Here is a 279,570-nt window from a genome sequence, read left to right on the forward strand (position 1 = left end):
ACACGCAGCGGAAGAGTGTGTTCTGACACACAGCATGTGAGTTTCTGCTTGTGGGAGGTTTTTGCGTGAGGTTGTGTTGGGCAGCCAGCTACTGCAGCTTGTCCAGGAGGACCCTGCCTCCCGGCGTTCCTACCGCAACGACCAAATCCCAGGATTTCTGGAGCCAGGGGAAGCAGTGGGGTTAAAAAGCCCTGGTGGTCCGGAGTAGAGCAGGGGGCTGTGGAGCAAGCAGGGAGTCACAGCGCAGTTCAGAGAAGGGTTGAAATGAGATTTAATCTGTGAACAGAAAGGTCATTTCCCCACCCAAGAAGATACACGTGTATCTCCCATGGGGCTGTGAATCCAAGCAGGAGGTTTAATGGGTTGAGTTCAGCACTGATCACACACGGTGATTAACACAAATGGGGAAATCTTTCCACACACAGCACAATGGTCATTTCGGATCAGGTTATCCCTGCCTTTCGGTTGTTCCCGAAATGTCACACACAACCAGTGTGTGTAAATTTAGAAATCACTCAGATCAGGTCAGGTCAGGAGTGAAGCCATTTCAGGAAAAGAGTGAGTCCAGGTCAGGAGTGAGCCCAGATCAGATCAGGAGTAAACCCAGGTCAGGAGTGAACCCAGGTTAAGTCAGGAGTGAGCCCAGGTCAGGAGTAAACCCAGGTCAGGTCAGAGAGTGCAGGTCAGGTCAGGAGTGAGCCCAGGTCAGGTCAGGAGTGAGCCCAGGTCAGGTCAGAGAGTTCAGGTCAGGTCAGGAGTGAGCCCAGGTCAGGTCAGGAGTGAGCCCAGCTCAGGAGTGAACACAGGTTAAGTCAGGAGTGAGCCCAGGTCAGGAGTAAACCCAGGTCAGGTCAGGATTGAGCCCAGGTCAGGTCAGAGAGTTCAGGTCAGGTCAGGAGTAAGCCCAGGACAGGTCAGGATTGAGCCCAGGTCAGGTCAGAGAGTCCAGGTCAGGTCAGGAGTGAGCCCAGGTCAGGTCAGAGAGTCCAGGTCAGGTCAGGAGTGAGCCCAGGTCAGGTCAGAGAGTTCAGGTCAGGTCAGGAGTGAGCCCAGGTCAGGTCAGGATTGAGCCCAGGTCAGGTCAGAGAGTCCATGTCAGGTCAGGAGGGAGCCCAGGTCAGGTCAGAGAGTCCAGGTCAGGTCAGGAGTGAGCCCAGGTCAGGTCAGAGAGTCCAGGTCAGGTCAGGATTGAGCCCAGGTCAGGTCAGAGAGACCAGGTCAGGTCAGGAGTGAGCCCAGGTCAGGTCAGAGAGTTCAGGTCAGGTCAGGAGTGAGCCCAGATCAGGTCAGAGAGTTCAGGTCAGGTCAGGAGTGAGCCCAGATCAGGTCAGAGAGTTCAGGTCAGGTCAGGAGTGAGCCCAAGTCAGGTCAGAGAGTTCAGGTCAGGTCAGGAGTGAGCCCAGGTCAGGTCAGGATTGAGCCCAGGTCAGGTCAGAGAGTCCAGGTCAGGTCAGGAGTGAGCCCAGGTCAGGTCAGAGAGTCCAGGTCAGGTCAGGATTGAGCCCAGGTCAGGTCAGAAGTGAGTTCAGGTCAGGTCAGGAGTGAGCCCAGGTCAGGTCAGGAGTGAGCCCAGGTCAGGTCAGAGAGTCCAGGTCAGGTCAGGATTGAGCCCAGGTCAGGTCAGAGAGTCCAGGTCAGATCAGAAGTGAGCCCAGGTCAGGTCAGGAGTGAGTTCAGGTCAGATCAGGAGTGAGCCCAGGTCAGGTCAGGAGTGAGCCCAGGTCAGGTCAGGAGTGAGTTCAGGTCAGGTCAGGAGTGAGCCCAGGTCAGGTCAGGATTGAGCCCAGGTCAGGTCAGAGAGTCCAGGTCAGGTCAGGAGTGAGCCCAGGTCAGGTCAGAGAGTTCAGGTCAGGTCAGGTCCTACAGGCTGTATCTGTGAGAGACCCCTGAGTGTTTGATAGCTGTGACCTCCTCCCTGCCGTATCTAGTAGTGAAGAAGCCATCGGCAGCCACCTATTTTATTTCATTTCTTCGCTAGGGTTCTGATCAACAGAAGGTGTAAGGGAGATTAAGGGGTGTGACTGTCCCTTGCCTGCCATGTCTGTGACGCACAGCCTGTGCATGGACTGATTTATTCATTACTCACAGCTCAGCTTTTCCCTTCTCCTCCAGTGGTGTCCTCTCTTGTTCCGCTGGAGTGCGTCTGCTCACAGGAGGTCCCTGTCATGCTGATGGCACCTCTCACGTTCTCCTCCTGCTCAATCGGCCAAAGAGCACAGGGAATGAAAGACCCACTTGCACTCTGAAGCACCCTTTATAACGCAAAGAGCACCCTTCCTCCATTATTCCTGTGTCTGTGATCTGGGCAGAGCTGTGGCAGAGCTCAGAGGAGGGGGGGCGGCATGTATATTAAAATCAGGGCTCAGGGAGAGACCTGTGATCTCAGAGGAGGGCTGTCTGTCCCTGGCTTTCCCCATGAGTTCAGGGGTGCTTCCATATTGTGTGTACTGCAAGCATGATCGTCAGAGATTCCAGAGTTCAAACACAGTATAGTGTTTTAATGTACTGTATTAACCCCTCTCTCTCAGTGCAGTGTTAATGTCCTGTAGTGTCCAGTCAGTGTGTCTGGACTGTATTAACCCCTCTCTCTCAGTGCAGTGTTAATGTACTGTAGTGTCCAGTCAGTGTGTCCGGACTGTATTAACCCCTCTCTCTCAGTGCAGTGTTAATGTACTGTAGTGTCCAGTCAGTGTGTCTGGACTGTATTAACCCCTCTCTCTCAGTGCAGTGTTAATGTACTGTAGTGTCCAGTCAGTGTGTCTGGACTGTATTAACCCCTCTCTCTCAGTGCAGTGTTAATGTACTGGAGTGTGCAGTCAGTGTGTCTGTACTGTATTAACCCCTCTCTCTCAGTGCAGTGTCAATGTCAAAATCTGTACTAACCAATCACTCACAGTTCTGTAGAAAAGTATTGTAGTGTGTGTATTGTATATTAACCCCACAATGTTTCCCCTACCGCAGTGGTTAAACAATTTTCTTGTATCATTTACAGAGGTGCCAAAGTAGCTGAAATGAAATAAAAACACAATAAATACTTAACAAAGTACTACCAATTGTGTTCATCCTTATTGTGTTTTGTCTTGCTATTTGCTTAAGTATGGCCTCTGTCACTTAATCTGGCCTCCATCAATAATCAATGGTAAGAGTCAAGTCGATCACATTTCTGCCCTGGAGAGGCAGGGGGAGGAAGAGAGTGAGAGCGAGGAAGAGTGTACCGTTTCTAATGTGAATGATACTCACCCTTTCCAAAAGCTTTGCCAGCACCCAGGACGCATTGAGTCACTACGTCACAGTATGTTTATATAACTACAGTCCAGCCAGAGGATCCCTTATCTCATAAACACACAGCAGGACAGGAGACACAGTGTGAGATCGAGGAGGAGTGTACCGTTTCTAATGTGAATGACACTCACCCTTTCCAAAAGCTGTGCCAGCACACGGGACAGAGGGAATGAGGTACAAAACACACAACAGGACAGGAGACACAGTGAAAAAGAGGAGATCACAGACAATCCCTCAGTAATAAGCACACAATAAGACAGGAGACAGAGGAGATCACTACTCGGTAATAAACTGCGGCTGTGACAGTAGGCTGAGACTGAGACTGTACACTGCCCTCTGGGTGCGACAGCAGACTGAGAATGTACACTGCCCTGCGGCTATGACAGCAGACTGAGACTGAGACTGAACACTGCTCTGTGGGTGTGACAGGAGACTGAGACTGAGACTGTACACTGCCCTGTGGGTGTGACAGCAGACTGAGACTGAGACTGTACACTGCTCTGTGGGTGTGACAGGAGACTGAGACTGAGACTGAACACTGCTCTGTGGGTGTGACAGGAGACTGAGACTGAGACTGAGACTGTACACTGCCCTGCGGCTGTGACAGTAGGCTGAGACTGAGACTGTACACTGCCCTGTGGGTGTGACAGTAGGCTGAGACTGAGACTGTACACTGCCCTGTGGGTGTGACAGGAGACTGAGACTGAGACTGTACACTGCCACTGCAGGTGTGACAGCAGACTGAGACTGAGACTGTACACTGCTCTGTGGGTGTGACAGGAGACTGAGACTGAGACTGTACACTGCCCTGTGGGTGTGACAGGAGACTGAGACTGAGACTGTACACTGCCCTGTGGTTGTGACAGCAGACTGAGACTGAGACTGTACACTGCCCTGTGGTTGTGACAGCAGACTGAGACTGAGACTGTACACTGCCCTGTGGGTGTGACAGGAGACTGAGACTGAGACTGTACACTGCCCTGTGGGTGTGACAGCAGACTGAGACTGTACACTGCCCTGTGGGTGCGACAGCAGACTGAGACTGAGACTGTACACTGCCCTGTGGGTGTGACAGGAGACTGAGACTGAGACTGTACACTGCCCTGTGGGTGTGACAGGAGACTGAGACTGAGACTGTACACTGCCCTGTGGGTGTGACAGCAGACTGAGACTGTACACTGCCCTGTGGGTGTGACAGGAGACTGAGACTGAGACTGTACACTGCCCTGTGGGTGTGACAGCAGACTGAGACTGTACACTGCCCTGTGGGTGTGACAGCAGACTGAGACTGAGACTGTACACTGCCCTGTGGGTGTGACAGGAGACTGAGACTGAGACTGTACACTGTCACTGCAGGTGTGACAGCAGACTGAGACTGAGACTGAACACTGCTCTGTGGGTGCGACAGCAGACTGAGACTGAGACTGTACACTGCCCTGTGGGTGTGACAGCAGACTGAGACTGAGACTGAACACTGCTCTGTGGGTGCGACAGCAGACTGAGACTGAGACTGTACACTGCCCTGTGGGTGTGACAGCAGACTGAGACTGAGACTGAACACTGCTCTGTGGGTGCGACAGCAGACTGAGACTGAGACTGTACACTGCCCTGTGGGTGTGACAGCAGACTGAGACTGAGACTGAACACTGCTCTGTGGGTGCGACAGCAGACTGAGACTGAGACTGTACACTGCCCTGTGGGTGTGACAGCAGACTGAGACTGAGACTGAACACTGCTCTGTGGGTGCGACAGCAGACTGAGACTGAGACTGTACACTGCCCTGTGGGTGTGACAGCAGACTGAGACTGAGACTGAACACTGCTCTGTGGGTGCGACAGCAGACTGAGACTGAGACTGTACACTGTCCTGTGGGTGTGACAGCAGACTGAGACTGTACACTGTCCTGTGGGTGTGACAGCAGACTGAGACTGAGACTGAACACTGCCCTGTGGGTGTGACAGGAGACTGAGACTGAGACTGTACACTGCCACTGCAGGTGTGACAGCAGACTGAGACTGAGACTGAACACTGCTCTGTGGGTGCGACAGCAGACTGAGACTGAGACTGTACACTACCCTGCGGGTGTGACAGGAGACTGAGACTGAGACTGTACACTGCCACTGCAGGTGTGACAGGAGACTGAGACTGAGACTGAACACTGCTCTGTGGGTGTGACAGGAGACTGAGACTGAGACTGTACACTGCTCTGTGGGTGTGACAGGAGACTGAGACTGAGACTGTACACTGCCCTGCGGGTGTGACAGCAGACTGAGACTTAACACTGCCCCTGCAGATGGGACAGGTGGGCAGAAAATAGAAGAGGCACTTTCATTTGTAAATATATTTGGCCAGGGGATACCTCTGAAATTTCCTTTCCTTCTTCCCCTGGCTTGGACACCAGTCTGTGTGGAGTTTGCACGCTCCCCGTAAAGCTGGCTTTGGAGTTTTCCCCATCAAGACACGCAGGTTAGGTTAGATGAACCCCTTATTTTGGGGGCATTCCTAGTGCAAAAAGCATCACGGATCATTATCAGTATAACCAAGAGGGTTCATCCCCTACATGGACAGCACTGGTGATGTGATTAAACCATTGCCAAGTCAGCGTGAAGGGCCAGGTAACCTCCTGTCTGCTGGGGCTATTCTCACAAGGACGTGGGGAGCCTCAGTGTTAATTACTGAGGAACTCATTTACTAATTAGTGAACCCTGATGGCTCTGTGCTCCAGTGTGGGAGATGAAGGGCTAGTTACCAGAATGCTCTCGGTAGTTAGTAGCTCATTGAACCCAGGATCTCACCCTGCTCTTTCTTGAAAGAAGCCAGGGTATCAGCTTCAACTACTGTACATGTTTGGACAGCTTGTCCCACACTCCCACCACCCTTTGTGTAGAAAAGTGCCTCTTGTTCTGCCTGGCAGAACATCCAGCTGCGTTTTGCAAGAAGCCAGAGTATACGGCTTCAGCAGCATGGTTGGGCAGCTTGTTGACTGTCTTGGCTTTGCTGATGCGTTTGATCATTCTTGTACCAGGTCGTCTCACTGTCTTGTCTGTTCAAGACCAAAGAGAATCACTTTCTTCCGCCTGGCAGTGCAGGACTTTCCCTTCAGTATAGGAAAGTATCTGGTTGCTTTTCTCTGGATTGAATCCATCCATCCTTTTTCTAACCGCTTTATCCAGTTCAGAGTCACTGTGGAGCCAGAGCCTATCCCAGCAAGCAACAGGCACTGGGCAGGATACACCCCGGACAGGACGCCAGTCCATCACAGGGCAGAGACATAAACACACAGACACAAAGGCCAACTCTCCCAGAAGCCAGTTAATAATAATAATAATAATAATAATAATAATAATAATAATAACTGCTTACACTTATATAGCCCTTTTCTGGACACTCCACTCAAAGCGCTTTACAGGTAATGGGGACTCCCCTCCACCACCACCAGTGTGCAGCCCCACCTGGATGATGCGACGGCAGCCATAGTGCGCCAGAACGCTCACCACACATCAGCTATCAGTGGGGAGGAGAGCAGCGTGATGAAGCCAATTCATAGATGGGGATTATTAGGAGGCCATGATTGGTAAGGGCCAATGGGGAATTTGGCCAGGACACCGGGGTTACACCCCTACTCTTTACGAGAAACGCCCTGTGATTTTTATTGACCACAGACAGTCAGGACCTCGGTTTTACGTCTCATCCGAAGGACGGCGCCTGTTTACAGTGTAGTGTCCCCGTCACTATACTGGGGCATTAGGACCCACATGGACCACAGGGTGAGCACCCCCTGCAACCCACCAGCATGTCTTTGGACCGTGGGAGGAAACTGGAGCACCCAGGGGAAACCCACACAGACACTGGTAGAACATGCAAACTCCACACAGACAGCACCAGCTCAAGGACTGAACCCAGTGTCCAGCAGTGTGAGGCAGCAGTGCTGACTCCAGAGCAGCAATATCTCCTCTATAATGTGGTGACCCATTTCGTGACATCTGGGTATATTTTTGTTCAAACTCATTGTTCCTCTACAGCTCTGTCATGAGAGCAGCTGTTATGGTTAATTTGCCATTGCAGTCTGAAGTGGAAAAGGCTGGGGTGACAGAGAGTGGGGTAGCCCAGGGAGAATGTGGGGGTGGTGAGATCATCACTGCGGGCTCTGAATGACGAGAACAAACACTGTTGGGGCACTTCTGCGATAGCGCCATAGCTGTGCTCCTGGAAGACACCGCCTTATAGAAACCGTGTCATAGAAATCACTGGAATTCGGGAGTGAGGGGGTACAGAGTTCGGCTTCCCATTAAAGAAGATATTTTTCTTATTTATAATAACTAGTCATATTGTAAGTTTGCATGCATTACTTCTAAATAATATGTTTTTGTGATCCTTTTCAACAGAAAACAGTGAAAAATAAATAAAATAAGACAGAGCCTACATTGGTATTTACATCGATAAGCGATGAGAAATTCTGCAGTCTAGGAGGGCGAGACGACGCAAGAAACTTTTTGAACGGTACAAACCACTAAGCCCAGCAGTGCGAATAGTATCAGATGTCCCTTCGTTTCTCTCGTATTGCTTCGTAACTTCAGGGTTTTGGTCCAGAGAAGCAGCTTTCCTTACCCTTTCACGAGCAGAATGTTTCACTGTACCAGCAACGCGTCTGTCGACGTTCCCAGAGCGTGAACACACGGCAGCTGAGCGCAGGCCCGCAGCTTTCCTGCGTCTGCAAGCGGGAGCGGGGCTGCCGGACAGACCACGCCAGCATGCCGGGCGCGTGTTGTGGCACTGGGGCTGTCACGCAGCTGGCTTTTCTCCACGCGTGTGACTGGTTCCTGTATACTTGAGTCTCCTTATGACCAGCATGCACCCCTGTGACAGGAAACGCGTTCCCTTCCAACACGTTGCAGCCAAATCAGGTTATGGAAGCGCGTTATGACTTTTACCAACAATAGAACTATCAGTGACTGTTTCTGCGACACAGAGTCTCTGTGTGTGTTCTGTTTCTCGCGTGAAAGCACTGTGTCTGTGTATGTACTGTGTATATAGTTCATGTAGTGAGTCAGTGTGTGAATGCACTGTGTCTGTGTATATAGTTCATGTAGTGAGTCAGTGTGTGAATGCACTGTGTCTGTGTATATAGTTCATGTAGTGAGTCAGTGTGTGAATGCACTGCGTGTATACAGTGTATATAGTTTATGTAGTGAGTCAGTGTGTGAATGCACTGTCTGTGTATATCTGTGTGTGTATAGTTCATGTAGTGAGTCAGTGTGTGAATGCACTGTCTGTGTATATTCCGTGTGTATATAGTTCATGTAGTGAGTCAGTGTGTGAATGCACTGTGTCTGTGTGTATATATTTCATGTAGTGAGTCAGTGTGTGAATGCACTGTCTGTGTATATCTGTGTGTATATAGTTCATGAAGTGAGTCAGTGTGTGAATGCACTGTCTGTGTATATTCCGTGTGTATATAGTTTATGCAGTGAGTATCTATGTGTGTCTGTCTGTGCTATATGAACCCCCCACCCTGTGAGTATCTCTGTGTGTGTGTTATATGAACTCACCATGCAGTGACTGTTTGTGTGTGTATGTGTGTGTGCTATATGAACTCCCCCATGTAGTGACTCTCTGTGTGTGTTTGTGTGTGTGTGCTCTATGAGCTCACCCATGCAGTGAGCATGTGTATAGGTGTGTGTCTGCTCTATCAACTCCCCCATGCAGTGAGCGTGTGTATAGGTGTGTGTGTCTGTGTGTCTGCTCTATCAACTCCCCCATGCAGTGAGTGTGTGTATAGGTGTGTGTGTCTGTGTGTCTGCTCTATCAACTCCCCCATGCAGTGAGCGTGTGTATAGGTGTGTGTGTCTGTGTGTCTGCTCTATCAACTCCCCCATGCAGTGAGCGTGTGTATAGGTGTGTGTGTCTGTGTGTCTGCTCTATCAACTCCCCCATGCAGTGAGCGTGTGTATAGGTGTGTGTGTCTGTGTGTCTGCTCTATCAACTCCCCCATGCAGTGAGCGTGTGTATAGGTGTGTGTGTCTGTGTGTCTGCTCTATCAACTCCCCCATGCAGTGAGCGTGTGTATAGGTGTGTGTGTCTGTGTGTCTGCTCTATCAACTCCCCCATGCAGTGAGCGTGTGTATAGGTGTGTGTGTCTGTGTGTCTGCTCTATCAACTCCCCCATGCAGTGAGCGTGTGTATAGGTGTGTGTGTCTGTGTGTCTGCTCTATCAACTCCCCCATGCAGTGAGCGTGTGTATAGGTGTGTGTGTCTGTGTGTCTGCTCTATCAACTCCCCCATGCAGTGAGCGTGTGTATAGGTGTGTGTGTCTGTGTGTCTGCTCTATCAACTCCCCCATGCAGTGAGCGTGTGTATAGGTGTGTGTGTCTGTGTGTCTGCTCTATCAACTCCCCCATGCAGTGAGCGTGTGTATAGGTGTGTGTGTCTGTGTGTCTGCTCTATCAACTCCCCCATGCAGTGAGCGTGTGTATAGGTGTGTGTGTCTGTGTGTCTGCTCTATCAACTCCCCCATGCAGTGAGCGTGTGTATAGGTGTGTGTGTCTGTGTGTCTGCTCTATCAACTCCCCCATGCAGTGAGCGTGTGTATAGGTGTGTGTGTCTGTGTGTCTTCTCTATCAACTCCCCCATGCAGTGAGCGTGTGTATAGGTGTGTGTGTCTGTGTGTCTGCTCTATCAACTCCCCCATGCAGTGAGCGTGTGTATAGGTGTGTGTGTCTGTGTGTCTGCTCTATCAACTCCCTCATGCAGTGAGCGTGTGTATAGGTGTGTGTGTCTGTGTGTCTGCTCTATCAACTCCCCCTCATGCAGCGAGTGTGTGTGTCTACGTGCAGACACGTACCGTATACTGCACCTAGTAAGTCACAGGGGAAAGTGCAATGAAATGTGAAACAATAAGAGGATTGGGAACAAAGGGACAGAGACGGGGAGAGAACAAGGGATTAATGGAGGAATATCAGCGTTCCCTGGGAAGGGTGGGAGGGATTCACAGCAGCATTCCTGTGGCCCGAGAGAGAGAGGAGGGAGATGTGGGGCGCTGATTGAGAGAGAGAAAGGGGGATTGGGTGTCAACTCCAAGAGCGCAGAGGGCAGAGGGCGGGAGGGAGGGTGATTTTGAGGAAACCCAATCCCCTGTCTCCATGCGGCGCGATTAAAAAGCAGCACCTGGGAGAGACGGGAGGGTAGAGAGAGAGAGACAGAGGAGAGACTGCAGAGCCAGCCAGCGGGCTGTCAAACTTCACCAGACTGGGGAAGGAGGAGAGGAAGGGTGTGGGGCAACAGGGCTGAACAGTGCAGCACCGGGGCCAGCAGGGAAAGAGAGACACACAGAGGACCGGAGAGAGGAGACGAGACACACAGAGGACAGGAGAGGAGGGGTACTGTAGAGAGGAGAGGAGGCTGTACAGTAGAGAGGAGAGGACATATACTATAGAGAGGAGAGCAGATTGCACAGAGGATAGGAGAGGAGGGTACTGTAGAGAAGAGAGGAGACACACAGAGGACAGGAGAGGAGGGTACTGTAGAGAGGAGAGGAGACACACAGAAGACAGGAGAGGAGGGGTGCTGTAGAGAGGAGAGGAGGGTACTGTAGAGAGGAGAGGAGGCTGTACAGTAGTACAGTAGAGAGGAGAAGAGGGTGTACAGTACAGGGGACAGGAGGTTGTACTGTAGAAAGGAGAGGATATATACTGTAGTGAGGTGAAGAGGAGGAGACGATCACACAGGAGTGTCCGGCCAGCGAGAGGAAGGAAACCAGAGAGAGCAGCGTCACTGAGAGGGAGGGAGGGAGTGGGAGAGGGGGAGGAGGCAGGGAGCTGTCCGCCTTCCACGAGCCTGCTCATCCCGGAGAGAGAGGGGGAGAGGAGGGAGAGGGAGGAGAGAAAGCGATGTTCATGCTCATTCGGGACGGGGCGTCCAGCAGTGGTGCAGCACCTTCTGTAGTGACGATGAACGTGCCCGAAGACCCCAAGAAATCCGCCAAACGGGTAGGAGCAGCGAAACCGGCGTGGTTTGAACACAAGGAGAGTAGCGAGTGTGCAGCGAGTGTGCAGTGTGGGCAGCGAGTGTGCAGCGAGTGTGCAGCGTGTGTGCAGTGTGGGCAGCGAGTGTGCAGCGTGGGTGCAGTGTGGGCAGCGAGTGTGCAGCGTGTGTGCAGTGTGGGCAGAGAGTGTGCAGCGAGTGTGCAGCGAGTGCGCAGCGAGTGTGCAGCGAGTGTGCAGTGTGGGCAGCGAGTGTGCAGCGTTAGTGCAGTGTGGGCAGAGAGTGTGCAGCGTGTGTGCAGTGTGTGCAGCGTGTGTGCAGCGTGTATGCAGTGTGTGCAGTGTGTGCAGCGAGTGTGCAGCGTGTGCAGTGTGGGCAGCGAGTGCGCAGCGAGTGTGCAGCGAGTGCGCAGCGAGTGTGCAGCGAGTGTGCAGTGTGGGCAGCGAGTGTGCAGCGTGTGTGCAGTGTGGGCAGAGAGTGTGCAGCGTGTGTGCAGCGAGTGCGCAGCGAGTGTGCAGTGTGTGCAGTGAGTGTGCAGCGTGTGTGCAGTGTGTGCAGTGTGTGCAGCGAGTGTGCAGCGTGTGTGCAGTGTGGGCAGAGAGTGTGCAGCGAGTGCGCAGTGTGGGCAGAGAGTGTGCAGCAAGCATGCAGCATGTGTGCGTTGAACGGGCAGGGACCCACAGGTTTTTTCGGGAGTGCACAGCACACGGCTCCCCCGGCTGCAAAGAACATGCCCGGGGCCCGTCTCTGACAGCGTCAGCGTCAACTTTGACCTGGTTTTTGGTGTATGAAAGTTTTACACGTTTCCTCACGGTCTAATATTCTGTAATAGTTTGTCCGTCAGCGTGTCTGTGTCAATCAGAGCCAGTCAATACGAGTGTCAGCCAGTGTGTTAGTCAGTGCATCAGCGTCAGTCAGTGTGTCAGAGTCAGTCAATCAGTATGATTCAATCTGTACGTCAGTCAGTGTGTTATTCAGTGGGTCAGTCGGGCTGTCGGTGTGTCAGTGTCAGGCAATACTGACTGAGTGACGTACAGTACTGACAGACACTGATACACTGAGTGACACTGACACACTGACTGAGTGACGTACAGTACTGACAGACACTGACACACTGTGTGACATTGACACACTGCCTGTCTGATACACAGCCTGACACTGACACACTGCCTGTTTTATACACTGCCTGACACTGACACACTGCCTGTCTGATACACTGCCTGACACTGACACACTGCCTGTCTGATACACTGCCTGACACTGAAACACTGCCAGACACTGACACACTGCCTGTCTGATACACTGCCTGACACTGACACACTGCCTGTCTGATACACTGCCTGACACTGACACACTGCCTGTCTGATACACTGCCTGACACTGAAACACTGCCAGACACTGACACACTGCCTGTCTGATACACTGCCTGACACTGACACACTGCCTGTCTGATACACTGCCTGACACTGACACACTGCCTGTTTTATACACTGCCAGACACTGACACACTGCCTGTCTGATACACTGCCTGACACTGACACACTGACTAAGTGACGTACAGTACTGTATATCACTCAGTCAGTGTGGCTGCCAGTCAGTGTGCCAGTGGCAGTGAGAAAGTTTGTCAGGCAGTATATTAGTCTGTGTCAGACAGTGTCTAAGTTACTGTGTCACTTTATCAGTCAAGCAGTGTGTCAGCATATCGTGAGTCAGTCAATGTGTCAGTATGTAAGTCAGTGTGTCAGTGTCTCAGTGAGTGTGTCTGTCAGCGAGTCAGTGTATCACTCTGTCACCTTATCAGACAATGTGTCAGTCAGTGCGTATGTTAGTGTGTCAGTGTATCAGTCAGTCAGTGTGTTAGAGTATCAGTTGGTCAGCTTACCTGTCAGTGTGCCAGTCAGTGCATATGTAAGTGTGTCAATTATCAGTCAGTCAGTGCACCAGTCTGTAAGTTAATGTGTCAGTGTATCAGTCAGTGCACCAGTCTGTAAGTTAATGTGTCAGTGTATCAGTCAGTGCACCAGTCTGTAAGTTAATGTGGCAGTGTATCAGTAAGTTTATCTATCAGTGTGTCAATGTATCAGTCAGTCAGCGTCAGTCAATCAGTGTATCAGTCAGTAAAGTCACAGTTTCAGTGTATCAGTCACTCAGTGTCAGTCAATCAGTTTATAAGTCAGTGTATCGGTCAGTTAGTCAGAGAGTCAGTGTATCAGTCAATCACTGTATCTGTCAGTAAGACAGTGTGTCAGTGAATCAGTCAATCACTGTATCAGTCAGTACGTCAGTGTGTCCATTTACCAGACAATCAGTTTATCAATCGGTAAGTCAGTATGTACTGTATCAGTCAGTAAGTCAGTGTGTCCATGTACCAGACAGTCAGTATATCAGTCACTTGTCAGTGTATCAGTCAATCCGTGCATTGGTCAGTCAGTGGGTCAGTGTATCGGACAGACATTGCATCATTCAGACAAAACATCAGAGTATCAGGTAGACAGTGCTCAGTATATGTCATGCAGTGAGTCAATCAGTGTGTAAGTTAGTGTCAGTGTATCAGTCAGTAAGACAGTGTGCCAGTCCGTGAGTCTGTGTATCAGACAGTGTGTCAGTGTGTCATTCAGTCAGTCTATCACAGAGGGTAAAATGTTGTCTTAAAACTGACACCAACAATCAGTGAATTGCCTGCTCAGTAATGGAACTAAACTACAGCCCAGCCTGCTTGTGTAAAAACACACGTGGCTGTCAGAAGTGGACTCCAAAATATGCATGTTATCATATACAAATATTATAATATAGACACAGGCAGGAACTGGTGCATATTCAGTTGCATGTTGAGTAATTCTATTGACAGTATATCAACTGAATACTCATAGAGTATCATTGCTTACACATTCTCTCTCAGTGCAGTGTTGATGTCCTGTAGTGTCCAGTCAGTGTGTCTGGACTGTATTAACCCCTCTCTCTCAGTGCAGTGTTAATGTCCTGTAGTGTCCAGTCAGTGTGCCTGGACTGTATAAACCCCTCTCTCTCAGTGCAGTGTTAATGTCCTGTAGTGTCCAGTCAGTGTGTCTGGACTGTATTAACCCCTCTCTCTCAGTGCAGTGTTAATGTCCTGTAGTGTCCAGTCAGTGTGTCTGTACTGTATTAACCCCTCTCTCTTAGTGCAGTGTTAATGTCCTGGAGTGTCCAGTCAGTGTGTGTTTAGTGTTTTAATTCCTTTGTCTCTCTCTCAGGTCCAGGCTTCAATCAGGAGGAAGGTGGAGAAGCAGAGGCGACAGGGCAGTGAAGGGGGTTCTGGGGGGGCTGGAGAGGTGGGGGGGAGCGCCCGGCTTCCCCAGGCCAAGTCTCATAGTCTGTCCCTGCCGGACAATGAGAAGGACAGCGAGCGCGAGGACAGCGAGGGTGAGGAGGAGGAGGAGGAGGGCTGTCCCCGGGAGTGCGAGGAGGAGGTCGAGAGAGTGAGGGCAGAACTGCGGCCCATCGTGGACTCCGTGTTCGGACAGGTGAGAGTGTCGCTCGTCTGCAGGGGGGGGGGTCTGCACAGGAACAGGAAGAGCCCAGTGTCCCATGGATGAGTTATCTTCTGACCCCTGAGCAATTTCCTGGCTGCATCCCAGCAGTTACCTCTCTGCGTGGAACTGGCCTCTTCCTGATTCCTGTCCTGTGTCGTGCTGAGGTCTGTGCGGCTGTGCAGACCTGCTGCGGACTGTACTGTGCTCTGCTGCCCCGCGGGCTGTGCTCTGTGCTCTGTGCTCTGCTGCCCTGCCCTTGCCAGTCTGTGCCTTTGTGCGGGTCGCGGTGTGTCAGTCTTGTGAGCATCACGCCAAGTGTACCTGGGCTCAGGGCACTCAGCGAGACACAGCAGGGGCGTGACACCTCTGGGATCTGGACAGTGTAAGCACTGTGTCGCGGAGGAGGAGCGGGTGGCTTTGTGGGTGCTCAGAGACCGCGCGGAGCAAGAGGAGAGCTGCCCCAGTCACATCAGCCAGTGTAACAAAGCTCGTTGTGTCCCGCCACGCTGTGAGGCAGCCCTCTGGGAAACCGAGCGGCGCCAAACCTCCATCAGCGGGAGGCCTGGCCCTTTGGCTTAGAGGAGTTCAGCGCTGTTTCAGGCATTTCCTAGGAGACACAGTTTTGTTCGGACAGAGCAATGACATCTAACATTAAGCCTAGCATCCCTGATGGTTCAAGAGGTCCTTTAAGTGCAGCTGAGTTAACCCCCTAGGTGAAATTAAGTTTTAAAAAAAGGAATGAGGTATGTGTTTAATGAGTGTTTGTGCCACACTACATTATTGTAAAGCATATTATAGTATCCCGTGTTTGCTACAGTCTCTGTGTGGCTATGCTGTGATGCGTGCCTTGAGTGGGTGTGCAAGAGGAATGCAGAGAATCGACAACAGGAAACACAGAGGGTGGATACAACACCAGGCACAACACTAGTGGTATTGATTTCATATCATGTTCACTGGGAAGGCCATAACTGGAAACTACCTAAGAGCCAGTTAAGAACACCAGACAGGTCACAAATGACAGGAAGCAATTCGGCTCATCTTGCTGATTTGGTAATTAGTTGCTAATTGATTCAAGGATTTCATCCAGCTGTTTCTTGAATGAAGCAACCCTTTTAAAACCTCTGTGTTAAATGCAGCTTCCACCTGTGTCCTCTGGTTCACTGTTCATTCTGCAGAAATTCTTTGGGTTGCCTATGCCAGTGCCTTTGAGGATTGTGAACACTTGTTTCCATAGTCTGCACTGCTCCCGACAGAAGAGATTCAGTTCCTCCAACCTGAGAGAGACAGAAATTCCTTTAAGTCGCGGAGTGCACCTGGCTGCATTGGTTTTGCAGCAGTGTTACCTGTCAAGTGCTCAGTGATGACGTGACCCTGATTCCTCAGGCTGAGTGTGAGGGGTGCAGAGAGGGCAGTGTGAGGGTGCAGTGCGGGCAGTGTGGGCAGTGTGAGCAGTGTGGACAGTGTGAGGGTGCAGTGTGGACAGTGTGGACAGTGTGAGGGTGCAGTGTGGACAGTGTGGGCAGTGTGGGCAGTGTGGGCAGTGTGAGGGTGCATTGTGGACAGTGTGGGCAGTGTGGGCAGTGTGGACAGTGTGGGCAGTGTGAGGGTGCAGTGTGGACAGTGTGGGCAGTGTGGACAGTGTGGACAGGGTGAGGCTGCAGTGTGGGCAGTGTGAGGCTGCAGTGTGGACAGTGTGAGGGTGCATTGTGGGCAGTGTGAGGGTGCAGTGTGGGCAGTGTGAGGCTGCAGTGTGGACAGTGTGAGGCTGCAGTGTGGAAAGTGTGAGGCTGCAGTGTGGACAGTGTGATAGTGCAGAGAGGGCAGTGTGAGGGTACAGTGTGGGCAGTGTGAGGCTGCAGTGTGGACAGTGTGGGCAGTGTGAGCAGTGTGAGGCTGCATTGTGGGCAGTGTGAGGCTGCAGCGTGGGCAGTGTGAGGGTGCAGTGTGGACAGTGTGGACAGTGTGGGCAGTGTGAGGCTGCAGCGTGGACAGTGTGAGGGTGCAGTGTGGGCAGTGTGGACAGTGTGGGCAGTGTGGGCAGTGTGAGGGTGCAGTGTGGACAGTGTGGGCAGTGTGAGCAGTGTGGACAGTGTGAGGGTGCAGTGTGGGCAGTGTGGGCAGTGTGAGGCTGCAGCGTGGACAGTGTGAGGGTGCAGTGTGGACAGTGTGGACAGTGTGGGCAGTGTGGGCAGTGTGAGGGTGCAGTGTGGACAGTGTGGGCAGTGTGAGCAGTGTGGACAGTGTGAGGGTGCAGTGTGGACAGTGTGGGCAGTGTGAGCAGTGTGGACAGTGTGAGGGTGCAGTGTGGACAGTGTGGGCAGTGTGAGCAGTGTGGACAGTGTGAGGGTGCAGTGTGGACAGTGTGGGCAGTGTGAGCAGTGTGGACAGGGTGAGGGTGCAGTGTGGACAGTGTGGGCAGTGTTAGCAGTGTGGACAGTGTGAGGGTGCAGTGTGGACAGTGTGGGCAGTGTGAGCAGTGTGGACAGTATGAAGGTGCAGTGTGGACAGTGTGGGCAGTGTGGGCAGTGTGAGGGTGCAGTGTGGACAGTGTGTGCAGTGTGAGCAGTGTGGACAGGGTGAGGGTGCAGTGTGGACAGTGTGGGCAGTGTGAGCAGTGTGGACAGTGTGAGGCTGCAGCGTGGGCAGTGTGAGGCTGCAGTGTGGGCAGTGTGAGCAGTGTGGACAGTGTGAGGGTGCAGTGTGGACAGTGTGGACAGTGTGAGGGTGCAGTGTGGACAGTGTGGGCAGTGTGAGGGTGCAGAGAGGACAGTGTGAGGGTGCAGTGTGGACAGTGTGGGCAGTGTGAGTGTGCAGTGTGGACAGTGTGAGGGTGCAGTGTGGACAGTGTGGGCAGTGTGAGCAGTGTGGACAGTGTGGACAGGGTGAGGGTGCAGTGTGGACAGTGTGGGCAGTGTTAGCAGTGTGGACAGTGTGAGGGTGCAGTGTGGACAGTGTGGGCAGTGTGAGCAGTGTGGACAGTATGAAGGTGCAGTGTGGACAGTGTGGGCAGTGTGGGCAGTGTGAGGGTGCAGTGTGGACAGTGTGTGCAGTGTGAGCAGTGTGGACAGGGTGAGGGTGCAGTGTGGACACTGTGGGCAGTGTGAGCAGTGTGGACAGTGTGAGGCTGCAGCGTGGGCAGTGTGAGGCTGCAGTGTGGGCAGTGTGAGGGTGCAGTGTGGACAGTGTGGGCAGTGTGAGTGTGCAGTGTGAGCAGTGTGGACAGTGTGAGGGTGCAGTGTGGACAGTGTGGACAGTGTGAGGGTGCAGTGTGGGCAGTGTGAGGGTGCAGTGTGGACAGTGTGGGCAGTGTGAGTGTGCAGTGTGAGCAGTGTGGACAGTGTGAGGGTGCAGTGTGGACAGTGTGGACAGTGTGAGGGTGCAGTGTGGGCAGTGTGGGCAGTGTGAGGGTGCAGTGTGGACAGTGTGAGGCTGCAGCGTGGACAGTGTGGGCAGTGTGAGGGTGCAGTGTGGACAGTGTGGGCAGTGTGAGGCTGCAGTGTGGACAGTATGAAGGTGCAGTGTGGACAGTGTGAGGGTGCAGAGAGGACAGTGTGAGGGTGCAGTGTGGACAGTGTGGGCAGTGTGAGTGTGCAGTGTGGACAGTGTGGACAGGGTGAGGGTGCAGTGTGGACAGTGTGGGCAGTGTGAGGGTGCAGTGTGGACAGTGTGAGGGTGCAGTGTGGACAGTGTGGACAGTGTGGGCAGTGTGGACAGTGTGAGGGTGCAGTGTGGACAGTGTGGGCAGTGTGAGGGTGCAGTGTGGACAGTGTGGGCAGTGTGAGCAGCGTGGACAGTGTGAGGGTGCAGTGTGGACAGTGTGAGCAGTGTGAGCAGTGTGAGGGTGCAGTGTGGACAGTGTGGGCAGTGTGAGGGTGCAGTGTGGACAGTATGAAGGTGCAGTGTGGACAGTGTGGACAGTGTGAGGGTGCAGTGTGGACAGTGTGGGCAGTGTGAGGGTGCAGTGTGGACAGTGTGAGGGTGCAGTGTGGGCAGTGTGAGCAGTGTGGACAGTGTGAGGCTGCAGCGTGGGCAGTGTGAGGCTGCAGCGTGGACAGTGTGAGGGTGCAGCGTGGACAGTGTGAGCAGTGTGGGCAGTGTGAGGGTGCAGTGTGGACAGTGTGGGCAGTGTGAGCAGTGTGGACAGTGTGGGCAGTGTGAGCAGCGTGGACAGTGTGAGGGTGCAGTGTGGACAGTGTGGGCAGTGTGAGCAGTGTGGACAGTGTGGGCAGTGTGAGGGTGCAGTGTGGACAGTGTGGGCAGTGTGGACAGGGTGAGGGTGCAGTGTGGACACTGTGGACAGTGTGGACAGTGTGGGCAGTGTGAGGCTGCAGTGTGGGCTTAGGAACTCCAAATATTTCCATTCAATTATCACTGTACACAGGACGTTTTATAATGACTTACAAAAAACACTTTTTGAAATTGAATTTTTCTTTCAATTTATTTTTTTGATGCTCTGTAATCAGTTTAAAGTCTTTGTGCAGTCACCATAACAAATCTCTTTTGTAATTTGCTCTCATTTTGGAGTGACTCTGAAAGTCAAGGGCAAAAATGAAAACATTAAGTACAACAGCTTATTTGCTTATGAAAACCTGTGCACAGTGATTGAAGAGACACTGTAGCTACACCAGACTCCTTTATAGAAGCTTGTGCGTAGTGATTGAAGAGACACTGTAGCTACACCAGATGTGTCTTGTACTGCTACTACCTGTGTACGGGTCTAATTCAGTGTTTTATACTGGTATTACATGTCTACAGGTATAGTCCAGTGTTTCATACTGGTATTACCAGTGTACAGGTATAATCTAGTGTCCTACTGTGGATTTATGTGTGTTGAACTATAATCTAGTGTCTTGTACTGCTACTACCTGTGTACAGGTATAATCCAGTGTTTTATACTAGTATTACCTGTGTACAGGTATAATCTAGTGTCTTGTTCTGGTATAAGGTGTGTACAGGTATAGTCCATTGTTTTATACTGGTATTACCTGTTTACAAGTATAGTCCAATGTTTTATACTGGTATTACCTGTGTACAGATATAATCTAGTGTCCTGCTGTGGCTTTATGTGTGTTGAAGTATAATCTAGTGTTTTGTAGTGCTACTACCTGTGTACAGGTATAATCCAGTGTTTTATACTGGTAGTACCTTGTACAGGTATAATCTAATGTTTTATATTCGTATAACCTGTGTAGAGGTATAATCCAGTATCTTATACTGGTATTACCTGTATACAGGTATAATCCAGTGTTTTGTGCTGGTATTACCTGTGTGTAGGTATAATCTAGTGTATTCTACTGTTATTACCTGTGTGTAGGTATAATCCAGTGTCCTACTGTGGCCTTACGGTGTACAGTTGTAACCTAGAGTCTTACACCAACGTTGTCTAACACTGGAATTGTTGGTACACACTGACTCTATACATCATTACAATGGACACAGTACACTGCCATCCTATTCTTCTCTACAGTAATGAAACTTTTACTGTGGTGCATGACTCCTCTCGTATATAGTTACCGCACAGCGTTAGCGATATTGTGAGAAGACAGCTCTCTACTGCCATTGCTGATCTCTTAATTGCTCCAGATGTGATGCATTTTTAACGAGCCTGAATTATTCATGACGCTGAGGATGTCTTCAAAGAACGAGGCTTACAAATGGTAGGAGGTCTTTGGGCCCTTCACTCTGCTCACTGAATTGCTAGCAGCACCTGGATCCTAACTGCACAGCTGGTGTTCCAGACACCCACAACTCTCTGTGTAAAGAGGTCCCCAGGAGCTCTTCTGCGTTGATGACTGAAAGACTGTGTTTCCTCTTTGGGTGGCATCCAGCCAGCTGTCATCACAGCAGCGGGAGTAGTTTGTCAGATTCTCCCTCTGAACGTAAAGCTAAGTGTTGTCACCTTCACGTTTCAAATGCTGCGTGTCTTGGGGCTGCGTGCCAGTGGGCTTCTTCAGACTAAACAGTAAAACATGAATCAGACTACAGGTGTACAAACTAGACAGAAATGCTTTTAAAACCTAAAGGTCCTGCTCTCAGCTGTACGTGCAATTTTCAGTAGTTTCCAGCCACCCCTGAATAGCAATACTGAGGCGATGGGTTTGCAGTAGATTATACTTCAAAAGTGTGTTTAGAAAAGATACAGCTGTGACGCAGGCGGGTCTCCAGGGTCTTTGGAGATTCCTAGGGTTGTATCTGCCTCTGCTGACCATTTTGGGGAACAGCAAAAATGACCACCAGCAGCGAAGTCGGAGAGTTTAACAGACAGCAGAGAACTGTCTCCCTCTACTGGCCATAAACGTTCACTTCATCCAGTGTGCGGCAGGAGAGAAACGTCCAAGAGAGAAACTCAGCTTGTTTCCGATTCAGAGGAGACCAAAGGAAGAGGGCAGGAAACTCATTAGGTTTCCGATGGATGAATTTGGAAACATCAAAGATATGCATAAAACAAGAGAGTCCAGTGAAGAAATGTAATTAAACATCAGAAAGGCACATGCAGAAAACTTACTTCTGAAAAAATATTAAAACACTAAAAAAACACATTTCACAGCAATGCAGAGGTGACAATACTGTGCAATGATAACCAACAGCGTACTGAGAGAAAAAAAATTAATACAGTCCAGACACACTGACTGGACACTACAGTTCATTAACACTGCACTGAGAGAGAGGGGTTAATACAGTCCAGACACACTGACTGGACACTACAGGACATTAACACTGCACTGAGAGAGAGGGGTTAATACAGTCCAGACACACTGACTGGACACTACAGGACATTAACACTGCACTGAGAGAGAGGGGTTAATACAGTCCAGACACACTGACTGGACAATACAGTACATTAACACTGCACTGAGAGAGAGGGGTTAATACAGTCCAGACACACTGACTGGACACTCCAGTACATTAACACTGCACTGAGAGAGAGGGGTTAATACAGTCCAGACACACTGACTGGACACTCCAGTACATTAACACTGCACTGAGAGAGAGGGGTTAATACAGTCCAGACACACTGACTGGACACTACAGTACATTAACACTGCACTGAGAGAGAGGGGTTAATACAGTCCAGACACACTGACTGGACACTCCAGTACATTAACACTGCACTGAGAGAGAGGGGTTAATACAGTCCAGACACACTGACTGGACACTACAGGACATTAACACTGCACTGAGAGAGAGGGGTTAATACAGTCCAGACACACTGACTGGACACTACAGGACATTAACACTGCACTGAGAGAGAGGGGTTAATACAGTCCAGACACACTGACTGGACACTACAGTACATTAACACTGCACTGAGAGAGAGGGGTTAATACAGTCCAGACACACTGACTGGACAATACAGTACATTAACACTGCACTGAGAGAGAGGGGTTAATACAGTCCAGACACACTGACTGGACACTACAGGACATTAACACTGCACTGAGAGAGAGGGGTTAATACAGTCCAGACACACTGACTGGACACTACAGGACATTAACACTGCACTGAGAGAGAGGGGTTAATACAGTCCAGACACACTGACTGGACACTACAGTACATTAACCCCGCACTGACAGAGGGGGGTTAATACAGTACAGACACACTAAACTGCACTGAGAGAGAGAAGCTTTTGAGAATGCTAAGCAGGAGACACAGAAGATGAGATGATTAAAACACACTGATTGAACATGATTCTGAGTGATTAATTCAGGGACACTGAGACTGAAGGAAAATACCGACCGAGGTGAGAGAGCAGAATGAGACAGGATAATGGGAATGTGGAGAATGAGAGAGAAAAAAATGATTTTGTTGTCATTTCCCTGTTTCTGTATACTAATACATTTCACTGGGCTCTGCAGCAGTGTTCTATTAAAGCTGCATGTAACAGTAATCCCTGGAGATTCTCTGATCAGCACAGTGTCGACACTCAGTGCTACACACACACTGAACCAGGCTCCACTGACTGAACCACACACACTGAACCAGGCCCCACTCTAACTGGACCACACACACTGAACCAGGCTCCACTCTGACTGAACCACACACACTGAACCAGGCTCCACTCTAACTAGACCCGACACTGAACCAGGCTCCACTCTGACTGGACCACACACACTGAACCAGGCCCCACTCTAACTGGACCACACACACGGAACCAGGCTCCACTCTAACTGGACCACACACACTGAACCAAGCTCCACTCTGACTGAACCACACACAATGAACCAGGCTCTACTCTAACTAGACCACACACACTGAACCAGGCTCGACTCTGACTGGACCACATACACTGAACCAAGCTCCACTCTGACTGAACCACACACACTGAACCCGGCTTCACTCTGACTGGACCACATGCACACACTGAACCAGGCTCCACACTGACTGAACCACACACACTGAACCAAGTACCACTTTGACTGAACCACACACACTGAACAAGGCTCCACTCTGATTGGACCACATGCACACAGTGAACCAGGCTCCACACTGACTGAACCACACACTGACCCAAGCTCCACTCTGACTGAACCACACACACTGAACCAGGCTCCACTCTGACTGGACCACACAGACTGAACCAGGCTCCACACTGACTGGACCACACAGACTGAACCAAGCTCCACTCTGATGAACCACATACACACACTGAACCAGGCTCCACACTTACTGAACCACACACACTGAACCAGGCTCCACTCTGACTGAACCACACAGACTGAACCAGGCTCTACACTGACTGACACACACTGAACCAGGCTCCACTCTGACTGAACCACGCACACTGAACCAGGCTTCACTCTGACTGGACCACATGCACAAACTGAACCAGGCTCCACACTGACTGAACCACACACACTGAACCAAGCTCCACTCTGACTGAACCACACAGACTGAACCAGGCTCCACACTGCCTGGACCACACAGACTGAACCAAGCTCTACTCTGACTGCTCCACACACACTGAACCAGGCTCCACTCTGACTGGACCACATGCACACACTGAACCAGGCTCCACACTGACTGAACCACACACTGACCCAAGCTCCACTCTGACTGAACCACACACACTGAACCAGGCTCCACTCTGACTGGACCACACAGACTGAACCAGGCTCCACACTGACTGGACCACACAGACTGAACCAAGCTCTACTCTGACTGCTCCACACACACTGAATCAGGCTCCACTCTGACTGGACCACATGTACACACTGAACCAGGCTCAACACTGACTGAACCACACACTGAACCAAGCTCCACTCTGACTGAACCACACACACTGAACCAGGCTCCACTCTGACTGGACCACACAGACTGAACCAGGCTCCACACTGACTGGACCACACAGACTGAACCAAGCTCTACTCTGACTACTCCACACACACTGAACCAGGCTCCACTCTGACTGGTCCACACACACTGAACCAGGCTCCACACTTCCTGAACCACCCACTGAACCAGGCTCCACACTGACTGAAACAAACACAATGAACCAGGCTCTACCCTAACTGAACCACACACACTGAACCAGGCTCCACACTTACTGAACCACACACACTGAACCAGGCTCCACTCTGACTGAACCACACAGACTGAACCAGGCTCTACACTGACTGAACCACACACACTGAACCAGGCTCCACTCTGACTGAACCACGCACACTGAACCAGCTCCACTCTGACTGCTTCACACACACTGAACCAGGCTCCACACTGACTGAACACACACACTGAACCACACACACTGCTCCACACTGACTGAACACACACACTGAAACACACACACTGCTTCACACTGAGTGAACCACAGACACTGAATAACACACCCTATTGGTGCTATTTGGCTGTGTCTCTGTTCAATGGTATTGGTGCTGTTTGACTGACTGGTTAGTTTAGGTTTAATTTTGCTATTTGTTTGTCATAACAGTAGTACAGTATAATTGTTCTCTACGTTACAGTGAAGTTCTCTCAGCACTCCACATTTCTGCCCTCTTCTTATCTCTATTTCTCTCTCTTCTTTTCTGGCTCCCTGTTTCCCTGACTTATAATCTTCTTTCGGGTCGTGTTTCTCTGAAGATCTTGCAGAAACAGATGTGCAGATGAATTAGTTGCCACTGTGTGAACGAGCCAGGTTTCCTGAATGTCCTTCTATGTTTCTTCATGTTAAAGATATTCTGAAGTTCTTCCTCTGCCTCTTCTCTGCCTCTCTCACATCACATCTCCAAAATTACTTGCTTATATCAGGAAGTACTTTTAAAATTGAGAACGGGAGGCACTAATTTACACAAAGTGTGGTGGGGGTGTGGAACAAGCTGCACAGCCATATTGTTGAAGCTGATAGCCTGGCTTCGAAACAGCTGGATGAGATTTAAAAAATCAATTAATTACTTGAACGGCTCCCTTTCATCTGTAACCTGTCTTGTATTCTTATCCTTCACTCCCTTCCAGCTTTTTTCCCACCCTTCGCTCTCTGCCTCTCTCCCTCCATCCCATTCCCACTTTCCCTGCATCCTCCTCTCTCTCCTCCCCTCCCTGCTTCCTCACTCTTTCTCTCCATCTCCCTGTCTCCATTTAATCCGAAAGGCAAGGGATTAAAAAGGCCTCTGGTTATTCTCCACACTAATTCTCTCTCTCTCCCTCTCAGACTAGTCATTTGCTCAGTTTGATGGAGAGAGAGTGAGAGGGAGCGAGAGGGATGAGATTAAAGTCAGGAGAAAAATTGGGGATAGAGAGAGAGAGAGAGAAAGAGAGAGAGAGAGATGCTGACAACACACTGCATCTGCAAAACAGCACAGCACTATGTTCCTGAAGGAATACCACCCCATGTAGAGTAATCGTTGAAGTGATTATTACATTTACTAAGAGTATTTTTCTGTCCCTGAGTAGGATGGCTTCAGGATAGACTGACTCACGGCTCTCATTCTTCCGTCTTCGGGATTTTCCATTTTTCTGTTCAGAGATAGCTTCCGTTTCGCGACTGATCCTCAACTTCAGACTGGGAACTGGAGTTCTCCAGTTGCCTTGCTGGTGCTGTTCTTGGTGTCATTTCTGCTGCCACCCTCACTAGAACCAGAACTGCGGTTAGCTGGGAAGATGCGCTCCGAGCGTGACGTCTGGGAGTCATTTTAATCCCAGCCGGAGCGAGTGCGCAGGGGAGGTATGGGGAACTGCACAAAGCCCTCCATGAGGAGCAGGATCAAGAAGGTAAGGCCTGGCTCTGGGTGCTGGCTGTGGGTGCCGTTGAACAGCTGGGCCCTGCCTTCCCCCTCAGAATGGGGGTGAGAGGGTGTGTGTGACTGCTCATGGACTGTGTGCTGTAGACCCCTCGTCCAGCAAGAGCCTCTCTCCTCCCATCCCTCCCTCTGTCTCTCTCTCTCTCCATCCCTCGCTCCCTCTGACTCCCACCCTCCATCCCTCTGTCCATCTCTCTTCCTCCATTCCTTCTTCCGTCTCCCATCCTCTGTCCCTTCTTCTGTATCAGTATTGTAATCAGGATCTGTATCAGTGTCAGGGAACAGTATCAATATTGAAATCAGTATCAGTGTCAGTGGAGGTGACAGTATCAGTATTGGTGTCAGTATATCTATCAGTGTCAGAAGAGGTGTCAGTATTAGTATTGTAATCAGTATCAGTGTTTGTGGAGGTGACAGTATTGTAATAAGTATCAGTGTCAGTGGAGGTGACAGTATCAGTACTGAATAAGTATCAGTGGCAGTGGAGGTGACAGTATCAGTATTGGTGTCAGTATCTCTATCAGTGTCAGGAGAGGTGACAGTAGTAGTATTGTAATCAGTATCAGTGTCAGTGGAGGTGACAGTATCGGTACTGAATAAGTGTTGGTGGAGGTGACAGTATCAGTATTGTAATCAGTATGAGTGTCAGTGGAGGTGACAGTATCAGTATCGGTGTCAGTATCTCTATTAGTATCAGTAGAGGTGACTGTATTAGTATTGTAATAAGTATCAGTGTGATTGGAGGAGACATTATTAGTATCGTAATCAGTATCAGTGTCAGTGGAGGTGACAGTATCATTATTGGTGTCAGTATCTCTATTATTGTTGTCAGCATTTATTAGTACTTTTTTTACTCATTTACTCAATATTTTAGGCAGCAACACAATCAATTATTCAGTAAATCCATTAGTCAGTCAAATTTCTGTTGCTGTCACAATATTTTCTGCTCTCTGTGCCACTGAACAGTGCATCCAGATTGTGACTCACTGAGGTCTATCAGAGAGAGCAGACCCCCTATTCCACTGATCCCTGAGAGGAGATGACCAGATAATCTCCCCCAGCCTTCGAAGAGAAGCCTCTTAAATTCATTGGTTGTGTTGTTATTTTACTTGTCAGTCAGAAAATGTTAGTATTTCTTGTAAGGCTTGTAATCACCAAATCTGCTTGGCTCACCGATGCCACTCTTGCACATGTGGTTAGACGGCCACGTGACATGCCTGCCTTTTACTGCAGAGGACGGTAAGGAGTTTGTAAAAGAGGAGAGAATGCAACATGGCTCATTCAGCACTGAGCCTGCTGTGAAAGGTGATGTCATCCCCTTGGCAGGAGGCCTGGCCCTTTGACATAAGGGATATCTGTGCTGCAGCATAATCTGAGCAGCATAGCCGTACCTGTCATGCCAGCTTCTCTCTGACAAGCCACAAGCATCAGAGCCATGTGCAGTTTCTGAAGCAATATAGGAAAGCTTGCACCTATTGCAGATGACATACTATAGATATAGATATCATGATGGGCTCTTGCACAGACAGCACTACAAAATCACATTGGGCTCATTTCATATGACCAAGGTCATCTAAACTCACTAAAACTCATGCAACAAACTGCCCAGCCATGTTGTTGAAACCGATACCCTGGCTTCTTTCGAGACATGGCTGGATGAGACCCTCAGCTCAATTAACTGCTAACGACCAAACAGACCAGATGGATGGAATTACCTCCTTGCGTTTCTCACCTTTTCTACGTGCTCATGTTCTGAATACGTACTGTACACTGAATGCAGGCACTCAGACGCAGTGAGCACTGTAGCTCTGGGAAAGCAGTACAGCATATCTTACAGTATGTAGTCAGGGTCTTATTGGTTTCTAGTTAAATTGACAGTGTCTGATTGGCTAATTTCCATGTTAGATTTATTTGGTTGACCAGTCTTGTGAGGGGGGCTGTGCTTGGTTTGCTAGTTTGGACGCCTGATGTAGTTGATTGGCTGGCCTTGTGAGGGGGGCTGTGCTTGGTTTGCTAGTTTGGACGCCTGATGTAGCTGATTGGCTGGCCTTGTGAGGGGGGCTGTGCTTGGTTTGCTAGTTTGGTCGCCTGATGTAGCTGATTGGCTGGTCTTGTGAGGGGGGCTGTGCTTGGTTTGCTAGTTTGGACGCCTGATGTAGCTGATTGGCTGGCCTTGTGAGGGGGGCTGTGCTTGGTTTGCTAGTTTGGACGCCTGATGTAGCTGATTGGCTGGTCTTGTGAGGGGGGCTGTGCTTGGTTTGCCAGTTTGGACGCCTGATGTAGCTGATTGGCTGGTCTTGTGAGGGGGGCTGTGCTTGGTTTGCCAGTTTGGACGCCTGATGTAGCTGATTGGCTGGTCTTGTGAGGGGGGCTGTGCTTGGTTTGCCAGTTTGGACGCCTGATGTAGCTGATTGGCTGGTCTTGTGAGGGGGGCTGTGCTTGGTTTGCCAGTTTGGACGCCTGATGTAGCTGATTGGCTGGTCTTGTGAGGGGGGCTGTGCTTGGTTTGCCAGTTTGGACGCCTGATGTAGCTGATTGGCTGGTCTTGTGAGGGGGGCTGTGCTTGGTTTGCCAGTTTGGACGCCTGATGTAGCTGATTGGCTGGTCTTGTGAGGGGGGCTGTGCTTGGTTTGCCAGTTTGGACGCCTGATGTAGCTGATTGGCTGGCCTTGTGAGGGGGGCTGTGCTTGGTTTGCTAGTTTGGACGCCTGATGTAGCTGATTGGCTGGTCTTGTGAGGGGGGCTGTGCTTGGTTTGCTAGTTTGGACGCCTGATGTAGCTGATTGGCTGGTCTTGTGAGGGGGGCTGTGCTTGGTTTGCTAGTTTGGACGCCTGATGTAGCTGATTGGCTGGCCTTGTGAGGGAGGCTGTGTTAGATTGACTGCTCTGGGATGGAAAGGACCTGAGAAGAGTGTGTCTGCAGGTGTGTGTGTAGTTTTGAGTGCTGTGCAAAAGTCAGACAGGTCGGGGCAGGATTGGTTGTGTTGGTTAGGGGTTATGGGATCAGAGCGGCGTTTGTGCTGCGAGAAGAGGCCTGCATGTGACACTATTGGCCGTATGAAGGTGGAGTGTGTGTGTTGTGTTTCGGGGAGTGGGGGTGGCGGGGGGACATGTCTCTGGTCCTGTGCTGCCGGGTAATTGGCTGGTTCCCTGCTGGCAAAGGGGGCGGTCACTCTGGAGGCGGGCGGAGCCCTGGCCGCTGCTGTGCTGGGCGGAGTGGCGGTAGGCCGGGAGAGGGCCGAGCCGGCCGAGGGGGCAGCTCCGGAGGATTCTGGCAGCGAGCGGGAGTTCACGGAGCCGCTGTGCGCGCTGGTCCAGAACTGCACCATGCTGCACAACATCGTGGGGCCCGCCTGCATCTTCCTGAGACAGGGCTTTGCGCAGTCCCAGCTCGTACGTACAACCAAAGCACAGCACGGTGGAACGTGCACCATCGGACCATCATGGCACGTGCAGTCATCGCGTCATGGCACGTCAAGTTATTGCATCATCGCCTCATAGTATGTGAAGTTATTGCATCATTGCATCATATAGTGAGAAGTAATTGCATCATCACATCATTACATGTGATGTTATTGCATCATCACATCATAGCACTACAGTCATCGCATCATCGCCTTGTAGCAGGCAGGCTGACATGATAAGTTAGCCAAAGCCCTGCAAAACTCACCTCCTGCTTTTCATTCTGAAATCTCATGTTGTCAACAAAGTAGCTCAATTGTGAATGATTCTTGGAGTAACTGTCTCTTTAAAAAGTAACGCTGTTGTTTGAAGTGTGTCCTCTGCTTAAGGGACCTGTAAAGACATGGATAAATACTCATTTATAGGCACTCTCCATTCCCCAGGTCGGGGTCTGTCAGGTGCTGCTCCATGTTGAAATGGATGATTTGAGTTGCACCTGGGGCAGGACCTGAACTCTAGAACCAGGGGCACAGGTGGCCATCAGCTCTTAGCGTGCTCTCAATGGAAGATGAAGATGGAGAAACTTGTCTCACTCTCTCTATTTCTGCAAGATAGACTAGCACCGATGTGTCCACACCTGCTTTTCACCCATCCACTGATACAGGAAGAATATATTTCGCTACCTTCCTAACATCTGTGTCCTTATGATCAAGGGAATGGGATATGTCAACACTCCAGGAACAACACAATGGACGTGCTTTTCTCTAAAAGCCCCGGCTGCCACAGTCTATCTCCTGCGTCATGACTAACCCTGAGATGTGCAGTCAGGCAACCCAAGCTCTCGCTGAGCCACGCTGGCCAAACCATGTGTTCTCACATACAAGAGCACAGGACACCCCCAGAAACCAGAGGGGAGTCATTTGGCCAATCCAGACCATTTTTGTAGTCGGTAGCCAACTGATCTCGGGCTCTCATCCAGCTGTTTCTTGAAGTCCGGGTATCGGCTTCAAAAACATGCCTGGATGGCTTGTTCCACACTCCCACTACCCTTTGTGTAGAGAAGCACCCCCCCCCCCACTTCTCAGTTTTAAATACTATTCTCTGTAGTTTCCACTGGTGTCCTCATGTGGTTCAAGCTTCACTCTTTCGGAAGGTGAACAAGGCCACAGGGTTGCCATGACAGGCAACAGGCACTGTGATGTGTCACCTGTCTTCGTCCAGTTTAAACTGGTTGGCGGATGTTAATTGCCATCATGGATGGGCTGAGTGTGGAGGGTGGGAATGTATTAAGTGAAATAATTATCTGTGGTGTATTAGTTCAGAGGGGTAGCTGCGTCAGCATGCGTAGGCTGCAAAGGACCAAGTAATAGGTTTATTCTACGCTGAAAAGAGAAGAAAAAAAACATAATGTTTCAGCTGTGGAGCCTGCTTCAGGTGTGAGCTGAAGAAGGCTCCACAGCCGAAACTTTGTGTTTTCTATCTTCTGTTTTCAGCATGGAAAAAATCTATTACTTGTTCCGAATTATCTGTGTGTTGCCAATATTGCAGGGTTTTCAATTAAAACAATGGCCAAAAACTTGCATTCCTTTCCTTCGTCAAAACAGCAGAGACACATGACGTAAACTAGTCCTTATAACTTTCTCCTTTTAACTTCTGACTCCCTTCTGACGGTTAATTCCACAATTTTCTGCATGCAATATTCTGACAGTCTTCCGTGTTCACAACAGGTCTAATCCATCACTGATTCTTCTAATTGGCTTCAGCGGGTGAGAAAACAAACACCCAACTGTCTCCAGCAGTTAACAGTAGTAATTTTAGAAGAAACACTGCAGACACATCTGCACGTCACAAAGGGGCACACCTACCGGGTGTCTGAGGTAAAACGTGACGGAGCAGTCATGGCTATGCAATCTGCTGTCGGCTTTTTTCCCTGGTGCCTACTCTGTGCTCAACTCGTGCTGTCTTACAGCTTGTTCCCCCAGGACCAGCCTGCCCACAATGGGAGACACAACCTCCTCTTCCTCTGCTCCAAAACTGAGGGGGCAGAGTCTCAGGGCTTCTAAGCCTCAGTTTAAAACCCGGCCGGTGGAGGCACGTTTTTTATTGTAACGGGCGTTACTGAGTTTCCGAGATTAAGAATAAGTGTGTTTTCGGGACCCCAGCCTGTCCTGCTCCAGCCCCTGGGCCGCTCGGTCTGTCCCACCTGAAGAAGCGTCTCTCTGCACCGGCGAGCCCTGCTCTCTCCCGCTGTTCCCGTGTTGTAAAAAGCCACCCCTGCTGCCGCTGGTGCCAGGCAGACAGATGGACGCCCAGACGTACAAACAGCGTCTTTTCTCTGCCCTCGCTTTGGCACAGATGGCGCAGGGTTCCCTTCTTTGGGCTTTCCGGCCAGGATTTAAAAGCGCTTAGTGTGCAGAGTGCTGTCCGGGCCAGGGGAAATCTGTCGTGTTATTTTTCATAATCTCCTCATCTGGAAAAGCAGGGCCTGTTGTTACACTAATCGTGACTCTGTTCCTCCTGCCGGGAGATTAGCGTCCCCGCCAGGCCCAGCCTGCTGATGTGCGTGAGAGGATGCGAGCCGGTCACCAGGACCTCCTCTGAAACAAACATGGAGGAAAGAACAGGTGAAACAGAGAACAAGAGGCACTTCTTTACACAAAGGGTGGTAGGAGTGTGGAACAAGCTACTCAGCCAAGGTGTTCAAAACTGATACTCTGATATTTTTCAAGAAAAAGCTGGATGAGATCTTCCAGTAAGGACTGTATAAGCATGTTTTTACTCAAAGGGTGGCGGTAGTGTGGAACGAGCTGCCCGGCCATGTTGTCGGAGCCTCAGCTCCATTAACTACTAAGGACCAAATGGCTTGGGTGAGCTAGATGGCCTGGTCTCATTTGTGCCCCATCCTGCACTCTCATGTTCAGTGTCTCACGGGTGTCCAGTCTGAGCAGGGCTTCTGTCACTCCTGAGTCTTTACATTCTTCTGCCGAGCCTGGTCCAGTGTGCAGACACTGTTCTGAGAGGTGTCGTGTGTGTCACCATGTGCCCCTCTACACAACACGTGTACACAGAATGTCTAAGGTCTGTTCTTCGTGTGTGTGTTTGGCAGTCTGTCCTATTCAAGCCTGAATCTTCCTGAATCCTGCTGTCGCCTGACAGGCCTGAGGAATAATCCCGGTCCTCCTGATGACCCATGACCTTTCGCTGTGTCATAGTCCGTGATGAGGATGAAAACACAAACGTGTGTGCTGCTATGCTCAGCAGGTTGCCTGTGCTCTGCTGTCTCTCCCCCCTCCCCCAGTGTGTCTGTGGGAAAGCTGTGTTCTCTCACTGTTTCTACTGCTTGTGTTCACTGCATGGAGAAACAGGACCCCGGAGCCGGGAAGCATGCTGGGACACCGAATGGGAGCAAGAGGAACGCAGGGACAACAGACCGCCCCGGGCTGAAACGGCGCCCCCTGCTGTTGCCCATGGAGCCCCTGCTCCCTGCTCCTATGCTGAACTCCTGCAGGAGAGACAGCAGAGCAATATGAGCCCATCGATGCATTACCCTGCCAGTTACTGTATTTACATGTCATTGCCTGACAGCTGTGTGCAAGTCCATAAGACACACGTCTGGACCAGCAGGGGGAGTGTGTGTTGGACCCAGTGCTGTCTCTGCCTGTTTACAAAACACACACACGACAGTGTGAGCGCGTGTGTCTGAGTGGGGGTACAGAGCACAGTACAGCGCAGCAGTTCTTGGGGAGACCATGTGCGTGTGTCAGTGCTTATCAGTAGTGAGGTACGGGGAAGGGCAGTATGACCTGGAGCAGTGTGCTCACAGCTCGCTCTGTGACATGAGTCAGTCTGCTGGAGCTGCACACTGATTCTCTCCTTGTGTCTCCTGTGTGTCTCTGCAACTCACTGGAACAAAAACTACCACAGGATAGGGACCTTCGACCTGAGGAAATAGAAGGTATGACAATCATTTTAACAGCGACCATTTCGAGAATTTAACTGCCCGTCTCTCTCAGTGCAGTGTTAATGTACTGGAGTGTCCAGTCAGTGTGTCTGGACTGTATTAACCCCTCTCTCTCAGTGCAGTGTTAATGTACTGGAGTGTCCAGTCAGTGTGTCTGTACTGTATTAACCCCTCTCTCTCAGTGCAGTGTTAATGTCCTGTAGTGTCCAGTCACTGTGTCTGTACTGTATTAACCCCTCTCTCAGTGCAGTGTTAATGTCCTGTAGTGTCCAGTCAGTGTGTCTGGACTGTATTAACCCCTCTCTCTCAGTGCAGTGTTAATGTCCTGTAGTGTCCAGTCAGTGTGTCTGGAATGTATTAACCCCTCTCTCTCACCTCTCCTGTGCTCAGAGCTGAAGGAGGCGTTTAAGGAGTTTGACAAGAACAAGGATGGCTACATCAGCTGTAAGGACCTGGGGGAGTGCATGAGGACGATGGGATACATGCCCACCGAGATGGAGCTGATTGAACTCAGCCAGCAGATCTGTGAGTCACGCACCCTGAAACACAGACTAGAGCAAACACACGATGTCAAAGGCGCCAGGCAAATTCATCCCCAGAACAATAACACCGAGGCCCAGCAGAACACGAACCGAACAGTTTCGTTCAGCTCACCAGCTGTGTGTGGAGGAGAGCAGAGTGATGAAACCTGGACCAGGATACTGGGGTGACACCCCTACTCTCTTTGAGAGAGACTTTTTAATGAGATTTTTAATGACCACAAGGAGTCAGGACCACAGTTTTATGTCTTATCTAAAGGACGGCACCTTCTTACAAAATAGTGTCCCCATCACTATAATGGGGCATTAGGACCCACACAGACCGCAGGGTGAGCACCCCCTACTGGCCCCACTAACACCTCTTCCAGCAGCAGCCTTAGCTTTCCCAGGAGTCTCCCCTCCAGGTACTGACCAGGCTCCCTCCTGCTGAGCTCCAGGGGGCTGCCAGCTGGGATCTGCAGGGTGATATTTGCCAGAAGTACAGGCCCAGATTTTAGAAGAGAGAAAGTGAATCAGGAGCTCCAGGCACAGCTGGAGAAAGACATTAGAATCACCCAGCAGGAAGAATAATACATAACCTTTTAATCACCACAACAATAATAATGGAAGAGGAAAGAGACATGGTTTCCGTACACTGTGGGGAAACAATATACAGAAGCAGAGTGCTTGAGTACTCCAGAGGACAGGTGATCAGGTGTTCTAACACCCCAGTAGGATGTCATGTGTTATACAGTGTGTATTAATTCTGTGGCCAGTGCTGCTCACCCAAGCCAGGAGCGACATTACTGTCTTCACAGAGCTCAGATGAGAGCTCCAGGTCTGGGCACTGACAGATACGCACAGGGCAGGGGAACTACATCTCTACGGTCTAGAATAAAGGAGATTTAGAGGAGATTTGATCCCTGAATCTGAAACCCTCAGGGCAATAGCTGCTGTTATCCCAGGGGACTCTTCCACACTCAGAAGTGAAACAGGGACACAGGGTCGCAATCAGTGCACTGTCACCCACAACGATATACGCTGACAGATTATATGACTTTGTGGTGCTATTGGGGGGGAGCTGAATCCTATCAAATTTATTGTCTCCTCCACGTTTAGGACACGAGGCAGTGTCCAGGAGTCAGGAAAGGAGTCAGGGCGGAGCAGTGGCTCTGTGGCTAAGGATCTACGTCTGTGGCTTTAAGGTTGCTGGTTCGAATCCCATGGCTGGCAGAGGAATCCTACTCTGTTGGGCCCCTGAGCAAGGCCCTTAACCCCAACTGCTCCAGGGGTGCTGTATAAATGGCTGACCCTGTGCTCTGACCCCAAGTCTTCTCTCCCTGTCTGTGTGTCTCATGGAGAGCAAGCTGGGGGATGTGAAAAGATGAATTCCTAATACAAGAAATTGTATATGGCCAATAAAGTGATCCGATCTTATCTTGTATGGCCAAAGATCCAAACAGTCCCAATGGCGGTACTCATCGGAAACTCATGCCAATTCTCCCAGAGCCATGGTCTCAGAAGATCGGTATTTAACAGTGACTGGCCCGTTCTGAGTGAGGTTTGACAGGACCCAGCACAGAACAGGCCTCCTGTCAAGACTGGGGACAAGGGGGAAGAGTCACAGAGAGGATGAAAGACAGGAGCCTGTTTGTACAAACTGTGAAGCCAGAAGCCGTCCAGCTAATCCGAGCCCTGGAAGAGCACTGGACTCTGAGCCCTATAGGCAGAGTACTTGTCTTGATTATCTGTGGAAAAACAGACTTCATCATGGATGGACCTATAGGCTAGAAGACATCTGTCCTAGTGGTGCATGGGCTTGAATAGGGAAATAGACTCCCATTTGGTTAATACCTTCTCTGTAGGGTGTGGTTCAGTCCTGATCATAATCTTTGTGTAAGAGGACACAGGTCCACCCCTCGCCTTGATGCTGCTGATGTCTTTTCCTTGTCTTCAGAAGACAGGAGACTGTCACTCGCAGAATGATTCTAGCCTTGAAACGCTGTGTGACTTACAGGCAATAAAGATTTTTTTTTATTTTAGATTACATTTATTAATAGTTTAAGTTTACCGGCTATTTCCTACTCTGTTTTCAGTGCGGAGATCGAGATACCGTGAGCTCTGTCTTCCCTGCCTGTAGGAGTGAAATTCTCTTTAAACTTTATAATGCGCTTGAACAGCAAGCTGATGTCAGGACCCAATACTGACACCAGCTTGCTAATGCTGCACTTTCATCATTTAAAGATCCCACTGTTTGTAACAATAAATACTGTTTAGGTACAATATCAACTACTGTGTAATTCTGTAAGGCGCTTTGAGTCTGACTGCGGAGGCATACTATAGCAAACAAGGACAGATGGACTGCTTGATATCAATAGAACCTGGATGAGCTGAAATAGAGTCTGAGCACATTACCATGCAGTCTAACAGGCTGGCATGCTGATACACTGCGACAAAGTCTAACAGAATGACATATAAACCCCGAGGAAGTAATACTGCTGATATGTTGCAGTTCAGGCTTTCTGTGGTGACACTCCAGGCAGTCTTACACTATACCCTACCCTCAATAAGGGGTTCACCACTACAGCTTCACCAGAATTGACTTCCCTCACACAAGAACAAACCCATGAAAACAACAGCTTGTCGTCAAAGATTGTTTTGATCTGATTCAATTTCCCTGTGCTGTGTCTTCCTCTCCCATAGGTGGCGGCAAAGTGGATTTTGAGGATTTTGTGGAGCTGATGGGTCCAAAGATGCTGGCAGAGACAGCAGACATGATCGGGGTGAAAGAGCTGAGAGATGCCTTCCGAGAGGTCAGTACAGGTGTGCTGTTATAACCCCTCTCTCTCAGGGCAGTGTTAATGTCCTGTAGTGTCCAGTCAGTGTGTCTGGACTGTATTAACCCCTCTCTCTCAGTGCAGTGTTAATGTACTGTAGTGTCCAGCCAGTGTGTCTGTACTGTATTAACCCCTCTCTCTCAGTGCAGTGTTAATGTCCTGTAGTGTCCAGTCAGTGTGTCTGGACTGTATTAACCCCTCTCTCTCAGTGCAGTGTTAATGTCCTGTAGTGTCCAGTCAGTGTGTCTGGACTGTATTAACCCCTCTCTCTCAGTGCAGTGTTAATGTCCTGGAGTGTCCAGTCAGTGTGTCTGGACTGTATTAACCCCTCTCTCTCAGTGCAGTGTTAATGTCCTGGGGTGTCCAGTCAGTGTGTCTGGAATGTATTAACCCCTCTCTCTCAGTGCAGTGTTAATGTCCTGTAGTGTCCAGTCAGTGTGTCTGGACTGTATTAACCCCTCTCTCTCAGTGCAGTGTTAATGTACTGGAGTGTCCAGTCAGTGTGTCTGGACTGTATTAACCCCTCTCTCTCAGTGCAGTGTTAATGTCCTGGAGTGTCCAGTCAGTGTGTCTGGACTGTATTAACCCCTCTCTCTCAGTGCAGTGTTAATGTCCTGTAGTGTCCAGTCAGTGTGTCTGGACTGTATTAACCCCTCTCTCTCAGTGCAGTGTTAATGTCCTGGCTGTCTCCTCTCTGTCAGTTTGACTCGAACGGTGATGGTCAGATCAGCACGGCGGAGCTGCGTGAAGCCATGAAGAAGCTCCTCGGGCAGCAGCTGAACCCCCCAGAGATCGACGAGATCCTGAGAGACGTGGACCTAAACGGCGACGGGCTGGTCGACTTCGAGGGTGAGATGGCGGGGGTGTGGGAGGCGGTGGGACACAAGAAGTGTTCGTGGTCCTGACCCGGAGAGGAAGAGTCACCCTGCTCTCTCCCCCCAGAGTTCGTCCGGATGATGTCACGCTGAGCAGAGCCCGCGGGAGGGACGGGAGCAGGAGGGGGACAGGAGACACACTCGGACAGGAGCGGATCACAGGGAAGAGGAGAAGACGGAGACAGGAGAAGGAGAGAGAGAAAGAGGGGCTCCCCCTGTGATCTCACCACCTGAATACATTTTTCTTCTTCTTGTGTATTTGAATTTTTTGTATTTTGCAGTTTGATAATGGATAAATCATGTCAAGGCCAGACCAACTACCGAAATCAAATAGGGTGAGCAACTGTACCCCCGTTTTACCAGGAGGGGTACACCAATAACAATACCAGGCACCCTAAAACTGACCACACTTGTGATAGTACAAGGTAGCAGTCCCTCTCTTCCGACACGAAGGGTACGTGTGATGTACTGTATGTGGTGGTGTTGATGTTTGCTGTAACACATGCCCGTTGTCTACCAGTCCTTTGCCGTGAACAGAAACGTGGCGTTTTTACTGCGCTACTCCCGGCAGATCTGTAACGTTGCTGTTGTCCTGTATCCCGGGAATCCACCACTGGCAATTAGCTTCCCGCCCCGTTATCGACCTGCTGGCTAATTAGGATGTGAATTGACTGTGACGCTGTGAAACGTGGCCTCGTGCCGATTGCTCTGTTGTGTGTGGTTTCTCTGTTGAACACCCGTGTCTTTCAGTCCGGCCCTTGTGTCACTCTGTTCCTGACTCTGTACAACAATGTCAGCTCCAGCAATAAACTGCCTGTATGATAGGAGTGGGCTGTTGAGTCAAAACACACCTGTGAACCGAGCGTAGAGTCGCACCCGAGTCTCTCGGTGACAGCAGCCGGAGCCCTGGGTGTGATGCTGATCTGGAAAACAACTGAGGGAACTCGTTAGCCACTCGATTGGTTCAATTAGTTCGTTGGTGTCCCAGATAGAAAATGAATAAAACAGCACTACAGAACCCCACCCGGATCAGAATGAGAACTGCACTGGACACCCACACTCGCTGTGCCACACGCTAACGGGGCAAAGGAACTGAATCTCTTCAGTCCTCAGAGGCGACGGCACTGGAGTTTGACTCGACCACTCCCTCTGCTGAAGCAGATCGAAGGCAAACTCGGTGCCTGCCGATGGCCTACAGTCGCCGAAACGAAGGGCAGGAGTGTTTCGAACACTGGCTGGTGTTCAGTTGAACCAGTGAACCTCCCAGCGTGCCCCTGGGCTGAGGGAGTGTCACAGGGCCCTCTCCTCCCTGTGCGGTCACCTCGGCTCAGTTCACAGTAGAAGCTAACCTGAACCACGAAGGAGACTTAAAAAAGTCATTTTTTTACATGGCAGCAGGCAAGGAAACCGCAGGAACCAAACAATAACTTTCTCAAATTATCAACAATAGTCAGAACCTTCCTCCTTGAATCCTGCAACGGGACTAACTCACCCGAGCTCATCGTCTGGAACCTCCACCATTACCTTAAAGACACCCTGCTCCCCGACAGACATTTTACACAATGTCGCATTACACAAAAACCAAACATGATTCCCACACCACTATTAACAATTTATGCATTTTAGATTTTCCTTTAAAAAATATATAGTCCTGTACATATACTGCAGGTTTTGGATGACTGTTTACAGTGTATGTAAATGGCTGGGGAGACTGACTGCTGCCCACAAGAGGGCACTGTGCAAACAGGCACAACCGTTTCCCAGGCTCTCAACTCGTACTGGACTCTGTCCTGAGTGTGGCTTTGAGTCAGAAACCACGATCAACAGGGACGCCACGAATACTGGAAGCAAGTACCCAGTATCCCAGTGACACTGCGGGCCGTGGGATGGGCCCCATCACAGGGAGGACATGGGGACCACATACAAACCCCACGCAGACAGCACCCCAGGGCCCCAGCGCTGTGAGGCAGCAACGCTAACCCCTGGGCTGCCCTGCCGCCTGTATTTCAAAACCGAAAACAGGAAAAACATGTCAGAAAAGCGCTTAAGGCAGGGGTAGAATCTACGACGCTTGGAAGCTGTTCCTAGAAAGGGTGAGCAGTAGATTATAGAGCAATAAGTCAGATGTTTATTCAATGTAATGGAAACTATTAAACTGAACTAGAGGATCCCCTACAGTATATGGCTGATGTCCTAGGAAAAACTCATCATGGATTAAGAAAAGGTAGGTCTCACCTAAATAAACAATGGATACACACAAGGCATCATCAAAAGCTTTCTAAAAATACCAGGTTCCCCATAACAGAGAATTGGACTTTAAATAGAAAACAGTAAAGATAATGGGTAAATGCTGCACCTGCGATAATATTATTAATGGAGAACCAGAGAGACCTGTACTAGGGTCACCGATTTATATAATTGACCTTTAGATCCTAGAACAGTCGGCAAGTCCAGTTTGCAGATCATACCAAACTAAGACTATTAGCAAACGTGGAAAATATGTCGAGACTGAGCAAACCATTTATGACATTTTATGCAGACAAGAGGAAAAGACATAGCACATTTAAAACGGACAACAGGAGGCACTTCTTTACACAAAGGGTGGTGGGTGTGTGAACCAAACTGCTTACCAACATTGTTGAAGCCAATACCCTCACTTTCCTGAAACGGGCTGGGTAACGTACTTAGAACAACGGACTTGACTGGCCAAGTGGCCTCCTCTCTTTTGTAAACAAATTTCTCCTGTTTGCAAGATTTCAGCTGATCCTATTTTTGTGTCCAACTCCGAGGGAGAGGATAGAGAACTTTTTTTCTTTAGATCAACCGGCACAACCACATTCTAGCCAAACCTCATCAGATCAACAGTTATCACGTCTGGGTCTGCTCAGCTGTGGGATGGGAGACCTCTGAGGAAAGCCTCGCGGTTGATTTTCTAATGGTTGCGATCAACCAGCATGGTCTCTGGTCCAGAATTGGCCAGTGCCCCAGTATGGTGTCCAGTGACACTCTAGTGTAGTAGATGGTGGCGTTCAAATGTTGACCCCAGGGTCCTGACTGCTAGTCATTACAGACAGGACGCTCTGAAAGAGCAGGGAGTTAAATCTCTGCAGTGGAGCTGCTGGTGCAGGAGGGGGCTGTGTGTCTGTAGGTGGGGCTGCTGGTGCAGGGGGGGGCTGTGTGTCTGTAGGTGGGGCTGCTGGTGCAGGGGGGGGCTGTGTGTCTCCCAGGTGGAGCTGCACTCAATTAGGGGTGGATGTGTCCCCTCCTATATGTGAAGGGCTTTTGTATCCTTAACAGTCAAAGAAGCTATAGAAATGTAAAGGAAGGACACGCAGATGAACCCATCTTATTTGAAACCCCTTGCTTTTTTCTGGAAGCCTGGTAATTGTTCAATGTTTAGGTAGACAGGCACCCTAAATTCCCTTACAAAATCTTTAAACTGCAACAAATTCCCTTAAGAGATGCAGGATTTAAACAAATTCCCTTCTAATCCCCTAAAATGTTTTTAAACCCATAAAAGCAGACTTAGGACATTTGGAAAACGGAGCCATGAACCTAGGCTGTAAAAACATCTTTATTTATAAAAAATTGTATTGCCTGTTACATATGCCACTGAAATTATCCAACTTACATGAGTGTAGGCAGACAGTTTAATTAGTATTGCAACAACCAAGAAACAGAAAACTGATTGCAGTCTTAATTAAAAATGCAATTAAGAGATGTGATTTGTCTTATTTAAAAGAAATTAGTGGTAAATGTTTTATTTAAAAAATGTAGTGTAGATTTTAACCAACACCTCCCCACTAAGAATTTTCCCACAGAAACAAAATACATCAGAAGATACAAAAATTAAAACATAATGGAATATTTATAGTTAAAATGTGCTTTTTCTTCAACTATTTCCAAGACCTAGCTCGTCTCTATCTGGTGTGGACAAGGAGTTCCTGATATGAGCACACCAAGATGAATGGCCTGTTTCTCTCCGACAGTCACCCTGCAGCCCAGCGTGGCCTGTCTCTCTCTCGCACACAATCACCCACCCTGCAGTCCAGCGTGGCCTGTCTCTCTCATACACACACAATCACCCACCCTGCAGTCCAGCGTGGCCTGTCTCTCTCATACACACACAACCACCCACCCTGCAGTCCAGCGTGGCCTGTCTCTCTCATACACACACAACCACCCACCCTGCAGTCCAGCGTGGCCTGTCTCTCTCTCACACACAATCACCCACCCTGCAGTCCAGCGTGGCCTGTCTCTCTCTCTCAAATCACCCACTCTGCAGTCCAGCGTGGCCTGTCTCATCCTGCTCATCACAGTACCTTTCCTTTTTAAAACTCTGCAATGCTTTATTTCCAGATCTCTGACAGGGGCTTCACAGAAACCACGTCTGGTGCATCTCAGTTTAATTTCTACTGAATTACTCAATTTAACAGCAGTGCTAGCTTTAAACAGAATCATGTTAAGAAGTAATATTGGATTAATCAGAGTTCAAAAGCACCACAGATGAGTTTTTTGTGACAATTATAGACAGGAAGCGAGATCACGATTGTAAGGCCTTTTAAGAAAACAAAAATTAACTTCTCTAACGAGCTCAAGAGTCTCTCACAATCACAGGTTTGCTCCACTGCATCGAGACAGGGGTTCCCAGTCCGTGTCCTGGGGAGCCCCACGCCTGCTGGGCTTTGCTCTGGCTGAGCTTCTTACTTAAATTGGTTCTATATTCCCCTGCGCCCTCCCATTTGAGATCTCTTTCAAGGTGCGTTAGTTACAGAGGTGACCTCCAAACCGGACTTCCAAAAGAGCTGAAGACAAGAGTTAAAATGAAACCCCACTGCTATTTGTGGGTTGAGCCACACAACAGGGCGCTCAGTTGGAACAAAGCCCCACAGGTGTGAGGGGGGCACCCCCAGAGAAACTGTGCCGCGCCGCCCTCCAATCCCGGAAATCACCAGGCCCTCTCTCATTCCCTCGGGAAGAGTGAGGGGGTCGGGTCCGCCTTCCTCCCGTTGTCCTCGGGGTCCCGAGACCGGATCGCTCCGCACCGGGGCAGCCCCCCAGCCTTGGGACCACAGCTGAACCCCCCCCACACACACACACAGCCCGCAGGGCACAAACTGGGCTTGGGGCTCTCACCGGGCCTCAAGCTTCACATTGTACTGGGAGGGCTTCTCAAGGCACTGGCCAATGCCCCCGGCCCGCGGGGTTTTGTCCCGGTAAAAACACCGGCAGAGAGAGAACTTCACGCCGGGAACACGGAGGCACGGAAGGTGGGGGTGGTGGTTTCGGAGAGCTGAAAAACGCCTGCTTTCCTCGGGGACGGGCTCGGAGCATGGAAACGCCACCCTGGGACCGACCCCGCCAGCGCCTCCAGCCCCGACTGGGAAATGTGAGATCGGAGCTCCGACCCGGAATTAAACCGGACTCCGGCCTGCTTGCTGATCCAAACCCCACTCCCAGCGTGACGGCCATTGCCCACGATTTATAAAGCAGAAGATGGGCGATTAACCCCCAACAAACAAAGTCTGGAATCACTGAAATTGTACACTACCCCCCTTCTCACCCCTCCCATCCCAAACCTACAGACTAACAATACTAAACCAGCTCCTGCCTCCTGTACATATATAAAAGTCAATAATTAGAAGATTAACCAATATATATATAAAATTAAACACACTAGAACTTGGGGAGGAAGTTATTTCAAATCTGTATTTATCTTTCAATGGAAAACAAAAGCCATCAACAACAAGAGAAATTAAAAAACATTTTTGCTTAAAAAAATAATCTGAATTAAAAGTCTGCCCTGCACTGGTATGAACAACAGCGGGCTCTAGTGTTCAGTGGGAACTGCAGCTTTCAGAGGGCAAACAGAGCGCTGTCGAGTCCTTTCTGGGAAACAGCGGAAAGGGAGAAACCTCCAAGAGGAGAAAACTGATCGTGCAATAAAAAAGGGAACTGAACTGCAGCCCCCCAGAACTCCAACTGACAGACACGATAATCAAAGAGACTTCAATGGAGGGCTAAAGCAGTAGCAGACATGGCCTTGCCCTTCAGTGTGCTTTGCTACTAGAGACTGACACTACTGACTTTACAAGAGGTGCAGCTGTCATGCGCCCATAGATGTGTTACTGAAGGCAACAGCAGACCTGACTAATGCACCGACTCAAGAGAGAAACATTGTGGTCCCCAAAACAGAACAAACAGATCAAAGAGCAGAAATCATCATGGAAGGGAAACTCTGTTCATACTGAGGTATGAAGGTACAGACAACTAGAACCAAAACTCATGAGAATGGACCATCCCTGCCATTGCTACTACCTTCAACAATTATAAAGTAATGGACACTGCTGTGCGTTTGCCCTCATTCGATGACTGACAACAGGATACTAGCAGGTCCAGCTACAGAAATAAATGATTGTCTCAAGAGAATTACTCTAAATAGCCTAATAAAATTGAAGCCGAAGATTGAGAATTCGAAAGTGAGTGTTCTCTCTCCTGTACGAATCCAGGATATTTTTACATAGCAGCGCGTTGCTGATCTCCAGGCAGGGAGCAAACAAACTCATCTGGGACTGGATATTTGACGAAACTGGCTGCGGCAACGATGGTGCATTCTGGGTGTTCTCCCCGCCCCCCCCCCCCAAAAGAATGACTAATGTCAAGTCTAAAACTGAACCGATAGGATGAGCACTCACATGCTCACTTATCATTGACACTAAGCAGCACAGTCTCCGGCCCCCCTGCGATGATGCGAGTCTGCCACGGTCAACTCCGGGTCACTTCGTTCAGAAAGAGAAGGAGACAGCAAAAGAGAGGGAGGGGTGATTTCCAGTCGTCCACATTGCTATTCTGTATCCCTCCGTTACCGGCAATGAGAGGGGATTAATGGGTCTCTCCTGGCCAGACAAATGATCAGTTTTTCTGTCAGGGGGGAGAGGGGAAAAAAAAAAAAGCTTTGTTAGCAAACCAAGTCAGGATAATGACGTGTTCAAACAAGAAATCTTTCTGGGGCTTATAACAGACTTCCAACAGACTCAAGCGACTGCCCTTGGAAAACTAAATGAAGAGGTAGGTCGTGCAAGAGCAGCGACAAATGTTATTTTAAAAGGGGGTACAATTAGGCACGTTCTTAATGTCGAGAATAATAAAATTAGATAGGCAGTCCATGATCTGGACCTGTCTTGAGCAGGGAAGACTAGGAGGAGACCCGATACAAGTGTTCACGAGGGTGCTGATACAGGCAACACTTGTGAACTTCTGCAGGAGGACACTGAAACATTAAAATGCATTAAAAAAAAACAGATGGATGAGATTCTAGTACTAACAAATAGGAATCTAGCAGATCACCTAGGACACTACAGCATATTAAGTGCAGAGGGTCACATCTAAGCCAAGTGGAACTGGGTCTCTATAGAGAGGCAATACACCAAGCAACGCCAGGGCTTGATGGGCATGCACTTGGTCAGGTGTACCTCACTGTTAACAGTGCCGCCATGTGGCTGGGCTGTGAACTTGTCATGTTGTCTGTGTGCCTGACACCTCAACTGAGCTGTGGGACATGGGCGAACAAGTCAATAGGCCTCCCTGCTGGATCAAGCCTGTATAGGACTACAAAAGTGTACCAGCTGACTTAACTGGAAATTTCCCAAATCTGGGGGCTTAAGAGGAAAAGTACCTGGCACTGGATAGCCAAACACCACGACTGCACGCACCCAAACACACAAGTTAAAGATGTGTTAGTAAATGAGTCAACAGTTACATGAAGTTAGATATGACCTAGTATTAGTCTATCACTGAGAGAGAGGGGTTAATACAGTCCAGACACTGACTGGACACTACAGTACATTAACACTGGACTGAGAGAGAGGGGTTAATACAGTCCAGACACACTGACTGGACACTACAGTACATTAACACTGCACTGAGAGAGAGGGGTTAATATAGTCCAGACACACTGACTGGACACTACAGTACATTAACACAACACTGAGAGAGAAAGAGGTTAATACAGTACAGACACTGACTGAACACTACAGGACATTAACACTGCACTGAGAGAGAGGGGTTAATACAGTCCAGACACACTGACTGGACACTACAGTACATTAACACTGCACTGAGAGAGAGGGGTTAATACAGTCCAGACACACTGACTGGACACTACAGTACATTAACACTGCACTGAGAGAGAGGGGTTAATATAGTCCAGACACACTGACTGGACACTACAGTACATTAACACAACACTGAGAGAGAAAGAGGTTAATACAGTACAGACACTGACTGAACACTACAGGACATTAACACTGCACTGAGAGAGAGGGGTTAATACAGTCCAGACACACTGACTGGACACTACAGTACATTAACACTGCACTGAGAGAGAGGGGTTAATACAGTCCAGACACACTGACTGGACACTCCAGTACATTTAACACTGCACTGAGAGAGAAAGAGGTTAATACAGACACTGACTGGACACTACAGTACATTAACACAACACTGAGAGAGAAAGAGGTTAATACAGTACAGACACTGACTGAACACTACAGGACATTAACACTGCACTGAGAGAGAGGGGTTAATACAGTCCAGACACACTGACTGGACACTACAGTACATTAACACTGCACTGAGAGAGAGGGGTTAATACAGTCCAGACACACTGACTGGACACTACAGTACATTAACACTGCACTGAGAGAGAGGGGTTAATATAGTCCAGACACACTGACTGGACACTACAGTACATTAACACAACACTGAGAGAGAAAGAGGTTAATACAGTACAGACACTGACTGAACACTACAGGACATTAACACTGCACTGAGAGAGAGGGGTTAATACAGTCCAGACACACTGACTGGACACTACAGTACATTAACACTGCACTGAGAGAGAGGGGTCAATACAGTACAGACACACTGACTGGACACTCCAGTACATTTAACACTGCACTGAGAGAGAGAGGGGTTAATACAGTCCAGACACTGACTGGACACTACAGTACATTAACACTGGACTGAGAGAGACAGGGGTTAATACAGTCAAGACACACTGACTGGACACTCCAGTACATTAACACTGCACTGAGAGAGAGGGGTTAATATAGTCCAGACACACTGACTGGACACTACAGTACATTAACACTGCACAGAGAGAGAAAGAGGTTAATACAGACACTGACTGGACACTACAGTACATTAACACAACACTGAGAGAGAAAGAGGTTAATACAGTACAGACACTGACTGAACACTACAGTACATTAACACTGCACAGAGAGAGAGAGGGGTTAATACAGTACAGACACTGACTGGACACTACAGGACATTAACACAGCACTGAGAGAGAAAGAGGTTAATACAGTACAGACACTGACTGAACACTACAGTACATTAACACAGCACTGAGAGAGAGGGGTTAATACAGTACAGACACACTGACTGGACACTACAGTGCATTAACACAGCACTGAGAGAGAATGTACAGACACTGACATGACAGAGGGTGACCATGAGTGAGCAATGTGCTGGCGTACTGATGACATACCATGCTGACACATGCAGTGCAAGGAAAGGTTAGTCTAACCATCATAGGAGTCAACCAGAGGGAGAGAGCCCTTACTGCCCCCACCATACACACCACCCTGAGAGTGAGACAGGGGAGAGAGAGGGAAGGGTCAGCAAACAGAGAAAGAAAGATCAGCAAGTTAGTCCAGGTCCTGAAAATAAAACTGCGTTTGCCACAGTCCCTGCAAGACAGTCAGTACCTGAGCTCTGTGCAAGCCCCACACTTGCAAGAATGTTATATGAAAGTATATGTACATTTGGCTCTGACTGGCTGTGTGCATTCAGTATGCAAAGTACGTTAATTATGATTGTGTGCACCTCTCAAAGTCAAAGCTTTATTGGCTTGAACAATAAATTACAGGATTGTGAAAGCAATAATTAGCAAGACATTCACTAATGGGAACATTAGAGGCTCCCTCTGTTCCTCAGGCTGTGACAGAGATCACATACTGGGCTGCAGCTCTATTGAGTTTCAGGTCAGGTCTGCCTGAGTCCAGTGTCTATGTCCAGGCTGTGGTCACTCTTTGGGCTGTCAGGACTGGACTGGACTGTGTCCAGCGTGATCATGCCTGTACCTGTATAGTGTCCCGGTCAGACAGGTCAATGGAGCGCTCCAGAGTATGGGTCCGGTCTCTCTGGTCCAGTGTGGAATAGGCATCTGAGAGAGAGAGAGAAGGAATGGGGCACACATATCAACAGAGGGAGGAAGTGAGAGAAATAATGGAGAACGAGGGAATTAGTCTTTCTGACTCACCTGGTCCCATATCGTTCAAGGGGATCATGTCTCTGTCCCTGTCCCTCTTCTCTCCTGTGGATGACCCAACACAAGTGTCACACACACCTATACCTGCTCAGCTATTCGCAAACTGACAAGCTTTTATTCAATGGGGCAGCAGAAACGCGCGACAGAAGGAGATACCCGTCACCTCGCGCAGGACAGACGCTGTGTGGAGCCCCCCCGACGGGGAAACAGAGGAGTCCAGCAAATGGTCAGGTGGCAATCTGCACCAAAATCCCACAGCTTCCCCTCTCAATGACAGGACCGCAGCGTCACGGTGACCGACGTTACCTCCTCTGTCGATGAGGGGCAGGGTGCTGTCCTCGTATCCTGCGTTGTTGTTCCGCGTCGCCTGGGGGGTCAGGGTCACCATGAAGTCGGTCTTCTTCCAGCCGTCCTTCTCCAGGGGGCGCCGCAGCTCCTTATAGCCCCACACCGTCTGCAGGACCTGCCCCGCCCCTCTCACCTCTCGGTCAGACCGGTTACTGCAACGAGAGGGCAGGCCCGGCCTCGTCACCAGGAGCAAACTGGACAGAGGGGCCGCAGTGAAGGACGCAGCCCGTCACGCCTGCCCCAGTTCACTGCAGTCCCACAGCCTCCAACTAAACAGCTGAATCTCGTTCACTTTTGCTAACTTGCCAGCAGCCCCATCAGCCTGCAGCTCAGCAGGAGTGAGCCTGGTCAGTACCTGGAGGGGAGACTCCTGGGAAAGCTAAGGCTGCTGCTGGAAGAGGTGTTAGCGGGGCCCACTAGGGGGGGCGCTCACCCTGCGGTCTGTGTGAGTCCTCATGCCCCAGTATAGTGACAGGGTCACTACACTGTAAGAAGGCACTGTCATTCGGATAAGAAGTAAAACCGTAGTCCTGACTCCCTGGGGTCAGTAAAAATCCCAGGGTGTTTCTCAAAAAGAGTAGGGGTGTTACCCCGGTGTCCTGGCCAAATTTCCCCCTGGCCTTTACCCATCATGGCCTCCTAATAATCCCCATCTCTGAACTGGCTTCATCACTCTGTTCTCCTCCCCACTGAGAGCTGGTGTGTGTGAGCAGACTGGAGCATCATCCAGGTGGGGCTGCACACTGGGGGTGGTGGAGGGGATCTCCAGTGTCTGTAAAGCACTGAGTGGAGTGTCCAGAAAACCATTATAAACTTATAAGGCATCACTAATTATAACTTAGAGGCTTGGATTCTTGTATCCTGTCCCCTCCCTGATTTCTGTCTCAAAGTCTAGCCCACAGACTTCTTCAGAACCAAAAGTGAAACTAGAACCTGAGGATACAACTGGAAGCCACGCAGGAGAGCATTTAAACCTGACAACAGGAGGCACTTTACACAGGCAGTGGTGGGAGTGTGGAACAAGCTGCCAAACCACTGTGTTGAACCCACAGTTCTGATCCCATCCTGCTGAACCTCACCCCAGTGAGCCCCACAACGTTACCAACACCTCATCCTGAGCTGACCCACCCCCCTCGCCCCAGGTCGGCCTGCCCCACCCCCTCACCCGTCCTTGTTGATCAGCACCAGCTTCTCGATGCCCCCGGCCTGTCGCAGCGTCTTGGCGCCCTCCAGGTTCCTGACTAGCACCTCGTTGAGCGTGCTGAGGATGGACACGATGGTCTCCTCGGAGAGAGCCTTGGCCGGCTGCTGCTGGCCGCCCGGGAGGTTAGAAACGAGGTTGGGAACAGCGTGCCTCCCTGAAAAAGAGAGAGAGAGGGGGGTTAACCCTCTAATCCAGAGAGCACACTGGTTGCCGAGTACACACTGGGAGAGAGAGGACCAAGGCCGTGGGGTGAGACAGGGCTGCGGCCTGAGCCCAACACTGTTCAATATCTATATCAACGAATTAGAAGGAATGTTGGAGCAGTCTGCAGCTCCTGGTCTCACACTACACGACACAGAAATGAAGTTCCTGCGCTATGCAGATGACCTGGTCCTGCTGTCGCCCACAGAACCTGGCACTGCTGGAGCAGTACTGTCAGACCTCGGCGCTGACAGTCAATCTGGACAAGACCAGAGTTATGGTTTTCCACAAGAAAGCCAGACCTCAAGGAAACAGGTACAAATTCACACTGAACAACAACACATTGGAGCACTCATCCAGCTACACATATCTCGGTCTCACCATCAGCTCATCTGGGAGTTTTGATCTGGCAGTGAAGGCACTGGGGGAGAAGGCACTCAGGGCTTTCTACGCAATAAGAAGGAGGCTCTTCAACATCAACCCACCAACAAGAATCTGGCTCCAAATATTTGAGAGTGTAATCCAACCCATTGCCCTATATGGCAGTGAAGTGTGGGGTCCCCTCACGGACCAGGATTACACTCATTGGGACAAAAACCCCACAGAAACTCTGCACATGGAGATCTGTAGGAACATCCTCCATGTGCAGAGAAAAACGCCTAAAATGGGTGCAAGGCAGAATTAGGCCAGTACCCACTATTGATAAACATACAGAAAAGAGTATTAAAGTATTAGCTACACCTTAAAAACAGCAACCAAAATTCCTACCACCACAAAGCCCTGCTGAGCCAAGAGGTGAGCCCAAAACAGAGCCCCCTGAGCCAGCTGGTCCTGAGGCTCAATGACCTGAGCCACACCAACACCAGCCAGCCTCAGGGCAGCAGTGCTAGAGCATCAAAACTCAGACTCAACCACATCACAGATCAAAGAGCAATATCTCACACACTGGGACACACACAAACTGGAATGCTACAGAACCCTAAACAGACAATACACACTAGCCGAATATTTGACCAAGATAAGAAACAGCAAAAAGAAACAGACCCTGAGGAAGTACAGGCTCAGTGACCACAGCCTGGCCATAGAAACTGGGCGACACAGGCAGACCTGGCTGCCCAGAGAGGACAGGCTGTGCTCCCACTGCCAGCGGGGAGAAACAGAGACTGAGGTGCACTTCCTACTGCACTGTGACAGATACTCTGGGATTAGAGAAACATTCTTCCCTAAATTCAGAAATCTAATCCCCGAGTTCCCAAACCTGCCAGAATCACAACAAATCCCAATCCTACTTGGAGAAGGAGGAGGGAACTCAGTTGAACTGGCAGCCCAGTATGTGATCCCCTGTCACAGCCTGAGGAACAGTGAGTCTGTCTCCCAATAATGTTCAATATGTTTACAGTACACAAATATTTTATGATGCGTCTTTGTTGTAAATGTCTGTAGATTTTATTTAATTTTTTGTTTCATGTTAATTTTATTTTATTTGCTTTGGCAACACTGACTGTACCCATCGGTCATGCTAATAAAGCACGTTGAATTGAACTGAAATTTACACAGGTTAACCCCCTAATCCAGAGAGCAGACACTGTTGGGTACACACTGGGAGAGGGAGACGGGTTAACCCTCTAGACTGCAAAGGTGGCACTTTGAGAGAAAAAGACACCAGTGGGCACCAGAAATCTAGCAGGTGTGGGACTGAACTGCATGTATGAAGACCCCAGAGTCACAGACCCAAGGGATCCGTCTTCTCCAGAACAGAAGGCAGATGACTGCAACTATCTGGGATCCAGGGGAACTCCAATGAGCTACCGTTGCACTGTCCAAAGAACAGAAATCCTGCTCGGAAAACTACATTCCTGTAAACCACACAAAAAATCACTCGCGTAACTTTCCTCAGCAGCTACAAATCTGGTTCTTACTAGCCTCCGCGTGTCGACAAAACTGTCCAACTTCAAGCCAATTCTGAGCAAAGTGTTCAGTAAGCCAAAGCACGGGGATGCCACTGACAGTCTAGGATTGCGGGTAGACTTACCGATGAGTTCGCGGTTGCGGGTATCGATGGACAGGTTCCTCATGGCGCCAGACATCGCTCTGACTACACGGTCATTGTTGTGAGAAAGAAGCTCTGCAATCAAAGACAGACCCTTCTCCTGGCGCACCATGGACCGGATATACCGCCCATACTGTGGAAGAAAAAGAGAGGTTTATATAGTACATTAACACTGCACTGAGAGAGAGGGGTTAATACAGTCCAGACACACTGACTGGACACTACAAGACATTAACACTGCACTGAGAGAGGGGTTAATACAGTCCAGACACACTGACGACACTCCAGGACATTAACACTGCACTGAGAGAGGGGTTAATACAGTCCAGACACACTGACGACACTCCAGGACATTAACACTGCACTGAGAGAGAGGGGTTAATACAGTCCAGACACACTGACGACACTCCAGGACATTAACACTGCACTGAGAGAGGGGTTAATACAGTCCAGACACACTGACGACACTCCAGGACATTAACACTGCACTGAGAGAGAGGGGTTAATACAGTCCAGACACACTGACGACACTCCAGGACATTAACACTGCACTGAGAGAGAGGGGTTAATACAGTCCAGACACACTGACTGGACACTACAGTACATTAACACTGCACTGAGAGAGAGGGGTTAATACAGTCCAGACACACTGACTGGACACTACAGGACATTAACACTGCACTGAGAGAGAGGGGTTAATACAGTCCAGACACACTGACTGGACAATACAGGACATTAACACTGCACTGAGAGAGAGGGGTTAATACAGTCCAGACACACTGACTGGACACTACAGGACATTAACACTGCACTGAGAGAGAGGGGTTAATACAGTCCAGACACACTGACTGGACACTACAGGACATTAACACTGCACTGAGAGAGAGGGGTTAATACAGTCCAGACACACTGACTGGACACTACAGGACATTAACACTGCACTGAGAGAGAGGGGTTAATACAGTCCAGACACACTGACTGGACACTACAGGACATTAACACTGCACTGAGAGAGAGGGGTTAATACAGTACAGACACCAGACAGATCCACTCACAGTCCAGCGGCCCGCACACAGGTTCTGGATGGCTCCAGCTGCCGCCTCCAGGACCGAGGGGTTCTTGCTCTCCTTCAGCAGGGAGGTGTACACTCGCACCACCTCCGGCTGGTACAGCAGCTCGTACCCTGGCAGCGAGAGAGCACGGAGGGGTTACAGGAGCACGCCCACAGCGAGAAAGACTACACTATTACCACGCTCCCCGTGCAGTTATAGGGCGATCCGTGTGAGGCCCGTCACGTTCCAGGAGCTCAACGCGGACACCTGCTGGCAGCGGTGAGCAGAGCACAGCAGTACCACTCCTCCCACCAGGGCTGAGGTGTGTGGTAGTTTATGACTTTTTACAATTTTTAAAAAGCTAGCTTTTAACGTTGCCAAACAGAAGGGTTTTCCCAAAAACCCCTCCCCTGCAGCTTTTCCTTTAGGCTCACCAGGCTCCTGCATGGCCTCCGGCTCGGCGGAGCCCACTCACCTTTGGCGGGAACGGTCCTCTTTGGAATATCGACAACGTCGGCTGTGGGGTCGTCCAGGTCTTTCTTTCCTGGACACAACAGACAACGCGTCAGCAAAACACGCACGGCGGCCAGATGCTAACAGAAACCAGAAGTCCCGCAGTGCCCCGGCCGGACGAGGTCCCATTAAACATGAACAAACTGGGCCCACGAGACCAGTGCAGTCCGCCTGGCACAGGACAGCTTCAGGGTCTGGAAAACAATTTACCTGGTCGAGCTCAAATGCGTCAGGCAGGCCCGGCTGGATCCAGTCCAGCACCAGTGTTAGTATTAATGTTAATTATCGTTTAATCGTTAAGGCCTGAAAGGCAGCCAAGCAGAGTTTATAAGAGGCTCTTACCTTTGGAAAACCACTCGTCTTTTGAACAGGAGCAGGAGACAGAGAGAGAGAGAGAAGGGGAGGGTGGAGGGAAAGAGATTTCAGCGTGAGAAACAGCAGTTTACAGCCACCAAAGCTCCCCTTACAAGCCACACCCAAGCAGCTAGAGCAGAGATATCACACAGGACAAGACACGACAACGACCCACTCCAGGGAGAACACTATTACAGACGGCACAGCTGCGGTCAGGCCACACTCAGTGGATGCAATCGCACTTGACAAACCCAGTACCCTTCTGTATCGCCTGCCCTGTTCCTGTTACCTGCTCTCACTGCATCGCCTGCCCTGTACTGTAACCATCTGTATCACCTGCTCTGTTACTGCCTCTCGCTGCATCGCCTATCCTGTTAGTTTATCACCCTCTCTCTCCCGCCAATCCTGTGCCGTAACTCCTCCTTTAATCCCGTTATCTTCCAATTCGCTCCCTGGCCCAGTTTATGATGAATGGATTCACTTGCTACTGTAAGGCTGGATTAACTCCAGACAAGAAAGCACTTGAATTTTTTTTAACTAAACCTCACAGAGACTGGTCTCCGAGTATGAGAAGTTTAAGGAGTACAGGACGCAGGAGACAAATTTCACACAGAGGGAACTGGGATATGGACAGCATCACTATGACCTGACACTGGGTAACAGACACAGGGGTGCAGTCCAGAGGAACACAGGAGATCAGGGCGGCCCCACCGCTAGTACCTTTGCCCTTTCGGGACCCGAAACAGCTGCCCTTGGGGGCGGAGCCGGAGGCGGGGCTCTGGCCCGGGGCGCTGTTCTCCTGGAAGCGCTCGGAGCCCGGCACCTCCCGGTGCACGTGGTAGGACAGGTTCCTCAGCAGGCACACGCAGTTCTCGATGAGCTGCAGGAGCGAGAGGGGGAGGGGGGACCGCGTCAGCACAGCCCTGCCTTCCTCACACCAGAGGAGGAGGAGGAGGAGGAGGAGGGCGGCAGGCTCCGGGAGCGGAGGAGCGGCCGCCGAGCGAGGCTGCAGTCCGCCGTACCTTGTTGTCCACCTCCTTGCGGTCGATCTGCGACTGGACGATGTACATCAGCGAGTCCACCAGCCCGGTGCACTCTCGGAGCTTCCGCCGGGCCTCGCTGCGCTCCGAGCTCACGTTCCTGAGATCGGGAGACGAGGAGAGGACCGTGACCCTCGGCCGCATGATTCACACGCAGGCGCTTAGGAAAACGGCCTACGGCAACTACCCCCCCCATCCCACTACCTCTCCTCCTGCGGCCCCTCTGTCGTACCTCAGGCAGCCGGCGGTGTTGGTGAGCGCGGTCTCCCACTCCAGGTGGCGCGGCTTGCAGCTTTCCTCCTCCCTCTCCCGCTCCCGCTCCCAGCCGGAGTGCGGCACCATCACCTCGTCCGACAGGGCGTGCAGCGCGTGGTCCACGATCTCCATCTTCACCAAGTCGTGGGAGGACAGGTTCCACAGAGTGCCTGGACAGGAAAGCGCGCCGGGAGGTCAGGGGGCTGCTGTCCTCTGAGCAGCCCGCCGGGCACACCTGGGGGGTACGCTCCAGTGTAGGGTGGGGGGGCGTGTCCTGGGGTCACCGCGGCCACGAAGTGGAACAGCGCTTGCCCTTACGGCCACACCGATAAGAACAGGGAGCATATCGGGGACCCAACAGTGCACCCTCTGTTTTCTACCTGCACAGATCAATAAGAATCGGTACCAACAGGCTCCACTCAGGAGACTTAGGTGTCTCACAGCACCGCCATCAGCCTGGGGCTCCACCTTCGAGCCACTGCCGCCCCCGAAACGACCTGGTCCGGCGGCCAAGACGTTCACCAGGCCAACTGTGCACGAGGGACCGAGGAACCTCGCTGGAGCACAGCACATGGCTTCAGACACCCCTGGCCCACAGACCTGGCCGTCAGCGGCGGCGGCGCTGGCCCACAGTCGCGACAGTTACCGGTGATGGTGTCAGTGAGGTCCTGGTCATGCGTCTTCCTCAGGAGCCGGATGAGGGCAGGCACCCCGTCGCAGTTTTTGACCGCGATCTTGTTCTCCCCGTCCCGGCCGAAGGAGATGTTCTTCAGCGCCCCGCAGGCGGCCTGGTGCACCTCCTTCTTGGGGTGGTCCAGGAGGCTGACCAGAGCTGGGATCCCCTTCAGCCGCCGCACCTCTGATTTCACCTGCAGGGGGGGAGGACGACAGGAGGACGTGTCAGCCGCGGCGACGTGCTATATTCCTCCCAGCTAAGGAAGAGGCTGGGACGGACACCGTGATGTGTCCAAGTGTCATACAGTCCCTCACACTGGACAGCCACCCCAGCACATTGAATTCAGGGGGCGTGTCCCTTCAAGCAGCACCTTCTCCCCTTCTGTGTGTGCCAGCACAATGCTATTGTCATCTGTCCATTACTCATTCTCTGTACAGACCTGTCCCTGCGCCCCCCAGTGACCTTGGCTGTTCTCACCTGGTCACTGCTGCAGGTAAGGCTCTGTACGGACCTGTCCCTGCGCCCCCCAGTGACCTTGGCTGCTCTCACCTGGTCACTGCTGCAGGTAAGGCTCTGTACGGACCTGTCCCTGTGTCCCCTAGTGACCTTCACTGTTCTCACCTGTCCACTGTCCACTGCTGCAGGTAAGGCTCTGTATGGACCTGTATGTGTCCCCCAGTGACCTTGGCTGCTCTCACCTGTCCACTGCTGCAGGTAAGGCTCTGTACGGACCTGTCCCTGTGTCCCCCAGTGACCTTGACTGTTCTCACCTGTCCACTGCTGCAGGTAAGGCTCTGTACGGACCTGTCCCTGCGCCCCCCAGTGACCTTGACTGTTCTCACCTGGTCACTGCTGCAGGTAAGGCTCTGTACGGACCTGTCCCTGTGTCCCCCAGTGACCTTGACTGTTCTCACCTGGTCACTGCTGCAGGTAAGGCTCTGTACGGACCTGTCCCTGCGCCCCCCAGTGACCTTGACTGTTCTCACCTGGTCACTGCTGCAGGTAAGGCTCTGTACGGACCTGTCCCTGTGTCCCCCAGTGACCTTGACTGTTCTCACCTGGTCACTGCTGCAGGTAAGGCTCTGTACGGACCTGTCCCTGCGCCCCCCAGTGACCTTGACTGTTCTCACCTGTCCACTGCTGCAGGTAAGGCTCTGTACGGACCTGTCCCTGTGCCCCCCCAGTGACCTGAGCTATTCTCACCTTGTCGTTCTTGTAGGTGAGGTGCTGCAGGTAGGCTGCAGCATTCGACTTGACCGGATCCAGGCGGTAGTTGAGCATGGCGATAACTTCCGGCAGCTCGGGCTGTCTCCAGGAAGGGGGTGGCCCCTTCCTCAAGGTGCTGTCCAAGCTGGCCATGCTGCCCCGCTCTGCCTGCGCCAAGGGGGCGCCCCAGAAATAGCCGTCACCCGCTGTACCCCCCATGTCACCATCCAAGGTGTCCTCATAGCTCCTGAAGGGATACAGGCATGAGTTTGAGAGTTTGTGGGACATACGGGGTGAGGAGTGCGAGAGCAAGGGGTAAGCACGGGCTCACAGATCCCAACGGTGCAGGTCTGGAGGAAATTGCAAAGTATGAAATCTCAGAGAAATGAATGCTGAAAAACATATTGCTTTGAAAAGTGCCGCATGAGTTCAGAGCTACACAGTTTTTACTTGGATGTGTGCACAGTTTGAAAATATCTGCAGAACTTGCTAGCAATTGGTGACTGAGCTGTAAAAATCTTAAACTCCCCAACGAGTCATGCAGATCCCCAGGGAGCCCAGAAGTGGGTCAGAGAGAGAGAGAGAGGCTGGACAACAGTACCTGAGCCTTCGCCGTGGGTCCAGCCCCATCCCCCCTCCGGCGCGGGGCACGGTGCCGTAGTTCGGGGGGCCCATCCCGTAGTCCACATCGTCGTAGCCGATACTGCGCTGGTCATCTTCCAGCCCGTAGGGCTCGGGCACGAAGCGCTGGGGCGCCGACAGCTCCAGGGCACTGCCCATCCGCACCTGGGGCTGAGCGCCATACGGGTCGGCCTGCCGGCTGGGGGCGCGATAGCCACTGTCCAGAGTCCTGTAGCCATCCACCGGTCTGAGAACCAGCAGCAAACGAGAGAAGATCAGCACAGTTTTTCATGTCCAGTCAGTGTGTCTGGACTGTATTAACCCCTCTCTCTCAGTGCAGTGTTAATGTCCTGTAGTGTCCAGTCAGTGTGTCTGGACTGTATTAACCCCTCTCTCTCAGTGCAGTGTTAATGTCCTGTAGTGTCCAGTCAGTGTGTCTGGACTGTATTAACCCCTCTGTCTCAGTGCAGTGTTAATGTCCTGTAGTGTCCAGGCAGTGCGTCTGGACTAATGAACCCCACTCCATCCTTACCTGTATCGGTCTTCCATGCGGGTCCCCCGGCTCAGACTGGCGTAGGTGTCCGATGGGGGTCCTGTCCGATACCCAGAATCCTCATACCCCCCTCCTCCAATAGTGGCGTAGTGGTAGTTTCGGGGGACTGTGGCAGTGCCGGTATACATTTCCCCATGCTGGGGAACCACACCCTGTGGCCCACCCTGTCTGTAGACACGGTCAAGAGTGGAGTAGTTGTTCACTCCTCCAACCATCCCTCCCTGTACAGAACCATCCAGGGACAGGTTGTCTGAGATTGAGGGGATCACTGTCCGAGTAGTGACAGTCTTTACAACCTTCTTTACCTGAGAGAGAGAGAGAGAGAGAGAAAGAGGGGAGTTAATACAGTACAGACACTGTCCGGGCACTACAGTACGTAACCATGAGGGTATTACAATTGGAAACGGTTCGACTTATTAAAGCAAGGGGGTCACAGCTGGGCCAGTACCGTGGTCTCAGTGCGTCGTGTTGTCCCATCCTCACTGGTTTCCACGGAGACCACAGAGGCAGGCTGCTCTGGATCCTCCTCTACTGTAACCGTCTCCTCGACGATGTGACCAGGGTCCAGCATCCTGTACTGTAACGACAGCATGCCTTCAGTGAGACAGGGCAACCAGAGGCAGGGCGTCATACGCGCCAGAGAAGGAGAGAGACACAGAAGACAGTCGAGATATGCACCCTACAGAAACCAGAGAAACGCGTCAGGCCAACATGTCTGTAAAAGAGCCAGTCACCTGCGTGCCGTTAACGTATCCCTCGCTCAGTTTCAGTCTGTCTATGTCCGCATCGCCAGGCACACAGCCGTTCTGCACCGAGGAAAGAGAGAGGGACAGGAAGTCAAGAGCAGAACACAGAGGCACCACTGGAGCAAGGACACGTCTCCTGATGCAAGGACAGGGAAGTCCAGTCCTGGACCTGTGTGTCTGCAGCCTTCAAATGCAGCTTGAATCATGGGATATTCATGGGAGTTTAGAAAGACCCCAGAAGTCCTGCTGTAGACACAGAACCCCCTCCAGGACCAGGACTGGAGGATGATCAGACACCATTAACCCTGCTATCCACTTTATTACTTCAGAGTGCCCAGTAGGTGGCAGCATCGGCAGACTGTCTATTGATTCAACAGTTTACAGTATCAAATGCATTCCAGAGAGCTTACTGACAGAACAGTTTTGCTGATCCAAGTATTCCAACAAACACTGGACCAAGATACTACCAAGTGAGCCAGGCGAGCAACACTGAAACTGGCATGCCGGATTTTAAGAGAACAGTAAGAATGAAATGACCTAACAACGGATCTCCGACCAACCTCGCTCCTGGGGAGCCCTGACTGTGCAGATTCGAAAGTGGCGATTTAATGCTGAGCTTTACAAAGATATCGAACAGTTTACTGTTCAACAGTTGATGTCTAAGACAATTTAAAGAATCAACACAAAAAAACACTGACCCTCAAGAACCCTAGGACCTTAATCAAGCCAACTGATTGCTTAAACAAGTTATATGGGATGACCCACAAGACAAATCGGACCGGGACCGGAGACCCTCAGTCTAAGCTCACTTAGATCCAACACACAGTGCCATTATCTAGTCTCTACAGTCAATGGAGGAAAGACGCTCATGTGCGTGGAGACGGTCACAAGCCTGCTTCACTTGAGCAAGGCAGCACTCGCGGATAACCCTGACGGCACGACCACATCACGCTCCTGCTTGAGGGCAGGGCCCTTGGCCACACGTCAGTCGCCTGGGCTCCAGCTCGCACTCTTGACCGCAGTCCCACAATGCCTCTTTCCCAGACCCCCCTGCAGGCCTTTCGAGCTGGCAGAGGGGCGCAGCGCCTTGCACGGTGTTCGGAAAGAGCCGCCGTGCAAGGCAGGGAACTGATCCCATTTCTGTCCGCAGCTCCGCATCCACTTCCTACTCCTTCGCTCTCCATTCCCATCATCACAATCCTTTACACCTCAGCAAACTGGGGTACGCAGGGCACCCCCCTTCTAAAGCAATCTGCAGCACAGTTCTGTACTGAGGGAGGACGACAGGTACAATACAAGACCGTAATGAAACTGCAGCGCGTGAGCACTGTACAGCAATGCGCAGTGCTGAGTCCCAGTGTAATAAAACCAGCCATCTGAACTCTGACCGTTCTCTCAACGGGCAGCCTTCAGAGTAACTTTCCCTTTCGCGCTCTGTTAAACAGTCACCTATTAACCAAAAACACGAAAACCAGTTACTTGTTAGAAGATGCTCAGTAGCAGAATGAATCCAAAAAACACAAGCCGTTCATGAGCTGCATACGGAACGACACACAGAGACCGCTCTCTCTGTGCCCCCACAGAACAGATAATAGAAGCCACACGCGCACCTGTCCACAGAGCCTGCGCTCACGCTGCTCACAAACTGCAATCGGCCTGCCGAGCCAAGAGACCGTGCGGCACGCCCTCCTCCACTGACTCACTGGAGCTAATCATTAAAAACGCTTTCTCATGAGAATGTTGAATCTGCACTACCTTGATGTGGATTTCGGATGAACAGTGAAACACGAACCACCTGACAGAAGTTGTAAATACAGAGGAGAGCATTTAAAACCAGGTACAGTAGGCAATTCCTTACACAAAGGGTGGTGGGAGCGTGGAACAAGCTGCCCAGCCATGTTGTTGAAACTGATACCCTTATTCCTCTCAAGCAACAGCTGAATCAGATCCTCTCCACCACCACCGACGAGGCTAAACGTGCCCCACCCCTACCCTGGCCCTCGGCGGCAATTCCCCAGCCACTGTCGAACGGGCAGCAGGCTCCCTCCCTGAGGCCCGACTCGTGGGCAGAAAGGTCAGGGGTCGCTTCTCAGAGCTGCATAACTGCTGGTGCCATTCACAGCACCTCCAGTCTCCACTCGGGGGGGTTAACACAATATCCCTACTACTACAAGGATGGGAGAAGTGTTTCATGTTCCTTTCCCTCTCAGAATTAAGAGCCTGGGGCCAGCTAGACACGCCCACGGTCCTTCAAGTCCCACAACAGTACAGCTACACACCTCTCGCTGCTGCACTACAGGCAGGGAAACAGACCGCCAAGCAGTGTCAAGAGTGAAAAAGACCCCGCTTTGACACGAGGGATACTACCGACGCAGACAGCTCCTTACCCCAAAGGAACAGAAAGTACAGGCCATTGATGTGCATGGCTTCTTCCTCAAAAAGGAAGGAACACTGCTCAAGCAGACGCATAAGGAGCCTCTGCGACACCCCACACCGCCCGCACAGGGGGCAGCAGTGTGGGGCGGTGGTCAGGGCGCCGGACTCGTTAACGGGAGGTTGTGGGTTTGAGTCCCGAGCTGCTGTTTGTGCCCTCGAGCAGGGCACTTCACCTGAACTGTTCCAGTTTAACACCCCGCTGCATAAACGGACACAAACTGAAGCAGGGATGGAGCGAAAGCAGCAGAATCTAGAGCATTGGCTGCCCCCCCCACCCCCCGCCTGCTCCGCTAGGCTCATCCCGGACGGGGGAGAGAGGAGGAGGAGGAGGCAGGAAGACCGGAAGAGGTGATGGACGGGTCAGGGGGCTAGCAGGGGCGGTGCTGGAGGTGGACACCAGGAGGCCCCGGGTTTGAGGGAAAGGTGCTGATGGGAGATGACGGGGAGTGAGAGAGTGAGAGAGAGAGGGAGGTGGAGGTGGAGGTGGAGATGGAGATGGGATGATGGTGACGAAGTGGGGGGGGGGGCGGGCTGTACCTGCTGTGCGGGAGGGGGTCGGGGGCTGCTGCCGTTGGCGACGGCGGTGAGCTGCTGGCTGACCCTCCTCCTCTCCTCCTCCAGAGCGCGGGTCAGCCGCTCAAACTGGGCCTCCTGCTCCCGCACCGAGGCCAGGAGAGAGGCGGCACTCTCACACTGCTCCATGCACACTGGGAGAGAGGAGGCGGGGAGAGACAGGGGGGAGGAGGAGGAGGAGGGAGAGGGAGAGAAAGGCACTTGATTAAACCCAAAGTCCCCAGGAAGCCAAATCACACAAAGAGGAGAAAAATCACCGAACCTCTAAAACCCCAGGACTGACAGATTCAGGGACAGAGGGGTATTAATTTAAATCTTTAAAAACCCAGAAGCCCAGCAAAAAGAGAAAGTTATTTAAACCGCGACCCGTCAGTAATCGCAGACTGCGCGGTGAGAGAAGAGTCTTGAGGCGAAGGGGAGAGGAAAGGGAGGTGAGAGGACAAGGGAACGGGGGAAACGGTCTCGGGGGGCCGGGATGGGTGACTGCCGACCGAGGGCCCGAAGCCCACACCTCCAATCAGCAGGCAAACAGGACTGGAGTCGGGAGGGAGTGGGACAACTCGGGACCCCTCCCGGAGCGGCGAACAGCAGGCATTCATCCGAGCGGATCATGCCGAAGCACAGCACTTAAACCAAACGTGTCCGCGTCTCGAAAAAACCCCAACAGGAGCTCCTTCAGGATGTGTTTGTTAAGAGCTGGGTGCCGGAGCCCGTTTCCGCCCCCCGGGGCTGGGCGCATTCCCCACGCGGCCTCCCGTTCCTCATCCGCGGTCTGTCCAACCCCTCGCCTCCACCCAACGTCGACTGCCACAGTGCCCATTTAAAAAAAAAAATCTGCAGGAACGAAATCCGAGCAGCTGGACTTGCGCTGCGTGGAACTGAAGAGGGGGCACGAACAGGACTGGGAACAGGAGCAGGAGACTCCCCCGCCTGACCCCCGAGTCCAGGGGCTGCCGAGCTGGAGACACCGCTCCAGGATACAGGTTACTGCAGCCAAGCAAGAGAGACGCACCAAATACCCCCACCCCCTGCCGTTCAGCCACTCCCAGGAGCAAGCTCTCCAGCTCCAACAAGACCATCAGCCTTGGTCTCTCACGCGGGGGGGCGTGTGGAGACCGGGCAGAGCCCCCTCCTGCACGTTACAGACCACCCTGCCTCGGCCCGGCCTGGACGTTCAAGACCTCATTGCAGTGCAGGCGGTGGGCCCTGGCGCCCCCAGCAGGCGACAGGCTGCGTTCCCGTGCTCCTTTCACCCGCGTTCTTGACGGCACGTGCAAACCCTTCGCTGGCAAGCTGGGGAGGGACGGCAGGAAGTTCCGTTCTGGAGTCGCTGGAAACAATGCTCTCTGGCTGCACGAGAAAGCGACTGGCACCCATTATCCCTGGCGGCGACGGCCCAGGGGCCCCCCCAGGACCAGGAGCCCCTTAGTCCCAAACCCCATTCTCAGGATCGGACACCTTTATTCACCGAATACTGTGACTTCATCACCGCACGCAGCAGGGCGCCAGCCTGTGCAAATTCTTCCAGGTGGGGCTGCACACTGGTAGTGGTGGAGGGGAGACCCCATTACCTGTAAAGCGCTTTGAGTGGAGTGTCCAGAAAAGCGCAATATAAGTAAGCAATTATTATTATTATTTTAAGCGGGTTCCTTGCTCTTGCCCGGACGCCTCAAGGTTGCGCTCTGTGAAGTGCCGGGGGCACAGGGCACGCCGCGCGCAGTCTCGGATCAGCAGGTCGGCGAGCCGCTGACTGCTGTGACTCAGGCCTGCTGCACGTGGTAATTCGGCTACAATCCCGAGACTGGAGAGGGGGCCGGATCCTGCCTGTGCACAAGTATCCCGTGGGAAGGGAGGGAGGTGGGTGGGCACCTCTCAGTCAACAGAAACGCAGACCAAGCAAGACTGTGACTGATGTCAGCCTGCAGCGCTGCTACTGACTTGGCACAGCGTGGGCACAGTGCAGCATTTCGAACATCTCTTTGTATGCAGCACAACCTAACGTTAACGGGCGAGCGGACGTAGATAAGTATGACTGAGTCTATTGCGTGGGCTACCCTGACCTTTTAAAGCCGGGAAAGGGATCCAGACGGCACACAACGTTTACAAGAGCCGTCACATGAGGAACGCCCCCCTGCGTACAGAGCGCGTACAGAGAGCCACGAGCGCTCGCCGCCAGAGAGAGACAGCAGGGCCGGAAGCAAGGCTGACCGACAGGCTGGCCCTGTGGTGGGGGGCAGGGGGCCCCCCCGAGACACAAGCTCAAACTGCTGGGGGAACGGTCAACACCCTACACAACCAGAACCGAGCCCCACCGTCTTCCAAACGGGGCTCCTGAAAATATTCAGGCGCATCCGTATCGTAACCAACGCCAGGCTCCACGGCTCAGGATACCCCCCCCCGCGGCACCTGCAGGGACTGACGCAGACGCTCCCGTGGGAGCCCACAGGCTCAGGGCTCGTTTTGATACGGCAGTAAAGGACCACGCTCTCCAGCCCTCCCTTTCAGAAGGATTTCTCATCTCTTCCCAGGGATTTCAAAATCCACCAGAGGAAGAGGGACAAGAGACACATTCTCTCTCCAGCGCCAGCAGGGGGGTCCAGTCCTAGTTCCGGGGGGACCCCCCATCTCTGCTGGGCTTTGTTCATCGCTGGGGTCTTGATCACTTGAAAGTTTAAACTTGCCATTTGAGGCTTTTTAAACTTTGCTTTTAGCACTTTAACGGCTGAATGCGATCTGCAATTGGGGTGAGACCTGTGGTAATGAAAGTTTCAGTTGCTCTCATTCAGGTGTGAAATACAACCGACAGGACCTGATTGACTGGCTTCATCAGTCTGCTCTCCTCCACACTGAGAGCTGGTGTGTGTGAGTGCGGACGGGAGTTTCATCCAGGTGGGGCTGCACACTGGGGGTGGAGGAGGGGATCCCCAGTGTCTGTAAAGGGCTGCTCTGAGTGGAGTGTCCAGAAAAGCGAAAAGCGCTGTGCGTCAGGAATTATTACTACTGCTACTAGACGAAGGTGCACTCCCAACACCCTACCCGTCTGTTCATCAGCTGGTCTCCCAGTCAGAGCTGCTGAGCCAGGTATAAGGGAGTAAACTTAACTATCCGAGTGAGGAGAGACGGAGTTCGGAGCTGTGGAACGGGGGGAAATAATGTGCTTTAACTGGGCTATTTGTGGAAACCAAGACTGAGCTCAGATGAGGCTCGCCCAGGAGATCAGCTGGTCCTAGCCCTACACCCAGACTCGCCGGGTCTGTCACAGGACCAGTCCGAGAACCGCGACTGACGAGCTCGGCGGTCTCAGTGGCGCACGCTGGCCCGAGGAGGAAGCCATACAGACCTTCAGTCCACAGGAGGAGAGAGGGTTGCGGGGTAGGGGGCCAGCAGTCACCAAACCACCAAGACCACAGAGAGGGGAGGAGGAGGGGGAGGAAGAGGCAGCACACAAACTGCAAAAAGAGAGAAAAACTAAGTCATGGGCAGAGATCCCCAGTGAGGTTTGAGGAGCTGGCATCCTGGGGAAACGAACTATTCAGGGCCCCCAGGACAGCTGCCAGGCAGCTCGGCTTCTCCCCTTTGCTCAAGCAGCCCAGGTGCCCGAGTGGGTGCGGTACTGCCAGAGCACGCCAGTCCCTGAACCAAGGCCACGCGACTCATTTCGCACAGCTGGAAACACCACACACACCAAGGCCAAAGTCCCGCACAGACGCACCCAGACAGTGTTCGACTGACAGGAGGCAGCGCGAGGAAACTGGCAGTAAAACCGGTGGCCAGTCACGGGCCAGGACACCGCAGGGCTAACTCGTAAGATGTTTAACTCCATTTAACACACACACACACACGCCAGCCAGCTCCGCTCATGTGACAACACCGCGGGAAGTCGCGAATCTTGCTGCGACTGTGCTGGAGCTGGTGAACTGATCCGCAGGCGGCAGGCTGGGGACAGGCAGGGTCCGGCTCTGCGTGCTGGAGCCATTGGGAACCGGAGCCTTGAAGTGGGGGTGTTTGGGACACTGACTGGAGAAACGAGTCCAATAAAGGTCTAAACAAGCCAGCATGTCGCCGAGGCCATCTGCACTGGAGCCGCAGAGCCTGGGAATGACACCAGCAGACAGAGCCAGGACCAGCAAGCTCGATCTAAGGAAAACCAGGCTGCTGCTGTGAGCGGTGGTGTTGAACCAGGAGATGGCACGGACATGAGGGAAGCCTTTCAAGCACAAGCAGGCGTGACCAGAAACCAGGGGCTCATGCTGGGCAGCTCACTGCCGCAGAGCCACAGTCACTGTCAAAACATCTCTCCTTCTCTCACTGACAGTGTCCTGGGTCTGTAATGACCACCAGTCAGGACACTGGGGTCAACACCCCTACTCTCACTGACAGTGTCCTGGGTCTGTAATGACCAGCAGTCAGGACACTGGGGTCAGCACCCCTACTCTCACTACAGTGTCCTTGGTCTGTAATGACCAGCAGTCAGGACACTGGGGTCAGCACCCCTACTCTCACTGACAGTGTCCTGGGTCTGTAATTTGTCTCATCCAGAACACTGCACATTATCCCTAGTCACCATATTGGACTACTGAGAGAAGAGAAAGGAAAGAGGAAAGAAAAAGTCAAACAAAGTGCAGAAGTAAAAAAAGCAATCCTCACTCCTCTTCATCCCTGCCTACTTTCTAATTAACACCTAAGAGCTGTGATTAAAGGTAAGGGCACCAGCCTAAAATAGAGCTGTGATCACAGTTACACACTGCCGACTGCACGAGTGCAGAGAAGGGAGTAAGGAGAGACAGCAAGACTTCCAGTAAGGCAATCAAAAACATCATTTGGCATTCATGTAGAGACTAAGACCCTCATATTAAGCTCCTGTTATTGAGCCCAGGCCTAGAATACAACCAATTCTACAGGACATGAACACTGCACTGAGAGAGAGGGGTTAATACAGTCCAGACACACTGACTGCACACTCCAGTACATTAACACTGCACTGAGAGAGAGGGGTTAATACAGTCCAGACACACTGACTGGACACTACAGGACATTAAGACTGCACTGAGAGAGAGGGGTTAATACAGTCCAGACACACTGACTGGACACTACAGTACATTAACACTGCACTGAGAGAGAGGGGTTAATATAGTCCAGACACACTGACTGGACACTACAGGACATTAACACTGCACTGAGAGAGAGGGGTTAATACAGTCCAGACACACTGACTGCACACTATAGTACATGAACACTGCACTGAGAGAGAGGGGTTAATACAGTCCAGACACACTGACTGGACACTACAGGACATTAACACTGCACTGAGAGAGAGGGGTTAATATAGTCCAGACACACTGACTGCACACTATAGTACATGAACACTGCACTGAGTGCATGAGAGAGGAAGGCAGAGAAAAGATTGTGCAAGAATCTACTGGCAGTAACCACTTTCCCACAGAGAGAAGAAGCTGTCAAGACTTGTACATTCTCTCTGGGAAAGAAGGACAGGCAGAGATCTCTTACAGGGGGAACAGTAATAGTCTCAGGGGAACCGAGCTTCAGATGCAGCACACTAAAAATAAAAAACTTCGCAACGGAGACATGTAAGAGAGGACAGGGGACTGGAGCTTTCCTGGCTGAAGCTGCTGCTCTAACTGTGGAGCCCGCAGCTGTGAACTCTCCCTACAGGCGCACTACGGCGGCCTCGCTGCCCGTCCCAGTGGCCTAACCAGTTTGTCAAGGGCGGGTCAGCCCCCGGAGCTGTGAACGACAGGGCGGGGCCCTCTCCCAGCCCGAGCCCCGTCAGTTTCCCATCACCCCCCCACGCCCTCCTCCGTCTCGGGAGACCATGCCCGCGCTCTCGCTGCCCCGGCGGTGTCTCGCGGCGAACGTGCACGTGAACCCGGAGCCGCGCGAGGCCGTTCGTTCCGGCAGGAAAAGAAAGCGCTGAAACAATTCGGCCGCTCTGCCGCCTTCAGGCCCAACTGCTCGTTCAGCTGTAGACGGGTAATGCGACACTAATCCGCCTGGGGCAAACCCTTTCCTGATTCCTCGACCGGCAGGGCTCTCAGGAAGCTCGCTGTATTCTTCTACTCGACGAGACACATTCCTCCAGCCCCACGGCCTGCTTCCCCGGCTCCAGAGCTGGGACTCTCCTTTCATCAAGCGCCGGTCACCAGGCTCGCACAGCTGAGGCTCGGAGGTTCGTTTCACCTTTGACGGAATCGCGGTCGTGTCGGCAGCAAGCTGGGGTTAAACCCGACTCTCAGAGGTACGTCCAGTCGGGGGGCTAGAGCACCTCCGCAGGGCCAAGCGTCTCGGGACACTTGCCACCTGCATGAGATCGGCACGCTTCTCGGGAAAGGTGCACTGATGTTTGAAATAACCACTGACGCCAGAAAAGGCATCGAGCTCGTTAACACCGGAGCAGTAGGAGCTGTAGGGCAGGCTCATTCCCAGCTGTGCCGTCGGAGTTCAAGACCTCAGACATCCCCACCCCCGCACAGCTGCTGCTGCTGCTGCTGCTGCTTCAGGGGACAGAAGAGCACTTTGCACAGGTGCTGCTCATCCATTTAACCACAATATTCCTGTCATGACCTTCAGAACCTCTTGAGCTCAATCTGGACTGCAGTGCCCACAACTGACACGCTGTGCCAGTCTGGTCCGCAGGGGCACAAGATCACACTCCAGACTGCAGGAACAGCTGACCTGTGCCAGTCTGGCCCTAAGGGGCACAAGATCACGCTCCAGACTGCAGGGACAGCTGACTGCTCTGCCAGTCTGGTGGAGAGGGGCACAAGATCACACTCCAGACTGCAGGGATAGCTGACCTCTGCCAGTCTGGTGGAGAGGGGCACAAGATCACACTCCAGACTGCAGGGACAGCTGAGCTCTGCCAGTCTGGTGGAGAGGGGCACAAGATCACACTCCAGACTGCAGGGACAGCTGACTGCTCTGCCAGTCCACTCAGGTTACTCATCAGCTGGGTCTGATGCACTCGTGTGTCACCCAGTTGCAGCGAGATAGAGAGGAGGAAGAATGGAACAGGAAAAGAGGGAGAGAAACCAGAGAGGCAGTGACTCAGAGTTTCACCTGCAGAGTACACACACACAGATAAAGGAGCAAAAGGAATGCGATTACCTCATTCTCTTCAAAGTCCCTCCCCCACTACTAACAACTGCTACACACTGCCCTTGATTCAGAAAGCACAGCAAGGGACTGGGTCACAGAGCTCGCTTATCTACAGCCTGTATATTAACTTGTACTACAGGCTGAAAAAAGCAGAATCCAGGGTTGTGTCAACACATTAAGCCTAATTCCCAGGACTCCTGATTACAGACGACCCCAGTCAAGGAGCTAGAGGAGCCCAGTCCTGCTGGTTATTTTTACAGGCGGCCTTTAAACCACTTTCTAAAGCCCTCGAACAAGTCAACCACATGGCAATCAGAATATCCTTAAGCCTGTAAAGATCAGTGTTCCATCCACTGAAAAATTATTTTAAACAATCAGTTGAAAAGTGGTCATGATGTTCCTAATTTTTATACAGGGGATTTAGGGTGATCTAGAAGAATAACCTGTTCTAACTGAACCAAAGCTCCCCAAAACCAGCCTCTCTCTCAGTGCAGTGTTAATGTCCTGTAGTGTCCAGTTAGTGTGTCTGGACTGCATTAACCCCTCTCTCTCAGTGCAGTGTTAATGTCCCGTAGTGTCCAGTCAGTGTGTCTGGACTGTATTAACCCCTCTCTCTCAGTGCAGTGTTAATGTCCCGTAGTGTCCAGTCAGTGTGTCTGGACTGTATTAACCCCTCTCTCTCAGTGCAGTGTTAATGTCCCGTAGTGTCCAGTCAGTGTGTCTGGACTGTATTAACCCCTCTCTCAGTGCAGTGTTAATGTCCTGGAGTTTCAAGCTGAGGAACCAGCATGTTGTATCTTGCTCCTCATTTTCTACCGTGTTGCTTCACCAGTGACGCAAGGGCTGTGGGCGTGGGAGCGCTCTGGTGAGCGAGCCGGGGAACGACCGCGTGAGAGAGCGCAGTGGGCGGGGAGACGGACTGCGGTGGCCGTCCCGCCAGAAGGGCCCTCTGGGAAAGGCAGGAGACAAAGCTGGTGAACGAGTCTTACTAAGGGAGCAAACCTCACACCTGGAGGACGGCTCCCGGCCAGGCTCTCCTCCCCCGCCGGGCTGGCCCAAACATTTGCCACCCCAGACCCCAGCGGCTACCCGAGGCCTCCGAGTACCTCCGGCATGAGGCAGAGACAAACCTCTGGCGAGAGACAGTGGACGAACGAGGCGCTGGGAAGGGGCAGTGCCGTCTGGGCCCCACAGAGCACTCCTCGCGGGGTACGGCTGCCTGCACGGCGAGGAGGGAGGAGTGCAGCACAAGTACCACACGGCGAGGTCCGCGCACTCCACGGGGCTGCTGCCCACCCTGAGCCGGGCAGGACACCAGCCGATCAACACCCTCACACGTGCGCGGTCAGCTCCCGCACAGTCCACGGGCCGCAGGGGTGACCCGGGGCCGCTCGGCAGGAGGTGCGAGACCCCCAGCCCGGAGAGCGGAGCGCTGCAGCGGGCAGCCGAGCCCTGATCCCTATCTCAGGTATGCCACTGCGCGCGGCACGCCCCTCCCCCCCCTGGGCAGCCCGCGGCTCCCGCCCTTATAAGGCAAGGTCGCAGCCTGCAGGGCCCTTATCTCCCGCTGGAGCAGGAGCGGGAGGGAGAGGGGGGGGGACAGATAAGGACCCAGGCTGTCCACAGGGCTCCGGGGAGGAGACTACATTCCACACCTGCCCCGACGCGCAGCTCGAGCGCCAGCGCACTGAACCGCTTGCTGCACACGGGGTGGGGGACCCCCGGGACCCCAGCACCTCGCCAGTCTCCACTTCCACCCCGACGAGCCCTACCGACACGAGAGAGGAAACCGCAGCGGTGCCCAAACCGGAAGGGCAAGGCATCCCCTCACCAACGCCGAGCACGGGTCGCTCCCCAAGAGAGCCGTCACCCGCTCGCACCCCGACTGAACCAGGCAGCTGGGGGACAGGGCGCCGCGGCAAGCGGGCAAGGGGCTCAAGATGTTGACGCGCGAGGGCCGGTGGGGCGGGCGGCCCGAGGGCTACATCACGTCTCAGGCCCTGTGGGGCGGCACGGAGAAGTGCACCTTTAACGAGGTGAACGCTTCGGGTGATCAACTGTGAGACAGCTAATAAAATCCTTAAATGTGCCTAAGAAAGTGAGGCCCATCGTTTGACGGAGCGGGACCAGGGACCCCTGAGCTCTCGGGAGCGCCGAGTGGGCCCGGACCCAGCTGTGGGCTCGCTGCGCCTCTCCCTCCGCACAGGGGGAGTCTGCCGAGCGCCGATCTCCCAAGCCACCTGGCAGGACACTCCGGCGCAGAACTCCTCCCTCCTCCTGCACCTGCAACACGGCTGCCGCAGCGCGCGGTGAGCGGCCTTCGTGCCCCAGCGCCCCGCCTGACCCACGGGCGGGACCAGGGCTGCCCGGGCTGCCTGCGTCACGGGACGGACGGGCACAGGCCCGTCCCCCGGCTGGACGCCGCGCGCGTCACGCCAGGAGCTGTCCCTGCAGCGGGCGGGCGAGCGAGTGAGTGAGTGAGTCAGGCTGTCTGCCACTCGGGCCACAGAAGGGGGGCGCGCGCAGCTGTCAGCTCCCAGACGGCAGACAATGAGAAGTTTGTTCGAGACCCAAGCGGGGAGCAGCAACTGCGCGGCCGTCCGCGCACGTCTGTCAGAGCAGGTCCGGGGAGGGGAGAGCCAGCTGTCTGCGCGCACGGACCACAACGGGGGTGGGAGACGCCGCCGCCGCCGCCGCCGCCGCTCGTCCGGAGGCCTGGCTCTGCCGCTGCAGCCCCTCGCGGGTCTGGGCTCTGGGTCGGGCCGCCCGCGAGCCCCCGGATCACAGGAAGCCCAGGCTCCGCAGCACGGAGGAGACAGCTCTCCCTCACCTTTGCACGGAGAGGCAGGAAGAGGGAGGGAGGGACGGCGTGACGTTCATGAGACACACAGCTGATTTTCTCACCCCCACAAAAATAGAAGTGTGACAACAGTGAGAAACCCATGAGGGCCCATGTGATTCACACAGAGCGGAGAGACAGGAACGGAGAGGAGAGCGGGGAGGTGGAGGGCCAGGAGGCACGCGGGGTCACGGGGAAACGGAGCCCCCGGAGTAGAAAAGCGGCTCCCCGCACAGCTCTGCCTCGAGGTGGCCACCCCGTTTATAAAAAGCAATCGTTTCCACACTTGGACTTGCAGCACCACGCTTCCTAAACCCCTGCTCACTCCCTGTTGAACGCCACTCACTGACACGTCCTTGAGACACTGGGAAATCAGCAGCAAGGCCCAGTGAACAATAGACAACCCCCGTCACGCCCTAGAACAATTTCACAGCTTCCTGAATAACAGGAAATGATGTATTAACCCCTCTCTCTCAGTGCAGTGTTAATGTCCTGTAGTGTCCAGTCAGTGTGTCTGGACTGTATTAACCCCTCTCTCTCAGTGCAGTGTTAATGTCCTGTAGTGTCCAGTCAGTGTGTCTGGACTGTATTAACCCCTCTCTCTCAGTGCAGTGTTAATGTCCTGTAGTGTCCAGTCAGTGTGTCTGGACTGTATTAACCCCTCTTTCAGTGCAGTGTTAATGTCCTGTAGTGTCCAGTCAGTGTGTCTGTACTGTATTAACCCCTCTATCTCAGTGCAGTGTTAATGTCCTGTAGTGTCCAGTCAGTGTGTCTGGACTGTATTAACCCCTCTCTCTCAGTGCAGTGTTAATGTACTGGAGTGTCCAGTCAGTGTGTCTGGACTGTATTAATCCCTCTCTCTCTCAGTGCAGTGTCAGCACTCTCTGTAGGGTGTAAAATTAGAATCTATGGTGTACAAGTGCCTGTAATGAACTTGAACAGGGACACTGGGGAAGTCCTAGGGGCTGTTTCAAATTATGTTTCAGAAATACTTCCATCCCAACAGCTTCTACTTTAACCTTCGGTGTCATTGCATTCAGACCTCAGGGAACAAGCCCCATGCGGTGAAACTAAGAGGGGCGTATAATCGACCAATTAAAAACAACACCCGCGCGCCGCAGCGGAGCACAGCAAGGAAACACTCCCACAGCACATTCCCCCGGTCCAGGGCCCAGAAGCTGCAGGCTCCCAAGAGCAAACTTTCACAAACTCAGCCCATCGAGCCTGTGGGGCAGGTAATGGCCAACTGATGCGAAGACTTGTTTCAGCTCCTTGCTGAAAAGCAACAACGTGGCCGTGCAGCTTGATCCACCATCAGTGTACAGAACTGCCTCCTGTCCTGACTGGAGGATCTTATCCAGCTGTACACTGACAGGAGCCCAGATATCGGCTTCAACACCACCACTGGGCAGCTTGTTCCACACTCCCACCACCCTTTGTGTGAAGTTACTCCAGTCCTTAATTTTAAGGCTCTTCCACTTGTACTCTGATGTGCTGGCCAACAGCAGGTGTTTGAGGGCACTCGCAGAGAATAGCACATCCGTAGCTGCACGAAGCCGATGAAAAGATCCGCAACCTCACCAACCACAGGAAACCACAGTGGGCCAGATTTTGGCTGCTTATCGCTGCAGATCTGCACTATCTACTGCTCTGTCTCTACTCCAGCTGTGCGCATGTACATACAGTGGCTTCTCTGAGGGAAGACGCGCACCAGTGCGGTGTACCAGCAAGCCAGGCCCACGGCTCCTTCCCCGTACGTTTCCCCAACGGGCAGGACAAGCCCCGATCACGAGCGCGCACACAGCCCCACCCCCACCTCAGCGCACCGCGCGGAAACCCTGTGAGCAGTCACACCGCCCGGCCCAGCGCCGGCAAGCTCCGACACGCTCGCGGAGAGGGAATGCACAGATAAAGAGAGACGCAGGGGAGATACTGGAACCGGAGACAGAGGGGAAAGTATTGAGCACAGCGGCTCGCAGACTGAAAGAATGTTTAGGTAACAAACAAGCGGCAGCCATTTGACTCCTCTTGTTTGTCTGGTAGTTAGCTGATCATTGACCTGAGGATCTTGACAGAAACCGGGGCATCGGCTTCTGCAATATGGGTGCTCAGACCTGCTCCACACTCCCACAACCCTCGTGCAAAGGAGCTGCTCCTGTTCTCGGATTCACGCGTACCGCTCCGGAGTTTGCCGCTCGTGTCCTCCGGTTCGCGCTTCGCCGACCGTTCGGAAGCAGCCCCCCGGGGCGAACGCTAAAACCGTCACGTTAAAACCCGTGTCCTCTCCGGCACGGCCGTCCGATGAGCTTTCACAGACCGGACCGAACTCAACATCGTGGGGTCTGTACTTCGGGGCCTGCTATCCAGCAGCGGCTCGGGTCCCGCAGGTCCAGCGGGCCCAGAGAGGGGAAGCAGCTGAGCAGTCGCTGACCCGCCGCGGCTGTGCGAGACCCCTGCCGGAGCAGCAGCAGCAGCAGCGCGGCCCCCTCTCCGCGACTCTCCCGCTGGTCCCTCTGCTCACGAGGCCCCTGGGCGTACAGCCCCGCCGAGCCCCACACGGGCCACTGCCGACGATCATGGTTACCGCCGCTGCGTTTCCGGGCAACAGGGGACCAGGCGCGGCCTGAGGACAGACGGTAACCATGACCGCGAGGGATGGGGTATACCAGCGCCGACGCAGGTGCACCGGGGGGAGCTGCACAACAGCACCCCGAATAGCCAAGAAGCACCCCAAGGAAAGTATCGCGCCCCGCGGGACAGAGGACGCACGCTTGAAGCGCACGAGAAAGCCCTCCCCCACGGGACAGCCACAGCACCGACGCACGGGCAACACCCCGGCTCACCACGGACCTGCCAGCTGACTAGCCCGCCCCGCGGGGAGCTGCCCGGCAGTCCCCACGCCGCTCACAGAGCCGCGGCAAGACCGACCCACGGGCCCCGCCGAGGGGCTGGGAGAGGCTCGCTCACGAGCCGGACCCGTCCACCGCTCCTGGGCCACGCCGAGTCGGGAAGAAGCCCGTCTGCGCGTGCTCACTGCCCCACTGTGTTTTCAGAGCCTTGCCGAGGCCCAGCGGGGGCCCTGAAGGCCAGATCCGCCTGCAGTCATCTCTCCCGCCGAGTCCTGGGTCAGGCCAGGGCTGCCCTGACCGACTGAGCCCCACCTGAGATTATAACCTCCGAGCCTCGAGCCTCTTTTAGTCTCAAACAGGGACATAACCCCTCTGTCACCACACTACAGAGAAGGCAGTGCTGCTCTGGAACGCGTCCGGAGAGGAACACCCGAGACACGCCTGGGCTGCAGGGAAAGTCCTGCACTGCCAGGCCGGAAGAAGCAGATCGAGACAGTCTTGAACGGTGCAGACTAGAAGCGGAAACAACACAAACTTTCACAATCTACAAAGGCCCGAGCAACAGGCATTTAAAACCAAAACCGGGAGGCACGTCCTACACAAAGGGTTGTGGGAGTGGGGAACAGGCCACCCGGTGCCGATGTCTCATGCTCCAGCGTTGCTGGACTCGGGGCTTCCCTGTCCCATTGGAACACGGCTCTACTCCTACTGCCAACACTCCTCCTGAAACCTGGTGACACCCACGTTTCACACAACGATGCTGCTGGAATGACTGTCATCCACGCTGGGACCTGACCTGCAGGAATACAGGCCGGGCCAATGAGACCACAACGCCACAGAAGTCAGGCAGTGAGAAGCTACAGAGGGAGCATCCCCCACCAGCCAGAATGTGATCAGTCTGACCCCCCCCCACACAACTCCTCAACAGGGAACCCGGGCCCTCCACCACAACCCCAGACCACATCAGACTGGTTCCACCGGCATCCCTTATCCCCTGGACCTCAAAAACACTTCAACCACCATAATCGCTCCTCTTCAGTGTGTCTGGACTGTATTAACCCCTCTCTCTCAGTGCAGTGTTAATGTCCTGTAGTGTCCAGTCAGTGTGTCTGGACTGTGTTAACCCCTCTCTCTCAGGGCAGTGTTAATGTACTGGAGTGTCCAGTCAGTGTGTCTGGACTGTATTAACCCCTCTCTCTCAGTGCAGTGTTAATGTCCAGACTGTACTGTATTAATGAATAGTCAGCACGTTTCACATGAAAACTCAACTCTACTGCGGGACACAAAGATTCAGTTTTCTCCTGCAGACGATTTCAAAATAGCGTTATTGGACTCTGAACCCGGAAACCTAGGCGAGATGACGAGCGAACTACAAACATCTGGCCTCAATAACGAGGCTGCGCAGGGAGCGCAGAGGCCGAGGGACTCTTATCTCGACAGCGAGCGCGCCCCCGCCGGGCCCGGCGCAGGTACAGGTGAGCTGTAATGGCCGCTGCCTGCTGCAGCTCCGCCCCGAACCGGCCCAAACGGCACCGGGCCAGGCTAGCTCCCGCCCTCCCCAGCACAGCTCCAGCGCTCCAGATCCACAGCTGCCCCCCCCCCTCAAAGAACCGCGCGCACCGAAGAATGCGAACGTAAGAGGTCGAAAACTCCCAGCTATCGCGCGCACAGTGCGCGAGCCCGTGGCGAGGGCTGGGGATCCCTCGGGCTGCCGCGAGCCCGGAGGACCCGCGCGGCCTGGCCGGGTCATCGGCGCTTCGCTTCACCCACTCGCGCTCCAGCGGGGTGCGTGCGCGAGCACGTCGCCTCACAGACCCACCGAACCGGTTCGCGAGCCGCCCGCAGCGCCACCGGTGACCGCGGCGAGCTGTGGCGTCACACTCGCGAGTCGGGACATGCTGGGCGTTGTGTGTGTTGGGGGGGGCGGCAGTTTCGGCTCCAGCATTTCAAAACAAGCAAGTCGAGGGGGGAGCGGCGCCGGCGAGGACACACCTGGCGACCGGGCCCGAACCCCCCCGGCGCTGGTGCCTCCCCACACCCCTGGACCCCCGCAGACCTTTCTGCTCCACCGTCCTGACGTCGTCAGTCAAAACCACAAGAAAACTCCGGCGAAGCGCTGAAACTCCAACTGTAACCGCACACACGGCGGACCGCCAGGTCCCCGGTACTCCGGCTGCAGCCTGGACACACACACACACGGGGGCAGGACAGGCCGAGCCCTTACCTCACCTGGTCCCGCCGGGCGCGCGCCGGGCGTGTCGCTGCTGTCCGGCGCCGGAACCGTCGGTCGTCACTGGCTCGCGCTGGGCGTCACGGTCTCTCCCCTCGCGGCGACGTCCCGCTGCACGAGTCCCCCAGTCCGCCACGCTGAGCGAGAGGCAGAGAGACGGCAGGGCTGAGACCGGCGCCCGGGAGCCGCACCTTCCAGTCCCTTCCACAGCCCACACTCAAGCTAGGGAGAGCGCTTTTATTTTGAAGCGGCGAGGTGTCCCAGGGACAGACGGACATCTTCGGGCACTACCAACTCCCAACAGTAGCTTTCTCTCTCCTTCCCCCCCCCCCCACCCTCACCGTCGGTTCGCGATAATCCTCCGTCTCCCTCTCGGCATACGTGTTCAAACGGTCGGACACGCCGCCCAGCCGCGCGAGAACGCCGGAGTTGGGGCTCCGCGGTTGCGCAGCGAGTTTCTGTGTGGAAGTGGGCCTCTGGAAAAGAGGACTCGGGCGCCGCAACCACACGAAAGCTGGAGCTCGTTACAAAAATAACTAGACAGCGGGCAACAGCGTTCAAGTTAGCAAAGAAAAGACGAAAATCTCCACAGCGGAGAGACGGCGCAGATTTGCTTTTAGGGAAAAAAGGGGGGGGCAGAGAAACTTCGGACCGTCAGGAGCTGTTCCTCCTGCGCGTCTCTTCCTTTGTGTCTGCCTTTTTTTAAAAAAATAAATAAACCCGTCCCCCGACCCGGTGCGAGAGGAGACGTGCGCCTGCGAGAGCCGCCCGCGGCCCCGACACTCCCCGGCCGCTCGAGCGGAGCCTGCCGGGACGGGGCTCGAGCCAGCCAGCCAGCCCGAGCCGCTCAGTCTCGTGCGCCCCGACTCCCAGGCACTTCCGACATCCACCCGCCGCCGCCGCCGCTGAGACCTACCTAGGAGCCGTCCTCTCCCGCACGCCGAAATCCTATCCCGGGGAGGACTCGAGTGTGCCTGTGTGTGTGTGTACGCTTGGCCGTGTCTCCCGGGGCCGTGCGTGAGTGCGTGTCCCGGGCCTGAGCGCTGCCGGGGCTGCTCCGAGTCTGTCTCTCTCTCTCTCTCACGGTTTTTCCCCGCCGCCGAATTCGGGCGTCTGACTGTACCGACTCCGCTCCGCGACTACATGGGTGTGGACACCCCAGCCAGAAAAGGAAGCAAGCGAGGAAGAAAGAAAGAAAACAAAAAAAAAGGACTATCCCCTCCCTCTTTTTCCCCACCTCTCTTTCTCTCTCCGTGTTCCCGTCTTTCCGCTGCTCCGTGTCCCTGTCGACTCTCCCTGTTAAAGTTGGAGCCCGTGAATCTCGCGCAGCAGGGCTGGGAGGGGGATGTGTACAGGGGTTACCGTAACGACCGGGGTAGGTGGACACCCTAAAACCGGAGCGCGCCCGGAGGCTCGTCTGTCCCCCCCGCTAGCGCCTGGGCCTCCTCTCAAGTGTCATTAACGTATACCCTATTTAGAAATACAGAACAGCAGCCCAGATGTTCATTTTGTTTGATGGTTTTGATGACATATTTCTTGCATACATGTTCATCTTAATAGAGAGGTTGGAAGTGGAACCAGAATTGTTAGCGAGTTCCCAGGACTGAATAAGAATCATCATTATCATAATAATAATAATACGTACAGGATCTGTGTTTCTGCTTTTATTCCATACGCTTGGAATATAAGAAAACAGACTCATGAGCTCATTGTTTAGAGGTGTGCGCATACCCCGTGTACTACGGTACCCCCCAGGGCGCGGCAGCTGGGAGCGGCTCCCAGTCCAATGGGATCCTCCCATCATTCTTTCGGGAAGAGAGGAGGAGGATTAGCCCGAAAAAAAAAAGGGAGGGGTGTGGAGCCGACCAATAGCTAAGGCGCTTTTTTTTTATCCGACGTGTTGCGTTCCCTCGCCCTGCTCACGAGAAGGCTCGGCGAGCTCCAGTCAGGAAGTTGCGCCCTGGTCCTTTAATTAAGCGCAGACCATTACAGCCCGCGGTCCGGGGCGTGTCGAGCGCAGTCGGCGAGAGTTCACGAGCGCCACACGGCGGGCGGGCGGAAGTCTGGCTGCGCGGGGTCAAAGAGCGCGTGTGGCGATATGCAAATGAGCGCCTCGGCCCCTTGTTCTCGGTCAACACGCCGGAGCCCGACCCGCCGGCGCTTTCACCTCCCCAGTTTCAGGGTGTGCGCTCACGCCTGCCCCGGGAGGAGTGTGTGTAGCTTGCAGCGTCTCAGGGAGGTGAGGCACTGTGCTGTAGCAGCAGCCCTCCCTCAGGTGAGCAGTTTAGCTGTGATCAGGTGGGGTCCTCTTCTGGTCTGTGGCTTTTCATCATCACCTGTAACAGAGATAAATGAATGGTGCTGATTAGCGTTGGTCATGCACAGGCTTGTTCAACGGGCTCTGCTGTGAGAAGCCGGGTTGTGGGATTGTGTCTCCTTTCCTACAGTCTGGACAAGCGTGTGTCTGTTCACTGGTCTCTGAGCCCCAGTGCTACCTGTTGTCCCAGATTATCCCACAGGTGTCCACTGGGGCTCCAGTGCACAGCATCTCTCACTCTCTGCTCTCTCAGGACAGGTGTCCACTGGGGCTCCAGTCCACAGCTTCAGTGTCACTCTGCTCTCTCAGGACAGGTGTCCACTGGGGCTCCAGTCCACAGCATCACTGTCACTCTGCTCTCTCAGGACAGGTGTCCACTGGGGCTCCAGTCCACAGCATCACTGTCACTCTGCTCTCTCAGGACAGGTGTCCACTGGGGCTCCAGTCCACAGCATCACTGTCACACTGCTCTCTCAGGACAGGTGTCCACTGGGGCTCCAGTCCACAGCTTCAGTGTCACTCTGCTCTCTCAGGACAGGTGTCCACTGGGGCTCCAGTCCACAGCATCACTGTCACTCTGCTCTCTCAGGACAGGTGTCCACTGGGGCTCCAGTCCACAGCATCACTGTCACACTGCTCTCTCAGGACAGGTGTCCACTGGGGCTCCAGTCCACAGCATCTCTGTCACTCTCTGCTCTCTCAGGACAGGTGTCCACTGGGGCTCCAGTCCACAGCATCACTGTCACTCTGCTCTCTCAGGACAGGTGTCCACTGGGGCTCCAGTCCACAGCATCACTGTCACTCTGCTCTCTCAGGACAGGTGTCCACTGGGGCTCCAGTCCACAGCACCAGTCACACTCTCTGTGCCTCTGTTTCTCAGTTTCACATGGTCTGCCCTGTAGTTTCCACCTGTGTCCTCTGGTTCCTGTTTCCCTGTAGATCCTGACGAGCTCCGCTGGGCTGACTTTGTCAATATATTTTAATTTTTTTCATTTACTTGAATCAAGTCCCCTTATAGTCTTCCCCATTCAAAACTAAAGAGATTCAGTTCATCGTCCTCACAATTTGGAACAACAAAGAAATTGGATTGATATTTTTCCCTATCTGCACGTACATCGAATGTCATCTGCCAGGTGTTTACCCCGTTCTGACGTCTATTTAAATCCTTTTTAATTGAATTTGGGAGCTTCTGCAGTGTCCGCTAATCCCCCTAATTAGGCATGATTTTACTGCATTGATCTGTGTGCAAGTGTCTCGATTGTTTTTACCACGTTTCATGGTAAAAAGCAATGATGTGTCATGAAAGGTGCTATATCCAATGCAGATCAGATGCCACAACAATGGAGCGAACCTTTTAGTAGTTGGCTTTGGAAGCCAAATCACAACCTGTTTAATTGGCTCCGCGGTTCAGAGCAAAACCCAGGAGACAACAGGTGATGAGTCTGAGAGCCCATCTTTCCTGGGGTCCAGTGCTTAGTGACACTCCCTCTCCCTCTGTCTCCATCTCGTCCCTCATCCTGCGGCCTACTCACAGAGGCCTAAGCTTCTTCAGAAAGTCAAACAAGTTCCTGGCGATACAGGAGCAAAAGTAAGCAGAGCGTGTTGGCGTGGACTTGTGAAGGTCCTGTGCTACAGCCACGGGCGCCGTGTGAGGCCGGATTGTTTCTGTGTGCGGAGCTCAGCCCCCTCGGGGGAGAAGTCGGCCAGGGTGATGTCATCCTTCATGGAACAGGCACACAAAGGAAAGGGGAAGTGGAATTGTTTAGAAACGGAAATTATTAACATTCCACAATCCCGAGGCCCAGCCGCAGACCGCCGTGACCGCTCGTCACGCGCTGGCCTGGACGCGCACGGCACATCACGGCTGCCAGCACGCCCGGCGACCCGCTCGGAGCGCGAGGGACTGGCCGCCGTCCGCAGCGCCGCACCGATACGGAGGTCATCGCCGGCCGCCTGTGTCCGCGGGGGGGGGGGGTCAGGCTCAGACCGTGAGAACATAAGAAGTGTTAACTAGCAAGGCCAGGCCCTTCAGCCCGTTGGGTTAGTAGTTAAATGATCTGAGAAGCTCATCCAGCTCGCTCCACACTCCCACCACCCTTTGTGTAAAGCAGTGCCTCCTGTCCTGACTGGAGGATCTCATCCAGAAGCCAGGGTATGAGTTCCTTCAGCCTGTCAGTGTAGAACTTTCCCACAGGTCCTGGAATGGATCCCTGATGAGTACTAAAAAGAAATCGGGGTCATAGCCCTGAGGAATGTTGATTTGTTTGATACACTGCTGCAGAAATAATAAGATCACTTTAGTGGCCATATACAATTTCTTGCATTAGGAGTTGTCTTTTCGCATACCCCAGCTTGCTCTCCATGAGACACACAGACAGGGAGAGAGAAGCTGGGGGTCAGAGCGCAGGGTCAGCCATTTATACAGCACCCCTGGAGCAGCTGGGGTTAAGGGCCTTGCTCAGGGGCCCAACAGAGTAGGAGTCCTCTGCGAGCTGTGGGATTTGAGCCAGCAACCTTCCACAGGCAAAGATCCTTAGCCACAGAGCCACTGCTCCACCCCAGGGAATTAACTAGTAGCAATCTGACATCTACCAATTTGTCGGAGCAGAGGTGATTTAAAAACAGCTCCCGATACTTTTCTCATACCGGATGGCCGTTTATTTATGTCTGTAACAACTGTATTTTAAGTATCGGAAGAAATGACAGATAATTCTCTCACGATGTTGCAGGAAAACGAGTCAACATGAGTCACGGAGCTCATTGACACCTGTCCGCACAGGCTCCTCCTGTGTGATGTCAGAGCTCATCTAAAACACACTGCAGCAGGGAACCCGGTCACGGTCCAGCCCGCTCCGCTCCAGGGCTTCGGCACACCCAGCTCGCTGCCTACCCAGCAGCCGGACAATTACAGACAAGGGCATAAGGCAGCAGCTGAATACGAAAAAATGCTGAAATACTCAACACAGTCCGATATTAATGAACACGTGTGTGCGATAGAGAAGTTTATTCTCCACTTCCTCCTCCCACTACCACTACTCATAGTGACACACCCTATACAGGTAGCACGGCAACTCGGCGTTTAACAGCAATCACGGTAGCTCCGTGAAGTTGACCCCCCCCTCCAAACAGCACAAACGGTGAAACCCACCTCATTCGTTAGTGCTACGTTTGTGCCGGTTAGTAGCGTCTAGTAGAAAGTAGCGTCTGTGCTGCTTTCGTTTCCGAGATATAGCGCCCTGTTTCTTCGGGGTCGTGCCGTCACTCAGCCCCTCTACAATGTCGTAGGGAAACCAAACCGGTCCCATTCGTTAGTGCTACGTTTATGCCGGTTTGTGCCGTTGGAAGTAGCTTCCCAGCTTCTTTCTTTCCCGAGATATAGCGCCTTCTTTGGGGGGTGTGTGACGTCACTCAGACCTCCTACAACGTCGTAGGGGAACCGGACCGATCTCAATCGTTAGTGCTGCGTTTGTGCCGGTTTGTGCCGTTGAAAGTAACTTCCCAGCTGCTTCCCAGCTTCCCAGAACATGTACAGATACATGCTCCACCTGTATGAGTTAAGCAGGAAGACCTTCTAAAATTTCTCCTGTAAACAAATTACAAGTTTTGAAATGCATGAACAACATTAAGATAAAATATTGAAGGAGAGATGCGAGTGTGCATTTTACAGATAACTATTCGATATCGCCTCTAAATGACCTGCAGTATTTTTAAGTAAACGACGTTTACAGAGCTAAAATACATCCAAAGTATGTATTTGACGCTTTTATTAGCAGACCTTTCTTGAACTTAAAGGTATGATGAATTCAGTGTAAAGTCTTGTGGGAAGTCACGAATTTCCAAATAAGGTGTCTTTTGGCAACGAAAATAGAATACTAATTTCGTGGGTTTCATACAAGTTTAAAAGCATCATGAAGGATCAAACAAGATCTTCAGAACTTAATATTTTAATACCTTCGCAGTTTTTATTCTCATGGCGCCTCACTCGATATTACCCTCGGGGCGATGCATTTACTCCAGCCTCTGAAACCCATACGTGCGTGCACGTTCTTCTGGTATGTTACGCTGAAGTCCGCTGAATATTTAAAGGCAAGGTAAAAGCTCCGTGAAGTTGCCCCCCCTACAAACAGCACACACGATTAAACCCACCTCATTCGTTAGTGCTACGTCTATGCCGTTGAAAGTAACGTTTGTGCTGCTTTCGTTCCCGAGATATAGCATCTTGTTTTGCCGGTGATCACGTGACCATGCACGGTGACTTTGACCTCCAGTGACCCCGTCTGCCGAGTTCAAGCGCTCTGTTAGTTTAGCTCGTACCCTTAACATTGTAAAGACAATCAATATCTATAAACATATGAGCCTACTTAGATGTAAATAATACTAAGACATGACGCATGCCAACAAGTTAACCATCTATGACATAAACCTGTGGTTGTAATGTATGTAAAATCACCGTGATTGTCAGATCTATGGTTTTTTTATTTTCTAAGGCACGTTTTCCTTTTCTTTCCCTACCGTGACACGCTGTTGCCAAACGCGTAACTGTGGGATACCATCGCGACAAGACCTCCGCAGCATGTCATGATAGGGACCTAATGTATAACGCTTGTATATCGCGGCAGTATATATCGCGACTGGCGCCTTGCTTCCATGCCACCCTGGCACCGCTGTAGCAAAAAAGGTCTCATATCAGGACATGATATACCCAGATCGGACGTGTTGCAACATATGGACTCCATGTCCGACATTGGGGCGGGGCATTTTTTTTCGGGGTATTTCATATCGCGATATATGGGCTTCATGTCGCGACATGGGGGCGGGCATTTTTGTCGGGCAACTTCATATTGCGATATATGGGCTTCATGTCGCGACATGGGGGCGGGGCATTTTTGTCGGGGTATTTCATATCGCGATATAGGGCTTCATATCGCGACATGGGGCGGGGCATTTTTGTCGGGGTATTTCATATCGCGATATATGGGCTTCATATCGCGACATGGGGGCGGGGCATTTTTGTCGGGGTATTTCATATCGCGATATATGGGCTTCATATCGCGACATGGGGGCGGGGCATTTTTGTCGGGGTATTTCATATCGCGATATATGGGCTTCATGTCGCGACATGGACGCGGGGGCGTCTGTCATATCGCGATATGTGGACTCAGTGTCGCGAAATGGGGGTGGGGGCGTTATGTCGGGGTATGTCATATTGCGATATATGGACAGTAATGCGCCAGTCAGAATGGGTATCGCGATGTGATCGTGATGCGCGCACTCCTATCGTGACATGCGTCGTGAACGCGTTGTAAATGCCATGACATTCTTTGTCTGCTATTCAGTTTTTACATCAGTGCGACTTCTCTTAGATTGATCAGTAATTGGAAACCAATGGATATGTTACTGTATATCCAGCGTGCTCAAACAGCACACACGGTACCCACAGAACTTCCGCTGTGGCGCTTTACCCAATCGGAGTGTCGATTCTCACTCTTCATCCAATCGCGGCCCGAACTGCTCGAGGGTTTAGCCAATCGTGGGTCTGAGACCTGAGAGCTAGCTGCGCCAGGTGGATCGGCTTGTTTACTGTGTCAGTGAGAATCTAGTTTTAAAATGCTTTACTTATTTGCAAAATAACTACATCGGCTTGTTTTTTATAACGTCTTTATTGATTCACAATGATCTCGTACTCTTCGAAATAAATACCTTTTTTTATTTGCAATACAACTGTCTCCGCTGCTTTCTGTCATGAATACATGGTATTTGAAAAATTTTAATCGTATATTTGAGGTAGGAGAAACACCTTCTGCTTTGTACTTCAAAAATGAATAGAAATGTAAAGTGTATGATTATTATTTTATTATAATCGTGCTTTCAATTTTGTTTTTTATTGTTAAATTATATCGATCTGGAAACTACCTAAAAATGTGAATATGGGCTCTCGTGTTATACCAGTGGTAATTTGGAAACTGGGGTCTCTTCACTAATGAAAGGAGTACACAAACAATACATTTTCGAGAACATGGTTAAAATTTAAAAGAAAACGCCTAACCCAATGAACTAACATAGTAACTCCTCCCTAAATGCAAGACTGTTTATTCGTGTAAAGGCTCCAAAGTCTGGGGTCAACTGATCAAAAGATCACAACTGAAAGATCTGGAGGTCGTGACTTTCCTATTTTGTACGTCACAGAGTGACGCCAGACCCAGGAGAAGAACGCGCTATAATGAAATATATTGAAACATCCACCCCGCCCGACCAGAAAGACTCGGAAAACAAATTGCCCCCATTGTTTTCATCACAATCAGGAGCTCAAGTACCGAGTTTGTTGGTACCTGTTAACATCCTTGTAGATGTTCACGTGATTACCCGAAAAACCAAGGCGCTATACAGTATCTCGGAACCGAAAGCAACACAAACGCTACTTACAGCGACACAAACCGGCACAAACGCAGCACTAACGATTGAGACCAGTCCGGGTCTTCCCAAAAAGAGGTGGGTTTAATCGTTTGTGCTGTCTGTAGGGGGGGGGGGGGGGGGGGGGGCAACTTCACTGAGCTCGCAGAGGTCCACGGGTGCGCTGCATACGCCAGGTTAGTCCTCAAGGCTGTCTGCAGGGTGACCTCTAGTGGCAGCTGTGGTTACTGCAGTCTTCTCAGGAGCACTCGCTCCAGTCACCGCGGTTTCCGGGTCACTGTTCAGGAAGGAGTCTTAGCTGCAGGTAAAACCTGGCGAATGGCAGCTCTCCGGGACCAGGAGTCAATACCCCTGAGCTGGAACAGGCGCGTCCAGTCCTGCTCCTGGAGGAGATCCGGTGTGTCCGCAGGTTTTCTAGGTCTCTTTAAAGCACCAGCAACTGGGAAGAGTAGGAGTAGCAGAGGTAGTAGCAGTAGCAGCAGTAGGAGTAGCTGTAGGACTAGTAGCAGTAGGTGTAGCAGTAGTAACAGTAGCAGTAGCAGCAGCAGTAGCAGCAGTAGGAGTAGCAGTAGCTATAGTTGTAAGAGCAGTAGGGTAGCAGTAGCAGCTGTAGTAGCAGTAGGAGTAGCAGTAGCTGTAGTAACAGCAGTAGCAGTAACTGTAGTAGTAGCAGCGGTGGCTGTAGTAGCAACAGTAGAACTAGCAGTAGCAGTAGGAGTAGCAGGAGCTATAGTTGTAGCAGCAGTAGGGTAGCAGTAGCAGCTGTAGTAGCAGTAGGAGTAGCAGGAGCTGTAGCAGTAGTAGCAGTAGCTCTAGTAGTAGCAGTAGTAGTAGTAACAGCTACTCACAACTGAAAGCATGGACAGAACTAATAGAAAAAGAAGTTTGGAGCTCCTACACGTAAGGTAAAGCTGTAGAGATGTAAACAGCTGGTTAGTTCGTTTTGATTCCCTGGAATAAACTACTTTGACGTAAGAGACTTCAGTTGAGTAGCAGTAGGATGCAAGAGAGAGTATCTTTTTATCTGATGATAAGGTTGAAGATTATCGTGATTCTGCTCCCTGCCTGGCAAAGTGCCCTTGAGGTCGTCTAAGTCTTCCTTCCAGGTTTGTGCTATATGATCTGGGTGTGTTAATCCACCACTGTGCTATTGTTGTAACAACTCTACACAATGGTGTTACAACAATAAACAATTATTGAAAAACAAAAAAGAACTACAGTACTTCACCCCAGATTTGTGAAGCAGGATTATTTGATCTTTTACAATTATCCTATGAACAATCTGTAGCGATCTTTTTATGCGTGTTTTGTTTGTTGAGCATTCCTAGTCTGTATGAGAATAAAGCTTGTGGGTTAGAGTGCTGTGCACTTCCTGTCACTGACATCACTGCTGCCCACCCAGTTAAAGAACCTGGGACTTCGGAGACCCCAGACTATAGAAGTGAGGGGTCGTGGTCCTCTATTGAGCTTGGTGGTGCAGTCGGCCCCCTATTTTTGCCCTTTAAAAGTACAGCTACTACCCTGCTCCACGTGACAGCCCTCTCCTCATGTTCAAGCCCTCTGCGGTGGACACAGAGGCGGACTTCGGGAAATAAGGACGTATCAGCGAAAGAAAGGATTCTGGGTCAATAGGGAACTGGAGCCTATCCCAGCAGGCAACGGGAACAAAGCAGGATACACCCTGGATGGGACCTGCAAGTGCATGGCAGGGCACACACACACAGACACACACCCACACACCCGTACACACACACACACACACACATACACACACACACACACACACACAGACACACACCCACATACACACACGCACGCACACAGACATACACAACACTCTCACACCAGGGCCAGTTTTCCCAGAAGCTGACTAACCTACCAGTGTGTCTTTGGTCTGAGGGAGAAAACTGGAGCACCCAGTGGAAACCCACACAAACACAGGCATAACATACAAACTCCACACAGACAGCAGCCCTGGTCCAGAACTGAACCCAGGGCCCCAGCTCTACGAGGCAGCAATGCTCACCACTGGGCCTCTGTGCAGCCCAATTAAAGCCCAGTAAAGCTGATTTCTTGTAGATGTAAGGTAAAGGAGACAATTATTAGAAACGAACTAGAGGATTGCCTACATTAAATAGTCGACCTGTTTAGAAAAGACAGATAAAACAAGTTGACTTAAAGGCTGTTTTTAGGAAAGACATTTTCAAGCAAAATGTTGTCTCACCGATTTCTGTAGTGTTCTTCAAACAAGCAACAACAGTAATGGATATGTGTAGGGCAGATTATACGGTGTGTTTAGATTTTCATAAAGCTTCTGATAAAGTTCCCCATAAACTAATCCTCAATTACAGCTGGGAGGCATTCGGGAAACCTCAAGTCTTTAGACTGCGTATTAGATATTACATAGACAAAAACATACTAATAAGGGCTGAAAGAATGTAATTAGTTGAGAACCACAGGGGTCTGCACTGGGACCACTTCTGCTCTTAATTATATCATGATGTAATTACTGGAGTACCACAGGGGTCTGTACTGGGACAAGCGGTCTTCTCAATTATATCAATGATGTAATTAGTGGAGTACCATAGGGGTCTGTACTGGGACCACTGGTCTTCTTAATTATATCCATGATATAATTAGTGGAATACCACAGGGGTCTGTACTGGGACCACTGGTCTTCTTAATTATATCCATGATGTAATTAGTGGAATACCACTGGGGTCTGTACTGGGACCACTGGTCTTCTTAATTATATCAATGATGTAATTAGTGGAGAACCACAGGGGTCTGTACTGGACCAGTGGTCTTCTCAATTTATACCAATAACCTAGATGCTGAAATATTTAGTAAACTAATCAATTTTCTACATGATAACAAAATGGGAAAACTAGCAAAAATGCAGTAAATTAAGTTTTAAAATAAATTCACTATGGGGCAAACACATGGGAGATGATGAATAATGCAGAAAAGTGCAAGGTGTTGCACACAGTCAGCAAAAAATCTAAACTACTATGAGTACAATGAGTGAAAAACTAAGCTAAAAGAGGCTTCATTTTAATACTGCTCTCTCTCAGCCTTTCATTTTCACCTATATTTGAAGTCCATTGTACTCCTTTTCTTTATTTCCCTGAATTATTCCAGTTTGGTTTGTTAAACCATTTGGGATGTTGTTTTCTAGCCTTGCATTTTTGACTAAATGTGTTTGCTGATTAGGAATGCGAGATTTGCAGTTAACACCTTAAGTCTCCAGGGACAAAACCCACATCGTTGAGTGCACGCCATTTTGGCTCCGTTACATGAGATAACGCGCATAGACATTGCATTGGGAACAGATCCAACATGGCCACCATACGTGTTTCAGTAGCACGCTCTAACGAGAGATCGATACCGTCCCGAGCTCTCGAGCACGCTACGGGCGTCGGAAACTTCCGCACCGAACTCGGCTGACGGTCGAACCGCGAGAGACGGAAAGAAGAGCGGACCAAATAAGTAATTACGCAGAAAGTTCCCATATAATTTCACGTACAATCATATTTACATTATTTTCCATCCAACGGAAGTTCGGCCGGTGTAAAAGTGCGAATTTGACGATTTTTACAACGTGGTTTTGGAAAAAACGTCGAGGTGAGCGGTATTGCCGTGCGGTGAGCAGTGTGCTAAATGTTTGTTTACATGGACACTCGGGCGTCGGTGCTAATTGGTGTTAGTTAACGGGATAGTTAAGAGACAAGGATTATCACTCCGGCAGCAGGTGATAACGGTGACGATCACTGTTACTCGCTGGTTGATTTCCATGCGTGCGTGGTCAAGGCATGGCCGTGTGTACAGTGTGTCTACAGAGTGTGCGTACGGTATGTTTGTACAGCGTGTTTTTGTGTACATTGTGTGCTGTGTGCGTCTGCAGTTGACGTGTGTACAGTGTGCATGTACAATGTGCGTCTGTGTACTGTGTGTGTAAAGTTGTAGTGTACAGTAGTGTCTACAGTGAGTGCGTACTCTGTATGCGGTGTATACATGTGTAGTGTACAGTATGTACAGTGCGCATGTATTATACAGTGCATTTGTGTACAGTGTGTGTGTACAGTGTATTTACCATGTTCGTGTACAGTATGTGTTTATGTGTGTATAATGTGTGTGTACAGTGTGTTTACTGTATGCATGTATAATGTGTGTGCACAGTGTGTGTTTATGTCTGTATAATGTGTGTTTACTGTGTTGGTGTACTGCGTGTTGCAGTGTGTGTATACTGTGACTGTGTAGTGTGTGTGTACAGTGTGTGTTTACTTTTAGGGTGTACTGTAGATCCTTCCGCTCCTTTGACACCATGGCGTTTGATAAAGACAAATGAGACACAAGGCCATTCAGCCAATTTAGGCCACTTGGTAGTTAGTAGCTCACTGATCCCAGGATCTCACCCAACTGTTTGTTGAAAGAAGCCAGGGTATCAGCTTTAACAACATGACTGGACAGCTTGTTCCACACTCCCACAACCCTTTGTGTAAAGAATTGCCTCCTGTCCTGGCTGGAGGGCTTCATCCAGCTGTTTTCTGAAAGAAACCAGAGCCCACCACCCCCACCCAGACACATATGTGCATGTACTAATAATGTCCTAATACTACACAATGTTACTTTCAATCGCTTCTATGGTCTGTGTGCTGTTATACCTATGTACTGTATAACGTTTTCTTGGCAATGTGTTTTTTTTATGTCTCAGTTTTTGTCTTCTGTTGTATATTGCATCTCTTGCTGCTTAAATTGCCCCCCCCCCAGGATGAATAAAGTGTTTAGAATTGAAAAATTGAATTGAATTCAACAACGTGACTGGGCAGCCTGTTCCACACTCCCACCACCTTGTGTTTTATCTGCAAAATACAGTCTTCTTATTTGCTTATGTTTCTAAAATGTGCTTTAAAAAGTATTTTCACCTTCGACAGTGTTTGCATTTTTTTTTCACCTTTGCAACAGGTTAGTCTCTTTTTGGAAGGGACATGTCAAATATAATTAATCCGACAACAATCCTGAAAGTATGTCAGTGAATGCCTTGATCATGAAACTCGCATTACCAAAAACACAGGCATTCGCGATTTTAAAATCTGCTTCGAATTTGTTCAAACGTTTTGCAATGCCCTGTGCCACCGAGAGCAGTTCACAGAATGCAGATAATCTGTAACTGAGTGGTCTGTTCACAGGCACATGATTGTCCTTTTAAAAACGAAGGAAGTGAACTTGGACATTTGTAGGTTCATCACTAGTCCACTTGGCTCTTCTGACCCATCTAGTAGATGGCAGTTGATAGATGATCCCAGTATCTCATCCAGCTGTGTCCTGAAAGAAGCCAGGGTATCGGCTTTAACAACGTGGCTGAGCTGTTTGTTCCACACTCCCACCACTCTCTGTGCACAGAAGTGCCTCCTGTCCTGACTGGAGGATCTCATCCAGCTGTGTCTTGAAAGAAGCCAGGGTATCGGCTTCATCAACTTGGCTGAGCTGTTTGTTCCACACTCCCACCTCCCTCTGTGCACAGAAGTGCCTCCTGTTCTCATTTGTAAATCCACCTCCACATACACCTCCCCTCTGCCCTCTAGTTCCACACTCCTACCACCCTTTGTTTCAGCTGGGAAAAACCCTCAGTTCTCAATGCGCTTGTACTGTATGGCTTGCATTCCACTGCTTGTTCTGAAGCAGTTCACTAGGTTGACAGTGATGGTACCCTTGAGAAATCTGAATACTTGCATCCGGTCCCCACTTACTCCTCTCTGTTCAAGACTGAGGAGATTCAGGTCCTTCAGCTGTGTGGGACCGTCCATCAGTCCAGTAGGTTTTCGTGAAAAAGAAAGGGCTGCAGTTGCTGCAGGTTGGGGATTTATGCTGCACTGGTGCGTGATATTAATTATAATAATAATAATAATAAACTTTATTTTATATAGCGCCTTTAAAGGTGGCTTCTCAAAGCGCTTTACAGGATGACAATAACAATAAATAAGAAGACTACAACAATAAATAAGAAAAATTTCACAAGACAGGACACAATTATAATTACAGCAATACAACAATAACAATAGAGGAGACCGTGGAAGATGGTATTAAGAAGAGCAGAGGGGTGAAGAATGGAACCAGTTAAGTAAAGGCTTTTCTGAAAAGGAGGGTTTTGAGTCTGGATTTGAAGGAGTTTAGAGAAGGTGACTCTCTAATATCCTTGGGCAAGGAGTTCCAGAGCTTGGGGGCATAGCAAGTAATTGTACTTTTAATGGGCGTGGAGGTGAATTGGGCCACTTGTGTTAACGGCATGGTGTGCATTTGCACAGTGCACGTTGCCTCTTGCCGAGTCATTTCCAGTGGGAACTCCACAGTTTCACAATGAATGGGATATTCCACTGGACCTCTTGTCTCCCATGGAATCAGTCCAGTACCGCACACTGCAGGTACAGATACTCCCCCAACTTGCTAAAATCCGACTTGTCCAACATTTTTGTGCGGAGGAAAGGGGCAGCCGTCTCGCTATCTGCGAGTGGTCCTCGGTTTTGTTCAGTGCCGCCCGGTGTACCAAGGAAAGAAGCAGCCATCTTGCTGCAGAATGTAATACGTGCTGTGAAAACAGAAGCATTGCGTTCTCTAAACAGGTGCCTGATTTCAATACAAGGATACCTCTGTCTTGTCAAGGGCAGGTTTCCTTACTAGAAATGGGACACTATGCCTCTTTGCAACTATACTGCTGGAAGAGGTCCTGTTTCTTTCCAGGATATGGGATACCATGCATATTTCCACATTCATTGTTGGAAGCAGTCATGAATCCTTGTTGGATATGGAGCACTGTGCCTCTTTCCACACCCACTGTCGGAAAGGTTTGTGATTTGTTAGAGGAGAAGACCAGAAGATTCGCCAGACGGGTGGCTCGCCAATCACACAGCTGCCACACAGAAGGAGGAGACATCAAGAGCAAGGATGAGAGACAGAGGACACTGTCCACGCCTATTCCCAAATCTACTGATGGAAAAGGTCACGATTCCTTGTTGGATAGTGGTATAGCACACTGATCAGACCAAGTGAACAGATCAGTGTTCCTGATGTGTATGATAGAATCATTGCATTTAGGAGGCACATCCTTACACAAACGTTGTGGGACTGTGGAAAAAGATACCCAGCCATGCTGTTGAACCCTAAATTCTCTCAAGGCAGGTGGATAAGATGCTCCAGTCAGGACCGGAGACACTTCCTTACATAAAGAGTTGTAGGAGTATTGAACAAGCTTCCCAGCTACATGAATGTTCCTATGCCTCAAGTGACCTTAAATTATTTAAACATGCCGTGGTTAAATGAGGTCCTGGAATAAAGGTTATGTGTAGTAGCTGGTTATAGTTAATTTTATGTAATTTATGTAAGGTATCAGGTGTAAAGTTGCCTTTGACACATGGACATGAGTGTTCATGCTGTGCAGTTCCTTCTGAACTCCTCTGTGCCTCTCTCAGAGCAGCGCCATGTTGACCCTTTGTGATCCTGACTTTGAGAAGAAGCTCCTGGTTGAGTTGCAACGACAGCAGCACCTCAGCCTGTTCTGTGATGTCGTCCTGCAAATTGAGGGTGAGATACAGGATGCAATTTAATACAGTCCAGACGCACTGACTGGACACTACAGGACATTAACACTGCACTGAGAGAGAGGGGTTAATACAGTCCAGACACACTGACTGGACACTCCAGTACATTAACACTGCACTGAGAGAGAGGGGTTAATACAGTACAGACACACTGACTGGACACTCCAGGACATTAACACTGCACTGAGAGAGAGGGGTTAATACAGTCCAGACACACTGACTGGACACTCCAGGACATTAACACTGCACTGAGAGAGAGGGGTTAATACAGTCCAGACGCACTGACTGGACACTACAGTACATTAACACTGCACTGAGAGAGAGAGGGGTTAATACTTAGAGATGTGAATGAGTGAATCCTTCATTTATTCTGAAATTGAATTATTTCTGACAAATATGACTTATTCTGTGCAATGCTGTTGTTACTCCGGTCAACAATAATAGTGTAACATTTTTAGAATTGTTTTTACTGTTCCTATTTCATCACGGGTGTATATACAGTACATCTAAGGGAAAAGTTAAGCAACTTTATTATTCTGTAGTAACTTTCAACTAAAATTAACAATCCAGAAAGTAACGCTGAATGCCTTAGCACAACTTTTGATATGAATTTGTACATAATATTAAAATGATCACCTCATACATGCTGTAGGAGAAGACGGGTTCTCCAGGTAAAATGACTCATAATTGCAAGCATCTTTTGCAACACGGTCCTGTTTGCCCTCCATACCTCTGCATTATCGCTTTTATTTGAAATATACCATCAGCCATCAAGGAGTTTTATTGATGTAAAAAGATTGGTCAGAGCCCTGGACTCACAACTGGAAGGTTGCAGGTTTGAATCCAAGGTGGGTCACAGCTGTTGTACCCCTGAGCAAGGCACTTCGCTCAGATTGCCATTAACAGCCGTGTAAATGGGCGCACATGGAAGTCTCTTTGGTTACAATCACTGTGAATTAAAGAAGACCAGATATTTCCGAGTGGGTTTTCAGGGAGGTTGAAATGGCAGTTCTGAGCCCTCTCCTCTGGCCCGTTTCTCCCTGCGCAGACATGTTGGTGATGGTCCACAGCTGCCTGCTCTCGGCACACAGCCCCGTGCTGCTCCAGCACCTCGGCGCGGCCCCCGGCGCCCCGTCCCCCCGGAGGCAGTGGAGGATCGACCTGGAGGGGGTCACCCCCCGGGGGCTGCAGACCGTGGTCAGCTTCCTGTACTCGGGGGAGGTGCGGTGCGAGGGCGAGAGTGAGCTGCGGGAGGTCCTGAGCGCGGCACGGGCGCTGGGCATCCGGGCGCTGGAGGAGATGGTGGCCGGAGGGGGAGTCACGCCGGGAGGGAAGACGGATAGCTGGGAATGCACTCCCAGCGCAGAGGAGGTAGGGGGCAGGACGGCCACGCAGTCTGAGGCCGAGAGAGAGAGCTCCCCAGGGCCCTTGGAGTCGCCCGTGCCGGCTCGCCCCCCAGCTGCTGTGACTGACCTCACTGCTTCCCGGGATAGCCACAGGCTGCCGGGACCAGGAGGGAGCGGGACTCCAGCAGAATCCCAGATTTCCAGCCCCGGACACCCGAGTGCCAGCTGTCTGTCTTCTCTCCCTTCTGCCGCTCCTGTCCTAATGCAGACACTGGACACACACGAGAGGTCACGGCAGGGTCATCAGCCTGTGGTAGCTGCACGCGAAACAGGGGACACAGCCCAGGGAGAGCAAGCTCCCCAGGGTCCCCCTAGGACGTCCCACAGCATGTCGGACACGCCCACTGTAGAGGCCATCTTGGAGAGCGCTGACGGTCTTCCAGGCCTTGGTGCTCCTGGTCATCCTGTCTGCGCTGTTCCTGCCCCCACTCCTGCTACGACTGTATATCCTTTTGCCCGGCTTACGGGCACCAGCGCCTCTGTAGTTGTGCCATCCGCTGCACAAGCCCTGTGTCTCCCCTTTCCTGTCTCCGTTTTACCCCTGAATAATGAAAATTACCCCCCTCCTCCTGCTCCCACTCTGTTGTGGGCAGGGCGCAATTTGGAAGGGGGGTGGCAGCACGCTCCCCCACCCGTGGAGACAGGGCGGGTGTCGTGTTTATATCTCCTCCCGGCCCCTGCCCACCCGTTCGCTGGCACCCATGGGGACCCTGTCCACGACTTGGACACGGGGTCTGGCCGGGAGGTGGGGACGAGACCGCCGGAGTGCCACGGCGAAAGGCTGAGCGAAAAAGAGAGGAGAGGAGGGAGAGGAGAAGACCCGCGGACCGCGGGATCTCGGAGTCTCTGCCCCGACTTCGCAGACTGGCCGGTCAGGTGGCAAGGCCATCCCACTGCTGCCACCAGTGAAGGAGGAGAGATCAGGAGGAGGGACGGGAGAGCCGCGAGGATAGAGGACGCTGTCCCTGGATTCGCGGAGATGAACGTGGGAAGGAGAGGGAGAGGGAGGCCACGCTGTAGAGGGATGGGGACAGGGAACCAGGGCAGGAGTCCAGGCAAGCTGAGAAAAGGAACACAAGGCAGGAGGAAAGGTGCAGGAGGAGATGGCGAGCGCCCCGATGTAGACGAGGTGGGAAGGAGGGTGGGGACACCGGTGTGCCATACAGGAAGAGGAAGAGGGATGGCGAGGAGTGGAGGGGTGAGGGGTAGTGGTGCAAGCTCCAGAGTCCCCAGGGCTGCTGTCGACAAGACCTGCGCCAAGATCAGATTGAAGAAGCTGCCCTCGGGGTGGGTGATCCTTAAGGAGTCCGCACCCAGGGGGCGAGGTCAGAGGAAGAGCATCAGACTCAGGGGCAGGACACAGGCACAAACCCAGCCAGCAGGCCGCTGTGTGGTTGCCAGTCAGGTAAGCAACCCGTTGTTAATGATATCTGTACTGACCGTTCCAGGCATTTTGAGTTCTGTGGTTTATGTGGACAATAACGTACTTTGCTCCATTCTTTTGACCTTCTGTCCTAATAAGTATCCCAGCTACTGCCGGTGGGAAAAATCCCAGTCACATGATGCTACCACTACCATTCCCCACAGTAGGGATGGCCTTCTCTGGATGGTGTGCCGTGTTGGGTTTACACATTCAGGCAAGATTCATTTTTGATTTGTCAGACCACAAAACGTTTTTCCCCATTTTTGCAGTACCACTCTGTTGCTGTTTGCTCTGTCTTGCCTGCCTTCTGGGCATTCTGCCATGCAGTGGAATATGCTGTGTACTGCTTGGGATATTACGGTCACAGTCCCGCTTTGGCCAGTCTCGGCCATGAAAGCCTGTAGCTCTTTCTCAGGTGCTGCCTGGCCGTTTGGTAGCCTGTCCTGCTTGGCCATCCAGTTTTGAGGGACGTTCTGATCCATGCATGGTCTCGGCGATGTCTGATGCCTTCCACCTCTTCATCTTGGTCTTGACCGTGCCCTGAGGGAAATTTAAGACCTTTGCAATCTTTTTATAGCCATTTCCTGCTCTGTGCCTTTCCTCCGCTGTATCCTGGAGGTCTTTCGAGAGCTGCATTACCTTGAGATACGCTACCAGAGATTTCAAGCAACAACCCATTTTATTCTGAAATCTGGCAGCTTGTTTGAGTAAGAAGGCCGTTGGCTTCACCCGAGCGAATTTACAATTGCTGTTACCAAGGGGTGTGTACCCTTACTGTATCCAAAGCATTCTAGGCTTTCATTTGTTACTACTTTTCAGAACGCCAGAGCATTTGTTTTGCGCCTGGAGGGTGTGTTACAGTGTGAATATAAAGGTAAAATAGATTCTAATTTCCTTACCTTGATTTCAGGCTGTTAGGTCATAAAATGTGTTATTTATTTTGCAAAGGGTGTGTAAACTTGCTAGCTACAGGCACACGGTATATAAATATATACAAATCTCTGCTATCACTATATTGCATTTCCCTAGCAAACATCCTGTGTTCCTGTGTGCTGTTCGTACCCAGCTGGCGTTTTGAGTTCTGTGGTTAATATATACATATGGATATCATTCCCTTGTGAACACAAACCAGGCAACCCAAGTGGAAACTATAGGGAAGCAGATTGAAAACCAACAACAGGAGGCTCTTCTTTAGCCAAACAGCCAATGAATAGCCTGTAATGAACAGCATATAATAGGTGTCATTGAACTATCTCTTCTGTTTGACTGTTTTGCACAGTGTTTTGAGTTATCGAAAACCTTAAAGCAGCACACAAGGATATTTGTCATTTCTGCCAAGGCGACCCCTTCTATGAAGCTGTGCTCAGGACAAAGTGGTGCTTTTGATCCACTTTTAATTTTTATTTTGCAATCATTCATTGCTGATGATTGATACATTACCATTTAAAAAGAATAACTTTGTTTTTTTAAGATATTTATACCTAAATGTGTCCACCCACAGAACTCAGAACGCCCTCTGACACATCCGTCTCTGTTCGGAGCTGTGATACAGAATTCCGGCTGACTGTTCCCAGGGACTGGTGTCCCACATGCAGGATCATCCGATGGCTCCCCGTTTCCTTGATTTTCATGGGGATCTGTTTGGCTCCGGGGGTGGACCGTGCTGATCTGTGTCACCGCGCTTCTGTCACTGAAAGCTGCTTGCGTCCGTTTGGTGTCTTCCCAGAGTGCCGTGCCAGGGCTGAAGCGAGGTCGGGGAGGTCGAGGACGGCCCAGGAAGTACCCCCTCCTCCCCCTTGCGCCGGCCCCTCTGGAGACCCCCGCGCCCGCGGCTGCCCCGAATTCCCGCCCCGAAGACGGCGACGAGCAGATGGATCGCCTGCTGGAGGACGTGCTGATGCAGATCAACTTCCTGCAGCCACCGCTCAGCCCTGTCGTGGCAGCGCTGGGGAATTATGGGAAGGGGGATGCTGTCCAGGCTACTCCGGTCAACGGCAGTGACGTGGGACAGCAGGGGGATCCTGCTGTTGGTTTTGGGTCTTCTGATCCAACAGTGCAGGTAGCTGATATAGGTGAGAGGCGTCTGTCTGTACTGTATTAACCCCTCTCTCTCTCAGTGTCTTTCATTCTCTCAGTGTACTCACGTACTGATTTCCACCTTGAGGTTAATCGCTCGCTGCACAATGAACCCATAGCGTTGTTTCAAAGAGCCACTCCCACTTCAGCAGCTCTCTGAGTTTTCTGCACTCCTGCACTGCTCCCCACACAGCCTGCTCCTTTTTCTGCACTCACACTTTGACTCTGTCCCCTGTCTCCTCTTTCTTAGACATGGCCCATCTCACAGAGCCCCTTTACACCGGTTCTGGAGGGACAGTACAGCCCGGAGTTCTCGTCCATTCCTCAGAGGGGACGGCTTCTGCTAGGGCACCACTCTTCCCTGGATCATCCGAGGACAACACAGCTCGCACTGGGCAGGGAGAGACCCCTCCCAAACTGCGGGACATACTCAGTCACTTCCTGTTGTCATTCCAAAGTGTTGTGACCTCCCCTGAGGCAGGGAGCTGGGGAGGTGGAGAGGCAGTGCCACCCCCAGGCCAGAGAGTGAATTGCCGTGAGAGTTTGGGTGATGTCGGGAGTGTGGATGGAGAGTGGTTTAGAACAGAGGGAGGGAGGAGAGAGGCTGCTGGGAGGGAGGGTCAGAGGTCACCGACACAGGATGGTGTTGCGGGGGACCACGCTCAGATAAACGGGACAGGGCTGTGCAGGGAAAATGCAGTCGGAGAAGATGGACTCTGGCAACAGAGGACACTCCCGGATTTGCAAAAATCATCTGAGCCGGTGAGAGACAGGGAGACCCCATTTCCGACTCCATTTGAATTTACTGCGGATTGGGCCCACGTGGATGACGGGGTTCATGGCAGCAGTGGGCAGCTGCCTTACCCCTTAGATGCCAGAGAAAAACCTGACCCGTGCAGTTCTGTCGAGACGTCTCTGTCCGATTCAGTCTCCGGCAGGGCTGACTCTGAGATTCCGCAGCACCCAGAATGCCAATGTTCACTTCTTGCGGGCGAAGAGTGTGTCCCGGAATTCTACTCTGCTGCTTTCCCCACACCTTCTCCTTCCATGGTGTCTCAAGATCTAAGAAGCCCACAGTGCTCTTCTTCTCTCCTGTCCCCTTGGATGGAACTACGACTCCCAGAGTTCCTTTCTCCCCTCCGGGAGACAGATTGTCCAGAATTGTCATCTTCTCACAGGAGATCCCATGTCTCAGAACTTCGTGATGTGTCGGGGCAAACCCGTACCAGTCCCAAACCTCGACAGCTGGAGCAGAGTGGCCGGGATGGCATCAGCGGACCTTCAGAATGGCACGGCTGTGAGGCGGATGAGGCCGTTCCCGTGGGAATGGTGCCTGAGCCTCCTGCGGCAGCCCCTGTGTCCTCCGAGAGGCGGTGCCCGGAGGGAGAGCAGAAAACCAGCTCTGGAGGGGAGCTGGGACCAGTGTCGGAGAGAGACACAGCTGTCCAGGAAGTGCCGCCCAGTCGTTCCTTCATCCTAACCAGGAAGAGGTCCAGGGAGCTGGAAGAGCAGAGGCAGGAAGAAATGGAAAAGTTGAGAAGGTGCCACAGGAAGCGAAAGAGAGAGACGGAGCCTTCACAGACCCAGGTAAAATTAGAGAGAACGTGGAGAGGCCAACCGAGGAAGGGCGGTATGTACACGGCAGACCTGAAATCAGAGAAGAGGGGTGCAGGGAAAGTCACAAGAGGGGATGTCAAAACCCATGGCCTGCAGGAGGAAAGGAGAGTCAAGGGGTGCATGGGAGGCAGAGCGTGGGACCCTGGCAGGCCCATGAAGAGAAGGAGAGGAGTACCCGTGAAGAAGACTGGGAAGATCAGACCCAGCCGGGATGCTCCAGAGATGTCCACGACTCTGGAGGACATGGCCCAGGCCGAAACAAACCCGGAGCCTAGTGGTGATGGAGAAAAGGCCAGAGATTCTCACTTAAATGCCGATGCTTGTCCAGACCTTTCATCCAGGGAGCAGGAGGGGCTGGAGGCGGTATCTGTACAAAAGCCAGTGCCTATAGAGAACAGAAAGAGCGCTCAGAGAGAAGGAATGCCAGGTTCCCAGGTGAGGAATAGCAAGGTTTGTAGTGGAGAACCAGTACAAGGCCCCCCTCTGACCATGGATCGGTCAGCACGAGGGAGGGAGAGAAGCGAAGAAAAGGGTGGGGCACAGGGCGTCTCGAGGAAGTTGAGGACGAGGACGTCTGGGCAAGTGTTCAGTCCTGGGGCAGATCTTCCAGTTAGATGGGATAGCAGGGCCGCACTGTGTGTGGGATGTGGTCCCAAGAGGAGAGGGCGGGATGCACGAGATGCCTATATCTTGAAGAGAATACTGAGCCATGCAGGAAGGAGAAGAAAGGATCAGCCTCAAATTAAAGACCAAAATAGCATTCCGAGTGCAATAGACAAGGTGGAGACAGGACAGGAAGCTGATCTGCAGCTTTCGAGAAGCGGTGTCAGCAGCCCACGGGAAAAGGGGGTGCGTGTGAAAAACCGTGCGTCTCCAGTTGTGTGTGGGAAGGGACTTGTGCCGCCTCTGGATCTCAAGGTCCGGAATGGAGGTGGGGCAGATCATGGCTCCGGTGTGACGGCCATAGAGACCGTGTCAGACACGGGGAACGGGGCGCACTCCAAACACATGGTGCTAGCCGCAGAGGATGGGGTGCAGGAAAACAGGGGACCTCTGGAATTCCACTGCATTGCTGACAGGAGGGCGAGGAAAAAGGGGGTGGCGGAGCTGAACGAGGAGAGGGCCTGTGTCTGGGGCAAAGGACAGAGAGAGCAGGAGAAGAGTGAGGAGGTGCGCGATTCATCGGTTAGCAGTTTAGGAGGAAGTGACCCTGGACTTCAGGATATGCAGAGGAAACATCCCACCTGCGGAAACAGCACAGGAGAATCGGGTGTGTTTGGGAGAGGGTGGGGGGTGTCTCTTGATGTCATGCACAGAGCAGGGCTGAGTCGGGAAGAAGGCAGTCAGGAGCCCCAAGGGAAGATTCAGCCAGGAAAGGAGGGAGAGCGAGGAGAGGAGAAGTATTTTGAAGAGAGCGATGATGAAAAGATGGAGACAGCAACAAGGATGGGTCTCAACACAGAAAGCAAGGCGGGGCCGACTGAGATAGCAAAGCAGGATAGAATCAGGACAGAGAGAAGGAAGAGAGAAGGGAGCCATGAGGTTGCGTGGAAGGCGAAGAGCAGGCCGAGTTTGTCCGAGAGCACCCTTCAGGTTTGGCCAACAGAACGGCTCCCTGCTCCCGCCCCCCTTCAGGACTTCCGGGCCACTGAGGGCTCAAGTGGCAGCTTGGACATCGAAGAAGAAGAAGAGGAAGTGGAGATCCTTGAGTGCTCCAGCCCAGCCCCCCTGCCGTGTCACTTCCTGCTGGCAGTGCTGAGGCAGAACTGTGACCTTGGATCCCGAGACCAGTCGGAGGAGGAGGAGGAGGAGGAAGAGGAGGACAGGGAGCTGGAGATCGATGTGGTCGGGTAGGGAGGGATGGAGAACCTGCCTTTACCAGGTCCCTGGGCAGGTGAGTGAATGTCCGAGGGCTTTAGCCATGTGTTCTTGTGTTGTGTTATGTTATGTTGTGCTCTTAGTTCATGCACGCTCAATCTCGTTCTGTAGGTGTGCACAGCTTCAGCAGAACAAGGAATCGTGGGCAAATTTATTATAACACCTAACTATTTGTTGATTTTGCAATCAAGAAATTGATTTCCTACGTATTTTGTTAATTATTGCAGAGACATCCTGTTTAAAGCCAGATCAGCGCTGAGAACAGATCTGGCGTCTTGTATGAGAGTCTGGGGTTGTTTCCAGCACTATGAAGAAGAGTGTGATGTTTCACTGTTCTTGTGTTCCTTTTGGTTCTAGTGTTTGAAAAGAATTGTGTGGCAGAGGGAAATCCTCAAGAGAACCAGAAAATCATTTGTCCGTCTTTAGTTTTCCCAGGACGTTCAGCTCCAGCTGTTGGATTTAGTGTTTTGGACAGGCCCTTATGTTGTAAAGCGTGCTCTTTGGCAAGTCTGAATAAACTAACGTGGCTGTCAGATTCACGCCCCTTGCATGACGTTTTTGACGTGAACTGTGAGACGCGACTTTCAGCTACCCGCATGCTAGACTTCTCCCCGACTGGGACACTGCTGCTGGAACTGGGAGATGCAGCAGTAGGATGTAAGTGCCACTTGTGCCATATTGTCTCTTCGTGGGTTTTTGCCCTAGAGTGTCCGTTACATCCTTCAGTGGAACAGAGGGCCATGTCAGGGTAGCAGTGGATTTTCCTCTTGCCCAGTGTAACAGGCCTGCCCTGGACATGTGGAAAATACCTCTGTCAGCTCCAGCTTCTCCCCCACCCATGAAGCCTGTTCAGGAATCGCAGTGCTTGTGATCATCTTAAGTTAAAGATAACCTTCCCATAACCCCCCTTAATGTGGCATTTAGAGATTTCCATACAAAGTGAACTAGATCAACAAGTAATATCGTCCCTCTCTCCTCACTTCTGGCTTGTGTTTTCAGTCTCCCTGCCCCCTCCTGCAGCTTTCTGTCTGCGTGGAGCTCTGTTGTTATTAGTGTGTGGATACACTAACTCTTGTGTTCCGAAGGAGGCAGGCTTCACAAGCAAAGTCTGTTGTCTTTATTTTTCTTAATAAAAACAATTGTTTATTTTCTTTAACCCACCTGATCTGGAGCATTCAGTCCTGTGTTTTCCACATCCCGGCGTTCAGCTTCAAACCCTGTTACCGCACACGGGGGAGACTGAGGAAGGAGGAGATCAGACTCCTCTGATTGGCCCGTCTTCCTGTCAGCATGTCACAGGGAGTGCCAACCCGTACGAGAGGATCAGCGCTGATTGGAGGAGAGGTGTCCTGCTCACTGCCGGCACTGCATGCCTGCAATCACTCAGGTGGTCACAAGAGAGCACTGTAATACCTGGAGAGCCCTGGCTGATCCATCCACAACACTCCTGACACCACCAACAATACACCTGAGAGCCACAGCACACCTGAGACTGACAACACACCTGAGACCTTTCCACAACCCAATACACATCCACAGCACACCTGAGACATGTCTATAACACACCCAATACACATCCACAGCACACCTGAGACATGCCTATAACACACCCCATACATGTACACAGCACACCTGAGACCTGTCTATAACACACCCAATACACATCCACAGCACACCTGAGACCCACAACAATACACCTCTGAGACCTGTCCACAGCACACCTGAGACTTGTTACACCTGTATTGATACTACTGACCCTGAAAACCTGTTACCTGCCTCTGTACCTGCAGTCCACCAGTCTGTACATCTGTCAGGTCAGCATCTTTCCTTTTACAAAGTCAGTGTGGAGTGTAAAACAGGCATGCCACATAGACTAGTTTAAAATTAAAAATAAGGCCCCTGTGTTTTACTCCAGGCTACATTAAAAAAACATCTTTACACGTTGTAAAATTTCTCTTGCAAAGTTTAAAAAGTCACTGGTTTCAAAATCAAGTTGTAGAGACGTGCTGGCACTATTCCTTTAAACAATATGTACGATAAAGACTGTTTTAACTCTGAATTGGTCTTCTGACCAAACTTTCATCCTAACAGGAGTTAGAATTTCGATTGAATTAACGCAGGCCGTAATAAATATTCATTTCTACAAGTTCAGAGATTTCCACGGGGTGTCGTGAAGCGCTGCTTGTTAGGCTTGCTGAATTAGGGAATGGTATTCTCGTATATGGGCGGAGGTGTCCAATCTCGTATGGGACTACTTATTCATGTTGTGATATTCCTACCAAACAGCAGTTCCTGGCGATCGCCACCAAGCGTCACCCGCTCCCGTAAGATGCACCCAAAGAGACCCTTAATGTGTCTATGGTGTTTTTCTTGGCGATGGCCCAGTGGTTGTTTTTGACAGCGGAAACAGGAAAGCGGTTCACTAGAGGGGATACATGTGCGTTTAGTGAAGGTGAAACGCAGCGGATGCCGGTGGTTGTAAACGATTCTGTCCCGAAGAGATGGACCCGATGAAAGCTCAGCAGCTCGCCGCAGAGCTGGAGGTGGAGATGATGGCTGACATGTACAACCGGTACAGTGATGTTTGTCGTGATATTATATCGAGAAATAAGCCTACCTGTGTGCGAGAGGGTCTGTTGTTTACATGCATTTTTATTTTTCTGAACACTGTCATTAAGACACCCAGCAAGAGCTGCTCTCGAGCTTCATGCGGAACAAGAACAAGACTGCGCTGTTAAAACAAGCTGTGCAGTTCGTTTTCCGCGAGAGCGTTTGCCTGAGTTTGGAGAAATATAGGCAAAAGGAGTCCTTTTTTTTGTGTGGCTTTTGTTTTTCCACACGTAATGTTATTAATCTGGTCCTGACGCCACGCCAGTATTTGTAATCCCTTACACTTAAAGAGATCTGTAACAACCAGTTACCAGGCTCTCTGTGGGTACAAGTTTATTAACCTCTCTCTCTCTCTCTCTCTCTCTCTCTCTCTCTCTCTCTCTCTCTCTCTCTCTCTCTCTCTCTCTCTCTCTCAGTGCAGTGTTAATGTCCTGTAGTGTCCAGTCAGTTTGTCTGGCCTGTATTAACCCCTCTCTCTCTGCCAGGATGACCAGTGCGTGTCACAGGAAGTGTGTCCCCCCCCACTACAAGGAAGCAGAGCTGTCCAAGGGCGAGGCGGTGTGTCTGGACCGCTGTGTGGCCAAGTACCTGGACGTCCACGAGAGGATGGGCCGCAAGCTGACCGAGCTGTCTGTGCAGGACGAAGAGCTGATGAAGAGGGTGCAGCAGGGAGCCCCAGCCACCGTGTAGCTGTGGGGAAGGACAGGGGGTCAGGGGGCCTGGTTTGTCAGTACAGTACACTTTACACTAGGGGACTGAACATTTCAGAACATTCATGTCTAAGAGAGCTGGGCTAATACGTTACAGTCTCTATCCGTATGCCTCTCTCTCACTGCAATGTTAGTGTGCTGTAGTTTCCAGTTTTTGTTGGTGTCTGTTCTGTATTAACCCCTCTCTGTGTCGGACTTAACGCCGCAGTTCCTCATGGTTTATAATAGGACTGAAGTTTGTGCAGTTTTCATGTTATTATGGAAGTTGATGCTGTATGGTGTTGGATGTTTTTTTCAACTTCTTGTTTGCATTTGTTAGTGTATCTGTGCTGCTTTGTCCCCGATTGGGACAGTTTGGTATTTTTTTGGGGTAAATAAAACCTTTATTAACTTGTTTCCTCTGCATGAGCACAGTGATTTGTTGTGTAGACAAGACCACAAGACATGGTTTCACACAAGAGAAGACCATTCAATCTGTCCACCCATTTTGGTTGTTAGTAGTTCATTGATCTTAGGATCTCATGAGACTTGAAAGAAACCAGGGCGCCGGCTTCAACAGCATGGCTGGGTAGCTTGTTCCACGCTCCCACCACCCTTTGTGTAAAGAAGTCTCCTGTCCTGACCGGAAGATCTCATCCAGCTGTGTCTTGAGAGAAGCCAGGGTATCGGCTTCAACAGCATGACTGAGCAGCTTGTTCCAGACTCCCGGCACCCTTATGTTTAAAGACATTGCGCCTGTTTTCAATTTTAAATATACTTCCTCTTAGTTTCCACTCCTGTCCTCTGTTTCACTCTTCACTGTTTGATTCCATTGAGAGGTTAATTACTCAGGTCCCCTTTTATTCTTCTCTCTTCATGTGGAAGGAGACTCAGTTACTTCAGTCTACAGTTTTGTCTGTAGGTCTGAATTGAGTTTTGCTGGCTGTAGACTATTTGCCAGCGTATGTGTGATGACACCGTTACCTAGACTTCAAGGATACAGTTTAATAAACTATTTATCTTTAGAAATGTGTGAATAACCTCATGATGGACTCTCTGCTGTGTTCCCGTGAAGTGTTTTCATGGTGTTGTTTGTTCTGTGCTGTCCAGGATTATAAAGATGTGGCAGTTGTTCTGAAAAAGACCTTTAGTGTTTGTCTCTGTCATTTGGTTCTACAGATCAGAGTGGTATCAGTGAGTGTTTCCTGTCTCCTAAAAAGTGCAGGTCAGTAGGCAGAAAATGCTGAGCTGTCAGGATGGCAGAATGTGGGGCCATACTCAAATTTCTGACCCTGTAACAGAACACAGGAAGTTTGCTAGGGAAATGTAATCTACGGATAGCAGGGATTCGTATATATTTATATACTGTGTGCCTGGAGCTAGCAAGTTTACAATCCTTTCCAAAACAACACACTGTGGCCTAACATTGGAACCAATTCACATTAAATTAGAACTTATGTGACCTTAATTCACACATTGTAACAACTTCTCAATGCAAAACCAAATGCTCTGAGCCGTGAGTACTGTACCATACAGGGAAATGGGGAACCTGATCACACAATGCAGGTCACAAAAGAGAGGAGGCTATTCAGCCCACATAGTTACCCAGTTTGTACTTAGTAGATAATAAATGTCAGGATCTCATCAATATGTTTCTTGAAAGAAGCCAAGGTACCGGCTTCAACAACTTGGCTGGGCAAATTGTTCCCCACTCCCACCTTTGTGTAAAGATGTGCCTCCTGTCCAGAGTGGACATAGAAACTGGACACAAACAGACTTTCGTCTCCAGAGCGGACAGGCTCAGTGACCACAGCCTGTACATGGACACTGGACACAGACACCTGACTGTCCAGAGAGGACAGGCTCAGTGACCACAGCCTGGACATGGACACTGGACACAGACAGACCTGACTGTCCAGAAGGGACAGGCTCAGTGACTACAGCCTGGACATGGAAACTGGACACAAACAGACCTGACTGTCCAGAGAGGACAGACTCAGTGACCACGGCCTGCACACAGACACTGGACACAGACAGACTCACAAGAGAGGACAGGCTCAGTGACCACAACCTGGACATGGACACTGGTGAGCCCCAGGTGGGGCTGCACACTGGTGGTGGTGGAGGGGATTCCTATTACCTGTAAAGCACTTTGAGTGGAGTGTCCAGAAAAGCGCTATATAAGTGTAAGCAATTATTATTATAATTATTAATATGTAACGCCTACAGAGGCCGAAAGAAGAGAAAAGCTGTCTTCTAAACCTAATAGAATACAACCTGCAGTTAAATCTGTCTGTAAACCCATTTGCCACCAAATGAAATGTAATGTCTGCCTATTCTAAAACTGCACTCAATTCAATTCAATTCAATTCAATTCAAAGTGCTTTATTAGCATGACCGATGGGTACAATCAGTGTTGCCAAAGCAAATAAAAATAATAAAACTCACTAACCAGGAGAACCAGCACATTCTTTACACAGGGAACACATCAGAGTTCCCTTACAACCACAGAGCAGCAAGCTGTCTCAACAAGGCTCAAACACTTCAGTCTTCCTCCAGTCTGGTCTTTATGGGGGATTTAGGATAAGGAGCTCTTGCCCTCCCACTTTTCTTGTCTTCCTCTTGTCTTCTTTTACTTCCCCTTTCACCTTTTTCCTTTCCGGTCTGCCTGTTCTATGATCTGCTGTTTCACCGTTGATTTGACACTTAATCATTTACCCCGAGCGTAATTAAGCGAGGCAAACCAAGGTAAACCTTACGTCAGCTTTGATCACTGAATCTGGGACCACCACATCTCAGCCACACATCCCTTTGCTTTGGAACTGGAAATGGTGACACAAGTCAGGTGTTACCTGATAACATAACATATAATATTCATATTGTATTATTCATATAATATTGATAACAGTATCATATCAGTGTTGTGAGTCTCTTCTTCGCGTCAGGGAGGTGGCGCGCCGGTTCGGGAGCTGCGCCTTTAAAGATGGGCGGGAGCGGGGCGAGAGGGGAAGGCTGGATGTTGACCGGGCTGGGCCAGTTTCGCTTCCCTCTCTGATAGGATTTGAGTTTTTATTTCTGTCCCTCACATGTACTGTCGCAAACGAAAACAGGAACCTGGTGGAAAAAAAAAATACACGACCGCTTACTTTCCCCTCGCCCTGAAAAAGAAGCAAAATATAGTCACAGCCTTTTTTTTCTTCAAACAAAAATATAATTAAAAGATAGTTGCCACTCTGACTGACAGTTGTTTCCTTCCGAAAGGTGAGTCTATCTTGCGAGGTGATGTTTTCTTTTTCCGTATGATGAGCCTCCGATCTGTGTCTTTTTAGGATTAATCCGTAAATTATAAAGAGTTTTGCGACTTTAGGTGCCTTTTAAATGAACCGGTGCGTTCCTGCTCTCCAGCTGTAATCGTGTCTCTGCATTACCTTGTCGCTTCTGAATTCGAAGATTTTTGAGTTTTCTAAAACATGTAGATTAAAAAAAAACGAACCAACTCCATTAATGAGATTGCTTCCTCGAGTTGGCGCTTGCCCGACATGGCTGGTTTGGGAACAGGTAGATGTTCAAATACGGTATTATCCTTAGGGGTTCATTTTGAGGCGAGACATTGCTTCTGTCGCTATTTAATCGAAAATAATTTCTGCTTTAAAGCCGTGTTGAGTTTCGGCTGTGGATGGTACTTAAGTGTCGGACGCGATGTGGTGCCGACAGCCCTGTTGTGAAACAGTGCGACAATTTCAGCGGTCGCCCATGGCCACCGAGCTCCAGGACGCTGTGAGACAGCATGGGTTTTTGAGTAACTGAAGCGAGCGATCAGCGCAATCATTTTTTAATGAGGTTTATTGAGGTGAGGTGCTCACACGTGAAGAAGGCTCCACGGCCGAAACGTTGTGCCCTGTTGATAACCAACGTTAATCCGCACAGTGAAATTACTTCTGTCATATCTGTTCACTAATATGTCAGTGCACCTGGTGCAAAAAAAAAAGCTTGTCATTTTCTTGCTACATTTTTGAATCTGTTGCAGTTATAAGTGGTTTCTTTGATGCTTAGTATCTTAGTATACACTCTATATATACGGATTTATATTTACTCTCTATATATTTTTTTCTAAATTACAATCTTGTGGTGACAATTTTGATTGTCATAATTTTCCCCTCAGTCTTATCCTAGTGCTCAAAACAGGTTGCCAATATTATAATTTGTATTTGGCGTTTTTAAAGTCAGACACTGTTTGAACTGTTTGGTAGGTTAATTGGCTTCTGGGAAAATTGCCCCAGGTGTGAGAGTCTGTGTGTTTATGTCTCTGCGCTGTGATGGACTGGTGTCCTGTCCGGGGTGTATCCTGCCCAGCACCTGTTGCTTGCTGGGATAGGCTCTGGATCCCCTGTGGCAATGCAGTTCTGAAGTACCCATTAGAAAATGGACGCATAAATCAGTAGAGAGCTAACCAAAGAGCGAGAACCGAGAGCTTGAGTAGGAAATAGTGTGTCCTGTGTTCATCTTGTGTTGTGTTTCTGTTCCTTCTCTGACAGAAACCAAGCGAGTGCATGAAAGCAGAAATGCCAAACTTAGAAATAACACTGAATGACTTTTTCGAATCAGTTCTTATTCCTCTCACATTGACTCATGAAGCAGTTTGGTGATTTCTTCCCCAGTTTTCATGAGTGTGTGTGAGATTGTGTGAGAGCGAGTGGGTGTAAGAGGGAGAGGGTGAGAGTGTCTGTGTGTGTTGCTTGGGTTCGATTGTGAAGGGGATTGCGTGTTTCTGCAGGTACAGTTCAGCTGTGATGGTGACTGTAAAGAAAACGAAAGGTTCTTAAATAAATTCAGGTATCTAAGCTAAGAAAGTGGTTAATATATTTTTGCAGGGTGGGGTGGCTGTGATGAGTTGGTCAGGGTTGACAGAAATGAGACACAGAACTGGTTAACTTCTAAATTATACGGAATATTTCAATCACAATCTCAGTGATACAGAATAACTGGCTGACAGAAAAGGCATTTCAGCCTGTCAGAAAACCTGCCTGCCCCATACTTCAGAAGTGTATACAGATGCATCTCGGAAACTTTGGAAGGCATCCTGCAAATAGGATGTTCTCTCATAAACTTAATACAAATGGAAAAAAAATCAGCACAGTAACACAAGTGGAAGCTATGGGGATATGCATTTACAGCCGAGAACAGCCTCCCGACAGCAAGCAAGAAAGAAACAAGAAATAGAAAAAAAAAAGATTGCTTTACACAAAGGGTTGTAGGGGTGTGGAACAAATTACATGAGCTCCCCGGCTCATTCAGCCTCTAAAGACCAAACAGGCTAGATGGACAGAGGGGCTTCTTCTTGCTTGTGATCTTATCTTATGCCCTTAAAATCTCTTCTGCTGAGATGGCGATGATTCTAGTCTGAGGCTGAGCCCTTCAGTCCTGTGCCTGCTGTTTCTCTGAAGGGAAATGTTTCTCCTGTTGCTCACTGGCCAGACCAAAGCGACTTCTTCCTGTGGCGAGCCATAATTGTACCGTGGATGCCATTCCCCATACGGTTCTGTTTCACTGCAATTGTTCCGTTTTCAAACAGTTTAAATCAACAAATTCTTGGTGCGAGTTTCCTGTGAGTCTGGCCAGACTTGTGCCTTGGTGAAGGGGTGAAGTCTTGAGTTAGAGTTAGCGAAATCGCCACAGAACCCCTGCAGCTCTTCAACATGACTTTCACTCCTCTTGTTGCATGTTCCGTGCAGCTGCGAGTTTCTCTTCCCTCTGTTTCGTCATGTGGTCTGTGAGCCCTGCAGCACTGCCAGGTCTGCCAGATCATTATGGCTCCGCTGAGAGAGGAGGAGCTCCTTCTGCAGGGACTTTACCCCCCTGCTCTGCTCTGGGCTCCTTCCTGAGCAGCAGTGTCTGTTCTGTAAGGCGGTGAACCAATATACACAATATTCTCCATGAGGCCTTACCAGGGCATCAGACAGTATTAACACTGCGTCCTGTACTTTCATTTCTACCCTCTTAAAGCTGTATCCTCGCACTCTGATTGTCTTTATCATTGCTTTCCCACATTGTCTGGAAGATGTGAATAATATGTTGTCGTAAAGAACTTGGGCTTGTTTGTCTTCAGGCTTGGTGTTCACTCTGCTATACCTGTAGTTCTGTGATTGCTGCCAGAAAGGAACAGTTGTGCTACTAAGGTTGGAGACCTTAGTGCGCACTCTGCATATTAACTGTTGATAACACTACCTGTAAAAGCGCTTTGAGTGGAGTGCCATAAAGCGCTATATAAGTGTAAGTTATTATTATTATTATTATGATTATTATTATTATTATTATTATTATTATTACTTCACAATCACCATGATGTCGATGGCTGTTGCAGTTCTGTGACTGTCCAGTAGATGGAGGACGCTGACAATGTGTACGCTGAGGCTGAGCCCAGCGCAGCTCCCCCTGCTGACAACACTGCGGAACAGCAGTCTGGACAAAGAGCAGAGGATTTACAAGGGCAGGTGAGAGAGAAGTACACATTACAGTAAAGACAGAATTCATATACAGTACAGACACGGACTGGACACTCCAGTACATTAACACTGCACTGAGAGAGAGGGGTTAATACAGTCCAGACACACTGACTGGACACTACAGGACATTAACACTGCACTGAGAGAGAGGGGTTAATACAGTCCAGACACACTGACTGGACACTACAGGACATTAACACTGCACTGAGAGAGAGGGGTTAATACAGTCCAGACACACTGACTGGACACTACAGGACATTAACACTGCACTGAGAGAGAGGGGTTAATACAGTCCAGACACACTGACTGGACACTACAGGACATTAACACTGCACTGAGAGAGAGGGGTTAATACAGTGCAGACACACTGACTGGACACTCCAGTACATTAACACTGCACTGAGAGAGAGGGGTTAATACAGTCCAGACACACTGACTGCACACTACAGGACATTAACACTGCACTGAGAGAGAGGGGTTAATACAGTCCAGACACACTGACTGGACACTCCAGTACATTAACACTGCACTGAGAGAGAGGGGTTAATACAGACACACTGACTGGACACTACAGGACATTAACACTGCTCTCTCCCTCTCTCAGATGGATGACTTCCTGGGCCCAAATCAAGATTACAATGAGGAGGAGGAGGAGAGGAAGTACTACCGGAGGAAGCGTCTGTGTGTAATTAAGAATGTTGTGGCAGCCAGCGTGGGGGGCATGCTGACCTACAGCGTCTACCTGGGTAATGAGCACCAACAGCTGTAGTAAAGTCAATATGAGTGTTGGCAACAGTTTCATTACTGAGAGCCACACCAGTGTTAATGGAACTGTCAGTAGAAACACCATGCCAACTGCCAGCATCACTACTGCTGTAGAGTTCGATAACATTGTATAGTAGTGAGTGGAGGCTTTGTGGCTGTTGCAGATGCAGCTGATCCTGCACTACAGTGTCAATATCACTGCTGTGCTGCAGGGCTGTTGCAGATGCAGCTGATCCTGCAGTGTCAATATCACTGCTGTGCTGCAGAGCTGTTGCAGATGCAGCTGACCCTACAGTGTCAATATCATTGCTGTTCTGCAGGGCTGTTGCAGATGCAGCTGACCCTACAGTGTCAATATCATTGCTGTGCTGCAGGACTGTAACAGATGCAGCTGACCCTACAGTGTCAATATCATTGTTGTGCTGCAGGGCTGTTGCAGATGCAGCTGACCCTACAGTGTCAATATCACTGCTGTGCTGCAGGGCTGTTGCAGATGCAGCTGATCCTGCATTACAGAGTCAATATCACTGCTGTGCTGCAGGGCTGTTGCAGATGCAGCTGATCCTACAGTGTCAATATCATTGCTGTGCTGCAGGGCTGTTGCAGATGCAGCTGATCCTGCACTATGACGAGACATACCGGGAGGTGAAGTATGGGAACCTGGGTCTGGAGGACATTGACAACAAGATGTTGATGGGAATCAATGTCACTCCCATCGTGGCTCTGCTCTACACCCCTGTGCTGATCCGGTGAGAAAGGCAGGGGTCCCTGGGGGCAGCAGGGGGGTGCCTAGTGAGTGAGGTGTGGGTGTGTCCAGTCCACGCACTCTGCTCAGCCTTGTCTGTGCCCTCCCCTCTCAGGTTCCTGGGTACCAAATGGATGATGTTTCTGGCCTCTGGTATCTACGCCCTGTTTGTGTCCACCAATTACTGGGAGCGATACTACACCCTGGTACCCTCTGCTGTTGCCATTGGAGTGGCCATCGTCCCTCTGTGGGCATCACTGGGCAACTACATCACCAGGTTAGTGCGTTAGTGTGTGTGCATGCGTGCATGCATGCGTGCGTGCGTGTGTGTGTGTGTGTATGTGTGTGTGTACTCATAGGTGCGTGTGCACACAGCACTCTTCAGAACCAGAGCAAGACTGAGCCGGGACACTGTGATCCATGCCCCTGCTGTCATGATCTGCACTCAGTTTAACATCTTCCTGAAGGACAGCAGGACAGTACCCCTGGTCTTCACACTGGGGCACTGCTTCAATTCTGCTGCAAGGAGAAGAGAAGATCCACCAGCACCAGCAGAAGAAACCTGGTTTTCCCTAGCAGAGCTCTTCATCATAATGCATAGACAGTTCATAAAATATATCAAGAGTACAATAATTTGGACTTTCCTGGCAGAAGATTCTTGGCTTCTGCAGTGTATGAACAACTGTTAGCCTGGCATTTGCAACTGGTTATCTCAATAACTGACTTGCAGTGTTAATGTACTGTAGTGTCCAGTCAGTGTGTCTGGACTGTATCAACCCCTCTCTCTCAGTGCAGTGTTAATGTACTGTAGTGTCCAGTCAGTGTGTCTGGACTGTATCAACCCCTCTCTCTCAGTGCAGTGTTAATGTACTGTAGTGTCCAGTCAGTGTGTCTGGACTGTATCAACCCCTCTCTCTCAGTGCAGTGTTAATGTCCTGGAGTGTCCAGTCAGTGTGTCTGGACTGTATTAACCCCTCTCTCTCAGTGCAGTGTTAATGTACTGTAGTGTCCAGTCAGTGTGTCTGGACTGTATTAACCCCTCTCTCTCAGTGCAGTGTTAATGTACTGTAGTGTCCAGTCAGTGTGTCTGGACTGTATTAACCCCTCTCTCTCAGTGCAGTGTTAATGTACTGGAGTGTCCAGTCAGTGTGTCTGGACTGTATTAACCCCTCTCTCTCTCTGTCTCTCTCAGGATGGCTCAGCAATACTATGAGTTTGTCCATTACAAGGAGGAACATGTCCAGGAGCAGAAGAAGCCGCCCAAGGGGGCGTTTCACCGTTACATCATCATTTTCCATTCTGTCTTCTACTGCATCTTCCACGTGAGTTGGCCAAGCCCACCCCTGAGCTCTGCTCTCCTCCGTCGGGCATCGTGCGAATGAGCTGTGTGTCCGCGTGCCGGTCAGTCAGAGTTTCAGCTGCTCAGCCATCGGCCGCGGGCTTACTCTGTGTGACATCCTGTCGTTTCCAGCTGAGTTTCGTGTTTGCCGAGTTCCCGATGGTGTTCTTCCTGAACCAGTACCTCTACGACTACAACCACACGCTGTACAACGTCAGGCACTGTGGTAAGACAGGGCTCTGCCCCCATGTGGCTCCAGCTGGAGAGGAGGGGAGCAGGACAGGGGGAGGAGGTAGAGGGCAGGGTGGCCACGCAGTCTGAGGCCGAGAGAGAGAGCTCCTCAGGGCCCTCGGAGTCGCCCGTGCCGGCTCGCCCCCCAGCTGCTGTGACTGACGTCACTGCTTCCCGGGATAGCCACAGGCTGCCGGGACCAGGAGGGAGCGGGACTCCAGCAGAATCCCAGATTTCCAGCCCCGGACACCCGAGTGCCAGCTGTCTGTCTTCTCTCCCTTCTGCTGCTCCTGTCCTAATGCAGACACTGGACACACACGAGAGGTCACATGAAAATTACTGCCAGGATTCTTGATTGAGGCACAAGTAACGGGCTAACGAGCTGCTCCTCAGGGGAGCCTCTGTCAGAGCCGTTCGTCATGTGACCTGCTGCAGTGCCTTATGGGAAGGATAGTGCCTCTTGCTGAGGTCTTTGCCAGATTGTGGGCACCAGGCAGGTCCTGGCAATCGCTGTAGCCTGTCCCAACTCTGGCAGTGCCCAGGCGACTCGGAGCTGTCACTGTCCCGGTCCTTGTCACAGCGACCACACGGCCCCGGACCCCTAGAAATGTGCTGTGTCAAGCTCCTGTCTCGTCCCCAGGGTCGGACGGAGTGGGGATTATTTCTGGTCTCAACAAGACGGTCCTGTCTCGCCTGCCACGCAGCGTGAATCTGATCGAGGTGGAGAGCGCTCTAATGGGGGTGGCCTTCATCGCCATGATTACGGTGAGATGTGCACCTGCCCCCTCTCTGGCTTCCTCACCCCTCTCTGTCCCTGACAGGCTGGAGGAACTAAATCTCTTCAGTCTTGAGCAGACAAGTTTATGAGGGGATCTGATCTGAGTATTCAAAATCCTCAAGGGCACTGACAAAGTTAAAGCAGTCAACAAGGTACTGAGCCATGTTGGTGAAGCTGAGACCCTGGCTGGATGAGATCCTCCGGTCAGGACAGGAGGCACTTCTTTACACAAAGGGTGGCGGGAGTGTGGAACGAGCTGCCCAGCCATGTTGTTTAAAACCCTGGCTTCATAACAGACATGGCTTGAGGCCCACAGGTTAATTAGCTACTAGCTGTCAAACGGGCAAGAAAGTCGGAATGGCCTCCTCTGGTCAGCGACTGTTCTGCCCAGGCTGTTAACTGCGCTCCTCTCTGCCCAGTTCCTGGCCCTGTGCGGATCCGCCTACCGGCCCACGGAGGAGATCGACCTGCGCAGCATCGGCTGGGGCAACATCTTCCAGCTGCCCTTCAAACACATGAGGGACTATCGGCTGCGGCTGCTCTGTCCATTCTTCATTTACAGCGGCTTCGAGGTGCTGTTTGCCATCACTGGGCTGACGCTGGTGAGGAAGTGTTCATGTACTGTAGTGTCCAGTCAGTGTGTCTGGACTGTATTAACCCCTCTCTCTCAGTGCAGTGTTGATGTCCTGTAGTGTCCAGTCAGTGTGTCTGGACTGTATTAACCCCTCTCTCTCAGTACAGTGTTAATGTCCTGGAGTGTCCAGTCAGTGTGTCTGGACTGTATTAACCCCTCTCTCTCAGTGCAGTGTTAATGTCCTGTAGTGTCCAGTCAGTGTGTCTGGACTGTATTAACCCCTCTCTCTCAGTGCAGTGTTAATGTCCTGTAGTGTCCAGTCAGTGTGTCTGGACTGTATTAACCCCTCTCTCTCAGTGCAGTGTTAATGTACTGGAGTGTCCAGTCAGTGTGTCTGGACTGTATTAACCCCTCTCTCTCAGTGCAGTGTAAATGTACTGTAGTGTCCAGTCAGTGTGTCTGGACTGTATTAACCCCTCTCTCTCAGTGCAGTGTTAATGTCCTGGAGTGTCCAGTCAGTGTGTCTGGACTGTATTAACCCCTCTCTCTCAGTGCAGTGTTAATGTCCTGTAGTGTCCAGTCAGTGTGTCTGGACTGTATTAACCCCTCTCTCTCAGTGCAGTGTTAATGTCCTGGAGTGTCCAGTCAGTGTGTCTGGACTGTATTAACCCCTCTCTCTCAGTGCAGTGTTAATGTCCTGTAGTGTCCAGTCAGTGTGTCTGGACTGTATTAACCCCTCTCTCTCAGTGCAGTGTTAATGTCCTGTAGTGTCCAGTCAGTGTGTCTGGACTGTATTAACCCCTCTCTCTCAGTGCAGTGTTAATGTACTGGAGTGTCCAGTCAGTGTGTCTGGACTGTATTAACCCCTCTCTCTCAGTGCAGTGTAAATGTACTGTAGTGTCCAGTCAGTGTGTCTGGACTGTATTAACCCCTCTCTCTCAGTGCAGTGTTAATGTCCTGGAGTGTCCAGTCAGTGTGTCTGGACTGTATTAACCCCTCTCTCTCAGTGCAGTGTTAATGTCCTGGAGTGTCCAGTCAGTGTGTCTGGACTGTATTAACCCCTCTCTCTCAGTGCAGTGTTAATGTCCTGTAGTGTCCAGTCAGTGTGTCTGGACTGTATTAACCCCTCTCTCTCAGTGCAGTGTTAATGTCCTGGAGTGTCCAGTCAGTGTGTCTGGACTGTATTACAGTATTCCCCCCCTCTCTCTCAGTGCTACAGTGTCTGCTCCCTGGGGCTGGAGGTGTTGTGGAAAGTGGTGGGGTTGTATGGCCTGGTCTCCTCCATTTCCTCCACCTTGTCCCTGTCTTTCCTGCGCCTGCCCCGCCCCGTCCCGCTGCTGGGGGGCGCTGCCCTGCACCTCTGTCTGATCGTGGTGCTCTTCATCTGGTCTCCGCAACCCCGCAACCCGAGGGTTCAACCCGCCATCTACATCCTCACCGCTCTGTGGGCCGTCGGGACCGCTCTGAACAAGACCGGCATGAGCAGTGAGTACAGTGGGGCTGTACAGACTGGTATCTCCGTGCTCGAGTGGGGCTGTACAGACCGGTATCTCCGTGCTCGAGTGGGGCTGTACAGACCGGTATCTCCGTGCTCGAGTGGGGCTGTACAGACCGGTATCTCCGTGCTCGAGTGGGGCTGTACAGACCGGTATCTCTGTGCTCGAGTGGGGCTGTAGAGACCGGTATCTCTGTGCTCGTGTGGGGCTGTACAGACCGGTATCTCCGTGCTCGAGTGGGGCTGTACAGACCGGTATCTCTGTGCTCGTGTGGGGCTGTACAGACCGGTATCTCCGTGCTCGTGTGGGGCTGTACAGACCGGTATCTCTGTGCTCGAGTGGGGCTGTAGAGACCGGTATCTCTGTGCTCGTGTGGGGCTGTACAGACCGGTATCTCCGTGCTCGAGTGGGGCTGTACAGACCGGTATCTCTGTGCTCGTGTGGGGCTGTACAGACCGGTATCTCCATGCTCGTGTGGGGCTGTACAGACCGATATCTCCTTGCTCTAGTGGGGCTGTACAGACCGGTATCTCTGTGCTCGTGTGGGGCTGTACAGACCGGTATCTCTGTGCTCGTGTGGGGCTGTACAGACCGGTCCCGCCCCTCTCGAGTGACAACTGACTGAGGATATTTTTTTCAAAATATAACAATTGAAGATAAAGCAGTATATTGTATCCCAAGAGCTTCGAGCAGGGAGCTTCATCAGCATGTGCTGGCTTCAGAGGAACAAGCAGAGCTTAATTGCACACTGAAAAGCAGAAAAAGCATTTCGGCTGTTGAGCTTCTTGAGAGACAGAAAAGTAGCAGGGATATAGAGCAGAGTTTATGGAATCATTTTGATCAGTAATCACTGTCACACACGTATTGTGTTTGTCTGAGCAGGGGGGTCCCCGGAACTGGGGTTGTGAGCCCCATCTGGAGTGCCCAGGCTGGGTCTGGAGGTTCACCTGCTGCAGTCTCTTCAATTGCTGATCAGAGTGTATTTGGGGGGGCTGTGCGCAACACAGGGAGTCCCCAGAACCAGAGTGGCTAGCCCTAGCTGCAGCTGCTGTGTGTATGACTGTGAGACTGTGTGCACTGACCACCCTCTATCTGTGTCTCAGCTCTGCTGGGGATGTTGTATGAGGACAAGGAGCGCCTGGACTTCGTGTTCACAGTGTATCACTGGTGGCAGGCCATGGCCATCTTCGTCGTCTATCTGTGGGCGTGGCTGCCCATGAAGGTACCTCTCTCCTCTTCCTGTTTGTCCTTATGAAGTATTATTAATATTATTAAACTTCCACTCAGTGTTTCTGGACTGTATTAACCCCTCTCTCTCAGTGCAGTGTTGATGTCCTGGAGTGTCCAGTCAGTGGCTGGACTGTATTAACCCCTCTCTCTCAGTGCAGTGTTAATGTACTGTAGTGTCCAGTCAGTGTGTCTGGACTGTATTTACCCCTCTCTCTCAGTGCAGTGTTAATGTCCTGTAGTGTCCAGTCAGTGTGTCTGGACTGTATTAACCCCTCTCTCTCAGTTCAGTGTTAATGTCCTGTAGTGTCCAGTCAGTGTATCTGGACTGTATTAACCCTTCTCTCTCAGTGCAGTGTTAATGTCCTGGAGTGTCCAGTCAGTGTGTCTGGACTGTATTAACCCCTCTCTCTCAGTGCATTGTTAATGTCCTGTAGTGTCCAGTCAGTGTGTCTGGACTGTATTAACCCCTCTCTCTCAGTGCAGTGTTAATGTCCTGTAGTGTCCAGTCAGTGTGTCTGGACTGTATTAACCCCTCTCTCTCAGTGCAGTGTTAATGTACTGGAGTGTCCAGTCAGTGTGTCTGGACTGTATTAACCCCTCTCTGTTTCTTTCTCAGGCCAAGCTCTCGATCCTTTTGGTCACTCTCGTGGTGGCTTCTCTTTGCTATTGGATAATGGAACGTCGTTTGGCCAGGAAGGATCAATACCGCCTTCCTCGGATCCCACGACCACGGCACAAGGTCACTGATTTCCAAGTTGTCTTCATTAATTAATCACTGTCTTTAGGCTGCACAGGTTTACACTAATCACCATCTGTTAGCTTACCTTAAGTTATAATTATTTAACAAGATGAGTGTAGCAGCAGGTGGTATGGTGGCACAGCCGTCACCATTGCTGCCTGGAGCCCTGGGTTCAATTCCTGGGGTGCTGTCTGTGTGGAGTTTGTATGTTCTCTTTATGTTTGTGTGGGTCTGCTCCAGGTGCTCCAGTTTCCTCCACAATCATTGCTGTTGTCCTAAAATGGTGCAACATATAAACACAGAAATACCCAGACATAAAAGGTGACATTCTGTACAGTATTTTCACTTCAAATCCGAAATGCTCGAGTATGCAGCAGAAATAGCCATTTTGACTTCACTGTGCCGGTACTTACGGAGAGTGCTGTATGTTTGTGAGCTGTTCAGTCAGCATCTGCAGTAAACGCAAAATGACTGTGGTGTTCAGCATCCATGACAATCCCAAATGAAGACCACTTCAACTCAAATCGCCTAACGAAACAATCCTCTGTCCTTTCTTATCAGGTCAAGGGTTATCGGTATCTGGAGGAAGAGAATTCGGATGAGTCCGATTCGGAGAAGAGTGAGCGCGAGGAGCCAGGAGAGGAGAGGGGTGAAGACAGTGAAGGGCATGGGGTCCACTCCCTGGAGCAGGAAGAGGGCGAGGGCAACGGCGCGAGGAGGAGGCGGGATTATGCTTACGAACAGGCGGGAGGGAGAGAGGAGTATGTACAGCCCTCTCTGTGAGAGAGAGGAGTATGTACAGCCCTCTCTGTGAGAGAGAGGAGTGAGGAGGGAGAGAGGAGCACGGACAGTCTGTGAGGGACAGAGGAAGGAGAGTCTTCCTAACCTGCCTGTCTTTATGATGTGGGAGGACACCAGTGTGCCTGCTGGAATCCTGTGTTGAAGCTCCACACAAACACTGAAGGTCAAACCCAGGACGTCTGAAGAGCTCACCCCCTGTTCTCATATGCAATGCTTTGAACAGTGATAGAGCTTGCAGCAGTACAGTCAGATGTAATTTCCACTCTTAAAAGACATCTGAGCTCCAGCTGTTTGGTGAAAACCAGGAACCAGGAATGGGTTGAGGGAGTGTGGAACAAGATACCCAGCGTTGTACGATATCCTGTGCTTTAGTGCTATTACTGTCCTTGTTGCTTGATCAAAGAGCTCAAGCCAGCCAGTCAGTCAATCCCATACTGTCTGTGTGTTAGACTGAATGTTCTTCTGGCTGAGCTCAGGGCCCGTATCTTACCCAGTAACAGGACACTCCCTGGTCTACACCAGATAGACTCTCACCCTGCCCCTGAACCCGGAGGCCAGTTAGTCTTGCAGTTCAGCTGTTTCTAGGGACGCTTTTGATCAGGTCACCAAATACACTGTTCAATTAAGAAACCCCCAGGCTCTCAGGGGGCTGGAGAGGTCAAATGATATCTGATGAAATTGCCTGCTTAACTGGTCACAACTGTCGCAGGGCTGGGTTGGTCTAGAGTTTCCTCGTTTAGTTGTCTCCCTCTTTATGAATTCTCCCACCTGTGGGTGCTGCCCGTATTCTGACTGAGGGCTCCACGTGTAACCCAGCTCCTGTCCTCAAGCACGGCTGGGAAATACCCATCATGCCCTGGGGGTTAAAGGTCAGAAGCCAGACAAGTGCCTGTGGACCCATGGTGTCAGTTGTGTTAAAAACTGCCCATGCTGTTGCAGCTCATTCTTGTTTACTGTTTCGTTTTGTTCTTCTCCATTATTATTATTGAACTGTTTTATATTATTTTTGCTCTTTGGTGATTGTCATGTCCTTCTCCAGCTGTGCCTGGAGCTCTGATTCACTGTCTGTATCAGAATCTCAGAACTTGTTTACAGTCATTTTCTCTTACACTGAATTGTTTTCTGAATATCTCAATTTAACCATTATAAACCATTACCTTGGTTTGTTTTAGAGATGAATTTGTGTAGCGCCTTTCATATTGTTTTGCTGGTTAACACCATCCTTCTTCTACTGACTCTGTATCTTTGTTCCTGTGATACTGTGTCACCACGGATAAAGCTTTGCCTCATTCCTTCTAAAATTACAATCCCTCATTTTAGATTCATGTTTTAATTTTTTTTTTAAATTACAATCTTATGGTGAAAATTTTGATTGTCATCTTTATTCCCTCAGTCTTATCCTAGTGCTCAAAAAAAGGTTGCCAATATTATCATTTGTATTTGGTGTTTTTTAAAGTCAGTCACTTACTGCTTGAACTGTTTCCGCTGTGGTAGTCTCCTTTACAGCGTCCCAATTTATGTGTGAAAAGTTGAAATCTTCCACTATCACCACATCACGTTTGTGACTTGCATTTCAGATCTCTCTGTAGGACTGGCTACTTACAGACATGTCTGCATCGGGTGGTTTTAGTGGTTAGAGTTCCACTTTTCTGTATGGTCTATAACAGGGCATCTACAGTAAAAACAGCAGGGAGATTTGCTGTGAGCTGTATTGCCTATAAATACATCTGTGCTGCAACACGTGTTACATGATTGAGGGGTGATCCGCGGTGATGCACCACGGTCCCGTTGTTGAGCTGTTGTGTTGCCGCCTCTTTAAAAAAACCGTGGAAGGCGCCCCTTCACATTTCCGGTTATGAAGCATCATGGGTAGGGGTTTACTTCCTCTCAGGAGGGGATTTGTGGGTCTCGCAGATTGATTTTTAAAATACATTTTTGAGATAAGCTCGGACCGATGTATTATGTTGTTTTACGGTGTTAAATTTCTTGTAATTTTTATTTTTGTGCCTCCGGTGTTTTGCTTGCTGCTAAAAGCCTTGATACGGTGTAAACCCCGTTTATAGACCTTCGTATTTTGGATTAGGTTTGGGAGCTTTTTAGGGTAACTGCGTTGGAACATTATGGACCCGGTGATCTGTTTTGTTCTTAATACCCTGTGGCTGGACTTCGACACACCGTACAGGCTGAGGGTTTTGTTTTTGCGATACGCCCGCCGGCCATCACTGTCGAGACTTCGAAGGATTTGACGATATTATTCAGTGTGCCTTTATTTCAAACCGTGTTGATGTATGTATTTTATAACATCGGTGCAACCATCTTTTCAGTCTTATTATTGGGATTTTTTTTTTTTGGTCCTTTATTTTGTTTTCGCCGATGTGTTCTCCGTCTTTTGGTTTTGTTGGGGTGTTTACGATCTAGAGTCCATTAGATGGTTCTCGGTTATTTTTGCTGTCAATCAGCACTTTTGACCTCACTTCTACAAGTATGATACCTGTCCTGTGAGCAGGATATTTAAGGGTAAGTTAAAGAGTTTAGGATTGACCGTTACAATACCAAAACTGCCGATTTTTAAATAAACTTAAATTCCCTCTGAAATATACAACTTAAGACTATATAGTGAGTTTTGTAGTTCTAAGTACTGCTATATATTACTTTTGCTATATTTATTATACCTAGTTATTTTAGGGAGGCATTAGGGAATTGGAGAAATTGCTTTAGGCACATAATTAAGCTTCGTAATTAAGACACGGAGAAAAAGATTCATTGAATGGAGCTTTATTATTGTCGGTTCAACCTCCTAGACATGTGGCACACTGTATGTCCTGATGACATCATTGCAGCGGCAGCCCACAATGCACTAGTCAGGTGCCAGATTTGGTGGTTACGGTCACTCCCTGAGCATCAGCTCACACAGCCCACCGGTCTCGAGCCCTGTGCACGCTATGTAGTGTTGGCCACTTTGGGTGCTACGTGCTGCAGAACACGCATACACGTTTCCACGTTGGTTTTGAACTGCCAGTGTGTGTGTGCGCGTACATGCACGCTTCACCATCTTCAATTCTAATAAAAGCCAGAGGCAGGTGTGTGCGAAGGGTTGTGTGAATGTGTATCAGTGTGTCGGTGTGGTAATACAGAAGTGAGTGCTGCAGTGTGTGTGTGTCTGGTGTCAGCAGTGGGATGGAGCTCAGTGCTGGATCCGGCGGATGGACTGGATCTGGGGGGTCTGGGAGTGGGAGCCCCAGTTCTTCCAGTGCTGGTAGTCCCCGCTGTGTCGCTCACACTCCATGATGTACTGGTAGCCCCTGTATCCTGGGTACTGGTAACACACCCAGCTACAGAGAGAACAGGACATCAAGCAGGTTAGTTCAGAGTTCAGTACGAACACACTGACTCAGTCCATTAGGAGTGACTCTGAGAGATGGGGCTTACAAAGCCTTTGGCTCTATAGGTGATGCATGTTTAAAGGTTCAAAGTGAATACTCACGCGCCGCACTGCACATGCATGGATCCTACTTCATTGTTGCACCAGCCCATGGCCTGCAGGGAGGGGTAGTCATCGCACAGCTCCACACTGCGGCCCATGAAGTTCTCCTTCTCGAAGATCATCATGCGACTGCTGTGGTGAGACTGGAAAGGGGAACAAGGGTTAGTGTTCTACAGCAGAGACGCTGATGGCACGCTGTAGTACATTAACACGGCCCTGAGACAGAGGGGTTAGTAACTACACTACTGCACATGGTCTAAACTCGGCTTGAACACTCACAGCGCAGTAGATTGGTCGAAAAGACATCAGTCTCTCCACATGGTAGGACAGGCTGCCACTCCAGCCGTCCCAGCGGGGGTACTCTCCTCTTTCCAAGACAAACTGCTGCCCCTGGAAATCGTGGTGCTCAAATCCCACCCACCTACAGGCAGAGACATGGGTTAATACAGTCCAGACACACTGACTGGACACTACAGGACATTAACACTGCACTGAGAGAGAGGGGTTAATACAGTCCAGACACACTGACTGGACACTACAGGACATTAACACTGCACTGAGAGAGAGGGGTTAATACAGTCCAGACACACTGACTGGACACTCCAGGACATTAACACTGCACTGAGAGAGAGGGGTTAATACAGTCCAGACACACTGACTGGACACTCCAGGACATTAACACTGCACTGAGAGAGAGGGGTTAATACAGTCCAGACACACTGACTGGACACTACAGGACATTAACACTGCACTGAGAGAGAGGGGTTAATACAGTACAGACACACTGACTGGACACTACAGGACATTAACACTGCATGAGAGAGAGGGGTTAATACAGTCCAGACACACTGACTGGACACTACAGGACATTAACACTGCACTGAGAGAGAGGGGTTAATACAGTCCAGACACACTGACTGGACACTCCAGGACATTAACACTGCACTGAGAGAGAGGGGTTAATACAGTCCAGACACACTGACTGGACACTACAGGACATTAACACTGCACTGAGAGAGAGGGGTTAATACAGTACAGACACACTGACTGGACACTACAGGACATTAACACTGCATGAGAGAGAGGGGTTAATACAGTCCAGACACACTGACTGGACACTACAGGACATTAACACTGCACTGAGAGAGAGGGGTTAATACAGTCCAGACACACTGACTGGACACTACAGGACATTAACACTGCACTGAGAGAGAGGGGTTAATACAGTCCAGACACACTGACTGGACACTACAGGACATTAACACTGCACTGAGAGAGAGGGGTTAATACAGTACAGACACTGTAATGAGGGACAAAGACAAAGAGTTGATGGGGGGGAGGCAGAAAATGAAAAAGATTATTTTACTCCTGAGCTCGTGCAGGAGATGAGAGACAAATTAACCAGAGTTACTGACTGTCAGAGATGTACAGTGAAGGACACTGTCCAGGAATGGACACCTATAAACCTCGAAGGCTTCAGGCCTTGGGAGTTTCATTGCACCTCCGATCTTAAAGTAAGTGACCTAAGTTTTAGACTAAGTTGTTAAATCGCCATTTTTCTTATAGTTTCCAGTGACTGTTTTCAGACTGCAGTTCTCCAGCCTAATGAAGCTGCATATACAAATGAGCCCACAGATAGTGAAACAGACACAGAGACAAGGACACAGTAGAGCACCAGTGGACTCACGCTCCACTCTCCACACGGATGGAGCGGATGTTGTCGAATCCACAGTCCTGGATGTTGCAGCACTCAGCTGTGAACTCCTGACATTTGCCCTGGAAATACTCCTGCTCCCACACTGTCACCTGACCAGGAGAGAGAGAGGTGTTAATACAGTCCAGACACACTGACTGGACACTACAGGACATTAACACTGCACTGAGAGAGAGGGGTTAATACAGTAAATAAATTATGTTTTTCTATGCAGTTGTGTATGGGGTACAGTAGTTCAATATGAGTCTACACATACAGGGTGTCAGAATGTGTGTCTATACTAGGTCAGTGCGTATGTACAGTGAGTTGTACCTTCCAGAAAGGAGCAAAGCCCATTCCCTGCTGTGTCATTGTAGTTTTCTGCATCTTTAGCTGTTGGAGAGAGAAAGAGGGTGAGAGAGAGGCGAGAGAGATGCACAGGTGAACTGAGAACTATGTTTCTTGAATGTCTTTATCTGACTGTATCCAATTGTCAGTGTGACTGTTGACTCTGTATCTATCTGCTTGTATCTCATTTTCACTGGGGCTCACTGTGTGTCTGATCTGACTATCTGATTGTCAGTGGAATTGACTCACTGCGTATCAGTCTAACAGTATCTGACTCTCAGTGAAACTGATTTACTGTGTATCTGACTGTATATGATCGTCAATGTGACTCACTGTGTATCTGACTGTATCTGATTGTCAATGTGAGTCACTGTATATCTGACTGAATATGATTGTCTGTGTGATTCTCTATCTGTATCTGATTGTCCGATGTGACTGTGTGTCAATCAGACTTACTTTATCTCGTTGGCCGTTTCACTGTGTGTCTGGCAGACTCTCTTGTGCTGTGTATGTGTACATCGAAATGTGACAACTACCTCATTTCTTTTGAAAACGATACATGTTGAAGACGTTTTGTTATGCAATATTATAAATCAGCAATGTAAAGAAAAAAACCACTCGTTGATCGTTGAAGCGCTCTGGGCTTGAGCGCACCAGTCGTGGACTGTCAGAAGCGAGACAGGAACACCGCCCAGTGAGTGACTGATACAGGTGCCTGCACTTCCTGAGGGGATGAGGCGAGTCCCCTTCTACACTTGAAGCGACATCAGGTCCTCTTGACCACTCGTTAAAGAAAACGCAAGCTACCGCCTTCCTCGCCGACGCTTTGCGAGGCTGGGATATACAGTATAATCGTATTCGCACATCCCGACATTCATCGCGACTCGCCCTCTCACGTGGGAAAATCGCACAAACTCGGGTGGGTTTTCGTATTAAGGCTCCTTCTCTAACTCAGGACACACATAACATCCAGCCGGAGCATAATTAACACATTTAAGTCCCTCCCACCAACACCGTTCAGCTTCCAGAGTTTTAAGCGGTGAGCGCTAGTTCGGTATTGATATATCCCATAACATAAACTCCAAATTGTATCCCCAGAGGCTTTTTTAGAGCACAAGAGAGTAATGATTCCGCTGTCATTTTAAAATGATTTTAACATAAACGTCAGTGAAAACCATTCGGGACATCTGGGTCGTTTGTTTTGTGGTGCTGAATTGATCAAGTTAACCCTGTAGACATCCTTATCCTGAAAGGTAAGATGAGCAACACGAGAACATAAAAAAAGTCATAAACAAGAGACCATCTAGCTTGGTTGCTAGTAACTAATCGATCCGAGGATCTTATCCAACAGTTTCTTGAAAAAGTCGGGGAATCGGCTTCCACAACATGGCTGCGTAGGTTGTTCCACACTCCCACCACCCTTTGTGTAAAGAAACGCCTCCTGTCCTGACTCGGGGATCTCATCCAGCTGTTTCTAGACAGAAGCCAGGGTACTGATTTCAACAACACGGCTGGACAGCCTGTTACACACTCCCACCACCCTTTGTGTAAAGAAGCGCCTCCTTTTCTCAGTTTTAAAAGCACTTCCTTGTAGTTTCCACTGGTGCCCTCCTGATGTTGATGGTCTATTCCTCGAGTAGAGCAACATAATAACGCTAACTTGTACTGAGTGAGCTTCACATAAACAGTTTTCAACAAAACACGTGCGGTCTCTTTCACCCGAATTGCTTGCCGAGATATGCGGCAAAAACTTTGCAAAAAATCTGCTCATAATTTCGCTCAGTGTAGGCTAACTTCTCAGTGGTTCTCTGTGCAAAACAGCTTTTTAAATGTCGGCACAAATCCACAATAAATATAATGCAGGGATATCAGCGCGAGTCTTCGTAGGGATTATAAGCAAACGTCAGTTTAACACCTCTACTCAATAAAATAAATAGTCCTACCTACGGGATGTGTCGGATCGCGTTCCCAGAGCAAACCCGTTTGACTTCGTAGAGCTGTCGTGTTTCTGGCGGCCTGGTTTTATATTGTCCAGGTAGTACTCCCTCTGTGTGTGCGTATCCTTTTTCTGAGTGTGTGTGAGCGCACAACCCGCGTGACCTAGCCAATTTTCCATGTATTATTTCAACGCGGTTGCTAGCCTGTTCGTGTCAGCAAATAGTATAGACTCGGATGTAAAGGCCTTGTCCACTCCATTGCGCAGCGGACTGGAGCAGTTAGGATGGGTCAGCAGTCCGTATTCTATAGACAATAGCTTGGCTATACATTCAGCACAGCCCTTCACTGGTGGGATTAACTGTTTGTGTGTGAGAGAGACGGGGACACGGGGAGGGCGAATGAGCTGTCAGCGGTACCGCATTGTGTGAAAACGCCAGTTCTGATGGTAAACTCGCTGTGTGGCGATTTCCCAATTTCAGCATGGTTTCCCTCTGGTTGTTTCCGTTGCACGCTGATTTAAAACGCAACCCGTACTTATATTTCTTCAGAAATAAAAATTTAAAACGAAAAAGAGATGTGCGCTAGTCACCCAGACGCTCATTCTGTGGTAGGGATGGTAGGGGATTGTACTCCAGGTGTGTGTATATACTGGTATATACAGAGTCTCCAATAAGAGTCTGTACTCCAGGTGTGTGTGTGTGTATACAGAGTCTCCAATAAGAGTCTGTACTCCAGGTGTGTGTGTATATATATATACAGAGTCTCCAATAAGAGTCTGTACTCCAGGTGTGTGTGTATATATATACAGAGTCTCCAATAAGAGTCTGTATATACACACACACATCTGGAGTACAGAGTCTCCGATAAGAGTCTGTACTCCAGGTGTGTGTGTGTATATATACAGAGTCTCCAATAAGAGTCTGTACTCCAGGTGTGTGTGTATATACACAGAGTCTCCGATAAGAGTCTGTACTCCAGGTGTGTGTGTGTATATATACAGAGTCTACAATAACAGTCTGTACTCCAGGTGTGTGTCTGTATATATATACACAGAGTCTCCAATAAGAGTCTGTACTCCAGGTGTGTGTGTATATATATACAGAGTCTCCAATAAGAGTCTGTACTCCAGGTGTGTGTGTACTGTATATACAGAGTCTCCAATAAGAGTCTGTACTCCAGGTGTGTGTGTATATACAGAGTCTACAATAACAGTTTGTACCCCAGGTGTGTGTCTGTATATATATACAGAGTCTCCAATAAGAGTCTGTACTCCAGGTGTGTGTATATATATATACAGAGTCTCCAATAAGAGTCTGTACTCCAGGTGTGTGTGTGTATACATACAGAGTCTCCAATAAGAGTCTGTACTCCAGGTGTGTGTGTATATATACAGAGTCTCCAATTAGAGTCTGTACTCCAGGTGTGTGTGTATATATATATACAGAGTCTCCAATAAGAGTCTGTACTCGTGGTGTGGGTGTGTATATATATACAGAGTCTCCAATAACAGTCTGTACTCCAGGTGTGTGTGTGTGTATATATACAGAGTCTCCAATAAGAGTCTGTACTCCAGGTGTGTGTATATATATATACAGAGTCTCCAATAAGAGTCTGTACTCCAGGTGTGTGTGTGTATACATACAGAGTCTCCAATAAGAGTCTGTACTCCAGGTGTGTGTGTATATATACAGAGTCTCCAATAAGAGTCTGTACTCCAGGTGTGTGTGTGTATACATACAGAGTCTCCAATAAGAGTCTGTACTCCAGGTGTGTGTGTATATATACAGAGTCTCCAATAAGAGTCTGTACTCCAGGTGTGTGTGTATATATATACAGAGTCTCCAATAAGAGTCTGTACTTGTGGTGTGGGTGTGTATATATATACAGAGTCTCCAATAACAGTCTGTACTCCAGGTGTGTGTGTGTATATATACAGAGTCTCCAATAAGAGTCTGTACTCCAGGTGTGTGTATATACAGAGTCTCCAATAAGAGTTTATACTCCAGAGCAGAGTCCAGCAGGAGTGAGTATCTCTGGAGTAGACACACAGGTGCATTTGTATTGATGATGAGCAATTAATGGAAGAGGTGGAACAGAATCCCGCAGACACTGCGATGCTCCAGGATCAGAGCTGTTCCCTACTGAAGTGGAACCATGCTATCTAACCTGAGCCTGATATATCATTTATAAGAATTATTCGCAGTTTTAAAAAATGTGGTTTAAAATCACTTTTAAAAGAGCATGGGAGCATAAGGGTATGTAGGAGTGTAGAACAAGCTCTCCAGCCATGTTGTTGAACTTTATACCCTGGCTTATTTCAAGACACAGCTGGATGAGATCCTCCAGTCAGAACAGGAGGCACTTTTTTACACAGAGGGTGGTGGGAGTGTGGAACAAGCTGTCCAGCCATGTTGTTGAAACTGATACCCTTTCTTGAACCAGCTGGATGAGATGATCTGATCAATTAGCTTCTAACAACCCGTTAGACTCATTGAATGGCCTTCCTTTATTTGTAACGCTTCTCATGATCTTGCAGTTTTTCTTAATTGCTTAAACAAAATTCCAGAAAAATGATCTCCATCTTCAAAACAGTTCATGCAAACCTCACAACAGTAGTGTGTCTGCAGGTGGGGCCGCGGGTGCAGGAAGGGGCTGTGTGTCTCCCAGGTGGGGCCACAGGTGCAGGAGGGGGCTGTGTGTCTCCCAGGTGGGGCCACAGGTGCAGGAGGGGGCTGTGTGTCTCCCAGGTGGGGCTGCTGGTGCAGGAGGGGGCTGTGTGTCTCCCAGGTGGGGCTGCACGTCAGTGAAGGAGGACCTGAGTCCCCTTCTACACGGGAAGCACTGTGGGTTCCCTTCAGATGAAAAGCACCATATCATTTCAAGCAATTCTGATTTTTCTTCAGTGTGTGTAGCAGCAGGTCACTTTCTGTCATGGCTGTATTGTGAGTGCACACGCCATTTTCACTGAACTGCTGACTTGTAACTCTCCACATTTCGGTGTGCTCAGCGGCCCCCCTTCTCTCTGGCAGGGATGATGATGGGGGGATTCTATTCTCTCCCTCCTGTGGGCTCAGCGGGTTTGTTTCTCTGGCCTTAATCCCCCGCTGGAGCACGCCAGGGTTTAAAAGGGCAGGGAGCGAGGTACACCGACACACACCGTCAGAGAGACATACAGCAAACCCCTCACACAGAGAGAGGTAAGAGCCCAGAGAGGGGCTGGTCTCTGCACTCCCCAATACAGTATCAGCCTGGCTTAATGGTAGGAATGGGGCTTTGCAATGCAATAGAATGCTGTAGTATAATTTCAGGATTGGGGCAATGTGCTTTACTGTAACTTCAGGAATGGCAGTCTGTGCTGTACTGTAACTTCAGGAATGGCAGTCTGTGCTGTACTGTAATGTCAGGAATGGGGCTCTATGCTGTACTGTAATGTCAGGGATGGGGCTCTATGCTGTACTGTAATGTCAGGGATGGGGCAATGTGCTGTAGTATAATTTCAGAAATGGCGGTCTGTGCTGTACTTTAATGTGCTTTACTTTAACACTTTACTAATGTGTTATATTGCTCTGTAGTGATTTGCACTATATATTATACTCTGGGACACTGCACTGTGCAGTATAATTAACTTGTAATGCTGCATGGATGAAGCTATATGATGTTAGGATATATTGCTCTAATCTGTATGCTACAGTTTTGGTAAACTGTTGTGTAGTTTAGTACATTATTCTGTGCTGTAGTGGGCAGTGTGTTGCTCAGTTATTGCACAAAACCAAGGCTACATGGATGTGGGTTCAATGTGCATTTGTGTATATATTGAGATTTTTTTCTTTCTCTGTCTCTCTGCCCCTCTCCTGCCTCTCTGCCCTCTGCCCCTGTCTCCTGTTCTCTCTCACTGCCTGTGCTGCTGTTTCTCTCTGCCCTCTGCCCCTGACTCCTGTTCTCTCTCACTGCCTGTGCTGCTGTTTCTCTCTCTGCCCTCTGCCCCTGACTCCTGTTCTCTCTCACTGCCTGTGCTGCTGTTTCTCTCTGCCCTCTGCCCCTGACTCCTGTTCTCTCTCACTGCCTGTGCTGCTGTTTCTCTCTGCCCTCTGTCCTGGGCCTCCTCAGTCACCATGTCTTCCAGCGGAGAGAAGTCCTCCAAGGCCGCCTCCCAGACTGATGGGAAGAGCGCTCAGACGAAGAAGACCGAGATGGGCATGATGGCTTACAAGGTACAGTACTGCCCCCGCACCTGCACCCTGCAACACACTGGACCACCGTGCAACACAGCACAACACTGTGCAACACAGCACAACACTGAACTACACAGCCTGGAGACTCACACCTGCACCCTGCAACACACAGGAACACTGTGCAACACAACACAACACTGTGCAACACTGTGCAACACAGCACAGCACTGAACTACACAGCCTGGAGACTCACACCTGCACCCTGCAACACACAGGAACACTGTGCAACACAACACAACACTGAACTACACAGCCTGGAGACTCACACCTGCACCCTGCAACACACAGGAACACTGTGCAATACAGCACAACACTGAACTACACAGCCTGGAGACTCACACCTGCACTCTGCAACACACAGGAACACTGTGCAACACAACACAACACTGTGCAACACAGCACAACACTGAACTACACAGCCTGGAGACTCACACCCATACCCTGCAACACACAGGAACACTGTGCAACACAACACAACACAACACAACACAACACTGCAACACAGCCTGGAAAGGTGGTAAAAAAGTAATCTGTAGTAATATTCTGGAAATACACAGGAAACCACTGTGGGGCAGCGTATGAATACTTCAGACACTTTTAGCACCTCCCTGCACAGAGAGACAATTCAGACTCAAACCAGAAAACATTACAGATGTACAACAAAAAAACAGCCAAGCAATGTCACACACATGGATCCACAATAAAGCCAGACCGCCACAGCCCGGCACTCGGAGCACGGTCAGACATGACCCTCTCTCTCTCCCCTGACCTCTCTGTCCCTCCCTGCCCGCCGCAGATGTACGTCTTCGACCAGGAGAACTTCCAGGGTCGCTGTGTGGAGTTCTCCGGAGAGTGCATGAGCATCTGCGACAGCGGCATCGACAGAGTCCGCTCCATCCGGGTCGAATGTGGACCGTGAGTGTCTGACCGCTGCTGGGCGACACCGACCACCGAGACACGCCGCCCACACGCTTTCCGCACGGCACTGGGCGTCATCCACTCCATCCGACACAGGGTCACGGGCTGACCTCGCCGTCTGTGGACGGCACTACCAGAGCACGCAGGGCAGGCCCGCACGGGCACAGGGGGAACACGCAAACCACGCAGACAGCACCCCAGGAATTGAACCTTGGGCCCCAGTGCTACAAGCCAGCAATGCTAAGCATTGCACCACCTGAGTGTAGTCTTGAAGGACATATTGATTGATTAATACAATACATCCACTGCATCATCTGCCAAGACGATCTCAATACACTGTAAACTGCACGGATTGGGCACGTATCGCCACTATCCCCATCTCTCGCAGTGCGGCTCAGTGCAGGGGTCGGCGTGTCTGTGCTGTAGTGCTGAGCCTCAGCTCTGCTCTCTCCTCTCTCCCTCTCCGCGCAGCTGGGTGGGCTACGAGCAGATGAACTTCTGTGGCGAGATGTACATCCTGGAGAAGGGCGAGTACCCTCGCTGGGACAGCTGGAGCAACAGCTACAGGAACGAGTGGATGATGTCCTTCCGGCCTGTCCGAATGGTAACCCTCCCCTCAGCCTTTCTGCCAGCGTCGCCCACAGCCGTATCTGAGATCCCGCCCCCCCCGCCGTGAGGAGCTGTGCCACTTGTGTCCCTTGCCTGTGCCCCCAGGCTGCCTTGGCGTTTTGTGCACAAAGTAGCAGCGTCCCCTGATTCTTGGATGAAGTCACACTTTTGAGAAGGGGGGTAGCTTCCTCTTCCGAGGTCAATATTATCCACTTCTGTTAACTTCTCTTTCTAAATCTTTTAGGGCAGGTATGAGTTTCTCTTCCTTTACATAAAGGGGTGTGGGTGCGTGGAGCTGAGCTTTCCTGCCGCTCTCTTAAAGACGTAATCGCTGGGGCTACTCCTGAAGAAGATTGCACTGACTCAGCTAATTCCTCCCTCCTTCCCCGTCCCCCCCAGGACCCAGAGAAGCACAAGATCTGCCTGTACGAGGTGGGGGAGTTCAAGGGCAGGAAGATGGAGATCATGGACGATGATGTGCCCAGCCTCTTCTCCTACGGCTTCACTGACAGAGTGGGCAGCATCATGGTCAGCTGTGGAACGTGAGTCCAGACAGAAGCTTAGTAACACAGATTCACTGACACATTGACCCTCTCTCTCACTGCAGTGTTAATGTCCTGTAGTGTCCAGTCAGTGTGTCTGGACTGTATTAACCCCTCTCTCTCAGTGCAGTGTTAATGTCCTGTAGTGTCCAGTCAGTGTGTCTGGACTGTATTAACCCCTCTCTCTCAGTGCAGTGTTAATGTCCTGTAGTGTCCAGTCAGTGTGTCTGGACTGTATTAACCCCTCTCTCTCAGTGCAGTGTTAATGTCCTGGAGTGTCCAGTCAGTTAGTGAAAATATTTTAATTGCTTTCTCCTCTCTCTCTAGGTGGGTAGGATACCAGTTCCCCGGTTACCGTGGTTACCAGTACCTCCTGGAGAAGGGAGACTACAGGCACTGGAATGAGTGGGGCGCCCGCACTCCCCAGATCCAGTCCATGAGGCGCATCCGCGACATGCAGTGGCACCCCCACGGCTGCTACACCATGGCCAGCAAGTGAGGGGGGGCAGGAGAGCACCGAGGGGGGGGGGGGTGGGGGCAGAAGGGGAGAGCTGATGGAGACGCAGTGCACTGGGCGCCGCGCCACACCTTTGGACGGTAGAAGAAACCAACGTTTCCGGACACCACGTACAGTCCGTCTGTAGTGCCCAGATCAGAAGAGAAGGGGTGAGCGCCCCCTCAAATCGTGCAGGCGCACTGGGGCAACTGCAGCTCACAAAGGAAAAATGAGGAAACTGTGTGATCTAAACATTGCTTAGACAATTGATTTTTCTTTGCCCTTTTGAGCCCTAAAAATCATCCAAGGTGATTTCCTACCTTTCAGGACCTCTGCTCTCTTCCATCCCTCTCTTACTCTTATCTCTGCAGCCAATCTCTTTCACTCCAGGCTTATGGCTGTTTGGGCTGGGAGATGGTGTAAACTTTGTATATCTACCAACATATAAATGTACACAGGATTACTGCACATTGATCTGAATGCTGGCCTGTTTTCAATAAATGCTAATATTTGAAGATGAGCTCTGTTGAGTGATTTCTGTGGTGTCATTTTAAAGTTTATTGTTACCCGAGAATCCACCTGCAAATTAGCAAGCTGGCTGGGTGCAGGTAACTCACACCCATGTTAAGGTGTTGACTGCGCATTAGCTTAGAAGTAAGCTGCTGCCATATTACAACAACATTACACTCTGTGTGACAGGGGCCACTGACACTGACAGACCTCACTGTGGACCCCAGACTGGGCTAGTGTATCAACACCACTGACCTCACTGTAGACCCCAGACTGGGCTAGTGTATCAACCCCACTAACCTCACTGTAGACCCCAGACTGGGCTAGTGTATCAACACCACTGACCTCACTGTAGACCCCAGACTGGGCTAGTGTATCAACACCACTGACCTCACTGTAGACCCCAGACTGGGCTAGTGTATCAACACCACTGACCTCACTGTAGACCCCAGACTGGGCTAGTGTATCAACACCACTGACCTCACTGTAGACCCCAGACTGGGCTAGTGTATCAACCCTACCAACCTCACTGTAGACCCCAGACTGGGCTAGTGTTTCAACGCCACTGACCTCGCTGTAGACCCCAGACTGGGCTAGTGTATCAACACCACTGACCTCACTGTAGACCCCAGACTGGGCTAGTGTATCAACGCCACTGACCTCACTGTAGACCCCAGACTGGGCTAGTGTATCAACACCACTGACCTCACTGTAGACCCCAGACTGGGCTAGTGTATCAACCCCACTGACCTCACTGTAGACCCCAGACTGGGCTAGTGTATCAACCCCACTAACCTCACTGTAGACCCCAGACTGGGCTAGTGTATCAACACCACTGACCTCACTGTAGACCCCAGACTGGGCTAGTGTATCAACCCCACTAACCTCACTGTAGACCCCAGACTGGGCTAGTGTAACAACACCACTGACCTCACTGTAGACCCCAGACTGGGCTAGTGTATTAACACCACTGACCTCACTGTAGACCCCAGACTGGGCTAGTGTATCAACCCCACTAACCTCACTGTAGACCCCAGACTGGGCTAGTGTATCAACACCACTGACCTCACTGTAGACCCCAGACTGGGCTAGTGTATCAACCCCACTAACCTCACTGTAGATCCCAGACTGGGCTAGTGTATCAACCCCACCAACCTCACTGTGGACCCCAGACTGGGCTAGTGTATCAACCCCACCAACCTCACTGTAGACCCCAGACTGGGCTAGTGTATCAACCCCACTGACCTCACTGTAGACCCCAGACTGGGCTAGTGTATCAACCCCACCGACCTCACTGTGGACCCCAGACTGGGCTAGTGTATCAACCCTACCAACCTCACTGTGGACCCCAGACTGGGCTAGTGTATCAACCCCACCAACCTCACTGTAGACCCCAGACTGGGCTAGTGTATCAACCCCACCAACCTCACTGTAGACCCCAGACTGGGCTAGTGTATCAACACCACTGACCTCACTGTAGACCCCAGACTGGGCTAGTGTATCAACCCCACTGACCTCACTGTAGACCCCAGACTGGGCTAGTGTATCAACACCACTGACCTCACTGTAGACCCCAGACTGGGCTAGTGTATCAACCCTACCAACCTCACTGTGGACCCCAGACTGGGCTAGTGTATCAACCCCACTGACCTCACTGTAGACCCCAGACTGGGCTAGTGTATCAACCCCACTGACCTCACTGTAGACCCCAGACTGGGCTAGTGTATCAACACCACTGACCTCACTGTGGACCCCAGACTGGGCTAGTGTATCAACCCCACCGACCTCACTGTAGACCCCAGACTGGGCTAGTGTATCAACCCCACCAACCTCACTGTGGACCCCAGACTGGGCTAGTGTATCAACCCCACCGACCTCACTGTAGACCCCAGACTGGGCTAGTGTATCAACCCCACCAACCTCACTGTGGACCCCAGACTGGGCTAGTGTATCAACCCCACCGACCTCACTGTAGACCCCAGACTGGGCTAGTGTATCAACCCCACCAACCTCACTGTGGACCCCAGACTGGGCTAGTGTATCAACCCCACCAACCTCACTGTAGACCCCAGACTGGGCTAGTGTATCAACCCCACTGACCTCACTGTAGACCCCAGACTGGGCTAGTGTATCAACCCCACCAACCTCACTGTAGACCCCAGACTGGGCTAGTGTATCAACACCACTGACCTCACTGTAGACCCCAGACTGGGCTAGTGTATCAACCCTACCAACCTCACTGTAGACCCCAGACTGGGCTAGTGTATCAACCCCACCAACCTCACTGTGGACCCCAGACTGGGCTAGTGTATCAACCCCACCGACCTCACTGTAGACCCCAGACTGGGCTAGTGTATCAACACCACTGACCTCACTGTAGACCCCAGACTGGGCTAGTGTATCAACCCCACTGACCTCACTGTGGACCCCAGACTGGGCTAGTGTATCAACCCCACCGACCTCACTGTAGACCCCAGACTGGGCTAGTGTATCAACACCACTGACCTCACTGTAGACCCCAGACTGGGCTAGTGTATCAACCCCACTGACCTCACTGTAGACCCCAGACTGGGCTAGTGTATCAACCCCACTGACCTCACTGTGGACCCCAGACTGGGCTAGTGTATCAACCCCACCAACCTCACTGTGGACCCCAGACTGGGCTAGTGTATCAACACCACTGACCTCACTGTAGACCCCAGACTGGGCTAGTGTATCAACCCCACCAACCTCACTGTGGACCCCAGACTGGGCTAGTGTATCAACCCCACCAACCTCACTGTGGACCCCAGACTGGGCTAGTGTATCAACCCCACCAACCTCACTGTGGACCCCAGACTGGGCTAGTGTATCAACCCCACCGACCTCACTGTAGACCCCAGACTGGGCTAGTGTATCAACACCACTGACCTCACTGTAGACCCCAGACTGGGCTAGTGTATCAACACCACTGACCTCACTGTAGACCCCAGACTGGGCTAGTGTATCAACACCACTGACCTCACTGTAGACCCCAGACTGGGCTAGTGTATCAACACCACTGACCTCACTGTAGACCCCAGACTGGGCTAGTGTAACAACCCCACTGACCTCAGTGGACCCCAGACTGGGCTAGTGTATCAACCCTACCAACCTCACTGTGGACCCCAGACTGGGCTAGTGTATCAACCCCACCAACCTCACTGTGGACCCCAGACTGGGCTAGTGTATCAACACCACTGACCTCACTGTAGACCCCAGACTGGGCTAGTGTATCAACCCCACCAACCTCACTGTAGACCCCAGACTGGGCTAGTGTATCAACCCCACCAACCTCACTGTGGACCCCAGACTGGGCTAGTGTAACAACCCCACTGACCTCAGTGGACCACAGACTGGGCTAGTGTATCAACCCCACCAACCTCACTGTAGACCCCAGACTGGGCTAGTGTATCAACCCCACTAACCTCACTGTAGACCCCAGACTGGGCTAGTGTATCAACCCCACTGACCTCACTGTAGACCCCAGACTGGGCTAGTGTATCAACACCACTGACCTCACTGTAGACCCCAGACTGGGCTAGTGTATCAACACCACTGACCTCACTGTAGACCCCAGACTGGGCTAGTGTATCAACGCCACTGACCTCACTGTGGACCCCAGACTGGGCTAGTGTATCAACCCTACCAACCTCACTGTAGACCCCAGACTGGGCTAGTGTATCAACACCACTGACCTCACTGTAGACCCCAGACTGGGCTAGTGTATCAACACCACTGACCTCACTGTAGACCCCAGACTGGGCTAGTGTATCAACCCTACCAACCTCACTGTGGACCCCAGACTGGGCTAGTGTATCAACACCACTGACCTCACTGTAGACCCCAGACTGGGCTAGTGTATCAACCCCACTGACCTCACTGTAGACCCCAGACTGGGCTAGTGTATCAACCCCACTAACCTCACTGTGGACCCCAGACTGGGCTAGTGTAACAACACCACTGACCTCACTGTAGACCCCAGACTGGGCTAGTGTATCAACCCCACAGACCTCACTGTGGACCCCAGACTGGGCTAGTGTATCAACACCACCAACCTCACTGTGGACCCCAGACTGGGCTAGTGTATCAACCCCACTAACCTCACTGTAGACCCCAGACTGGGCTAGTGTATCAACACCACTGACCTCACTGTGGACCCCAGACTGGGCTAGTGTAACAACCCCACGGACCTCACTGTAGACCCCAGACTGGGCTAGTGTATCAACCCCACTGACCTCACTGTAGACCCCAGACTGGGCTAGTGTATCAACACCACTGACCTCACTGTAGACCCCAGACTGGGCTAGTGTATCAACCCTACCAACCTCACTGTAGACCCCAGACTGGGCTAGTGTAACAACACCACTGACCTCACTGTAGACCCCAGACTGGGCTAGTGTAACAACCCCACCAACCTCACTGTGGACCCCAGACTGGGCTAGTGTATCAACCCCACTGACCTCACTGTAGACCCCAGACTGGGCTAGTGTATCAACCCCACCAACCTCACTGTGGACCCCAGACTGGGCTAGTGTATCAACACCACTGACCTCACTGTGGACCCCAGACTGGGCTAGTGTATCAACCCCACCAACCTCACTGTGGACCCCAGACTGGGCTAGTGTATCAACACCACTGACCTCACTGTGGACCCCAGACTGGGCTAGTGTATCAACACCACCAACCTCACTGTGGACCCCAGACTGGGCTAGTGTATCAACCCCACTGACCTCACTGTAGACCCCAGACTGGGCTAGTGTATCAACCCCACCAACCTCACTGTAGACCCCAGACTGGGCTAGTGTATCAACCCCACCAACCTCACTGTGGACCCCAGACTGGGCTAGTGTATCAACCCCACTGACCTCACTGTAGACCCCAGACTGGGCTAGTGTATCAACCCCACCAACCTCACTGTAGACCCCAGACTGGGCTAGTGTATCAACCCCACCAACCTCACTGTGGACCCCAGACTGGGCTAGTGTATCAACACCACTAACCTCACTGTAGACCCCAGACTGGGCTAGTGTATCAACCCCACTAACCTCACTGTAGACCCCAGACTGGGCTAGTGTATCAACCCCACCAACCTCACTGTAGACCCCAGACTGGGCTAGTGTATCAACCCCACCAACCTCACTGTGGACCCCAGACTGGGCTAGTGTATCAACACCACTAACCTCACTGTAGACCCCAGACTGGGCTAGTGTATCAACACCACTGACCTCACTGTAGACCCCAGACTGGGCTAGTGTAACAACCCCAGGGACCTCACTGTAGACCCCAGACTGGGCTAGTGTATCAACCCTACCAACCTCACTGTAGACCCCAGACTGGGCTAGTGTATCAACCCCACTGACCTCACTGTAGACCCCAGACTGGGCTAGTGTAACAACCCCAGGGACCTCACTGTAGACCCCAGACTGGGCTAGTGTATCAACCCCACTAACCTCACTGTAGACCCCAGACTGGGCTAGTGTATCAACCCCACCAACCTCACTGTGGACCCCAGACTGGGCTAGTGTATCAACCCTACCAACCTCACTGTGGACCCCAGACTGGGCTAGTGTATCAACCCCACCAACCTCACTGTGGACCCCAGACTGGGCTAGTGTATCAACCCCACCAACCTCACTGTAGACCCCAGACTGGGCTAGTGTATCAACACCACTGACCTCAGTGGACCCCAGACTGGGCTAGTGTATCAACACCACTAACCTCACTGTGGACCCCAGACTGGGCTAGTGTATCAACCCCACCAACCTCACTGTGGACCCCAGACTGGGCTAGTGTATCAACCCCACCAACCTCACTGTGGACCCCAGACTGGGCTAGTGTATCAACCCCACCAACCTCACTGTGGACCCCAGACTGGGCTAGTGTATCAACCCTACCAACCTCACTGTAGACCCCAGACTGGGCTAGTGTATCAACCCCACTGACCTCACTGTAGACCCCAGACTGGGCTAGTGTATCAACACCACTGACCTCAGTGGACCCCAGACTGGGCTAGTGTATCAACACCACTGACCTCACTGTAGACCCCAGACTGGGCTAGTGTATCAACCCCACCAACCTCACTGTGGACCCCAGACTGGGCTAGTGTATCAACACCACTGACCTCACTGTAGACCCCAGACTGGGCTAGTGTATCAACCCCACCAACCTCACTGTGGACCCCAGACTGGGCTAGTGTATCAACACCACTGACCTCACTGTAGACCCCAGACTGGGCTAGTGTATCAACACCACTGACCTCACTGTAGACCCCAGACTGGGCTAGTGTATCAACACCACTGACCTCACTGTAGACCCCAGACTGGGCTAGTGTATCAACACCACTGACCTCACTGTAGACCCCAGACTGGGCTAGTGTAACAACCCCACTGACCTCAGTGGACCCCAGACTGGGCTAGTGTTTCAACGCCACAAGATTTAATAAGTGGTCTGAGAAACTGGGACTGCAGCTCCCCTTTAACACTGGGCATCTAGTCGCACAAAGCCACTCATAAGCCCAAAGACTGAGGCCTGCTGTTTGCACAAAAATGCTAGGAAGAGCTTGAAAATGGAGAGGAAGTAGGCTTAAAAGAGAAAGAGAAGAGCAGATAGCACACCCAGCCAAACACACTTGTTATTGAGAATCAAGTACTCACAGCGCACTCCCACTGCTGTCACTCTGCCACACTGAGAAGCCTGTACTGGATACAGGCTAGCAGCTCTGTCACCCTGCAGCCCCCAGCTGGCAGCCCCCTGGAGCTCAGCAGGTGTCTGTTTTCTCCCGTTTTGCCTTGTGGTGATACAACCAACTGGGGCTTAAATAGGGTAAAACGTCAGAATCACTTTCATTTAAGATACAAATGATCGGTTTTCTGCAATATTTTGCTTTCGGTCAAAGATCAACCCCGCACCCGCCCAACCCGATCTAAAATCTTGTTTTTTAAACTGAGTCAGTCCGTGCCTCACTAGTTGTCACGATTCAAGGTTACGCTGTTTCCGTTGTGACATGAGTGTGGTTCGGCCGTTGCACTTATTATTGTTCGTACCGTTGTGTTCTCACTTTTGAATATCTTACTTTGAGTTTGAAAGTTCGGGGTGTAATTTAAAGAAGCGGTCGAAGCAGAAGGGTCATTATGGAGCACTGGCTCAAATCTGGGACTCTGAAACGCACATATAGCGAGGATAGTGACAGCGCAAGTGCGAGTAAGATGCAGAATAGGAGTGAAAGTGCGAGTGAGGTGATTTGTGCACCATACCAGCAGTGCTGTAATTCTGATTCCAACAGCTTGATCAATGTGACGTGCCAGAAAGCAGAAGGTGTGCTTGATGTGATGTCTTCGTCCGCACATGAGACTTGTCCAGCTTGGATCCAGATATCACTTCACTGATTGCTCAACAAAAGCAACTCCATTCTTCACATTAACCTTTTAAGTCATAAAAACATTGGCAAAATATGCAGCTTTGTTTGTAAAAATATGAGTACTTTTTATAAAATGTAATTCATTATTATTTATTTTTAGTACATGAATAGGTGATGAGTTTTACAGGGGAAGAAGTGGACATAGGCATACTGTAGGTGGTCCACCGCATCTGTGACTTGGCGTAAGTTGTCCGCGGACCATAGAACTTTGAGAACCACTGTATTAGATGGGCCAGCAGGGGGCGCTAACCCTGCAGTTTGTGTGGGTCCTAATGCTCCATTATAGTGACGGGGACACACCTTCGGATGAGACATAAAACTGAGGTTCTGACTCTCTGTGGTCATTAAAAATCTCAGGGTGTTGCTCAAAAAGAGTAGGGGTGTTACTCTGGTGTCCTGGCCAAATTTCTCCCCTGACCTTCACCAGTCATGTCCTCCTAATAATCCCTATCTCTGAACTGGATTCATCACTCTGCTCTCCTCCCCACTGAGAGCTGGTGTGTGTGAGCAGACTGGTGCACTATGGCTGGTGTCGCATCATCCAGGTGGGTGCTCCACAGTGATAGTGGAGGGGAGTCCCCATCACCTGTAAAGCACTTTGAGTGGAGTGTCCAGAAAAGTGCTTGAATAAGTGTAAGAAATTATTAATTATAATCAGTATTCTGGGGCATGAGGCTGTGCTCCCATTGCCAGCAGGGGGAGGCAGAGACGGAGATGCACTTTCTGCTGTACTGTGAGAAATACTCTGGGACTAGACAAACATTCTTCCTTAAAATAATAAATCGAATCTCAGAATTAATTCCCACACCTGCCATTATCAGCACAGCTTCCGATCCTACTGGTGGAGGGAATTCAATTGAGTTGCAGCACAATATGTCATCTCTGTCATATTAACAGAGATGACATATGTCTCTCAATCATAATAATAAGATAAGATCACTTTATTGGCCATATACAATTTCTTGCATTAGGAATTGTTCTTTTCGCATATCCCAGCTTGCTCTCCATGAGACACACAGACAGGGAGAGAAGACTTGGGGTCAGAGCGCAGGGTCAGTGTCACAGCCTGAGGAGCAGTGAGCCTGTTTCTCAATAATAATAATACAGTGTGTGACCTCCTGTCACAGCCTGAGGAACAGATAGTGAGCCTGTCTCTCAATAATAATAATAACACAGTGTGTGATCTCCTGTCACAGCCTGAGGAACAGACAGTGAGCCTGTCTCTCAATAATAATAATAACACAGTGTGTGATCTCCTGTCACAGCCTGAGGAACAGACAGTGTACCTGTCTCTCAATAATAATAATAACACAGTGTGTGATCTCCTGTCACAGCCTGAGGAACAGTGAGACTGTTCCACAATAATGTTTTATGTTGAATGAAAATGTACAACAACATATTTTAATGTAATTGTGTGACAAGCCAGTGCTTTCCCCGTGGCAGTGTGTGAGACTATGTCTCATTTGTCCTGGTTATTTTTGTAAATGTATTGTAGTGTTTGTGTTCTTACCTTGCGGTTGTGCTCGGGCGTATCTAGCTGGGAAGACGTATTACATCTCCTGCTCGGGGAGAGTGCCCTGCATTTCTGTTTCTGTTTGTGGTTCATAATGCTTATATTCTAGTTGTGTGTGTCCATTACTTTAGGTTGTTTAATGTAAAATGTCAAATCTCGGAGGGCCAGCTTCATCTCAAATGGAGCACACAACGTGTCTGTGAAATGTTCCGTTAATTGATTCCGCTTGGGCAATAGTGTCATAAAGCTCCTTCAAACACGTTGACGCTTCCTAAAGACGAACGACAATGTCCGGACAAGCCGGTCCAGCACCACACCATTTCTGCTCTCCTGGGAGACAACCACATACTGCGAAGGTAAAAATCAAGGTCCCTGGTTCCTGTTTCAGACTCGGAATAAGGAAACGGCCGTTGTCGACTCGTTCCTCTTCCCTATTACTGTAGCGAAATTTCACTTCGGCTTTCTGCCGCAGCGGCACGCTATGTGTTCACACTTTGCACAGTAACGGGTAGCGGGGCGGCCTGTGGCGACCCATTACGATATTGATCCAAACGGCGGGCTGTGCCGAGATTCCCAGCTGGGAAATAAACGCAGCCCTTCTCCACAATCATTATCAGACACGAAGAAAGCGAGGACGTATAGCTGAAAGCGTAGAACTGAAATTAAGGAATGTTGTCGTGCACTACTAAGGCCACATTTAATTACTTTGTACCGTATAAGGCGCTACGCTATGGGAAAGATATTGGAAGCGGCCCAGAGGACAGAAACTAGGTGCACTCCTGGGCTGAAGGGAAAGACCTCCACTGACAGCCCGGAAGGACTGCGTCTCTTTAGTACCACACCGAGCGAATGGCCGAGCACACTGCAGTTATGTTTAAAGGCGTTTTGCTTAGGCAGCAAAGCAAAACCGACTGATTCATTCAAGTCGGAACCGCGGAACGGACTGACTCATTTTGTGAAAACGATTAAATGGACAGGAATAGGGAAGACAGAAGCCGGGACTGTCCACTTCTGTACAGGGTGATACTAATAGGTTGAAAGGCGCCCACAACCGCATTAGCTGTGAAGAAGGAACGTCTCGCTATAAGTGAAATTGCGTGTGCTGTGATTTATGTGATTGTTTTATTTTTATAAGGTACTGTAACAGAGGATCTTGCGTTATGAATGCAGGATAGTGCCATGGGCATTGTGAGTTCGTCCCATTGTCTCAATCGAAAAGGCCCGATATTGTTTCCTTTTCTCTCAGAAAATCAGAATCAGACTTGTAATCTTTTCTGTGCATTAAATGTGTTCTAATCATTAAAGCGCTGGCTTTTCCACGGGAACATCATTAAAGTTACTCTCCGGTCATCCCACCCCTGAAAAGCCCAGAGTTAAAGCTTATTAATTTGTTTTATTATTGTATCGTGTGCATGTTTTCAGTATTGTCAGTAGGCGATACTTATCTTCCTGCAGTGGAATTTAAACTGCCTGAAAGAAAGCTATCCAAAGAACACAGAAGGTGCTATTGCCAACTGGTATTTTAATGCCACCAAATTTAATAATGGTTAGACTATTAGTAATCATTACGATAAAAAAAGAGCTCAGAGACAGTGAAGAATGAATTATACGATTACAGAAGACAAGTGAGTACACGTTCTCATCAGTGACGACCCCTTAAGGATACCATAAACAAAAGCTATTAAAAGCTATAAGCTATAAGATTATTTTTTTTAAATCATCAAATTTTTTTTATATTCAACATTATGCATATACCTAGCTCGGGTTGTGTTCCCATGACCCCGAGGGTTATCGGTGAAGGGATCGAGTGTCCTACGGGAGCGCGTCCTTTGCTCAGTGGATCAGAAACTCCCCATGTGTTCCCAATCTTTCGAAATGTGTAGCATAGAAGACATCTGGCATTTAATATCATGCAATTGTTTGTATATCCTAATGAATGTTACCGTGCAGTACAAAAACACAGTTTGGTCAGATCAACGCCGAGCACTTCTTTTCTCTGCTGTTGGGGGACACAGCGAAGTCCTTCCATCCCCCCGTTCATTTTACTAAACCAGTTTATGCAGGCTCTGCAGGGCAGCTGGAGCCTAACCCTGATCAGCAGCAGCCATAAGGCAGGGTACACCCTGGATGGGACGCCAGTCCATCATGGGGCACACTGACTCCAGGGGCGATTTTCCCAGACGCCAATCAACCTAAACGTATGTCTTGGGACTGTTGGAAGGAACCATAGTGTACGCAGGGGGAAGATACAAACTCCACACAGACAGCACCTCAGGAATTGAACCCAGGACCCCAGCGCTGCAAAGCACTGCGCCACCGTTCCGCTCTATAGCAAACTTATTAATGGGGGAAAAACGTCAACCAGGGTTTTGCAGGAAGTGCTTGGGAAGTCCCGTTCAGACACCCTCAAGCCAACAGGGCCTGAGTGGATCCGCTGCCGCCCCCCTCCATCTCTGTCTCCGCCACCTCGGCGGGCCCTGCTGCCCCATGGGCCTGCTCGCTCGGAATCTCGTCGTACCCCCGCTGCGACCCCCTGCCCCACCTGCGCCGCCGCTTCAGCCCGTACGCGACCGCGCCGGCGGCCAGCGCCAGCGCCACCGCCGCCCCCAGGACCACGCCGAACGTCTCCCCGCCCGACAGGCCCCGCGGGGACCCGTCGAACACCTCCGCCATCTTCTGCAGCTGGCCGGGCGAGGCGACCTTCCACAGGCGGCTCTGGCCGTCCCTGATCCAGGACCTCTCGCCCTCCATCATCACCGCCACCGTGTTGGTGGCGCCCAGGCCGGCCAGGGGCGGGCGGGTGAAGGGGGGCAGGCGGACGGGCAGGAGCTCGCCGCCGTTGAACACCCCCGAGCGCACGCAGTACAGCACCTGGCACCCGTCGCTCACGGCCGCCACGTGCTGGCTGAAGCCCGCCGGGCAGCGGGGGCGCCCCGCCGCCAGGGGGTTGCCCGCCTCGCAGCTGAACAGCCCCCCGAAGTCCACGGCGAAGCGGGCGCCCACCTCGTAGTCGGCGCTCTGGCAGATCTTCAGGCCGTCGGACAGGAGGGTGAGCGCGAGGAAGCCCGGGGGGCAGGCCTGGGAGTTGGTGAAGGGGTTCTGCTGGGAGGGCCCGTACAGCCCCCCGAAGAGGAAGCCCGAGAGGGGGGGCGCGGGCCCTTCTGTGGCGCACCAGTAGGTGTCGATCTGGGCCCGGCGCACGCGGTAGGCGTCGCCGCAGACCTGCTCGCAGCAGGAGAGGATGAGCCAGCAGCGTTGGCACTCCCTGCGACACTCCAGGCGGCTGTAGCTTTCCTCGCGCACCTCCGAGCGCAGGAGCGTGGGGCTGTAGGGCTGCTGGCACCCGAGGGAGCCCGTCTGCGGGTTCTTCTGCTCCAGGACCCGGCAGAGCGGCCCCGCGTCCGGGCTCAGCGGGGCGCACCGCTGGTACACCCCCCCGAAACTGAGGTTGGTGGCGGGGCCCTCGCAGGAGTCGTCGTCCACGTTGGCCTGGAAGTTGAAGTTCGGGGAGTCGGGCTTGACGCAGCCCGGGTGGGTGTTGACGGTGTAGTAGCGCCTGACGGCGTCCCGCACTGCGCGGGCCAGCTTGCGGACGGACGGCGCCGGCAGATCCGGGAGGGTGGCGGGGTTCAGGACGGAGTGCAGCGGGAGGCCGGAGCGGTCGATGGCCACCAGGTTGTTGGCGGTGCTCTCCTGCCACTTCTGGAGCGTGATGCCGGGGTAGAAGGGCGCCCCGCCATGGCTCTGGGTCACGGAGTAGGTGACGTTGCCCTGGTAGGCCTTGGTCAGCGAGTCCGTATCCTTCCCCCCCCCGTCCAGGCCCACGTTGACCTTGTTGAAGAAGTTGATGCCCACGGCGGCGCTGAAGGAGAAGCCCTCGGACTGGCTGCTGGACAGGAAGGAGGAGCGCAGGTAGTCCTCCTGCACCAGGCTGGCGCCGGCGTCCACCGCCGTCAGGACGTGCGTGCCGTACTGCAGCACCAGCATCTCGGCCAGGAAGGCCGCGCGGCGCGTCTGGTTGTTCTCCAGGGCCTCGGCGATCTCGCCCGCCTGCTGCCTGAAGCGCGAGTCGAAGGAGAAGCCCGGGTGGGCCTTGACGCTGTACATGAAGTTGCGCACCTGCCGGAGAGAGAGAGAGAGAGAGAGAGAGAGAGCGAACGAGCGGATGAAAAAGGCAAGAGAAAGGCCAGGGCGTACGTTCACTCCCAGAGTGAAAAGCGGTTCATTAAACTCAGGGGGGAGCTGTGTTACAACCGGATGGCGCAGTGGCAAGACTGCATTTTCCAAATTGTGCACACTTGTGGTCTCCACAATGTGAAAGAGATACTGCCACTCTGGAAATGGAGAAGAGACACAAAACACAACCCTGGGCTGAAGGGAAAGTCTTCCACTGACAGTTTGAAGTGCCCTGTATCAACTGGACCGGGTCTGTCCAGGGCCAGGGCTGGAGACCCCTGAACTAACTGGACCGGGTCTGTCCAGGACCAGGGCTGAAGACCCCTGTACCAACTGGACCGGGTCTGTCCAGGACCAGGGCTGGAGACCCCTGAACTAACTGGACAGGGTCTGTCCAGGACCAGGGCTGGAGACCCCTGTACCAACTGGACCGGGTCTCTCCAGGGTGAGGAATGGAGAACCCTGTACTAACTGGACCGGGTCTCTCTAGGGCCAGGGCTGGAGACCCCTGTACCAACTGGACCGGGTCTCTCCCGGGCCTGTTCTGCCCACCTGACCCGTTGTCTCTTTTCTTTTCCTTTTAGCATGAAATAAACCTTTACGTGCTCCTTTGCAGCCGATGCGTGCTGACGAAGCTCTGTAGGCCATGACATTCTCTAATGAATATGAAGCCTAAAGGCATGTATGATTCGTCGAAATCCCTCTTCAACAGTGTCGAAATTTTTAAACCTAGGTTTGAGTTTAATTATCATTTCAACTTGCATTAATTAAAAACATGTTGGATAAAATTCTATTAGATTAATTCATTATTAGTTAAATAATACTAATGAAACTACCATTACTAGTTAAATTATATAATACTTACGTGCAGATTATACAAATACAATATATTTGAACTGATCCTAAAGCGTACTTGTCACTTGTGCCTTTATTTTGTCTTCTGCATTAAGGCTGTCCAAGCACATCCTTTTTCCTAACATTAGATTAGATTTATTTTTTATTAGATTGTATCCACATAACTTACGTTCACTTCCATTCATGTTGTATGCATGCCTACTGACTGGAATAGGTCACTCCAGGCTACAACAGTGTCTCAGCTGGGATTCGAACCCACAACCTCCCACTTACAAGTCCCAATATCTGCCCACTGTGCCACATGGCTGTCATGCAGCTGGATGTCTCCTGTCAGTGCTGATGCGTCTGAGTAATGAGGTACGCAGTCGCTCGGAAATGGCAGTCTTTTGGGGGCAGAGAGGTGGCTCTTTGGCTAAGGATCTGTGTCTGTGGCTGGAAGGTTGCTGCTTCAAATCCCGCGGCCGGCAGAGGAATCCTACTCCGGTGGGCCCTTGAGCAAGACCCTTAACCCCAGCTGCTCCAGGGGTGCCATATAAATGGCTGACCCTGCACTCTGACCCCCAGCTTCTCTCTTCCTGTCTGTGTGTCTCACGGAGAGCAAGCTGGGGGTCTGTGAAAAGACAAATTCACGAAATGCAAGAAATTGGCCAATAAAGTGATCTGATCTTAGAGGGAGGTGTTGGAGAGAACTCTTTGTAATAAATCTCTCACCTGCACGCGGGTGGTGACGGAGCTCTCGCGCACCTGGTGCGTCTTCATCCTCTGGCTCTCGGCGGAGAACTTGCCGTTCAGCACGCCCAGGAACGACACGTCGGCGTTGATAGAGCGGGCCACCGAGCTGCTCTGCTGCAGCCAGCTCTCGATGAGCTCCGAGTGCGTCTCCACGTTGCTGACCTTCTGCGGCACCACGAACACCTCGTCCGGGATGAGGTAGGCGCCGTCCTCGGTGGTCTGGCACAGGGCGTAGCTGACGTTCATCACCCGGCCCATGTCCAGGTTGCGCAGGTTGTCCCAGCCGCCGCCTGGCAGGACCTCCAGCACCGGCATGGCCAGAGTCTTCCTGCACTCCCGGATACCGCTGCCGGATCTCTGGGAAACCGGCAGGGAGCTGCAGGACCTGGGGAAGGTCATCGCGAGCAGGGTCAACGCCGACTGGAGCCACGCGCGAAACGTTGGAGCCATACTATTAGTGAAGACGCCTCTTCTTTACAAATCGGTGGAAGTCGGCCACAGTTCAGTTTCTGAGCATCGGGGAAGATTTGGCTTTTCAAACCTCGGCGCTGGTGAGGGATCCACACGAAGTCTTTCGATTTCTGCTTCTCTTTTCTGGCTCCGGCTGTCGAAAAACCCGCCTCTTGGTTCCAGTTGCAGTTCAGTCTGTGACGTTGAACGGGTTCCAATACGTCCCTTTGTGACTGAGTGTGTCAGTGTGTGTGTCCCCGCGGAGCTTGTAGACGGGGGTTTAGTTCGAAAGAGGAAGGACTGCTTTCATGTGATCGGGCTGAAACCTGCCCAGCTGTGGTGCAGAGGTCAGCTGGGGGTGCAAGTGTGTGTGTGTGTGTGTGTGTGTGTTGGGGGGAGGGGGTGTGTTACTGATTGTGATTTGCAGAAGTAACCATGAGCAGATATTGGAATGTACAGGGTGCGGCACTTATTGACTGTGTCCTGTCAGGTATTAACTACCCTGTTGTTGGTTAGTATATCCCTTATTTACTGATACCACTATCAGCCAGGGTTGAAACATGTCCAGAGGCATGAGCAGTGTTCTCTGCATGAGATCTCATGACCTGGACAGTGAATTCAAGTGCGTGGAGCTGAACTTGATTCTCTTTCACCACGCTCCTTTCTGGATTCAGTGACGAGGGTGAGGACAAGTATTGGGAGCGGTTGATTATGGGAGGCCGACCCTGGTCCTCAAGGGGGTCTGTCCAGCAGGTCTAAAGGGTCTCTTCTCCATTCCCCAGCGTCTCCAGAACATGAAAAGGCTTTGACTTGTCCAATTAATCAATTCCTGGTTAAAAGTAATTGGAATCGAAGGTGGAAAGAAAAACAGAAACTTTCGGGACCCCCCAGAACTGGAGCTGTGCCTCCCCCTGCTGTGCTGAACTAGGAGCTTCTTCCTTTCAGTATCCTCATGCAGTACCTAGTTCAGAAGAACAGATGAAGGTTTATGCCATGCTGAGAAGAAAGGAGAGATAATGTTTCAGCTGTTTAGCCTTCTTAAGGTGTGAGGTCTTTGTACCTGTGTGTGTGCCAGGTACCTACTTCATGATGCTTGTTGAGTGTTGAAGTAAAGCAGGCTCCTTTTTTATCCCTATCATAAGTGAAGGCACAAAAACATGCAGTTTCTGCTTCTCTTTCCAGGGGGCACTGAACTGGATAAGACTGTCCAATGTCAGTGCTGGGGAACGGAGACCGTTCCAATATCAGCAGACAGTCTTTCTTCACTCTGTTTCTTCGAAACAACACGCAGCCCCAACCAAAACACGCCGGGCAAAATGACACATTGCATTAGCAGAAAGCATTTGGACTCTCAAAACAGGAAGTACATGGCAGAAAATCAACAAGGGCACATTTACAGTGGCCCTCTGACCAATGCCATTCCTCCATTAAAACATGCAGCTTGTTATGTAATTTCAGTCATTATTACACAGTGGCCTAGTAAACACTACCTACAGCCATCAATAGTACCCCAGCATCCTTTACCTTCTCCTACTGCACATGTCTGTGCCATCTGTTGCTACTATAATTCTAGTATGTACTGTACCATAAAACGCAAGCAAACATTATCGCAGCATGGGCTTTATTCTTTTTCCCTAAAATGATTTGACCACAGATGACTGATGCAAAATGACTGTCACTTGAGACCCCGAATATCCAGAAGCCAAAGGCTTCATTTCACCCTTTGCCATTTTGTCCTGTACAAGTCTGTGACGCCGTATATACAGAGGAGAAACGAAATACAGCACGTGATTAACAAATCACTGTCAAGTCAAAGCAGTTTCAAAAGAGGCCTCACTGGTACAGTACAGACCACATTCAGGCCATTGGCTCTTATTGATCAGGCCCCACATAGCATCAGCATTGCTGGGCGGTTTCCTGCCTGGCAAAGCAGCGAGGAAGATATCTCCTGGCAGGGCTCGTCCATGTGGCTGGCTGTCCCTCTCCAACGCTGACTGCCTAAGTGGTGCTCATAGACTTTCCACCCACACGCAGAGAGGAGTCCCTCAACTGGACTGGGGACAAGGAGGGACTGGAGGGAGAAACTGTATCGGTGTTTGCGGTTTGGCTGCAGTCCCTTCAGGGGTGGAGAGCAACACTGTCCCACTTGCTGACCTAGGGGGCCCGTGGCAGGTGCTGTAGATGGCGGCACACGGGCTGGTGTCTGCACCCCTCTGACCACTGGTGTTCCTCCCTCGTCTCCTCACCTATATAAGAGTGAAGCCAGCTTCGTCCACACGAATGAATGTATGGGGTCCTGCGTTTGCCTCATTCTCTGTTATTCTCCAGGAAATGGATACTATAAAAGCAGAATCTACTGTATATACTGTACACTGCAAAAAACTGCAAAAAGAGACAAACTCTTACCTGTAAATACTGGAGCCAAGTCTCCTTCACTCTTTCCCTGTTTCTCTGGAACTGGACCTTGTAAAGTTGTTTCATCCCCATGGGTCTCTTGCCAGATCAGCAAGGTTGATAAGTGCGGAACGAATCTGCACGAATATGTAGAGGACAGCTGTCTGTACCCGACAGGGCGACAGGGCCTTCTCCTGTCATGCCCCCAAGCTCTGGAACTCTTTGCCCAAGGATATTAGAGAGTCACATTCTCTAAACTCCTTCAAATCCAGACTCAAAACCTTCTTCTTCAGAAAAGCCTTTACTCAACTGGTTCCATTCTTCACCCCTCTGCTCTTCTTAATACCATCTTCCACGGTCTCCTCTATTGTTATTGTTGTATTGTTGTAATTATAATTGTGTCCTATCTTGTGAAATCTTCTTAATTATTGTTGTAGTCTTCTTATTTATTGTTATTGTCATCCTGTAAAGCGCTTTGAGAAGCCACCTTTAAAGGCGCTATATAAAATAAAGTTTTTTATTATTATTATTATTATTATCCCCCTTTGAGCTACACCATGCATTCAAACCATTCTTCCTCTACGGGCCCCTGTATCTCTCCCTCTTCCCTGTCCTTGCCCTCGGCCTCTTACTTGGTCCTATCTTGCACACAGCAGTTCTGAAGTGACCCTTTGTAATACCTGAGCAAGGGCTGATTGCCAGTTGAACAATCGTGCAGAAGAGGTTTGCAGTCATGGGAGGAATTTGTATTGGCTGTGACCAAATGTTTCAGTCTGGAGTGACCTGATTTACTCAGCTGAGTACTGCGTCCTTTATAAAGAGTTGTGTTTACTGTGGTGCAAAAAAGTGCTTAGCTCTTGCATGGTGTGTGAAAGCAACGAGAGGTTATTTACTGTTGGGCTGTTGTTCTCATTAGGTGAAGTTTCGGTAAAGCATCTACAGAAATAGAGAAAAAGCAGGAAGATTAAGGACTCCTGCAGGGGCTGGGTCAAGTTACCATAGGGTGTTGATGTGTTTATTTAAATGCTGGTGGTTGAAAACCCCATGACTAAAACGCATTTCCTCTTGTATCTGAGCATTGAGTCTGGGTTCTTGGATTAGCGGCTGTTTGCTCTTGGTGCTTCCCTCTCGACGTCATCTTGAATTGAACAAATTGTCTTCTTCCTCATTTCAGACCAAAAAAGGGAACTGAAAGTCCCTGCTGAAGCAGTGGTTATAAATGCCAGTGTGAGATGAAAGTTCAGAAAAATATTTTTTTAAATATAACGTCCCCTTTCTGATTTGGGGAAATGTCTGACGATTCTGCTTATTGTATTTAAAGGTCCATAATGTGAACAGTTAAAAATAAGTATCTTTTTGTTGACAATTCAGTAATGCCACAGTAATCCAAAACAGAAATTAGTTGGAAGAAATAACAGACAATTACATGTACATCTCATTATAGGAGGTGTGTCTTGATGAATACCTTGAAAGAGACACATTCAAGGATGATATTCCACTGAAAACACTAATTGTAAGTCATATTTGGAGGATAGTAATACTGTACTAAACAACACGCCTGGTTTAAACCTAATCCTACCCTTAAATCAAAAATCGAGTATTGGCTTTTTCCAAACTCTCCAATTCAATTTGGATCTTGTACAGAAGGAAATATTGGAAGTTGAACAATGACTTGCTAAATAATGATAGGTTTTGTTGGCCTATACAGTTGATTAGTTCAATTATTCGTTGAAAATAATAGTAAAAGTATGGATTTTGATATTCTTACAGAAAAACTGAAGTATCGGAAATGGAAGATTAGTGCATTTTCAATAAAGTACAATGAACAATTAGCTAAAATTAGACAGGAAAATCCTTCTTGTTAAGGATAGTAATTCATACTGTTATAAACCTTCATACAATTAAAGTTAAACTATCATCAAGTGATAAGCTCAAATCTAAGTAAATGTCTCAAGCATTTGGATGGTATTGACACTAGAATAGCAAAAGGAGCTTGGGTAAAATCGAGCAAAATGGATCGAGGAAGGGGACAAAAATTAAAGTTACTTCTTTAAGATAGATAGGCAGAATGTGATAGGCAGAAAAAAATAGCATCAAAGAATTGGCCATAGATGGCGAGACTATGAGATTTAAGTCACAGTTCTAATTTCATTTCAAAATGGTATACATCAGAGTTTTCACAAGCACAGTCTCAGATGCTCTTTAATAAAACTGATACAGATATACCAAAAATAACCTCACAGTTTAGAAGCTTGTGTGATCAGAATTAACAACTGAAGACTTTGATCTGGCATTTAAGACGTGACCTAGCTTCAGGCACAGTTGGATTAACTGTAGCATTTTATGGATTCCTTTAGAAGTATTTAAGACATTTTTATAGCAAACGTTTTTGGATTGCATATCTAATAATACCGCTTCTGCCACAATGAAACAATATATCATTACATGAATTCCTAAAACAGCTAAAAATGAGAAATATATTGATAACTGCGGGCCAATTTCTATATTAAATATAGATTACAATTCGTATCATGTAAAAGGTTACCCAAACGTTTACATACATACATGTAGAGTGATTACAAAATCTATGTGCTTTGAAAAAGTTCTAAATTAATTCACCTTGTACTCAAATTATTTAACAAAATCTAAAAATACCCTTGGAAAACTGGTTTACACAAATAATGTTGCATATAAACTCATTATTTTGTGCTGAAAAGAGAAGAAAGAAACGTTTCGGCTGTGGAGCCTTCTTCCACAGGAGCCTTCCTGCGAAGCCTCCACAGCCAAAACGTGTTTTTTTCTTCTCTTTGCAGCATGGAATAAAACTATTACTTGTTCCTTTGCAGCCTATGCATGCTGATGCTGCTACCCACCTGAACTAACTATTTTGCAGTAAGTGACCTCAATGTTCATTACGTTAGTAATGTTCTGTCTTTTGTTGATTAGTTTGATGTTGTCTTTATAATATTTTGCAGTGCATAGATCCCCTAAATTGTTGTATTTTCTTCTTTGCATACTAATACAATGATAGAAAATCAATTTCAAAAACTAAAAAGATGTAATTTAGAATTAAAAGATTGTGATTTACTACAGCTTCTAAAATATTCTGTGAGATTGCAAGTTGGAGATCTTTTTAAAGTGGACCTGTCCAATCACAGCAGTTTAAAAAGGTGGATGAGAGAAAAAGACAACATTTCAGTTGTTGAGCTTGTCTAGCCCATCTAGTCCAAAACTTTACTATTAATCTTTAAGAGAAGAGTAGTACAGAATGAAAACACTTTCTTTTTAAAAATGATTTAAAATCAGTTCATGAAGGGGAGTGTAATTGTGAGCACTGGTAAACAGGACATTCGACTGGCCAAGAGACACAGAAATGACTACAGAAACAGAGGCTAAAACTGATCAAGTGTTCTTTTGCTGGTGGAACAGTGAAAGAACAGTACATGATGAATTAAAGTGTCTTGGAGATATAGTACTAACGGTTGATTTTCCTTTACTGTTTAATTTCAACTGTTTGCTGACATTGCACCTCAGGCGCATCACAGTGTCCTGTATTAAATATTAACCCAGAAGAGGCAGTAGTGACACAGGTACTGTAAGCACTCAACATACAGTAAATCACCAGGGCCCCACGTGTATCAACCATGTGTGTCAAAGGAAATGAGGGATTTTTAAAATAGATTTAACACCACTCTTTCATCAGTCATTCGAGACTGGGGTAAACCTGTTTACTGGAAATATGTTAATATAACGCCCACCTACAAAATAAGGTGAGAAAACTGAACCACGTGGTTTGAGACCAATAAGCAGGGCTTGAATGGGGGAGGCAGGGGAGGCAGGGGAGGGGGATAAGTGTGCTTTCAAATCTGATTGATCTTTACTTCTCTAAACGGAAGTGAAGAAATGCTTTCTCTTTAAAAAAAAAGGTAGCTACTAAAGTTTGAAAGTCCCACCACTCAGATAAGCGATGAATTTGCACCCCCCTCCCTCGCTCCTGGTGATAAATTCACACACACTCACTCACCCCAGGCCAGTGATGCGTTCAGACGAGGGCTTCATATGTGAAACTGGAGTACCACAGGGATCCACATTAGGACCACTGCTACTTCCTAAATGTATCAATTATTTAGATTCCCGAATACCAAACTTGACTCAACTAGTCAAGTTGGCAAATCATCCCAAGTTAGGAGGAGCAGCAAAAAAGCCATTAAGGCAAGTTCTCTTACAAATGTATAATGATGGATTCTGGTTCAACCATGGACTCATGTGGGGCACCAGGGGAAACTGGGGGTAAGTGCAGTTAAAACTGAGGACAGGAGAAGAAACAGCTTGAAGGGAGACTTGGATCCATCAGCTGCTACCAATGAGCTAGATGGGCCTCTTCTCATTTCTAAGTGTTCGTATGTTCTTAATATTTGATCAGTGAGCACGTGGCGGGATACATCCCGGATGCAAAGCCAGTCTTTGGACTTTGGAAGGAAACTGGATCACCCAGTGAAAGTCCACACAGTCTAAACCTGGGGCTCTTCAGTGAAATGTGACTGGTGAACGGGGCATGTTTTCCACATATAAATGCAGTGATGTATTAAAGAACACAAGTGCAGGTAACTAAAATGTATCATAAACTAGAATGACTTCATTTAAACTACATGTAAATACTTGGCCACTATGTTATAGAAGAGGTGCTGCTGGTCTGGGAACAGTCCAGAAAATAGCAACCAGAGACATTCTGAGACTTGAAGGAAAGTCCTGCACTGACAGGAAGTGAACCTCTTATGAAGGGAAACTGAACAAAAATGAAATGAACTGAAACTACGAAGGGACCTCATACAAGTCTACAGAATCCTCCAGGGCGCTGACGCAGGGCGCCTGCTGGGCTTCTTGACTCAGACAGATCATCTGACTGTCCTGGGCTGAAGGACCTGCAGCTCTTTAAGGGTCCAGGCAGGGGGCTGTGTCGGAGGAACAAGTGGAGCTTATTTCCACACTGAAAAGCAGAAAGAAGAACAAGACAGAGCTTCATCAGCCGAGCCTCTTCAGGTGTTTGAAGAAGGCTTCATAGCCCAACTGTTCATTTTAATTTTATTTTGATAAGTTAATTGTTCATTTTGTATGTTGTTGTGGATACCGTATGGATGCCGTGGTAAGCCATAGGTAGCACCCCAGGGCCCCAGCACTGTGAAGCAGCAATGTTACCACTGCACCACCTTCAGCCCTCAAGGACTAGATTTCTTGTCATTCAACAGATCGCTTGCTTACAGGTGTTAGCCCACTCTTTAAAAACAGGTGACCAGCTGGACTGCGGCTCTCCAGGAGCAGTGGCCTCTGCTCGACAGTGTTTCCCATTTTTCATCCCGACTGGCTGGTTTCCCTTCAGTCTCCAATTTCTAATGCTGTTTTAGTTCACACTTCTGTACAAAGCAGCTTAAGTTCATCTTAACTTTATTTTTACAGCGGGATGTTTTACTACAACAGTCATCTTCGCTCAACGGTTGTCTCACCCTAACCCCTGCTCCACGCCGCTGCCCACCAAACACAGCTCCCGTGTGCCTTTCTGGAGCGGCCTCCCCAGAAACGCCAGGGACTCCGCCACACTGACCTGTAACCTGCGACCTATGAACTGTGACCTTTCTTTTGTAAATGCCCATGTGGAACTCACATGTTCTAGAACGGGGGGGGGGCAGCAGCTTTGTGGCGTTCCTTCCAACTGAGCCCTTCATTGGCAGCTTGGGTTTATTAATTGCTTAATTGGACAAGTCGAAGCCTCACCTTGTTCTTGAAAAGCTGGAGATTTGGAGAGACCTAAAAAAATCTGGAAAGCGGCCCGTTTGAACCAGAGATGGGCTCACCTGTTCAAGTACCAAACCCTAAATAATGCTGAAAGCTTGTAAAGCAGAACATAAACATAAAAATAATAAGCTACCTAAAACCACAATAATACTGTCCCAAAGGGCACTGAGAAGCATAGCTTGGTTTCGCTTCAACAAGCGATTCTCAGACAATTGCTATACATTGTGTGAGGTTGGTTCCACGTCAGATCAACAAACGTGTGTGCGTGGCCAGAAACATCCATGTGAATTTATACGTTCTCAGCCCCACACTCTGGTCCAGGAAGGTGAACTGGTGAGCGATGCTGCTCCATCTCCTGCCCTGCCAGATCCCTCGCAGTCTCTGCTCCTCCTCTTCCGGCCACTGCTCTCACCAGCCCGCCCCCCCACCGGGGCGAATAAGCCCAGCAGCCACAGCCCGAGGCCAACGCTGGTAGTGAAATCAGCCCGGTTCGGACGCAGGCCGGCATGGTGACTGGGGACACTGCGCTGTAAGCAGGAGCCGCCCTTCGGATGACGCGACAAACAGGGACCCTGCCTACCTGGGTCATCAGGAGTCGCAGGACACTGTTCCTAACGGTTCGCCTTTAATTCAGCTGGGGCAGCAGTTCCTCTCTGTCCTGCCCCTGTTCTGCTGTGCACCATCTCCCCAGTGCTCCTCACCCAGCTGGAGCCAGATCTTTCTGTTTTTTTATTGCCATCCAATATTTCCCCACATTTAATCATATAAATAAGAAACAATAAAGTTATAAAATAGGAGATATACACACACACAAGTAAAAAAGATCGCTCCTCACCCCCCCCACCCCTTACCCAAAAAGAAGAAGTGTTTACATATAGAATAATATACAATCAACACACATGAAAAAATGTATTTGGATTTACATATTATATCATATTTATATTTCATGGAGCGAGAATATCCTTTTATTCTTTTCATATTGATCATTTTAATTTACATTTTCTAAAGTAGTCATTGAATCGAACAATTACTACCTTCATACTTCACATAATATTGTAACGCTTACGGCCGACAGGCACTGTGTAAGAGCCGGCGTACCAGAGCAGGTGACGTCACTGCCCTTCCCTGTGATAGCAGGACTACAGCTACTGGGCTGTAGAGAGATCTCTCTTCGGCTCACCGGGCTGGGTCCCTGCTGAGTGACACGGGAGTCCCGGGTTCGAGCCCCGGACGGTGGGGGGCCGACCTAATGCGGCAAGGGCGCCCGCCTGAGCCCCCGTTGCGTTACAATATTAATCCTTCTGATTTTCTCCCATCTCTCTTCAGAAAGTTTATTCCGATTCCTTCTGTGCGTGACCCATTCCATTTCATAGACTTCGCTCATCGTTTCAGGCCCTTACACTGACCTCATGGGTGTCTTTACCGTGGATCGGGTTAATCGGGAAAAAGCCGTTTCTGCCTTCATGACGTGATAAATACTGATTCAAAGCGGACGGATTCTCGGACTATTGCTGTACCTCCGGGAATAGGCGGCGTTATTTCAGATATTGTGCGGACGGGTAGGCTTTTTAACGAAAAGGAGACGTTCCGATTTCCTGGCAGCGTGAATGCGCAGGTGCACCGTGAAGTTGTCTTTCCGAGAGAAGCTCTTGCCGCAGTGGGGGCAGCAGTGCGGCCGCTCTCCCGTGTGGATCCTGTGGTGTTTCCTCAGGCTCCACGAGCTGCTGAAGCTCTTCCCGCACTGCGCGCAGCCGTGCGGCCGCTCGCCCGTGTGGGTCAGCCGGTGGCGCGCGAGGACGCCGGGGCTGCCGAAGCGGCTCCCGCACTGCGCGCAGCGGTGGGGCCGCTCGCCCGTGTGCACCCGCTGGTGGAGCTTCAGCCCCACCGCCTGCGTGAAGCTCTTCCCGCACTGCGCGCAGCGGTAGGGCCGCTCGCCCGTGTGCACCCGCTGGTGAATCTTCAGGTTCACCGCCTGCCCGAAGCTCTTCCCGCACTGCGCGCAGGCGTAGGGCCGCTCGCCCGTGTGCGTCCTCAGGTGCGTCTTCAGATTTACCGGCAGGCAGAAGCCCTTCCCGCACTGGGAGCAGCGGAACGGCTTCTCTCCGGTGTGGATGCGTCGGTGCTTGGTCAGGTCGCTCGAGAAGGTAAAGCTCTTCCCGCACTGGGCGCAGCGGTGCGGCCTCTTGCCCGTGTGGGTCAGCTGGTGTCTTTTGAGGTACATGGACCGGCTGAAATGCTTCCCGCACTCCGCGCAGGAGTACGGCCCCTCCCCCCTGTGGGTTTGCTGGTGCGATCGGAGTTTTCTCGGCTGGCTGAAGCTCCTCCCGCACCTCCTGCAGCGGTGCGCGTCCCCTTGCCCGCGCCGTCGCGATAACCGCGCCAAGCCCTTTCCGCCAGCAGGGGGCGGCGCCGCGCTCTCGCTCCCGGAGGGTCCGCGCTCCCGCGGCAGGCACAGCCTCTCCAGTCTGACCGAGCACGATCTCAGGATGCTCCCGAGCTCCCGGGGCAGGGTGCCGGCGTCCCCGCCCTGCGGGTCCGTGTCACGTCGTCCCGCTGGGGAACGCTCCAGCGCGGTTACCCAGTCTCCGCTGCCCGAAACCATCACCTCCTCCTTAACGACGACGGAGCCCGAGCCCGAGCCCGAGCCGATGTCAGGATTTCCCGAAAGGGACACCCGCGTGTTGTTTCCTGCCTCTTCCTCCTTCGTGGGCAGCGGACGCAGCTCGGAGCGTTGCTCGGGGAGCCATCCGGTGCAGTGCATGCTGGTCCGGGTTTCTGAGGCCACCTTCTTCCACTGTTGCTCCAGGAGGGACTTCTCCGCGCTGCTGTCCAGGCCTGGGGCCGGGCCCTCGAGCGCCTCTGTCCTGTGCGCAGTCTGCGGGGGACTGAGCCTTTTGGCATCCAGCTCGGGGTCTTCCTGCCCACTCCGCGCGGCTCCTCTCTCCTCCTTGCTCCCCCCGGCTGTGGGCTCTGTATCCAGCCATGGAGTAAAGCTGCTGTCCTCAACGTGCTGCTGCTCCGTCAGGCTGCACTCCTCAGACGGAGAACTGGCCTCAGCAGCTCCTGGAAAAATAAGGCCTGGGCACCCAAGGGTGGCAGCGCCATTTAGACAAAGAACCGTTACAAACGGGAGGCCTTTCAGCTGGACAGCTTATTCCAGCCTCTCCGAACCTCTGGTAAAGAAGTGCCCCCTGTCCTGAGTGGAGGATCTCATCCAGCTATGTCTTGAAAGAAGCCAGGTTATCAGCTTCAACAAAACTGCTGCTATTACCCCAGTGCCAAAGAAGCCTAACATGGCTCTCGACAATCTTAACAACTTTCGCCCCATCTCCAACTTACCCTTTCTCTCTAAAATTCTAGAACGTGCTGTCACACTTCAGTTACATAACCACCTCATGACAAACAACCTTTTCGAACCCCTCCAATCTGGCTTCCGTCAACTTCACAGCACAGAAACCGCCCTAGTCAAAGTCACCAACGATCTCCTAATAGCTTCTGATTCTGGTTCTCTTTCCATACTCATCCTTCTTGATCTCAGTGCTGCCTTTGACACTGTTGACCATAACATCTTGCTTTCTCGTCTCGAGACTGTGTTTGGAGTCTCTGACACTGCCCTCAAATGGTTTAAGTCTTACCTCACTGATCGCTGTCACTTTGTCTCTCTCAATGGGTACAGGTCTGAAATTGGTCTTGTCAAGTCTGGTGTCCCTCAGGGCTCAATACTGGGCCCCTTGCTCTTCAGCATTTACATGTTCCCACTTGGTCAGCTTTTAAGATCACATGGCCTCAGCTTTCATTTTTACGCTGACGATACTCAAATATACATCCATACCAAACCCGACACTGATGTGGCTGTCTCTATTCTATCTAATTGCATCTCTGACATAAAAATTTGGATGACTCAAAACTTCCTTCATCTTAACTGTGACAAGACTGAAGTCATGCTTATTGGTACAGCATACTGTCAAAACATCTTTTTTTCACCTTAGAAATATCGCAAGACTACGCCCTATGCTATCATTAACTGTGGCTGAAAAGCTGATCAACATATTTGTATTCTCTCGAATTGACTACTGCAATGCTCTGCTCCCTGGGGTATCTAAATCTACTCTGAACAAGCTGCAGTATGTCCAAAATTCAGCAGCCAGAATCCTGACCAGATCTAGTGCAAGTGTTCACATTACTCCTATCCTGGAGTCCTTGCACTGGCTTCCGGTCAAATTCCGCGTAGACTTTAAAATCCTCATGCTCACCTACAAGGCTTTACATGGCTTGGCACCTCAATACCTGTCTGAACTTTTATCGCCCTACTCCCCACCTCGCAACCTCCGCTCTTCAAATTCTGCCCTCCTTACTGTCCCCCAAGCCCGTCTACATTGTATGGGCGACAGGGCCTTCTCCTGCTATGCCCCCAAGCTCTGGAACTCCTTGCCCAAGGATATTAGAGAGTCACCTTCTCTAAACTCCTTCAAATCCAGACTCAAAACCCTCCTTTTCAGAAAAGCCTTTACTTAACTGGTTCCATTCTTCACCCCTCTGCTCTTCTTAATACCATCTTCCACGGTCTCCTCTATTGTTATTGTTGTATTGCTGTAATTATAATTGTGTCCTGTCTTGTGAAATTTTTCTTATTTATTGTTGTAGTCTTCTTATTTATTGTTATTGTCATCCTGTAAAGCGCTTTGAGAAGCCACCTTTAAAGGCGCTATATAAAATAAAGTTTATTATTATTATTATAACATGGCTGGGCAGTTTGTTCCCCACCCCTACCCTCCTTTGTAGAAACAAGTGCCTCTTGTTGTCCCTTTTAAATACACTTCCACGTATTTTACCCTTGTGGAACCTCGGTGAAGATTCTTAAAAATCTGTATAACCAGCAGCCTCTTTTCCAGAGACACAACAGCACCTATTGCCACTGGCTCGTTCAGAATAGTAGGAGCCTTCCATTTGCTCTTTTCTGTGCTGCTGCTGCTTTGACCTACTTCACTGAGGTTCTGACAGACAAGACTCCAGCGCAGGCTTGCACAGCTGAAACACAGCCCCTGGTGCTCTTCCTCAAATCTCAAGAAACCAGTATCTGCCTAGCAAAAACAAAACCCTCATTGACAATTGCTCTGCCACGTTGTAACAGACACGACATTCACAGCCACTCTGGGCTCCGCTTTTAATATTGAAAAGCGAGTCAGGCGTGGAACTTTGCTGCCACCTAGAGTCCTGGAGTGCACATGACTAACCTGGGATTCAGATTCTAAACAGCTCTTTAAACCAGGCGGTTTACGGTAGTTTGAAACACTGACATTATAATGAATGTGAAGCGTGTGGATAGATATGTAGATAAGACAAATGTAGTTTAGAAGGACGGATACAGATTATGTTGCATTGTAGCAAAAGTAAAGACATTTAAACATTCCACTCATTAGGAGCCACGTGCTTGATACTTATGTCATAAACAAATAGCATCATGAACACAAGGTTTAATCATCTGTAAAAGAACTCGAGTATCATGTTGGCTCTACATGCACTGGATTTTACAGTGACTGAAATGCCTTTCCCTACCTTAATATCCTCTAAACGGAAGCAAAAAGGTTTTTGTATCCAATGCTTATATCTAACACAGACACGTTTTCCACCCTCTCATGTTACAAAGGAGGAGAGGCGAATACTTCTCTCTAAATCTCTCTGTTGCATTTCCCTGACACCAGTGGAAAAGCATGTAGAAGTGTGATTAAAACAGAACAGGAGGCACACGGTTTTTGAAGCCGATACCCTGGTTTTGTCAAGACACAGCTGGATGAGCTCCTCCAGGCAGGAGACAAGGCAGCCGATTCTGACACCTTTCAAGAAACGGCTGGTTGAGATGAGATGAGCTCAACGGGCCAGATGGTGTTCTCTCTGCTTAAGCTACAGTTTAAAAAATTAAAATGAAAGGACTATTATTCTTAACTTGAATAAGCCTTGAAAGAGGCTTGCCCGTCTCCTTATACCTCTGAGTCAGTTTTCGCGGAGACTGGATCACTACACTACACTACAGCCCCTTCAGTGTTTGCGCTGTGGCTACTCGGATTTGCTGTGTTGCTGTCGACAGAGCTTGCTCTGCAGGCAAGTGTCGAGCCCGACAGGACAAACCCTCCCTGCAGGTGTGGTTTGCATTTCCTGCCTCAGCGAGGGCCGGCTGAGGCAGCTCAAAAACCGCAGCAGATGTCAGGCTCCGCGCTTTTCCTGCAACCGATCTGCAGGCGCGCCCAGATCTGCAGCTCGCGAAACAGAACGATCAAGACGATAAACGAGTCAGCCGGGGCTGAACATGCGATAAAGATGTGTAAACTGGAAACAGAAACCGTGTGAATACAGTGGGTGATTTTTTGCCCTATTGGTCATGTGCAGCTCCTTGTAAGTGGTTCTGGTCAGAAGACATACTCGTACTGTTCTCCGAGAACACCCCTCCTCTCAGCTGGACACAGCTGGCCAGGCTCTCCTCCAGTCTCCGTCTCTCGACCTCCGCGGAGCTGAACTGGAACAGTGGAAAACTGTTAAACTGCAACAGAAAGACCTCGTATAGAATACTGTGTATACCGATACAAAAACTACGCTAAATGACCGTGTATTTCAGGCCAGCCTAGGGTTAGGGTTACAAGAACCATCCAATTCTGACTCTGTGAACACTTCTGCTTCCACTTGTCACGACACAATTGAGAGAGATTGCCCAAAGGTATGTTTTTTTTAACACTTTGACTCTCTTTTGGAATTACATTTCCTGCAATGTGCAATTAAATGTAAGCAGTCAAATCTGTCTGCAAAAAAAATTCAAGTTGGGAGAAAAGTATCACTCTTCCTAAATTTCACTTGAGCCCCCAAATACACCCATGAGGTTAAAAATGTCTAAGTACTGTGGGAATGTTAACCCTAACGCCAGCTGGGGTTTTAACTGAGCAATTCTGCAATCTGTCTATGAAGTTCTCCAGTCATCAGATTTGAAAATGTTCCTCTCTACACAGAATATGAGCCTAAAGCCATCGATTCCATTGAGAAAACCTATTGTAAATGCATCTGCTTCAATAATGTATCTGCTTTAGGCAGATTTTCAATTTTCACTCCCAGTTGGGGCCGCTGGGGCAGGAGGGGGCTGTGTGTCTCCCAGGTGGAGCTGCTGGTGCAGGAGGGGGCTGTGTGTCTCCCAGGAGGGGCCGCCGGGGCAGGAGAGGGCTGTGTGTCTCCCAGGTGGGGCCAAAGGTGCAGGAGGGGGCTATGTGTCTCCCAGTTGGGGCTGTACTTCAGTCAGAGAGGAAGAGAATCCCCTCCAGTATATAAAGTGCTTCAAGATCTTTTGGCATGAAAAACACTATATATATGCAAGAAGTTATCATTATTACCTCCTCAGTGTCCCTGGATGTTGGCTCCCCAGGTCTCCACAGACAGCTGCACCATTCTTTGCCAAAGACTCTCTCTACCACAAGAGATGCTTCCTCTTTGGGAACTGCAGGCAGACAAAAGTTAACACCTGGACCTGCACCGGGAGGGGGGCAGCCGGGGGGCGGAGCCGCTCGTTTCCCTGGTAACTGCAGGGTGCCGCCCCTCTGGTGCAACCAGAGAAGCTTTCTCAACCCAACTCCTCTGGACCCTACAAGTTGGACCTGAACTTCAGACTGCGGCTTGTTCAGACCCCCATGTGAACAGTCACAGACATTAAAACTGGTTCTCCGCACACTGCTGTGTTTGAGTCTTTAAATAAAGCCTCACGCTAAAATATACTGCTCATAGGCCTGAAAAACACTTCTACTGCTAACTTGTTAGTTAATGTTTTGCAAGCCAGACAGACACATCCCCTGTGATTAGAAACTGTTCTGGTTAAAAATCAGGTTTCAGTATGACTGATAAAAAGTGATCAAGCCTTAAAGTATGGCTTTCGATTTCTGTGCTCTGCTGACATTATGCGTGGGCTGCCTCAGTTACTGGACTTGCTGAACACCGGTGACCAACGCTCATTGATTTCACGAACAAGCTCATTTTCGCGGTCCTCTTTAATTTCGCCGTAGCCCTTTCAACGGAAACGTGTGGTTAGGTTTAGCTGAGCCATTTCTTTGTTCTGTCTGCACGCTGCTTGCAAACGAGCGTATAGCACTCTCATGACAGATGAGAATGTATGTGTCCATCAAAAATGAAACTTTTTGGGGTTATACAGTACATCTCGCTGCGTCAGTTCCAGTAATAATAATAATTGCTTACACTTATATAGCACTTTTCTGGACACTCCACTCAAAGCGCTTTACAGGTAATGGGGACTCCCCTCCACCACCACCAATGTGCAGCCCCACCTGGATGATGCGATGGCAGCCATAGCGCAGCCCACGCATCAGCTATCAGTGGGGAGGAGAGCAGAGTAATGTAGCCAATTCATAGAGGGGGATTATTAGGAGGCCATGATTGATAAGGGCCAATGGGAAATTTGTCCAGGGTGCCAATGTTACACCCCTACTCTTATTGAGAAACGCCCTGGGATTTTTAATGACCACAGAGAGTCAGGACCTCGGTTTTACGTCTCATCCGAAGGACGGCGCCTGTTTACAGTATAGTGTCCCCATCACTATACTGGGGCATTAGGACCCACATGGACTGCAGGGTGAGCGCCCCCTGCTGGCCCCACTAACACCTCTTCCAGCAGCAACCTTAGTTTTTCCCAGGAGGTCTCACATCCAGTTATTGACCAGGCTCAGACCTGCTTAGCTTTAGTGGGTTGCCAGTTGTGAGTTTGCTGTTGTCTGCAGTATTAAAAGGTTCAGGGGTGACTGGATTGGGAGTTCAGGCAGGAGCTGGGTTGTAATTTTTTTTTCAGATCTCGGCAGGGCAGGAATTATGTTTTATTCCAGTGTGTCCCCAGCCCTGATTCTGGGAGATTTCTACTCCAGCTGACGCAGTGATCACAGGTTAGCCACACTTCAACCCCCAGCGAGGGACATCTTTTTAAACACGCTTTCAGCTCCTAAAGCTTCGAACGGGGTCTGTACAGTCAGTCATGCGTGTCCTCCCAGTTTGCGCCGGAGATTCAAACCGCCCTCACCCGAGCTCTGCAGAAAGAGAAACAGCTCAGCGAGGCAGGACGTAACACAGCCCCATTCCCACCGACCGCTCGGCTCCCATCGGGAGCGGGTCTGTCCGAAATCAAGGCCAGCAGGTTTGAGAAGAAGCTGTGTGCTCACGCTGTTGGAGTCAACGCGCTGGAAGCTGCGTGACTCTGTGAAACTTGGGGGACAGTGTGCACACGCAAGTCCGACAGACGTTTGAACAAACAAGCAGGTCAGCCAAAAGCATCAGTTAGTATTGGAGAGGCAGAGCTCAAGCAGGACACAGGACCGGGATGAAAGCCTGTTCTAACGCGGAATTATTCCAGTTTTTTTACCCTGGCGTATGTATCTGCCCCTTTGCTTTCCCACTGTACCCCAAAACCTCAGCGTAATAAATGTAATCCTGCCGTCTCCTCTCGTCGTGTGGTTTTTCTTCCTGTAAAGCGCTTTGAGGAGCCAATTGCTACATAAAATAAAAGTTACTGACAGCTAATGAAAATGCAGCCTCGGGCAGAGAGAGAGAGGCTATACAACGCCTCGTCAGTTACCGGCTCTTCCTCCCCAGGTGTCGGTGCCGTGATCCCGCCCTGCTGCCGGCTCGCCCGCCGACACCTGCAGCCTCTTCCTCAGCGTGTCGTTCTCCCTCCTGGCCTGGGACAGCTCGTCCTCCACCAGCTGCGTGATTTCGCACAGCGCTGCTCGCACCAGGGTCTCCAGGACGGAAGCGAGCCGTGCCGGGAAAGACGAGCCGGGCCCGGACATCTTTTCGCCCCCTGCCGAGGAGGTAGGTGTCCGGCGGTGTCGCCCTGCCAAACAGCCAGAGAGGCACCGGCGGCTGACGCGCTGGCGTGTTTCTCTCCTGGCACACAGCCTCACCCCTCGCCACACTCGCAACACAGTTTCGCTCCCCGGGGCTGAGCTGTACAGGGGACGTCTTCAAAATAAAAGCGCCCAACGCGGGCGAGCGGGCGGGCGGCTCTCGTCGCTGGTTTTGTGGTCTGAAAGTCACTGGCGTTAAACGAGATGCATCGGTGCTGAACTCTTGTTAACAGCCAAACAGACCAGCGCGTTGCTGCTGTGTAGTTGTCCGCAGGTACTAAATATAGATTGATATCTCTCAGCCTGTGTAACGGTCATGTCTGGTAAACGCCCAGACTGTACCAAACCTAACCAAGAAAACACGCCCATTCGTGTCAAATTCACGCCACCGTGGGCAGTGTAGTACGTATAAAGCGTGCTGATATGGAATTAACTTCTTAAAAGGTCCGTGTCCAGCGGGACACATCTGTGTCTTTCCAGGATGGGAAACGGGCTCGGCACGGTCACCTGCACCTCCTCCGGGGGCCTGGCGCCCTGGCGGGGAAGTGGGGCTCCGGATCAGTCCGGTGGGTCTTCTTGTGCCAGACAGAGGCCAACAGGACCGGCGTTAGTGTTCCTCAGCCGCCAGCAGGGAGCGCCCGCTGGTCGAGCGCTGTGCGGGGAACGACTGCCCGACACACAACCTGAACATCATGGCGTCCCATGCAGCACAGAGCGGGTGTGTGTGTGTGGGGGGGGTGACCAGATTGTAGCTGACAGTGTTGAGGTTTGAGTCCCTGCTGCAGTGCAGACAGTGCAGCACTCAGGTACTTTTACCCCAGCTGCTATAAGTGGAGACCAGCACTGCTGGGGGGGCTATTACTGAAATGGACTGACTGTCCTGTCCAGGTGGTTAAGTGGACATGATCTCAGTCCACTAACACTGCAGAACCGCTCTGGTTTGGACTTTACTGTTTTTGCACAACGCAATATTAGTATACAGAGTATCAGAGCTCCCACAGAGCATGGATGCTGCACATTGGTGGTGGTGGAGGGGAGTCCCCATTACCTGTAAAGCGCTTTGAGTGGAGTGTCCAGAAAAGCGCTATATAAGTGTAAGAAATTATTATTATTAATTATTATTAATTATTACCTGCTACTGATCACCGAGCTGCGATGTTCTGTGTAGTAGTACTGCTGTCACGTTGCTGACCTGTCACATCATTTCTATTGAACTGTCTCTGGAAAAATGACTGGCAGTTCACAGACACTTAAGGAAAAGTAAAATGCTGTTTCAACTGCAAAATTGTGTCTTCCCCTTGCACAAATATTTCAGCAGACACAGTAGTATAACCCACCTGGTGTTAACTGGGAGATGTGCAGATAACTGCTAAGCAGAAAATCAGAAGCAGAGATTTCCTGGCTCTTAACTTGTTGCAGGACAGCACCGGAAGTGTTGCTGACTTCACACAGTGGCAGAGCCAGAGCTCAGGGTGGGAGGACAGTATTTTTATTTACTGTATTATATAATATATAAAATTAGCCCTCCATATTTTCAACAGGAACATAAGGGAATTTACATTTGAAATGAGGCCTGTTGGTCCAGCTAGCTTATTAAGTTAGTTGCTGGTTGATCCCAGTATCTCATCCAGGTGCTTCTTGAAAGAACCCAGTGTATCAGCTTCAACAACATGGCTAGACAGGTTGTTTCACACTAATACCACTCTTTGTGCGAGCAGATGAAGGAGTGCCGCCTTTTCTCAGTTTTAAATGCACTTTCTCAAACAAGAGTTTAATAAATTAATTAAAAAATTCCATGTGGGGATAAATTATATTGGCCCCAGGATCGCTCGCTGTGGGAATATTTACATCTGTCTTTATTGGTTTCTCTGCTGATACATATCTGTCATGCAGCAAGCAAAGCAGTGAACATCTTTCCCCGAACAGCATAGGTCAGTCTGGTTGGACCCGGTCCTTCCAAATAGCTTTTGAGAGTGAGTTTGTTTTTCATGACAGAACCAAAAAGGGATTAATGCTTGCGAAAGTTAAGGAAGCATCTAAGACTGTTATTGGAATCTATTTTCTAACCACTTCTTCCAACTCCGGGTCTCGGGGGAGCTGGAGCCCATCCCAGCAAGTCACAGGCACGAGGCAGGGCACGCCCTGGATGGGAAGCCAGTCCACTGCAGGTCACACACACTCACCCTAGGGCCAATTCTCCCAGAACCTCATGAATTTATATTCATATGTGTGAAACGATTTTTCTGAGTACTGTTCTGTTCTAGTTTGTTCTTTGTGTGTCCGGACTGTGAGTAACTCTTGTATTGTATTGTATGTATTGTACTATTATTATATAATTCGTTACACTGTGGCTGTGTTGTGTGTGTTAAGCTGCTGTTGCACTGCAATTTCCCTCACGGGATCAATAAAGTATCTATCTATCTGAACCCACCAGCTTGGCTGTGGACTGTGGGAGGACACCGGAGCACCTGGAGGAAACCCATGCAAACACGGGGAGAACATGCAGGCTCCACACAGACAGCACCCCTGGTCCAGAATGAAGCCACTGCGCCACCATGCCACCCGGGAATGGGGCGTGTGACTGGACACCCGAAATGTGATGTGATGAGAATGTGTGATCGGACTTGATCTCAGACCCAACTCCCCTCATTTTCCACTCTGAGCAGATGACCAGGAAGTCCGGGCGTGTTGGATGGGGATCCGCCTAGCCCCGCCTGCAGCTTCGGGTTCTCTGACCTGCCAGACACCGCAGCTGCAGTTTCCTGTATCCAGCCCCCCTCGGAGCCTCTGTGAGAAAGAGCGTGTGACTGGAGTAGCCTGCAACAATGTGCAGAAGTGTGAGCAGGTGCTGGAGAGTTCTTCTCCACTGCACGATTGTCCACATCACCAGAACAAACGCCCTGGGCACTCTGTGTCACTTCGTTAATATGGGCTTTAATAGTAACTCCCATATCAGCTTGGTTTAAACGAATAAAGCACCCCGGTAGACAAATGACATAGGTGCTAATTATTTTTTCTTCATTTCCCTGGCTGGTCAGGCGCTTTAAAAACAATGGTTTTCGTTCAGGGCGGCTGTACAGGCAACAAAATATCGGCAAACCACAGTGCAAGACTGTAATACCTTTATTAAGAAATTGGTTAAGCAAAAGCACAAAGCGTAAGAAATCCTTTCATCAAAAAGCAAAACTCAGAAATGCCAAACATACAGAAAAGCCTTCTGGAAACATTCAATGGAACAAAAAGAAACTGGCCAGCTCTGGGGTGACAGTACTGGCTGGAACCTGAGATTCGGTGTCCCAAGATGCACCCGAGGGAACAGTAGATCTGAAGCTGCAGAGAAGATCAGGCAGCTGGGCTAAACTCATGTGATATATCGATCGGGTGTCAGTCCTTGGTTTCACAGTGTCGGTCTGCATTTGTTCAGTAAATGTCTGCAGCAACAGACAGATGTACTCTCCATGTGCTGACGTGCTCTCACCTGTTGCTGTCTCACTGTCTCACTGTTTTAAGTTTCCAACAACCAATTTCTGCTGCTGCTCCACAGCCTACTCCCCCACATTAAAGCTAAGGAGTGCTTTTTTTCAACCCCCAGCTTGTCCTCCACTTCGTGAATCTGGGCTGCTCTTAGCTTTGGGGGTTTCATGTCATCAAGACCTTGAATTCTGACAATACATTGATCTGCCATACATCAGCCTTCCACAGAAGTGCAGGTCCTTTTAACCACAAGGTTCATGTGCATCAAACACACACAAATCCATCAGGCCTTTCTAAATGTAGGTAGTCCTGGTGGCCAGGATAAAGGCACTGGGGCAGGGCAGGAAAGGATGGGCAGAGCTGGGCACAGAAGGGTGGGAGAGGGCAGGAAAGGTTAGGCGGAGGTGGGCACAGAAGGGTGGGGCAGGGTGGGCAGAGCTGGGTACAGAAGGGTGGGATGGGGTGGCACAGGGCAGGAAAGGGTGGGCGGAGCTGGGCACAGAAGGGCGGGACAGGATGGGCGGAGCTGGGCACAGAAGGACAGGAAAGAGTGGGCGGAGCTGGGCACAGAAGGGTGGGGCAGGATGGGCGGGATTGGGCACAGAAGGACAGGAAAGAATAGGCGGAGCTGGGCACAGAAGGACAGGAAAGAGTGGGCGGAGCTGGGCACAGAAGGGTGGGACAGGGCGGCACAGGGCAGGAAAGGGTGGGCGGAGCTGGGCACAGAAGGGTGGGGCAGGATGGGCGGGATTGGGCACAGAAGGACAGGAAAGAATAGGCGGAGCTGGGCACAGAAGGACAGGAAAGAGTGGGCGGAGCTTGGCACAGACGGGTGGGACAGGGTGGTGGTGGGGCGTCACAGGGCAGGAAAGGGTGGGCGGAGCTGGGCACAGAAGGGCAGGAAAGAGTCGGGTGGGGTGGGACAGATCAGGTCGGGGCAAGTTGAGGTGGAGCAGAGCAGTACAGGTGGATAAAAATGACAGCCTGTGCACCTTGTCTCACTGTTCACATCTGAATACTTGGGAGCGAGAGGGATTATCCTCAGGGAAAATGGAAACAGCGCAAGCTCGCTGTAATACCTGTCCTTTCACAAATTTACACCTTTATGGTTCTGAAACGTGGAAGAAAAAACAGACAAAACGGCTAAATGAAGATGACTGGTATAAACATTCTGGGACACTGGCTTCTCTTCTCTCTTCTCGTTTCTGCACAACAGCGACTGCAGAGTCTGCACCGCCCTCCGTGCAAACACTGTTTTCAGATTTAATGAAAGCTTCCAGCTGCCAAGTGGTCAATTCCCGAGAACCCAGTGGGATTCTCCGATCATGCGCCGTCAGTCTCTCCAGTCCCGGTCTCTCCTGCAGGCAGGGACACCGACGTCATCGTAGTCTGCCGCGGCCGGGGGAGGGCCAGCCGCCAGAGAGACCGCCAGGGAAACCGGCATTGTACCAGCTGAAACCCATTATTTTATATTAAAAAACGGCCTCGAATAGAAAACTGAACGATCAGTCCAAGATTAAGAACCTGTCCAGAGCAAAATCCAGAAGACGCAGGACTGAGATTCATTGCATTTGGACCTCTGAGGCTGGTGAGCTCCGATCCAGCAGATTGTGCAGGTCGCCATTAACTCACCAATTTTAAAGGCCTGGAACAATTTCACTGTGATCGGTTAAGCAGGTGATTTACCAAATAGGAGATCATGGAGGACCAAAGTCTTAGTGCCCCTTAACTCCTCAGGATCAGACTTCTCCTACCTGAATACATGACTGGCTGAATTGATCAATATCTTACAGGTGTTGCTATTCTTTAGAAAAGGGCTGGGCTGGGACTGGGGATGGACACCCCAACTCTAAAGCCACTCTCCCGGGCACCTGCCCTGCTGAGTACACTGCACACAGGATCCCCTTACCTGGGCTGGGGCTGCTCTCAATGTCCTCCACATCATCATACCCTAAGGGCTCCTCAGGATGGAAACTGTCTGTAAAGAAGAGAGCAGGTCGGTATGTAGTTTCTCCCTTCAGACCTACTATTGTAATAAAAGCACTATTGACAGATTCTACCTGAATCACAGCTTGCCTTTTTATTGCTAATGTTGGCAGGTTTTCCCAACGTCAAGTCCCTCCATTGACTATACATATGATACAACTCAAACTATGTTGTTTCGTAGTTTCTAGACCTGTATATTCTGACACCGCAGGGGCACAGTGTGGTAGCGGGTATCTTTTAAACTATAAGTCTTGGTAACAGACACAGCTGCGAGGTAAAACACAGAGCTTAAACTCAATCCCCAAACCCTCTTCCAGCTCTCACTGAACTTCTTCAATTGTCCTCGTCATCAATAACCAGGCAGCTAAGCGTCACCTGGCATCAAAACAAATTTCGTCTCAAATACAGAAATCAACTCTCCCAAAAAAAGTGTCCATTGACCACTTCCTTGCTCTCTCCTCCCTCTGATAAACTCTGCTGTGTTCCTAGCTTCTGCCTCCTGTTTTTGAACTGTGTTCTGACCAATTGTATTCCTCCAACTGGTCAGGTGACAGATGGCGACCAGTCATTCCGCACTGCTTTCTGGGAAATGTAGTTCAGACAAGATCTGCCATCTCGACTCGATCCTACCACCCTCTAACAGCCTCTGATCCTGTCCTCAGATCAGAAAGACTGAGCTGTTGGTTGTTCATGGACACTGACTAAATTCTGCTGGGGCAGAGCCTTCAGATGCTGCACTCCTCACATATGAAGCTCTCATTACATTACAAGAGACACGATGCTCAAGTCTGACTTTAAGACCCCTGTTCTTAAGTGTGACACAGATTTTACCAGTGGACTGGAGTTCTGCATGAGCAGTGTAAGAAGGAAGTGCGTCCTTTTTGTGCCCATGTCCTCATGCCCATGCCCATGTCCTCTAAATCCCTCAGCACACTCTTGTGTCACTCTTGTGTCACTCTTGCGGTGCTTCCCCCACAATGCAATTCTGCCTTCAACTATTCCTGCGCTCCTCTGATGTCTTACCTGCCCTGTTGCTGTCCCCCACCTCATCGTATCCTGACGCCAGCTCATCCAGAAGGAATTTCCCTGCGGAGAGAGGAGCAGGTTACTACTCTGCCTTTCCGGTCAAGTGCTGGGTGTGTGGCGCGCTGAAGCCGTCACCAGAACTTCAGCCCACGACTCCGGTCATTCTGCATGTCTGACTCAGCAATTCGACGGGATTTCGCCCGCCCATGCTTCACACACACACACACACACACACACACACACACACACACACACACACACACACACACACACACACAAACCCTGCCTTCTCACACCTGTCTCGAACCCGGGACCCAAGGGCTGGGGGGGCAGCAGGGCTAAACCCCGCGCCAACGTGCCGCTCGTCTGCTCGCCAGTCCTTTCTGAAGTCTGAGCTCGCCAAAAATAAGTTGAACAAAGTGATCAGGACTGGACTGTCCTTGGAGTCAATAGCATGTCTAATGGAGAGACCTATTATTAATCTTGCACATAATAAGAAGAGAAGACCCCTGTCATCCACTCGTATTAGACTATACTCTTCTACCCTCTGGGAGGAGGTAGCAGATCCCCTGCAGAAAGACTAAGAGAGCATCTACTGCCTTTCCACCCAAAGGCAAGGAATGGTTGAATAATGAACAATGAAAAAAATATTTTTAAGTCTCTTTATAAGCGAATGTTCTGTTTTTAATCTTATTAAACTGGAAGAGTCCTGATTGTTCGATGCTGTTGAATGTTGTTGTGCATGATGGTATTGTACTGTTGTTGTATTGTGTTATTGTCTCTTATGTCACATGTTTCTGAGCTTTTGATGTGCAAGACAAATCCCTTTAGGGGCATCTGGGGTAGATTATGTTTTTTCTTCCACTTTGAGACTTTAATTACTTTAATTGGATTCATCAATTGCTGAATTGGACAAGTTAAATTTCCCTTGTTCTTAGGATGCTGGAAATTTAGACTTGTAAAACTTGCTGGACAGCAGTGCTGGAGGGCCAGAGCTGGGGACCCCTGGACTACGGATTTGAATATAAATTCCTTCTTCATTTAACCCAACAACAACTGATCACCAGTATATAGTTCCAGGTCTTTAAAAACTGATAATGCAGTGAAGATCTTTGAAAGCCTGGTCTACACCCATAACCTACAAATCTTCCACATCTAAGGAGTACAGTGGGATAATTACTGTTTGAAGTTAGAGCTAAACAGCTGTTTGTGTTATAAAGGGAATCAACCTTAAATAATCAATCATGAATGCTGATGATTGAAAATCAATATTATATTTTATGTTTTATACCAGACATGTATCCTAATGATAGAAGTGAGTTGTTTTCAATTTAAAAGGTTTTTTATGGTCACATTTTCTAATTCTCTAAAATCTAGATCTATTTTGTGCAGCAGAAATTTGCTTACATTCCCAGGAAATAACTGACAAAAATATTTCTCCACTTAGATGAACGTGTGAAATTAAACTAAAATAAAAAACTTCGTTTTTAGCTCTTATGCTTCCTCACAAGCCAGTCTCAGCGTCTCTGCCTGTCCTGCAGTGTGAGGAATCGAAAATTGGTCCCACTCACCTCTCCTGTAGTCACTGTGGACTTCCTCTCTGCCAAATTTGTAGTCAAGTTCCTCATATACGGCATCAGGAGACCCAGTCAAATCTCTCTCTGCGATGACTGGAAGCAGGCAGCACAGAAACACACAGCTACATCAAGGAGCTGTTACCTTGCCTGAGGTTTCTACAGTTCTCTGTGGTGACTGTAATGCTCGATGAATAATTCCTGGGCTGCTGTTTTCATGCAGAGCAGAGCTGTGCTTCTTACACTGTGTTAAAATGACAGTGCACACCATGCAGGGCACGTTGCCCTCAGCTGCCCTTGATTTTTAAGCAAGTCAAAGCCCTTTCAACTTCCCAAAGCACAGAAAGCTTTGTAATCCAAATTCAAATAACCAAGAAACACAACTGCAGGTGCTGCCAGCTCTCTGTTCCCAGCAGAACCCACCCAACAGGAAGAAGAAAGGCTCTGGGAGTTTGCGCCCAGAAGCTCTTCAGCCCAGGGATTAAGTAAAGGCTTGGGGCCAGTTGTGCTGGAGTCAGGCCTACACTGAAATCTGCATACTGCTGAGACCCGGTCTCCATACTGGGCCTTCCTTCCCTACCTCTCCGCAGTCCCCGGTTCTGGTACAGCTGCCCGGCGCACAGGACCAGCACCACGAAGAGAAGAGCCCCCAGCACCAGGAAGGAAACCATGGGGATTGTGGACTGGGCCTGCGGCGTGCTCACAGCGACACCTGGTGAGCAGAAGACCAACATGCTAGCAAAGAGACACAATGTCCTGCTCCGCGTGCCTTCCCCAGAGTGCATTCTGGACAGGAGCAGTGAAATCTGTTACGCATCAGCTACAGAAATCTGGTCCAGCAGCTGCCATAGACTGAGAATCCACGGAAGCTGACCTCACTAAGCAGGATCTCGGTGAAAGTCACTTACCCTTCAGTCCTGTACAGACGACCCCAGCGTCCTCCTTGTGTGCGCAGTCGCTCTGTCCCAGGGGAGAGCGGCAGCAGTCCCACAGGTGGCGCTCATCGCCCGCACACTTCACCTCGTCCAGCCAGATGGCGCCGTGTCCCCTGCCAAACGAGGCATCGCCCACGGCCCTCACGGCCGCCCCGCAGCCCAGCTGTCTGCAGACCACCTGGGCGTCCTGCAGGTCCCAGGAGTCGTCACACACCGTCCCCCAGGATCCCTCGAACCGAACCTCCACCCGTCCAGAGCAGTTACTGGGTCCCACCAGCCGCAGACCTAGTTGAGAAAGTTGAGGTTATCAGGTAAGAACCTCTAGATAATGAGGCCTAATCACTATCGAGGAGAAAATAATCCCCTCAGCTCAGTTGCACTAGAGAATAACACAGGTGCTGTATCCCCTCAGCTCAGTTGCTCTAGAGAAGAACACTGTTGCTCCTGAATCCCCTCAGCTCAGTTGCTCTAGAGACGAACACTGGTGCTCCTGAATCCCCTCAGCTCAGTTGCCCTAGAGAAGAACACTGTTGCTCCTGAATCCCCTCAGCTCAGTTGCTCCAGAGAAGAACACCGTTGCTCCTGAATCTCCTCAGCTCAGTTGCTCTTGAGAACACTGGCGCTCCGGAATCCCCTTAGCTCAGTTGCCCTAGAGAAGAACGCTGTTGCTCCTGAATCCCTTCAGCTCAGTTGCTCCAGAGAAAAAAACTATTGCTCCTGAATCCCATCAGCTCAGTTTCTGTAGAGAAGAACACTGGTGCTCCTGAATCCCCTCAGCTCAGTTGCTCTAGAGAAGAACACTGTTGCTCCTGAATCCCCTCAGCTCAGTTGCTCTAGAGAAGAACACTGTTGCTCCTGAATCCCCTCAGCTCAGTTGCGCTAGAGACGAACACTGTTGCTCCTGAATCCCCTCAGCTCAGTCGCTCTAGAGAAGAACACTGGCGCTCCTGAATCCCCTCAGCTCAGTTGCTCTAGAGACGAACACTGGTGCTCCTGAATCCCCTCAGCTCAGTTGCTCCAGAGAAGAACACTGTTGCTCCTGAATCCCCTCAGCTCAGTTGCCCTAGAGAAGAACACTGTTGCTCCTGAATCCCCTCAGCTCAGTTGCTCTAGAGAAGAACACTGTTGCTCCAGAATCCCCTCAGCTCAGTTGCTCTACTGAAGAATTGACTGTTACAGATTGACTGAATTGACTAAAGCTAGACTGTTACAGAGTGAACTCACCAGGACAGTGCTCCTTAGTTTGGTTCATTTGAGGTGAAGCATCACTTCCAGGAACTTCATCCTTTTTACCTTTTCAGGGAAAAAACAAATGAATACACTTTTAACATATCTACTGTAAGCCTTCATGTATTTTACACGGTCTCACCTACAATTCATTCATAAGCTTTAAACATTGAGGTTAATAATAGCAGTTTTTAAAATTGTTCAGACATAATGAACCGTCATCATTGTTTTATATTGTAATGGTCTGTTGTCTGACAGTGTTAAATTAATAGAATAGTTTTCCCTTTTCATAACATTTAATATACTGTAAGGTTGATTAATTAATTGTCTATTCTATATTCCCTGAAGGGAAGGGGTATCTATTAAACTCTTAGTGCTATTAAAAATAAGACACTAATTCATTATTTAACCTATGATTTAACAATGCTGATCAAGCACCTAATAAACCTGAAATGCATTCCTTGTAAAATACGCCCTTGTTAATACATCTTAACTATCCATTCATGAAAATGTACGAAAAACATCTACGTTTTTACAGAAACCAACATGTATAAGCACAGGTATATTTCTTTTGGTGCTCAGGTTTAGACTGAGACGTTGCAAGTCTAGTGAGGCCTCACACACAGCTCAACACACAGAGTGGTGCAGCAGAAAGAGCAGGGCTGTACAATAGGTTGTCTTGATTTGAGAGCTTTTCTCCTATTTGCTTTGCCCCAGAACAGTGCTCCTGTCTCACACCTCATCGCCCCGCCCAGCTCCCGTGACCTTTGCCCTGTGAAGTCCGCGCTAAGTGCGCTCAGTCATCCCAGTGAGGGGATGTGACAACATGGCATCGTGGACCACAAGAGATAACTCAGGGATCACAATCACGAACATGGACCTTCTTCGGGTTTATGTTCCAGACAGAGAAAGAGACACTGTTACCTGAGCAGGTGACCTCAGCCACTTCGGTGCTCCAGCAGTGGTCAGGGTCCCAGGGCGAGGAGCGGCACTGCCACAGAGAGAAATCCTGCGCCTCACACTGAACTCTGTCCAGCCACCGGGGGGCGTCGGTGAGCCTGGACGCTGTCTCTCTGATTCCCGCACCGTCTCCGCAGCCCAGCTGGTGGCAGATCACGGCGGCCTCGAGGTCGGTCATATCATTGAAGCAGACGCTGCCCCAGCTGCCGTTGTAGAAAAGCTCCACCTGCCCCGAGCAGCCCCCGGACAGCCTCAGCTGCTTGTGCTCTGCCAACACAACAGGACAGCCCTTCTGAAGAAACACAGCTTCCGCTCTGACATCAACCAGATAACTCCAGGGCTCAGCCTCCACTGCTACCTCCACCTCTAGCAACTTCTGTCTGAGAACAAAAGGCACCTCTTTACACAAAGGGTGGTGGGAGTGTGGAACAAGCTGCCCAGCCGTGTTGTTGAAGCCGATACCCTGGAACAGCTGGATGAGATCCTCAGATATGTACTCCCCAACCATTCTTGTGTTCTAAAATAACTATTGTCGCTTTTGCCAATTTTCCTAAGAGCTCAGGGCTCCACCTACAGTATGTCCTTGTCTCGGTCGAGCCTACAGGATTTGTGATGTGCTGTACACCAGGAGTCCCCTGTCCCCAGGAGTCAACAGGAGGGCTGGTCAGTATAAGAGCTGGAAGAAGCTGTTAAACTGATCCAATTAAGCCAACAACAAGCTGATTCAGGTAATTCAGGACTGGTAAGTCCAAGCTTGAATGAAAACCTGCAGACACACTGACCTTCCAAGGCCCTTGATGTACAGTATTCTTTTCAACACAGTTAACAGGTGTGGTTTACTCCAGATGCCTTTTCTGACGCAGGAAGGAAAATGTACTGTAGTTCACCAGGCAGTACGGGACTGGCTGTGATGAACACTACTCTGGACAAGAACCCTGTTAATCTGAGCTGTCACAGACAAAACCTCTTGCATTTTAGAACTAGAAAGAAGTCAGAACAGAGTTCACTCAATTCAGGCGAGGAATCGCTGGGCTTCTGGAGTGTGAGAAGAAGTCCTTTTGTGGACCTGGGTTTGTGAATCCCTGTGTGCAGGAATCTGAAGATTCAGATAGAATCTCTTGCAACCTCTAGATATGGGCCACTCTGGTGATTACATTTATCCAAGTAGGAGACATTTTGAAAATAGATTTCTGCTTTCTTGGTTTCTGTTGTTTAGAACAGTCAAGTGGTGCAGTTGTCTTCACCAGTGGGATATACTGTATTTTCAAATATCCACTAAAAAATAACTAAAGCGTTTCCTATCTCAGTGGGCTGCTTCTCCATAAAGTGGGACTCTACAGGACCTGCAGCTGAGAGACGTAAGAAGTCATTCTGGTTCTCCTACCTGAGCACACGACCGCCACGTCCTCCTTGTGTCCGCAGTCGTGCTGTCCCCAGCCCGCCGAGGGACACTCCCACAGAGACGACTCGTTCCCCGAGCAGCCCACCTCGTCCAGCCAGATCTGTCCGGTCCCCAGTCCGAAGGAGGTCTGCGCCCGGTCCCCGAGGGCCGTCCCGCACTGGAGCTGCCTGCACACCACCTGGGAGTCCGCCAGGCCCCAGGAGTCATCGCAGACCGTCCCCCAGGAGCCGCGGTGATAGACCTCCAGCCTCCCGGCACAGCCGTCTGGTCCCCCGGCCAGCCGCAGGGCCCTGTGGTCTGGGCACAGAGACACTTTCATCAGTACAGGTCCGATCAGGGCAGATCGCTCTTTAATGAGCAGTATTGTGGAAAGACACCTCAGAAATATAATCCATTCCATTTCTAAATTACTTGTTAATTAACCTGGAGAAGTAACCCTTACACAAGACATTAACAGACTCTCATTAAGAGTATTTATGATCTTTATTATTATGATCTGTACATATTATTTATTTCCTTATTATGATCTTATTCTTGATGAGCTTTGTGATCGTGTGTTTGAGTCTGGCTCACGTCATCACCGAGTAGTGGTTTGCGATCGGCTGGCTGCCACTGAGGGTAGCCTGGCATTAGTCAGCCAGAACTCGAACTGTGACCCCCTGGGTGCCTGCAGTGAGTGACACTCCTCTCGTCCTGTCAGCACTCATGTTTGCTGAATTCATCTAGTTCTTCCATTCATGCGCTACAGTGCAGCACAAGACTGGAGGCTTATAGTTAGGAGTGTGAACAGAGGAAGGGTTTCTAGGCCGCGCTCTTAGAGGATAATGAAAACACTGAAACCATCTCCTCTCAATATTCTTTATTTACAAGTAGGTAATAATTTATTTGTTATACTGTAAATAACATTCAATTCTTGAAAATCTTGAAAATTCTCAGGGTTCATTACACTATAATATACATTATATGTGATATTCAAGTTTCTTAATGTTATCTAGGAATATAAGTAGTTCATCTTTTGTAGTGGCACAACTGACAGACACTTGAAAGTGTAGGCTGTTTTAGTTCTTCCTGCTTTTTCAGTCTGCTTTTCTACAGAATAGATGGTGCACTTCTCTGTTCATGACCAGTAATCCAGTAATTAAATACTTGACACCCAGTGAGTCTATTTACAGGAATAAAAGGAGCTTTTGGTGCCCTCTAGTGGAAAATTGACTCTTATTGCGGTCAGTTCTTAGGCAGGTCTTCCACACTGTGAAACCCTTTTCATACAGGGCAAAGGGTTATCAAATTACTGAACTTTGGGAACGCCCACTGAATTAGACTTCGACCTATTCAATTAGATAAATAAAGTCTGTGCTCAGGAAAGACTCACGTGAGCACACCACGGCGACGCTGCTCTCGGTCCTGCAGCGCTGTGCCCGCGGGGAGGTGCAGTTCCCCAGGTGAGACTCTCCCCCGGAGCACCGGATGCCGGTCAGACACACGCTGCCCTCGCCTGTCCCGTACTGAGAGGAGCCGAAGACGTCCACGGCGGCGCCGCAGCCCAGCTGCCTGCACACCACAGAGGCCTCTCCGGGGCCCCAGGAGTCCTGGACGACCCTCCCCCAGGTCCCGCCGTGGCGCACCTCCACCCGGCCCTCACAGCGGCTGGCTCCCGCCGACAGCCGGACGTCCCGCACCGGGAACGACGACCCTACAGCGACAACGATCACAACCCTGACTGTGTGAGTGTGCCAGGAGAGACGGCCCTCAGGGGACAGGCAACAGAAGGCAAAACCTCTTTGAGGGAAACGGAATGGTAAATGGAGATCAAAGCAAAGTGCAGGAGGAGGTCAGACCCTAATCTTACCCGCTTCTGCCTGCCTAAGTATAAACACCACACTTCCTGCAGAGTGGTTGGTGAGATCAAAGCAGAAAACACCTGTGGGCATTCAAACTCGGAGCCAGCGCTGCTGATTACGCAGGAGAGCGCGTGCGTTCTCTTCCTCACCAGAGCACACAGCTCCCGCGTCGTTGGCGTGAGAGCACGCGCCCTCCCCCAGGGAAAAGACGGGGCACTTGCTCAAGTGGGCTTCGCTGCCGTCGCAGTTGAAGTGGTCTTTCCACACCGGGCCACTGCCCGCTCCAAAGCTGGCTCCTCCCGGGGCCGCGACGGCCGCCCCGCAGCGCAGCTGCCAGCAGAGGGCGCTGGCGTCCCTCAGGCCCCAGTGCCGATCGCAGACTGTGCCCCAGTCGCCGCGCAGCTGCAGCTCCACCCGGCCGGAACAGGAGTCGCTGCCGTTCACCAGCCGATAATCCGAGTACCCTGTGCCAATGACAAGGGAGATCCCAGGTTTCCAACGTCAAGGACATTCAGTTCCGAATGTCTCAAGAAAACCCAAGGTTCCAGTTAGCTTAGACCTTGGTAGGGAAGACAGCGGCTTGGCCTGGATACAAGGCCGGTATTCAACCGGGGGGGGGGGTTGAGAGAGTGAGGTAGTTATACTCGAAATGCACCTTATTTTGGAGTGATATTAGGAATTTTCACCCTTAATTACCACATCCCGGATGAGATCCTGGGATCAAGGAAATGCTGAACAGACTGGACAGGTCAGATGGTCTCCTCTCAAATGCAACTGTTCCTGTGTTATTAGATTTCTGTGTCGCTGGGGAAATTACAATGGAAATAATGTCCAGGTGTCAATTCCTGGGTGATGCAAGTGCTTGTTCCTTCCAGAGAACAAGAAATAAATAATTTATTGTGTATTAGTCTTATTGTGTCCATGTATTTCATTGTATTTCACTGTATTGTCCCTGAAGATACTTTGAGTTTAAACCAAGGGAACCCACAAAGAGTAACATTGAGTCAATCATCCAATTAATCAATTAACTAACATGAAAACAAAATGTTTAATCTGTGTATTCAAGTGACACTGTTGATGTCTTATTTTTTTGCTCTCATCTTTAAAAATTGATTCCTGGCAAGGTCTTGTCAGAAATTATTTAACTTTTCATTCAGTTTCCATATGTTTTTTTTTCTCGTAGTATGAAAAAGGGATTGCATGGAATTTTTCAAATATCAAAATCCCAGGTACATCACATTGCTCTTGAAATCTGACTTGAGGATTTATGGACACAACAGATCTTGGTTTTCTGAAATGATTTGCTTTGCTGACATTCAGCAAAATCAGAATTTTGAGCTGGGGCTTTCCCTGGATTTGCTGGGCTTTTTTCTGGCATGATGTAACCAAGCACAGCCTTTTTCTCTTTTGATTTTCAATTGTTTTTAAATGGAAAGAAAGGAGGGCTAGAAGTAAGCTCCAGGCTTTCACTATGTTTACATAGTAAGAGAGTCATAATCGTAAAAACCTCTTGAGCTGTGCAGCACACTTGCTTTCAAACCATCTTAATTTTCATGGCACGGTCTGCTGCATCAGTCTTGTATATTTTCTTCATTTGGTACTTGTGGAATTCCTTTAGGCGTAACAAACCAGGAAGAAAAAAGATAAAACAAACCTGTTGTTTGACTCTGGCTGTGACAAGTGTAGCTGACTAAAAGAATCTGTGACATTTTTGGACATTTGGCATTATTGTCCCCAGAAGGTTTTACACTGTTGAACACTGTGAGCAAACTGCAGTGCCTTGCGAGCACCAGCTCAGACCAGCTTCAGGGCGTCTTTAAAAGCGTTAAAATTGCAGCACGCTTGCTTTCAAACCAGGCCTCTTTACAGCTAGAGACCCTTTTAGCCAATGTCTGCCTGGAATTTCCTCCTCTTAAACATTTTGTTATATCTCTGCAGCAGAACATAGCAGGAGCCTGGTTCAGGTCTTATATTGAAGCTAACTCCCTCGGCTTTGAGCGTGAAGTCAAATTTCTTTTATTTCTTAATGTGTCCACTCAGTAGACGAACCTTGTCCTAGGTGTCTACTAGCTTCGATAGAAATTTGGGACAAATTGATCAATTTGAAAACATTCTACATAATGTTTTGTGAAGACTGGACCTGGAATGAAATTTCTCGCATGTAATAAATAAATCATAAAAATATTGTAAGCAATAACAATAAAAACCATTGCAATTGCTATTAAAACCTTTAGGCACTGCTAGAGAGCTTTTTTCTGCTGTTAGGCATTGAAAAGAACCCTCAGAGTTGCCTTCTTGTGTGAAACAAAGCATGTCAAGCAACATATTACTTTAGATTACTTATAGGTACCCAATGGTAGATTTAGGCTGAAAAAAACAGTGTCACTGAAGGAATATTTGGGAAAAATACTACCAAATCAAGGACTTATAAGCTAAATGGAAACTAATTGACTAAGGCAATGATGTCACCACCTCTATAACTTCACCTGTTGACTAAGGACAATGATGTCACCATCTCTACAACTTCACCTGTTGACTAAGTACAATGATGTCACCACCTTCACCTGTTGACTAAGGACAATGATGTCGCCACCTTCACAACTTCATCTGTTGACTAAGGACAATGTTGTCGCTACCTCTATAACTAAGGACTTCACATGCTGACTTCACCTTCGACAAGAAATCCTGCCTCCTAAAAAGCCCCAAACATGCCCATCTTACCAGAACACACCAGTCCCACGTCGTTGTCATGGCTGCAGTTCAGGCTCTGAGTTGCTTCTTTCGGGCAGGAGTAGAGCATGGCTTCATCTCCCTGGCACAGAAACTCCTCCGCCCAGACCCGGCCCTGCCCCCCGCCGAAACGAGCTGCCCCCAGCACCTCTGAGGGGATCCCACAGTCCAGCTGCCGGCAGACCACCTCTGCATCCGGCCAGTCGAAGTCAGCATCGCACACGGTGCCCCAGGTCTCCGCCCGCTGGATCTCCACCCTCCCCGAGCAGCGCCCCCCGCCTCCTCGCAGCCTGACGCCCAGGTGATCTGCACATCCGGACAGAGGGGGCGGAGATGGGTGGGCACAGTGATTGACCCCGTCCGAGACTGCTTCGAGAGTAAAGGACCTGACAGCTGCACCACGCTTGTGTTAAAGACACAGGCTCAGTCTGGCCAGCAGGGCTGACATCAGGAAAGCTACCGGTCATGTTGTTGAAGCTGATACCCTGGCTTCTTTGAAAACACAGCTGGATGAGATCCTCCAGCCAGGACAGGAGGCTGTTTGTTACATTGGTTTGCCCAGGCACGTTGTTGAAAGATGAGAAAAATTAACAAATGTGTGTATCCTTTACTGTCGTTGATGGTTCTTTAGTAGGAATGAAAACCCACAGACATGCTGAAATAGAACAACCCTGTTTTAGAAACAGTGCCCCCTGCAGGACCGGACACCCTGCTGTAGACACAGCGCCCCCTCCAGGACCAGGACTGGACCCCCTGCTGTAGACACTGCGCCCCCTCCAGGACTGGAATCACATGCTTTAAATCAGGGGTCTCAGACCCCACTCCTGGAGGGCCAACATCTTCTGGTTTATCTTCCAAACTGAGCAGTCAATGAAACAACTAACCTAATTCTTTTTTAAATTAGACATATAAGGATTTTTAATTAAAAATACAGTAAACTGTAAATCTCCCCTGAGCCCGGTTAGTAGTATTACAAAGGTAATGAGACAGTTAACGATGTAACTGAGAACATGGTTGAGAGAAAACAAAGAGGACTCTAGGCCCTCTGGGAGCTGAGCTGAATCACTGAACAAGAGAAATCTGCTCACTTAGCGGGCGATTCAGGATGGAAGAGCACCGCAGGCGTCTCACTGCCCCTACCTGAACAGAGCACTCCAGCGTCAGCCTCGTGATTGTAGACGAAGTACTTGACCTCCTGCAACCTGCAGTCCCTCAGGGCCGCCTCTGTCCCGGTGCAGGAGGCTCGTCTCGGCCACACCTTCCCCGATCCTTTCCCGGAGTGCGCCCCGCCAGGCGCCGTCATGGCTGGTCCGCAGCCCAGCTGCCTGCACACCACCGCTGAGGCGCTCGCGTCCCAGCCCTCCCCGTCCACGGTCACCCACTGTCCCGCGTGCAGGACCTCCACCCTCCCCGCACAGGGGCTGGTGCCGCCCACCAGCCTCACGTCACTGCCTGGGGGGACAGGGAGGAGAGGGGGAGTCACTGCACACAGGGCACCACTCCTGGGGTGCTGAGAGAAGTGTTGGGCCTTGACCTCAGTCTGAGTCCATTGTTCCCCGATGGACACTGTGATGCCACATGGGGCGTTAGGCCCTGGTCACAGACACACCCACACAAGTCAAAGATTAACTCAGGAAGCAGCCATATCACCCTGCAGCTCACTGGCAGCCCCCTGAAGCTCAGCAGGAGGGAGCCTGGTCAGTACCTGGAGGGGAGACTCCTGGGAAAGCTAAGGCTGCTGCTGGAACAGGTGTTAGTGGGGCCAGCAGGGGGCGCTCACCCTGCGGTCTGTGTGGGTCCTAATGCCCCAGGATAGTGACAGGGACACTACACTGTAAAAAGGTGCCATCCTTCGGATGAGACATAAAACCGAGGTCCTGACTCCCTGTGGTCATTAAAAATCCCAAGGTGATTCTTGAAAAGAGTAGGTGTGTTACCCTGGCATCCTGGCCAAATTTTCCCCTGGTCTTTACCAGTCATGGTCTCCTAATAATCCTCATCTCTGAACTGGCTTCATCACTCTGCTCTCCTCCCCACTGACAGCTGGTGTGTGGTGAGTGTACTGATGCATCATCCAGGTGGGGCTGCACACTGGTGGTGGTGGAGGGGATCCCCATCACCTGCAAAGCGCTTTGAGTGGAGTGTCCAGGAAAGAGTAAGTGTATAAGTGATATAAGTGTAAGGAATTAGTTATTATTAAACAATCATTTATTTATTGGACATTAATTTAATAAATGTATTAAATAAATAATTAATAAATAAATAAATAAATAAATCATTTATTTATTTACAGGTGGATGCTGCACCTTGGTGGTGGTGGAGGGGATCCCCATTACCTGTAAAGCGCTTTGAGTGGAGTGTCCAGAAAAGCGCTATATAAGTGTAAGCAATTATTATTAATTATTATTATTGACTGGAACTTTGTATAACACAGCTCTGCCATAGGGGTCCTGTCCAATGCAGCCGAGAGAGCAGCAGAGGTGTGTGGAGGAAGCCCTGGGACTGCAGTCTAAATCCCTGTGGCTGTGTCTGTGAGCCAGCAGCCTGCGGTGCAGCCCTGCCGGTCTTCAGCCCTGGGCTTTGTGCAGTATTGGTGGGGCTGGAGCTGTCAGCCCAGAGGCTGCATCAGAGGGGCTGGCGCAGTGACAGCACAGCTGTTCTTCAGCACGGAGGCTTGCAGAGCAGCCACATGAATGTGGTTTAGCACCTCTGCGCTGGTGGTGGGAAAACAGACAGCCTGCGCTCTGTCAAAGTGGCTATTAGTAGAAAAGATGCTTTTCAACACAGAGACTGGGACTGTAGAGTTAGAGCTGGAATCTTCAGTCTGGAGACTGGGACTGTAGAGTTAGAGCTGGAATCTTCAGTCCGGAGACTGAGACTGTAGAGTTAGAGCGGGAATCTTCAGTCCGGAGACTGGGACTGTAGAGTCAGAGCTGGTATCTTCAGCACAGAGACTGGGACTGTAGAGTTAGAGGTGGAATCTTCAGCCCTGCTGGTACTGGACACCCTGCTGGAGACACAGCGCCTTCTCCAGGACAGGGACCAGGGGTTCTTTGGGCTAATATTTAACATCCTTAATCTTAAATAGATCATATATCAAGCGCAGGGTCACTGTTCCTCTGGAGTCCTGGAGGGCTACTGATTGCTATTTCATTTGATAGAGCCATGAACTAGAATTGTACCAGCCCTGTACTTGAAATTAATATTTAAGAATTTGCTACAGACCAATAACTGAATATCTTCATATATTCAATCTTCACATACAGTATTTGCTATAATTCATTATTTCTGCAGACAACGGACACCTGAATGTGCACCAGTGAATTGTCAACTGAAAAATGTACTGTTTAGATATATCCATCCATTTTCTAGTCGCTTTGTCTAATACAGGCTGGCAGGGGAGCAGGAACTTATCCCAGCAAGCAACAGGCACAAGGCAGGGTACACTCTGCATGGCAGACAGACAGACAGACAGACACACACACACTGGGGCCAATTTCCCACACGATCATGGAGAGAACATGCAAACTCCACGTGCAGAAACACCCCAAGAATTGAACCTGGCTAGTGCTGTGAGGCAGCAATGCTAACAACAGTGCCCTTTATAAACATCCTTCTTGTGAAAATTGTAAAAGCTACCCAAGAAGTGACCTGCAATTAGTTTTAAACTGCGGCTGGGGTAGTTTCACTACTGAAGAGCTCCAGCTGTGCTTTGCCTACTGTAATATATAATAATAATAATAATAATAATAATAATAATAAGAAGAAGAAGAAGAAGAAGAAGAAGAAGAAGAAGAAACTTTATTTTTATTTTTATTTTATATTACAGTAGGCAAAGCACAGTAATATATAATATATAATATTAGATATATATATCTAATAGTACTGTTTATAGCCCTCACTACTGTATTTTACTGGACCGTGGCAATACTTTAGACCAAAATACATTTTAATCAGTTAATTAAATCAAATTAAACAGTGATTTTTGTACTTGAAAGCACAATAACTGGAGTAATTCATAATGGGAAATAATGAGTATATTTATAACGGGTCAAGCACTCTACATGATTATTTTGTTGTAATTATTTCTTCTTAATGTTTAAATGGTTTCATTTGTATAATTATTTACTTTTTTAAATGTAGGAATTTTTTGTTATCACACCACATCACATGAATTAAAGGCTTTAATTGACATTGAAATCCATTTTTAATTTCAGTCATAAAATGTCCATAAACATTAATGGTTAAAAAATAAAATCTTGCCCACAAATTAAACTTCTCTCACAAAAATCCTGACATCTGTATGACCTAAAAAACACATTAATGGCAAAAAATAAACTCCAAACAGCTACTGTAGTGATTTTAAGTCACAAATCTGAATTTCACAGTTTTTTCTATGAGCAGGGACTAATGGGATAACTGTATACATCTTCTCACAAGCAGCTGGAACTCCTGCAGATTCCAAAAGATTTTAATACTTTTTGGCTCGTTTTGAGTGACAATCCAATATCTGAAATTCGTAGTTTCATGGGGAAATATTCTTAAAAGGCTTCAAGAGCTGCCACCGAACGTGAGAGAGCACTGCTACATTTCCAGTCTGGGTTCAGGAGAATTCATAATTCATCAGCAATTAATAAATTAACAACACTCGCCTCCCCTGTCAATTAACTTCATTAAAAATTCCCAAATCAACCAACACAACTCTTATATTCCCAGAACCCCTGTACTGTTTGTGTGTTTATTGTGCATGAACTCACAAGTGCAGGTATCCCACATGTCTCTAAATTATTTTGTGAACAAAATGCACCCCTATTCCCAGCAATATACAGTATATAAAATCTGGGGTACAAATATTTGCTGGAAACCTTATAATTGTCCCCCTATGCCTTACAAAAGCCCGTCTGCACACGTCTTGGTGCCTGACTCTGAGTTCATTACCTCTCCTTGCTTGGTGTTGTCCTTATCCTAATAGACCCAGGATGAGGAAACCCTATGAATTTTTTATAATTTGAAAAGAAAGGATGTCTTCAAGTAGCACATATTGTGACCTTGCAGAAGTGGAGAATGAGGGCAGCATTGTAATTATGACGAGTGAGGACAAGCTTCGTGGCAGAACAGAGCGACGATATTACAACTATATATATTATTTAATAAAGTATCTCCAAGTCCCTAAGTGCCTGGAGAGGAGGAAGACTATGGTACTTACCGGCTGAGGTGGGCAGCGCCAGGACAGCGAGAGCGAAGACGAACAGGCGGCTCTCCATCATGGTCAGGACGGACCAGCCCTCCCCTGACTGCAGCCGAGACCCCTGACTTCACACCCGAGCCCACGGGGCAACTGAGCTGAGACTCTGCGCCCAGGACCCCACTATAGCACAGCCCTCCCCCATCCATCACCAATCACACCCAGCCTTGCCTTTTCGGATCGTCTGCAGGAAACCCCCAGACAAGCACGCCGACAAATCAAACAGGCCCGTTTCCATTTTCTCCATATATATCGGCAACGGCATCATGGCTTCCTCTCAGGACACCTCCCTCCACCTGCAGGGTCCGCCCTGCAGAGACAGCCCGCTCGATACGGAAGACACAGAACAGAAAGAAAATCTTTATTTCACTGACGTGCTGCGATCTGTAAAATTAAAGAAAGGACCGGAGGCATCTACGAGCTTCAGACCTGAACTTTCTGGTTCAATAGATTTAATTTTTTTTAAATAAAAAAATCCTTAGAAAGTTTGCAAATAAAATATGTGTATTCCATAACACAAAATACATGAATCAAAATATTGAACCCATGCTTCAGCAGGTCTCAGAGATACTCAGATTTTAAGAACATACTGTAGGACAGCTCACAAATGACGGGAGGCCATTCAACCCAGCTAGCCAGTTGAGTACTTAGTAGCTAATTACCAAATCTTAGTTAACAAATGCTTATCTCATCCAGCTGTTTTTTTGTGAAAATGAGAAAATGTGTAAAGATCGGTTTCAGCTACATGGTTGGGTGACTTGTTCCAAACAAAGTTTGTTTTGTGTTTCATTGTTCATTCAGAGGGTGGTACCGGTGGTACTTACCGGCACAGTGGTTAGTGTTGTTGCCTCACAGCGCTGGGGTCTTGGGCTCAGGTCCTGGGATGGCCTTTCAGTGTTCTAAGGTTTCTTCTCACAGTCCAATGACACACTGATAGCTTAGCTGTCTTGTAAAATTGGCTCTAGTGTGAGTGGGTGCCTGTACCTGTGATGGACTGGCATCCTGTCCAGAGTCATCACCAGCTTGCACCCATTTCTTGCCACGTTAGACTCCACCTCCCACCCCCCCACACACACAAGTTTAGAAAATGGTTGGATGTTCATTTCAAAGAAATCCACTGGGTCAACTCGAATACTTGTATCAGGTCCTCTCTTATTTATCTCTGTTCAAATATTCAGTTCCTTCTGCCTGTTGCACGTGTAGGGCACACTCTTGTAACTAAAGAGACTCAGTTCCTTCAGCCTGTCAGTGTAGGACACTCCCTTCAGACTGAAGAGACTCAGTTCTGTATATTCAGTAATGTATAAGGTTTCTCTCATCTGGACTGCTTGCATAGTATTAAATTCTTTTGTATAATGTGGCAATAATGTGGCATTGTATAAAGTAGACTTTACTAGTGCATTATGCAATTCAAATATTCCTTGATTTCAATTTGTATGCTATATCCTAGCACCCTCGTTACCTTTTGTTATGGTTTCCTGCAGGGAAGTCATAATCCTGGGGAGCTAGGAGGTTTTTTGGTTTTCCTTTCACCCTAACCTTTAATGACCTAACTGGACTCTCCTTAATTGGTTATTGGGAAAAATTGCAGCCTTTCCTTGTTCTTAAGAAACCAGAGATTAAAACCTGCTGGACAGTGACCCTTGAGGACTGGAGTTGTGTGATTGTGATGCCCATTGGTCTTGTTCGCCTTAGCCTGGTTATTTACATGATTGCACTCATTCTCTCGGGTTCAGAAAGGAGAGTTTGTCTTCAAACTCAGTCTAGGTTTTTAAGGGCTTTGTTTCCATGCTTTAAAGGCAGCTCTTGTGCCTCGCTGTGAGCAGGGTTTCTGAACCTGGATGCCCACAGACACTGAAGGCACTAGCAACTAATTGCAGCTCCTGAGGTAACAGTCAAGTTTCACACCTGCACTGTCTTCCTGTTAGTATCTTATTCTTGCTCTCTGTGGTCTGGCACTGACATTCGACCTGCCTGCACAAGGGTGTTTGTAGCGAAACTGATGGATTTCACATGCATGTCCCCTCCATTGATGTATATAATCCACCCATCATATCTGTAATATACTGCCAAAGAGGAAATAGTTATCTGTTCAGGGATAGAAAAAGCTGAGTGAATCTGGGGATTAAAGTGAAGTACTGTATCTGTATTTTCTCACTTGTCTGTGTAGGAGGTTTTAGAGTTCTGAATGGTACTGCATAAATCATTTTTCTGATATTTTTCCTTACTAAGAACAGTGCCTCATCATTTCTATTTTCCTCTTATTTGCCAAAAAGTGAAGGGAGTACAACAGAGTGAATGCAATGAGAATATTTTATTGTGTTTTTTGGAGAACAGCAAAATTGCAAGTAAAATTAAAAATTAAAAATATGCACGAGCTGACAGAGTACATTCAGGACACACATAGATCTTTTACACGTGTCTGTGCTTGTCTGAAATCAATCAATTGGTCACAAATTGTTTTACAGATAGTGTGGCAAATGTATCACACATGAATATAGATCCCCTTGTTATTGGATTATCAAAGCTGTTCCATAAGGCAAAGCAAGAGGAAATTGAATTTTGTGTCATGCTCTGAGATCGCTATATATTATGTATTTTCTTGTGACACGATATACCCGGAGTCAGGAGCTCTCCAATGAGACATGTTCCTATCACTGTAACTAAATCTGTAATTCTTTACCAGAACTGGAAACCTATTACCGTTCTCAATGTAGACAATAAAATCGTTTGCTTTCACAGACGCAAAGTGACTTAAATTTGACAATATTCATCTGAGTAAAGGGTTCTGTTTAGAATCAGAACAACATTAAACTTGTGATGGATGCTTTATATCAGTTTACAACAAACCCTGACTGTGGAGAGGTTTTACAGATGGCGTTTAATTATCTGCAACAATTTTACCGGGGGGTTAAATGAAGTTCGCTTACACATCATCTGGAACAAAAATCAGAATATCCTTCAGGTCTCAAGGACCAGTGTTCCCTTCATCAAAACATTACTTTATTGATCAATTTCTGAAATAACTCTTCCTGATCTATAAATAGGTGATTTAGGGTGACTTAGAAGAATAAGGACCAGGGTTGGGGATCCCTGATTTTGATATTGGTCATTTTTCCTTTTCAGAAGTGGAGCCCTACCACCCTTCCCAGTGTGGAATAAAAGCGTCAGTCTAACAGAGGTACAGGGACTCAAACATCAGGATATGAATCTGTGTAAAAGAAAATGAACCTAGACCAGACTAAACCAGCGACAGGCTGTTTTGATGGCAATGCTGATTTAAAAAATAAATAAACAGCTCCATTATGTTTCTAGGAATCTGGAGGATATCCAATTGTATTTCAAATGTTAAATATCTCTGTTTTGGGGGATTTTTCCTAGTCTGAGAAAGACGTTTGAGTGTAATCAGCACCATTAGACCCCTCTCACTCCTCCTTTAATCTGAGAAGAGGACTTATTATTTTGTATCTACATCCCCTCTTTCTTTTTCACACATACAATGTGATACATTCTGCATTAAAAACATTCTGCCCTTCCAGGTATTAGTATTAGGCAGTAGTGTCCTTGTACAATCACACCTAGGTCAAGAGCTCTCCCTTACAGCAAAACCTTCGTGAGAGCTCAACCTTAGGAACGTTAGGAACAGTGATCTCAGACCCTGCTGTACAAGAATGCTGACTGCGTCAGAAAAACAGATGGCCAAGATCAAAAGATCTTCTTCACGTTTTAGCCACATTTCAATGAAGACATTCTGGCATGTCTTTTAGATTCTTTATGGAAAATAACAAATTGCCCAGCTACGAGGTGCAACCACATATGCTTAAAAGTGCAACTGAATGGTGTAAACCGTTCAGCCCATCTAGTTCATTTGATAGGTTGTTAATTGACCTGAAGATCTTATCCAGCTGAAAAAAAAATTTAAAATGCACTTTCATGCAGTTTACATTCTGTCTTCTGGTTCCTGTCTCACTGATTTCACTGGGCTAACTTTGCCTTTTCCTATGGGGAATTTGAACACCTATATCTGGTCCCCTCAGAGGTTTCGCTACCACTGTTTGGCAGCCTGTAATAAGGGGATCTGAGCTCCAGCAGTATGTTTAAGTGTATTGCATCCTGTAATTATATGTAAAAACATTCGCTGAGTCATAATGTAATGTGTACAAGAGTGTTGCATTCCTCAAGTGTCGATTTTGACAAGAATTCTCCCTTCCCTAGTTGAAATATCTGAAAGATTTTGAGGGAGAAACATGATTTTGCCCCCAGGGGGTCTACTGTGGACAGGGCGATATCTTTCTTACATATCTGATCATTTCAAACATTCAAACTTTGCTCTGCACAGCTTTGGGCAAGGAGCTGTTCGTGTTTTCATGAGGTTAAAAAAAGAACGAGTGACAAAAGGGAGATCATACTTTCCAGAGCGAGTCTCCCTGAGGCCAGCTTGAGAGCCAAGACCTTCCAAATCTTCCCGGAAAGCATCAGGGTTTAGAATATAGAAACAGATAATAGCAATTCTGCCATGACTGCTAAGAGCTGATACTTGAGATGCGCTCGTGGGTGGGATCAAGCTTCTCGGGCTGCAGGACATGACAACGCAAGCGTGCGCACAGGATAGCAAAGCAGATTAGATGGAATCCCGTCATGAACGCTTGAAGGTATCTGACTGTTTCTCACGGCGCTCGGCCCCTGGCAGAGGCCTGCACCCCGACGTCGTCGTAGTCCGTCCTGTCAAGAGCCGGAATGTCTTCGTCCCACAGCATTGCGGTCCGGACACTCTCCACGCCAGGGGCAGTGAGGCCAGTGCCTGCTGGACATACACATGCTCTGATTTCGGGCACAGACGTACAATAACTGCTTTACGTGACAGTGTCAGAGTTTCCAGCTACAATTACAGATCATGTGTGAAGACGTACAGAACACAGAACATGTAGACTATTGATTTAAAGCATTTGGAAACCCAACCCTAAGAGTTCATGCTTGAACATTTAATGGCTCAAGAACAGTTACACGTGAGAGCCCATCCAGCCCACTTTGGTAATTAGTAGCTAAGTGATGCCTAGATCCCAGATCCAGCCCTTTCCTGAAAGAAGCCAAGATAACGACTTCAACAACACGGCTGGCAAACCTGTTCCACACTCCCACCACCCTTTGTGTAAAGAAGTCTCCTATCCTAAATGGAGGATCTCATCCAGCTGTGTCTTGATGGAAGCCAGGGTATCGGCTTCAACAACATGGCTGGACTAAGATATAAAATACATTTAAAAATCCCAAATCATTTTTTACCATTCATTTATTTAAAATATTTTATGTCCCACTCCCGATTTTTTTGACAGACCCTAATTTGTATCAATGTAGTGGACAGTGGCTGTGATAGCAACCACTGTGCTGCCTTTTAAGACCTCAGGCACTACAGGAGCACCGGATCAATATAGTCTCCCTGTGAGTGGCAGAGCAGGGCAGTCACGCCTGATCACATACGGATCTGCCGGAATTCTAGCTGGGAATGTCTCACCTGACACCACATCTGGACCCTGGCTGGAAGGGAAAACGTCATCATAGTCATTTGGAGCCTCTTCCTTCAGGAGGGGTGTTGCCTTACCTAAACCACACAGCGAGATGCAGAATGATTAACCTGCTGGGCCCTTGAATAGTCTTTCATAACACAGGGGAAGATTTCTCCATCTACCAGATAGTCATATACTGTAGGGACAGAGGTCAGAAATGATCATTGTTATGAGCTGCTCATCAGTCTCAGAATTGCAATCGCAGGGCTGTCTGGCTGCTGTTACAGCCCCAATGTTAGTCCAACTAACGGTTCTTACAGCATGACGTCACCAGCTTCTGTCAGGTCTCAGGAGGACAAGAAAAGCCTCCCAGCACCCTTGACAAATGGGGTGAGGGTTTAAGTTAACAAGCAGTTAATTTGAAGGAAAATTAATTTTGAATTTGAAGTCAGCAGTTATGGTGCTGTGCTGTATTGTCAGATGTGTTTAGTAACTATGCAAAGTAATAAATTAAATCTTGAAATTAATTTACCTGGGGTAGAGCGAGCGCTGGTTTGTTGCACTGTGGGATACCTGAGGACCAGTGACCTCTGCTGACTCCAGAAGCCCTACCTGGGGTAGAGCGAGTGCTGGTGTGGTGCACTGTGGGATAGCTGAGGACCAGTGACCTCTGCTGACTCCAGAAGCCCTACCTGGGGTAGAGCAAGTGCTGGTGTGGTGCACTGTGGGATAGCTGAGGACCAGTGACCTCTGCTGACTCCAGAAGCCCTACCTGGGGTAGAGCGAGGGCTGGTGTGGTGCACTGTGGGATAACTGAGGACCAGAAGCCCTACCTGGGTTGGGGTGCCCCTCCCTGAACTCCACATCATTATAGTCGGAGGGCGGCTCTTCAAACAGGAGTCTCCCTGTGAGCAGGAAAGCAGGCCAGACTTCAGGCAATGACTCAACATGAGGAGTGAGTGTTAGGTGAGAGTTTCTAAGACATTTGCAAGGTTCTGCAAAAAGCTTTTGTTTTTGCTCCAAAAGAACAAAAATACTTTACAAGTTCATGAAAGATTAGTACCTTTACCTTTAAAACATAAGCCTTTCACTGAAGTTATGTAACCAGACATACCTAACCAGGTGGAAGTTACAAGCTGGAACTACTTTGTAGCCCACACAAGTGCAGACCTCACAGAAGTGCATTTAAAAGCGGGAACCGGGGTCACGTCTTTACGTACAGGGTTGTGAGAGTGAGAAGCAAGCTCTGCAGTCATGGCGTTAAACCCTGGTTTCTTAAAAGACATAGCTGGCTGAGATTCTCCAGTCAGGACAGGAAGCATGTCTTTACACAGAGAGAGGTGGGAGTGTTGAACAAGCTGCCAGCCCATGTTCTTGAGGCCGTTACCCTGGCTTCTTTCACGACACAGCTGGATGAGACCTTGTTATCAATTATCTATAAACAATCAAACGGGCTGCATGGCTGCTAGTTCTGCCCTGCCGTGAGCCGCGGGTGGAGGCCCGGGGTAGTTTCCGAGACGCTCTCTCTCCTCACCTCTGCGGGGGGGTCCGAACGCTTTCACCGTGTACAGCTTGTGGTCCAGCTCCTCATAGACGGCGTCCTGCCGCAGAGCAATCTCTCTCCGGGCTACAGCTGAGAGGGGAAGGGAAACAGTTCAGCCCTCCTGTCTGAACTGTACAGCAACAACTGGCCGGTCCTTCCTCAGTCCTGTCCCTCTCTGGATTGTGCGCGACATGCTGGCGGGCTAACTGGATCTGTGGCAGGCAGGCCTATGAAGTGGTTGCAGATGTGCTGGCGTGCCACTAGAGGCGCCAAAGGGCTTTTATTGAAGAGCATGTAATCTCAGTGGGAGCTAAACGAAGTGCATGACTCTTGTCCCTGTGGGGGCAGAATCCAGCAGGTTTTCTAGGTCTCTTTAAAACACCAACAGATGAAAATCTTTGAAAAGCATTAATATTATACTATGAATTGATTTCTTCTCAATTAGATCGTTAAACTGAGCTGGAATGAAGAGCTGCAGAGTTGTGGGCCACTGGATTAGATGACTGGTACCAGGGGTGAAGTGCACATTCTCACATGGGTTTAATCAGTGGTGTGTTGGGTACAAAAAGCCCTTGCATGGTGATAGGTGTGGTTGGGTTTGGTAGCAGTCAAGGGGAGGTGTTATCAATCATGGACATTGAGATACAGCCTCCCCCACTTTACTTCTACAGTCGTGGTGTGCATGCATGTGTGTGCGTGTGTGTGTGTACATGTGTGCCTATGCGTGTGAGCGAGCATGTGCGAGTGCCAGTGTGTGTGTGTGCGTGAGTGCATGCGGAAATGCAAGTCTGTGTACCTAGCGAGTGCGAGTGCGAGTGCGTGTGCGTGTGACCGTGTAAGTGTGAAAGTGCGAGTGCACGTACGAGTGCATGTGCGAGAGCGAGGCTAAGCACATGCGTATGCAAGTTTGAGTTTGAGTGTGCATACATGTGTATGAGGTTGTGCACATGGGTGTGAGTGAATCTGTGTATGTCTGAGTGCACGTGTGAGTACATGTAAGTGTGTGAATGCATGTGCAGGTCTGTGTGTGTGCGAGATCTGCCCGTGGGCAGAAGGAGACCCCGCCTGACCTGTCCTCAGCTGCCGGTTCTGCTGCGTCTGCCAGGCCAAGGCGAGGAGCGCGCCGAGGAGCAGCAGGCCCAGCGGCAGGAGCGCCATCAGCGGCATGGACAGGCCGCCCCCTGGCAGCACCTCTGGGTGGGCAGGAAGACATGGTATAAACAGAGGCGCTGGGTCTCAAGGAAAAGGAAAGGCTGTTTGTCAAATTAGCTAATTGAGGCCTCAAGTGGAAAGAGAACCAGAGACCTTCGGGCCTTTCAGGACTGGATTTGAGCTATCTTTCGTCTCACCCTCTCCCCGCTCACCTGTACAGACGACCCCAGCGTCCTCCTTCTGTGCGCAGTTGCCCTGTCCCAGGGGAGAGCGGCGGCAGTCCCACAGGTGGCGCTCATCGCCCGCACACTTCACCTCGTCCAGCCAGATGGCGCCGTGTCCCCTGCCGAACGAGCCGTTGCCCACGGCCCTCACGGCCGCCCCGCAGCCCAGCTGTCTGCAGACCACCTGGGCGTCCTGCAGGTCCCAGGAGTCGTCACACACCGTCCCCCAGGAGCCCTCGAACCGAACCTCCACCCGGCCAGAGCAGTGACTGGGTCCCACCAGGCGCAGCGCCAGCTCTGGAAGGCGAATAAAGAGTCTGAGGCTCTTCTGTACACAAAGGGTGGTAGGGGTGTGGAACAAGAAGCCCGGCCATGTTGTTGAAGCCGATATCCTGGCTAGCTGGATGAGATCCTCACTTAAGTAAACTACTGTCTATCAAACAAGCTAGCAGATCCAAATGGCCTCTTCTTGTATGTAAGCCTTCTTATGTTCTTATATCTAAATAATCTTGAATCTCACATAGGGCAGTGCATGTACACAGTGCTCAGTGGACTCACCTGGGTTGCGTTCATGAGTCTGGTTTCCCGGCAGTGAGGTATTGTATCTTGGTACATCTTTGCTTTCACCTTTAAAGAAAACCCATGTCATCTTGCAGCTACATCTCATGAGGATATGTGTCTATTTCAAAACTGCAGCAGCAGTTTGATCACTTTGTGGTTTCGGGTACCTGAGCACACGACCGCCACGTCCTCCTTGTGTCCGCAGTCGTGCTGTCCCCAGCCTGCCGAGGGACACTCCCACAGAGACGACTCGTTCCCCGAGCAGCCCACCTCGTCCAGCCAGATCTGTCCGGTCCCCGGTCCGAAGGAGGTCTGCGCCCGGTCCACGAGGGCTGTCCTGCACTGGAGCTGCCTGCACACCACCTGGGAGTCCGCCGGGCCCCAGGAGTCATCGCAGACCGTCCCCCAGGAGCCGCGGTGATAGACCTCCAGCCTCCCGGCACAGCCGTCTGGTCCCCCGGCCAGCCGCAGGGACCTGTGGTCTGGGAGCAGACAGAGCCAGCGATCACAACTTCACAAAGAGTTGTGTGCTTCCTCTATATGGCAGCAGGAAGAGAACCAGTGTCCTGCCCAGTTCAGTATCCCTGGAAATCTGTATCCCCCTCTGAAATGCACATGAGCTGCTGATATCTCTCTTCCATGCTCGGGGATGCATGATTTTTCTCACCATCCATGTATAAAATGATTTACATTGTTACAAATATGGAGGTTAAGAAACCAGCAAAATACAGAGTGGGCTAATCAATAATTAAATAATCACAACCCCCAAATGCCAAGAGTATACCCTAGGACTCGGCATAGTTAGAGGCACCTGAGCTCTTCGTTCCTCTGGTGTAAGAGTAATAAATCAGGTACAAACCAATATTTATTAACAATGACAATAACACAAAGTAACACACAACGCAGCATACAAGATACAAGTTACTGATACAACATACAAGGTACTGAGCACTGTCTTAATCAGCCAGACAGCTACCCAGTATTCACAAATCCTACATAACAGCTACACGGGCCAACAAGAGAGATCAACCTGCCTCCTCAATAAGAGAGAATCCAACCCAGGGCTAAATCCCACTTCATGAAAATCTGGATCCCCCAAAGCAAGTGAATTTAATTTCCCATTCAAATAAGGCAACATTAACTGGAAGAAAATGTTTCAACCTGGGGATTCTTTGCAAAGAAAATCAGATCCCTAAAATAACAGAACGGCAAGCTCTCCTAAACAAGGTTCAAATAAAATCTTTCCTTTTTTCTACAAAATAAAGACACATCATCTTACAGATACATCTAACAAGAATATATGTACACCTATTTCAAACAATTTGCAGCTTTAGTATTTACACCCAGGCTGTGATGAAACCCATCCTGCTGGAGAGGAGACCTTATTTCTTCAAATATTATAACCAATTACTAGACAAAGCTCAGCAAAGTAATTCGCCCCTTGACTGTGACTTCATCGGTGCAGTTAATTGGCTGTGGCCATGGTGTGTAGCCAATCAGCTGTGAGAACCAGTTTTGCATCATAATAGAGGTGGGTGATGGGTAACAGAACAGCTCACGATTCAGGAAGAGGGGACAAGGATACTAAGGGACACTTAACTTCGTATCACAGATCCAACAGAAAAAAGACACAGGTCACACTGCTGCACATGTTGCTCCACATTTCACAGAACCAGCAGAACTCGGACTTCAGACTACAGGAGGGGCTGGACCGGCCGAGCAGAGCGGTCCAGGAGTACGAGCCGAGTACCTGAGCACGTGATCTCAGCCACCTCGTTATCCCGGCAGGAGGTCTGGCCCCACGGTGACGACGGGCACTGCCACAGGGCGGAGTCCTGCCGGCGACACTGAATGTCGTCCAGCCACCGGGGGGCGCCGGTCAGCCTGGACGCCGTCTCTCCGACTCCCGCGCCGTCTCCGCACCCCAGCTGGTGGCAGATCACGGCGGCCGCGAGGTCGGTCATGTTGTTGCTACAGACGCTGCCCCAGCTGCCGTTGTAGAAAAGCTCCACCTGCCCCGAGCAGCCCCCGGACAGCCTCAGCTGCTTGTGCTCTGCCAACACAACAGGACAGCCCTTCTGAAGAAACACAGCTCCCGCTCTGACATTTTACACCTCCCATTTTCTCCAGGCCGGTTTCTCTCAAAGTCATTGACATCACCGGACGTGGCATTCTGAGATGTGGGCTCAATGGCGTGTCATATAGTCATATAATGTTCATCGTTCGCTCAGTACCTGACCCGGTTCTAGACAATCACGTACCAGAGTGACCGCGCCCTGGACAGACCTGCACAGCGGCAGTTTGATCAAGTTAAGGTTTCGGTACCTGAGCACACGACCGCCACGTCCTCCTTGTGTCCGCAGTCGTGCTGTCCCAAGCCCGCCGAGGGACACTCCCACAGAGACGACTCGTTCCCCGCGCAGCCCACCTCGTCCAGCCAGATCTGTCCGGTCCCCGGTCCGAAGGAGGTCTGCGCCCGGTCCCCGAGGGCCGTCCCGCACTGGAGCTGCCTGCACACCACCTGGGAGTCCGCCGGGCCCCAGGAGTCATCGCAGACCGTCCCCCAGGAGCCGCGGTGATAGACCTCCAGCCTCCCGGCACAGCCGTCTGGTCCCCCGGCCAGCCGCAGGGACCTGTGGTCTGGGAGCAGACAGAGCCAGCGATCACACTTCAGAAAGAGTTGTGTGCTTCCTCTATACGGCAGCAGGAAGAGAACCAGTGTCCTGTCCAGTTCAGTAGCCCGTGGAAATCTGTATCCCCCTCTGAAATGCACATGAGCTGCTGATATCTCTTCCACTCTCCTGATGTTCCACGCATGTTCCACATTCCACAAATGATTTTTCTCACCATCCATATATAAAATGATTTAAGTTGATTAATGTTTATATTGTCACAAATATGGGGGTTAAGAAAAACAGAAAGTGGAATAATCAATATTGAAATAATCAGATCCCTCAAATTTCAGAAAAATGCCAGGAATATACCACAGAAGTTGGTGTAGTTAGAAGCACCCGAGTTTTTCATTCTCTGACAAAGCTCTGGCGAAAGATTAATAAATTAGGCAAATTGGGATAAACAAATATTTATTAACAATAACACAAACTACATAACACATACAACTTACTCTGTTTACAAACAGGCATCTCAGAGGCCTACATCCTGAATACACAGAAAAACCCAAACTGCTAACCAGTATTAAAAAATATTCCTACATAACGCCTAAACAGGCCAACAGGAGAGACAGACCTGCCTTCTAAATGAAATAGAATGTGACCTAGAGTTGAATCTCTCTTCCTACAAATCCAGATACTTCAAAATGAATCAGAATCTGGTTCCATGGTCTATAATTGCATCACTAGCCAGGAGAGAACGTTTTTAACCTTGGGATTCTTTAAACGGGAAATCAAGTTTCCTGTTAAATAATAGAACAGCAAGCTCTTTAAAAAAAGGTTCCAGTACTTAGCGAACAAGGTCCTCTTGCAAGGCGAGGAACTTCCTTGTCCTCTCTCTCCCTTCTCTTTCCATGTGTCTCTCCTGCGTCTGCCTCTTGTTGGTTTCTCACTGATCAAGACTCTTGATGATTTACCAAGGATTTAATTACTTCAGAAAAATCAGATGAATCCATTTGATCAATGTGTCTCAGTGTATCTCAGAACCACTACAGCTCAGCAAACACCTCACCCATTGTTGCTGCTCACTTTCAAATCCAGAGAACTGCAAATGACGACAGTAGCTAGATGCTGACCTTACATCCATCACTATGTAATCCATGAGGACAAGGGATACATACAGAACTTTGTGTTCTTTCTTTCGGTCTCCCTGTCTTGTTCAAACATGACTTCAATCTGCATTCAAGTGGTGGTGGTAAAAGGTTTACATAACTCTAATTCCTTGCAAATGTATAAAATACACCAGGCGACTGATATCAGCGCACAAACAACGGGCTCCTTTCAACCCTGTTGTAATAAGCAAAAGCACAAACACACACTAAGCCCCCGTCTCTATCATGGAAAGTTTTGCGGAACGCCCTCATTTCAGAGTGGGATCAGATTTCCTGTCGATACTGAATCGGATACGACACCGGACTGTGCGGAGGAAGTACTGTACGTCACGGAAAGTACGGGCTGAGACAGCATGGAAGAAAATCCCGGCATGAGCGTCTTTGTTTTTTTGGCCAGTTCTGGAAAGGGCCGCCCTTTTGGAAGTGTTTTTTTGTTGTAAGTGATGGAGAGAGACTGGACTGCGTGCGTCCAGTCCTTAGGATTGCTTCCGTCTTCTGCTTCTGTGACAACTCAACTCACTTGAGCAAACCGCATCAATCTGCTTTTTCCACAAAATCCCAACTCCCGAGCACCGTGCTTATATACCAAACACACACAAATTAAATTCCAAGTGAGAATATGCACTTCTCCACCCATCACCAGTAATCAAAAAATTTAATATTTGGCACCCAGTGAGTCTATTTACAGGGATAAAAGGTGCTTTTGGCGGCCTCTAGTGGCTGATTCTTCAACTTTGGGCACGTCTGTTGACTTAGACTTCTTCCGATTCAATTAGACCATTGAATTAAACATTAAATAAAGTCTGTGCTCAGGAAAGACTCACGTGAGCACACCACGGCGACGCTGCTCTCGGTCCTGCAGCGCTGTGTCCGCGGGGAGCTGCAGTTCCCCAGGTGAGACTCTCCCCCGGAGCACCGGATGCCGGTCAGACACACGCTGCCCTCGCCTGTCCCGTACTGAGAGGAGCCGAAGACGTCCACGGCGGCGCCGCAGCCCGGCTGCCTGCACACCACAGAGGCCTCTCCGGGGCCCCAGGAGTCCTGGACGACCCTCCCCCAGGTCCCGCCGTGGTGCACCTCCACCCGGCCCTCACAGCGGCTGGCTCCCGCCGACAGCCGGACGTCCCGCACCAGGAACGACGACCCTGAGGACAGCAGGGCGGAGGAACCGATAACTCTCGGGGGCTTGACAATACAGCTGCCCCTTGCTGTTCTGACCCTACTGCTGACAGGTAGGGAGGAATGATGTGTTAGACAGCGTCGAAGAGCAGCCACCGTCAGAGAAGCCTGAGAAACACGCGGTATCAGTACAGTACGTACAGGGCTCGGCACCAATGATGTCACCCTCCCTCAGGAAAAGAGGGATCATCCATCAGCTGCACGTCACTTAGAGTGGAATGTCCAGAAAAGCACTGTATGAGTGTAAGAAATAATAATAATCATCCAAAATAAAAATATTAATATTGACATTAAGAGAATATGTTTTTATTTGACTGCGATGTCATTTCAGTGCCGAGGATAAAGCAGACCCAAGCGTCTCAGGTTTTTGAACCCTGGCTAAGGCTGAGAGAACCTGGGCTCTGCCTTAGAAGAGAGAGGCGTGTTCCAGACGCAACATCGTTGTTTACATGCAGCTCTCCCTGGCACTGCTGGTATTCGACCCCTAAACAAGTCCACCGCGCCGAGAGCCCAGGAGCTGTTCCGCACTGTAGAAGCTCGGAGGCGGGGGGGGTGACGTCGGCGCTCTGTGCGAGCCCCCCCCCCCCCCCCCTCCTCCACCGCACTCACCGGAGCAGGTGACCTCCGCGCGGGCGCCGGGCGGGCACTCTCCCTGCCCCAGGGCGAACCCCCGGCACGCCATCAAGCGATCCTCGCTGCCCTCGCAGTCGAAGTGATCTCTCCACGCCGCGCCGGACCCCACGCCGAGCGCTCCCGGTCCGGCAGCCGCCACCGCGACCCCGCAGTCCAGCTGCCGGCACAGGACGCTGGCGTCTCTCAGGTCCCAGTGGCGGCCGCAGACGCCCGCCCACTCTTCGCCCCGCCACTGCAGCTCCACGCGGCCAGAGCAGGGGTCCGGGCCGCCCACCAGCCTGAGCCCCGTGTAGCCTGAAAGACAGGGACCACAGCTCTCGGCAGCCCGGTCTCAACACTTCACCTCCAGTATGGCAAGAGCACAAGAGCAACAGCTACTGTTGGCAGAGGAACAAGCCAAGGCTTATTCCCTGCTGGAAAGAGAAGAAAAGAAACACCACGTTTCGGCTGCGGAGCCGTCTTCGGGTGTGAGAGAGAGAGGCAAGTTGGCAGCTGATAAAGCAGGGAGAAGGACAGGGGAGAGGATTAGAAGGAAACGAGTCTGTCGCTCAGAGAAGGGGGAAGGTGTGATCCTAGTTTCAGGGTCATTTTGGTTGGGATGTCTTTCTGCAATAGGAGTTGAGAAACCCCTCGGTGAGAACGCAGGTGGAGAGATCAGTGTGATCATGGCCGTCAGAGGTGAAATGGGAAACTATGAGCTTGGAGAGATCTTTGATCTTCACATGAGCCCCAACATGTTCTCTGAAACTGTCTCCCAGTCTCCTTCCTGTCTCATCAATCTAGATGGCCGGGCATTTACTGCAAGAGATACAGTAAATAAGGTTGCAGGAGGTACAAGATGCCATCTGGGTGATCCGGAATTGTCCTGAGGGGCCTTGAATGAGTGTGGTGGTGGCTGTGTACTTGCAGGTGATACAGCGAGCTCTGTTGCAGGGGAAAGTGCCTGGTGTGGATGGCTGCTGAGGGCGGTCAAGGGAGCTGTGAGCAAGAAGGTCACGCAGATTAGGTGGTCGGCGATATGAGATGATGGGGTGGTCAGAAAAGAGGGTACCAGCGGATTATTATTTTTTGTATTTGTACAACTGGATACACTGTGAAGAGTTTTTTTGTTTCATTCAACTGTTCGAGGAAGTCCCTGATGTAAATTAAGAGGCAAGTTAGTTTAAATGCCTGGGCAAGTGCTGCACCACTGTAATGTAGAAGACTGTTACAGGCTTCAGAGCGAATTCCGAGCCTCACCTGTACAGAGCACGCTCACATCACTTCTGTGCGTGCAGCTCTGGTTCCTCCTGGTGGACAATGGGCAGAACGACAGGTGGGTCTCGTCACCGCGGCAGCGCCTCACTTCGGCCCGGATTAGGCCCCACCCCTCTCCGAAATAGGCCCCCCCAAGGACCTCTTTAGCGCGGCCACAGCTCTCCTGCCGGCAGATGACCTCTGCGCCCGGCCAGTCCAGGTCCGTCTCGCACACGGTGCCCCAGGTCTGCTCAGACAGGACTTCCACCCTCCCGAAGCAGAGATGGATTCCACTCGCTAAACGCACTCCTTGTTCAGCTGGAATGACAGTCGGGCAGAAGGGCAGGTTAGGAAAACAACCAGCACGTCCAGAGGCAGAGTACAAACTAAGAGAGAAGCTGTAACTAGGACGAAACTTCCCCGATGCTGGAGAAATCCATCAGTCACTGTCCAGCAAAGCAATTTTTGATCTTTCACCTTATTCTCGAAGAGTAGAAACTGCCCTAGGGCTCTGAACTTTTGTGCTATTGCTAGTAAGATAGTTTTTTGAGCTTGAGTTTAAATGTGAGATTTTTAAAGCTTGAGTGATTACATTTATGCCATCAGATGCCACTGGGCTAAAAACAGAACCACCTTGCAACAGTGTGGATGAGAATCGATTCCAGAGGTTGATCCAAAACATTTATTTAGGGTTAATATTTAGCTGAGCTGGAAAAGCACCACTGTAGAAGGGCTGCCAGGGCTATGGGCTCAGAACTCAGGAGGTGGGAGGTTCAAATCCCAGGAGAGGCACAGCTCGTGTACGCCTGAGAAAGATCGCTCCAGATACGATTGTGTTCGCAGATACAAATGGAAGCTGCTTTGGACAAACACATCAGCTAAATAAATTAAAGACAACATTAAATAGTATAGAAGGTCGACTTCATAGGATACTGCTGCTCTGCTATCAATTCAGAGATCAAGCTTTTCCAGTATTTTCATCATAAATATCAGATATTCAAATAAAGACCGATGTATTGTTTTTTTCAATTTGTAAAATTGTGGACTGGATCCACACGAGATTCGAGAGACCGCCATCGATCCCCTACCTGAACAGATCACTCCAGCATCTTCACTGTGATCGCAGTTCATGTTACTCCATCCCTCTGAAACACAGCGGCTCAGTGTGACCTCCGTCCCCTCGCAGGACACCCCGTCCAGCCACACCGGTCCAGACCCCGGTCCGAAACGGGCGCCCCCTGGTGCCGACACGGCGGATCCGCAGCCCAGCTGCCTGCACACCACAGCGGCGTTCTTCAGCTCCCAACCATCGTCACACACTGTCCCCCACTGTCCCGCGTGCAGGACCTCCACCCTGCCCTCACAGGCGTGGGCACCGCCCACCAGCCTCACGTCACTGCCTGGGGGACAGGGGCGAGAGGGAGTGTCCTTCACCACCAGCGCTGTTTGATGTGGAATTGCTCAGAACTTTTTTTTTTTCCATTGGGCCTAAGCTTTTCGCCAGAAAACATTTGAACGGGCACAATCGCCAGTGGGTCTTGAATTTTCTCAGCTGTTGATCGCAAAGACACAAGGCAGGTCACAAACGAGAGCTGGCCCTTCAGATCGTCCTGCTCATTTGGTTGTTAGCAGTTAATGAATGCCAGGAACTCTGTCAGTGCTATTATCAGCAGTCCTGTCTGAGCTCAGGCATTACTGTTGGAGTGGCTAGATGGAGTATTAAAAGAAGGGTTGTGGTGTCTATTTACTCCCTTTGCTAAGAGCACACCCCCGCTGCTCCTGAACACTGCTGTGAGCACACCCTGCTGTGCCTGTACACTGAACACTGCTGTGAGCACACCCCCGCTGCTCCTGAACACTGCTGTGAGCACACCCTGCTGTGACTGTACACTGAACACTGCTGTGAGCACACCCCCGCTGCTCCTGAACACTGAACACTGCTGTGAGCTCACCCCCGCTGCTCCCAACCACTGCTGTGAGCACACCCTGCTGTGTCTGAACACTGAATACTGCTGTAAGCTCACCCCTGCTGCTCCTGAACACTGCTGTGAGCACACCCCCGCTGCTCCTGAACACTGAACACTGCTGTGAGCTCATCCCCACTGCTCCTGAACACTGCTGTGAGCACACCCCCACTGCTCCTGAACACTGAACACTGCTGTGGGTACACCTCCCCTGCTCCTGAACACTGCTGTGAGTACAACCCCCCATCTCCTGCTGTTAGCTCACCTCTGCTGCTGCTGAACACTGCTGTGAGCACACCCCCACTGCTCCCAAACACTGAACATGGCTGTGAGCTCACCCCTGCTGCTCCCGAACACTGTTGTGAGCACACCCTGCTGTGCCTGAACACTGAACACTGCTGTGAGCGCACCCCTGCTGCTCAGGAAAACCACTATAAGCACACCCCACTGTGCCTGAACACTGCTGTGAGCGCACCTATCTGGTCCTGAACACTGCTATGGGTACACCCCCACTGCTCCTGTACACTGCTGTGAGTACAACTCAGCTGTTCCTGAACACAGCTGTGAGCACACCCCTGTGAACAAGCTCCTAAACATTTCTCTAAGCACATCCATCTGGTCCTGGACACTGCTGTAAGCACTCCAGACTGGTCCTGAACACTTCTGTGAGCACATCTTGCTATTCCAGAACACTGCTGTGATCACACTTGGTTGTTCTTGAACACTACTGTGATCACACTTGGTTGTTCTTGAACACTGCTGTGATCACACTTGGTTGTTCTTGAACACTGCTGTGATCACACTTGGTTGTTCCTGAACACTGCTGTGATCACACTTGGTTGTTCCTGAACACTGCTGTGATCACACTTGGTTGTTCTTGAACACTACTGTGATCACACTTGGTTGTTCTTGAACACTGCTGTGATCACACTTGGTTGTTCCTGAACCCAGCTGCCGGAGCCCCAACAAATCCTAATGCAGTCAATCTGGACAGCCTGCCTGGGAATTCAGAGAGCTCTTTGAGCAGGATGCCCCTCTCCTAATGCTCTGCTAGAGCCCCAGCACACCAGCGCTGCTCATGAAACACTGAATATTTCTCTGATTCACCCCGTTTATATTTACCTCTACAGCAGTAGGTAAAGAAGGGTCCTTCTTCTACAACTACAATTCTCACTAGTTTCTTCCAGTAAAATGGTTTATCACACAATACCGATTAATCAGTGATGGTGTTTAGAAGTCCAGTGAGCCCAGGCTCACGCCAGCGAGTGACAGGAAAGATTGCAGATGAATCACCTGAGCTCACGCCTGACCCTCTGCCCTCCAAGTCCCTTTGTGCCTGGAGAGGAGGAAGACTATGGTACTTACCGGCTGAGGTGGGCAGCGCCAGGACAGCGAGAGCGAAGACGAAGACGAACAGGCGGCTCTCCATCATCGTCAGGACGGACCAGCCCTCCCCTGACTGCAGCCGAGACCCCCGACTTCACACCCGAGCCCACAGGGCAACTGAGCTGAGACTCTCACTTCCCAGCCTCTTAGCTATATCATGGCCCCCATCCATCACCAATCACACTCTGCCTTGCCTTTTTCAGCCTGCCAGCAGGAAACCTTCAAATAGGGCAGATGGCAAATCACATCGGACTGTGTCACGTTTGTCCATATATATCAAAGACACACAGCCTGCTCCCAGGTAGACCCCTCCCAGCAGTGACGAGCCCTGCGCTGCAGGAGAGAGAGAGAGTGAGCAAGGATCAGGTCACACAGCTCTTCATTTCACAGACAGGGCAGGCATAGAGGCAAGCAGAGAATCACAGGCAAGCAGGTAACCAAACCTCACGGCACCTGGCTGCATAGTTTTTATTACACAGCCAGCACATTTTCCTCAATTTCCCTTCGGGATCAATACAGTTTTATCTTATCTTAACGAACTAATCATTTTGGGGACCACACGTAGTTTGTCATAGAAATTCCCTCTTCAGCTCTCGGTTGAAATAATTTGCAAGGAATCACATGTCTGCTGGTTCCCAAATGCACATGGGGGTTTGTCCCCATCAGGATATGTTAAAACACTAGGCATATATATCCAAGAAGAAGAAAATCCTGAAAGTCTGTCTTTCAAGTCCATTGTCAGTCTGTTGCTGCTGCCCATGTTATGGAGTTAATTTAACTCTGCTAATTCATTTTAGCCTCTGCTATTTAATTTTTCTCTTTTCTAATTAATTTTTACCCTCCCTTAATTCATCTTCCCTTCTGTGAATTATCGCCAACAGAGGCTTTATAAGGCATCAGGCCCTATGATCTGTGCCACCATTGAGTGATACTGAATAAAGAAAGCTATTTAATTCCACTCAAGTGTTTATGTTCATTTCTGTCCCGGTACTGGAGGAGCTGCTGTGTCTGCAGGTGTTCAGTCAAGCTGGGTTCACGGTGACCTGACACAACTCTTAACTTAATTCTAATAGTTTCAAATCTACCCAGGCCGGCAGCTGCACCTGTTTTAGCAAGACCTAGAAACCCTGTAGACACAGCGCCCCCTCCAGGACTGGGACTGGACACCCTACTGTAGACACAGCGCCCCCTACAGGACTGGGACTGGACACCCTGCTGTAGACACAGCGCCCCCTCCAGGACTGGGACTGGGGACCCCTGCTTTAGGTGAAGCTCAAGCCATCTGGCCTCAGTAGTCACCAGTTGAGCAATGAAACTAGATAACAGAGACCACAATATATAAGACTGGAACATCATTTGTATTGTGCAGGAAAAGTTCTATTAACACATAATTAGACTAAATTTGTCCCCCCAGGGCCTGTGGGCATCATGTTAAATTTGTAGCGCTGTGATCACAATGTCTGGATGGAACTATACGATGTAGTGCCTTTCAAACATCCTTAAAAGCAGTGCTTCTCAGACACCGCGTTACACCAGGATGACCAACAGAACTGGCTTGACATATTGAACTTCTTCGTCTCTCGTCTCTCTGCGTGTCGCAATACCTCTGCATGGGGCTATTTCTTCACACCTCCTCCTCCTGTGCATTTCCTTAAACCTCCCTCTGCTGTCGCGCTGGTTTTGTTTGCCGTTTTGTGGCGCAGAGCCCAGCCTAAAAAAGTTTCCTCTCTCAGGAGAGAGTATGCATACCCCTTGTTGGGCAAAAATAATATTTTAGATAGATAGATACTTTATTGATCCCGTGAGGGAAATTGCAGTGCAACAGCAGCTTAACACACACAACACAGCCACAGTGTAACGAATTATATAATAATAGTACAATACATACAATACAATACAAGAGTTACTCACAGTCCGGACACACAAAGAACAAACTAGAACAGAACAGTACACAGAAAAATATAGATATAAATGTATTGCACAGGTCCCTGGCATATATTGCACAAAAAACAGTGCAATATATGATTATATGGTTTTGATTTTAATATCAAAACCTGCAATCAGACATGACTTGAAGAACTACTGCATATTACACGTGGGAAAACTGGGTTCCCAGCTGCAAACACAGTGACAGCGGGACACTAAGATACTGTGGCACTAATGGGTATTTAAGACAAATCATGTACAGTCTGATTGAAGGTACAGCAGGCAACAGCAGGTTTTAAAATGATCAGATGCTCCCTTGCCCGACTAATGAAACAAAGCAAGTTCAGGACCCGCAAGTCCTTGTTTTTTTCTGTTGCCGCACCAACTTTGGATTTTAATCGCCAATAGTTGACTAGGAGTCCCCCATCACTCATTTTCTTCACGGTGCTCCCCCTGGCTTGAAGTCTCAGGTGGTAACTCTGGGGTTGACACCTTGGCTCCAGCCCTGTCCAAGAGCTTTTCAGATTCACCGGGGGCAGCGTGAAGAAACAGGGCGCTGTGAGCGAAGGGACGAGACCTAACGAAGAGCTGGAGGTGGAGAAGTCTGCGGAAACTGTGAGAACTGTGTGTTTAGAGAGTGGAGGAGTGAGACTACTCCCTGCTGTAGTGCACTCCAGACCTCCTGTTCTCCTGCTTTGGTGACAGGCAGAACGCTCTTCCAGCCACCCACAGATCTCTGTCTATATGTCTATCTCTGCCTGTTCGATGACTATCTGTGCTTGAAATGAGTCAAAGCTGGATGCTGGATGTTTACTTAGTGTTTCAGAACATTTTTTGGCAGGACAGAGTTCAACAGTGTGTGCATCTGAGGTTTCATGTGGTTCCACATATTCTGCTTTCAAACAAAATGCGCCCAGAGCTGTCGGGATGCACAAAAAGCCATTTTCCTCTTCTTGCACAAAGGGCATGGAAACTGTTGTGCACTTAGTTATGGCATCGCCTTTCTATGGTGTCTATGCAGAAGGTATGTACATTCCAGGGGCAGGAGGGAGTGTCCCACACTGACAGGCTGAAGGAACTGAGTCTCTTTAGTCTGAAGGGAGTGTCCCACACTGACAGGCTGAAGGAACTGAATCTCTTTAGTCTGAAGAGAGTCTCCCACACTGACAGGCTGAAGGAACTGAGTCTCTAGACTGAAGGGAGTGTCGCACACTGACAGGCTGTTGAATTTGAGGAGACGACAGAGGCAGAGGGAGAAGAGAGAAGAGCAAAAAGGAGAGAGGATTTAAACCCACAACGTTCCATTTCAGAGGTCAACGGTATAACCACAGCTCCACACTGCTGCTGGTCCACCATAACTACATACCAACCCTAAATAAATGTTTCAGAACAATCTTCGAACTTTGTTCAAGGCTGTTCACATTGAATAATGACCTATTTTGGCCTTCTTCCTTCACATTGCTTACTGTCAGAAAAACCTCACAGCAGTCTTCCCTAAAGCCGCCTGTCATGAGCAGGAAACAGAGGTGGGACCTTAGCACCCAGACACCCTGCAGTGCCACTGCAAGTCAATTCTCCAGCTAATCCTTCAGTATGGAAGTGCTCAGTGGCAGCCGATGTCATAAAAGTACCTCTGTACTCTGTGTGGTGTGGGGAATAACAGGCGATAGATGACCACTGACAGTTTTACCGCCCTGCTCTTTACAGTGAGGCCTGTAATCATGAGCCTGGAGAGGAGCCGGGGCGTTAGAGAGATTTGGAAAGGGAGAAAGCAAGAGAGTTACAGACTTAGAGAGAGAGAGGTCCTGAGGAGGACCTGAGGAGGTGACAGTCTGAGGCCAGGGACTGCTGTGGGCTCAACGTCAAGGTGCTCAAGGGAGACGACACCACTCAGGACGACCACAAGGACTCAATAACCCCACCCAGGACCAGCCCATAGACCACTGGAAGCCAGTCCAAGGGAGGCTGATGGATCCACAAACACCAACCAGGTGAGGAGTCTAAGTAGAGCGATTAATTACAGCGCCTACAGGACAGGGAGTCCCATACAAGTAGCTCTTAACTCTTCCCAGCAGTACCCTGTGGTAGGTGAAGAACTATATTGTCCCACCCCTACCTGCAATAGCGTCAAAACGCCGACAGTTGTCACAATACTTTACTCCAAGAGCTCTCAACTCCCCGGCTTCAGGATCCAGAATCCATTTTAGGTCTTTACAAAAGACCAAACCTTAAGTCTGTTCCACCTAAAACTTAGTTGGGTCGGTTTAATTATCCTCCAGCCTTAACCAATTTTTATCACATTACCTTCCTAGAAATGAAGGTTGGGCACAAACGACGAACGTGCCGGTCAGATCTCGGGATACTGCGTCTACATTGCCGCCATCTTGGCTCCGTATTTCCCCCTGGTATGACACAGGGGATTCCCATTTTCCGAGCCGCAATGGCGCCCGATGCCTGCCAACGGCTCCTCTTGGTCACATGACCGCTAAAGTCATATGATCTCACCGTTTGTTTTCCGGCCTCGCTGGTGGAGCCGCAGCAGAAACAGAGGCTTGTGAGTATCGGTAGGGGGAGAGTGTTCTAGAGCCGTGGACAGGCTGGATGGGGAGTTTTGGTCAAACGGAGAGTCCAGGAAACTGGATTCGCCTTCTTCCTGTAGGAGTCGCCGTCATAACATTGTTAATCCCGCTGAGTTCGGGGGGATTTGAGAAGGTAAGTAACGCGCTAATGATGGGTGATGTTTGTATTAGTTCTTTGGAGGAATAATGCAAAGTAGCCCTTTAGTAAACAAGATCTCCGGCGAGGAAAGTTTTCATTTATTAATCAAATTACGGGGTGTTGAGATGGTCCAGCCTTCCCTGTAGTGTTGTTACCTGTCTCGAATCTGGTAGTTTGTTTTAGATAAAGATGTCGCAAAGAAATTTATTTGAACGGCTAAAAGTTCCCCTTTTTAGTCGGGTCCACACACAAGCAACAATTAAGAGAAGCTTGTTTCAGAGACATCCGGTTTTGCTGAAGCTGCCGTTTTGGTAGTGCGGTAAGGCTTGGTTCCCGCCGCGCTTCCAGTGTCTTTGCTGGTGGTTGTTTTTTTTGTCATATTTTACAAAGATTAAGAGCAAAAAACTCCAGGAGGAAGTTCGAGCCACTTTCTCTGTTCGATATAGTTAATAGATCCAAGGATCTCACCAGCCATTTCTTGAAAGAAGCCAGGGAATCAGCTTCAGCAACATGGCTGGGCAGCTTGTTCCACACTCCTACAACCCTTTGTGTAAAGAAGTGCCTCATGTTAGGATTAAAATCCACTTCCATGTATTTTCCACTGGTGCCCTCTGGTTCATGCTTCTCTAATTCTGGAGAAGCCCATTGGGCTGACTTTGTCCAGGCTAGAGTAAACGTTGACCTGTTATCTACAATTATTTGAGCACAAGAAGTTCCAAAAATGGAATAAGGCAGGGTTCCTACTCCTGGTCCACGTGAAAGACTTTCTTCTGTTTCTTGTTTCGTCCAAGTTCTTAATTACAGGCTTATTGACTTCAGATTTCTGTCTGGTTTATATTTGACTGATATATTTGATTTGTAACTGCTCTTGGCACTGTTCAGGTTCTGAGCTCAGAGTGGCCTTCCCTCAGGTGTGCTGGAATGTAACCAATCAGAACTCCCACTGTGGGTGTGTCCCAGGTGTCCACCTGCCTGCTCATCATCAGCTGGACACCCAGAGCTGCTCAGACAGAAATCACAGCACAGATCAAACACCAATATCTCGCACAAACACAACAAACTGGAATGCTACAGAATCCTAAACAGACAATACACACTAGCCAAATATTTGACCAAGATAAGAAACAGCAAAAAGAAACAGACCCTGATGAAGTACGGGCTCAGTGACCACAGCCTGGCCAAAGAAACTGGGCGACACAGGCAGACCTGGCTGCCCAGAGAGGACAGGCTGTGCTCCCACTGCCAGCGGGGAGAAACAGAGACTGAGGTGCACTTCCTACTGCACTGTGACAGATAAATCTGGGATTAGAGAAACATTCTTCACCAGCTTTACAAATCGAATTCCAGAAGTCCCACACCTGCCAGAATCACAACATGTCCCAATCCTACTGGGAGAGGGAGGAGGGAACTCAGCTGAACTGGCAGCCCAGTATGTGATCTCCTGTCTCAGCCTGAGGAAAACTGAACTTGTCTCCCGATAATGCTCCATATGTTTATGATTGTGTCTTTATTGTAAATGTCTGTAGATTTTTGTTTTTTGTTAACAGTATATTTTTTTTGCTTTTTGCAGCACTAATTTTACTCATTGGTCATGCCAGTAAGCACCTTGACTTGAAATAGGGAGCAAAGTCTTGACTGTCAGGGTGAGGAGAGACAATAGAGTTCTGTGGTGTGGATCTGGGGGAAATAATGTGCTTTAACAGGGGTATTTGTGGAAACCAGGACTGAGCTTGGAAGAGTCTCAGCCAGGAGATCAGTCAGTACTTGCCCCGGTCAGAGAAGGGTCTGCCCCAGGCCCAGCTCCAGAACCGGGACCGAGGAGGCCTCTGTCTCTCCAGGTCAGCCCCCTGCTGCTGAACGAGCAGCTGCTCTGGGTCAGCGGCGGCGCTGGAGAAGTGGACACTTACCGGATCCCCCTGGTGACCTTCACCCCGCAGGGCAGCCTGCTCGCTTTCTGTGAGGCCAGGAAGCACTCCTCCTCGGACAGCGGAGCCAAGTTCATTGCCACTAGGCGCTCCACAGACAGAGGTCAGTCCCCGGTCCCGCTGTTCCTCCTTCTGAGTTTAGTGTCTGGACTGTATTAACCCCTCTCTCTCAGTGCAGTGTTAATGTCCTGGAGTGTCCAGTCAGTGTGTCTGGACTGTATTAACCCCTCTCTCTCAGTGCAGTGTTAATGTACTGGAGTGTCCAGTCAGTGTGTCTGGACTGTATTAACCCCTCTCTCTTAGTGCAGTGTTAATGCACTGTAGTGTCCAGTCAGTGTGTCTGGACTGTATTAACCCCTCTCTCTCAGTGCAGTGTTAATGTCCTGTAGTGTCCAGTCAGTGTGTCTGGACTGTATTAACCCCTCTCTCTCAGTGCAGTGTTAATGTCCTGTAGTGTCCAGTCAGTGTGTCTGGACTGTATTAACCCCTCTCTCTCAGTGCAGTGTTAATGTCCTGTAGTGTCCAGTCAGGGTGCCTGTACTGTACAGTCTTATGTTGCTCATGTAGTATATGGTATTTGTCATCATGGGGTCAGAGTGTTTTGTCTCCCTGGCTCAGAGTTGTGATCCCTCTCCTCTCTCAGGTGCCACATGGAGCCCTACCTCCTTCATCGTGGACGACGGGGAGGTGACCGATGGGCTGAACCTGGGCTCTGTGGTGGTGGACGAGGAGATGGGCACGGTGTTTGTCATGTACACCCTGTGCCCTCACTACGTCGGCTGCAGCGTGTCCAGCACCATGCTGATTCACAGCGCTGATGACGGGCTGAGCTGGAGCAGGCCCAGGAACCTGTCCACCGAGCTGGGCACCAAGATGTTCATGCCAGGGCCAGGCTACGGCCTCCAGGTATGGGGGCAGGAGGGGGAGGGGTTCATGTGTTTTAATTAAACACTGAATACAAGCTTAATTAATGATAATGGGCAGTACTCATGTATTTTGTCAATTTGAACAGTGCAGTGGGACACACTGAGAGAGAGGGGTTAATACAGTCGAGACACACTGACTGGACACTACAGGACATTAACACTGCACTGAGAGAGAGGGGTTAACACAGTCCAGACACACTGACTGGACACTACAGTACATTAACACTGCACTGAGAGAGAGGGGTTAATACAGTCCAGACACACTGACTGGACACTCCAGGACATTAACACTGCACTGAGAGAGAGGGGTTAATACAGTCCAGACACACTGACTGGACACTCCAGGACATTAACACTGCACTGAGAGAGAGGGGTTAATACAGTCCAGACACACTGACTGGACACTACAGGACATTAACACTGCACTGAGAGAGAGGGGTTAATACAGTCCAGACACACTGACTGGACACTCCAGGACATTAACACTGCACTGAGAGAGAGGGGTTAACACAGTCCAGACACACTGACTGGACACTACAGCATAAGAAAGTCAGCCGCAGTCCCCGATCAGTGTTCCTGACCGCCTGGTGTATTGGTCTGTCTGTGTCCGTGTAGAAGCGCCTCCCCCCGGCTCAGGGCAGGCTGATAGTGTGTGGTCACGGGACGATCAGCGGGGACGGGGTGTTCTGTGTGCTCAGCGATGATCACGGGCAGACCTGGAGAAACGGAGCAGCGCTGAAGAGTATCCCTTACAACCAGCCGAAACGCGCCGGGGACTTCAACCCAGACGAGTGCCAGGCAGGTCTCTCGCACACGGGGGAGGGGTGCTGGTTCAGGGATTTTCGAATAAACTTGTTTTCGAACACTCAAGGTGATGCACCTGATGTTGAGCCTCTTCCATCTGGCTGGCTGATCGTCACCAAGTGCCCTGGCTCTGGCTCTGAGCTCTTGGCCTCAGCCTGTCTCTGCTTGCCCTGCCTGAGTAGCTCATTGTCCGTGGATACTGACCTCTGTTATCCTTGTGTCCCGTTCCCCTCTCTGTCTGCCTCACCCCCCACCTCTCTCTCGCTCTCTCTCTCCTGGAAGCCGGTGGAGATGCCCGACGGCTCGGTGGTGGTCAACGCCCGCAACCAGAACGCGTACCACTGCCGCTGCCGGCTGCTGGCGCGCAGCGAGGACGGCTGCCAGACGCTGCCCGTGGAGAGCGTGCGCTTCGACGAGACGCTCGTGGACCCCGTGGTGGCGGCCGGAGCCCTGCTCAAGGACGGGGTGCTGTTCTTCACCAACCCCGCCAACCCCCACCATCGTAAGAGCACGAGGGGGGGGGGTGGGTCACAGGCGAGAGGAGACCCCTGATCCCAGGATCTCAGCCAGCTGTGTTTTTGGAGAATCCGGAGTATTGGCCTCAACAAAATGGCTGGGCAGCTTGTTCCACTCTCCCGCCACCCTTTGTGTAGAGCACAGCCTCCTGTCCTGATTGGAGGATCTCAGCCAGCTGTGTTTTTTAGAGAATCCAGGGTATCGGCCTCAACAACATGGCTGGGCAGCTTGTTCCACACTCCCGCCACCCTTTGTGTAAAGCAGAGACTCCTGTTCTCGGGTTTAAATGCTCTTTCACATAGTTCCCACTTGTGGTTCTGGAGAAGTATTCTGGAGTGTCTCTCATTGCCTTTAAGAATTCTGAAACTTGAGCTCTGAATTTTGAATCTCTGTCCAGGCGTAGTGTTTTCTGTCTCCGACTATTGAAATTCAGTGCTTTGTAGGGGATAAGACTGGCCACCCCTGGGCAGCGTGTCTTCCTGACCACCTTGCAAATACCTGTTGACTTTGCTCACCCCTGTGCGGCCTGTCAAGCTCGTGGAGGGCACGTGCTTTGAGGCTGAGGGAAGAGTTGGAGCTTTTCTTTCTCAAGACACATGGCGCCCCCTGGTGTTTCAGACAGGTCACTTCTCACAGGGAGGGGGGAGCTCTGTTGCACATGCAACACACCCTGTTAACACTCTTCTCAGGCGCAGTTAGTGCCCCGCCGTCCTCTCTGCTTGCCTCTCCGCCTCTCTCTCAGCAGTGTGTAACGTCCGAGTCTGCAAGTCTGTGTTGTGGTCCTCTCCCCTCCAGATATCCAGCAGCCATATCACCCTGCAGCTCCCAGCTGGCAGCCCACTGGAGCTCAGGGCCTGGCCAGTATCTGGAGGGGAGACTCCTGGGAAAGCTAAGGTTGCTGCTGGAAGAGGTGTTAGAGGGACCAGTAGGGGGCGCTCACCCTGTGGTCTGTGTGGGTCAAATACCCCAGTATAGTGATGGGGACACTATACTGTAAAAAAGCTGAATGAGACATAAAACCGTGGTCCCAACTCCCTGTGGTCAGTAAAAATCCCAGGGCGTTTCTCAACTAGAGTAGGTGTGTTAATCTGGTGTCCTGGCCAAACTTCTCCCTGGCCTTTACCCATCATGGCCTCCTAATAATCCCCATCTCTGAACTGGCTTCATCACTCTGCTAAACTCCACACTGAGAGCTGGTGTGTGTGAGCAGACTGGAGCATCATCCAGGTGGGGCTGCACACTGGGGGTGGTGGAGGGGATCCCCATTACCTGTAAAATGCTGAGAAAGTGCTGAGTGGAGTGTCCAGGAAAGAGCTATGTAAGTGTGAGGAATTGTTATTTATCAATCTGGCATGAAGACAGTCTGGGAACTGGGGCTGCTGGGAATTGAGTGACTGGGGTGGGGTGGGGGGGGGGGGGGGGGGTGTGGGCCTGCACGTTGCCTTAGTAACAGCACACGTGGACAAGGCCGTGAGCAGAGCCAGGGTCGCGCCGGATTTCAGGCCGAGGAGAGAGAAACCCCCGGGCCGGGCGCTTGCCCCCTGGTGTGGCCTGGCTCTCGGTAACCCCTCTCCCTCTCCCCGCCCCCAGGCGTGAACCTGACGCTGCGCTGGTCCTTCACCAACGGCTCGTCCTGGGAGCCCCGGACGCTGCGGCTGTGGCGGGGCCCCAGCGCCTACTCCTCCATGACGACGCTGCGCGGCCGCGTGGAGGACAGGAAGTACATCTACGTGGTCTATGAGAAAGGGCACCGGGACGCCTATGAGTCCGTCTCCTTTGCCAAGATCCACCTGTACGGGGGCGTGTAGGGCCCGGCGCGGGCCGTGCTCACTGGAGAGGTCAGGCTGCTGGAGCTCAGCGTCTCGACGGGGTCTGGTTTGTTTTCGACGCGGAAAGCTTTCAGTTCCCTCTGAGCAACCGGACGGATGTTTCTGAACTGCTGCTCTAGAACTTCACACAGGATCCACAAGAACCCACTTATTCTGGGATGGGAAAACCTGATTTAGCCCTGACCCTGTTGATGTGATTTTTTTCTCCTCTCTGTTGCTGCCAGCCTTGGCGCATGAAGGCTTGAGCGCGGGGCAGCAGTCCTGGGCCGTTCTTGGCACGGGCGAACAGGCCTTGGTGATCAGGGGTTGTGCTTGAGCCCTTGCCAGCCTGTGGCTCGCTGTGCCAGGCCTGGCAGGGACGCTGTAGACCAGGGATCAGGTCTGGGGTGTTTCCTTTGTAGCACCGGGGGTGGGTTGTTGTAGTCAACGTCTGAGGTGTTTCCACTGTCCAGCCCCAGGGGGAAGTGGTAGTCTGGGGGTATTTCTACTATAGAGCCCCAGGGGGCAGTGTTGTAGCAGACCAGGTCTGGGGTTTTTCTGCTGTCCAACCCCGGGGGGCAGTGGTAGACCAGGTCTGGGGTATTTGTTCTGTCCAGCCCCAGGGGGCAGTGGTAGACCAGGTCTGGGGTATTTGTTCTGTCCAGCCCTGGGGGGCAGTGGTAGGCCAGGTCTGGGGTATTTGTTCTGTCTAGCCCTGGGGGGCAGTGGTAGACCAGGTCTGGGGTATTTGTTCTGTTCAGCCCCAGTGGTAGACCAGGCTGAGCGCTGGCTTCCTGGAGCTCGCAGGGCTCTCCTGTGTGTCTGTGGGCCTGTCTGGGATGCACGGGTGGGAGTGGGTCAGAGGTTTGGATTTCTTGAGCTGGGAGCTGACAGAGCAGTGGGACAGAGGGATATGGTGGACTTGGAGTGTTTGTTCAAGTTCAGAGGGGAAGACAAACTCAGGGATAATGGACATGTTCCTTGCATGGAACCTATTTAATAATTTTGGGGAAAAATACTTCCAAGTTCTTGTATGTATTTTGTAAAGCATAAACATCTTAATAAAGTACATAATAAATAGTGTTGCCTGATTTTTCTGAAGTCTATATTCTAGTATATTCTAAGCATTGGGGCTCTTGAATTACCGAAGCAGAATTTTGCCATTATAATGGCAGACAAATTGTAAATGCAGTGTAAGTTCACTAACCTGGGGGGCTGGAAAACACTCTTCTACCATTACACTGATATGGCCTCCTGGTTCTGTAGAACCGACACCCACTCCTGGGCTGCACCAGAACTGAACCAGCACCGTAGTGACTCCCACTACTGAGGCGTTCTGGTCTGTCCGTGTCCAGTTTCTACAGACAAGCTGTGGTCAGTAAACCTATCCTTTCTCAAGGCAGGGTCTACCTCCATTACAGTCACTACGGAGTTGCATTATTTAGAGGATCCCAACTTCCGTTTTTCAGAGTGATAACTGGTATTTCTACGCCCAAATTGCAGATGTCGCATCAAATGCGCATGCAGCAGCCTGGTTCTGCTTGTCCAAACAAGGCTGCCGTAGGGGCCCAACCGCGGACTCCTGTCCGCTTCCTAGCTTTGTTCGTCAGCTGCTGTTCTCGTTGCCTGCTGGCGGGGAGTACGTGTGACAGCCTGGGGAGTCACCGCCTGGGACAGCCAGACCCGCTGCGGGGCAGAGTTTTGTCCGTGAGCTGCGTAACCCTTGCGTAAGCCTTGCTGTAAATCGCCCATCACGATGGATCGTTTTTGCATTTCGATGCGGTCTCAATTCCTAGCGTGCTTGTCACAGGTCGTTCAGTGAACCGTGAACGTTTTGTCTCTTTATACTGTGATTGTTTACGCTTAATGTATCACGTCGTGCGTCTTAAATCCACGTATATATGATACGCTGCTACAGACGGTATAGAAACCTTCACTGTGTACAACCGTCCAGCACGCAACCCTAGGTGCGCCACATGAAGCCTACGTGTCGGGGCAGTGTACAAAATGAGTATCTCGTTACTTCATGTTTCTGACAAAAAGGGTAGCGTTTGGAGGATGCGTAAAGCCGGAACTGAGCGAAAAGGCAAGAAAAGAGAACTTGTACGAATTATCGGTGTAAACCCCTTTCGTCATGGGCAACACCCACGGTCAATGAATATACAAAATGAGTACAACATCGTGTGGATTACGAAGGTGAAAAATAACCTGAAGGTAGTACATATGGAATGGCAGTGTGTGCCTTTCAAATATGAAGCCTAGGGTGGTTCCCGTTAACTCTTCATACTGCGGTTAGAAGAGGCAGTCAGCTCATCGTGTTCGTATAGAGTAGAACACACCGGGATTGACTGGACATCGCCATTCATTAATTTTGTTCACTGAGATAATGGGATGCTTGCAGACTAACACGGCGGCGGTATCTCTTCTGGGGTGACTGGACACGTTTGAGCCGTGACGAGGCTGTCCGCAGATGCAGTTTAGCATCACCGTGCCCGCGATGACGCAGGTGCAGTCCTTACCGGGACTGGGAAGGATGGACCACCACATTGAGAATATGTAGCATGCCTGAAATGGTGAATAACTGCTGTTAGTATCATTCAGATTCGTTGTTCCAATAGTGATTTCTGTAAACGCGAGAAGCACGTTGAAAACCGAGAACAGTTATGTTTTCACACTTTATTTAATTACGCCCTATCATTTATTTATTTTGCGACCGAGTGCAGCATAACAAGCCTTCACCAACCAAGAGGTCCTGCTAAACAGTATTTGAGGAACATATATTAGAAGTACATAATACAGTAAAATACGTACTTCTTTTGCATTATTGAAAAGTGAAATTGCAGAGGAGATAAATGATTTCATACAGAAAAAAAAAACAGGAATCACTTCTTTGCACAAAGGGTGGTGGGGGTGTGGAACAAGCTGTCCAACCATGTTGTTGAAACTGATACCCAGGCTTCTTTCATCACACAGCTGGATGGGGGTCATTGAGTACCTCAGCTTTACGTATCACCCGAAGGACACCGCCTTTTTACAGTAAAGTGACCCCGTCACTGTACTGGGGCATTAGGACCCACACAGACTGCAGGGTGAGCGCCCCCTACTGGTCCCTCTTAACACCTCTTCCAGCAGCAGCCTTAGCTTTCCCAGGAGTCTCCCCTCCAGGTACTGACCAGGCTCCCTCCTGCTGAGCTCCAGGGGGCTGCCTGCTGGGAGCTGCAGGGGGATACGAGGGTGCGTGGCGCAGACAGGGCAGTAACTCTTCCCTCTGACCTCTCCCTCCCAGGCCGCTGCGCCGAAGTCCAGGTCCGGCGCTTTCCTGTGCTCTGGAACAGCCCCTCTCACATGGACGCCCTGCTGTAGAGAGGGGAGACCCGGATCTCCGATCTCCGAGAGCCGGGATGCCCTTCCGCAGCCAGCTGGCCTCCGTCATGGAGGCGCTGTTCCGGGCGGCGGTGTGCGAGGTCTCGGAGCTGTTCGAGGGCAGCATGGCGGCGGCGCGGCTGGAGCTGGCCCGGGCCAGGCGGGAGAACGAGGCCCTGCGGCGGCGCCTGCGGCGGCGGGCCGCGGGTGGGGGGGCACGCTCCGTGGGGGTCCAGGCGCCGGCAGGTCAGTGCACAAGCTCAGGCCCTTGTTTCTGAGCTGAGGGGGGGTTATAAAAAAACTCGAGCCCCCAGCCAGAAAAGCATGTCTTCCCCAGCAGACGGTGGGAGCTCGGAAAGGCGGAAGTACTGTGTGAGGCTCAGGGTGTCGTGGGTTCGGGCGTGTGGGTGTGGCGCCAGTCAGCCTTGGAGTTCCTGTGTGCTACTGAGACCCCTCTGAGAGATCCCTCCGGATCCCCTAGTTTGAGCTCTGTGGTACGAGGCACTGTTTCTAAAGATGAGACAGGCTTCGGTTCTCAACGGTTTTAACACACGGAGCTGGGTGAGTGACACTGTATCAGACACGCCTATAAAGGGAGTGACACTATATCAGACACGCCCACAATGGAGTGATGCTATGTCAGACACGGCCATGATTGAGTGACACTGTATCAGACACGCCCACAATGGGAGTGGCACTATGTCAGACACGCCCAGAATGGGAGTGACACTGTATCAGACACGCCCACATAGTCTTTGTGAGACACTTATTAGACACGCCCACAGAGTCTGTGTGAGACACTGTATCAGACACGCCCACAGAGTCTGTGTGAGACACTGTGTCAGACACACCCACAGAGACTGTGTGAGACACTGTATCAGACACGCCCACAGAGACTGTGTGAGACACTGTATCAGACACGCCCACAGAGACTGTGTGAGACACTGTATCAGACACACCCACAGTCTGTGTGAGACACTGTATCAGACACACCCACAGAGTCTGTGTGAGACACTGTATCAGACCCGCCCACAGAGTCTGTGTGAGACACTGTATCAGACACACCCACAGAGTCTGTGTGAGACACTGTATCAGACACACCCACAGAGACTGTGTGAGACACTGTATCAGACACACCCACAGAGACTGTGTGAGACACTGTATCAGACACACCCACAGTCTGTGTGAGACACTGTATCAGACACACCCACAGAGTCTGTGTGAGACACTGTATCAGACACACCCACAGAGACTGTGTGAGACACTGTATCAGACACGCCCACAGAGACTGTGTGAGACACTGTATCAGACACACCCACAGTCTGTGTGAGACACTGTGTCAGACACACCCACAGAGACTGTGTGAGACACTGTATCAGACACACCCACAGAGTCTGTGTGAGACACTGTATCAGACACGCCCACAGAGACTGTGTGAGACACTGTATCAGACACACCCACAGTCTGTGTGAGACACTGTATCAGACACACCCACAGAGTCTGTGTGAGACACTGTATCAGACCCGCCCACAGAGTCTGTGTGAGACACTGTATCAGACACACCCACAGAGTCTGTGTGAGACACTGTATCAGACACACCCACAGAGACTGTGTGAGACACTGTATCAGACACACCCACAGAGTCTGCGTGAGACACTGTATCAGACACACCCACAGAGTCTATGTGAGACACTGTGTCAGACACACCCACAGAGACTGTGTGAGACACTGTATCAGACACACCCACAGAGTCTGCGTGAGACACTGTATCAGACACGCCCACAGAGTCTTAGTGAGACACTGTGTCAGACACACCCACAGAGTCTGTTTGAGACACCATATCAGACACGCCCACACTGGGGGTGACACTATTATCGGACATGCCTGCAATGGGAGTGCGATTGTGTCAGACATGCTCACAGTGTGAGTAGTTGGAGTGACACTCTATCAGACCCAGGGTGGGAGTGGCACTGTGTCAGACATGCCCACAGTGTGAGTAGTTGGAGTGACACTCTATCAGACCCAGGGTGGGAGTGGCACTGTGTCAGACATGCCCACAGTGTGAGTAGTTGGAGTGACACTCTATCAGACCCAGGGTGGGAGTGGCACTGTGTCAGACATGCCCACAGTGTGAGTGGCACTGTATCAGTAAAACACATTATGGCGTAACACGTGCAGCTCTGCTCTGTCCCTGCTGGGACTGGATCGCAGTCTCCCACAGAGTGGAGTCAGACACAGCACCACTCCCTAGACAGCGGTCACCATCAAAAGACCAACAAAGGTCTCCACTGTCCAGGAGTCCAGATCGTGATGTCACTTCTCTGACCCGCTCACTGTGTCAAGCCTGGTTCCATACTGGCATTACTCCTCCTCAGCTGTGCTCAGAACTGTCTGCAATTTCTCTCTCGCAGGAGCTGAGGAGGACAGAGCTCCTGCAGTCACAGAGAGCCTCTTTGACAAGGAACGGGGTCTGTGGACATTCGGAGAGCTGATGTCTAAGGGCATTCCAGTGGGAGCTGATGATCGGTATCCTGTCCACCTCACAGAGGAGGACACTGACCTGGAATCTGTTGTGATTAAAGAGGAGGTCAGTAGTATGAATTTGATCTGGGTCTTCAGCTGTATAATGTTTTTTGCCAAGGTTTAAAATGACACTGGTTGAGTTCTTAAACACTTCCTAAACTAATAAACCGAGGAACAGGAGGCATGGTGATACACAAAGGGTGGTTAGAGTGTGGAACAAGCTGCTTACCCATGTTGTTGAAGCCAATATTCTGGCTTCTTTCAAGACACAGCAGGATGACATTGTCCAGTTAGGATAAGAGGCATGTCTTTACACAAAGGGTGGTGGGAGTGTGAAACAAGCTGCTTAGCCATGTTGTTGAAGTCAATACCCGTAGAGACATTGTACCAGGGTTGGGAACCACTGCTGTAGGCAGCACTGTAAGAAACAGTGCTCTGCACAGCACTATATTCCGATAGCTCACCTCTACTCCTGTACAGGTGTGGACTACCAGTGGTAACTGCAGTGCATATCTAGAACCATGTAGTGTAGTGTTGCTCAGAAATCTCCTCTTGTCTTTTATAGTACGAAGACATGGAGGAATCGCTTCTTGTCAAACAGGAGAGGCCTGGAGAGGACTCGGGCGGCGGCTGTCTGAAGGGAGAATTAGCCACAGGTGTGTCAAGCACGAACCGCTGAAAATGACAACGTGTTGCTACCACCATGAAAGACAGGATGTTTTTAAGGGTGCTGACTAGCCCAAATGCCACTAGATTCCCTGAGCCATCTTTGTCATTAAAGACACGTGACAAGATCATGGACCAGGTACTCAGTGAGGTGTCAAACTGCATCTTGTTTAGTTCAAGAATCACATCAAGGTTGAACGACGTAAAACTTATGTTGAGGTGGAGAAACACATCTTGCTCTTCCACTCAGCGGCAAATCATGTAAGAACATCACCATACAGATATGGTCTGGAAAAGATACGGCCCAGTTAATCTCTGCGGGTGTACAGCGTGAGTGTCATGTTTACAGATTACACATGAATGGTTTTCAGACCAACTCACACCTATCAGACAGGAAGAGATAGACACACTCACACGGATCAAACAAGTACAGACAAACACACACAAAGATTAGACAGGAATGGACAGACACACTTAGATCAGACAGGAACAGACAGACACACTCGCACAGATCAGACAGGTACAGACACACAGATCAGACAGGTACAGATAGAATCACTCACACCAATCATACAAGAACGGACACATCCAGTCTCGTATATCAGACAGGAACAAATAAATCAGTTCCAAAATTTAGTAGCTTTAGCATTTCATTATGGGGGTCATTCTTACACCTTGTTCTCTGGTCTGTAGCAGGTTCAAAGGGCAGCGTGCTCCCCGACTCTGGAGAACAGAGCCCTGCTGAGCAGCAGTGCCCCAGGGAGAGGTGGGGCTCTGGCATGAGGCAAGAGACAGAGCCCGCACCCGCAGGGGGCGAGAAAGAGCTTGCCAGGTGGCCAAGATGTAGGCCAAGCGTAGACGGGCCTAGGGGACGCGACTCTGTGCAGGTGATGGCTTCCTGGCCCGACTGCGTCACGCTGCAGTGTAGCCTGCTGGGATCCAAGCTCCACGCGGAGAAGCCCAGCAGTGTCGGACGCGATTGCGGTACGTGGTCAGCTGGCCAACTGGAGCCCGTCATCATGGAAACACAGAGCGACAGAGACGTGACTGTCCTGAGGATTACAGAGCAGGGTGCCGAGCTCCAGCCCCATCAGGCCGCAGAGCAACACATCGAGCTGGAGCCCATCCGCGCCCAAGTGGAGGGCCCGGATGGCAAACCGCTGGGACCCGACGAACGACCTGGCAGGGCGCACCTGGAACCTCACAGCTCGGATCCGGCCCCCGTTAAAGAGGAGCAGCGTAGCGAAGGGGTCGAGCGGCTGGTCCGATTCCCGGGGGACTGGGAACACGGTGGACAGCCTGCGGAGCAGCGGGAAAGGGAGATCTCCTGCCAGGAGCTGGGGGAAACGCCCCCGGAGAGAGGCGTGGATGAGAGCCGATCGGTACAGCACGGACAGGAGCTGACTGGACCGTCCTGCTCAATTGCCCCAACGCTGGCCATTGAGAGCTCCGCAGCGTCCAGCGCAAACACTGGGGGGTATCGCTGTGCCCACTGCAGCATGGTTTTAAGCACCGCCTGGTCTCTCAAAATGCACCAGCGGACCCACACAGGAGAGAAACCGTACTGCTGCACCTTGTGCGGGAAGAGCTTCAGCTACTCGGGGCATCTCAAATCCCACGAGCGCATCCACACGGGAGAGAGGCCCTACCGCTGCGCCCAGTGCGGGAAGAGCTTCAGCCTGGCGGGCGACCTGAAGATCCACCAGCGCATCCACACCGGAGAGAGGCCCTACTGCTGCTCCGAGTGCGGGAAGACCTTCAACCAGCTGGGCCACCTCAAGACGCACCAGCTCATCCACACCGGGGAGAGACCCTACACCTGCTCGCAGTGCGGGAAGAGCTTCCGGCAGTCGTGCAACCTCAAAGCGCACCACCAGATTCACACGGGCGAGCGGCCGCACTGCTGCGGCCAGTGCGGGAAGAGCTTCAGCAAACTAGTCAACCTGAAGAGGCACCAGAGCACGCACACGGGAAAGAGGCCCTACTGCTGCACCATCTGCAAGAAGAGTTTCATTCAGACCAGCGACCTCAAGAGGCACTTGATTACTCACACCGAAGAGAGACCGTAGGGCCCCATCTGGTCCGTATCGGCAGTTCCTATTTTCCTGGTGACTGTACAGGTGGAGCCCCCGTTCTCTGGTCCAGTTTATTCCAATTGAAGCCTAAGCATGGAGCTGCATGGCCTAACCCCATACACACATGGCGAACAAACCGCTGCCCTGAGCGCTGTGCTGATCAGATCTGTCAAACCTGTTGAGATGGAGCAAGAGCACAGGTCACAGGTCACAGGACACAAGTTAACGTTGGCTCTTGGCTCGTTTTGGCATTTCATACTTCTTAGAGGCGACACCCTTGTGAAAACTCTTTGCAGCCTCTTGTGCCAGACCCCACACATAGCTGGGAGGTCCCCAGGGTGTGTATGGATAAATTCTCGCAAGGCTTCGTGAGTCGAGGAGGCTTTCTGTTACTTCTTTACAGGTTGCCAAACCCAACACAACGTCAGGACTGGATCAGGGAGAATCTGGTCTGTCTGCACCTGGAGCCAGACAGGACAGGGCGTGCATCATCTGGGCGGTCTGCCCTCTCAAGTCGGTCTCCTCCGCCGTCGGGGCACTGTGCCGGGGAACGGGCCCGACAGTGCTCCCACTGAGGACCGGATCCAGTGTAGAGTCCCAGGGGTTGTGCAAGACACGGTGCAGGCAGAGGGGCTGGCGGCCTGAGGCAGAGTACAAGGAGCAGTGAGGGGGCTAGCCAGGAACAGGGCTGTAGCGAAGGCAGGTGAGGATGGGAAGGACCACCAGGGACAGAAGCCGTGCTGATTGTTCTGAGCTCTATAATTGTGCGTTCAAGCCTGGGTCATGTCTCTAGATGGCTGTGACTGGAAATCCACTGTTGGCCTACCATTGATGGTAGGGTGGGATTATTTGGTTCGGTCTCTCTGGGTGATATAGCCTCCCTACCTCCCCTGTGGCCTCCTGAGTGATTGTAGGTGTACAGTGCTGGCAGTGAGCGGGACAGCTCTCCTCCAATCAGTGCTCATCATCCGGTGTGGGGCGGAGCTTCCTGTGACTGGAAGACAGGCCAATCAGAGCAGTCTGACCGCCCTTCCTCACTCTCCCCCGTGTGCGGTCACAGGGTTCAACGTTTTAAGTAGAGACATTAAAACACACAACTGGTGATTTGGGGGTTTCTTTTAAAAACACTTCATACCCTTGCTGCAATTCATCTGTATAATCACTGCTACCCCAGAACCCCTAGGCATCAGGATTTCCAGTGTGGGAAGTGTGTGTCTAACGTAAAATATCAAAGACATCATGATTAAATGAGTGTGATCTGTGCCTTTGTACTGTAGATTTAACTGATGATGATTCTTACTTGCTCTCCTATGTTGTTGTCACCCACATTGCGTAAATAAATGTCACTTTAATGATACTAAGACGCTTCAACTGTTTTTTTTTTCTTTTCACGTGTTTTGCATTTGTTTAGGTGGAAGGGGACTGTACAGACCAGTGGCTATCAACATGTCGACAGTGTGACTGTATATTTCTTGTTTATTTATGTAAATGTTATTGTTCTAGTTGTGCTCTTACCTTGCGGTGTGCTCAGGTGTGTCTTGCTGGGAAGAGGTCTCTGTTGTCGTGGTTTAAGTTTCATGCACTCAGGTGCGAGTTTTTAGTAGGGCCACTGTTTGAACCCCATCATGAGGCAGGTGAGTGTCTTTCGTTTCTGGTATGTTTCATAATACTTGCTTTCACATGTGTGCTTAATTCTATGTTGGCTGTCACATTTGTTGTTGATGACTGATGACATTCTGATCCTTTTCTTTTTGATGTCCCAGAGTCTCCTAAGGTTATGCTTAAAATGCTTAATGTTTATGTACACGTTTTGCCTTTCTGGGTTTTCCCTTTAATTTTTTTTTTCAGTTTCATTTCTCCAGGGTCCTTATTTTTAAAAGTGAGTTTCCCCAGATTCATGGTGTGTTTAATGTTTAATGCATCGTTCCTCTTTCTGCAGTGCAGTCCCTGGATACACTTTTCTCTCTGCACCCCTGCACAGAAGGCTGTCTCTGCCTTTTCTAGGTGTGATGGCAGCCTGATGTGCCCTCTTTACCATAAAAAGCTGTGCCATTGTGCTGCAAACCACATGCTATTAAACCCGTTATTTTCTCTGAACAGCTGGAAAATAAGAAGTGGTTTAAAAACTATTTGTACAGAAGAAAACAGGACACTGTTGGTCCTACTTTCCCACTTTGTGCTGTACGTAGATGTATACATTAAAAATGTCCACTTTGCACCCTAGACAGTGACTAAAATTTACAGACACACAAAATTCTCAGTAGAGCAATGAAATTTTACTATCTTTTTACTAGTAAAAGCGGCACAACTCTGAGTTTCTTGCTAAATCAGGTTTATGGCGTGTAGATTCTGAGAAAGATTCCACTTTAATCCTTTACATTAGGGGATTAATCAAATTTAAGCTCCCAAATGTCATAATCAGGCCGTGTACCTTTAATGCACATTTCCCCGGTAAAACAGTAACTACAGCCTATTAAAGAGGAAACTGATTATCTGGACCGGGAAAGATGAGTAAAAATACTGGGATTAAAACAAAGAGTAAAAGTTACAGGCAACTTCATGCGCAAAATTCCCATTCCAAGATCTCAAGTTACATTTCATCTGACACAAACAAGATAATCAAAACGAGAGGAGATTACGGAGTCTCTCGGTAATAAACACAAAACAGGATAGCAGAGGCAGTGAGAGGGAGAGGAGATGAAGAAAGGCCATTTTACTTGTTCAAAAAGCAAAATGAGTGGGGTTTTTTTTTTAATCAAGAAGATCCTGGTTTTATTGGTACACACATTTACACACAATACTTTTTACAATTTACAATTTTTTTCAGTTGGGTTTCAGCGTATCAGTAAAAATAAAAATATATACATATGAAAATAATGATCTGTTATTCCATCTGTTGAAGTACCGCTGTCAGTCATTCTGAATGTCTGCCCATATGTCACAGGCCTGTGTGTCTGCCAGTCAACCGGCAGGTGAATCATGATGCCAGACAGAACATCGGTCCTCATCAGATTGCCAGTCACTCAAAACTGGAGGTGCTCTTTCGCTCCAGGATGTCAGGTCCCGAGTTCCTGCAGGCCGCTGAACTGTCTCAGGTGAAAGCGGTTCTCAGTGTGTCGGACCATCGAGCGGAGAGCAGTCAACCCAGTGAGAGCCTGAGCGAGCAAACGAGAAAGAGAGACGGGGTTTACAGACGCCATGGCATTCTGACTGAAAACTACAGCCAGTCCACGTACTCTGAGCTGTGCTTTATCGAGAAGCTTGGGTTCCCTCCCTGGAAGAGTGGATGGCTGGCAAGCGTTCATGTGTCAGAGCTACTGCTCATTAGCCATTTACTTATTTACTGATCTGCCACTTTTACCCAAGGCGACGGATATTTGCACCCGTTTATACAGCTGGGAATTTGTTTTACTGGCTCTGGTGAAGTATCTTGCCCTGAAGTTACAACAGCAGCATCTCACCTGTCATTCGAACCCACAGCTTTCCATGAACGAGTCCGGCACCCTAATCACTGCTCCTCACTGCTGCCTCCTGCTGGCAGCACGTATCCCATGCGGCTTTACTGGAAGGATCCATCTAATCGAGGATCTGTTCCTAATTCAACCCAGTCTGCAGGCCTTCCAGTTTGCGACAAGTGGCTTCTTAATTACCTAATACTCAGCAGGGTCAATACAGGATCAGTATAGAAATGAAGGAGCTGGTTATATCAAAACTCTGGAATGGAGCACACAGGAAGGGCGTAGCCTTGAGTTTGGAAATGAACACCCTAGGACATTTCTTAGCATCAAATAATTTCAAGAAAATCCACAAAATTAAATATTTAGACTCTCATCAGTCAATTGATGTTATATTCTGTCTACGTTGACCGGAATAAAACCTGAAGGGAAGTCATCGAAAAGGCAAGTACCTTTCTTCCTGTATATGAGTTATGCGGGCTGTGAATTTACAGAGGCTACTTTGAAATATCACATGCCTTCAATTAAACCATTCTTCTCAGTCTTTTAACTGTCCTGTTGAATAAGGTAACTGCTAGACATTTTTGGTTCCTGATGTACGAATTTTGCTTTAAATACCCCCTTTTTTTTAGCAAAATCCCTCCACTGTAAACTAACTGGCTGCTAGAGAAATGGGTCTTATTCTGATGAATGAAATGCATTCGCTTGGACTGTACCGATATGGACATACTGTTGTTCAAACAGATGTTGGGAAGAACCAGCTCGCCCTTCAAGGGTACAGAGACTGCAGTTTTATGCAGAGCACCAACTGGAGCTTGCAATGCAAACGAGATCGCCCGGGCCAAGGACAGACAGGCGTTCCGACCGGAAATAGAGCCTTAACCCGCAAGAGAAACGGACAGCTGCCGCAGAGCCGCGGGGGGCAAGGGCCCTGGGCTCGGCCAGAGAGGATTCATCTTCCGGATTCCGGTGCCGGGACGGAGGCAGGCTCTCACCTGGGTCAGCAGGAAGAGGGCCAGCACGATGTGGACGCCCCGCTCCAGCGGCTGGATCAGGATGGCTTTGTTGAACAGCTGGAACAGGATCAAAGGGAGCTGCAGCAACAGGCTGAGCAGCCAGAACCCGGCCAGTTCAGGTACCTGCCACCAGGGGGAGACAGAGGTTCTCACAACAGGCTGAGCAGCCAGATCCCGGCCAGTTCAGGGGGAGACAGAGGTTCTCACAACAGGCTGAGCAGCCAGATCCCGGCCAGTTCAGGGGGAGACAGAGGTTCTCACAAAAGGCTGAGCAGCCAGATCCCGGCCAGTTCAGGGGGAGACAGAGGTTCTCACAACAGGCTGAGCAGCCAGATCCCGGCCAGTTCAGGGGGAGACAGAGGTTCACACAACAGGCTTAGCAGGTGGAACCTGGCCAGTTCAGGGGGAGACAGAGGTTTACACAACAGGCTGAGCAGCCAGAATCCAGCCAGTTCAAGGACCTGCCACCAGGGGGAGACAGAGTTCACACAACAGGCTTTCAGAGACTGCAGCTCAGTGACCCCATGGTGCTGCTTCATATAAAACTGCACACCCATGAAATTCTCTAACACTTGGCCTGTACCTGTGCAATAATGTGTCACTCCAAAACAAGGTGCTTTTTGTATTGTACATTTTGGTAATTTTGCAACAGACTATGTTTTGACTTGAGTCTGCTAGTGTAATATCTGTGCTACTGTAAATTTTGTCTATCAGTCCGTAGTTCATGAAATTTATGCTTCTACAGTTGTAACACTGTCCATTTTAGTGTCTACTACATCATACTCTTACAACTACCTTCATCTTTTAATGTGAGTTAAGCTTGTTGGTAACAGGACTATCCTGCTGTAATTCCAACACACAATTCAATTCAACTTCATTTGTATTTATACTAACACGGGTGCATAGTATAGTGAAAAGTGTTTCTCATTAGTCTCTCAGGTGCAGTATATAAATAGAACAGAAGACAAGACAATAGACTGTAACACAATAACAATAATAGTGTAATAATAATAATAGTGTAATCAAAAACTGTGCAAATACCCAAACAGAGAAAAATACACAACTGGACAAAAACAGTGCAAAAGTAATCCGGGGAACAGTGCAAAAATAATACGGTGATTAATAAGTTACAACTAGTAAACTACTACAGTTTTAAGTACAACTTTGGCTAACATTCAGTTGTCGTGTATGTAGTGGCGTAGGAGTACAGTCATTGTGGGTACAGGAAGAAGTGAGGAGAGATCATAGTGTGATGGGAGGGAGTGGGGGCGTCACCAGCTTGACGGCTCTGGGGAAGAGCTATTTTGGAGTCTAGTTGTGTGCGACTGGAGCGTCAGTGTTTTTGGAATGCTGGCTTTAATGTGTGGAATAAGTAGTTTTTCAAAGCACTTCATTATGAAGGGGGTGAGTGCAAACACTACAGTAAGAGAACAGTGAAACATGACTCACCTGTACTTTCACCATGGCCCCCTGGTTTAACATGACTGTTCACCTGTACTTTTACTCTTGTCCCTGTTTCAAGGTTGGCTATTCACCACAGCCCCTGGTGAGTGAAGACTGTTCAAAAACAGACAGAGACACAGACGGTACCTTTTCCTGCAGGTTCCCAGTGTAGCCCAGGTAAAGTCTGATGGCTTCTATCACAGTCATTAAAATGAGGATGGTGATTAGAATGAACTTGTAGTAATCCGTGAGCACTGGATACTGAGAGAGAAAGAGACAGAACAAGGGAGCCATTAACCCAGTTCAAACACCAAATATCTACACAGTCTAGGACGCTAACACAGTACAGGTAAAAGAAGGAAGCAGAGTGAAGGACATGTTTGTTTTTTCAGGCACAAAGAATAAAGAAAGACAGAAACCCAAACACAGAGAGAGACAGAAAGAGGTACAGAGCAACAGACACGAAGGCTTATAAGTTTACCTTGAGCTGTAGCATGACAACCTCACACACCCACCAGAGGGGGAAAAACCACAGATTGAAGAACAGGGACATCTGGAGAGGAAGACTAGACACCACCTCACTGTCTGCAAGAGAGAAGGCAAGGTTTTAATCATAAAGACGCACAGTCTGACTGGGCACTACAAAACATTAACACTGCACTGAGAGATAGGGGTTAATACAGTCCAGACACACTGACTGGACACTCCAGTACATTAACACTGCACTGAGAGAGAGGGGTTAATACAGTCCAGACATACTGACTGGACACTCCAGTACATTAACACTGCACTGAGAGAGAGGGGTTAATACAGTCCAGACACACTGACTGGACACTCCAGTACATTAACACTGCACTGAGAGAGAGGGGTTAATACAGTCCAGACACACTGACTGGACACTCCAGTACATTAACACTGCACTGAGAGAGAGGGGTTAATACAGTCCAGACACACTGACTGGACACTCCAGTACATTAACACTGCACTGAGAGAGATGGGTTAATACAGTCCAGACACACTGACTGGACACTACAGGACATTAACACTGCACTGAGAGAGGGGTTAATACAGTCCAGACACACTGACTGGACACTACAGTACATTAACACTGCACTGAGAGAGATGGGTTAATACAGTCCAGACACACTGACTGGACACTACAGGACATTAACACTGCACTGAGAGAGGGGTTAATACAGTCCAGACACACTGACTGGACACTACAGTACATGAACACTGCACTGAGAGAGATGGGTTAATACAGTCCAGACACACTGACTGGACACTACAGGACATTAACACTGCACTGAGAGAGAGGGGTTAATAAGTCCAGACACACTGACTGGACACTACAGGACATGAACACTGCACTGAGAGAGAGGGGTTAATACAGTCCAGACACACTGACTGGACACTACAGGACATTAACACTGCACTGAGAGAGAGGGGTTAATAAGTCCAGACACACTGACTGGACACTACAGGACATGAACACTGCACTGAGAGAGAGGGGTTAATACAGTCCAGACACACTTATTATAAATATTCCCTCTTTACAAATTCTGTAGTAAGAACTTGAACATGGGTAAACCGTACGGCACAGTACGTCATACTCCATGATCCGTCTCTATTAAATGTAAGTTGACAATTAAATATCTTGAAGACTTACTGACAGAAGCGAAATGCTCCTCATACAGGGGCCGAGTTCGGTTCTGGTCGGTAAAAACCGTGCGAGACAAGTCTTCCAGGCGCCTTCGCACAGGCTCCGGTAGAGACATCTTTCTTTCAGCTAGGGTTGGGAAAGGAAAGTCATTTCGGCTCTAACCCCCGGTAAGGCGAGACGCCTGCCTCTAAAGGCTCTCTGGAGCCAGAATGGCCTACATGGCGCGACAGTTTCCTTCCGGTTCAGACAAAAGGAAGCGCCGCAAACCTCAGGTTGCCTAGACAACTGACGCTCCGACAGCCAATCAGAGCACACATGAGCAATTCACAGCTGCAAGTGCGACATGACCGTTGGGAGGCATTAGTCTTCACTGTGTGCGTAAATGGAGCTTTAAACACGTAAATGAACAATTCAGTACAATCTGGATATTTAGGTCTTCATTGTAACATATCGATATCCTGTCCAAAAAACTGCTTCCCCCCCAATTTTTTTATAGAGGTGTCGACTAGCCCAAATGCCAGTAGTGTGAGCCGCTTTGTCATCAAAGACAGGTGATGAGGCCATGAACCAAGCAATCAATAAAGTGTCAAACTGCGTCTCACATCGTCTGTTTGCAGTGAAAAGATTAGCTCGAGATTCACGTCGAAGATGGACGACGTAAAAGTTACTGTTGAGGCGGAGAAATACAAAATGCTCTACTGCCCACCAGTACCGCATGTAAGGACATCATCGTACAGGTACAGTCTGGAAGAGATAGGGCTAAGTTCATCTCCACCGGAGCACAGCGTGAGTGTCGTGTAGTAAAATACTTGCTATAACACAGAAAGAAATGACGAAAAATATGTTTTTAATTTAGACGATGTCTTGTTGCAATACTAGCGCTTCATATTATGAGAACAGTTGGTGTCAATGCTTGGCTGAGAAGCCGATGGTATGAAACTACAGTATCATCTTTGGGTAACCTACCGTGATGACTGAAGGCCACTAAATCAGAATCCCCTTCAAATAACATGCATGTGCCACAAACCATGTCATTTTGTCTTTAATTGTGCTAAAGGCAAATTTCTGTGATACACAGGCATCACCAGCATTTAGTAAGTTTGTATTTTGTTCCCTATTTTGTATCTATAAATGACAGCAGGGTGTAAATTGCACAATAACTATTGTATGTTATCATGTACTCAGTTTGTTCAAGTAGTTTTGTTTAGTGTTTAGTGTAGAGAGCAGAACAGCACTATGCATTGTTTAACCAAATGGTTCTAGTTGGTCAGTCCAGGGGCAAATTGTAAAAGCTCTACATTTCAGTTAAAGCTGCTGTTGCTTGGGTAAACAAAAAAAAAGATAGGGAAAGTGGCAACATCTGCAACTCATCCATGCTTCTGTTTTCTAATCACTTTATCCCGGGGGAGTTGGAATTCTATCCCAGCAAGCAATGGGCATAAGGCAGGGTACACTGTGGACAGGACACCAGTCCATCACAAGACACACACACACACTCGAGACAAAAGTTTGGATTCAGGGTTGCTTTAAAATAACTGCGGGGCTGGGCTGAAGGGGGATCCCCAGTGGTTTCACTCAGCTGTGCCCTTTAAGTCCTGGAATCGCTGGTTGCCATCAGGCTGATATCGTCAGCCAGCTGTGGCGCAGGACTGCCAGCAGGGCGGCACACCACTGCAGGAGAACAGCTGGGGTTGGGTGACCTTGAGATCAGCCGGGATATGGGTCTACAGCCCATGCAACTTGGCTGGGAGTCCTGGGAGTTGGCAGCACTAAGAGAGCTCTGCCAGTCTGCTGTCCAGTACCTTCGCTTGGCTGAAGAAGAGGGGAGCCCTGACGGAGCACGCTTTGGGGGAACCCCTGGCTGGCGCCCTCATCTACCAAGTAGATCAGTGATTTCCAGTTCCAAAGGAAAAGAACCGCTTTGTGTGATCACTGGATGTATGAAGGCACACACGCTTCTGTGAATGTTTAAACTCCTGCCAGATCTGTACGTCAGCCTCCTTGAGCCCATGGTCAAGAGGAAAGAATCTAAATACAGACACAGGAAATGAACCCAGTGCCAGAGAGAGGTGACTAACGAGAATGTCCTGTACCTTCATCCTGCACTGGGGTCACGCCACCCAAAACCTTCATTTCCTGCCACTGGGCTGAGCAGCCGTGAGATCTGAAAATATCATGGCATCAGACAGTCTGGGGCTGCCTCTCTCGTTGGCTTTTAATGCAGCCCCATCCGCCCACTGCTTCATTTCAAACCCACACAGACATCTGATGCAACCGTGCGTGCTGTGCAACGTCAAAATAGTTTCAGCATTAGTGGTCAGACGTCACTGCCCGTGGTCCATGGTCCCCCACTGAGACAGTATGATCCAGAATCCTTACGAGTTGCTGACAACTCTAGAGGGAAAAATAACATCCCCCTTGCCGAGAAACAAGTAAGAACACGTTCAAATACACAGATATAATGTGTTATCTGATGCATTATATACAGTATCTGAAACTGGAACAAAATGCAGAGTTTTGCCAAATCAGCTAATAATCTGACCAATTTGCTTCTCTCTTACAGTGTATTCATTCATTTCAGATCCGTCTTTACAGAGGCTCTTTTTGCTGGAATAGTCACACAGGATGGAAGACACAGTGAGACAGAGAACATCTCTCAGCAAAGCAACAGGACAGGAGACACAATTAGAGAGCAAGGAGACAACAGTGAATCATTCAGTAGTACAAAAACCAGAACAGGAGACACAGTGAGACAGGCGATAATAGAGAATCTCTCAGTAATATAACAGGACAGAAGACACACACAACAGGATAGGAGACAGCTGGAGAGAGAGGAGAAAACAGAGAACCCTACAGTAATGCACACACAGTAGGCTCTGAAAAGGTGGGTGGGTATCCGCACAGATGTTTTGTGCTTCCGATGTTAGTTAATTCTCTACAGCTGTGCACATCTGGAGCAGCTAATGGAGTGGGAGGGAGTTGTGATGTTATTGGAAAAGAGAAGCTGGTAATACGAATCTGGAACTTGTGAACTCCATTTCTAAACCTATAACGTTAACATTTAACAGCTGAGGATTTTAGCATATTCTAGCAAAGTAAAGCACAGTGAAAACAGGGCAAACCCATAGGCAAAAAAGATATTACCCCATTACAGAGGAAACTCCTTGTGTTAAGGAGTAAGTGATAAGTGATAACGTGATAGAGAGGGAGGGGACTGCTCTATAGTATTACAAAATACCTTACTGCTGTGCAGTATTGTACTACAATAGATTTTTCTGGACAGTACGTGCAAAATATTGTATCACAACACTGCAAATAATCTGTAAAATGGATCTATTTTGTATAAGATTTACAGCTATATATATAAAATATGTAAGGCCAACAAACTTATGAACTTTGACCTTTGACCTTGATTTTTATCCATTTTCCAGAAGGGCAAATCAATACAGCCTACTATGTTGCCATTCTTCTAAGGGGAAACAAAACAAGTTTAATTAAAAGAACAACTCATTGCTCGGATTTCCTGTTGAGAGGAAATGCCTTATCTTGTAACCTCAACAGTATCATGAGCTGGGTTGGGTGGGTCAGTGCCGGAACAGTTTCAGGGATTGCATTGCTGAGAGAAGCCCAAGTCTCTTCTGCTTTAAAAACCAGTAGGTTGATTTTTTTTTTAAAGTGCAGGATTTGGACCTGCAGGGACAAGCTCAGAGCAGCAGGATTTTCAGGCTGCAAATGGATGACGTCTCTGCATCACTAAAAACACAGCGCGTCTGCTGCAAAATTCTCTTTTCTCTTCCATCTCCCTGCTCTCACCGGCTGGTTGCCAGAGGCTGCAGGTGGGAAATCTCAAGGCAGGGGAGCTCGCGCGTTTCCTACACAACACAAAGGCCCACGCCCCCTCTCTTTCTCCTCAGTGACGACTCCGGGCCGCTGGCTGCAAGGGATCTGCACACATCATCCCCCACCGCTCGGGGCGGAGCGAGGGGGAGAGAGAAAACAGGACAGCGCTGAGACGGAGAGGGGGTGATGGGAAATGAGGAGCGAGGGACTGCGTGTCACGAGTGAGTCGAATCGTCGGTGTGGGAACGAGGAATTAAAAAAGAGGCTTATTGTGAAATTTGATCAAGTTCCCAGTAGGGCACAAAGCAGCCACCAGCTGGATAACATCCGTACACTAGACTCTGTCAGACATACTGATTGACTGGACACTACAGTACATTAGCACTGCACTGAGAGAGAGGGGTTAATACAGTCCAGACACACTGACTGGACACTACAGGACATTAACACTGCACTGAGAGAGAGGGGTTAATACAGTCCAGACACACTGACTGGACACTCCAGTACATTAACACTGCACTGAGAGAGAGGGGTTAATACAGTCCAGACACACTGACTGGACACTCCAGTACATTAACACTGCACTGAGAGAGAGGGGTTAATGCAGTACAGACACACTGACTGAACATTACAGTACATGAACACTGCACTGAGAGAGAGGGGTTAATACAGTCCAGACACACTGACTGGACACTACAGGACATTAACACTGCACTGAGAGAGAGGGGTTAATACAGTCCAGACACACTGACTGGACACTACAGTACATTAACACTGCACTGAGAGAGAGGGGTTAATACAGTCCAGACACACTGACTGGACACTCCAGTACATTAACACTGCACTGAGAGAGAGGGGTTAATGCAGTACAGACACACTGACTGAACATTACAGTACATGAACACTGCACTGAGAGAGAGGGGTTAATACAGTCCAGACACACTGACTGGACACTACAGGACATTAACACTGCACTGAGAGAGAGGGGTTAATACAGTCCAGACACACTGACTGGACACTACAGTACATTAACACTGCACTGAGAGAGAGGGGTTAATACAGTCCAGACACACTGACTGGACACTCCAGTACATTAACACTGCACTGAGAGAGAGGGGTTAATACAGTCCAGACACACTGACTGAACACTACAGGACATTAACACTGCACTGAGAGAGAGGGGTTAATACAGTCCAGACACACTGACTGGACACTCCAGTACATTAACACTGCACTGAGAGAGAGGGGTTAATACAGTCCAGACACACTGACTGGACACTACAGTACATTAACACTGCACTGAGAGAGAGGGGTTAATACAGTCCAGACACACTAACCGCACCAATTGAGAGGGTAGAAACTACTGTATGAAGCAGACAAAAAGACCTCCTGAGAAATAGCCAGGAATAGGAAGTCTAATCCCAAATTCAACAAATCAATCCTTGTGGCAAAAAAGCAATTGAGGAATACAAAATCACCAAATGTACTAATAAAGAAATGCACGGATGTTTACTGAAGAAGACTATAACTGCTTACCTAAAAGTAACAGAATATTTACAGACAGCACCGTTTTAATGAGATGAATAATGAGATTGCTTAGAATGTATACACATATATTAGAATATATACAAACAGCATTAGCACAGTTTATTATAGACAGGAGATGAGTTCACATAGAATATACACAATCCACTTGGTCAAGTTGGAAATTTTCCATGAGACTCCAAGATTACTGAAGAAACACACTTTAACACTAACACTAATGTTACATAATCCCCCAGTGCTTTTTAAAAATTGGCACCTCCACCTCAGTTGGACCTGACTGCAGCATTATGAGATACTGGTGGATTATTACACTAACAACTTCCTAGGAGAAAGTCAGCAAAGGATTACAGAGGAACTGGCCTTTACATACCCCTCTCTGGTCTTTCAGGAGAAAAATTAAAGTAGCTAATGTATCACATACCTCACTTTGAAAAGTTTAAAAAGCTTGAAAAGATTCTTTATTTTCTCACGTCTTCTTAGTGAACAGTAAAACAGAGGTGGAACTATGTGAAAGTGCATTTAAAAGTGAGAATCGGATGCACTTCTTTACACAAAGGGTGGTAGGAGTGTGGAACAAGCTGCCTAGCCATGTTTTTGAAGCTGACACTCGAGCTTCTCTAAAACAATATCTGGATGAGATCCTCCAGTCAAGAAAGGAAGACATGTCTTTACAAAAAGGGTGGTGGGAGGGTGGAACGAGATGCCTAACCATGTGGTTGAATGTAATTCTTGGAAGCAGCTGGGTGAGATCCTTACATCAATTAACAACCCACCACCAAATGGGCTGAATTGCCGCCCGCCTCTTCTTTGTAACCGCTCTTGTGATCACAGAAAGAATGGGAAAATCTTGGAACAGACAAGAATCTTTTATTTGCATGTCACCACTACAAGTACTTCAGCAGCTACCCCCGAGGCAGCAAAGAACTTGAGAGACACCTAACAATTGTTCGCACATCTGGCAGCCTCCATTCCCTTGACTGCATGTGTGGCTGACGTCCAGCAGGTGGCGCTTGAACGGCAGTTGTGTTGCATGTTCAGAAACGGTGAGGTGCCAGTACTTTATACAGTCAACGTTGTCCAAATGAATACATGTAAATGCAAGATGGATTCCAGAGCTCCGGGGTGGGGGGACGGAGCAGAATCTTTCTGAATGGGGGACGGGGGCCGAGTGGTGGCTCTGTGGCTCAGGATCTGCGCCTGTGGCTGGAAGGTTGCTGGTTCAAATCCCGCAGCCGGCAGAGGAATCCTACTCCCTTGGGCTCCTGAGCAAGGCCCTTAACCCCAGGGGTGCTGTACAATGGCAGACCCTGTGCTCTGACCCCAGGCTCTCTCCCTGTCTGTGTGTCTCATGGAGAGCAAGCTGGGGTATGCGAAAAGATAATTCCTAATGCAAGAAATTGTAAAGGGTTAATAAAGTGATGTTGTTATTATTGATAATGTGTAGCATCACTGGGCTCTGCAGGAATATTGCCTCACTTCACCCTTGGCAAGCTGTATCTCACCAGTCTGGTTGATTTTGCTCCATTGGCAATACCCGGTTGCATCCACCTTCACTCCCTGGGTAAGGGATGTGATGTACTTCCTCACCTTTGAAACAATTAGGTTTTCCCTCTGTGGCTCAACTGCGAAATTTAATTCTGCCGGGCAGCCCCTTTAAACTTCTTCAAGAGCTTGCAGCTCGACCCAGACACCTGAAAGACCTTGAAGACTGTGGCGCCCCTCTTCTGTCCTTTCACTACCCTTTTTAACTTCCTTTTCTCCGTTTCCTTTGCTTTTCTCTTCCAGATTTCTGGTTTCCTTTTTTCTACTGATTCCTTCCTGTTTTTATATGATTGATTTACACGGTTTGTTTAGGTACCAAGACTTTCCTGCCACGATGATTGTTCACATGTATTCATTATTGTATGCAATATCATGTAATACTCTTTCTTTTCCCTGAAAAAACAATAATCACATTGAACATAGAACACAGTGAGACATCTTTCTCCAGGAATTGGGGATGAAGAGTAAAGGGCAGGAATTATAGTGGAAAAAGGGGGGAAATTGGAGAGAAATGCCTTCATCAAAACACCTTCATTTTACAAATGAAGGAGGGAGTGGAAGATGGAGACAAGTTTCTAAGCCCATGTGTGGGTGTTGGGCTAAGGATTTTATTGAGGATTTAACAATTTCACCCTCCATTTCCACGGTATTTCAGGAAAAAAGCTCTGCATTTTGATAAACTGCTTCACACAGTACTGTAAAATAGGTCTACACTGTACAGTACACTGACCATCTCTTTCTGGGTGTACAGTACAGTGTAGTCATTGTACAGTATGGTGTAATCAGTGTACTGTACAGTGAATAATGTATTGTACACCCAGTGTACTGTACTGTACACACACTGCACACTGCCTGTACTGTACACCCAGCCCACACTGTACTGTCGACACACTGTACACCCAGCCCACACACACTGTACACTGACTGTACTGTACACCCAGTGCACAACGTACTGTCCACACACTGTACACTACCAGTACTGTACACCCAGCCCACATTGTACTGTCCACACACTGTACACTGCCTGTACTGTGCACTTACTCTACACTGACTGTGCTGTGCACCCAGCCCACTTTACTGCACACACAATGTACACCGACTGTACTGTACACCCAGCCCACTGTACTGTCCACAATCTGTACACTGCCTGTACTGTACACCCGGCCCACTGTACTGTCCACACACTGTACACAGCCTGTACTGTTCACCCATCCTACACTGTACACTGACTGTACTGTACATCCCAACCACATTGTACTGTCCACACACTGTACACCCAGTGCACAACGTACTGTCCACACACTGCACACTGTCTGTACTGTACACCCAGTGCTCAACGTACTGTCCACACACTGCACACTGCCTGTACTGTACACCCAGCCCACACTGTACTGTACACACACTGTACACCAACTGTACTGTACACCCAGCCCACTGTACACTGCCTGTACTGTACACCAAGCCCACACAGTACTGTATTGGATGTTGTCCACACTGTTCAACTGTGTATTTTACACATCTTTTACTCTGTACCACTGCACAATATATTATGATGTACATTCTGTTACTAAAGACTCCTGCTCTAAGACTAAGACTCCTGACTCCTGTATTTTAAAACACCCATTCTGATGTTTTGAATCTGATAGAGATACCTCAATACAGGTTGTGATACCAATATACAAATTTGTGAACAATAGTTAAATAATAAAAACACAATTTAAAATAGTATTTTATTTTTACTATTCTAAATATAAGAAATAAATATACACAATCCTTCTTGAACAAGTACAAAGTTCTCACTCCTGTCGGGCATTTTCTCTGTCCTCTTCTGGAGTGGATGTGGCAACTCTTCAGCTATGAAGTGTCATTATTTCTGTTCATGTCTTTGGTCCAGAATCAGTGATACTCAGCCACTCTCAGATATTCTCTCAGTGCAGTGTTAATGTACTGTAGTGTCCAGTCAGTGTGTCTGGACTGTATTAACCCTCCTCTCTCAGTGCAGTGTTAATGTCCTGTAGTGTCCAGTCAGTGTGTCTGGACTGTATTAACCCCTCTCTCTCAGTGCAGTGTTAATGTCCTGTAGTGTCCAGTCAGTGTGTCTGGACTGTATTAACCCCTCTCTCTCAGTGCAGTGTTCATGTCCTGTAGTGTCCAGTCAGTGTGTCTGGACTGTATTAACCCCTCTCTCTCAGTGCAGTGTTCATGTCCTGTAGTGTCCAGTCAGTGTGTCTGGACTGTATTAACCCCTCTCTCTCAGTGCAGTGTTAATGTCCTGTAGTGTCCAGTCAGTGTGTCTGGAGTGTATTAACCCCTCTCTCTCAGTGCAGTGTTAATGTCCTGTAGTGTCCAGTCAGTGTGTCTGGACTGTATTAACCCCTCTCTCTCAGTGCAGTGTTAATGTACTGTAGTGTCCAGTCAGTGTGTCTGGACTGTATTAACCCCTCTCTCTCAGTGCAGTGTTAATGTACTGTAGTGTCCAGTCAGTGTGTCTGGACTGTATTAACCCCTCTCTCTCAGTGCAGTGTTAATGTACTGTAGTGTCCAGTCTCTGAGTACTGCTCTGCATCAGGCTGGTCTTTGCATCTCCTTACTTTGTCCTGCTCCCCCTCTCTCTTGCTTTTCTGTTTGCTCTCAGACCCAGACTGCACTCCGGAGCTCCGGCTGGCCTCCTTTCCTTTCTCCTCCTCTCGCCCTCCTGTCCCCCGACACCTTCCCAGCAGGCCCTGGCAGCGGCGGCGGAAGGAGGGGTCGCAGCAGGCGTAGAGCAGCGGATTGAGGCAGCTGTTGGCGTAGGCCAGGCAGGTGGCGTAGGGGTGCGCCAGGACCAGGACTCTCTCGAAGGCGCAGGAGGTCGGCAGCACCTCCAGGCTGACCAGGATGTCCAGGATCTTGTTGGCGTGGTAGGGCAGCCAGCAGAGGAAGAAGGCCAGGACGAGGGTGGCGATGACCCTGAGGAGGCGCCTCTGCCGCCGGCGCTCCCCCGCCCTCTTGCCGAAGTGCCGAGAGAGCAGGCGCCCCAGGGAGCCGTAGCAGAGCAGCAGGATGCCCAGGGGCAGCAGGAAGCCCAGCAGGGTGGACTTGAGCCCCAGCGCGGCTGTCCACAGCAGCTCGGCCCTGTCCCTCTCGCTCGGGTCGTCCGCCCCCACCAGGCCGGAGAAATCCATCACGCAGGAGTAGTGGGGGTGGAAGGCGCCTCCGTCGTCGGGCTGCAGGGGATTGTGGGAGGGCGGGACGCTAGCCCCCACCCCCTGGTCCTGGAAGTGGGCGGCACCGCCTTGCGTCTCCACTTCCTCCCCGTCCTCCCCCAGCTGCACCTCCCGCACCGTCCTCAGCAGCAGGGCGGGCAGCGCCAGCACCCCCGCCAGCGCCCAGACGCCCGCCACCAGCCAGACCCCCAGCCTCCCGCCCCTCCGGCGCGCCCCCGCGCCCCGCCCCGCCACCACCCAGTAGCGCTCCACGCTGAGGCCGGTGAGCGAGAAGACGCTGGCGTACATGTTGAGGGCCACCAGGTAGCTGCTGAGCTTGCAGAGCGGCCGCCCGAACGGCCAGTGGTAGCCCTGGGCGGTGTAGGCCGCCCACAGCGGCAGGGTGGCCACGAAGGCCAGGTCGGCCGCCGCCAGGCTGGCGATGAGGGAGTCCGTCAGGGAGCGGCCCGGCCGGGAGGGGGCGGGCGAGGAGGAAGAGGAGGAGGAGGAGGAGGAAGGGGGGGGCACCCGCGGGAGAACGGGGCAGGCCCGGCGGAGCCGGGGCACCGAACATCCCAGGTACAGCCACAGGACCAGCGCGTTCCCCAGGGAGCCCAGGACGAAGGCCAGCAGGTAGACCAGGGGGATGAGGACCCAGGTGGGGCTCCACTCGCTGTAGTCGCACAGGGCCAGGGCAGACGGGGAGGGGGAGGGGGTGGGCAGGGCCAGGCCAGGGGCAGGGGCAGAGGCCGCCATGGCGCTCGGGTGAGGTGTGGGAGCTCTTCTGTGTGGGCAGGTGGCGCCCCCGCTGTGTCCGTGTCTAGCTGGGATGACTCTCTGTCCAGGGGGGTCTGCTGGGCTCTGATTACCACCCGCTGAGTCAGCGCTGCTGTGCGTGCGAGCCGGTCCGGCTATTTCGCTCCTCTTTCCCTCTGCCTCTTCCTCTCCGCATCCCAGACTCCCTCGTGCCCTTTTCCTGCCCCCTCTCGCTCATCCTCCCATCTCTCCAGCTCTTCCTCTGCCCTGATTAGCAAGAAACAGGAAAGCAAATCAGAGACTGGAGGCCCCACAGGAACCACTTTTGCTATTTAAATCTGGGTTCGGAAAAGAAAAAGAAATCCACCTTTTTTCTGAAGTGTGTGCAGAGAATACTACAAGAATGTCTAGATGACTCATTTCTTCAAACTAATTCTCCATGTCCCATAGCAGACACTGTGCATCCATAACAGACTCCATCACATTTTTTTTAAATGGGCACACAGGGAAACCAGGAGAAATTACTCTGTACGCTCATCGGCAGATCTTAGACTAGATCCTTCCTGACTTCAAGCAAGCAATCCAGCATTTACTATTAAACCTTTTGAGAGAATCTCTATTCTAGATCTGCAGGATATCACAACATTTATTGCAGAGGACGCACAAATGCAATCTAGTTCATCAGAAACTTTATTTTACCATATGACCCTTTCATCATCATCACCATCATCATCTGATCTCTGCAGAGAAATCGAAGACCCAGTGAGTAAAGAACTGGTCTTTTCTTACCTTCATTCAATGAGCCCTGGAAAACTGGGACTTCTCCCTCTCACAGCTGTGATCTCTGTTTTCTTCTGCTTGTTTTCTCTCCTAAATTCCGTTGGTGTGTTTCAGAAAGACCGCACTGAGAGTGGCTCTCTCTCTTTTCCACTCTGCCTGTCTTTCAGTTTCTTGCCTCTCTCTTTCGGGAGGGATGAGTGATCTACAGCTGCTTCAACTCTTTCTTTTCCAAGTAGACCTCTCCTCTCCTCCCTCTCCAGTCCCCTCCCTCCTTCTCTCTCCAGCCCTCCTCCCCTTTCTCTCTCCTCCCCGCTCTGTGTGAAGACCCCGTTTCCAGTAAACATCCGAAAAGGCAAACACTACTACCTCCACACACCACACACCCAGAATACACACTGAGATGACACACCCACACATTCCTTTCACTGATGCTACACAGCAAAGACAAATTCACATTTCAAAATCATTGACTGAACTACAGCATTGCCAAAGAAGTAACAATAAACATATACAAGAATGACAAAATATTTGTATTTGAGACACTCCCTCACTCCCTGTTTTGTGACAGGAGATCACATACCGAGCTGCAGCAATAATGATTTTCGTTCCCCAGTAGGATGGGAAGTTGCTCAAGTGTGGGAATTCTGGGATAAGATTAATTATTTTAGGGAAGAATGCTCGTCTAACCCCAGAGTAGTTCTCAAAGTGCAGCAGAAAGTGCATGTCTCCCTGCTGGCTGTGGTCACTGTCTCTGGACAGTTGGGTCTGTCTGTGTCCAGTTTCTGTGTCCAGGCTGTGATCACTGATCTGTCCTCTCTGGACAGTCAGGTCTCTCTGTGTCCAGTGTCTGTGTACAGACAGTGCTCACTGAGCCTGTCCCCTGTGGACAGACAGGTCTATCTGTGTCCAGGCTGTGCTCACTGAGCCTGTCCTCTATGGACAGTCAGCTCTGTCTGTCTGTCTCCAGTTTCTGTGTCCAGACTGTGGTCATTGAGCCTGTCCTCTCTGGACAGTCAGGTCTGCCTGTGTCCTGTTTCTGTGTCCAGGCTGTGGTCACTGATCTGTCCTCTCTGGACAGTCAGGTCTGTCTATGTCCAGTTTCTGTGTTCAGGCTGTGGTCACTGAGCCTGTCCTCTCTGGACAGACAGGTCTGTCTGTGTCCAGTTTCTGTGTCCAGGCTGTGGTCACTGATCTGCCCTCTCTGGACAGTCAGGTCTGTCTGTGTCCAGTTTCTGTGTCCAGGCTGTGGTCACTGATCTGTCCTCTCTGGACAGTCAGGTCTGTCTGTGTCCAGTGTCTGTGTACAGACAGTGCTCACTGAGCTTGTCCCCTGTGGACAATCAGGTCTCTCTGTGTACAGACAGTGCTCACTGAGCCTGTCCTCTCTGGACAGTCAGCTCTGTCTGTGTGGTACAGTTTCTATGGCCAGGCTGTGGTACAGGGCAAAGAACAACAAGACACCAAGTCCCCCAACTCTGGAATCTGGGGTATCCAGCGTTCCCAGGGTCTGTGTTCTAAATGCTGCCGATGATGTTGGGACCAGTGGCAAAGAAAGAAAGGGCCGTCCTGAGTGATTGAGTTTTCTCTGGAATGTGGTGAGCTGTTAGCACGGTGCTAATTAGCACAGCTGAAAGGGAAGTCGTTAAGAGCAGCTCAGACAGACGGGGCAAATATTTAATCATCCCTTTTGTCACCCCCTCCCCATGCCAGGAGACAACAGGGGGTCCCTCTCTGTCCTGATCATCTGGTCCCTGGTTTTCATCTGGACATCCAGCCCTTCTCTCTTCCCCTCTCCTTCCAACACAAGTCCCGATTTCAATTATTGGCCCCTGAGCTGCAACAGGGACAGTGCTATAGCATTTCATCGATACCTCTGGCACAAGGAGGAAATCGGAAGTGTCGAGCTGGCAGGAAGGCAAGGAATGAGGAAATCTAAGGAAGATTACCAGAAAAAGAGGGAGTCTGTTTGGTAGTTATTGGGAGTCTGTCTCCCAGTAATGCTCCTTCTGTCTACAGTATATGTACATATTTTATAATATGTCTTTGTTGTAAATGTCTGTAATGTGTCTGTAGATTTTATTTTACTTTTATTTTTTGTTTTGTTTCATGGGAATTTTGTTATTTTCATTTGCTTTGGCAACACTGATTGTACCCATTGGTCATGCTAATAAAGCACCTTGAATTTAAATTGAATTGAATTGAATAATTGACCTAAGCATCCCAAAGTATCCGCTTCAACCCCTTAGCTGGGTAGCTTGTACCCTGCTATTCTGTACTCCCCCAGTCTGCACCAGAGAAAACTGTCTTATTATAGCTTGGCATTCCCATGGCCTGAAGTAGCAGAGAGCAGTGAAGGAATGTTGACACCACAGTATAAACATGGTAAGATCACTATGGTAAACATCTTTTCTTTTGCGATCTGTGACGTTCGCACTGTTCTGCGGCACTTGGTCCGTGTTGTTATAGGGGCTGTGTCAATACTTGCAGTCCCTCACCAGGGTGGACATTGTCCACTCCGCGTCGAACTCTCCCTGCCGCCTGATGCCCAGCTGTGCAAACAACGGTCAAACAAAGGTGGACACGCAGGATGCGAGGCTGCAGTGTGGTGGAGGGGGGCTCTGGCTGTCCTCGGAGTCACCCCGCTCCTGGCAGAGCCAGACATAGGAATGACACAAGACGAGTCACAAACGAGAGGAGGCCCTAGCCCGTTGGGTTGTTAGCACTTAGTGGACCTGAGAATCTCAGTCAGCCTTTTCTGTGAGAGAAACTAAGATATCGGCTTCAAGAATGTGGACGGGTAGCTTGTTCCACACTCCCACCACCCTTTGTGTAGAGAAGCCCCCCCCTGCTCTCAGTTTTAAGTGCACTTCTACAGTTTCCACTCGTGTCCCTGGCTCATGTTTCACAGTTCTGAAACAACACGCTTCACATTCTGAAGAAACACGCTGGGTGGACTTTGTTAATGTCTGAGACTTTTGCCGGCTGTGCTGCAGTCTAGTGACCACACACCATCCTTTGATCTTAATTCTACACTAATCACCATACATCCTAAGACGCTGTGTTTTTTATTCGTTTTCCACGTGAAGATGTGTGAACATACACACCCCAGGCTTTTTCAAAGCCCACAGGCCAGCAGCTGAATCCAGAGACACACTGCGCTTACGTTGCCCCCACTTCACCATGCATTTATCTCCCCCCCTCATTAGAATAACTGAAATAACAACTTAGAATTAAGAATTGTTTTAGAATAAGAATTAAGAATTTAATTTTTCAGCGTTTGTCAAGAAACTCACAACCCTGTACAGCTGCTCACACGGCAGACAGGAAAGAAACATCATTTATTTTTTCATGTGATAGCACAGAACTCACTCATTTTTTTATTTATTTGTAATATGCATTTTCTTTTTTAATTTTGTTTATTTCAGAGAACAAAACAAAACCATTTTACATATGAACAAGCATTATTCAGCCTTACATCGCAGGCACAAAATCCTGTTTGTTCCCCTATTTTTTACAATTATATAACTTTTTAACAAAACTATATACAATCAAAAGAAGGAAGATGTATACATTTATGAATATGAAAAGGGAGGAAACTATATAAATGTATCTTATTAAATGTCAGTTATTTTGTATCTCAACAAAATCTGACCTTAAAGGTTTAATGTACTGAGCCCATCTAGCCTAATATTTAACCATTTTTTTCATTTGTAATTTTAGTGAAAATGATATTTTTTCCATTATATATATTTCTTTTATTAATTCAATCCAATCATTCATTGCTGGTAGATCTGTGAGAAGCCACTTTCTTGTTATAGCTTTCTTCCCTGCTGATATAAGGATTCCAAACAAATATTCATCAGTTCCCCTCCAATCAAAATCCAGTTTACCAAAATATAAAGCCTCAAATGTATAGGGTACATTCCTTTCAAATGTATTACGCATTTTGTCACAGTCGTCCACTGAGGACCGCGTGGTCTCCAGAAAGCCGGATTCCTCGCGGCTCCCGCCGGCAGGCTTGCGTCCACGGTGACGTCAGACGCAGCCTCAGGAATTCAGCGCAGCAGGCCGAGGAGAGTCGGGGCCGTAGCTGAAGCAGTGTTTATGTATGTTTACATTACCCAAGATTAGATGGGATTTGACTCACTGGCGCTGTGTTGAATCGATTATTTTGTCATCTGTTTAAATTTCTCACTTTGAAAAAGCCCGTCGCGCTGCTGTAGAACGAATGCGGAATTGTTTAATTTAGAATAGAAAGCGTTTAATCTGATTAGGAACAGTTTTTAGTTTTTGTTTTAACCGAAACATTTAATTACTTGCTCGTTATGTTTTGTAATCTCATCATCTAGACCATCGATTAACCTGTTAACTAATTAAACTGATCGCATTGTGTTTGTAACAGTATCACATCAGCGGTCACTAGGAGCTGTGGTAACCGCTTTAACAGCGACAGACAAGTTTAAATCTTATTTATTCACTAAACTGTGGCATTACAACGGGGAGATAGTGCAAATCATAGTTATTTAAAGTCTTGTTTTTTATTTTTTGAAATAATAGTATTAGTAATTAAAGTCATTTACTGCAGTCGTGACAAAGTCTGAGAACACACACACGTGATTTTCTTTATCAAACGGACTAGATGGGCTGACTGCCCTCTTGTCCTCTTATTTGATAAGATAAGATTTCTTGTCTTCTCATCTCTATAATCATGTGCATTTCGTGTTGTCAGCTGGCAGCACCCGCGATCTGTGGTGGAGACAGACATGTGCAGACACTGTGGAGTATAACGTTTTGCTCACGGGTCGTTTCTTCTCGCTCCCTGTGCCCCAGCGAGCAATGGAGGGACAGAGGAAGTGTTATCCCCCTCTGCGCCGGGTGCTGGTGTCTGGTGGCACCCACGGCAACGAGCTGGGAGGGGTTTATGTGGTGAGACACGGCGCCCCCTGTCTGCGGAGACCCTCTTTCAGCACCCAGACGGTGCTGACCAACCCCAGAGCCACAGCCGGCGGGGTGCGCCACATCGACACCGACCTGAACCGCTGCTTCACCCTGGAGGCGCTCAGGTACCGGCGCCGGTCCGAGCGGGGCTGTCAGTCCGACAGACTCGGTTTTCAGGTTCAAGGAGCTTTGCTGGCGTACCAAACACATTACTTCGTCACTAAACCAGTAACAAAAAAAAAACCCAAACATTTACAACAAAACTTTATTATTGGAAACTTACAAACATTTTTATTTAGAGGCTTCCTCTCTCTGTTCCCCAGGCTGTGACAGAGTTCACATACTCTATTGCTCAATTGAGTTCCCTCCCCCAGCAGGACTGAAAGTTGTTCTGGTACTGGTAGGTGTGGGAAATCTAGGACTAGATTTGTTATTTTAAGAAAGAATGTCAAATCCCAGGGTATTTATCGCATTGCTATTCTCTGTCTCTGCCTCCCCCTGCTGGCAGTGGGAGCACAGCGTTTTCCCTTTGGACAGTCAGGTCTGTCTGTGTCCAGTGTCCATGTACAGGCTGTGGTCACTGAGGCTGTCCTCTCTGGACATTGAGGTCTGTCTGTGTCCAGTGTCTATGTACAGGCTGTGGTCACCGAGCCTGTCCACTCTGGACAGTGAAGTCTCACTGTCACCATGTTTCTGTGTCCAGGCTGTGGTCACTGTGGTGTTTTTCTTTGCACATGTTCTTACAGACCTCTGTCTGCAGGGCTTCTACGGGGTGTTTGTCCTGTTTAGTGTACTGTAATCCTGGTCTGTGTTTGGACCCCACACTTAATTGCCATATGTGGCATGAGCTGGATTACACTTTCAAATATTTGGAGCCAGCTTTTTACCGAGATGTTAATATTGTTGAGTCTGTTTCTTACAGAGTAGAAAGCCCTGTGTGTCTTCTTCAGTGCCCTTACTGATTTCTGGACCATGTAATTGTCATTGATTGTGTACCAATGTGTTGTTGTGCAGTGGTATTTGTCTCTCTAAGATGCATGTGGCTTTCATCTGGAAAGCCATGACTGTGGTCTTGTCCAGATGGGCTAACAGTGCCCAGGTCTGACAGTACTGCTCCAGTAGTGCCAGGCTCTGCTGCAGCCCCTGTTCTGGGTCCAGATGAGCTGGCAGTGCCCAGGTCTGAGAGTACTGCTCCAGCAGTGCCAGGCTCTACTGAAGCCCCTGCTCTGGGTCCAGATGGACTGGCAGTGCCCAGGTCTGAGAGTACTGCTCCAGCAGTGCCAGGCTCTACTGAAGCCCCTGCTCTGGGTCCAGATGGACTGGCAGTGCCCAGGTCTGAGAGTACTGCTCCAGCAGTGCCAGGCTCTACTGAAGCCCCTGCTCTGGGTCCAGATGGACTGGCAGTGCCCAGGTCTGAGAGTACTGCTCCAGCAGTGCCAGGCTCTACTGAAGCCCCTGCTCTGGGTCCAGATGGACTGGCAGTGCCCAGGTCTGAGAGTACTGCTCCAGCAGTGCCAGGCTCTACTGAAGCCCCTGTTCTGGGTCCAGATGGGCTGGCAGTGCCCATGTTTCCTATCTGTGTTTTCCAGCTTAAAATACTTTTCTTATTTTCAAAATAACCATTTCTGAATGTTCTTTAAATTTAATGGTGTTCTACATATCCCATGTTTTTTTTACATAAAAACATTTCTTGTTTAGCAAAATAACTGACTCGGCTGTGTGTCATTTTTTCCATTTTTCCAGGTGTGAGGAACCTGAAGAAGGATTCACAGCTGAAACGTTGTGTTTTCTCTCTTCTCTTTTCAGCATGGAAAAAACCTATTACTTGTGCCTTTGCAGACTACGCGTGTTGACGCAGCTCCCCACCTGAACTACTTCAACCTCTTTGTACTGAATTTGCTTTTACTCCCTTTCTTGCTCTGTCTCTTTCAGGCAGTGTGCCTCAGCTGACTCTCCTTATGAGGTCCGGAGAGCTCTGGAGTTGAACCAGACCTTTGGCCCCAAAGGGTCAGATCAGGCTGTGGACTTCATCTGTGACCTTCACAACACCACTGCCAACACACAGGCCTGCCTGATCTGTGACACTCAGTCCGACTACCTGTCACTGCATGCTGGCAGATACCTTCAGGTACTGACCTAGGTGCTCACTGGTGAAATCTCACATTTGCACCCTGTGCTCCACACCACATACTCTCCTAAGGCTTGACCTTGATCTGAGGAGCACCAGTTTCTACACGTTTGCTGACGTCTGCTCCTGAAAAATAGGTTGGGAAGGAACTCTTCATGAAGTTTAGATTGCCATCACTTGGACCTTCCCTGTGTTAATGTACTCAGTATCAGGCAAATTCAAGAAAAAGAGCACAGCGTGTTGCAAGCACAGTTAAAAAAGCATATTTGACTTTTAGATGTTGAAAAAGAAGAGGATGATGTGCTAAAGAACTATTTTGCTCAGGTGCTCAGCAAAGAAGAACCAGCACCGTGACTCGGGCAGCAGAAGGACAAGGTTCTGTGTTAAACAGAGTCAGGAGAGCAGAGGGAGAAGAGGTTCAGTTCCAGAAGCTCTGGGTGTTAATAAATCCCCAGGGCCTTGTGGGATCTCACCAGCTGTGCTCCAGGCAATGAGAGATATTCAGAAACTGTTGACACTACTCCTCCAACAGTCCCTAAATAACAGAGATAGGACCCAGGGGCTGGAGAACAGCTCCTGTAATACCTTTCTCATAAAGAAGAGAGGAGTGTAAACTGAACCAGGTGATTATAGACCAAGAAATCTGACTTCTCTTACATGTAAGGTAAAGGAAACAATTCTTAGAACTGAACTAGTCGATCACCTATATGGCTGTAAGGTCCTTGGAAAATAGTCCAAATGGATTCAGAAAAGGTAGGCATTTTCAAACAACAAAACTTTAAAACAAGTTGTCTCGACCAACTTGTTAGTGTTCTTCAATCAAGCAACACTAGTAATGGATACACGCCTGGCAAATGATATGGTGTGTTTACAGTTTCCACAGTTCCCCATAAACGGTTAATTCTCATCTGCAGGTGTTAGGCATTCAGGGAATTGCTAGTGTTTGGTTTGAGAATTAGTTGTTGGATATGTTAGATATGTATTAACCCCTCTCTGTCAGTGCAGTGTTAATGTACTGTAGTGTCTAGTCAGTGTGTCTGGACTGTATTAACCCCTCTCTCTCAGTGCAGTGTTAATGTCCTGTAGTGTCCAGTCAGTGTGTCTGGACTGTATTAACCCCTCTCTCTCAGTGCAGTGTTAATGTCCTGTAGTGTCCAGTCAGTGTGTCTGGACTGTATTAACCCCTCTCTCTCAGTGCAGTGTTAATGTCCTGTAGTGTCCAGTCAGTGTGTCTGGACTGTATTAACCCCTCTCTCTCAGTGCAGTGTTAATGTCCTGTAGTGTCCAGTCAGTGTGTCTGGACTGTATTAACCCCTCTCTCTCAGTGCAGTGTTAATGTCCTGGAGTGTCCAGTCAGTGTGTCTGGACTGTATTAACCCCTCTCTCTCAGTGCAGTGTTAATGTCCTGTAGTGTCCAGTCAGTGTGTCTGGACTGTATTAACCCCTCTCTCTCAGTGCAGTGTTAATGTACTGGAGTGTCCAGTCAGTGTGTCTGGACTGTATTAACCCCTCTCTCTCAGTGCAGTGTTAATGTCCTGTAGTGTCCAGTCAGTGTGTCTGGACTGTATTAACCCCTCTCTCTCTTTCAGTCTTTGTCAAAGCAGCCCTGTCGCATCCTGTTGATGAAGAGGAACACTCCTTCGTTCTCGTTCATGTCGATTGGGAAACACAACATGAGTGAGTTCTGGCAGGGAGGGAAGGGAGGCGGCCGATCTGCAGTGCCATTCAGGGGTTGTCAGCGAAATGTATTAAACAGACTTTTACCTTGAGAGAGTGATTCTCTGCTATATGATTAACTAGGCAAAAGGCATTAATCCTTGACGCATGGTTCTGACATATTCTCACCTTTATGACCGAACAGGAGGCTCAGAAATCTGGATCTGATCAAAGATTGGGGCTTCCCAGAAGAAGAAAAAAAACACACAAAACAGTAACAGAAAACGAAAAGGATTAGTGTTAGGGCTGGAGAAATCAAAGTGGGGAAGATATATGAAATAATATGCAGTGTGGTTTGGCAATGTATCTTGCAATGGGATAAGCTGTTCCTTTATTTCCTCTTCACACTGAGGAGCGTTCCTGAGGCAGCCCTGTGGAGAAGTGATTAGAGCTGTGCCGTCCAGACCACCGGACCACAGGATCTCGGGTTCAAATCCTGGGCAGGATTCTGCTGTTGCACCCTTGATAGCTACAGCAAAATGGGGGGTTCTTTTAATGTGGGGAAAGCACAGCCGAACTCGGAATATGTAGGGGTGAATTAATTTCTGCGGAGTACCTTACAGTTTGTCTGCTGCACCTTGGGGTGCTTGTGGGGGTATGGAGACCGTTGGGTGGATTTTCTTTTTGTCCTGTGTCTTTTCCAGCTAGAGCGTAGCACTGATACTGCTGCAGTCACAACGTGTCTAGTTTCATTAGTGAAGAGGTAAATGTTCATGCAGCAGGGTCGTTGATGTGTTGTGTAAGGTCAGGGACGCTGACCAAGAGATTTCCAGATCGACCCCTGGCTCTGTCTCACACTGTGCGTCATTCTCGAATGAGTTACATGTGGGCTCCGGCCTTTGGATCAGATATAAAACGGAGGTCCTGTTGTAAGAGACTGATACTATGTTTTTACCAAGAGTCCAAAATACTCTTCTGGTAAATGTATCAGCCGTATCGTGTTATCTATGTTATCTTCTGCCTAATACTGTCTAAAACAAGTACAACACCCCCCTCTAGTGGTGAAATTGAGCAGTTGGTTAACCTCAGTTTATTGAAATTTTGAAAGACTTGGCCAAAATCAGGCCAGTAATCCCAGCTCAGGCTCATGGATAACATCTGTAAGTATTCTTATCAAACGCCAAAAAAAGATGAGGTGCAATGCTTAGGTTGTCTTTCTTGGCTCAACGCTTTACTTCACATAGATGGGATCAGTTTGAAAAAGACCATGTCGTTGTGTGGGTCACAGGATGCAGTAGAGAAACTGCGGTGATAGTTTGAGGACTGTTCGCTGAGTGATGTTTTGAGGGTGGAAGAGGTACATTTAGGAATTCAAACTGTTAAAAATGTCAACTGCTTGTGGTGTGTTATATAACCTCCTCCACATTAAGCGTGACAAATCAAATAGCTCACAGTCTCTTATCAGGTGGGCTGATAGACCACTAAGAACATAAGTCAGCTCACGGACTAGAGGAGGCTATTCAGCCCAATCAGCCTGTTCAGTAATTAGTAGCTAAGTAGTCCGAAGATCCCATCCAGCTGTTTCTTGAATGACACCCACATATCGGCTTCAAGTGGTATATGAATATTTTTTTGAGATTGTCAGCAGACCCCTGTCCTGACTGGAGGATCACATCCAGCTGTTTCTAGAAAGAGGTCAGGTTATCGGCTTCAACAGTGTGGCCAGGCAGCTTGTTCCACACTCCTGCCACCCTTTGCTTAAAAAAGTGACTCCAGTTCCCAGTTTCAAATGTGTTTCTCTGTCGTTTCCACTTGTGTCCTCTGGTGCTGATGATATGAGTATGAAAACATAAGATCTCATCCAGCTGTGTCTTGAAAGAATCCGGAGTATCAGCTTCAACAACATGGCTTCGAGATGGCTGGGTGGCTTGATCCATACTCCCACAACTCTTTGTGTAAAACTCCAGTCCTAACTGGAGGATCCCATGCAGCTGTTTCTGGAAAGATTCCAGGGTATCGCTTTGACACACATGGTTCAACAGCTTGTTCTAGATTCCCACATCCCTTAAATGATGAACTGTCCAGTGCAGTTCAGCACATCTAACATCACTCCAACCGCTGCGTGATTTAGGGGTCACAGGCCTATAGAGGGGTGGACAAGGCAAGCAGCCCTAGGCAGCCAGCTTAGGGACACGTTCCAGCACTGAGCTGCACTTCTGTGTCGGCAGGGAAACGAGAGTCTCTGCATTTTAGACATGTGGCTTTCCCTCACAGGGTGTGATCACATGGAAGAGAACAATTACAGGCATGTTGCTGGAGTGGCTGTAGCAGCATGTGGACAAGTGCAGTGCTGCATGTCTTGGGGATCTCTGCTGTCGACCGTATAATCTGGGCTGTGTGTCTCTCTCCGAACAGCGGTCGAGATGGGGCCACAACCTCCAGGGGTGATAAGAGCAGATGTTTACAACAAGACTCTCCGTCTGCTGCAGTGCTTGCTGGATTGGATAGAGCTCTTCAACACAGGTGACACTGAACAGACCCCCTCCATCTGTGTGAGAGTGTGTGTTTTACTCCAGATTTTATTGTTGTGTGTTTCTGTGGTCACGGTCACGGGCTGTGTGTCTCCTAAATGGGGCCGCTGGTGCAGGAGGGGGCTGTGTGTCTCCCAGGTGGGGCCCCTGGTGCAGGAGGGGGCTGTGTGTCTCCCAGGTGGGGCTGCTGGTGCAAGAGGGGGCTGTGTGTCTCCCAGGTGGGGCCGCTGGTGCAGGAGGGGGCTGTGTGTTTCCCAGGTGGGGCCGCCGAGGCAGGAGGGGGCTGTGTGTCTCCCAGGCGGGGCCGCTGGTGCAGGAGGGGGCTGTGTGTCTCCCAGGTGGGATTCCTGCACTCCAGTGGGGAAGGGGAGGCAGTGGGTATATACTGTAAATGCATATATTAGTCATTTTTCCTAGCAGTACTAATGTATCAGAATATGAAGTCAAAGTGAGTCTCTGTTACAGCAGAATGTATTGATGCCCCTGCTGACTCTCCCAGGCGCAGTGATCCCAGCTGGTTCAGTGCAGTGTTTCGAAGTTGATCAGAAGATTGACTACCCCCGAGATTCAGATGGGCAACTCACAGCCTGCATTCACCCTCAGCTTCAGGTATGTACAACAACCAACACAGGCTCTCTCTGTATTGAGTCTGTCTTATCACAGTGCATTGTTAATGTACTGTATTGTCCAGTCAGTGTGTCTGGACTGTATTAACCCCTCTCTCTCAGTGCAGTGTTAATGTCCTGGAGTGTCCAGTCAGTGTCTGTACTGTATTAACCCCTCTCTCTCAGTGCAGTGTTAATGTCCTGTAGTGTCCAGTCAGTGTGTCTGGACTGTATTAACCCCTCTCTCTCAGTGCAGTGTTAATGTACTGTAGTGTCCAGTCAGTGTGTCTGGACTGTATTAACCCCTCTCTCTCAGTGCAGTGTTAATGTCCTGGAGTGTCCAGTCAGTGTGTCTGTACTGTATTAACCCCTCTCTCTCAGTGCAGTGTTAATGTACTGTAGTGTTCAGTCAGTGTGTCTGGACTGTATTAACCCCTCTCTCCCAGTGCAGTGTTAATGTCCTGTAGTGTCCAGTCAGTGTGTCTGGACTGTATTAACCCCTCTCTCTCAGTGCAGTGTTAATGTACTGTAGTGTTCAGTCAGTGTGTCTGGACTGTATTAACCCCTCTCTCCCAGTGCAGTGTTAATGTCCTGTAGTGTCCAGTCAGTGTGTCTGGACTGTATTAACCCCTCTCTCCCAGTGCAGTATTAATGTACTGTAGTGTACTCTACAAACACAGACTACCTGTCACTGCGGTAGTAGTCTGTATTAACACTCCTTTTTCTTTGTGTGTCTTTCTCTCAGGACAGGGATTTTGAGCCCCTTAATCCAGGGGACCCTATATTCCAGCCCTTCAGTGGTGGGGACCCCCTTGTTTTTGGAGGAGAAGAGACTGTGTACCCTGTGTTTGTGAATGAATGTGCCTACTATAGTAAAGGAATTGCCTTCTGGACCACCAAAAAGATAACCATCTCTCTGCCTGCCATCACCGTTACTCAGAAATAGTGGAACATACGTTTTTCAGCTCAAAAAGTACATATACTGTGATTTGGTCACATATTGGACCAATCTCAAGACTCCACCCAGGACTGCATTCATACCCTTCAAGAAGGCTGTCAGTGGAAGCACAAAGAAAGTTTTATTCTATTAATAATAATGTTATGTTCCTATAATGCTCTCTTAATTAAATATAATTTATAACTATATATATATAGTTGCTTCAGACAATTCTATCAGTGAAAACTTACATTTATAATAATAATAAACTTTATTTTATATAGCGCCTTTAAAGGTGGCTTCTCAAAGCGCTTTACAGGATGACAATAACAATAAATAAGAAGAATACAACAATAAATAAGTAGAATACACAATTACAATATACAATTACAACAATAACAATAGAGGACACCGTGGATGGTGGTACTAAGAAGAGCACAGGGGTGAAGAATGGAACCAGTTAAGTAAAGGCTTTTCTGAAGAAGAGGGTTTTGAGTCTGGATTTGAAGGAGTTTAGAGAAGGTGACTCTCTGATATCATTGGGCAAAGAGTTCCAGAGCTTGGGGGCATAACAGGAGAAGGCCCATACAATGTAGATGGGCTTGGGGGACAGTAAGGAGGGCAGAATTTGAAGAGCGGAGGTTGCGAGGTGGGGAGTAGGGCAATAATAGTTCAGACAGGTACTGAGGTGCCAAGCCATGCAGAGCCTCATAGGTGAGCATGAGGATTTTAAAGTCTACACGGAACTTGACCTGAAGCCAGTGCAAGGACTTTACATTTGTGTTGCTGTCTTTATATTGACTATAGGATTTTTGTGAGAAGAATCTTGTGGTGGTGGTTAAATGCTGTGTACGAGTAAAGAGATGAACAGCTGTTGTGTTGAGCTGACAACTTTTGTGAAATGGTTAAGCTGAGTAGGGCATATTGTTGTCTTATCTATCACAGTTCTTTCATGAAGGATCAAAAGATTAATTGTAAATATACTATTCCTAAAATGTGTTCTCTGACTGATTTATTATAATTTATGGCATTTGAAAGAGATGCTTTAGAGTGTATAAATTCCTTGTGAGTATTTACTTGTAAACCAGATTGGGAGAAACAAGATTAAACCTCTGCAGACCAGCTCTAAGCTAGCTGTGTTGTGAATTTTTGCGTTCCTACATTCACTGCTGGTTCCAGTCATCCTGATCCTTATCGCTGAGAGAGGGTAGGAAGTGTTGTTTGTCGTAGTGAATGTGCTGCCCCCTTAGGGTGAGTCACTGTCAACAGAGACAAGGATCACAGCTGATAACCAGTAAAGGCTGAAGCATTGCAGGGATTGTGCCACCGTATATTTAGGTGATTTCAGAGAGGAGGTGGAAATAGAGTTGCAGATCAGCAAAAGCCTTCAGTTAGAATGAAGTAGCCCAGGGTACATAAAGCATGCTAGCTATAACACAAAATGGGAAGTTAAATTGGGAATAATATATAAGTAGTAATAATGTTAAAAGCAAGAAAAAAAGAATGAAATGGTACATTAATTATAAAAGATAGTTTTTCCCCTTATGTCAGGCTCATGCCTGTGGCACGGCTACGGGGCAAGCTAGCGTTCGCCAGAGGCAGGTGGCCATGCATCTCTCTAGGTGTTGAAACGTGTGCTGACAGGAAATCTGCATCACCTGTGAGCAAGTCACATCCATGCCCACAGCAGGTGGTGCAGTGTATTTAATGAGTCTGCTCAGGGCTTTATTACATAGTTCTGTCTCTGAGCCCCTTGAGTCCGGATTCCTGTTTTCCTAGCTTTGCCTTGTTCCTGTTTTCTTCGTTTTGCCTTGAATTCCAGACTTCTGCTGTGTCCTCTACTTCATTACTGCTTCTGGCCTGTCTTCCGGTGTCCTCTCAACTACTGGAAATGTCTGGACAGCACAGCCGTGGGCACAGGTCCCAGAGCCCGAGAGAACTGGACCTCAGGAACATAAAGGGCTCCACTGGGGCGAGCCACCCAGGTCTGGAACTGGGCTCAGCCCCAGGGCGCAGTGAAAGGTGGAGAGGTCCAGCAAGGAGGCTGGGTGGGTCACTCACTCAAAGGGTGGTCTAAGGGAGGCGCGCCAGTGCCATTCTGTACAGAACATGTGCTGCTAGGGGCATCTCCTAGAGAACAGAATCACAGGAACAAAGAAGTCTCCACTGGGAAGCAAGAAGGTGGCCACAGAGAGGGAAAAGGAAATAAGGAAAAGTGAAGTGATGATCTGGACAGAGGATTAAGTGTAAGGTTGAGGTAAACCTAAAAATTTGGATGACTCAAAACTTCCTTCATCTTAACTGTGACAAGACTGAAGTCATGCTTATTGGTACCCCCCATCAACTTTGCAAAGCCAGTCCTGTAACCCTGTCTGTAGATGGCTCTGTACTTGAGCTCCAATCAAAATTGAAAAACCTTGGGGTTATATTCGATTCTGGCTTAACATTCGACCCACATGTACAGCATACTGTCAAAACATCTTTTTTTCACCTTAGAAATATCGCAAGACTACGCCCTATGCTATCATTAACTGTGGCTGAAAAGCTGATCAACATATTTGTATTCTCTCGAATTGACTACTGCAATGCTCTGCTCCCTGGGGTATCTAAATCTACTCTGAACAAGCTGCAGTATGTCCAAAATTCAGCAGCCAGAATCCTGACCAGATCTAGTGCAAGTGTTCACATTACTCCTATCCTGGAGTCCTTGCACTGGCTTCCTGTCAAATTCCGCGTAGACTTTAAAATCCTCATGCTCACCTACAAGGCTTTACATGGCTTGGCACCTCAATACCTGTCTGAACTTTTATCGCCCTACTCCCCACCTCGCAACCTCCGCTCTTCAAATTCTGCCCTCCTTACTGTCCCCCAAGCCCGTCTACATTGTATGGGCGACAGGGCCTTCTCCTGCTATGCCCCCAAGCTCTGGAACTCCTTGCCCAAGGATATTAGAGAGTCACCTTCTCTAAACTCCTTCAAATCCAGACTCAAAACCCTCCTTTTCAGAAAAGCCTTTACTTAACTGGTTCCATTCTTCACCCCTCTGCTCTTCTTAATACCATCTTCCACGGTCTCCTCTATTGTTATTGTTGTATTGCTGTAATTATAATTGTGTCCTGTCTTGTGAAATTTTCTTATTTATTGTTGTAGTCTTCTTATTTATTGTTATTGTCATCCTGTAAAGCGCTTTGAGAAGCCACCTTTAAAGGCGCTATATAAAATAAAGTTTATTATTATTATTATTATAACCTGAGGAGACTGCTGGGAGTGGAGACTGCTCGAGGAGCAGGGAGAGACAGCAGGAGGGGCGAAGGCAGTCCAGTGAGCTCCGGAGAGGACTGCTGGGAGTGGAGACTGCTCGAGGAGCAGGGAGAGACAGCAGGAGGGGCGAAGGCAGTCCAGTGAGCTCTGGAGAGGACTGCTGGGAGTGGAGACTGCTCGAGGAGCAGGGAGAGACAGCAGGAGGGGCGAAGGCAGTCCAGTGAGCTCCGGAGAGGACTGCTGGGAGTGGAGACTGCTTGAGGAGCAGGGAGAGACAGCAGGAGGGGCGAAGGCAGTCCAGTGAGCTCTGGAGAGGACTGCTGGGAGTGGAGACTGCTCGAGGAGCAGGGAGAGACAGCAGGAGGGGCGAAGGCAGTCCAGTGAGCTCTGGAGAGGACTGCTGGGAGTGGAGACTGCTCCAATGGTGTTTTGTATAATATGTCAAAATGCGCAGACAGGTCCAATACTTTGCAATACCTCCAATATTACTTTTTTATATTAGTTATGGGTTATTGACTCTGTATAGCACACAGAAAATGCTAAATGAAAATAAAAGCTTTTTTAATCAATTTGAAATCTCTTTGGAACTATAAATTGAATCTTAATGCCTAGTACAATATGTGGACTGGATTTCATTGGATTTGAGCATCAAGAGATGAAAAGTGAATTTTATGTGTTATGAAAACTCATGACTGTGTTGGGGAATTGCAAACACATCAAAACAAAACTGGATGAAAAGATGGAATTTCATACTATCCTGCTCTAAGAATGTGGATGAAACAGTTAAAGATAAATTTGAGAAATGAAACGAATGCACCATGATTTGTTTGTGAGACAGAACTTTCCAGGTACAGACACAGGTGGCGCCTGCGCGTATGGTCGTGTGGTTGCTTATTACGCTATGGATAAAAAAGGAGCCTGTTCGTGTGTTTTCATATCGGTTTTTCGCTGTATTTCATACGTTTGCAGCGATTATAGTAATGTAAAAAACAGGTCAGCCGCTTGAATGCAAGATTAAGTTGTTTCTACACGAGACAAGAGACAGCCAAAGAGAAAGCACACGAAGTCTATGTTTATCTTTTGTCTTTATGTGTTACATATATATCATTTTTTATGTGGGGGGTGAGAAAACTCACTCGTTCCTGAACTAACGCATTTTACAGGGGGACACATATTCCCAGAGGAGACTGGACTGAATACAACACCGGCCCCTCCCATCTGAGACTAATCCAACAAATGGCTAGCAATTATGCGACCGTGATTTATTAAATTTACGGTAATATACTGTAAATGGTGCTTATATTAGTAGATGTATGGTCAGGTAGGGTTGGGAAGTATATTCATGGCAGCATGGAAGTGCACCAGGTTTGGTTTTCGCAGATTCGAATCTAGATGACGTTATTGCCAGGTAAGAAGTGTATCTTCACACTATATTATATGTTTTTTTAAAAATAATAATTTAGTTGAAAGAAAGACTGCGGCTTCGTTTGCCTTTGGCTCGGCCGATCCGTCCCGAAGTGTGCAACTTTCCTTTCTAATAGCGCTTAACGAAAAAAAAAACAACTAACGATGTCGGCGTGAAAACGCGTTTCTGAATTACGCTTTATAAATGGTTGTATTAACGGAAAAAAGTAAATTTGTCCAGTTCCGTGAAATTGGCCCTCCTACAGAAACCACAAACGGTGAAACCCAGCTCATTCGTTAGTGCTACGTTTGTGCCGGTTTGTGTCGTTGAAAGTAGCGTTTGTGCTGCTCTCGTTCCCGAGATATAGTGCGGTAGATTTTGCATTTAATATCATTTAATATGTGAGCAGGAAAATTAAATATGTTACGAATACCACATACCCTAATCAGAAGAGTTTCGGGTGTAGTCTAAAAAAGCGAACACTAGAAAACAATTGCATGTTCTTACCAAGAGGCTTAATACTTCTTAGAGGTGTGCTTTCTTAAAAACCTGAAGGAGTGATCAGTTTCTCAGCACCAAGGGACGTGTAAAGATTCGACCGTCTGTCGAGCCACGTGTTCAAAAAGGCTTTAATCTGCAGCTTTAGAACAACAAGACCACTGTTGCACTTTTTATACAAAACACATTCGTTATAGTGAAAAAGAACCAGGGTGTTTTTTAAGGGCCTACGTACAAGGTTGTCGCGGGTAGTAAATAACACACCCGAGAAGCAACACTGGAAAGTCCACCGTCTCACACCTGCGGACCGCTGCAATATTGGAAACATATTTTTTTATTTTCACATAACAGAAATGAACATATATCTGAATTCTTTAATAAACTGTCATTATCCGTGTGTTTGTATTTACACGGGTCTTATGCGCAAACATGAAGCGATTAACTCACAGTCCTTAGTTTTATCTTTGTGTTTCTGGTCAGTCCTTGGTGTAGAGTACAGCGTGAGAGCACACCTGCCCTCTGAAGACACAGGTATGGGCGCCTGTGTTAGATCCTCAGGTGAAGTCGAGTCTTCTGCAGTCTTCAAAGTAATGACGCAGACATGTTTGCACGTCCTGCTCCATGAAGTTGCCCACCCGCCCGTCGAACAGCACAAACGACGAAACTTGCCGCAATCGTCAGTACTGCGTTTGTGCCGGTTTGTGTCGCTGTAAGTAGCGTTTGTGCTGCTTTCGATTCCGAGATACTGTACAGCGCCTTGTTTTTTCGGGTAATCACGTGACTTTACAAGGCTGTTTACAGGTACCAACAAACTCGGTACTTGAGCTCCTGATTGTGATGAAAACAATGGGGGCAATTTGTTTTCCGAGTCTGTCTGGTCGGGCGGGGTGGATGTTTCAATATATTTCAATAAAGCGCGTTCTTCTCCTGGGTCTGGCGTCACTCTGTGACGTACAAAATAGGAAAGTCACGACCACCAGATCTTTCAGTTGTGATCTTTTGATCAGTTGACCCCAGACTTTGGAGCCTTTACACGAATAAACAGTCTTACATTTAGGGAGGAGTTACTATGTTAGTTCATTGGGTTAGGCGTTTTCTTTTAAATTTTAACCATGTTCTCGAAAATGTATTGCTTGTGTACTCCTTTCATCGGTGAAGAGACCCCAGTTTCCAAATTACCGCTGGTACAACACGAGAGCCCATATTCACATTTTTAGGTATTCGTTTCTAGATCGATATAATTTAACAATAAAAAAACAAAATTGAAAGCACGAGCATTATAATAGATCATACACTTTACATTTCTATTCATTTTTAAAGTACAAAGCAGAAAGCGTTTCCCTTAAATATACGATTAAAATTGTTCAAATACCATGTATTCATGACAGAAAGCAGCGGAGACAGTTGTATTGCAAATAAAAAATGTATTTCGAAGAGTACGGGACATTGTGAATCAATAAAGACGTTAAATGTAGTTTAATTTATGCAGTTGTTTTGCAAATAAGTAAAGCATTTTAAAACTAGATTCTCACTGACACAGTAAACAAGCCGATCCACCTGGCGCTGCTAGCTCTCAGCTCTCAGACCCGCGATTGGCTAAACCCTCGAGCAGTTCGGGCCGCGATTGGGTGAAGAGTGAGAATCGACACTCTGATTGGGTAAAGCGCCACAGCGGAAGTTCTGTGTGTACCGTGTGTGCTGTTTGAGCACGCTGGATATACAGTAACATATCCATTGGTTTCCAATTACTGATCAAGTCGCATTGAGGTCAAAACTGAATAGCAGACAAAGAATATCGTGGCATCCACAGCTCGTTCACGACTCCGATAGCATGTCACGATAGGAGTACGCGCATCAAGATCACATCGCGTTACCCATTGCGACTGACGCATCACTGTCCAGATACAGCAATGTGACATACCCCGACAAAACGCCTCCACCCCATGTCGTGACACGGAGTCCACATGATATGACAGAGCCCCCCCCCCCCCCGCGCCCATGTCGCCACATGAAGCCCGCATATCGCGATATAAAATACCCCGACAAAACTTCCCCACCCCCATGTCGCGACATGAAGCCCCTATATCGCGATATGAAATACCCCGACCAAAATGCCCCGCCCCTATATCGCGATATGAAAGTCCCCGACCAAAATGCCCCACCCCATGTCGCGACATGAAGCCCCTATATCGCGATATGAAATACCCTGACCAAAATGCCCCGCCCCATGTCGCGACATGAAGCCATTATATCGCGATATGAAATACCCCGACAAAAATGCCCCACCCCCATGTCGCGACATGAAAGCCCCTATATCGCGATATGAAATACCCCGACCAAAATGCCCCGCCCCATGTCGCGACATGAAGCCCCTATATCGCGATATGAAATACCCCGACCAAAATGCCCCGCCCTCATGTCACGACATGGAGTCCATATGTTGCGACAGGTCCGATCTGGGTATATCATGTCCTGATATGAGACCTCTTTTGCGACAGCGGTGCCAGGGTGGCATGGAAGCAAGGCGCCAGTCGCGATATATACTGCTGTGATATACATGTGTTATACATTAGGTCCTGTAACGCTTATGGCCAACAGGCACTGTGTAAAAGCCGGCTTACTAGAGCGGTGACGTCGCCGCCCTTCCCTGTGATAGCAGGACTACAGCTACTGGGATATAGAGAGATCTCTCTTTGGCTCACCGGGCTGGGTCCCGACTGTGGGGGGCCGACCTAATGCGGCAAGGGCGCCCGCCTGAGCCCCCGTTGCGTTACAGTCCCTATCATGACATGCTGCAGAGGTCTTGTCGCGATGGTATCCCACAGTTACGCGTTTGGCAACAGCGAGTTGGGAAAGAAAAGAAAAACGTACCTTAGAAAATAAAAAAGCATAGATCTTACAATCCCGGTGATTTTACATACATTACAACCACAGGTTTATGTCATAGATGGTTAAGTTGTTGGCATCTTAGTATTATTCACATCTAAGTAGGCTCATATATTTTAAGATATTGAGTGTATTTACAATGTTAAGGGTACGAGCCAAACGGTAACAGAGCGCTTGAACTCGGCAGACGGGGTCACTGGAGGTCAAAGGCACCGTGCATGGTCACGTGATCACCGGCAAAACAAGATGCTATATCTCGGGAACGAAAGCAGCACAAACGCTACTTTCAACGACACAAACGTAGCACTGACGAATGAGGTGGTTTATTTAAATATTCAGCATAACATACCAGAAGAACGTGCACGCACGTATGGGTTTCAGAGGTTGGAGTAAATGCATCGCCCCGAGGGTAATATCGAGTGAGGCGCCATGAAAATAAAAACTGCGAAGGTATTAAAATATTAAGTTCTGAAGATCTTGTTTGACACTTCATGATGCTTTTAAACTTGTATGAAACCCACGAAATTAGTATTCTATTTTCGTTGCCAAAAGACACGTAATTTGGAAATTCGTGACTTCCCACAAGACTTTACACTGAATTGTTATAGTCCATTTACAGTGCTAACCAATTAATCGTACCTTTAAGTGCAAGAAAGGTCTGCTAATAAAAGCGTCAAATACATACTTTGGATTAATTTTAGCTCTGTCATTTAGGGGCGATCTGAATAGTTATCTGTAAAATGCACACTCGCATCTATCCGTCAATATTTTATCTTAATGTTATCCATGCATTTCAAACCTTGTAATTTGTTTACAGTAGAAATGTTAGAACCTCTTCGTGCTTAACTCCTACAGGTGGAGCAAGTATCATGCTCTGGGAAACTGGGAAGCAGCTGGGAAGTTACTTTCAACGGCACAAACCGGCACAAACGCAGCACTAACGAATGAGGTGGGTTTCATCGTTTGTGCTGTCTGTAGCGGGGGTGGAGAAACTTCACGGTGCTGGTTTGTCCTGCCCGCAAAGCATGAGTCCACCTCTCACCACAACTTCAAATAGTAAATACTGTTTATAAAACAATTCCCAAGGACATGAATATACATAATCCTCCGTTTATTTAATAGTATGTTTAAAAAATAAACGATTCTTATTTTTTCTTCCAAAAAGGCCCTGGCGCTGTTTTTCTTCTGGGTCTATTGTCAGCCACAACAGGCACAGGTTCTTCTGCTTGACTTCTATGGGAAGGCTAGCTGATGGCGTAACGCTTGGACCACCAGCTGTAACCAGCCTCACCTCAGAACTAAAACCACCGAGAAAAATAAAGTCAGGTCAGTTTTAAACCTCTCATGGGCAGGACAAGAGGGCCCAAAAAAAGGTCTCCAGCTGAATTAGTAGAATGTTATGATTTATAAGATCAATCAGGTGTATGTATTAGGGAGCAAGAGAGTGAAGAAAGACTAATTCTATATAATTATTGGTGAATTCACTAAAAAGTCAATGTTAAGCTTATAGTCTGTATAGTATAGAACTATAGTATAGGTTGGGTAGCAGTCACATTAAAACCAAGCACTGAGATGATGAATGCTCAGTTATAGTAATGGTCAACTTAATATCCTCTAAACTCAAAGAAAACAATCTTGCATATCTGTATCACATTCATTAAAAATGTACCCTTTTCTGAGGCTTGAAAAGTTTTCAAAATTTCAAACGTTTCCAAAGCTGTCCCTTCGTTCACACTGTCATATGATAGCTTGGTTTGTTTTTCTGCACAGCGTGAAAGTTGATTTAAATAGGCGAAGCTCTGGATGACACGGTGGCACAGCGATTGGCATTGCGGCCTCAGAGTGCAGAGCCCTTGGGTTCAATTGCTTTGGCACTATCTGTGTGGAGGGTGCATGTTCTGCTTGAGCTCAGTCCAAAGACACACCAGTTGGTTAATAGGCTTTTGTAAAAAACCCGTTCTGGTGTGACTGGGAGCACTGTAAATAAACTGCACTTATTTTACGTGAGCATTTTTGCAATGGAGCCATTCTGTTATAAAACGGACCTACTTTGGCCTTCCTCAGACCATTGTGTGACATTTTAGTGGCAGAGGTGGGATGGCCAGCCATAAGACTGTGAGGAGAAGGAGAGTCCTGTATTCACAGATAAACACTCAAGTAAAATAAGGGCAGTTTATTTATAGTGCTCTCAGTCCCCCACAACAGAAAACAAAACCCCAAAAGAAACAAAAGTAATTCTTCAAATGGTGTCTCTGTGTCTCTGTGTCTCTGTGTCTCTGTGTCTCTGTGTCTCTGTGTCTCTGTGTCTCTGTGTCTCTGTGTCTCTGTGTCTCTACCTAATATACTAACCACCAACAACCAACACCTTCTTAGGCTGAGGAGCCAGCTTAAATAGCTTGTATGCCCCTCCCCTTCTGGAACAAACCATTTCTCTACTTCAAAGTGGTTTTTCCCATCTCCTTAAATAACCCTTGAGAACGGGGGTTAGGTTTGGCCTTCTGAGGCCACCATAGGCTGGCCCACCCCGGAAGTACCGACACCAAACAAACAGTGAGTATCATCTGTTTTGAGAGTGCTCTCCGTTCACACCACAATACTCACTCATACCTGTGTTTAAGTATATGAATGTATATGAAATTAAGTATGTTTATGTACGTGAATGTATATGAAATTAAGTAATAGCAGTTACTAGTCAAGCCCTGAGTGTGCACTCTCAGGAACTTATCTAGCAACCGCTCAATGGAAGGTGTATGAATGTTGTATTTTCTTTGCTATCTGTACCTCGTGACAGGCTCCTCTGTCAGTGTGTTTGTTTCCGTGTGTGCCTTGCGATGGACTGGTGTGCCATGCAGGATGTATCCTGCCTTGCCACCAGTGCTTCCCTGGATAGGCTCTGGGCCTCCGTGACCCTGAATTGGATAATTGGTTATAGAAAGTGAGGTGATGTGTGAAGTGTTTTGGTCTGAAAGCTTCTAACAGGTTCTCTGGCTCGGAATGTATTTCATTAGTCAGGTATCCAGATGGTGTTTCAATAGTTGTGCTTTAATTTGTATGAATTGAGCAACAACATACAGAATGAAATCACACAAAGTCATGTTGGGCATGTTGCACACGAGGGTTTTATTGGAAACAATAACTCAGATTTCGATTGGACTTTTGTTTCTCTGCCTCGGCAGCTGTACCAAATTGAAGCACATCTTCTAGCTGAGGGTTTCCCCATAAATATAGCCTGAGCAATATTGTTATCAGAGGGAGTAAAGAGTATGGCCCAGGACAGACGTTCATGGAACACTTAGCAAATGGAAGTGGATGTGAAAATGTTTTTCCCACTCTGCGGAAACTTTTGCAAGAAATTCTGAGAAATCATGTAAATTCATATCATATCGTTGTAAGTGTCTTTTTCCAGAAAGTGGTAAATCTTTAAAGTTGCACGAGTGGATGGATGGATACTCTAGTTGTCAGTCCAATTATGAGACAGTCACTTCTGATTGTGATGGCTTAATTTGTCTAATTATTTTGGTGTCAAATCCAGATCACCTGTTGCACTTTTCAAGTCGTCATCAGTTGCTTAATCCAAACTATCCACATGATTCCAGCTCTCAAGCACAGATTCTACTTCTGTGGCCTGAAGTTTCTGCATGCAGACAATCTCTCAGATCTGCATGGAGGAGTGATCATACCTGTAAAGTTGTACTTCTTGGTAATCGATCTTCTTACTTCATATAGGGAGACCAAGTGCTTGGGCTAACTCTGTATTTTGTTATTTTTGTTGAAGTCACTTATGTTTTGAACCTTGTATCATACTCTTTATTCATTGCTCATTATGAAAGCAATTATCTTAAGGTTCACTGTATCAGCTAGGCTCAATATAGACCCAGTGATGGCTTGTAGCTGTGTAATTAACTGGACAAGTGCTTTCGTGAGCAATTAACACATGTTTGAAAATAGTTTTATTGTGTGAACACTTTTTCCATGTTTTTTGTACTGCTTGTTCACATAATGCTCCCTTTTTTTGTTAACATATCATATATACAGCCATACTTCCGATAGGTGTCCAGCTACTGAAAAGAAAAATGTATGCTCACATTCAGCATGGTATATAGCATTTTATTTGCAATAATTATTTTTTGTGGACTATTTGGTTATTTAGAGATTCATGATAAAGATGGCCTATGTTCAGAGGAACAGCAGATCATTCTGCTTTTACAGTGGTGGGATATGACACTGGTGAATGCATTGCTCAACAATTCGTGTCCATAGCTGCTAATAAACTTTGCTCTTGAATTTGAGCGATAATCTGAGAAATGTCAGTGCTGAACTTCAAGGTGCCCATCACTAAATGGCTTTTTATGGTCAGCATAAGGGATAGCATGATGTAGAAAGCAGGAGATTTGCAGAATTTCAGCAAACAGTAGCACCTTAATGAATTTAGCGGTGTATCAGAGTAGCAGAATTCAGAAAATCTACTACCCATGTAGAGTATAGCAGATATGAATGCAGCGCTTTTAAAGAATGGCTTTGAGTGCAATGCCAGGCATAATTTTCGGTAACTGATCTACACTCCTTCATGGAGGCTGTCCCAGTGACTAAACATGACATTTTTTACAAATAATGAAATGCTTTATAGTGCGGTCTGTATCCTGCCCTACTCCATAAAGGTCAGTGATTCTGTATCCTCTAAGTAGTACACTAGCTGTGTTGCACCATGGGTCTTCAAGTAGGATTTCTGTTGCTCAGTATATCAACATTGATGTGGATGCCGCTCTGTGAATCTGCAAGGTGGAAGTGACTCTGGCCGTCAGTGTATGTGAGCAGTGAACAGTTAACACCAGAAGGTGCGTCTCAAAGTATGATGTCTATTTTACAGCGTTGGGTCAAACCAGCCTTCGATGTAGATGCAATGTACCTGTTTTGAAGCTTCTTAGAAATATGATCCCAAGTAGACTATATATAGGAAGGAACAAGTAATAGGTTTATTCCATGCTGGAAAAAAAGAAGAAAGAAAACCCAACGTTTCGGCCGTGGAGCCTTAGGAAGATCTCTTTATATATAAAAAAGAAAAAGCACCCGTTCAACACACTAAAATGTTAGAACCTTTTTGTGGTCAGTTCAAGGTAGTTTGTTAATTTTGTATTTTCAGAATTGGCAAAAATCCAAAGTGGATGAGTATTAAATAAAAACAAGTGCAAAAAGAATGAGGTTAGAACATATTAGATTGGATAATTTGGCATTTTCATCAGAGGCTGTGAAGTTCGATAAGCTACAAACCATTTTTATGTAGCCTATACTTGAGTCAGGTTGGAAATGCATGGATGAAGATGTCATAATACAGTATGGGTTTACAGATGATTATTTACAGATTTAAATGTTTTAAATTGTTCCATTGCACATAAACTTTCAAGGATTTATTCTGGATATATCCAGCAGATTTAACACTTTGAAAGGATCTGATAATTTTTCATTTAAATCGGATTTTATCCAACTCTGTTAGATCCAGGACTTTAAATAGGCTGCCTTTGCCTTGGATTGAAAATTCATGGAGGCCTGGACCACTGACTGTCACATCTAACAAAGTCATGAAGACAGGCAGAAACTTATACTTAATCCATAATGAATGCATGTTCCTGTCTTCTACTTTTTATAACACTTCATTTGACTTCAATATACATTTTTAGAAATGTATATTCACCTGAAAGGAAAATAGGACTAAGGACTAAACAGAAGGACTGAATCTTGATCATATTATTAGTAAGTTCGATCGCGTTACCGTATGTGTGTATGTTTAGCAGTCCGACAAACTGAATTAGAAAACAGACCAGTTGTAAAACAAATTCTGCAGTGCGCTTAAAACCCACAAATAGTGAGAATGAGTTTACGTGTGTAATAGTCCAGCAAAACTTCTATTAATATAATAATGTTCTTCCCTATGATCACTTAATTAGATACCCTTGAGATATAGTTGCTTCAGATAGATCTATTAGTGAATACTTATTATATTAATATTTGTTTTTCTTTCTTTATAGGACTGTGGGATAAACAATGTTTTGCACAGGACTAGTCTTTAAGGCTGAGCTTTGATGACCCTTTTAGTTACTGCTAATGTAATTGGAGACTGTCGAAGTATTTTTCATAAATAAGGTGAGCACTCATCAAGTCATGTTTCTCTTAAAATGATTCGTTTAATGTGAAAACTGTGGGTATTGCTTTCAGATGTTTTTTTTTGTTGATTTAAGCTTAATAATAATTACATACACTTATATGTCACTTTTCTGGACACTCCACTCAAAGTGCTTTACAGGTAATGGGGACTCCCCTCCACCACCACCAGTGTGCAGCATCCACCTGGATGATGCAACGGCAGCTATAGTGCGCCAGAACGCTCCCCACACACCAGCTCTCAGTGGGGAGGAGAGCAGAGTAATGAAGCCAATTCATAGATGGGGATTATTAGCAGGCCATGATTGGTAAAGGCCAATGGGAAATTTGGCCAGGACGCCGGGGTTACACCCCTACTCTTTTCGAGAAACGCCCTGGGATTTTTAATGACCACAGAGAGTCAGGACTTCGGTTTTACGTCTCATCTGAAAGACGGCGCCTGTTTACCCATTAGGACCCACATAGACCGCAGGGTGAGCGCCCCCTGCTGGCCCCACTAACACCTCTTCCAGCAGCAACCTTAGTTTTTCCCAGGAAGGCTCTCATCCAGGTACTGACCAGGCTCACACCTGCTTAGCTTCAGTGGGTTGCCAGTTGTGAGTTGCAGGGTGATATGGCTGTTGGCTTAAGCCTGAAACAAAACTGTGATCTACATTTTGTAGTTCTTTTGTCATTTAGACTGATTCCTACTTTTTTTATGTGGCTGTTTCAGGATGTTTCCTCCATCTTGTCGACTTGTGAAAAACATTGTAATCAAAGGACTCCTGGCTTACCATCGGGGAAGAGCTTCTAATGAAAGTAATTCTCGTTTACTGACTTGGAAGACATTCTTTTCTCCTATAGTTTCTTTCTCAGCATTCAGAACAGCAAGTCTGAGCTCCTGCACCGGACATAAAAACATCTTCATCATGGGCCTCCCAGGCTCAGGAAAAACAACAGTAGGAAACATCCTTGGTAGCAAGTTAGGACATCCTGTCATTGATCTAGATGATCACATCCTCAAGAAAGAGTGGAACATGACTGCAGGGGAGAAGCTGTCAGAAATCGGTTGGGAACAGTTTGTTGAAGAGGAAGGCAAAGCTCTTTCAAGTTTCTCTGCGTCTGGAAGTATTGTTTTATTGACGGAGTCCAGTCCAATGCACTCTGCAGCTATGAACCACGTGAAGCAAAATGGGATTGTTATATACCTTGATGTTAACCCTGAAGTCATCATAGAGAGGCTGTCAGGAGGGAGAGGGAATAGGATCGTTGGGCGCGGATCAGGAGTGTCTTTGAGAGAGATTCTACGCTGCAGGCGGAAAATATATAACAAGTGGTGTGATGCAAGGGTCCTTTGTGATTCTGGAGACAGCGCTGAAGAAGTGGCCGCAAAAGTATTAAAAGCCGTGAAGAGATGTGAAGATACTGAATCTGAAGCGTTTGTTTCAACCAGAAACAAGTTTCTGCCAGAGGACGGTTCGGTGTCAGAGCGGAAATTTTTCAGCGATGTTTTGGTCGAGGGTCTGGCTCCCGACGGGGGTTTTTATGTGCCACAGGGCGGTCTTTCAGAGCTGCCCCCGCGGGAATGGGTGAGATTAGTGGACCTGCTGTATTCTGAAAGAGCCCAGATCCTGCTTGAGAAATGTATCCATCCTGCTGACGTTCCAGCTCCGGAGCTCTACAGCATGGTCAAGAAGGCTTATGCGGATAATTTTGCTTGCCCAAGGATTGCTCCAGTCCGACACCTCGTACATAACCAGTACGTTCAGGAGCTCTTTCACGGCCCCACGGCTTCTTTCCGAGATTTCTCCCTGCTGCTGCTGCCTCAGCTGTTGGCGTACTGCACCTCGAACCTGTGCAATCATTTACTCCTGGGGGCCACGTCTGGAGACACGGGCAGCGCGGCGCTGAACGGCTTTAGTCGTCTACCCGAGGCTGAAAAGCGCAGGAGTGCCGTGCTGGTGTTCTTCCCCGAAGCCGGAGTGAGCCCCGTTCAGAGACTGCAGATGACGGGTTTTCAGGAGGGGAACCTGAAGGCGGTCGGTGTGCAGTCGGACTTGGCCTTTTGCCAGCAGGCGGTCCGGCAGATGCTCGGCGATCCGAAGCTGACGGGCCACCTGGCGGTGGAGTGTGGCGCGGTGCTGACCGCCGCCGACTCCGTTAACTGGGCCCAGCTGCTTCCGCAGGTCATCTTCCACGCCTCCGCCTATCTCGACCTCGTCAGCCAGGGCACCGTTGCCTTCGGAGAGCCTGTGGACGTTTGCATCCCCGCTGGCGACTTTGGAAATATTTTATCGGCCGTGTACGCAAAACAAATGGGAATTCCTATCAGGAAATTTATTTGTGCCTCTCACCAGAGCGGTGTTCTAACGAAATTCATGAAGACCGGGGAGTATGATCTTAGAGACCGACAGCTTCTGCCTTCAAGCTCTCCGGCAACAGAAGTCCTAAAGCCTTCTAGCCTCGAGAGATACCTCTTTCACATCTCAGATGGGGACTGGCAGCTCGTTAGAGGGTTATTTTCTCAGTTTGAGAGGGAGAGGTATTTTAAGGTGCCAAGAGCTCTACTGAAAAGGATGCATCAGGACTGTCTGGCAGGCTGGTGCTCTGAAGAGGAGTGCTTGGCTGCTATCAGCGCTGTTCATTCAGCCACAGGATACATTCTGGACACCCGCGCCGCGGCTGCCAAAGTCGTAGCAGATCGCCTGCAAGACAGGACGTGCCCAGTTATCATTTCCTCCACGGTTCACCCCGCCAAGTTCGCACCCGCTGTGCTGAAAGCATTGAAATTTCAGGATGTTGCCGAGGATCCGTTCGATCAGCTTAATTTGCTCAGCTCGTTAGGTTCCCTGCCTCCCATGCATGCAGACTTAAAGTCTCTAAGAGATCCAAGGAGGCACAAGGTGTGTGATGCTAACGTCAGTGACCTAGTTGAAGAAGTTGAAACTGTTGTTCGAGATTCATTCTTAAAAGTTACCTGAGCATGGAAAGCTAGACAGGTTTAGTGCTGCATAACTCAATGAATACATTTGCCTTTTAACTTACTATGTGTCAGAGATGCTGTCAGTTACAGATATAGGGATGCCCCACTTACATAATTTAAAACAGACAATTCTTAACACAGTAGGCAAGATATACTTATATTTTGTGGAAACTGCAGGTCTGCTTACATTGTATTGAACTTCATGTTCTCTGCTAGTTTGTTCAGTTTATGTTTAGACTCTTTAAAGAGCAAACGAACACCACTGTTGACTTTCAGATTTATTTTAATGAATTCAATGTTTACCAAACTTAATCATATACTGCCTCATTTTATTTGGGTTTCCAAATGAATTCCAAGTTTTACCAGCTGTTCACGGTATATATTGTTAATGAAGATATCTTGGGTGGCAGGGCAGCGCAGTGCTGTCGCCCTGGGTGCAATTCTGGACCTGGGGTACTATCTGTGTGGAGTTTGTATGTTCTCTCTGTCTTCACATGGGTTTCCTCCAGGTGCTCCGGTTTTGTCCCACATTCCAAAGACATGCTGGTAGGTTAACAGACTTCAGAGAAAACTCCTTGGCGTGAGTGTGGGTTTGTGTCTGTGTGTCTGCCCTGCAATGGCCTGGTGTCCCATCCAGGGTGTACCCTGCCCTGTGCCCAGTGCACGCTGGGATAGGCTCTGGCTCCCCCAGTGACCTTGTACTGGGTAAAGTGGTTAGAAAATGGATGGAAATAATTTAAATTAATTTAATTTAATTTCTAATCTGGAAGTAAATTAGCTGTTAGGACAGATATTTACATTCCATGTCAGGTGTGTATAGGTATTTTATATAGATAGATATTTTAATGAAAGAATTGCAAAGCAGTGGTATAATATTTTCACACATTGAGAATGCTTGTTATATATCAATCAGTAATGGGAAATGGCCACTAGGTGGCAGGCAAGCGTCCATTATAGAAAAGGTTGACGAGTGACCTTGTCTGTTGTCAGAGGTGAGACAATAATGGAAATCGCTTATAGAGGCTAGAACAGTTACAGTCTAAATTTGTGATTACAACCTTATGACTTTAGTTTATGCTGTAATTGTGGAGCTCTTAGATGTTTCCACTTGTTGATAGTGTTGTCTTTGAAAAGATTATATAGTAGAAACAGAAGGGAAAACAAGAGCACACTGACTACCTTTGCACTCTCCTCTGCTTCATACACTCCAAAATGTTTTAACAGTTGTTTGATCTATTCTAATTCAAACACCAGGTCCATGTAGACATATCCTTTTGTAGAAACTCGAATTGGCATTTTTTTCCTATAATTAAAAACAATACATTTCAGTAAAAAAAAACATCTGAAATTTAAAGCACTTTGGTTGCCTTCATCAAAGAGACATTCATTTAAAACACATGAGAAGAAGTAAATTTATGCATCACATTTACTTTCATTTTGTTAAATCATCATTCCTCAGTAATTGTACGGGGTGGGTTTGGAAAAGCTTTCTCTTGTCTATTAAGAATAAGTAAATGAAGTAACCTAAGTAAAAATAATAAAAACATAATTACAAAC

General features: G+C 49.4%; 18 protein-coding genes and 2 long non-coding RNA genes across 45 annotated transcripts; 11 read left to right on the plus strand and 9 right to left on the minus strand.

Moving 5' to 3' along the window:
• The first annotated feature begins 10,431 nt into the window (after positions 1–10,431).
• cabp2a (calcium binding protein 2a) lies at positions 10,432–38,425 on the plus strand. 3 transcript variants are annotated; one of them, XM_088642714.1, is made up of 7 exons: positions 10,432–11,267; positions 14,493–14,762; positions 33,332–33,362; positions 33,759–33,893; positions 36,590–36,699; positions 37,425–37,572; positions 37,666–38,425. In XM_088642714.1, the coding sequence occupies exons 1-7, from the start codon at positions 11,169–11,171 to the stop codon at positions 37,689–37,691; spliced, it is 819 nt and encodes a 272-aa protein (XP_088498840.1). In that variant the 5' UTR covers positions 10,432–11,168; the 3' UTR covers positions 37,692–38,425. The 3 variants fall into 3 exon arrangements, with proteins under 3 accessions (XP_088498840.1, XP_088498842.1, XP_088498841.1); XM_088642715.1 differs by lacking the exons at positions 10,432–11,267; positions 14,493–14,762 and adding exons at positions 25,498–25,976; positions 29,168–29,398; XM_088642716.1 differs by lacking the exons at positions 10,432–11,267; positions 14,493–14,762 and adding an exon at positions 25,497–25,976.
• Positions 38,426–41,154: 2,729 nt separating this feature from the next.
• Positions 41,155–78,176, minus strand: ctnnd1 (catenin (cadherin-associated protein), delta 1). 11 transcript variants are annotated; one of them, XM_088642705.1, is made up of 22 exons: positions 78,034–78,176; positions 76,791–76,933; positions 61,727–61,896; positions 58,742–58,813; positions 58,456–58,584; positions 57,987–58,312; positions 57,435–57,701; positions 56,831–57,080; positions 55,598–55,820; positions 54,929–55,121; positions 54,679–54,796; positions 54,377–54,536; positions 53,645–53,662; positions 53,265–53,333; positions 52,793–52,920; positions 51,720–51,870; positions 49,448–49,640; positions 48,241–48,434; positions 47,926–47,979; positions 47,747–47,829; positions 47,152–47,248; positions 41,155–44,519 (listed from the first exon to the last, which is right to left on the minus strand). In XM_088642705.1, the coding sequence occupies exons 3-21, from the start codon at positions 61,889–61,891 to the stop codon at positions 47,186–47,188; spliced, it is 2,856 nt and encodes a 951-aa protein (XP_088498831.1). In that variant the 5' UTR covers positions 61,892–61,896; positions 76,791–76,933; positions 78,034–78,176; the 3' UTR covers positions 41,155–44,519; positions 47,152–47,185. The 11 variants fall into 11 exon arrangements, with proteins under 11 accessions (XP_088498831.1, XP_088498830.1, XP_088498829.1 ...); XM_088642704.1 differs by lacking the exon at positions 78,034–78,176 and adding an exon at positions 77,713–78,024 and having other exon boundaries at positions 76,796–76,933; XM_088642703.1 differs by lacking the exon at positions 78,034–78,176 and adding an exon at positions 77,713–78,023.
• A 7,808-nt stretch (positions 78,177–85,984) lies between these two features.
• Positions 85,985–104,088, plus strand: LOC148657019 (uncharacterized). 4 transcript variants are annotated; one of them, XM_088642718.1, is made up of 6 exons: positions 88,908–89,148; positions 92,991–93,102; positions 94,168–95,930; positions 97,675–98,020; positions 98,275–101,535; positions 102,809–104,088. In XM_088642718.1, exons 2-5 carry the CDS (start codon positions 93,000–93,002, stop codon positions 101,493–101,495), a joined length of 5,433 nt encoding a protein of 1,810 aa, XP_088498844.1. In that variant the 5' UTR covers positions 88,908–89,148; positions 92,991–92,999; the 3' UTR covers positions 101,496–101,535; positions 102,809–104,088. The 4 variants fall into 4 exon arrangements, with proteins under 4 accessions (XP_088498845.1, XP_088498844.1, XP_088498843.1 ...); XM_088642719.1 differs by lacking the exons at positions 88,908–89,148; positions 102,809–104,088 and adding an exon at positions 85,985–86,630 and having other exon boundaries at positions 98,275–102,054; XM_088642717.1 differs by lacking the exon at positions 102,809–104,088 and having other exon boundaries at positions 98,275–102,054.
• timm10 (translocase of inner mitochondrial membrane 10 homolog (yeast)) lies at positions 103,950–105,235 on the plus strand. The gene is made up of 2 exons (XM_088642724.1): positions 103,950–104,091; positions 104,615–105,235. Exons 1-2 carry the CDS (start codon positions 104,021–104,023, stop codon positions 104,817–104,819), a joined length of 276 nt encoding a protein of 91 aa, XP_088498850.1. The 5' UTR covers positions 103,950–104,020; the 3' UTR covers positions 104,820–105,235.
• Positions 105,236–107,856: 2,621 nt separating this feature from the next.
• On the plus strand, positions 107,857–121,385 carry unc93b1 (unc-93 homolog B1, TLR signaling regulator). The gene is made up of 13 exons (XM_088642721.1): positions 107,857–108,079; positions 111,180–111,309; positions 111,926–112,067; positions 112,682–112,835; positions 112,947–113,108; positions 114,024–114,153; positions 114,303–114,396; positions 115,042–115,166; positions 115,599–115,781; positions 116,965–117,238; positions 118,353–118,471; positions 119,096–119,218; positions 119,780–121,385. The coding sequence occupies exons 2-13, from the start codon at positions 111,199–111,201 to the stop codon at positions 119,999–120,001; spliced, it is 1,839 nt and encodes a 612-aa protein (XP_088498847.1). The 5' UTR covers positions 107,857–108,079; positions 111,180–111,198; the 3' UTR covers positions 120,002–121,385.
• A 1,393-nt stretch (positions 121,386–122,778) lies between these two features.
• On the minus strand, positions 122,779–127,625 carry cryba1l2 (crystallin, beta A1, like 2). 2 transcript variants are annotated; one of them, XM_088642722.1, is made up of 6 exons: positions 127,488–127,625; positions 125,530–125,589; positions 125,191–125,309; positions 123,783–123,924; positions 123,504–123,646; positions 122,779–123,351 (listed from the first exon to the last, which is right to left on the minus strand). In XM_088642722.1, the coding sequence occupies exons 2-6, from the start codon at positions 125,581–125,583 to the stop codon at positions 123,204–123,206; spliced, it is 606 nt and encodes a 201-aa protein (XP_088498848.1). In that variant the 5' UTR covers positions 125,584–125,589; positions 127,488–127,625; the 3' UTR covers positions 122,779–123,203. The 2 variants fall into 2 exon arrangements, with proteins under 2 accessions (XP_088498848.1, XP_088498849.1); XM_088642723.1 differs by having other exon boundaries at positions 127,492–127,587.
• A 3,020-nt stretch (positions 127,626–130,645) lies between these two features.
• Positions 130,646–134,794, plus strand: crybb1l2 (crystallin, beta B1, like 2). The gene is made up of 6 exons (XM_088642725.1): positions 130,646–130,679; positions 131,590–131,693; positions 132,511–132,629; positions 133,104–133,236; positions 133,641–133,783; positions 134,111–134,794. The coding sequence occupies exons 2-6, from the start codon at positions 131,595–131,597 to the stop codon at positions 134,280–134,282; spliced, it is 666 nt and encodes a 221-aa protein (XP_088498851.1). The 5' UTR covers positions 130,646–130,679; positions 131,590–131,594; the 3' UTR covers positions 134,283–134,794.
• A 10,451-nt stretch (positions 134,795–145,245) lies between these two features.
• LOC148657024 (macrophage-expressed gene 1 protein-like) lies at positions 145,246–150,257 on the minus strand. Its single transcript, XM_088642726.1, has 2 exons — positions 149,483–150,257; positions 145,246–147,859 (listed from the first exon to the last, which is right to left on the minus strand). The coding sequence occupies exons 1-2, from the start codon at positions 149,951–149,953 to the stop codon at positions 146,147–146,149; spliced, it is 2,184 nt and encodes a 727-aa protein (XP_088498852.1). The 5' UTR covers positions 149,954–150,257; the 3' UTR covers positions 145,246–146,146.
• An 8,792-nt stretch (positions 150,258–159,049) lies between these two features.
• On the minus strand, positions 159,050–168,317 carry LOC148657025 (uncharacterized). Of its 2 annotated transcripts, none has more exons than XM_088642729.1 (4): positions 167,745–168,317; positions 165,508–165,611; positions 164,561–164,648; positions 159,050–161,215 (listed from the first exon to the last, which is right to left on the minus strand). In XM_088642729.1, the coding sequence occupies exons 1-4, from the start codon at positions 167,956–167,958 to the stop codon at positions 159,678–159,680; spliced, it is 1,944 nt and encodes a 647-aa protein (XP_088498855.1). In that variant the 5' UTR covers positions 167,959–168,317; the 3' UTR covers positions 159,050–159,677. The 2 variants fall into 2 exon arrangements, with proteins under 2 accessions (XP_088498855.1, XP_088498854.1); XM_088642728.1 differs by having other exon boundaries at positions 164,555–164,648; positions 167,745–168,315.
• LOC148657026 (uncharacterized) lies at positions 167,848–171,010 on the plus strand. Of its 3 annotated transcripts, none has more exons than XR_015940837.1 (3): positions 167,848–167,980; positions 168,472–168,733; positions 170,682–171,010. It is a non-coding gene; the product is annotated as an uncharacterized LOC148657026 (long non-coding RNA). The 3 variants fall into 3 exon arrangements; XR_015940836.1 differs by lacking the exon at positions 170,682–171,010 and adding an exon at positions 170,450–170,675; XR_015940838.1 differs by lacking the exon at positions 170,682–171,010 and adding an exon at positions 170,450–170,675 and having other exon boundaries at positions 168,472–168,581.
• Positions 171,011–171,122: 112 nt separating this feature from the next.
• LOC148657027 (scavenger receptor cysteine-rich type 1 protein M130-like) lies at positions 171,123–190,506 on the minus strand. The gene is made up of 14 exons (XM_088642727.1): positions 190,377–190,506; positions 186,311–186,622; positions 185,162–185,476; positions 182,590–182,904; positions 181,972–182,292; positions 180,582–180,896; positions 179,162–179,464; positions 178,235–178,303; positions 176,984–177,295; positions 176,656–176,787; positions 176,073–176,171; positions 174,499–174,561; positions 173,399–173,467; positions 171,123–172,941 (listed from the first exon to the last, which is right to left on the minus strand). Exons 1-14 carry the CDS (start codon positions 190,435–190,437, stop codon positions 172,823–172,825), a joined length of 2,805 nt encoding a protein of 934 aa, XP_088498853.1. The 5' UTR covers positions 190,438–190,506; the 3' UTR covers positions 171,123–172,822.
• Positions 190,507–192,714: 2,208 nt separating this feature from the next.
• On the minus strand, positions 192,715–200,070 carry LOC148657028 (scavenger receptor cysteine-rich type 1 protein M130-like). The gene is made up of 9 exons (XM_088644410.1): positions 200,064–200,070; positions 199,564–199,878; positions 199,394–199,462; positions 198,824–199,132; positions 198,530–198,652; positions 197,451–197,549; positions 196,750–196,821; positions 195,925–196,011; positions 192,715–195,216 (listed from the first exon to the last, which is right to left on the minus strand). The coding sequence occupies exons 1-9, from the start codon at positions 200,068–200,070 to the stop codon at positions 195,083–195,085; spliced, it is 1,215 nt and encodes a 404-aa protein (XP_088500536.1). The 3' UTR covers positions 192,715–195,082.
• A 1,020-nt stretch (positions 200,071–201,090) lies between these two features.
• LOC148657029 (scavenger receptor cysteine-rich type 1 protein M130-like) lies at positions 201,091–210,111 on the minus strand. Its single transcript, XM_088644411.1, has 7 exons — positions 209,555–210,111; positions 207,314–207,625; positions 206,229–206,543; positions 204,966–205,283; positions 204,002–204,322; positions 201,722–202,036; positions 201,091–201,449 (listed from the first exon to the last, which is right to left on the minus strand). Exons 1-7 carry the CDS (start codon positions 209,619–209,621, stop codon positions 201,091–201,093), a joined length of 2,007 nt encoding a protein of 668 aa, XP_088500537.1. The 5' UTR covers positions 209,622–210,111.
• A 3,898-nt stretch (positions 210,112–214,009) lies between these two features.
• Positions 214,010–221,278, plus strand: neu1 (neuraminidase 1). The gene is made up of 6 exons (XM_088642735.1): positions 214,010–214,213; positions 216,058–216,247; positions 216,788–217,050; positions 217,686–217,868; positions 218,157–218,376; positions 219,981–221,278. The coding sequence occupies exons 1-6, from the start codon at positions 214,103–214,105 to the stop codon at positions 220,196–220,198; spliced, it is 1,185 nt and encodes a 394-aa protein (XP_088498861.1). The 5' UTR covers positions 214,010–214,102; the 3' UTR covers positions 220,199–221,278.
• Positions 221,279–221,403: 125 nt separating this feature from the next.
• Positions 221,404–230,182, plus strand: LOC148657031 (uncharacterized). 4 transcript variants are annotated; one of them, XM_088642732.1, is made up of 6 exons: positions 221,807–221,925; positions 222,600–222,771; positions 223,485–223,807; positions 225,973–226,148; positions 226,650–226,740; positions 227,444–230,182. In XM_088642732.1, exons 3-6 carry the CDS (start codon positions 223,600–223,602, stop codon positions 228,817–228,819), a joined length of 1,851 nt encoding a protein of 616 aa, XP_088498858.1. In that variant the 5' UTR covers positions 221,807–221,925; positions 222,600–222,771; positions 223,485–223,599; the 3' UTR covers positions 228,820–230,182. The 4 variants fall into 4 exon arrangements, with proteins under 4 accessions (XP_088498857.1, XP_088498856.1, XP_088498858.1 ...); XM_088642731.1 differs by lacking the exon at positions 222,600–222,771 and having other exon boundaries at positions 221,404–221,925; positions 227,447–230,182; XM_088642730.1 differs by lacking the exon at positions 222,600–222,771 and having other exon boundaries at positions 221,408–221,925.
• A 1,386-nt stretch (positions 230,183–231,568) lies between these two features.
• tmem17 (transmembrane protein 17) lies at positions 231,569–236,623 on the minus strand. Its single transcript, XM_088642736.1, has 5 exons — positions 236,409–236,623; positions 235,221–235,324; positions 234,887–235,000; positions 233,276–233,419; positions 231,569–231,980 (listed from the first exon to the last, which is right to left on the minus strand). The coding sequence occupies exons 1-5, from the start codon at positions 236,515–236,517 to the stop codon at positions 231,882–231,884; spliced, it is 570 nt and encodes a 189-aa protein (XP_088498862.1). The 5' UTR covers positions 236,518–236,623; the 3' UTR covers positions 231,569–231,881.
• A 132-nt stretch (positions 236,624–236,755) lies between these two features.
• Positions 236,756–246,087, plus strand: LOC148657033 (uncharacterized). The gene is made up of 4 exons (XR_015940839.1): positions 236,756–237,139; positions 238,984–240,463; positions 242,679–242,830; positions 245,965–246,087. It is a non-coding gene; the product is annotated as an uncharacterized LOC148657033 (long non-coding RNA).
• On the minus strand, positions 245,046–248,327 carry aplnr2 (apelin receptor 2). Its single transcript, XM_088642734.1, has 2 exons — positions 248,060–248,327; positions 245,046–247,537 (listed from the first exon to the last, which is right to left on the minus strand). The coding sequence occupies exon 2, from the start codon at positions 247,268–247,270 to the stop codon at positions 245,843–245,845; it is 1,428 nt and encodes a 475-aa protein (XP_088498860.1). The 5' UTR covers positions 247,271–247,537; positions 248,060–248,327; the 3' UTR covers positions 245,046–245,842.
• Positions 248,328–252,008: 3,681 nt separating this feature from the next.
• On the plus strand, positions 252,009–261,974 carry LOC148657035 (N-acyl-aromatic-L-amino acid amidohydrolase (carboxylate-forming)-like). The gene is made up of 7 exons (XM_088642741.1): positions 252,009–252,156; positions 252,881–253,113; positions 254,921–255,116; positions 256,706–256,793; positions 259,188–259,295; positions 259,803–259,912; positions 260,654–261,974. Exons 2-7 carry the CDS (start codon positions 252,887–252,889, stop codon positions 260,852–260,854), a joined length of 930 nt encoding a protein of 309 aa, XP_088498867.1. The 5' UTR covers positions 252,009–252,156; positions 252,881–252,886; the 3' UTR covers positions 260,855–261,974.
• A 3,470-nt stretch (positions 261,975–265,444) lies between these two features.
• Positions 265,445–279,569, plus strand: thnsl1 (threonine synthase like 1). Of its 4 annotated transcripts, none has more exons than XM_088642737.1 (5): positions 265,445–265,514; positions 269,751–269,844; positions 270,061–270,221; positions 274,919–275,033; positions 275,764–279,569. In XM_088642737.1, exon 5 carries the CDS (start codon positions 275,765–275,767, stop codon positions 278,009–278,011), a length of 2,247 nt encoding a protein of 748 aa, XP_088498863.1. In that variant the 5' UTR covers positions 265,445–265,514; positions 269,751–269,844; positions 270,061–270,221; positions 274,919–275,033; position 275,764; the 3' UTR covers positions 278,012–279,569. The 4 variants fall into 4 exon arrangements, with proteins under 4 accessions (XP_088498863.1, XP_088498866.1, XP_088498865.1 ...); XM_088642739.1 differs by lacking the exon at positions 265,445–265,514 and adding an exon at positions 265,821–265,882; XM_088642738.1 differs by lacking the exon at positions 265,445–265,514 and adding an exon at positions 269,236–269,345.
• The last annotated feature ends 1 nt before the right edge of the window (position 279,570 follows it).

The sequence above is a fragment of the Lepisosteus platostomus genome, chromosome 8, assembly GCF_059453375.1.
Source record: "Lepisosteus platostomus isolate fLepPlt1 chromosome 8, fLepPlt1.hap1, whole genome shotgun sequence".
Taxonomy (NCBI): Eukaryota; Metazoa; Chordata; class Actinopteri; order Semionotiformes; family Lepisosteidae; genus Lepisosteus; species Lepisosteus platostomus.

Bases quoted from the DNA above. Each gene is read 5' to 3' on its own strand.
- cabp2a (XM_088642714.1), top strand. From the start codon at position 11,169: ATGTTCATGCTCATTCGGGACGGGGCGTCCAGCAGTGGTGCAGCACCT. The intron at 33,363-33,758 runs GTATGACAATCA...TCCTGTGCTCAG, and splicing joins TCGACCTGAGGAAATAGAAG to AGCTGAAGGAGGCGTTTAAG. The intron at 37,573-37,665 runs GTGAGATGGCGG...CTCTCCCCCCAG, and splicing joins CGGGCTGGTCGACTTCGAGG to AGTTCGTCCGGATGATGTCA.
- crybb1l2 (XM_088642725.1), top strand. From the start codon at position 131,595: ATGTCTTCCAGCGGAGAGAAGTCCTCCAAGGCCGCCTCCCAGACTGAT. The intron at 132,630-133,103 runs GTGAGTGTCTGA...CTCTCCGCGCAG, and splicing joins ATCCGGGTCGAATGTGGACC to CTGGGTGGGCTACGAGCAGA. The intron at 133,237-133,640 runs GTAACCCTCCCC...CGTCCCCCCCAG, and splicing joins CCTTCCGGCCTGTCCGAATG to GACCCAGAGAAGCACAAGAT.
- timm10 (XM_088642724.1), top strand. From the start codon at position 104,021: ATGGACCCGATGAAAGCTCAGCAGCTCGCCGCAGAGCTGGAGGTGGAG. The intron at 104,092-104,614 runs GTACAGTGATGT...TCTCTCTGCCAG, and splicing joins ATGGCTGACATGTACAACCG to GATGACCAGTGCGTGTCACA.
- ctnnd1 (XM_088642713.1), bottom strand. From the start codon at position 61,891: ATGGAGCAGTGTGAGAGTGCCGCCTCTCTCCTGGCCTCGGTGCGGGAG. The intron at 58,313-58,455 runs GTACTGGCCCAG...TCTCTCTCTCAG, and splicing joins CACGACGCACTGAGACCACG to GTAAAGAAGGTTGTAAAGAC. The intron at 48,435-49,447 runs GTGAGGGGGTGG...CTCTCGTTGCAG, and splicing joins GTGCTGATCAACAAGGACGG to TAACCGGTCTGACCGAGAGG.
- LOC148657029 (XM_088644411.1), bottom strand. From the start codon at position 209,621: ATGATGGAGAGCCGCCTGTTCGTCTTCGTCTTCGCTCTCGCTGTCCTG. The intron at 207,626-209,554 runs GTAAGTACCATA...CCTGTCCCCCAG, and splicing joins GGCGCTGCCCACCTCAGCCG to GCAGTGACGTGAGGCTGGTG. The intron at 205,284-206,228 runs GTGAGGCTCGGA...CCTGTCTTTCAG, and splicing joins TGTGAGCGTGCTCTGTACAG to GCTACACGGGGCTCAGGCTG.
- LOC148657025 (XM_088642728.1), bottom strand. From the start codon at position 167,958: ATGTCCGGGCCCGGCTCGTCTTTCCCGGCACGGCTCGCTTCCGTCCTG. The intron at 165,612-167,744 runs GTAACTGACGAG...GTCTGCCTGCAG, and splicing joins CACCTGGGGAGGAAGAGCCG to TTCCCAAAGAGGAAGCATCT. The intron at 164,649-165,507 runs GTAATAATGATA...CCACTGTTCCAG, and splicing joins CATCCAGGGACACTGAGGAG to TTCAGCTCCGCGGAGGTCGA.
- unc93b1 (XM_088642721.1), top strand. From the start codon at position 111,199: ATGGAGGACGCTGACAATGTGTACGCTGAGGCTGAGCCCAGCGCAGCT. The intron at 113,109-114,023 runs GTTAGTGCGTTA...TGTCTCTCTCAG, and splicing joins CTGGGCAACTACATCACCAG to GATGGCTCAGCAATACTATG. The intron at 114,154-114,302 runs GTGAGTTGGCCA...TGTCGTTTCCAG, and splicing joins TCTTCTACTGCATCTTCCAC to CTGAGTTTCGTGTTTGCCGA.
- LOC148657024 (XM_088642726.1), bottom strand. From the start codon at position 149,953: ATGGCTCCAACGTTTCGCGCGTGGCTCCAGTCGGCGTTGACCCTGCTC. The intron at 147,860-149,482 runs GTGAGAGATTTA...TCTCTCCGGCAG, and splicing joins CCGTCACCACCCGCGTGCAG to GTGCGCAACTTCATGTACAG.
- LOC148657028 (XM_088644410.1), bottom strand. The intron at 196,822-197,450 runs GTGAGGAGAGAG...TCCTGCTCACAG, and splicing joins GTTCGGACCCCCCCGCAGAG to GGAGACTCCTGTTTGAAGAG. The intron at 195,217-195,924 runs GTGAGACATTCC...TATGTCCAGCAG, and splicing joins GGGTCCAGATGTGGTGTCAG to GCACTGGCCTCACTGCCCCT.
- tmem17 (XM_088642736.1), bottom strand. From the start codon at position 236,517: ATGTCTCTACCGGAGCCTGTGCGAAGGCGCCTGGAAGACTTGTCTCGC. The intron at 235,325-236,408 runs GTAAGTCTTCAA...TCTCTCTTGCAG, and splicing joins GGAGCATTTCGCTTCTGTCA to ACAGTGAGGTGGTGTCTAGT. The intron at 233,420-234,886 runs GTACCGTCTGTG...CCCTGGTGGCAG, and splicing joins CTGGGAACCTGCAGGAAAAG to GTACCTGAACTGGCCGGGTT.
- LOC148657035 (XM_088642741.1), top strand. From the start codon at position 252,887: ATGGAGGGACAGAGGAAGTGTTATCCCCCTCTGCGCCGGGTGCTGGTG. The intron at 253,114-254,920 runs GTACCGGCGCCG...TGTCTCTTTCAG, and splicing joins TTCACCCTGGAGGCGCTCAG to GCAGTGTGCCTCAGCTGACT. The intron at 255,117-256,705 runs GTACTGACCTAG...TCTCTCTTTCAG, and splicing joins ATGCTGGCAGATACCTTCAG to TCTTTGTCAAAGCAGCCCTG.
- neu1 (XM_088642735.1), top strand. From the start codon at position 214,103: ATGGGGAGTTTTGGTCAAACGGAGAGTCCAGGAAACTGGATTCGCCTT. The intron at 217,869-218,156 runs GCAGGTCTCTCG...CTCTCCTGGAAG, and splicing joins TCAACCCAGACGAGTGCCAG to CCGGTGGAGATGCCCGACGG. The intron at 218,377-219,980 runs GTAAGAGCACGA...CCCCGCCCCCAG, and splicing joins CCCCGCCAACCCCCACCATC to GCGTGAACCTGACGCTGCGC.
- LOC148657019 (XM_088642719.1), top strand. From the start codon at position 93,000: ATGTTGACCCTTTGTGATCCTGACTTTGAGAAGAAGCTCCTGGTTGAG. The intron at 93,103-94,167 runs GTGAGATACAGG...CTCCCTGCGCAG, and splicing joins TGTCGTCCTGCAAATTGAGG to ACATGTTGGTGATGGTCCAC. The intron at 95,931-97,674 runs GTAAGCAACCCG...GTGTCTTCCCAG, and splicing joins GCTGTGTGGTTGCCAGTCAG to AGTGCCGTGCCAGGGCTGAA.
- LOC148657031 (XM_088642730.1), top strand. From the start codon at position 221,702: ATGTCGCATCAAATGCGCATGCAGCAGCCTGGTTCTGCTTGTCCAAAC. The intron at 223,808-225,972 runs GTCAGTGCACAA...TCTCTCTCGCAG, and splicing joins GGGGGTCCAGGCGCCGGCAG to GAGCTGAGGAGGACAGAGCT. The intron at 226,149-226,649 runs GTCAGTAGTATG...TGTCTTTTATAG, and splicing joins CTGTTGTGATTAAAGAGGAG to TACGAAGACATGGAGGAATC.
- cryba1l2 (XM_088642722.1), bottom strand. From the start codon at position 125,583: ATGCAGAAAACTACAATGACACAGCAGGGAATGGGCTTTGCTCCTTTC. The intron at 125,310-125,529 runs GTACAACTCACT...TCTCCTGGTCAG, and splicing joins GCTTTGCTCCTTTCTGGAAG to GTGACAGTGTGGGAGCAGGA. The intron at 123,352-123,503 runs GTGAGTATTCAC...TTCTCTCTGTAG, and splicing joins ATGCATGTGCAGTGCGGCGC to CTGGGTGTGTTACCAGTACC.
- aplnr2 (XM_088642734.1), bottom strand. From the start codon at position 247,270: ATGGCGGCCTCTGCCCCTGCCCCTGGCCTGGCCCTGCCCACCCCCTCC.
- LOC148657027 (XM_088642727.1), bottom strand. From the start codon at position 190,437: ATGATGGAGAGCCGCCTGTTCGTCTTCGCTCTCGCTGTCCTGGCGCTG. The intron at 180,897-181,971 runs GTGAGTCTTTCC...CTCTGTGCCCAG, and splicing joins CGTCGCCGTGGTGTGCTCAC to ACCACAGGGCCCTGCGGCTG. The intron at 178,304-179,161 runs GTAACAGTGTCT...TTCCCTGAAAAG, and splicing joins GGCTGAGGTCACCTGCTCAG to GTAAAAAGGATGAAGTTCCT.
- thnsl1 (XM_088642737.1), top strand. From the start codon at position 275,765: ATGTTTCCTCCATCTTGTCGACTTGTGAAAAACATTGTAATCAAAGGA.